The following is a 288,358-nucleotide window of genomic DNA, read 5'->3' as shown; positions in this document are numbered from 1 at the left end:
ACAACTGAGAAACAACTGAGAAACAACTGACACACAACTGAGACACAACTGAGACACAACTGATACACAACTGAGACACAACTGAGACACAACTGAGAAACAACTGAGACACAACTGAGACACAACTGAGAAACAACTGACACACAACTGAGACACAACTGAGACACAACTGATACACAACTGAGACACAACTGAGAAACAACTGAGAAACAACGACACACAACTGAGACACAACTGAGACACAACTGAGACACAACTGAGAAACAACTGAGACACAACTGAGAAACAACTGAGACACAACTGAGACACAACTGAGACACAACTGAGAAACAACTGAGACACAACTGAGACACAACTGAGAAACAACTGAGAAACAACTGACACACAACTGAGACACAACTGAGACACAACTGATACACAACTGAGACACAACTGAGACACAACTGAGAAACAACTGAGACACAACTGAGAAACAACTGAGACACAACTGAGACACAACTGAGACACAACTGAGACACAACTGAGAAACAACTGATACACAACTGATACACAACTGAGACACAACTGATACACAACTGAGACACAACTGAGAAACAACTGAGACACAACTGAGACACAACTGAGAAACAACTGAGAAACAACGACACACAACTGAGACACAACTGAGACACAACTGAGACACAACTGAGAAACAACTGAGACACAACTGAGACACAACTGAGAAACAACTGAGACACAACTGAGACACAACTGAGAAACAACTGAGACACAACTGAGAAACAACTGAGACACAACTGAGACACAACTGAGACACAACTGAGACACAACTGAGAAAAAACTGAGACACAACTGATACACAACTGAGAAACAACTGAGACACAACTGATACACAACTGAGACACAACTGATACACAACTGAGACACAACTGAGAAACAACTGAGACACAACTGAGACACAACTGAGACACAACTGAGAAACAACTGAGAAACAACGACACACAACTGAGACACAACTGAGACACAACTGAGACACAACTGAGAAACAACTGAGACACAACTGAGAAACAACTGAGACACAACTGAGACACAACTGAGACACAACTGAGAAACAACTGAGACACAACTGAGACACAACTGAGAAACAACTGACACACAACTGAGACACAACTGAGACACAACTGATACACAACTGAGACACAACTGAGACACAACTGAGAAACAACTGAGACACAACTGAGACACAACTGAGACACAACTGAGACACAACTGAGAAACAACTGAGAAACAACTGAGAAACAACTGAGACACAACTGAGACACAACGACACACAACTGACACACAACTGAGAAACAACTGAGAAACAACTGACACACAACTGAGACACAACGACACACAACTGAGACACAACTGAGACACAACGACACACAACTGACACACAACTGACACACAACTGAGACACAACTGAGATACAACTGAGAAACAACTGAGACACAACGACACACAACTGACACACAACTGAGAAACAACTGAGACACAACTGAGAAACAACTGAGACACAACTGAGACACAACTGAGACACAACGACACACAACTGACACACAACTGAGAAACAACTGAGAAACAACTGACACACAACTGAGACACAACGACACACAACTGAGACACAACTGAGACACAACGACACACAACTGACACACAACTGACACACAACTGAGACACAACTGAGATACAACTGAGAAACAACTGAGACACAACGACACACAACTGACACACAACTGAGAAACAACTGAGAAACAACTGACACACAACTGAGATACAACTGACACACAACTGAGAAACAACTGAGACACAACTGAGAAACAACTGAGAAACAACTGAGACACAACTGAGAAACAACTGAGACACAACTGAGACACAACTGAGACACAACTGAGAAACAACTGACACACAACTGAGACACAACTGAGAAACAACTGAGACACAACTGAGAAACAACTGATACACAACTGAGACACAACTGAGACACAACTGAGAAACAACTGAGACACAACTGAGACACAACTGAGACACAACTGAGAAACAACTGACACACAACTGAGACACAACTGAGAAACAACTGAGACACAACTGAGAAACAACTGATACACAACTGAGACACAACTGAGACACAACTGAGACACAACTGAGACACAACTGAGACACAACTGAGAAACAACTGAGACACAACTGATACACAACTGAGACACAACTGAGACACAACTGAGAAACAACTGAGACACAACTGAGACACAACTGAGAAACAACTGAGAAACAACTGAGACACAACTGAGACACAACTGAGACACAACTGAGACACAACTGAGAAACAACTGAGACACAACTGAGACACAACTGAGACACAACTGAGAAACAACTGAGACACAACTGAGACACAACGACACACAACTGACACACAACTGAGACACAACTGAGAAACAACTGACACACAACTGAGACACAACTGAGACACAACTGAGACACAACTGAGAAACAACTGAGACACAACTGAGACACAACTGAGACACAACTGAGACACAACGACACACAACTGACACACAACTGAGAAACAACTGAGAAACAACTGACACACAACTGAGACACAACGACACACAACTGAGACACAACTGAGACACAACTGAGACACAACGACACACAACTGAGACACAACTGACACACAACTGAGACACAACGACACACAACTGACACACAACTGACACACAACTGAGATACAACTGAGAAACAACTGAGACACAACGACACACAACTGACACACAACTGAGAAACAACTGAGAAACAACTGACACACAACTGAGACACAACGACACACAACTGAGACACAACTGAGACACAACTGAGACACAACGACACACAACTGAGACACAACTGACACACAACTGAGACACAACGACACACAACTGACACACAACTGACACACAACTGAGATACAACTGAGAAACAACTGAGACACAACTGAGAAACAACTGACACACAACTGAGACACAACGACACACAACTGAGACACAACTGAGACACAACGACACACAACTGAGACACAACTGACACACAACTGAGACACAACGACACACAACTGACACACAACTGAGAAACAACTGAGACACAACGACACACAACTGACACACAACTGAGAAACAACTGAGAAACAACTGAGACACAACTGAGACACAACTGAGACACAACTGAGAAACAACTGAGACACAACTGACACACAACTGAGACACAACGACACACAACTGAGACACAACTGAGACACAACGACACACAACTGAGACACAACTGACACACAACTGAGACACAACGACACACAACTGACACACAACTGAGAAACAACTGAGACACAACGACACACAACTGACACACAACTGAGAAACAACTGAGAAACAACTGAGACACAACTGAGACACAACTGAGAAACAACTGAGAAACAACTGAGACACAACTGACACACAACTGAGAAACAACTGAGACACAACTGATACACAACTGATACACAACGACACACAACTTAGACACAACTGAGAAACAACTGAGACACAACTGACACACAACTGAGACACAACGACACACAACTGAGACACAACTGAGACACAACGACACACAACTGAGACACAACTGAGACACAACGACACACAACTGACACACAACTGAGAAACAACTGAGACACAACGACACACAACTGACACACAACTGAGAAACAACTGAGAAACAACTGAGACACAACTGAGACACAACTGAGACACAACTGAGACACAACTGAGACACAACTGAGATACAACTGAGAAACAACTGAGACACAACGACACACAACTGAGAAACAACTGAGACACAACTGAGACACAACTGAGACACAACTGAGATACAACTGAGACACAACTGAGACACAACGACACACAACTGAGACACAACTGAGACACAACTGAGACACAACTGAGATACAACTGAGAAACAACTGAGACACAACGACACACAACTGAGAAACAACTGAGACACAACTGAGACACAACTGAGACACAACGACACACAACTGAGACACAACTGAGACACAACTGAGACACAACTGACACACAACTGAGACACAACGACACACAACTGAGACACAACTGACACACAACTGAGACACAACTGAGACACAACTGACACACAACTGAGACACAACTGACACACAACTGAGACACAACTGAGACACAACTGAGACACAACTGAGACACAACTGAGACACAACTGAGACACAACGACACACAACTGACACACAACTGAGAAACAACTGAGACACAACGACACACAACTGACACACAACTGAGAAACAACTGAGAAACAACTGAGACACAACTGAGACACAACGACACACAACTGACACACAACTGAGAAACAACTGAGACACAACGACACACAACTGACACACAACTGAGAAACAACTGAGAAACAACTGAGACACAACTGAGACACAACTGAGACACAACTGAGAAACAACTGAGACACAACTGAGACACAACTGAGACACAACGACACACAACTGAGACACAACTGAGACACAACTGAGACACAACGACACACAACTGACACACAACTGAGAAACAACTGAGACACAACGACACACAACTGACACACAACTGAGAAACAACTGAGAAACAACTGAGACACAACTGAGACACAACTGAGAAACAACTGAGACACAACGACACACAACTGAGAAACAACTGAGACACAACTGAGACACAACTGAGACACAACGACACACAACTGACACACAACTGAGACACAACTGAGACACAACGACACACAACTGAGACACAACTGAGAAACAACTGAGACACAACTGAGAAACAACTGAGACACAACTGAGACACAACTGAGACACAACTGATACACAACTGACACACAGGTGACACAGAAACACACAAAGAAGAAAAGAACTGTCAGCTTTTACTGTCACCATCACAGCAGATTACACTCTGTGTGCTAACTGCTCTTCTTCTTCTTCTTCTTCTTCTGTTTCAGTCCTGAACTATGACAACGTGGTGGAGACCACCTCAGAAACCGATGAGGAGGACAGGACGCTGCAGAGCGAGGAAAACAGCTTTGCTAATGGAGGAGGAGAGGATGAAGAGACGAGCAGCCCAGCTGGCGTTCCCGCCCTGGAGGCATCACCCCGGGTCGGTTACGCTCTGCTTTCCCACCGGGATCAGGAGGGCTTCGAGGGCCACGAGGAGGCGCAGAACTGGAGGCCAGAGGAGGACGGAGGTCTGGGTGAGTTTCTGTGGGAGGAAGTCACATGTTACACAACAAACGTCCAGTGTGACAGGACGAAGTGATTGTCTGTAACAGTGATATGGTAAAACATATTATCAGGGTGGCTATATTGATCAATTATGATCACGATTAAGTTTGTTGGCAGTATAATAATAATTATGATAAAATCAAACTTATACAGTTAAACTAAAGTAGTGTTAACACTCAGCGCTGCAAACAGACTGAGAAACAAGTTTTCTCTCCTTGAAATGAAATAAAAACTGTGAATGTAAAACTCAAATTCTAAATAAAGTCTAGATCACATGACTCTTTACATTTAAACTGTATATTTAAATCATTTCCATCCTCAGTCCACTCGTAGGTCATTTTTTTCGTAGGGTTTCCTTGGCGGTTATCAACCACCTTGGAGGTGCATTACCGCCAACTAGTGGCCTGGAGTGTTTTTAGGGATCCGCAGCTGACTGAAAAGTCTCAGCTGATCATAGAGACCAGCTTTACATCACAGTGCTACACGGCCACCAACCACAAACTGATGAACCAGAACTTTGTGGTTCATCAGAATCAGATGTGAAAAGTGTTTGTTTTGTGTTTGTGTGACAGATCATAGGAGTGATGAGCTGGATGCTGTGGGTCCAGAGGAGTCTCTGCAGACTGCGGGAGACGGTGCAGGTGAGCTCAACACGTGTCAATAATCACATACAATATTCCAACCAACCAACGACAGGCGAGACCAGCATCGGTTCATTCACTGAGGAGCAACAACCAACTGCATAAATACAGTTAATCTTTTCGTGGAATATTTAATTACTGTAACTTGGATTAAACTGGATTAAAACATCCCCATTTTCACTGTTTGTTGATTCTTTGTTGGACTCAAACTTTTTGTCTTTGAGTCTCATCAAGATGATTCAGTGTATGTACAGCTTTCATATATTTCCTTGCACTCATGGTGATTGTGTTTCTTGGCATTCTGATGCTGAACTCTGTGTTTCCTGTTCAGTGAAGCGACTGGAAGGCTTCCCTGAGCTCGATGAGTACTTCCTGAAACGGAAACTGGAAGATAGTGACGGTCACCCGGCAACCATCGCTGAGTACCTGCAGCGCAGCGACACTGCCATCATTTACCCAGAAGCCCCAGAGGAAGTAACACGGCTGGGCACACCTGAGGCCGTGGGTCAGGACGAGAGTGAACAAGGTGAGAGAACAAAAACAACACGTTTTATTTTGAAAATGAGGTGAGAGAAATACTTAAAAAATCTGTTTAGTTTAGTTTCACCTTCAAAATAAAAGCCGGTAAAGACATGACTTTTGGTTTGACGAGGTCACAGGGAGAACTGATGGAGGATGAATTAAAGTGTAATTTGGTGACCTCTGACCCCGTCCCACAGACCTGCCGCCCGGCGCCGCTGCCGACTTCGCTCAGCTGCTCACGTGTCCATACTGCGAGCGCGGCTACAAGCGGCTGACGTCCCTGAAGGAGCACATCAAGTATCGACATGAGAAGCACGAGGAGGGCCTCGCCTGCCCACTGTGCGCCGACACCTTCATCCAGCGCGCCCAGTTGGAGCGTCACATGACTACACACAAGCCTGCCACAGACCAGGTGAGCACACACAGCGAGCTGCTGACTCATCAGGTTTAAAGACGGTGACTTATTGGTTCCAGGAGCTTCTTGTTCTTGAGGTTTAGGAGGTCAGTCTGTCTGGATTAAATATTTATTTGTGTCCAGATGAATAAAGTTTGGGTTTTTCTGATCATTGTGGTGTGTCAGGCTGAGGTTTCTGTCACAACCCCCCCCCCGCCCCTCTGTGGAGACTTCCTTCATGATGATGAGCAGCGGCCCGCCCAGCAGCTGCAGAGCATCATGTGTGGGCGGAGCCGCTATCAGCTGCCGCTGCTGGAACAGATTTGATTTGAGCTGCTGGTGTGTTTCTGTGAGCAGCCTGTGAACGCAACTCAGGGTGTCACACTGTGATCTAATCATGAGGCGGTGTTAAACGCTTCCTGCACACGCCTGTTTGCTGCCCCTCATGATCCAAAATGCTCATTAGAGTCGGTTACTGAGCACTGACTTATACAATTTTCCAATTACACTCTGATTATAATGAGATTTCCTTAGATCAGACCTCATATCTCCTCACATCGCAGACTGACCCCCCCACCAGAGCTAACCTGGAACAGATGGTCTTTTTCCCGCTGGGCTCAAGAACCATAATCCTCTAAGTGGCTGTTTATTTGTGTACTTCCTGAGTTAAACTGTTAAAGAGAGACAAACTGAGATCAGCTGTTCAGAGTGAGTGTAACCACCACAGCTGAGGATCTGAGCTGCGACCTGCCGCCTTCCATCTCTGCTGCACTCTGCAAACAGAAACTGCGTCTTATCCTTCCAAAACTTTATTTAAATGGTTACAACCATTTAAATAAAGTTTAAAAGGTTCAACAAAGATGAACACAAACAATCTGAGGCTGAGTGCATGGAGGGATGGATGGAGGGATAGAGGAATGGATGGAGAGATAGAGGAATGGATGGAGGGATGGAGGAATGGATGGATGGATAGAGGAATGGATAGAGGAATGGATGGAGGGATGGAGGAATGGATGGATAGAGGAATGGATGGAGGGATAGAGGAATGGATGGAGGGATGGAGGAATGGATGGATGGATAGAGGAATGGATAGAGGAATGGATGGAGGGATAGAGGAATGGATGGAGGGATAGAGGAATGGATGGAGGGATGGAGGAATGGATGGATGGATAGAGGAATGGATAGAGGAATGGATGGAGGGATGGAGGAATGGATGGATAGAGGAATGGATGGAGGGATAGAGGAATGGATGGAGGGATGGAGGAATGGATGGATGGATAGAGGAATGGATAGAGGAATGGATGGAGGGATAGAGGAATGGATGGAGGGATAGAGGAATGGATGGAGGGATGGAGGAATGGATGGATGGATAGAGGAATGGATAGAGGAATGGATGGAGGGATGGAGGAATGGATGGATAGAGGAATGGATGGATGGAGGGATAGAGGAATGGATGGAGGGATAGAGGAATGGATGGATGGAGGGATAGAGGAATGGATGGAGGGATAGAGGAATGGATAGAGGAATGGATGGAGGGATAGAGGAATGGATGGAGGGATAGAGGAATGGATGGAGGGATGGAGGAATGGATGGATGGATAGAGGAATGGATAGAGGAATGGATGGAGGGATGGAGGAATGGATGGATAGAGGAATGGATGGATGGAGGGATAGAGGAATGGATGGAGGGATAGAGGAATGGATGGATGGAGGGATGGATGGAGGGATAGAAGAATGGATGGAGGGATAGAGGAATGGATGGATGGATGGAGGGATGGATGGAGGGATAGACGAATGGATGGAGGGATAGAGGAATGGATGGAGGGATAGACGAATGGATGGAGGGATAGAGGAATGGATGGAGGGATAGAGGAATGGATGGAGGGATAGAAGAATGGATGGAGGGATAGAGGAATGGATGGATGGATGGAGGGATGGATGGAGGGATAGACGAATGGATGGAGGGATAGAGGAATGGATGGAGGGATAGAGGAATGGATGGAGGGATAGAAGAATGGATGGAGGGATAGAGGAATGGATGGATGGATGGAGGGATGGATGGAGGGATAGACGAATGGATGGAGGGATAGAGGAATGGATGGAGGGATAGAGGAATGGATGGAGGGATAGAAGAATGGATGGAGGGATAGAGGAATGGAGGGATGGATGGAGGGATAGACGAATGGATGGAGGGATAGAGGAATGGATGGAGGGATAGAGGAATGGATGGAGGGATAGAGGAATGGATGGAGGGATGGAGGAATGGATGGAGGGATGGATGGAGGGATAGAGGAATGGATGGAGGGATAGAGGAATGGATGGAGGGATGGATGGAGGGATAGAGGAATGGATGGATGGATGGAGGGATGGATGGAGGGATAGACGAATGGATGGAGGGATAGAGGAATGGATGGAGGGATAGAGGAATGGATGGATGGATGGAGGGATGGATGGAGGGATAGACGAATGGATGGAGGGATAGAGGAATGGATGGAGGGATAGAGGAATCGATGGAGGGATAGAGGAATGGATGGAGGGATAGAGGAATGGATGGAGGGATAGAGGAATGGATGGAGGGATGGAGGAATGGATGGAGGGATGGATGGAGGGATAGAGGAATGGATGGATGGATGGAGGGATGGATGGAGGGATAGACGAATGGATGGAGGGATAGAGGAATGGATGGAGGGATAGAGGAATGGATGGATGGATGGAGGGATGGATGGAGGGATAGACGAATGGATGGAGGGATAGAGGAATGGATGGAGGGATAGAGGAATCGATGGAGGGATAGAGGAATGGATGGAGGGATAGAGGAATGGATGGAGGGATAGAGGAATGGATGGAGGGATGGAGGAATGGATAGAGGAATGGATGGAGGGATAGAGGAATGGATGGAGGGATGGAGGAATGGATGGAGGGATATCTTGTTGGGTGGATGAACAGATGTATGATGGATAAGTTGTTGAATGGATGGATGATGGGAAGGGTGGATCATTTTTTGGATGGATAGAGGAACTGTTTCATGTATTAATCGTCACTGGAGTGGAGCTCAATAATCAGCCCGACTGACGTGATTCCTGTTCAGCGTGTGTTCCTCCATCTTTAACTTGGTTAATGAACGTCAAAGCAACACAAGTGCAGAAGCTTTTTATCAGCTCAGTAAAGCAGAAATGAGTGTTCAGGTTTGTGTTTCTCTGAGACGAAATGATTTAAGCTCCCACTCTGCTGTGGGGGGACACTGTTTATGTTTGTTTATCTCTGTATTTGCATTTCAAATGTTGGGAATGCACCTCCACCAGAAAGTGTTACCTCTGAGCAGCGTCAGCCCACGCTGTTTCTCAGAATGCCTTTCACTCTGAGTTCCAGCAGAATCTGTCACCATCACATCTGCTCTCCCCTCTGCTTGTGTTCCCTCTCTGCTTGACTCCCACTCCTCCTCCATCACATCAAATCTGTTTTTCTCTCTGCAGCCACCGCTTCTCAGTGATGGAGCTGGAAACCGCAAGTTCAAATGCAGTGAGTGCGGAAAAGCCTTTAAGTACAAGCACCACCTGAAGGAGCATCTTCGCATTCACAGCGGTGAGTGGAGCCGACTGTGGATGAAGGGCCAGACTATTGTCTGAAACAGCTGACAGTGAAGGGTTAAACACAGCCTTCTGTCATCTTTATATTTACATGTTTACGTCAACTTAGAGTTCTTAAGTCAGTCGGCTGAAATGCTGACTGTTTTCACATTCAACTGACGAAGCTGCTCTGTCATAACAGCACCTGTGGGCTGCTGGAAAATTTTCAGTATGGAGGGAAAAGTCAGTAAAGACCAAAGGAGCTGTTTCTGACAGATGTTTTTACTGTTCATAGTATCTGACGGTGCTCATCATCAGTCATCATTAACCATCAATAACAACATGTCAGGGTTTCATTAGTTTCATAACCTCTGCAGGTTTTTGGTGATAAAACCAAAATACAGCTGCAACAAAGAATTAATTTATTCTTAGATCAGTCTGCTGAAAGAGTACAACCACACGGCACTTACAAAGATGATTCTTCTTATGGAATTTGTGTAAAGCTGTAAATGGTAAATGGACTTGTGCAGCGCTTTTCTAGTCTAACTGACCACTCAAAGCGCTTCACTACATGCTGCATTCAAACACTCTTAAGATATAACTACGTGCTTTCTAAGCATTCACACACATTCATACCCCCAATGATACACTGGGGGGGCAACGTGGGGTTCAGTGTCTTGCCCAAGGACGCTTCGACATGTATCCGGGAAGCCAGAGTCGAGCCACCGACCTTCCGATTGGTGGGCGACTGCTCTTCCTCCTGAGCTACAGCCGCCCTGTATGTTTTCATATTCTTTATGTATATGGCATGTAGGTATACATATCTAATAGATGTAGAGACAATACAGAAATAATGTGGGATAAGGTCTCAGTTAAACTGTTTAAAAAAGCAACTATCTGATCTCCTGTTGCTGGATCATGAAAAGAAATCAACTTTTTGTTCTTTTTAGAAACTTAAACCTCTGAATCAGTTTAATTTTTCAAAACTTTCTCCATGAAAAACATACCCGTTGATCTGATGGTGGCCTGCTAGCAGAGTTTGTACAGTTTCAGAGCGAATCTTAATCAAACTGAACAGTGTTTGTGGGCGTAAAGTAATCCCTGTGTTATGTTGCAGGCGAGAAGCCATATGAATGCTCCAACTGTAAGAAGCGCTTCTCTCACTCTGGATCCTACAGTTCACACATCAGCAGCAAGAAATGCATTGGCTTGGTCGCCCTCAACGGACGAGTACGCAACGGAAACAATGGCAAATCTGGCTCCTCCCCAAATTCCACAACCTCGTCACCCGGAAGCCCCGCCCTTGCCCATCTTCGACACAAACTGGAAAATGGGCGAACATTCGTCCCACAGGAGCAGCAGGGTCAACTGGACATCAAAGCAGAGCCGATGGACTTTAATGAATATCGACTGCTAATGGCCTCGCAGCACGTTTTTGGAGGACCAGGGGTCTACCTGAATGGTCATGGAGGAAGTCCACTGGGCCTCCATAGCTCAACCCAGAACCACCTTCAACACCTGGGAGGCATGGGCCTAGACCTCCCCTTGCTGGGCTATGCGGGGCCTCTTGGGAACAACCTGAGTGAGGTGCAGAGGGTGCTTCAGATCGTGGACAACACTGTGTGCAGACAGAAGACTGATGGGAATCCAGAGGAGATATCCAAGCTCAGGGCCTATATGAAGGAGCTGGGGGCACAGATGGAGGCCCAGGCCAGTTTCCAGGTGATGACCCACAGCAAACCCACCAAGAGCATCATTGACTACACTCTGGAGAAGGTCAACGAGGCTAAGAACCTAATCCACGAGTCCAAGACACAAGTGGATATCAAGAAGGAGAATATAAACCACTCAGCTGATCTCAACAGTGAAGAAAAGTCCATTGAAGGACAGAACCAGTTTTTGTCATTCTCCTGCCAGTACTGCAAGGAGACCTTCCCCGGACCCATCCCACTGCATCAACATGAGCGCTATCTGTGCAAAATGAACGAGGAGATCAAAGCAGTCCTGCAGCCAGCTGAGAGCAGTCATGCCAGCCGACGGGGGGCACTGGCTGATGAACTGTCCAGTAACGAGGTGGCAACCAGCCCCACCAACTTCTTCAAGGACCATGTGTCAGTGCTCAAGGCCTACTTCGCCATGAACACTGAGCCCAATTCAGATGAGCTGCTCAAGATTTCACTCGCTGTTGGTCTTCCTCAAGAGTTTGTCAAAGAGTGGTTTGCCCAGTGGAAGAGCCAAAACCACCACATGGGCATTATGAGGAAGAAGTCACCTACTCCTGACCACAGTGCACCAAACCACAGCCAATCCCCAATGTCACTTCCTGCCATAGATTTACACGGTGGCTTCACCAATGGTGACACCTCACACAGACTCTCAAAGGCCAACCAGTTTACAGCCAACAGGCAGACAGCAGGGGACAAACCACTAGACCCCATGGACCACTTTAGGAGCAACACTCCATCACCTCTCAACCTCTCCTCCACCTCCTCCAAAAACTCTCAGAGTAGCTCTTACACTCCAAACAGCCTCACCTCTGAGGATGCCCATGGGGACATCCCACTGGATCTATCACTGCCCAAACAAATGGCGCACAAACGTCCTAGACCGAATGGTTTTGTCACCGAGCACAACAAGGAGGTCTCAGCACTTGAACCGGGCTCTGGGCCTTTAGACCATGTCAACATCAAGAAAGAGGTTCTGGGCTCTGATGGTGGAGGGAACTCCATCCACCAGCTGGAGAAAAGCCCCAGTCCCATCTTTGGGATTAATCCCTTTGCTGGCAGCCCCGCCTACACCTCCCTAACACCTCATGGAGCATTTCCTCCACCCACCTTCATGACCCCTGCCCAGGCCACCATTCCAGGCCTCAGGCCCTACCCAGGCCTCGATCCCATGAGCTTCCTGCCCCACATGGCCTACACCTATGCTACCGAGGCCGCAACATTTGCTGAAATGCAGCAGAGGAGAAAATATCAACGAAAAGCAGGTTTCCAGGTAAAACTAGAACACAATATGCATGATATTTTCTTAGATCTTCTCTGTATGGTCAGTTTAGATCAGAGGAGGGCAGCCATAAGCTATGCAGTGCCAGGAGGCCTCAGGTTTACTCACAGGTGATCAAGTGTTCTTCTTTAGCTCTATTTTCGTCTTTGTTCGATTGAAAAACTGCAGATTGCTGGTTCACCATGGCTCATGATCGTGCCTTTTTTGGATGAGAAACATCTCTTGAGATTCAAGAACTTTTCACTCAGGGATAAAAGGACCTGGAGTTTTATCAATAATATTGTTGGGAAATAAATATAAACTATATTTATTTCAGTTTAGATCAGAGCAGTCACCTAACCCTAACCCTATATATATCAGTGACCACAGATGTAATTATCATGTTAATGAGCAGATCTTATCTACCAGTTTTTCTGGTGGAAGATCTGAAGGAAATACAGTCCCATCCACAGATCAGAAGGTTCAATACACTGAATATCTGAATGTTAGCCTAAACCTACATCTGAAGACCAGTTTATTTGTTTTTGACACAGTATAGCGCTGCAGACAAAGTCCACTTATAGATTGAATAATGATGATGACGAAGCCTTCTAAGCATTTCTAAAGGAGATGACATCCAGTAGGAAATGGAGACAAAAATCCATGTTAATACTTTGTGAGGGTTGTCTCTTTTCAACATATAGACCGACAGACTGGCCTGATACTCTTCAAATGAGAAAGGAAATACCAATAAATTCAAGGAACCTTCAGTTCCCTTTATAGTTCCAAACTTTCAAAGAGGAGGAAGTTTTTATTTATTTATTTTCATAGTTTTTCTTGCTGTTGGAAGTAATACCCTCTTTTTTAAACCTAAACTATGTTCAGGATCGTTTTTCACCTCAGAGCAGGTACAGATATGGTATAGGAGTGTGTTCTCAAACGGCCTCTCTGGCTTTGTAAACAGCTCTTAACTTTAGCGCTAAAGCGCAGAGGAATGGATTTAAGACTGAATCCCAATGGCTGCCTACTGTCTGACTTCAGCCTCGTGTTGGTACTGTGAATGCAAACCGAAAATGCTCATGGAGGTAAAGGGTTCACCCCAGACTGTTTGTTCTGACACTAAAAGTGGTGGAAAACAGCCGTATCCTTGTTTCTGGGGGGGTAACCACAGTTTAGTCTTGTCATAGATCATGGACTTCAGTTCACTTGTTGTCTGTCATTATTTGTACACAACCTCCCTTTCCCATATGTCCCCTCTTCCTAAGTGTCTCCTGGATGAAGGGACTTACCCAGGTTGGGCCTTTAAGCCCTGTCCAGACTTGGGATCATGCAGGCAGGAGGGGGGTGGCAGCATAAGGTGTCTCAAAGCGTGAAGTCGACAGGTGTGGGATTATCACTGAAGCTCTGTGTCTGCCTCAGGGGGAGCTGCTGGACGGGACGGTGGACTATCTGTCAGGCTTGGACGACCTGACAGACAGTGACTCGCTGCTCTCCAGGAAGAAGATTAAGAAGACTGAAAGTGGTATGTACGCGTGTGACTTGTGCGACAAAACATTCCAGAAGACCAGTTCCCTCCTAAGACACAAATATGAGCACACAGGTATATATAACATTTGGACACTTCTTTTTACCCCACCCTCCATGCTTCTGTGCACCCTCCTTTCACTTGTCTTCACACTTTTGTTCCTTTCCCTCCTCCTGATTCTTATTGATCACGTAGCTCCCCCTCGTAGCTCTTCTGTTCTCTTGCGTTATTTCTCTGTTCAGCTCTCTCCAAGCCGTGACTTTAACATGTTCCTTTTTTCAGCAGGGCGTCGTGCTGTTTGTGCACGTGTGCTAATTACAGCAGAGAGACGTCCTTCAATTTTTAAAATGTAAACAGTTAGTGATAAAAGCACAGCAGCCCTCACATTAAATATCAGGAGGACTTTATGACCGACTCCTGCTGAACTTATGACTCATCCTCATACCTTTAACCAGCAGCTGTTCAGTCACGACTCATGAAAGACACTAAAAATCTGTTTGAGATCTCAGAATCAAAGCTGAAGCAACAGAATGGGGATTTAAAGTTATAGTTTTGTGTTTTGGTTCAACATGCAGCTGCTTACTTGGTCCTCTGAGCGGTCTCATAAAGTTCAGACTTCAGTTTAGATCTTGGTGATCCTCTGACCTGAACCAGTGGGGGGGTCCTGTTTCTGGACTGGAAACTAGAGCAGACTGTGTGTTTCGGCTCCTAAACCATCAACTGATCTACTGTTACGTCTGAAATCTGTGGACCCTACTGAAACTTTTAAAGAGCAGCGCAGGACTTATTTATACAGGCTGGATCTTAATTGGTGGGTTTTGGTGTTGTTGTGAGGCTCTTTCACATCCTTATACAGAAAGGTTCACGATGAATACGTTTTGCTTACTTCCAAACTCGGGTAACTTAGAGGGACACCCCTCCCCCCTCAGGAGTCAATGCTGATGTTACCTGAGCACCTTCTGTGACCTGCTCTACCTTCATCTCTTTCACTTCGTTGCATCATCCTCCAACCCCCCCACACTCGGAGCAGGAATCTGCCGTCTCAGTTATATCTGTATGTGTGTGTGTTACAGTATGCTAGCTATGGTGGATGTTACAGGCGTTCAGGGTCTATTTGTGGCTGCAACCTGCCTGCGTGTGCATGGGACATATTATTGGACGGCTTTCAGTTGTTGGTTGGCAGCAGACGGAGCATCCTGTTCAGTCAGATGGAAGAAATTTCCGCCCATACGGAGTCGTAGTAAACCCAGCAGTGTGTACGCGGGATTCCAGCTCCTCCTCGGGTTTAAATCTGGAGCTGTGATGTCATCGCAGCTCACTGCGGGCCTTCACAGATTCACGTTGCCTCGCAGCCTCTCAGGCATCCCCCCAGCGCCACGGCAACAGACGAACACACTGCGAAACAGGAGTCTTCATTTAAAGGTGCACGTCTGAAAAGTTCAAAGAAGATTTGGATTCTGAACCAATCAGAAGTCCTCCAGTAAAACAACAGTCAATCAGCTCACCGATTGATCAATATTCATCAATAAAGAATATAATCAGCTTCTCATTAGATCAATCAGAGTGAAGATCAAACTCTGATAAAAGCACCAATTGATCAGTCAGTGGATGGCTGGTTGATCAGCTGTGATGCCAAAAAGCAAACTGAATGATTGATCAGGTAATCAATGAAGTAATAAGCAGATGAGTCAGTAAAGGAGCTGCTTTGGTTCACACTGTCTATAAAACAGTGATGTTGAATCTGCTCTTTTGTGGTTCTGTTGCATTTCCTTTCCTTTTTTAAGTTTTAAAATTCAAAGTTTCCCTCCAGCTTCTGTAAAAGTCTGAACAAAGAGGCAGAAGTGATGATTTGGACCGAACCTTCGTCTCAGAGCTGGTTCTGTAACGGTGACTGAAGCTGTTCAGACTGTAAAGCGATACAGATTGTTTACCTCGTCCACTTCTAAATGTTTTATTCAAAATAAAGATAAAACTTTAAATATTCTGGAAACACATGAACGATTAAGAAAGACTCATGAGACAAACTAAATGTATTTCGGTGCCAGCTATTTTCTGGCCTTCGAAGCTCTGCCAGTCGGCAGAGTGACTCAGTGACTCAACACTCGTACAAATCGTCTCTTTTCAGTGTTGCAGTAGTTTCAGAATGATTAACAGGCTCCCACATACTCAAATAACCGAAGTTACATCCAGCAGAAGCCTGTCTATCTCATCTATGACTGGCACATTTTCAGAAAACTGAAATATCAGCATGCTTCTACCCACTGATGTTTTACAATTAATAAGAGTTTATCTAGGTCAGGGGTTGGATGACATCATTAAACAAAGACAGCACACTGAGTCACATTTATCTTTTATCCACCTTCTCCAACAATAAAGTCTTTGGTAAAAAATATCAGGGTTTATTTCAGCTGCTTTCATGAGCCAAATGAGATGGACCTAACTGGTCCCTTATCTGTGGAGACTACAGAGAAACATGGACCAACCCTTTAACTCCAGTTTGATGTGGATTTAGTATCCTGACATTCACAGTTTCAATGAGAAACAAAGACGACAAGCATAAAAAAATCAGGGAATTGGGGTATTTTTGCCGAACTGATTACTCAAAAATTGATTGATTTCATTTTTACGACAGTTATGTTCAGATGTTTTGATCCAGAGACCTGATCAGCTTCATTTCTTTATATTTTATATAAAAACAGGAAGCAGCTGCAGAGATTCACTGAAACATGTTCAAACATGAACATAAACCCAGAATCTGAGGCAGAAACAGAGTTTTTTCTCAGTTCTCAGCAGCTTTAAAGTGAATCTCTGGTCTGAGCTCCTTTATTCTCCAACACAGCCTGAACCCTCTGAGACAAGCTTTCTGTCATTTCTTTAAGGAGTCTTCAGGAATAGTTCTCCAGGCTTCTTGAAGGACATCCCAAAGCTCTTCTTTGGATGTGGGCTGCCTTTTAAAACAATTTAAAATGGCTTCTTTGCTAAGTTGTCTGTTCTGTGTCGACACAACACTGGTTCATCCCTTGAGTTAGGAGCCTTTTTTCTGCCTGAATGCTTCATAGCTCAGAGTTAAGTGGCTGAACAAAGAAAAAACACTGAAAATGCTCAGGAACAAGGACTGAAGATGAGTGAAAAATCAGAAAATGTCCAAAGAAAAACTCTGAAAGAGCTTCAGAAAGCTGCAGAACTGTTGATCAGGACACTTTAAAGGTTTCAGAAAGCTGCAGAACTGTTGATCAGGACACTTTAAAGGTTTCAGAAAGCTGCAGAACTGTTGATCAGGACACTTTAAAGGTTTCAGAAAGCTGCAGAACTGTTGATCAGGACACTTTAAAGGTTACAGAAAGCTGCAGAACTGTTGATCAGGACACTTTAAAGGTTTCAGAAAGCTGCAGAACTATTGATCAGGACACTTTAAAGGTTACAGAAAGCTGCAGAACTATTGATCAGGACACTTTAAAGGTTTCAGAAAGCTGCAGAACTGTTGATCAGGACACTTTAAAGGTTTCAGAAAGCTGCAGAACTGTTGATCAGGACACTTTAAAGGTTTCAGAAAGCTGCAGAACTGTTGATCAGGACACTTTAAAGGTTACAGAAAGCTGCAGAACTGTTGATCAGGACACTTTAAAGGTTTCAGAAAGCTGCAGAACTATTGATCAGGACACTTTAAAGGTTTCAGAAAGCTGCAGAACTATTGATCAGGACACTTTAAAGGTTTCAGAAAGCTGCAGAACTGTTGATCAGGACACTTTAAAGGTTTCAGAAAGCTGCAGAACTGTTGATCAGGACACTTTAAAGGTTCCAGGAAGTCTGAGAGAAATTAGGACTGGATCAGGACTCTAATTATCCAAATTGTGTCTATATAAGGATTTAAAATTCAAATGTGTGATAAATATTTTCAGCGTGTGATTGTTCTTCTTTATAGACAAAATGCAGATTTCAGTGAATAAAAGAAGAAAAGAAGTTTCTGTTGTTGTGTCCTTTGTGTTGTTTTGAACTCACTGAAGTTGAAGCTCTGCTGATTCAGTGTTTTGTGTCCTTATGGCCTCCTGCTATCTTCTGTGTGTCTGCAGGTAAACGTCCTCACCAGTGTCAGATCTGTAAGAAGGCCTTCAAACACAAACATCACCTGATCGAGCACTCACGCCTGCACTCCGGAGAAAAGCCGTACCAGTGCGACAAGTGCGGGAAGCGCTTCTCACACTCCGGCTCGTATTCGCAGCACATGAACCATCGCTACTCATACTGCAAGAGGGAGGCTGAGGAGCGTGAGGCCGCTGAGAGGGAGGCCAGGGACAAAGGAGCTGGAGGCCTGCTGGCTGGTGGTCTGGAGCCCACCGAGCTGCTCATGAGGACGGCCTACCTGCAGGGGCTGGGGCCTCTGGGATACTCAGACCCAGAGGACCAGCAGGAGGACGGTGCAGTCCTGAGGAACAGCAGCGGGGGAGATGAAGCACGGGAGGAGAGGGAAGTGGACAGCAAGACATATGAGGAGGTGACAGACAGACAGGAGCCAAGTTTCAGGGAGAGAGAGGGGGATGACGAGGAGGAGGGCAACGGGAGGAGTCAGATGGACTCACCGAGGGATGAGGAGGGCAAAGACTCAGTCCAGCTAATGGAGGAGAGTTCACGAGAAGGGAAGACAGATGGAAAGTTAAACCAGGAGGACTGATCCAGAGATAGAACCAGAAAAAGAAAGTTTTGTTTGTGGTGTTGGCTTGTTCCAGTTCTTGCTTCATCACCGGCTGAGAGACCAATCACAGCGAGTCTGCTTTAGTGAAGGGACGCGGTCCATCTGTTGGACCTTACACCGAATTAGTGTTTGACACGGCTTCTCTAATCAGGTCATAAAGGCGTGCTTTACCTGCCACGCTCCTGGTACCCATAGAGAGTTTCTTCGTCCCTCACCCACATCCAGCTGAAGGAACAAAGAGCGTCTGGTAAAAAAACCCATTCATGTTTCACAGGAGTCGAATCTGCATCAACAGGCATAACAGAAAATACCGAAGTTAAATTTTCACCTCAGATTTATCAGGTTCTGTCTGAATATTTTCTGAAGATTAAAAAGCAACTTTTTGCTTGATCATTTTGCCTAAAAGTTTTGAAGCTTTTCCTTTTATTTTAATTTTTACTCATTGTCATTTTCTGCAAAGTCTCAAAGTTCAGAACCTAAAAAAGTCTTTTTACTGGTGTTGTACAAACTCTGAAAATCTGGCTTTCGCCAGTAGCTCCACTGGTGTAAGACGTTCATGCTGACACCAATGAATGAGTTATTGTGAGGCTGTTGGAGCTGACAGCGGACAGAACCAGACGATGGTTTGTTCAGGTTTCCAGCGTTGAACACTTTCAGGTTTAATGGTCCCTTGGCTAGCTGCTAACAGTAAATAATTACTAACTGGGTTTCCAGATTCCTTCTTAGAAACAGGGGCAGTCAAATTTCTCTCAGAAGCCCAGTTTGCTCTGATTGGTCAGCCCCAGTGGTCTGATCCGTTCTGCTTAAATTGTACGTAGAAAGCTTTTCCTACAAAACCCCTTTTTCTTGTCACTGTTTCTCCAGAAACTGTTTAGCATGTGACATGTAGCGTGAGACACATCATATTGTTACACATTAGGTTGGATTTTAATCGTACTTTTGTCCAGCTGCCCTCAGTGAACAGAAGACGTTCACAGTAAAGCTGAACTTCCAAAACAACACGTTACGAACCATGACCGACTAGCTTGTTAGCAGTTAGCCAATAAATTACATGTTTGAGAAACCCAGAAAAATGACCTTTTCCCGTTGCATTAAGGTTCCTCAGATAAATCAGAGCATTACTGAGTTACTTTTGTTTTACTGAGTCTCAGACTGAACCTGATAACTTAAAGGGCACAAAAACGTCATGTAAAGTTTCCACAGGAAGTTGAATAACATTGAGTATGTATTGTTAGCTGTGATTGATTATTACTGTTAGGATTAGCCGTCTGCGCACCTGAAGCAGTTTAGTCTCTCAGCAGAGACGCCACACGATGAAGCTGGGTGGGACTGTTTCAAAGTCCACATTATGCAAAAAAAGATAATAAAATGAAAGAAGAAGTAATAATGATTATCATTATAGTGAAATGAAGTTACGCTGTTTTTAATGTACAGTATTATAAAGGCCTAAAAGCTGTGTGGTGCTAATGTTCTTAACTTTGTGTCTCGTTGTATCCAAAACCCACTTCAGGAAATTGCACTCGCCTCCCCGAATCACTACAAAATAAAAAAAAAATGTAAAAAGAGGGAACGAAGCCTCAAACACTCAGTCACTTCCTGTCAGTGTTATTGTTGTATTTTGTCTCCTTTTACTGTGATGTTTTTATCCTTTTTATTACTTTGCCAACTAACCACACAATTTTGGGCCTCCTGATTCTTTTTTCTTTATGTGAAGGAATATTTAAACCTGTGTGATTTTAAAATAAAATGTTGATGTGAGTCTTAAAAAGGAGACGGAGGAGGGTGAAATGAAAGGGCTCCGTTTTAAAAAGATGACAATAGAAAAGGACAGAGCCTTTTTATTGTGTTGAATTTTTCTCCAGAGAAAGCCTTATATGCAAACCTTTCACCTGTGCCATCCCTGTACAGTGTCAGCCTGTCCTTTGCTTCAGTATTACAGTGAATATCTCATCCTATTTGATTCATCAGTATTTGCATAGATAGATGACAGTTTGTTAGTTTACATGTTTGTGCAATTCTCTGTATTCTTTCTGTTCCACGACAGTATTTTTGTCAGTATTACTTTTTTGTTTTGTTGAATTTTTCCAACACAAGTTTCACTTTTTCTGTTTTTATTTCAGAATTTGCCATTTTATTTATGTGACTGATTTTATATTCCTAATTTTATTTATTTCATACTGTAGTGTACAGTATTAGTTCCTCACAAATAGATATATTTAGTGAAATGGTTCTGTCATTGACTATTGGAACAAAAATATGAATAGAAAGCATCAATGATGTTTGGAGCATTTTTCCTTTGTTTTCTTTACGTTTTCTTTACTTTTGAAACTACTGGAAATTCTAAATTTGGGGAAATTTTGATACAATGACAATTGTGAAAACACTGTATTTTTGAGAATTAAAATACCACTTAATTCATCCCATCGAAGAGGTGATGAAGGACTGATGATGATGAGGAAGAGGATGATTATGAAGGAATTCCTGAAATGTCTGAAGGATTATTATTTTAATTTTTTAATTTCTCTTGGAAATTACCATGCTTGAATAAATGTAGCCAAATTAAATTTTAATAAAGCTGTGTTATTCTTCTTGTACAGCACCTCAGCACTTCTGCTTGATTCATTAACACCACGATGATGAGGAGGAAGTCTGTTTTTAGCCTCCTCATGTTACCGTCACATTTCTCTTCAGTCAGATCATCGCTTAGTTTGATCTCATGAAGAAGCAGTGACCCATGAAAAACAACCATCCAGTAGGAAACTCTGAAAGGTCACGGACTTATTAACAATCTGTATGTGCTGCTGCTAAAACCCACCTTATAATAAACTAAATCCAGAGACTTTTTGCCAACCAGAAGTTCTGACAGTTACAACTACAATCCCAAAAAGTGGAGACGCTGTTAAAATGTAAATCATTTTCAAACATCGACATTTCATTCACAATGAAACATAGAAAACGTATCAAATCTTTAGCATTTTATGAAAATGATCAGCAACAGGTCTCATAAATGTTGGGACAGCTCCATGTTTCCCACTGTGTAGCATCTCGTCTTCTTTTAACAACATCTGCAAACATCTGGTCCTGAGGAGAACAGCTGCTGGGCCTCTGGGAGAGGAATGTTGTCCCCTTCCTGTCTGATAGAGGATTCCTGGGTCTTCTTCGTTGTATGTTAAATGTTTTCAGGTCAGGCCAGCACCCGGACTCTTCTACTGCAAAGCCATGTTGTTGGAAAGGATGCCGTATTTCCAGTTAAAGAGGCACTAATGCCTCCCCATACCATCAGAGATGCAGGCTGTGAACTGATAACCAGCTGATGGTCCCTCTCCTCTTTAGTCTGGAGGCTGCAGCATCAGGCTCTGATCCATCTGACCACTGAACAATTTCCCACTTTGTCTCAGTCCATTTTAAATGAGCTTTGGTCCAGAGAAGACGGCAGTGTTTCATTTTCACAACTTTGCAAAAATTTCTCTCTAGTTTGGATGTAGTTCACAATGTGACTTAAATTTACTGATAAAGCGTCTTATCATTATTATTATGACAAACCTTTTTTGCCACCTTCCTCTGGTCTGTAATGTGCTCATGCAGAATTAAAATGTATTGGCCTCTTGTGATCATTACATTTTCCCAGAACAAGTTCATGAACGTAAAATGGAGAGATGTCTTTTTGTATTAAATGTTGATTTTAATAATTAAAAATGACAACATTAATGAAACAGAAAGAGGACATACTTTATAACTGGGAGGGGGGGCGGTTTGGATTTTATTTCACATTTACAAGAACGGCAGAATAAAACAGGGACGGAGACGTTTGTACGTGATGACGTCATTGTGGTACGTGTGGCGTGGCCTGAAGCCGGCAAATGCAGCAGTTCGAGGTGAGTGTCACGCTGTTGGTAAACGAACCGAGAATAAGGCCGAAGCTGTCCGCTGTCTGTGCTCCGGTGACCCTGATTGTTCTCCGCCCTGTTGCCGGCGCAGGGTGGGAGGTTGAGGCTGTTTGTACCGGGAGGAGCACAAACTGTTAGCCGCTAGCTGTTAGCGTGTGTTCGGTTAACGGAGCTGAAAGCACCGAGTCCCGAGTTATTGTTCCGGGAAGTTGACGGTGATGTGCCCGTACTACGGCTCCGTTTATCACATGTAGAGGAACAGTACTCACTGAGTAAATACCCTGATGTACTGTGGCAGTGCAGCACGGTGCACTTTACTTGCTCCCAGAGTATTCCTCTGCACCACTTCCACTGTGAAAACTTCCTGGAATCTTGAAATCGATTGTTTGAGAGTATTTTAGTGTATGTGTGCATGGCGTTGGAACTACTAGATGCACGAATCCCTGTGGAATGAATAAAGTATCTATCTCTATGTATATAGTTCTGAAGTACTTTCTCAAAAGAGAACTAAAGTAAAGTTGGTGCAGCAGGAGACTCCATCAGGTGTTCTGTTTCTTTAACAGGGATGTAAACAGCTGATAAACCCTTCAGTCTGTTTGGAAAACATTCATCATCTGTTGGATGTTCCACAGACAATCCAAGAAGGTTCCTGACATGCCCCAGAGGTTCCACAGACATATCTGACAGACGTTCCACAGACGTTCCACAGACATATCTAACAGACGTTCCACAGACATATCTAACAGACGTTCCACAGACATATCTGACAGACGTTCCACAGACATATCTGACAGACGTTCCACAGACATATCTGACAGACGTTCCACAGACATATCTGACAGACGTTCCACAGACATATCTGACAGACGTTCCACAGACATATCTGACAGACGTTCCACAGACATATCTAACAGACGTTCCACAGACATATCTGACAGACGTTCCACAGACATATCTGACAGACGTTCCACAGACATATCTGACAGACGTTCCACAGACATATCTGACAGACGTTTCACAGACATATCTGACAGACGTTCCACAGACATATCTAACAGACGTTCCACAGACATATCTGACAGACGTTCCACAGACATATCTGACAGACGTTCCACAGACATATCTAACAGACGTTCCACAGACATATCTAACAGACGTTCCACAGACATATCTAACAGACGTTTCACAGATATATCTAACAGACGTTCCACAGACATATCTGACAGACGTTCCACAGACATATCTAACAGACGTTTCACAGACATATCTGACAGACGTTCCACAGACATATCTAACAGACGTTCCACAGACATATCTGACAGACGTTCCACAGACATATCTGACAGACGTTCCACAGACATATCTAACAGACGTTCCACAGACATATCTAACAGACGTTTCACAGACATATCTGACAGACGTTCCACAGACATATCTAACAGACGTTCCACAGACATATCTAACAGACGTTCCACAGACATATCTAACAGACGTTCCACAGACATATCTAACAGACGTTCCACAGACATATCTAACAGACGTTCCACAGACATATCTAACAGACGTTCCACAGACATATCTAACAGACGTTCCACAGACATATCTGACAGACGTTCCACAGACATATCTGACAGACGTTCCACAGACATATCTGACAGACGTTCCACAGACATATCTAACAGACGTTCCACAGACGTTCCTGACATGTTCCAGACGTTCCACAGACATATCTAACAGACGTTCCTGACATGTCCCAGACGTTCCACAGACATATCTGACAGACGTTCCACAGACATATCTAACAGATGTTCCACAGACGTTCCTGACATGTCCCAGAGGTTCCACAGACATGTCTAACAGATGTTCCACAGACGTTCCTGACATGTTCCAGACGTTCCACAGACATATCTGACAGACGTTCCACAGACATATCTGACAGACGTTCCACAGACATATCTGACAGACGTTCCACAGACATATCTAACAGACGTTCCACAGACGTTCCTGACATGTTCCAGACGTTCCACAGACATATCTAACAGACGTTCCTGACATGTCCCAGACGTTCCACAGACATATCTGACAGACGTTCCACAGACATATCTAACAGATGTTCCACAGACGTTCCTGACATGTCCCAGAGGTTCCACAGACATGTCTAACAGATGTTCCACAGACGTTCCTGACATGTTCCAGACGTTCCACAGACATATCTAACAGATGTTCCACAGACGTTCCTGACATGTCCCAGAGGTTCCACAGACATATCTAACAGACGTTCCACAGACGTTCCTGACATGTTCCAGACGTTCCACAGACATATCTAACAGACGTTCCACAGACATATCTAACAGACGTTCCACAGACGTTCCTGACATGTCCCAGACGTTCCGCAGACATATCTAACAGATGTTCCACAGACGTTCCTGACATGTTCCAGACGTTCCACAGACATATCTAACAGATGTTCCACAGACATATCTAACAGACGTTCCACAGACGTCCCTGACATGTTCCAGACGTTCCACAGACATATCTAACAGATGTTCCACAGACGTTCCTGACATGTCCGAGACGTTCCACAGACGTTCCTGACATGTCCCAGACGTTCCACAGACATATCTAACAGACGTTCCACAGACATATCTAACAGACGTTCCACAGACGTTCCTGACATGTCCCAGACGTTCCACAGACATATCTAACAGATGTTCCACAGACGTTCCTGACATGTTCCAGACGTTCCACAGACATATCTAACAGACGTTCCACAGACATATCTAACAGACGTTCCACAGACATATCTAACAGACGTTCCACAGACGTTCCTGACATGTCCCAGACGTTCCGCAGACATATCTAACAGATGTTCCACAGACGTTCCTGACATGTTCCAGACGTTCCACAGACATATCTAACAGATGTTCCACAGACATATCTAACAGACGTTCCACAGACGTCCCTGACATGTTCCAGACGTTCCACAGACATATCTAACAGATGTTCCACAGACGTTCCTGACATGTCCGAGACGTTCCACAGACGTTCCTGACATGTCCCAGACGTTCCACAGACATATCTAACAGACGTTCCACAGACATATCTAACAGACGTTCCTGACATGTCCCAGACGTTCCACAGACATATCTAACAGATGTTCCGCAGACATATCTAACAGATGTTCCACAGACGTTCCTGACATGTTCCAGACGTTCCACAGACATATCTAACAGATGTTCCACAGACGTTCCTGACATGTCCGAGACGTTCCATAGACGTTCCTGACATGTCCCAGACGTTCCACAGACATATCTAACAGATGTTCCACAGACATATCTAACAGACGTTCCACAGACGTTCCTGACATGTTCCAGACGTTCCACAGACATATCTAACAGATGTTCCACAGACGTTCCTGACATGTTCCAGACGTTCCACAGACATATCTAACAGACGTTCCTGACATGTCCCAGACGTTCCGCAGACATATCTAACAGATGTTCCACAGACGTTCCTGACATGTTCCAGACGTTCCACAGACATATCTAACAGATGTTCCACAGACGTTCCTGACATGTCCCAGAGGTTCCACAGACATATCTAACAGACGTTCCACAGACGTTCCTGACATGTTCCAGACGTTCCACAGACATATCTAACAGACGTTCCACAGACATATCTAACAGACGTTCCTGACATGTCCCAGACGTTCCGCAGACATATCTAACAGACGTTCCACAGACGTTCCTGACATGTCCCAGACGTTCCGCAGACATATCTAACAGATGTTCCACAGACGTTCCTGACATGTTCCAGAAGTTCCACAGACATATCTAACAGATGTTCCACAGACGGTCCTGACATGTCCGAGACGTTCCACAGACGTTCCTGACATGTCCCAGACGTTCCACAGACATATCTAACAGACGTTCCACAGACATATCTAACAGACGTTCCACAGACGTCCCTGACATGTTCCAGACGTTCCACAGACATATCTAACAGACGTTCCACAGACGTCCCTGACATGTTCCAGACGTTCCACAGACATATCTAACAGATGTTCCACAGACGGTCCTGACATGTCCGAGACGTTCCACAGACGTTCCTGACATGTCCCAGACGTTCCACAGACATATCTAACAGACGTTCCACAGACATATCTAACAGACGTTCCACAGACGTTCCTGACATGTCCCAGACGTTCCACAGACATATCTAACAGACGTTCCTGACATGTCCCAGACGTTCCGCAGACATATCTAACAGATGTTCCACAGACGTTCCTGACATGTTCCAGACGTTCCACAGACATATCTAACAGATGTTCCACAGACGTTCCTGACATGTCCCAGAGGTTCCACAGACATATCTTAACAGACGTTCCACAGACGTTCCTGACATGTTCCAGACGTTCCACAGACATATCTTAACAGACGTTCCACAGACATATCTAACAGACGTTCCACAGACATATCTAACAGACGTTCCACAGACATATCTAACAGACGTTCCACAGACGTTCCTGACATGTCCCAGACGTTCCACAGACATATCTAACAGACGTTCCACAGACATATCTAACAGACGTTCCACAGACGTTCCTGACATGTCCCAGAGGTTCCACAGACATATCTAACAGATGTTCCACAGACGTTCCTGACATGTTCCAGACGTTCCACAGACATATCTAACAGATGTTCCACAGACGGTCCTGACATGTCCGAGACGTTCCACAGACGTTCCTGACATGTCCCAGACGTTCCACAGACATATCTAACAGACGTTCCACAGACATATCTAACAGACGTTCCACAGACATATCTAACAGACGTTCCACAGACGTTCCTGACATGTCCCAGACGTTCCACAGACATATCTAACAGATGTTCCACAGACATATCTAACAGATGTTCCACAGACATATCTAACAGACGTTCCACAGACGTTCCTGACATGTTCCAGACGTTCCACAGACATATCTAACAGACGTTCCACAGACATATCTAACAGACGTTCCTGACATGTCCCAGACGTTCCGCAGACATATCTAACAGACGTTCCACAGACGTTCCTGACATGTCCCAGACGTTCCGCAGACATATCTAACAGATGTTCCACAGACGTTCCTGACATGTTCCAGACGTTCCACAGACATATCTAACAGATGTTCCACAGACGGTCCTGACATGTCCGAGACGTTCCACAGACGTTCCTGACATGTCCCAGACGTTCCACAGACATATCTAACAGACGTTCCACAGACATATCTAACAGACGTTCCACAGACATATCTAACAGACGTTCCACAGACGTTCCTGACATGTCCCAGACGTTCCACAGACATATCTAACAGACGTTCCTGACATGTCCCAGACGTTCCGCAGACATATCTAACAGATGTTCCACAGACGTTCCTGACATGTTCCAGACGTTCCACAGACATATCTAACAGATGTTCCACAGACGTTCCTGACATGTCCCAGAGGTTCCACAGACATATCTAACAGACGTTCCACAGACGTTCCTGACATGTTCCAGACGTTCCACAGACATATCTAACAGACGTTCCACAGACATATCTAACAGACGTTCCACAGACATATCTAACAGACGTTCCACAGACGTTCCTGACATGTCCCAGACGTTCCACAGACATATCTAACAGACGTTCCACAGACATATCTAACAGACGTTCCACAGACGTTCCTGACATGTCCGAGACGTTCCACAGACGTTCCTGACATGTCCCAGACGTTCCACAGACATATCTAACAGACGTTCCACAGACATATCTAACAGACGTTCCACAGACGTTCCTGACATGTTCCAGACGTTCCACAGACATATCTAACAGATGTTCCACAGACGGTCCTGACATGTCCGAGACGTTCCACAGACGTTCCTGACATGTCCCAGACGTTCCACAGACATATCTAACAGACGTTCCACAGACATATCTAACAGACGTTCCACAGACATATCTAACAGACGTTCCACAGACATATCTGACAGACGTTCCACAGACATATCTAACAGACGTTCCACAGACATATCTAACAGACGTTCCACAGACATATCTAACAGACGTTCCACAGACATATCTGACAGACGTTCCACAGACATATCTAACAGACGTTCCACAGACATATCTAACAGACGTTCCACAGACATATCTAACAGACGTTCCACAGACATATCTAACAGACGTTCCACAGACATATCTGACAGACGTTCCACAGACATATCTGACAGACGTTCCACAGACATATCTGACAGACGTTCCACAGACATATCTAACAGACGTTCCACAGACATATCTAACAGACGTTCCACAGACATATCTAACAGACGTTCCACAGACATATCTGACAGACGTTCCACAGACATATCTGACAGACGTTCCACAGACATATCTAACAGACGTTCCACAGACATATCTAACAGACGTTCCACAGACATATCTAACAGACGTTCCACAGACATATCTAACAGACGTTCCACAGACATATCTAACAGACGTTCCACAGACATATCTGACAGACGTTCCACAGACATATCTGACAGACGTTCCACAGACATATCTGACAGACGTTCCACAGACATATCTGACAGACGTTCCACAGACATATCTAACAGACGTTCCACAGACATATCTGACAGACGTTCCACAGACATATCTAACAGACGTTCCACAGACATATCTAACAGACGTTCCACAGACATATCTGACAGACGTTCCACAGACATATCTGACAGACGTTCCACAGACATATCTAACAGACGTTCCACAGACATATCTGACAGACGTTCCACAGACATATCTGACAGACGTTCCACAGACATATCTAACAGACGTTCCACAGACATATCTAACAGACGTTCCACAGACATATCTAACAGACGTTCCACAGACATATCTGACAGACGTTCCACAGACATATCTGACAGACGTTCCACAGACATATCTGACAGACGTTCCACAGACATATCTGACAGACGTTCCACAGACATATCTGACAGACGTTCCACAGACATATCTAACAGACGTTCCACAGACATATCTAACAGACGTTCCACAGACATATCTAACAGACGTTCCACAGACATATCTGACAGACGTTCCACAGACATATCTGACAGACGTTCCACAGACATATCTGACAGACGTTCCACAGACATATCTGACAGACGTTCCACAGACATATCTGACAGACGTTCCACAGACATATCTGACAGACGTTCCACAGACATATCTGACAGACGTTCCACAGACATATCTGACAGACGTTCCACAGACATATCTGACAGACGTTCCACAGACATATCTGACAGACGTTCCACAGACATATCTGACAGACGTTCCTGACATGTTTCTGAAAAAGGGTGACCTGACAATCTCAGGTCATGCTTCCACTTTAGTTCAAATAAACCCCTAACTGACCACTTTCGACTTACTCTCTCTTAATTACCTCTTTTTTAATATAGTTTGGTAGTTTTTGATACTATATTGGAGTTTTCCAAGTTAAACAGGAAAGAAAAGGGGTTTGTTATGACATGAAATGAGTTTTACACATATTTCTCATAGCCCACATTAGGTTTGTTGTACAATTACAGACACCATAATTCTTCTGTAAAGTGATCTCCCACACAGGAAGTTCGAGGCAGCAGGATGTCTGGAAGGTTTTCTCTCTCAGCCTCAGACAGCTTTCAGTCAGTAACTGGATTCTGCTGCTATACCAGGACACGGACGCTGGTCCAGTTAGATGGACCGGTTCAGCTGGGTCTGCACCTGTGTGGTGAATTGAAATAAAGCCATTCAAAGAAACATTATGGAGTTCCTGAACTCTTTTATCAACCTTGTCCTGTGGTCGAGGTCAGAGGTTTCATCACCTGAGCCCAAAGTACGTAACGGACATTCATCACAGTTCGTACTTCTGTGTTCAGCATGTATAGTAAGGGGAGAATACACAATAATTCCTCTTCGGGAGGTTTTATCTGTACAAATATCTCTGTTCAGGAACTTTATGTTTGGACTTCCTTTGACAGAGGAAGAAGACTGAACCCTCAGCTGTCGCTGCGATGTTGTCCTCTTTAACGCCAGCCTGTATTCGACTGCTTTTCTGAGCTCCAAATTTTTATTACAAACACGTTTGTCAAGTTCTTGGAGAGCAAATCAGAATTATAAAATTTTTTCCTGGTGGATTTATCCCGAGCGTACATGTTCTGGTCACCATACGAATGATCGCTGCATCCAAAGTTTAAAGAAAACATTTTTGCACAGTTGAAACCTGAATACATGATACGTGTATAATGCATAATACATGTTTTCAACGTCAGAAACTCCACAAAGCAGGTTTTATTTGATACTTAAAGCTACAAGTCAGCGACACATTTAAAGCATGTGGAAAGACACCAGCCTGACTGACAAAGACACCTGGAAACAGCAGGAAATCAATGAGTTCTCTCATGAACAGACAGAATAACAAATGACAGGATTGACCTGCAGCTGGCATCAGAACGACCCTGAACAAGGATACGATAAAGTAGAACCACTGTCCTCCTGCGCCACACACCGCCAGAGTCTGACCGGAGATCCTGGAGGTGATGGTTCCAGGATCCAACAAGCTTTATTCTGATGTTTGCTAATGTCCACGTTATAAACGGGACGGCTGCAGCTGGTGAACATCTGGTACTGAGCCGCCACTTTCACTTTTTATGCACTTTAGTCGGTCCTGGACATCGCGCTGAGGACAGTGTGGTCCGGTCCTGCCCGGCCCGTTACTGGTGCTGTATGTCTCTTCTTGTGGCTTCAGTGCAGGGATCAGGCAGGTGGCCTCTTGTTCTCCAGGCTTCTGGATAGAGAACCAACAAATCGATTCATATTAAATGGTGAGGAGAGCTTCAGCCTTGTGGACCATCAGACGTTAAAGGAGCTACATGTACGCAGAAACCTTTATAACTGCCTCCACCTGTGGAGACACAGCAAACCTCCACCCAGTCGGGTGAAGTCCCTCTTTGTGACCTCTGATCAGATCTGAGTTTGAGATGAGTTTCATTTGCACTTTGACCTCAAAGGGCTTCCATTAACCCTTCAGACAAACATCAGTTTGGATTTTCACCTGAATGTGTGACACTTAATATCAGACATTTATCTTAGATTAATATCAGACATTTATCTTAGATTAATATCAGACATTTATCTTAGATTAATATCAGACATTTATGTTAGATTAATATCAGACATTTATGTTAAATTAATATCAGACATTTATGTTGAATTAATATCAGACATTTATGTTGAATTAATATCAGACATTTATGTTAAATTAATAGCAGACATTTATCTTAGATTAATATCAGATATTTATGTTAGATTAATATCAGACATTTATCTTAGATTAATATCAGACATTTATGTTAAATTAATATCAGACATTTATCTTAGATTAATATCAGACATTTATGTTAGATTAATATCAGACATTTATGTTAAATTAATATCAGACATTTATGTTGAATTAATATCAGACATTTATGTTGAATTAATATCAGACATTTATGTTAAATTAATAGCAGACATTTATCTTAGATTAATATCAGATATTTATGTTAGATTAATATCAGACATTTATCTTAGATTAATATCAGACATTTATGTTAAATTAATATCAGACATTTATCTTAGATTAATATCAGACATTTATCTTAGATTAATGTCAGATCTATGTATTACAGAGATTTTTAACCAGTGTGAAATAAAACCTCCAAAATATCACTTTAGCTCATTTTAATAAGACCAAAACTAATTTTTATTTTGGGACTTTAGTTTTTAATGAGCTACAAACCTGAAATTCATACTTCAGCTTCATACGAGCTGCTGAAATTCAGCTCAGGCATCAGAGACATGAAATATTACTCTGACCTTTGATGCTGAAACCAGCACAACAATCAACAAAGATTTCAACGAGATTTCTGCCTTGGAGCAAAGTGTCAGAAAGTCAGAGTGAAAACCTGCTGAAACAGATCAGGAGCAGCTGCCTGAGGGACTCTCTGCTGAGTCATTCCACCACCTTCATCCACACATCTCTGTGGGGAGGAGCAGCAGCTCTGACTGGATGCCTTCACCTGGCTGTCCAGGTCTGAGACTGTGTGTGAGGTCACTGGCGTTTCCGCCCACAGCTTCATGACAGAGAAACATTTCCAGAGGTTCCACCGCTGGTTTCCAGGCGGTGCGGTGCTGACTCAGCCGGCGTTGCAGCAGCTGCTGGGGGGATTCCCTGCTGGGAAACACCCACATTAACCCTTTGTTTCGGGTCGGCAGGCTTCCATGTTCGAGGCAGTGGGAGGAAAGGTGAGATGAGTCTGAGCTGGAATCCCCCGCCGTGGTGATTGGGGACTGTTTGATTTCAAGGTGGAATGATCGATTTCACATTTACTAACAGACTTCCTGTCAGCTCGATCAATAAGCAGCTCACATCGCTTTTATTCCTGTTTGGTTCCTCCGGGTCAACCTGACATATTTACCATTCTGACTTTGGTCACTTTCAGGTCATTTTAACATTTGTTTACACTTTTAATTCCATTTCTCAGCTCTTTTATCCTCCTAAGATCTGTTGCTTTTATCGTTGTAGTTTTTAAATGATATTTTTATGTTTTCCACCTTCAGAGTTTTAAAGCTTCTCTGACTTTATCTGATTCCTTTATTTCCTGTTGTCACTGTTATTGATCTGTCATTCATTGCATTTTATTGTTCCAGTTTTTAGCTTTTATTAATTGATTTAAAGTTACATATTTTTCTCTTTCGTTCCATCTAATTTATTCATGTTTAACATTCTCAGAAGTAATTTATTTCTAATAAAGTGTCAGTCTGAGAGTTTTCTGTCAAACTTCAAACGTTTTATTCCTCAGCCTCTGAAGGAACTAAAAACATGAAATAAAAAGTGTTTTCACTTTCTGGTTCCCAAACAGTGTATCCCAACCTCTGGTTCCCAACCTCTGGTTCCCATCCTCTGGTTCCCATCCTCTGGTTTCCAACCTCTGGTTCCTATCCTCTGGTTCCCATCCTCTGGTTCCTATCCTCTGGTTCCCAACCTCTGGTTCCCATCCTCTGGTTCCCAACCTCTGGTTCCCAACCTCTGGTTCCCAACCTCTGGTTCCAATCCTCTGGTTCCTATCCTCTGGTTCCTATCCTCTGGTTCCCATCCTCTGGTTTCCAACCACTGGTTCCCATCCTCTGGTTCCCATCCTCTGGTTCCTATCCTCTGGTTCCCATCCTCTGGTTTCCAACCACTGGTTCCCATCCTCTGGTTCCTATCCTCTGGTTCCTATCCTCTGGTTCCCATCCTCTGGTTCCCATCCTCTGGTTCCCATCCTCTGGTTCCCATCCTCTGGTTCCTATCCTCTGGTTTCCAACCACTGGTTCCCAACCACTGGTTTCTAACAGATATCTGCAGATGTCTAAAACTTGTAAGTCTTAGTAAAAAGTAATCGCCCCGCTGAAGCTGAGAGGAGTCGCGGCCAACAAGTCGGACACCCCCTCCCCACGTCCTCTGACATATTTTCATATTTCACATAATTTGACACATTCAGGAAACAGATTAGACCATTTTTAGCACAATGGATGACATTTTGCTCCTGTTTCCAATCAGATTTTTATTTCTGACACATTTCATCGGAGCGGCCCGCTGGTATCTGTCCTCCAGCAGCAGAAACAGCTCATTTCCTTCTCCAGATATGAGTGTGCTGCCGAGCTGCAGGGAGCAGATATCGACTGATTGGGCCGTCTGTGGGCGAACGCTGAGTGCTGCTGTAGCTACATTAGCTCCCATTGTGGGCAGCTAAATGGAGGCTGGACTGGAAATTGTGGGGAGGATATTTAGTGGAAGGACGGGGAGCTCAGGGACCATAAGCCGTCCACTTCCTGCGTAAAGCTCCATGCATCATAATGGACTCCTATCAGGGCACATTGTGCTGCAAATAGATGGATATTACAGTGTTTTTGTGGTTTGTTCCTGCAGAGTTAACTGTCTGCTGAACAATAGTTTTCATTTTCTGACTGAGAGGAGGAGGATGGGCTCCAACAGGCTGGCTTTATCGGCTGTTTGACCCTCAGTTGATTGAAAGTTTCTGCAGCTCCGTGTGATTCCTGTCAGGCTGGAAAGGACCTGCTGAAATACTGATAGAATAATCACTGTGTGTGTGGAAACTCTGTAGGCTGGTGTGTTTTCATGCCCCTTCAGCCCTCTGCTTTCTGATCATGTCGTCATGATGAAGCAGATTTTATCTGACTCACAAACACTCCTGTTTCAGTGGCTGACGTGAGGTGAAAAGCTGCACTCGGTTCAGACTGGAACACCCCGGGTCAGACCTGAAATGGAAAGGAAACGTTTCCTTTAAAAACAACTGATTCATTCTTTTTTAAAGCATTTTTCATCTGAAACTCGCAACATGTCGTCTCAGAACTCTTTTTACGATGAAGGAAAGGGTTAATTACTGGATATGAATCGAATATTGATCAAAACTCTTTGATTTAACTATGGATCTGCAGAAGGTGCGCTTTAAACGTCAGCTTGTATAACCGGTGGAAAACTTATTTATTATCAGAAACTCTCAGAGGTAACAGATGGAACTTGAAGTCATCAGGTGAACGATTCTTTCACACTAAAAATATTAACATACATCTATGATGGGAATTTTCTGTTTTCACTGCATTCTTTTGTCCATCGGATCAGTATTTTCTGTCTTTGTGGCCTGAGGTCACCAACCTCTCCCTCTGTTTTGTCCTTTTTCTGAGCGTTCATCGTACCAACCAAAGTTTTCTGGACACATTCCATCCATAAATGTTCCAGAATGGGTAACGGATCCCCTAAAGACCGTTCAGGCCATTCAGACTGATGAGCCAGTATGTCCAGGAGATGTTTTCATGTTCTTGTGTTTCTCAGAACTTCTGCAGATGAAAACAAACTGATCACAGCTGTTAATGTATCTGTAACTCACTTTTAAAGGCACACTGAGGCTGAGTGTAGAACCCAGCGGCAAAACCAGGAGGTGAAGCTAAAACTTGAGTTATTTCATCCGTATATAAACATCAGCTCTCCATGTAGTGTGTCAGAGACTGAGCAGCTGTTACTAACAGCTAGCGTACGCTTCTGTCTGAAATGTGCGATCAGAGGAATCAGTGCTACTTCTCCTCTCCCGCAGGACAGCGGCTCTCCCAGGGTTCTGCTGGTGGAGGCGTTTTACGGCGGCTCTCACAAGCAGCTGATCGACCTGCTGAAGAAAAACATCCCCAGCTGCTCCGTCTTTACGCTGCCCTCCAAGAAATGGCACTGGAGGGCGAGAACGGCGGCGCTGTACTTCAGTCAGACCATTCCCACCTGTCCGTCATACAGGTAAGGCTCACACTGATGACACCAAACTGAACCAGAACCAGCTGCAGCAGGGACCACCTGCTGCTGCTGGTTCAGTTACGCCTCAGGGTCCATCTCTGCAGAAGTTCTTTTTAAAAAAACATGTTGGTGGACAGGAAATGTGGGGACATGCAGCAAAGGGCCTGGTTGGGACCCGGATCCGCTGCATGATGGAACCACAGCCTAACCCTAACCCTCTGTACTCGGGAGGCCTGACCGATCTGCCGAACTGTACGCCTCTGTTTCCCGATGGGTTCTTCTATGTTCCCATGATTGAGCGTTCTGCTCCAGATTTTTTCCTGCGGTCGTCACCCGGAAGGAAGGAGACGATATTCCTGTCGTCAGAAAGAAAGAAACAAGGCGATGGAGAACGTTGTGCATCGTCTGTTCCATAACCAGCTCATCACAGATGGAGAGGGACGCAGCTTCATCTCGCTCTGCGTTCGCCATCTTTCTGAATGCCTGAGTTTGTTGCTGTTGGCGGTGAAGACGCCAACAGGAAGTGGCTCTATTAGCGACAGCTGAAATGGGGACAGCGCCACCTATGGTACCGGGGTATGACACGCTTTGTGCCAGTGATTCCATTCATTCACCGCCATATATCCAAGGATAGTTACCCTCATATAAGGACCCAACTGTAGCTTCAGTTAATCTCAGCATGTGGACCCACTGAGTGTCTCACTGATAAAGCACCAAATAACAACAAATTTCATCACTTCAAAGATACAGTCCAATTCATCGTTTTAATCCCAACCATAATCCAATTCATTAAATTAAAAATTGATCCAATTCATACAGACACAATTTTTAAAAAGTATAAATAAAAAAAAGTATAAAATCGTTTCGGATCGTTGGCTGAATGCTGTATCGTATCGTATCACGAGATTAGTGTATCGCTGCAGCTCTAATTACAAAGGTGAAGGAAGGCAGTCCTACAAACCTGTTTTATATGTGATTCAAAGTCATCTTTTGTCTTTCTATCTGTTCTGTAGCGAAAAGAAAGTGAAAGGTATTTCTTGTTCTGGTTTTTCTATCTGCTTCTCTGATCAATCTCCAGGTTTCTGTGTTTGTATATTTGCAGTCAGACTTTAACACCATCAGAGGCCTTTTACTGGCCAGGGGCCACCTGATGTGGTGTTGTTAACCTGGTCCAGTCTAATACTCTGCTGGAACCACTAACTGCGTTCGGCTGGGGACCAGTTGACCCTGAAATGCTGGGTGCAGGTAAACAAACAGTCTGACCTGGTATTTGCTTTTTAATCTGTGACTGAATCACCTCAACATGAAGCCATGTTGGATCCACAGAGCTGTGTGTAAAGTTCTGTTGGACCCAGCCGTAACGTCTACAGATGTAGAAAGTGACAGAACTGGCTGAGGAACAAAAACCGAGAGGTTACTTTGAGTCGGATCTGAATGATTCACTCTCTCTGGATGTCTCTGTCTTTATTTCACACATCTGTGTCCGCATCACACTTCCTGTTCTTTGACAGAGACTTTAAGAACAAAAGATTCTGCTTTTAATCACGCCCCCTCAGGTGATCAGCCATGTCCACCTGCATGTTTTCACTTAGTCTGGTTGTCCAGAACTTCTCTGACTGTGCTGATGATGGTGAGTCTGAAGCTGCCGACCGGTACCTGGGGACTGAAGGTGGATCAGAGACTTGGTTTGATGTGTCTGATCATTAGAGAATCAGCGGGACTTCGATCCATGTATCTGCTGAGTTGTTCTGTGTCTTCAAAGAGATGTCTTAAGCATCAGTGACTCGCTGAGCTGCACCTACTCTCTCAGGTAGGTGAATGAGCTGAGAGACATCTTCAGGACTCCTTTAGACCCAACATGAGCGGGAACCGAGGTTCTGAATCACCAAACCGAGGACACTGGAGTCTGTGGACTCATTTTAAGGGTTTAGACCAGATCCTCTCAAATCCACGGAGTCGTGGTGCAGATCTGACCTCCTCACAGGAAGGTGTGTAGAGGAGTAGAAACAATTCATCTGAGTTAGTCCGAGTCCGACCGGTTCTTGTACCACTCTGAAAACAGACAGATCCAGAATCTGGTCTGAGTCTCCCTTCCACATCACATTCCTCCACCCTGAGTAGACCCTGAGCAGATGGTAACGCCGTCATCACAGGAGGCTCACTCAGAGGAGGACCTTGTTCTGGTTCTGGTGGTCTACAGCTGAACCTTCAGATGGGCAAGACCTTTGTCTTCAAGTTGGGTCAGTTTCTGTGGATTTATTGAGTTATTGTGTTTTTTATGAGCAAAGTCTTAGAGGCAGACAGAAAACATGATGATTTAAGGTCGACACCAGAACTGAACCCAGAACCAACACCAACAAGTCCTGATGAATGTCCAACAAGACCAAAGCTAAAACCAGAGAAAATACCGGAACCCAGACCTGAGCCAAGACAAACAAAACCTGAGTCATGATCAGAGCCAAGGAAAGAGCTAAGACCAGAACCAAGATCAACAACTCTAGACCCAGGACCAGAACTGAAAACCAAGCCAAGATCAACGACACCAGGCCTCCTCTGCATCTCTATGCGGTCTCCTCTGGGCCTCCTTTGGACCTCGGTGTGGTCTCATCTGGGCCTCCTCTGGACCTCAGACCAGTCTCCTCTGGGCCTCCTCTGGACCTCCTCTGGACCTCAGAGGCGTCTCCTCTTGATCTCCTTTGAGATGTTGGAGCGGTCCTCTGGACCTCCTCTGGACCTCGGTGTGGTCTCATCTGGGCCTCCTCTGGGCCTCTTCTGGACCTTGGAGCGATCTCCTCTGGACTTCCTCTGGACCTCGGTGTGGTCTCATCTGGACCTTGGAGCGGTCTCCTCTGGGCCTCCTCTGGACCTCGGTGTGGTCTCATCTGGACCTCGGAGCGGTCTCTTGTAGACCTCCCTCAGCAGGTTTTGGGTCTCTGGTGAGTTGTTCCTCCACTAACTTTGTGTTTTTCTCTGCAGAGTTCTGTTCAGCAGCTCAGTTCTGAACCTGTGTGAACTGGTGGCTCTCAGACCAGATCTGGCTCATCTGAAGAAGGTTCTGTACTTCCACGAGAACCAGCTTGTTTATCCGGTCCGCAAAGACCAGGACAGAGACTTCCAGTATGGATACAACCAGGTTTTGTCATGGTAAACAGCCTCTCTGTTATTGATGAAGTGTGTGTGTGTGGTGGGGGGGGGGGGGGGGGGGGACTTATCAGAATATATTTGCATCAGTGATCGGTTAATTGGGTTCTAGACAGGTCCATTTCAGTTACAACAGGGAGACCTACTGCCTTGAACTGATTGATTATGGATTACAGTAATGTTGAAAAGGTGCTCAGTTTCTTAGCGTTGCTTCTCCCTCAGTCGCAGTTTGTCTTCATACGATTGGTTAATGTTCGGGCTGCTGCGTAATTAAAGTGGGTCGAGCTGTAATTAATCAGCCGTCCAACAGTAAGAAGCAGCTTGCTACAGAAAACTGATTGTTGTTGATCAGCAGGCAGTTTGTCAATAAGCTGCAGCTACTCCATCTCTTCTAACGACATTACAGCAGCATCAAATAACAACCCGGATCATTATGGGATGTCTGAGGGGGCGGGGCGAATTCTCTGATCCACGCATAGGCAGGAAGTCCAACTGTCCCACTCGTCCTGAAAGTGTCCAGGAGTCACGTATTAAAAATCTGCAGTCCTGAAAAAACTGATCCATAGAAGTCAGACAGAACTAACTAATGACATGTTACACTTTGTCATTATTTATTGAACAAAAACTAAAACACTGAAGCAGTGTGTGCAGAAACTAAGTGAACCCCTGATCCAGCAGCTTGTAGCAGCAGCCATTCAGTCATGACCTTTAACCTTTAACATGCTAACTGAGGCCTGTGGAGTCTGAGATGTAGCTCTGGGCTTCTTCACCTTGGGGTGACCTTTAACCTTTAGCATGCTAACTGAGGCCTGTAGAGTCTGAGATGTAGCTCTGGGCTTTTTCACCTTGGGGTGACCTTTAACCTTTAGCATGCTAACTGAGGCCTGTGGAGTCTGAGATGTAGCTCTGGGCTTCTTCACCTTGGGGTGACCTTTAACCTTTAGCATGCTAACTGAGGCCTGTAGAGTCTGAGATGTAGCTCTGGGCTTCTTCACCTTGGGGTGACCTTTAACCTTTAGCATGCTAACTGAGGCCTGTAGAGTCTGAGATGTAGCTCTGGGCTTTTTCACCTTGGGGTGACCTTTAACCTTTAGCATGCTAACTGAGGCCTGTAGAGTCTGAGATGTAGCTCTGGGCTTTTTCACCTTGGGGTGACCTTTAACCTTTAGCATGCTAACTGAGGCCTGTAGAGTCTGAGATGTAGCTCTGGGCTTTTTCACCTTGGGGTGACCTTTAACCTTTAACATGCTAACTGAGGCCTGGAGAGTCTGAGATGTAGCTCTGGGCTTCTTCACCTTGGGGTGACCTTTAACCTTTAGCATGCTAACTGAGGCCTGTAGAGTCTGAGATGTAGCTCTGGGCTTCTTCACCTTGGGGTGACCTTTAACCTTTAACATGCTAACTGAGGCCTGTGGAGTCTGAGATGTAGCTCTGGGCTTTTTCACCTTGGGGTGACCTTTAACCTTTAGCATGCTAACTGAGGCCTGTAGAGTCTGAGATGTAGCTCTGGGCTTTTTCACCTTGGGGTGACCTTTGACCTTTAGCATGCTAACTGAGGCCTGTAGAGTCTGAGATGTAGCTCTGGGCTTTTTCACCTTGGGGTGACCTTTGACCTTTAACATGCTAACTGAGGCCTGTGGAGTCTGAGATGTAGCTCTGGGCTTTTTCACCTTGGGGTGACCTTTAACCTTTAACATGCTAACTGAGGCCTGTAGAGTCTGAGATGTAGCTCTGGGCTTTTTCACCTTGGGGTGACCTTTGACCTTTAACATGCTAACTGAGGCCTGTGGAGTCTGAGATGTAGCTCTGGGCTTTTTCACCTTGGGGTGACCTTTAACCTTTAACATGCTAACTGAGGCCTGTGGAGTCTGAGATGTAGCTCTGGGCTTTTTCACCTTGGGGTGACCTTTAACCTTTAGCATGCTAACTGAGGCCTGTAGAGTCTGAGATGTAGCTCTGGGCTTTTTCACCTTGGGGTGACCTTTAACCTTTAGCATGCTAACTGAGGCCTGTAGAGTCTGAGATGTATGACCTTTAACCTTTAACATGCTAACTGAGGCCTGTAGAGTCTGAGATGTAGCTCTGGGCTTCTTCACCTTGGGGTGACCTTTAACCTTTAACATGCTAACTGAGGCCTGTAGAGTCTGAGATGTAGCTCTGGGCTTTTTCACCTTGGGGTGACCTTTGACCTTTAACATGCTAACTGAGGCCTGTGGAGTCTGAGATGTAGCTCTGGGCTTTTTCACCTTGGGGTGACCTTTAACCTTTAACATGCTAACTGAGGCCTGTGGAGTCTGAGATGTAGCTCTGGGCTTTTTCACCTTGGGGTGACCTTTAACCTTTAGCATGCTAACTGAGGCCTGTAGAGTCTGAGATGTAGCTCTGGGCTTTTTCACCTTGGGGTGACCTTTAACCTTTAACATGCTAACTGAGGCCTGTGGAGTCTGAGATGTAGCTCTGGGCTTTTTCACCTTGGGGTGACCTTTAACCTTTAGCATGCTAACTGAGGCCTGTAGAGTCTGAGATGTAGCTCTGGGCTTTTTCACCTTGGGGTGACCTTTAACCTTTAGCATGCTAACTGAGGCCTGTAGAGTCTGAGATGTATGACCTTTAACCTTTAACATGCTAACTGAGGCCTGTAGAGTCTGAGATGTAGCTCTGGGCTTCTTCACCTTGGGGTGACCTTTAACCTTTAACATGCTAACTGAGGCCTGTAGAGTCTGAGATGTAGCTCTGGGCTTCTTCACCTTGGGGTGACCTTTAACCTTTAGCATGCTAACTGAGGCCTGTAGAGTCTGAGATGTAGCTCTGGGCTTTTTCACCTTGGGGTGACCTTTAACCTTTAGCATGCTAACTGAGGCCTGTAGAGTCTGAGATGTATGACCTTTAACCTTTAACATGCTAACTGAGGCCTGTAGAGTCTGAGATGTAGCTCTGGGCTTCTTCACCTTGGGGTGACCTTTAACCTTTAACATGCTAACTGAGGCCTGTAGAGTCTGAGATGTAGCTCTGGGCTTCTTCACCTTGGGGTGAACTTGCTGGGACGTCCACTCCTGGGAAGATTGACAGCTGTCCTGAATGTTTTCCACTTGTGAATAATCTTTCTCTCTGTAGAATGATGGACTCCAGATAGTCTGGAAATGGCCTTATAACCCTTCCCAGACTGATGGGCAGCAACAATGTGGAAGCAGTAACTAAGTTTTTCTCAGTTTCTGTTCAGTAAATAACGACACAGTGGAATATGTGAGTACCTGGCACGTTGGTGAACGTCTCTCCAAGCACAGACAGCTGGAAGTTGTGAATATTTCTTGAGGGGTGTACTAACTTTTGTTGTATACCACAAATGAATTTGGATGCCACCATAGAAGATCATAGAAAAGACTATCTCAATGAGACTAGTTAATGTGAAAACACAATCAGACCAGATGTTTTATTATGTCCTGACACAGAAACTTTAGAACTGAAGAGGAATTCCTTTCTCATGGGAAGGCTTGTGTTTCTTCTATGTTCAGATTTGACTCTGAGCAGGACGTCAGGTTTGGTCTCAGTCAGTTTTAGGCTCAGCCTTACTTCCTCTTCTTAAACTTAGCCCTTTATGTTGCAGAGGTAAGGTGTCCCTTTACTTTTGGAGGTTGTGGAGCAGTGGTTGAAGCTTCGCTTTAATCCCCAAAACTAAAGTGCACCTGATCCTTGTAAACAGAGGCATGGGGATGAGGAGAGTCGCTGGGACAAACATCTGATTGGCTGTCAGTCTAACATTAACCACTGCTGTCTCACCTGTGTACACCGGTCACTGCAGTGTGAGGCTCATAATGTGGGCTCGGTCTAATTGCTGGTGTCTGTGTTCTCAGCCTGGTGTCAGATGTGGTGGTGTTCAACTCACACTTCAACATGGACTCCTTCCTGTCCTCCATCCGCTCCTTCATGAAAAAGATTCCGGACCACAGACCCAGAGACCTGGACCAGCTGATCCGACCAAAGTGTGTGGTCCTGAGCTTCCCGGTCCAGTTCCCTGATGTCAGCAGGTCAGTGAGGCGGTCCTCAGAGTTTACCTGCTCCCAGGTCAGACTGCAGTGTGATGATGTCAGCTGCTGTGATGAATTATTAAAGAAAAGCCGGAAGCAAATGTTGGAACTGGCTGTTCCGATCCATTATTTGGATCCAGGTTCTGTTGACTTTGTTGTTTGACACCAGCAGCTGCACAGTTACCAGCAGAACCTGGCATGAAGTTTGGGGGTTCTAAGACTGAGACCCAGTGAGGTTAAACCCACAGCACCTGTACAGGCTGAGTTTCAGGTCATTAGAGATCTTTTAAATCCCTGTAAGATGCACCACACATCTGGTTTCATAGATAAGTATAGCTGAGTATCATCAGCATAGCAAAGGAAATGAATAGATTGTCTAAAAAACAAGTTGATGGTTCAGAAGAGACTATTGCTGTTGTTAGCTCAGAGAGATCAACTGGGCAGAAGCCGTCTAAATACAAATCAGGTCCTAAAGATACTTCTAAAGCTGCTGCACTTGATGATACATCAGTGATGATAGTGGGAAGGATTCCATTAATCTTCTCTCTGATAGAAACAATTTTATTGATGAAGAATCTCATGAAATCATCACTGCTGAGAGTTAAAGGAATGCATGGCTCAACAGAGCTCGGACTCTTTGTGAGCCTGGCTACAGCGCTGAAGAGAAACCTGGGATTATTCTTATTCTCTTCTATCAATAATCATAATTCACTGAGTGTTGCTGCTTCAGATTCTGGATTTAGTTCTAAAGACAGTGAAGGAGGTCAGAGAAGATGCTAAGAATCAATTATTTGAACTTTTCTTCTTTAGAAAAAGGTTTAAACTGATTAAATAATGACAGATTTGATTGTTTTTTAAGCATCCTTCTTGACACAGTAGGTTTATTATCCATCCATTTTCTATACCGTCAATCTGTCGGTCGAGTCACGGGGGGCTGGAGTCTATCCCAGCAGTCATTGGGCGAAAGGCGGGACAGGACACCTGGACAGGTCGGCATCACAGGCCACATAGAGACAAACGACCACACACACTCACTCCTGAGGACAGTTTAGAGTCACCAGTTCACCTAACAGCATGTTTTTGGACGGTGGGAGAAAGCCGGAGAACCCAGGCACACACGGGAGAACCCAGGCACACACGGGAGAACCCAGGCACACACGGGAGAACCCAGGCACACACGGAGAGAACCCAGGCACACACGGGGAGAACCAACGCACACACGGGGAGAACCAACGCACACACGGGGAGAACCCAGGCACACACGGGGAGAACCAACGCACACACGGGGAGAACCAACGCACACACGGGGAGAACCAACGCACACACGGGGAGAACCAACGCACACACGGGGAGAACCAACGCACACACGGGGAGAACCAACGCACACGGGAGAACCCAGGCACACACGGGGAGAACCCAGGCACACACGGGAGAACCCAGGCACACACGGGGAGAACCAACGCACACACGGGAGAACCCAGGCACACACGGGAGAACCCAGGCACACACGGAGAGAACCCAGGCACACACGGGAGAACCCAGGCACACACGGGGGGAGAACCCAGGCACACACGGGGAGAACCCAGGCACACACGGGGAGAACCCAGACACACACGGGGAGAACCCAGGCACACACGGGGAGAACCCAGGCACACACGGGAGAACCCAGGCACACACGGGGAGAACCCAGGCACACACACGGGGAGAACCCAGGCACACACGGGGGGAGAACCCAGGCACACACGGGGGGAGAACCCAGGCACACACGGGAGGAACCCAGGCACACACGGGGAGAACCCAGACACACACGGGGAGAACCCAGGCACACACGGGAGAACCCAGGCACACACGGGAGAACCCAGGCACACACACGGGAGAACCCAGGCACACACACGGGGAGAACCCAGGCACACACGGGGGGGGAACCCAGGCACACACTGAGAGAACCCAGGCACACACGGAGAGAACCCAGGCACACACGGAGAGAACCCAGGCACACACGGAGAGAACCCAGGCACACACGGGGGGGGAACCCAGGCACACACTGAGAGAACCCAGGCACACACGGAGAGAACCCAGGCACACACATGGGAGAACCCAGGCACACATGGGGGGAGAACCCAGGCACACACTGAGAGAACCCAGGCACACACGGGGAGAAGGAAGGCCCAGGCAGGGATTGAACTCTCGCTGTGAGGCGGCGGTGCTGACCACCACACCACCGTGCAGCCTGTGGTTTATTACTGTGATTAATCTGTGATTAAACTTTACTTCCAGCAGCTGAAAGTCATTTTTATTCTTCACCGATCATTTCTGACTGCATTCAGACGTTATTACTGGAGGAGTTTTCCATAAAAGCAGCAGTAAATGCTCAGATGTTCAAACCCGGTCTGAGACGGTTCTGCTCAGTGTTCCTCACTCAGCGTTTCAGGTGGTATCTGCTGTGTGTGCGTCCGGCTTCTTTGTGGTCACCATCCATCAATCGGCCTGCGAGTCGGAGGCCCATCTAATTGAATAGTGATTGACCCGGAACGCCACAAAGACGTCACATCCATCACGGACACCGCAGGATGTCTCTGTCAGAGTGAATCGGATCAATGAGGACGTGATGAGCAGGTTTCTGATCTGACGCTTTTCATGGTTCAAACTGTGTTCATGGTTCTGGTTCAGGATGGTTTATGTTATTGACCCTGACCCTGAGTCCTGGCCCTGAGTCCTGAGTCCTGACCCAGAGTCCTGAGTCCTGACCCAGAGTCCTGACCCAGAGTCCTGAGTCCTGATCCAGAGTCCTGGCCTGAGTCCTGACCCTGAGTCCTGACCCTGAGTCCTGACCCTGAGTCCTGGCCTGAGTCCTGACCCTGAGTCCTGATCCAGAGTCCTGAGTCCTGACCCAGAGTCCTGACCCAGAGTCCTGAGTCCTGATCCAGAGTCCTGAGTCCTGACCCAGAGTCCTGACCCAGAGTCCTGAGTCCTGACCCAGAGTCCTGAGTTCTGATCCTGAGTCCTGACCCTGAGTCCTGACCCAGAGTCCTGACCCAGAGTCCTGAGTCCTGACCCAGAGTCCTGAGTTCTGATCCTGAGTCCTGACCCAGAGTCCTGAGTCCTGACCCTGAGTCCTGATCCAGAGTCCTGAGTCCTGACCCAGAGTCCTGACCCAGAGTCCTGACCCAGAGTCCTGAGTCCTGTCCTGAGTCCTGACCCAGAGTCCTGACCCAGAGTCCTGTGTACCAACCACAGGTCACATGATACATCTAACTCATGTTGGTCCTCTCTAAGGTGACCTGGTTCTGGGAGGTGTTCTATAGGTGTTCGGTCCAGTTGGTTCTGATCAGGACTCGGCTTCCTCCAGCTCCACTCCTTCATCTTTAATCAGAGTGACATCATCAGTATCATTTTTTTTTACGGCCTACAATCAAACGGTTCATTTAGAAAATGGATCACATGAGTCATATTTCCCAGAAGCCTCGGAGGCAGAAACAGCTGGAGCGCCGCCCACATCTAGCCACACACGTTTCTGAACTTCTGTTTTTTTTTCAGGCTGCTTCCTGAACACAAGCGGCGCCACAAGCCTGCAGAGTTGTCTCGCATTGATGACATCACGCAGCAGGCTGAGCAACAGCGGTCGCCACGGTAACACTTCAGTCTGCAGCAGCATCAGTGTTCTGAGTCTGGTCGGGTTCAGTTGATCAAACAATGACCCAACAGGTGTGACGAGGATCCACATCAGTCCAGATGTGAGTCCGGGATCCAGAGAGCGGTCGGTGGGGGGGGGGGCGGCGGGGAAGCCTCTGCACATCGTGTGGCCCCACAGGTGGTGAGAATATACACACAGTCCGTTAGATGAAGGTTGGATGAATGAACATGAGCTCAGATCAGCTGGTGGACTCCACCTTCATCCTCCTCTTCCTCAGTGTGTGTTTCTGTGTTTAAGGGAACATGATAAAAACCCAGAGCTGTTCTTCAACACTCTGCTCAAACTGAAGGAGCGACAACTCAACTTCCAGCTGTCCGTGCTTGGAGAGACGTTCACCAACGTGCCAGGTACTCACACACATGCACACACACACATGCACGCACACACATGCACACGCACACACACACAAACACATGCACACACACACAGACACACACACGCACACACACACACACATGCACACACACACACGCACACACACACGCACACACACACACATGCACACACACACACACACACACACATGCACACACACACACACACACACACGCACACACACACACACATGCACACACACACACACACACACACGCACACACACACACACATGCACACACACACATGCACACACACACGCACACACACACACATGCACACACACACACACATGCACACACACACACACACACATGCACACACACACACACATGCACACACACACACACACTCTCGGGTCAACCTGAACAGATACAAACCAGACTCACACAGACAGCTGTGAATCTGTGTGTGACAGTTACAGCTGCACAATGAATCAAATTCTTATCTCAATCTTGATTCTGACTTCCAACAACTAAACGATGATCAATGCAACACAAACCCAGCGCTCCCTGCTGCCCACCTGCCTGCATGAGCCAATCACAGCTGTTCTAGAAGCTTCCTGGATGAAGTTTGGACGCTTAGCAACATGAGGTAGCTCAACAGGAGCAGAGAGCAGAGCGTGGAGACAGAACCCAAAGAGCTGGTCCCTGGAAGCAGGTCATCAGTGATGCTAACCAGGAGCAGATCACCTGCAGATAACCTGTAGATCACCTGCAGATGACCTGTAGATCACCTGTAGATCACCTGCAGGATCACCTGCAGATAACCTGCAGATAACCTGCAGATAACCTGCAGATAACCTGTAGATCACCTGCAGATAACCTGTAGATAACCCGTAGATAACCTGTAGATCACCTGCAGATAACCTGTAGATAACCTGTAGATCACCTGCAGGATCACCTGTAGATCACCTGCAGATCACCTGTAGATCACCTGCAGGATCACCTGTAGATCACCTCCAGATAACCTGTAGATCACCTGCCGATAACCTGTAGATCACCTGCAGATCACCTGCAGGATCACCTGCAGATCACCTGTAGATCACCTGTAGATCACCTCCAGATAACCTGTAGATCACCTGCAGATAACCTGTAGATCACCTGCAGATAACCTGCAGATAAGATGTAGATCACCTGTAGATCACCAGCAGATCACCTGCAGATAACCTGTAGATCACCTGTAGATCACCTGCAGATGACCTGTAGATAACCTGTAGATAACCTGTAGATCACCTGCAGATAACCTGTAGATAACCTGTAGATCACCTGCAGATCACCTGTAGATCACCTGCAGATAAGCTGCAGATAACCTGCAGATAACCTGTAGATCACCTGCAGATAACCTGTAGATCACCTGTAGATAACCTGTAGATCACCTGCAGGATCACCTGTAGATCACCTGCAGATCACCTGTAGATCACCTGCAGCATCACCTGTAGATCACCTCCAGATAACCTGTAGATCACCTGCAGATAACCTGCAGATAAGATGTAGATCACCTGTAGATCACCAGCAGATCACCTGCAGATAACCTGTAGATCACCTGTAGATCACCTGTAGATCACCTGCAGATCACCTGTAGATCACCTGCAGGATCACCTGCAGATAAGCTGCAGATCACCTGCAGATAACCTGTAGATCACCTGCAGATCACCTGCAGATAACCTGCAGATAAGATGTAGATCACCTGCAGGATCACCTGCAGATAAGATGTAGATCACCTACAGATCACCAGCAGATCACCTGCAGATAAGCTGTAGATCACCTGCAGATAACCTGCAGATAAGCTGTAGATCACCAGCAGATCACCAGCAGATCACCAGCAGATCACCTGCAGATCACCTGCAGATTACCTGCAGATCACCTGTAGATCACCTGCAGATAAGCTGTAGATCACCTGCAGATAACCAGCAGATCAGCTGCAGATCAGCTGTAGATCACCTGTAGATCAGCTGTAGATCACCTGCAGATAACCAGCAGATCACCTGCGGATCACCTGCAGGATCACCTGCAGATCAGCTGTAGATCACCTGCAGATCACCTGCAGATCAGCTGTAGATCAGCTGCAGATAACCAGCAGATCACCTGTAGATCAGCTGCAGATAACCAGCAGATAACCAGCAGATCACCTGCAGATCAGCTGTAGATCAGCTGCAGATAACCAGCAGATAACCAGCAGATAACCTGTAGATCAGCTGCAGATAACCAGCAGATAACCAGCAGATCACCTGCAGATCACCTGCAGATCACCTGCAGATCACCTGCAGATCACCTGCAGATAACCTCCAGATCACCTGTAGATCACCTGTAGATCACCTGCAGATCACCTGCAGATCAGCTGCAGATCACCTGCAGATCACCTGCAGATCAGCTGCAGATAACCTGCAGATCACCTGCAGATCAGCTGCAGATCACCTGCAGATAACCTGTAGATCATCTGCAGATCACCTGCAGATAACCTGCAGATAAGATGTAGATCACCTGCAGGATCACCTGCAGATAAGATGTAGATCACCTACAGATCACCAGCAGATCACCTGCAGATAAGCTGTAGATCACCTGCAGATAACCTGCAGATAAGCTGTAGATCACCAGCAGATCACCAGCAGATCACCAGCAGATCACCTGCAGATCACCTGCAGATTACCTGCAGATCACCTGTAGATCACCTGCAGATAAGCTGTAGATCACCTGCAGATAACCAGCAGATCAGCTGCAGATCAGCTGTAGATCACCTGTAGATCAGCTGTAGATCACCTGCAGATAACCAGCAGATCACCTGCGGATCACCTGCAGGATCACCTGCAGATCAGCTGTAGATCACCTGCAGATCACCTGCAGATCAGCTGTAGATCAGCTGCAGATAACCAGCAGATCACCTGTAGATCCGCTGCAGATAACCAGCAGATAACCAGCAGATCACCTGCAGATCAGCTGTAGATCACCTGCAGATCACCTGCAGATCAGCTGTAGATCAGCTGCAGATAACCAGCAGATAACCAGCAGATAACCTGTAGATCAGCTGCAGATAACCAGCAGATAACCAGCAGATCACCTGCAGATCACCTGCAGATCACCTGCAGATCACCTGCAGATCACCTGCAGAACACCTGTAGATCACCTGCAGATCAGCTGTAGATCACCTGTAGATCACCTGTAGATCACCTGTAGATCACCTGCAGATCACCTGCAGATTACCTTTAGATCACCTGTAGATCAGCTGCAGATCAGCTGCAGATCACCTGTAGATCACAGGAAGCAGGAATGGAGCTCAGTGTGGATGGAAGCAGAGTTCTGCTCAGAGAGAGGAAGAAACACCCAAGTGTGTGCATGTGTGTGCGTCCTGTTCAGGTCAGAGGTGAATGGCTTTAATCGATCGTATCATCAGCTGATGACGTGATGATGAGTGTGTGTGTTTTTAGGTAATGATCACACACACTCTGAGATATTGAGTCATAAAGTTTAACGATCAGTGACTGTATATCAGACAGCCAATCACATTAGGAGTAGAACACACTGATCTTCATCACCTGTTGGTTTGCTGAGCTCACACACTCTCACACACTCTCACACACACACTCTCACACTCTCACACACTCTCACACACACACTCACACACTCTCACACACACTCTCACACACACTCTCACACACACTCTCACACACACTCTCACACAAACACTCTCACACACACTCTCACACACACACTCACACACACTCTCACACACACACTCTCACACACACACTCACACACTCTCTCACACACACACTCTCACACATACTCACACACTCTCACACACTCTCTCACACACTCTCACACACACTCTCTCACTCACTCTCTCACACACACTCTCACACACACACTCTCACACACACACTCACACACACACTCACACACACTCACACACTCTCACACACTCTCTCACACACTCTCACACACACTCTCTCACTCACTCTCTCACACACACTCTCTCACACACTCTCACACACTCTCTCACACAAACACTCTCACACACACTCTCAAACACACTCTCACACACACACACTCACACACACACTCTCTCACACACACTCTCACACACACTCTCACACACTCTCTCACACACACACTCTCACACACACTCACACACTCTCACACACTCTCTCACACACTCTCACACACACTCTCTCACTCACTCTCTCACACACACTCTCTCACACACTCTCACACACTCTCTCACACAAACACTCTCACACACACTCTCAAACACACTCTCACACACACACACTCACACACACACTCTCTCACACACACTCTCACACACACTCTCACACACTCTCTCACACACACACTCTCTCACACACACTCACACACTCTCTCACACACTCTCACACAAACACTCTCACACACTCTCACACACTCTCACACACTCTCTCACACACACTCTCACACACTCTCACACACTCTCACACACTCTCACACACTCTCACACACACTCTCAAACACACTCTCACACACTCTCTCAAACACACTCTCACACACTCTCACACACTCTCAAACACACTCTCACACACTCTCACACACTCTCTCACACACTCACACAAACACTCTCACACACACTCTCAAACACACTCACACACACTCTCACACACTCTCACACACTCTCTCACACACACTCACACAAACACTCTCACACACACTCTCACACACACTCTCACACACACTCACACACACTCTCACACACACTCTCACACACTCTCACACACACTGCACGGCTGGTGTGTGTTTTATTTCCTTCAAAGGAACAAACAAACAGCTAACAGTCTTCATCACTGAGGAAGAGGAGGAGTCTGACCTCAGTGCTGAGTGATGAAGGTGTGATGAAGGTGTGATGAAGGTGTGATGAAGGTGTGATGAAGGTGCGATGAAGGTGCGATGAAGGTGTGATGAAGGTGTGATGAAGGTGTGATGAAGGTGTGATGAAGGTGTGATGAAGGTGTGTCTGTTCCCCCCTCTTCCTCCTGCAGAGATCTTCGTCTCCTCCAGACATCAGCTGGACTCTCACATCCTGAACTGGGGCTTCCTCCCCAGTAAGGATCAGTACCTGCAGGTTCTGTGTGATGCCGACGTTGTCGTCTCCACCTCCAAACACGAGTTCTTCGGCGTCGCCATGTGAGTCTTCCTCAGCTTGATGCCTTTGTACAGGTGTCCCAGTAGCAGTGCCACCATGAGTACAACCACCACCGCACGTCTGATTGTGGAGGCTTTGGGTTAGAATTTGGCAAAAGTTAAAAATGGCGAAATATGTCAGCTTTAAAGGTTCATCAGGAGAGAGACTTCACTGTACTCAACAGAAACTAAAGGTTAGAAATCAGTTTTTAAAATGTTTTAATTTACTCTGAATCCAAGCTGTGCATGTGAAAACCAGGGGCGTGCATGTGAAAACCAGGGGCGTGCATGTGAAAACCAGGGGCGTGCATGTGAAAACCAGGGGCGTGCGTGTGAAAACCAGGGGCGTGCATGTGAAAACCAGGGGCGTGCGTGTGAAAACCAGGGGCGTGCGTGTGAAAACCAGGGGCGTGCGTGTGAAAACCAGGGGCGTGCGTGTGAAAACCAGGGGCGTGCGTGTGAAAACCAGGGGCGTGCATGTGAAGTTAGCCCACCTTCTGTTGCTGCTGGGTTCTGTAACGCAGGACAAAGCCGTGGTAGAAAATATTATCACCAGAGCAGGAGATCAGGGACGACCTACTTCCTGCTTTGCAGACAATGCTCCTCTCCTTTTGCAGGAAGACTTCAATGACTCATACAGCTTGAAAACGAAATTTTGATAAGTTTTGATACCAAATCAGTTTCTCCTTCTTTGTCAACCATTGTGGGAAAAATTTTTAAAAATCCAATGTATTAATGTCACTCAGATCCTTAGGAGGCAAAACCTGCCTGTGATGGCTTTGCTCTGACCATCCAATCAGAGGTCGGAAAACTTCTGACGTCATTGTTGGCCAGCTAGCTCATAGACATATATATGTATATATACAAGTCATACAGTTCAAACAATTTAATTGAACAAATATTATAATTTAGGTTGTAGATATAAGTTAGTGTTTGGGCCAGCAGAGAAGGCCTTTCAGGCCCTGATGACCTACCGCTGGTAAACACTAATCAGTAGAGAGTTGCAAGACAACAGTAACCTGGCTGTCGTTTTACTGGTAGCTTTAGTCAACCTGAATATTTCTAAGCCTCTCAGCCTTAACATAACTTACCTGCTGTCTTTTAACCACTTTTCTTTCATCCCTTCAAACTCTTTCTCCTTCTCCCTCCTCCGTTTTCTATTTTGTGCCTGATCAGTAACGTGCCTGTTATTGATCATATTATTTACACATGCACAAAAGCTGTTTCATAATGCCTCAGAAAATGCCAACTCGAAATCATTTTCCCTCCATTGCTTTGGTGCCCCCTCCCGTGCAGCGCCCCTATGGGCCGCATATCGTGCCCCCTCCCGTGCAGCGCCCCTATGGGCCGCATATCGTGCCCCCTCCCGTGTAACGCCCCTATGGGCCGCATATCGTGCCCCCTCCCGTGCAGCGCCCCTATGGGCCGCATATCGTGCCCCCTCCCGTGTAACGCCCCTATGGGCCGCATATCGTGCCCCCTCCCGTGCAGCGCCCCTATGGGCCGCGTATCGTGCCCCCTCCCGTGCAGCGCCCCTATGGGCCGCATATCGTGCCCCTTCCCGTGCAGCGCCCCTATGGGCCGCATATCGTGCCCCCTCCCGTGTAACGCCCCTATGGGCCGCATATTGTGCCCCCTCCCGTGCAGCGCCCCTATGGGCCGCATATCGTGCCCCCTCCCGTGTAACGCCCCTATGGGCCGCATATCGTGCCCCCTCCCGTGCAGCGCCCCTATGGGCCGCATATCGTGCCCCTTCCCGTGCAGCGCCCCTATGGGCCGCATATCGTGCCCCTTCCCGTGCAGCGCCCCTATGGGCCGCATATCGTGCCCCCTCCCGTGTAACGCCCCTATGGGCCGCATATCGTGCCCCCTCCCGTGCAGCGCCCCTATGGGCCGCATATCGTGCCCCCTCCCGTGCAGCGCCCCTATGGGCCGCATATCGTGCCCCCTCCCGTGTAACGCCCCTATGGGCCGCATATCGTGCCCCCTCCCGTGCAGCGCCCCTATGGGCCGCATATCGTGCCCCTTCCCGTGCAGCGCCCCTATGGGCCGCATATCGTGCCCCCTCCCGTGTAACGCCCCTATGGGCCGCATATCGTGCCTCCTCCCGTGCAGCGCCCCTATGGGCCGCATATCGTGCCCCCTCCCGTGCAGCGCCCCTATGGGCCGCATATCGTGCCCCCTCCCGTGCAGCGCCCCTATGGGCCGCATATCGTGACCCCTCCCGTGCAGCGCCCCTATGGGCCGCATATCGTGCCCCTTCCCGTGCAGCGCCCCTATGGGCCGCTTATCGTGCTCCCTCTAGTGCAGCGCCCCTATGGGCCGCATATCGTGCCCCCTCCCGTGCAGCGCCCCTATGGGCCGCGTATCGTGCCCCCTCCCGTGCAGCGCCCCTATGGGCCGCGTATCGTGCCCCCTCTAGTGCAGCGCCCCTATGGGCCGCGTATCGTGCTCCCTCCCGTGCAGCGCCCCTATGGGCCGCGTATCGTGCCCCCTCTAGTGCAGCGCCCCTATGGGCCGCGTATCGTGCCCCCTCCCGTGCAGCGCCCCTATGGGCCGCATATCGTGCCCCCTCCCGTGCAGTGCCCCTATGGGCCGCGTATCGTGCCCCTTCCCGTGCAGCGCCCCTATGGGCCGCGTATCGTGCCCCCTCCCGTGCAGCGCCCCTATGGGCCGCATATCGTGCCCCCTCTAGTGCAGCGCCCCTATGCGCCGCATATCGTGCCCCCTCCCGTGCAGCGCCCCTATGGGCCGCGTATCGTGCCCCTTCCCGTGCAGCGCCCCTATGGGCCGCGTATCGTGCCCCCTCCCGTGCAGCGCCCCTATGGGCCGCGTATCGTGCCCCCTCCCGTGCAGCGCCCCTATGGGCCGCGTATCGTGCCCCCTCCCGTGCAGCGCCCCTATGGGCCGCGTATCGTGCCCCCTCTAGTGCAGCGCCCCTATGGGCCGCGTATCGTGCCCCCTCCCGTGCAGCGCCCCTATGGGCCGCGTATCGTGCCCCCTCCCGTGCAGCGCCCCTATGGGCCGCGTATCGTGCCCCCTCCCGTGCAGCGCCCCTATGGGCCGCGTATCGTGCCCCCTCCCGTGCAGCGCCCCTATGGGCCGCATATCGTGCCCCCTCCCGTGCAGCGCCCCTATGGGCCGCGTATCGTGCCCCCTCTAGTGCAGCGCCCCTATGGGCCGCGTATCGTGCCCCCTCCCGTGCAGCGCCCCTATGGGCCGCGTATCGTGCCCCCTCTCGTGCAGCGCCCCTATGGGCCGCATATCGTGCCCCCTCCCGTGCAGCGCCACATATCGTGCCCCCTCCCGTGCAGCGCCCCTATGGGCCGCATATCGTGCCCCCTCTAGTGCAGCGCCCCTATGGGCCGCATATCGTGCCCCCTCCCGTGCAGCGCCCCTATGCGCCGCATATCGTGCCCCCTCCCGTGCAGCGCCCCTATGGGCCGCATATCGTGCCCCTTCCCGTGCAGCGCCCCTATGGGCCGCATATCGTGCCCCCTCCCGTGCAGCGCCCCTATGGGCCGCGTATCGTGCCCCCTCTAGTGCAGCGCCCCTATGGGCCGCATATCGTGCCCCCTCCCGTGCAGCGCCCCTATGGGCCGCATATCGTGCCCCCTCCCGTGCAGCGCCTCTATGGGCCGCATATCATGCCCCCTCCCGTGCAGCGCCCCTATGGGCCGCATATCGTGCTTACCCACTTTTTGCCCCACTGCAGGAGATGGTCCAATCAGAGGAGACGTCCTGCGTTAGATTCTGCTGCTCACGTCTCTGAGGATACTCTCTGTGTGTCTGGGTAATGAGCCTCTTCTGCACACCTGAGGCAGCGCCTCTGATCATCTTCACTCAGGTGGCTCTGAGCTTGTTTGATCTGCAGGTGATTCATATCTGAGCTCAGTTGCAGCCCCAGGTTTCCTGACAGAGAAGATGAAGCAGAGAAGAAGAAGAAAGTGGAGTTTCTGTTTTCTCCTGCAGCTAGCTGCTCCGATTCTTCTTCTGGCGCCTCTTTCTGACCAACATCAGAGGTGACGGAGGTCAGACTGAACCTTATCAGGAAGTTTTCTTCCTCAGAAACTGACCTTCACAAGCCCCTCCTCCTGAAGGCGTGTCTACCTCTGATTGGTTCCTGCTCTCTGTCACTCACCGTTCTTTGCTGCCCTCTGATTGGCAGCAGGTTGATTTCATCACATGAGCTCCACCAGTGATGGCAGCGTTTGAGCTGAGATGGGAAGCATTAGATCAGTCGAGTCACTCGACCAGCAGGTGTGTCAACTGGGCGGGCTGTGGGTGGAGCCTCGATGGTTGTTTTTATTTATCCGTGAGTCTGATCATGGCATTTCACATCAGATTTGAACATCAACATCAACAAGACGTTGAAGGGGAGCAGGAAACAGTCAGGGTTAGCCCCACCCACTGGAGGAGGAGCCCTTTTCATTTCCTGTCAGAAATAACCAGATAAAAGCCGAAATAAAAACATGATTTATTCTATCAATGAAAAGATCACAGACCTCTGCTCATTAAGGCAGAGAAGAAGAGGAAGGAGGACGCCAACTCGTTTGGGGGGGGGGGGGCGGTCACAGTGAGGTTAATGACATGAACTTGGAGCTTTGAGGGAACTCAGAACCGGGCCAACATGTTCACTCCAAACGTTCCTGCAGTGAAGCCCTGCAGGAGCCCTGTAACGTTGTAAGAAGTGTTTGCAACTTAAAGAGACTTAAGGAGCACTCCAGGGGCCAATCAGATGTAACCAGGGGCCAACACAACTCTGTTTTTTTACTCTCGTTACCTGATGACTGTGGGTTTGGTTTGTCAGTTGTTTTATATCGAAATGTTTCTGCAATTTTCATCCAGAGGATGGGTTCTGGTAGAAAAACCAGTGCTCAGATCGCATGGGTTCTGCTCATTGTTCACAGCTGTAGATAATCTGACTTCACAACATTACATCTATGACAGGAACTGAGAAGGATTGAGGGTCCCAGGGGAGTAGGGGACTGGATAGTGTAGTGGTATGAATGCCACCTTTCGTGTGGGAGACCAGGGTTTGAATCCCCTGCATGAAAGGTACGACCTCCAGTAGGGGTCCTTAGGCAAGACCCCCTTACCTTACCTGCCTGCCTGTAAGGCAGGTAGGCCTTACCGGTAGGCCAAATGCATAAACACAAACAGGGTGGAAACTCCACTAACACATCTCACGGTTACCCTAAAACAACACACTGTTTACTGAACTGACCCATCAGTTCTGACCCGTTCTGTTCTCAGGTGTGCTGCTGATCTTTACACCCTGTACTAACAGGAGGTTGTTGTTGTTGTTGCAGGTTAGAAGCCGTCCACTGTGGCTGCTTTCCTCTGTGTCCGAAGGCACTGGTATATCCAGAGATATTTCCAGGTAAAACACCTTCGGTCTCTTCTTCTCTGAAAAACTTTTACCCCACACCGAAGCCTCTTCTTCTTCTTTGTCTGGTGCAGCACATTACCTGTACTCCACACCTGAGCAGCTTTGTAAGCAGCTGCAAGAATTCTGCAAGAGGCCCGACATCGCCCGCAGACACGTCGTCACGGTAACGCCTCATATTTCTCCAGTTGGCAAACCGACTCTGACTCAAGGCTTCCTTTGCTTCTTTAATCTGTCGTAGTGTGGTTCTGGTTCTGCAGGTCGACACCTCCTTGTACTCCTGGGCATCCCTGGAGCCACGTTTCCAGACTCTGCTATCAACCGAGCGGCCCTGAAGCCGGTTCCCTGGCTGCTCTGCAGGCCCAGTCTTGTGTCTGCACTTCCATGATGTCCAACTGCTCTGAGCTCAGAACCAAATCCCGTTTGGACCCAGAAACATCCAACACAACGTCTTCTACTAAGCTGAGTGGCTGCTCCATCTGAGCTGCTGGGTTCTGGTTCTGATTCATTAGTGGATCTACAGATGTTTGCTGATGATTCTAATGATTCTTTTCTCCCAAATTGTTCCTGTTTTTAATAAAATCTCCTTTTTTAAAGAATTTGAATTCTATTGAATCAGTAATCGATACATTGGATTTTACACATTAGATGTGAGAGTCTGTCAGTAATTTGAAATGAAGTCTCTGTTTGGTTCTGTTTGGTTCTGTAAACAATCAGAGAAATCTGAGACAGCAGGAGCTCCGTCAGGACCCTGAACGCCTCATTCTGTGCCTGAATGCCTCACGCTCAGTGTCCAGTACGGCGAGAGGTGGCATTGATTGGACGGGTCGCTGTGATGCGATCACTGTGTTCTTCTCAGTGTTTGATCTGTGGCCTGAGCTCAGGCCTCGATGCTTCAGCGCCGTCATGTGACCGACAGCATGCCGACTTGAGGGTTGAAACTGGACTGAAGTCTTGGAACATGTCAGAGCTGACAGGTCCAGACCCAGTTCTATAACCTCGTGGAGCTGTGAGGAACATCAGCTGCTCTGACTCATCCAAATGGGATCAAACCTGATGACCCAGTTGATCCTGCTGCCACCTGAATGGTACCAGAGAAGTTTCCTCCAAACTGAACCTCAGCTCAGCTGATCGACACAGCAGGAGGTGAAAACTGATTCTGCTGCAGGTTCTGGAAGAGGTTCCTGGTCACTGGTTTCAGGAACCATCATAGAGGAGTTCAATTAGTTTTCAGAGCAGGAACAGGTAAGTTATGAAGAAAAGTCAAACAGGAAGTTCTGAAAAGAAGAAAAAGAACAGAATATAAATGTGAGTGAAAGGAACCAGCTGTGTTCTGTAGAACAGGGTGACGGCTTCATTCATTCAAAGAGTTCAAATGTTCTGTCTGCTCTAAAAGCTGTAAGTCTGCTGGCAGCAGAAACCAAAAAATATGTGAATGAGAGCAGCTCTATTCAGCTGGATTAAAATACATTTTACTGTTTTTACTAAAAGATACAGAGAGAGGAACTTTGGAGCATGAACTCACACCAAACCGTGAGGTCATGAACACTGAACAGGAGAAAGAGGCCGCATCAGTCCAGTAGAGCCTCAGTCCAGTAGAGCCGCATCAGTCCAGTAGAGCCGCATCAGTCCAGTAGGGCCGCATCAGTCCAGTAGAGCCTCATCGGTCCAGTAGAGCCGCATCGGTCCAGTAGAGCCGCATCGGTCCAGTAGAGCCTCATCAGTCCTGTAGAGACGCATCGGTCCTGTAGAGACGCATCGGTCCAGTAGAGCCGCATCTGTCCAGTAGAGCCGCATCGGTCCAGTAGGGCCGCATCGGTCCAGTAGAGCCGCATCTGTCCAGTAGAGCCGCATCGGTCCAGTAGAGCCGCATCGGTCCAGTAGAGCCTCATCGGTCCAGTAGAGCCTCATCGGTCCAGTAGAGCCGCATCGGTCCAGTAGGGCCGCATCGGTCCAGTAGAGCCGCATCGGTCCAGTAGAGCCGCATCGGTCCAGTAGAGCCTCATCGGTCCAGTAGAGCCGCATCGGTCCAGTAGAGCCGCATCGGTCCAGTAGAGCCGCATCGGTCCAGTAGAGCCGCATCTGTCCAGTAGAGCCGCATCGGTCCAGTAGAGCCGCATCGGTCCAGTAGAGCCGCATCGGTCCAGTAGAGCCGCATCAGTCCAGTAGAGCCTCATCTGTCCAGTAGAGCCGCATCGGTCCAGTAGAGCCGCATCAGTCCAGTAGAGCCTCATCTGTCCAGTAGAGCCGCATCGGTCCAGTAGAGCCGCATCAGTCCAGTAGAGCTTCTCGGCACATACAGTTGAAACCAGAAGTTTACCTACACTGTATAAAAAATAAAAATCTTTTTTTCCCCTCACTGTCTGACATGAAATCAGATGAAACTTTTCCTGTTTTAGGTCAGTTAGGAGTACCAAAATTATTTCTATTTGCTAAATGCCAGAGTAAGGAGAGAGATAATTGTTAAGACTTTTTTTTATTACTTTCTTTACATACATTTCATTATTATTTGGTAGCATTGAAACGGTATTACTTGGCTCAAACATTTTGGATATCCTTCATTGAGCTTCTCACAATAGTTGGCAGGAATTTTGGCCCATTCCTCCTGACAGAACTGGTGTAACTGAGCCAAGTTTGTAGGCCGCCTTGCTGGCACGTGCCTTTTCAGCTCTGCCCATACATTTCACTGGGATTGAGATCAGGGTTTTGTGATGGTCACTCCAAAACACTGACTTTGTTGTCCTTAAGTCACTTTGTAACCAGTTTGGCAGTATGCTTCGGGTCATTGTCCATTTGGAAGACCCATTTGCATCCAAGCTTTAACTTCCTGGCTGATGTCTTGAGATGTTGCTTCAGTATTTCCACATAATGTTCTTTCCTCATGATGCCATCTATTTTGTGAAGTGCACCAGTCCCTCCTGCAGCAAAACAACCGCACAACATGATGCTGCCCCCCCCGTATTTCACAGTTGGGACGGTGTTCTGAGGCTTGCAAGCTTCCCCCTTTTTCCTCCAAACCTAACGATGGTCATTATGGCCAAACAGTTAAAGTTTCGTTTTGTCCGACCACACGACATGTCTCCAAAAATGTCCCTGTGTGCATTTGGTGTGTATTACAGGACACGTTTCACTGTGGATACTGACACTCTCTTACCAGCTTCAGCCAGCATCTTCACAAGGTCTTTTGCTTTGGTTCTTGGGTTGATGTGCTCATTTCGGACCAAAGCAAGTTCATCTCTGGGACACAGAATCCGTCTCTTTCCTGAGCGGAATGATGGCTGGACATTCCCACGGTGTTTATACTTGCGTATAATTGTTTGAACAGATGAACGTGGCACCTTCAGGAATCTGGAAATTGCACCCAAGGATGAACCAGACTCGTGCAAGTCCACAATTCTCTTCCTGATATCTTGGCTGATTTCTTTTGACTTTTCCATGATGTTACACAAAGAAGCAGTGTGTTTCAGGTGTGCCTTAAAAGACATCCACAGGTGTGTCCTTTATTCAATCAAATCTTGTCAATAAACCTATCAGAAGCTTCCAAAGACATGACATCATCATCAGGGCTTTCCCAAATTGTTTAAAGGCATAGTAATCTTAGTGTATGTAAACTTCTGACTGAAGAAAGTAATAAGAAAATGTCTAAAAAAATTCTTCTGTCATTATTCTGGCATTTAGCAAATAGAAATCATTTTGTTAATCCTAACGGACCTAAAACAGAAAAAGTGACTGTTTCATGTCAGACAGTGAGGGAAAAAAGTTTGTCTTTTCATACAGTGTATGTAAAGTTCTGGTTTCAAGTGTAACTGCAGCCAAAACGCAGCTGAGACAGAAGGAACAGAAATCTATCAAGAAAACATGAACTTAACATGAGAATGTGATCAATGAACCTGACTATGAGGCTGTTTATTGATCTGATTGAATGTTTTTAAGAGTTTTTGTCATTGGTCATGTGACTCGTGCTAAAAGTGACCATTCTGGACAAGAGGGCAGAGCTGGAGACATGGGACCAGATCAGAGCAATATCCATCATCCTCAGGGCACGGAGGACCTGTTAATGCTCTTCTTCTGTGGTGTAAATTTGCAGGGTGAAAATGTGGAAATCTGCTGATGTGATGCCTGAGTCTGGTGACAGCCGGCTGGAACCATCAGCGGACTGCAGCCTGTTTCTGGTTCTGATCTGCTCTCTGAGGGTTCTCCTTAATGAGGTCAGGGTCAGGACGGATCCTCGGCTCCTAAACGGTTAACAGTTGGCTTGTCACATGTCATCAGTACACTGCGCATCATGAATATTTCTGCAGCTCATTATGGAGCAGCGGTGCTGATGCTGATCCACTCTGACACCATCAGAACCAATCATGATCAGAGTCTGAAGCAGCTGGCCAACACGCTGCTGCTTCTCTGAGGTTTATCGTTGATCCGAGTTAAAGCGATCACATGCTGAAGAAAGCCTGGGGTCGGTGCTGATCCCGTTTAACTCCAGAACCACACTCTGTCCAGGACTTACTGGATGTCTTCTGATAGCCTGATCAGATGGATCAGGATCTGGTCTCTGGTGAATCAGGATCTGGTCTCTGGTGAATCAGGATCTGGTCTCAAGTGAATCAGGATCTGGTCTGTGGTAAATCAGGATCTGGTCTCTGGTGAATCAGGATCTGGTCTCTGGTGAATCAGGATCTGGTCTCAAGTGAATCAGGATCTGGTCTGTGGTAAATCAGGATCTGGTCTCAGGTGAATCAGGATCTGGTCTCTGGTGAATCAGGATCTGGTCTCAGGTGAATCAGGATCTGGTCTCAGGTGAATCAGGATCTGGTCTCAAGTGAATCAGGATCTGGTCTCAGGTGAATCAGGATCTGGTCTCAGGTGAATCAGGATCTAGTCTCAGGTGAATCAGGATCTGGTCTCAAGTGAATCAGGATCTGGTCTCAGGTGAATCAGGATCTGGTCTCTGGTGAATCAGGATCTGGTCTCAGGTGAATCAGGATCTGGTCTCAGGTGAATCAGGATCTGGTCTCAAGTGAATCAGGATCTGGTCTGTGTTGAATCAGGATCTGGTCTCAGGTGAATCAGGATCTGGTCTCAAGTGAATCAGGATCTGGTCTGTGGTGAATCAGGATCTGGTCTCTGGTGAATCAGGATCTGGTCTCAAGTGAATCAGGATCTAGTCTCAGGTGAATCAGGATTTGGTCTCAAGTGAATCAGGATCTGGTCTCAGGTGAATCAGGATCTGGTCTCTGGTGAATCAGGATCTGGTCTCAAGTGAATCAGCATCTTGTCTCTGGTGAATCCGGATCTGGTCTCTGGTGAATCAGGATCCTACCTAATAGTATGAATACATTTCTCTCAGCACATATTTTTTCACCATGAAACTAACTTTCGACAGCAGCTGAGTGTGTGGGTGTGTGTGTGTGTGTGTGTGTGTGTGAGTGTGTGTGTGTGTGGGTGTGTGTGTGTGTGTGTGAGTGTGTGTGTGAGTCTGTGTGTGTGTGTGTGTGAGTTTGTGTGTGTGTGTGGGTGTGTGTGGGGGGGGGTTTCATGAAAGAGGCCTGTGGCGTGAGGAGGAGCAGGACTGGGCGCGCTGATGTGATCACTGTCATCCCCTGACAAGCAGCGGGAGATGCCGGCTTTCACTAATTAGCAGAGAGGGGGGGGTGGACCATGATGCCCCCCTGGCAGCAAGGCTCCCACTAACTGGGTCAGAATCACTGAGTCCTGAAGAATTATAGATGATGGAGGAGGAGGAGCCCTGAGAATGAAGCTGTTTCCTCTCAGTCTGAATGTTTCAGCGTTCACACCTCATCAGTTCATGTGAACTCACCTGAGCCATCAGGTACCTCACTCACCTGTTCTTCTTTATATGGACTCAGAAATCTCATTGTGATGACATCATCACAGAGTCATATATGAGCCTTAGTCAGCCTCAACCCTGATCCAGTTCATGTGGGAGACCCGAATAGGCCCACAGAGTGCCAGAGAGTCCCAGGGAATCCCAGGGAGGCCAAAGGAGGTTCAAGGAGACCCAGAGAGGCCCAGGGAGGCCCAAAGAATCTATAGAGGCCCAGCGAATTCTAGATAATCTCAGATAATTCCAGGGAGTACCAGGGAGGCCAAAGGAGGCCCAAAGAGTGCCAGAGAGTCCCAGGGAGTCCCAGGGAGGCCCAGGGAGACCCAGGGAGTCCCAGGGAGGCCCAAAGAATCTATAGAGGCCCAGCGAATTCTAGATAATCTCAGATGATTCCAGAGAGTCCCAGGGAGTACCAGAGAGGCCAAAGGAGGTTCAAGGAGACCCAGAGAGGCCCAGGGAATCCCAGAGGGGCCCAGAGAGGCCCAGAGAGGCCCAGAGAGACCCAGGGAGTCCCAGGGAGTACCAGAGAGGCCCAGGGAGTCCCAGAGAGGCCCAGGGAGTCCCAGAGAGACCCAGAGAGACCCAAGGAGTACCAGAGAGGCCCAGGGAGTCCCAGAGAGACCCAGAGAGGCCCAGAGAGGCCCAGAGAGTCCCAAAGAATCTATAGAGGCCCAGCGAATTCTAGATAATCTTAGATGATTCCAGAGAGTCCCAGGGAGTACCAGAGAGGCCAAAGGAGGTTCAAGGAGACCCAGAGAGGCCCAGGGAATCCCAGAGGGGCCCAGAGAGGCCCAGAGAGGCCCAGAGAGACCCAGGGAGTCCCAGGGAGTACCAGAGAGGCCCAGGGAGTCCCAGAGAGGCCCAGGGAGGCCCAGGGAGTCCCAGAGAGGCCCAGAGAGGCCCAGAGAGTCCCAGGTAGTTTGGTACACTTATATCCCAGGTAGGCAGGTAGCGTAAGGGGGTCTTGCCTGAGGACCCCTACTGCAGATAGTACCTGTCATGCAGGGGTGTGAGGATGTCAGGAAAGTTACCAATGATCTCCTCTTAGCCTCTGATAGCGGACTTGTTTCTTGTCCTGTTGGATCTCAGAGCTGCATTTGATCCGATCGATCACAGCATTCTGTTACAGAGACTTGAACGTGTTATTGGGATTAAAGGAGCTGATAAGCATGTGATCGAAGCAGGCACAGCATGTGGCAGTGAGGGAGGCAGTAGCTGTACCTGAGTCCCAGCAGTTAATAGTTTATAGTCTGTCTCAGGCAGTGTTACACAGATGCAGCCATGTTTACAGTGTTCTGAGGACAGTGTTAGCTACAGGTAAGCAGCCTGAGGAGGTCACACTGATATACAGGTGTGTGTTACAGCGCTGCTCATGTGTTAAGCTGCTCCCCACTCTCTGGTTAATAAAAACATTTCTGTTTCTTCCTCATCTGATTTTCTGACATCAGGCCTGACATCAGCCCATATCATCACTGATGGTGGAAACCTGCTGCTTTCATCTTTCTGCTTCATTGGACCAAACTAAAGCTCCAGCATCGTCTCCTTGGTGATTCCTCTCTGAGTCTCACTTCCATCCACAGTCTGGCTGCTTCCCTTCAGCCGCTGTGAGCTGCTTTTCTCCTCTTCAGGTGTTACTGATGCTTTACTTTGGCTTCTCTGGATGGAAATCCCATTTCCTGCAGCTGCTTTCTTACAGTTCAGACAAACACCGACTCCTGCTTCTTTAGTTGAACATTTTCTACTTTCAGACATGTTGCTTTGAGTTTTCTGTCCTGACTCTTTGACCTGAATGTTTCCCTTTTCCAACCTTCCTATTTTCTTTGTTCTTCCTCTAACTTTCAGACCCAGCTGACTGGGAACATCTTTAACCACTCTGAGCTGAGTTTATCATCCTTTCCTTTGCTTCCACTGGCAGCTCATTAAACTCTCTTTAAACTGCAGACTCATTTAAATCTGTGCAGGTGTCTGTTTTAGAAAGGGAAATGACATTTATCCAGATGATGCCATCATGTTTTATTTGATGTTTTTGGACCATGGTTGATGTTCAGCTTGTTTTTCATTTCAGAACTACAGGAAATCGATAAAGGATTTTATTTTACAGGATGTTTATGTAACATTAATTTCCTCTCTTCATCTTCTCAGAGTCTGCTAAGGCCACAGTTAATGGGCCGTTAATGTCTAACGGTGTTGTCTGTGCCTTTTACGCTGATTAGTTTGACTGTTTTTCAAACAAGTCACATTTCCTGCAGCAGAGGATTGAAAGTGAAAGGACAGACGGCGAGCAGGAGGAGCATCAGCCCGGCGTGTACGTCAGTTTAAACATGATGAGAAAACATGGAGAGAATTACTCAAAGGCATCATGTTGCTTTTCAGTTTCTCATGGTAAATGAGTTTAATGTTGCTTCATTTATTGTTGCTGTAAACTACAGAGAAACATGTGAGACTCTGATTTAGGATGGAGTGACTTATTTACATTTTACCCCATATTTCATGTCATTATTCATCCACGATGTTAGACGTGACAACTTGATTTTCTTCTTTAAATCACCTTTCCACAGGTGCTCTGTAGAAGTAAAAAAGTACATATCAGCTATAAGAAACACCAGCTGTCCCAGTTGATTTGGGAATTCAAAGGTAAAAAATTAACAGATTTGTAAAAAGAAATCAGGTAAAAAAGATTAATTTTCACATTTTTCTATAAAATTGCGATTTTGACGGATTTGGACATTTGTGTTGCTTTTCAGACATTTATTCATTTAAAATGTGTCACAAATTGGCCTGTTGTGTGTTTGTCCTGTGATGGACTGCCCACCTGCACAGGTAAGCCCCGCCTCATGGCACCTGAGATAGGCCCCACCCCATCAACTGGGGCTGCAGTAAAGTTCGTCTGATTTGCTGGTAGAATTCGTGGGCTGATGTGCCTGATGGTTGTTCTTTCCTTTCCATCCTCCTGTGCCAGACTAACTCCTGGACCACATAGTGTGTGACAGGTTGGTCTGTGGTGCGGTAACACATCTGGTTCCCGTGGACGAGCATCTACTGACCTGACCTGATCTGAGGAAGACACTCTGTCAGGAGCTGGAGCTCAGAGCTGCCTCACTTCCTTCAGTTTACAGATGGGAATGGCTGCTCTGTCAGAAACTAAGCCTGGAAAGCATCAGATAATCTCCTGATGGAAGCCTCACATGTGAAAGTGATGATCAGAAAGTTTGTCATGAGAGGCGCAGAGTAACGATCAGGATGAGGATTTCACATCTCATCAGAAGCTCTTCATCGCAGTGCCACTCTGCAATCTTCAAGCAGGGAGATTAAAAGGGGAATTACAACATAATCTTGAATAATCCAAACAGCACAGACACTCGAGTTTTCTGACGTCTGACAACACTGTCCATCAACACCCGGATTACGGCTCAAATTAGCACCGGAACTTGTTGTTAATTTGTTTCTTCAGCTCTCGGAGCTGATTAATCTGTCAGAGATCAAACTGTGATTAAACACAGAGCAGTTCCATATTTTCAGACTTTGGTCTGAGGCGCCCTACTGTCAGGGTGACGGGTCGTCTTCATGCTCCTCTGAGACCAATCAGATTGTCAGGTCTGAGTAGACGAGGCAGCTTCTTCTGTGGTTTCCTCGTGGACCTCAGGAGGTGTAATAGACCTCGGAGATGAAGGTCTCCTGACTCAGAGAAGCAGTGATTTCACACTACTTCCTGTCTGACTTCTCTGTCCTCACAATCTGAAACCAAATGTCTCAGAGCTTCAAGTCAGAGGAGCCAAAGGTTTGAATCCATTTCTGAGGGATGAACAGAATGTGGGTTCTGCTGGGCGTGTCCAGATCAGCAGCAGAACCGACCAGAGGTTCAGTGGACAAACAGCTCAGATTCATTTACAATATTTTAACTTTGTTTTTTGTAATTTGCACTCTGGGTGAGACAAACTGAGAACTGCCTCAAACGGTTTGAGGAATGTCAGAAATAGTCAGAGGGAGTTGATTCATTCATGTGTTCTGGGTGAACTCCAGGATTTAGACACGTCCATCCTCCTGCAGGTTTCTTCTCTTCACTCGATCAGTGACTAAAATAAAACAGAAAGTTAAAATATTCTGAATGAAAATTGGTTCCTGTTGCTCAGTGGTGCCAACACCTGAGGGCCTCTGGGCCCCAGGGCCCTCCTCCCCATGGGTACAAACACAGCCGAACAGAAAACGGGAGCCACTCACTGAGATCAGGCTCTGGTTTTCCTTCAGACTCTCAGGGGCTGATGGGAAAATGTTCCGCTGATGGTTCCCGAGTGCATGAGCAGAGTGCACGAGAAGCCGCTGAACAGGAAACGTCATCTTAGACTCATCTGTTACCTGAAACCTGCAGAGACATTCGGGTCGGTTCTGGTTTGTGTTTGAGGCCCACAGACGTCAGAACACTCCAGACGAGTTTCTGGAGTGCCAAATAATGCCACGAACACTGTTGAAAGAGGAACTCTGAGAGGCTGTAGTCCTCCTCTGAGGCTCATTGGACTTCTTTAACGCTATTGCAATAATGTAGAGAAGCAGAAGTTTGGATGTGCTGATTAATCTTTCATACTGGTCTAAAGATGTGAGCCACGGCTGATTTGAAGCTTCCAGCCTCTGCAGAGGAGACAGGATCTGATGTTTTATCACAGACTCGCATCCCGCTGTCATCACTGATTGATTACGAGTGTCTCACTGCAGCGACCACAGGTCCTGCTGCAGGATAACGGGTCCGACAGTCCAGGTCTGGCCTCAGTCCGGGTCCTCTGAAGAGGCCCAAACGGTGTTGTTGTCCTGCAAGACCATAATCAACACCTAACCCAGTCCGAAAGTACAGGTCCAGAAACAACCTGAGAATAAGAATGCCTGGTCCGTTACAGACCATCAGACGGGGCTGACCGGGTCCAAACGGTACCAAAGGGTGTACAAAAATGAGTTACTGACAATCAGGCTGGGTCCAAAGAGGACCCAAAAGGTGCTGGACCTGATTTGGAAAAGAGGACAGGTTTGAGGTTCTGTGTAGAGAATCAGTCCAGGTTCTGTTACTCCTGGATTCTGGACTCAAGCTCAGCATCCGTATAAAGCTGGATGAAAGTGAGAGTATATATTGTCACAGTTTATGTTCTGTCACAGTTTGTTTTAATCGTCTTGTTTTCAGGTTCTGTTCTGGTCATGTTTTCCCCGCCACCTCGGTTCACTCAGGTCACCTGGCTCTTCCACAGCATGTAGTCTCCTGGTTTCCTTTCATTCACTGATCACTCCCTCCACAGCATGTAGTCTCCTGGTTTCCTTTCATTCACTGCAGAATCCTCACCAACCCTTCATGCCTCAGTATCCGAAGATAAGTTTGGTTTCCTGCCTCATAGCCATAGTCCTGTCCGTAGTTATTTATTCATAGTCTTGTCTTATTTCTTCATAGCCTTGGTTTTTGTTAACGTTAAGTATTTTTGAATCCGGCTCTGCCGCGCTTTTTGTTCTTGCCGTTTGCTCCCTATTTTTGTGTTTTTGAAAATAAACCTTTTTGTGACTCCAAGGAGCTGCATCTGGGTCCTACCTCTCCACCGTCCCTGACGTATATCTGAGGACAAAAGGAGCGTCTGACGGTGAAGGAAGTGTTCATGTTGGACCCAGTTTGTCAGGTTCTGAAGGCGGTGAATGTCTGTGGGACACAGCTGGTTTCTTGGTCCAGATATTGGTTCTGTGCAGTGAGACTAACTGTTAGAAACCCTGTGAGATAGATTTCTGCTTCAAACAGCGGCCTGCAGAGCAACTGGTGCTGGTGATGATGGTGATGGTGGTGATTGTGATGATGATGATGGTGCTGCTGTTGGTGGTGATTGTGATAGTGCTGATGATGGTGGTGATGGTGCTGCTGATGGTGGTGGTAATGATGATGATGATGATGATGGTGCTGCTGTTGGTGGTGATAGCGCTGCTGTTGGTGGTGATTGTGATGATGGTGGTGATGGTGCTGCTGATGATGGTGGTGCTGATGGTGCTGCTGATGGTGGTGATGATGCTGCTGATGATGCTGGTGATGATGATGATGATGATGATGGTGCTGCTGTTGGTGGTGATAGTGATGATGGTGGTGGTGATAGTGATGATGGTGGTGGTGATGGTGCTGCTGTTGGTGGTGATTGTGATGGTGGTGGTGATGGTGCTGATGGTGGTGGTGATGGTGCTGGTGATGATGGTGCTGTTGTTGGTGTTGATGGTGCTGATGGTGGTGGTGATGGTGGTGATAGTGGTGCTGCTGATGGTGGTGATGGTGCTGGTGATGATGGTGGTGATGATGGTGATAGTGGTGGTGATGGTGCTGCTGATGGTGGTGATGGTGATAGTGCTGGTGATGGTGATGATGATGATGGTGCTGCTGATGGTGGTGGTGCTGATGGTGGTGGTGATGGTGCTGCTGATGGTGGTGGTGATGGTGCTGGTGATGATGGTGCTGCTGATGATGGTGGTGATGGTGCTGCTGATGGTGCTGCTGTTGGTGGTGATAGTGCTGATGGTGGTGGTGATGATGATGGTGGTGGTGATGATGGTGCTGATGGTGGTGATAGTGGTGGTGATGGTGCTGCTGATGGTGGTGATGGTGATAGTGCTGGTGATGGTGATGATGATGGTGCTGCTGATGATGATGGTGGTGGTGGTGATGGTGGTGCTGATGGTGGTGATAGTGGTGGTGATGATGGTGCTGCTGATGGTGGTGATAGTGCTGATGATGGTGGTGATGGTGCTGGTGGTGCTGATGGTGGTGATAGTGGTGGTGATGATGGTGCTGCTGATGGTGGTGATAGTGCTGATGATGGTGGTGATAGTGCTGGTGATGGTGCTGCTGATGATGGTGCTGCTGTTGGTGCTGCTGTTGGTGGTGATAGTGCTGATGGTGGTGGTGATGATGATGGTGGTGATGGTGCTGGTGATGGTGCTGCTGATGATAGTGCTGATGTTGGTGGTGGTGGTGGTGATAGTGCTGATGTTGGTGGTGATGGTGGTGGTGGTGATAGTGCTGATGGTGGTGGTGATGATGATGGTGCTGCTGATGATGATGGTGATGGTGATGATGATGATGGTGCTGCTGATGATGGTGCTGCTGATGGTGCTGCTGTTGGTGCTGCTGTTGGTGGTGATAGTGCTGATGGTGCTGCTGTTGGTGATGATGATGGTGGTGATGGTGCTGCTGATGGTGGTGATGGTGATAGTGCTGGTGATGGTGATGATGATGGTGCTGCTGATGATGATGGTGGTGGTGGTGATGGTGGTGCTGATGGTGGTGATAGTGCTGGTGATGGTGATGATGATGATGGTGCTGCTGATGATGGTGCTGCTGTTGGTGCTGCTGTTGGTGGTGATAGTGCTGATGGTGGTGGTGGTGCTGGTGATGGTGATGATGATGGTGGTGGTGATGATGATGGTGGTGATGGTGCTGCTGATGGTGCTGCTGTTGGTGCTGCTGTTGGTGGTGATAGTGCTGATGGTGGTGGTGATGATGATGGTGGTGATGGTGCTGCTGATGGTGGTGATGGTGATGATGATGGTGCTGCTGATGATGATGGTGGTGGTGATGATGGTGCTGCTGATGGTGGTGATAGTGCTGGTGATGGTGATGATGATGATGGTGCTGCTGATGATGGTGCTGCTGTTGGTGCTGCTGTTGGTGGTGATAGTGCTGATGTTGGTGGTGGTGGTGGTGATAGTGCTGATGTTGGTGGTGATGGTGGTGGTGGTGATAGTGCTGATGTTGGTGGTGATGGTGGTGGTGGTGATAGTGCTGATGGTGGTGGTGATGATGATGGTGCTGCTGATGATGATGGTGGTGGTGGTGATGATGATGGTGCTGCTGATGATGATGGTGGTGGTGGTGATGGTGATAGTGATGGTGGTGATGGTGGTGGTGGTGATGGTGCTGGTGGTGGTGGTGATAGTGCTGATGTTGGTGGTGATGGTGGTGGTGGTGATAGTGCTGATGGTGGTGGTGATGATGATGGTGCTGCTGATGATGATGGTGGTGGTGGTGATGGTGATAGTGCTGCTGATGGTGGTGATGGTGATAGTGCTGGTGCTGCTGATGATGATGATGGTGCTGCTGATGATGATGGTGGTGGTGGTGGTGATGGTGCTGGTGCTGCTGATGATGATGATGGTGCTGCTGATGATGATGCTGATGGTGGTGGTGATGGTGCTGGTGATGGTGGTGATAGTGCTGATGTTGGTGGTGATGGTGGTGGTGGTGATAGTGCTGATGGTGGTGGTGATGATGATGGTGCTGCTGATGATGATGGTGGTGGTGGTGATGGTGATAGTGATGGTGGTGCTGCTGATGATGGTGGTGATGGTGCTGCTGATGGTGCTGCTGTTGGTGGTGATAGTGCTGATGGTGGTGGTGATGATGATGGTGCTGCTGATGATGATGGTGGTGGTGATGATGGTGCTGATGGTGGTGATAGTGATAGTGCTGGTGATGATGATGGTGGTGGTGGTGATGGTGGTGCTGATGGTGGTGATAGTGGTGGTGATGATGGTGCTGCTGATGGTGGTGATAGTGCTGATGATGGTGGTGATGGTGCTGCTGATGGTGGTGATAGTGCTGATGATGGTGGTGATGGTGCTGGTGGTGCTGATGGTGGTGATAGTGCTGATGATGGTGGTGATGGTGCTGCTGATGGTGGTGATAGTGCTGATGATGGTGGTGATGGTGCTGGTGGTGCTGATGGTGGTGATAGTGGTGGTGATGATGGTGCTGCTGATGGTGGTGATAGTGCTGATGATGGTGGTGATGGTGCTGCTGATGGTGGTGATGGTGCTGATGGTGGTGGTGATGATGATGATGGTGCTGCTGATGATGATGGTGGTGGTGGTGATAGTGCTGATGTTGGTGGTGATGGTGCTGGTGGTGATAGTGCTGATGGTGGTGGTGATGATGGTGGTGGTGGTGATGGTGATAGTGATGGTGGTGATGGTGCTGCTGATGATGATGGTGCTGCTGATGATGATGGTGCTGCTGATGGTGATGATGGTGATGGTGCTGGTGGTGGTGGTGCTGTTGTTGGTGTTGATAGTGCTGATGGTGGTGATGGTGATAGTGCTGATGTTGTTGGTGGTGATGGTGCTGATGATAGTTGATGACGATGACGTCCCTCGTCGTTACCTTCTGACCATCCAGATAAACTGGACGTTAATCTGGGTTTATCTCAGCAGAGCAAAGGTATTTGGTGCTCCTCAAAGCTGCTTACAGGCTGCTGGGACTTTAATTTGGTTCTTGAGAGAAACAGCAGAACAGAGAGGATTTACACCCAGATTACAGCACTGTCACTGTGAGGGGGGCCTCCTGCAGCTGTGTAACATCTGGTGGCCAGCGTTTTCCATACAAAGTGACAGGTCTGTGTTCATTATAACCTGCATCCTCTCAGTTCTGATCATGTGAGAACAACCTCACCACCAGTTACTTAATGATCAGAATTAAATCCAACAGGCACTTTGCACTCATCTGGGTCATTGAACTCTCATAAAGACTGAACTCTTCCTTCCTCTGTTTCTGTGTTGTTGTGTTTTATTTGTGAGACAGCAGAAATAATCAGGAGTCATGTCCAGGCAAACCTAAAGAAACTGCTTCTCTTTTAGCCACTTGGACACGTTCCCACATATTTTGTTGCAAATTGAATTAGTAACTTGTTGGAGCTTCAGTGCTACATTGTCCTTTTATGAAGAAATATAATGAATGTTTGATTTAAGAGCCAAATTCAGACATATAAAAGGCACAAATGACAGCACACTCTCTGTAGCAGCTCTGCTCTTTAGATATTCATGAGATCGGTCAAAATACGACACCCAACAGCTTCTTTATGAAGGAAATCTCATTTATTTCTTATTCTGTTTCATTGTGTAAATGAGAACCAGCTCAGGCTGACTTCTGTTCTTCAGTGACCACAGCTGAAAGAGGCTGACTCCTCTCCACCATCTCTTCATGTTTCAGACATCCTCAGTCAAAACCTTTCAGCTCTGTAGGCTTTTTCTTTAGATTTCTGTTGCTGGTGTTTCTGTGGTTGTTTGTGTGTGGTTCTTACAAACAAAACCTTTTTTTCACGTGTTTCATATTTTCAGTTGTAGAAACAGAGTGCATGCTGGGAAGCTGACGTGTTTTTGCCAGGTCACATGATTGATCGGCTGCTCTGAACACCAGATTTGAATACACCTGAATATACACATTAAATGATGAAAGATATTACCTGTGCAGTGAGCTTTGGGTTGGGCCTGAGTCCTCCGATTTGGACATTTCCAAACGCCGTCCCTGGGAGGAGCCTGTAAGCCATCCTGATCAGATTTTCATTATCTCTGATTAACTCGCCGTTTGGCTCTGAAGCACTTGGGTCAGTTTTTGTTGACTTGAAATATTTTGACCTTGACCCTAGCTGTGTGATCCACGTCAGCTCGTTCCTTCAAATGCAGAGGAGCCGAACTCCTCTCCCTATCCTGGGGGGTCTGAGAACCCTACAGGAATGGGACAAGTGGATTTTTTCTTCTTGCTTCTTGTAGATTTTTCACCTCTTTTCTGAAATGTCTCTTCAGTTCTGTTGGGTTCAGTTGTTAAAACTAGCGACAAACACCCCTAGATACAAAACTCCTCCCACATCTGAGTCAGTACCTGTCGGCTGCCTCTGGAGTTGTCGGACCATCTTCAGTCTGACGGCTCCCTTCACCTCAGGGGTTGCTGCCATGACTAGCAGCCAGCTCAGTACTGGAGGCCCAGAACACGGCCCTTTCAGGCTAAACTTAGGAATTTATAAACCACCTTATGGTCAGTCCTGGTGTTTGTTATAGACAAACAGAGACTCGCACCACTTTATATCAGACAGGCTGTTCCTCCCTTTCACACCACTCCAGGGTTCACTTTCATATCCCACATCAGCATTGAACCAGCAGGACAGTCGAGTCTCCACCACACAGCACCCCAGCCAGAGACTTCAAGGAGGCTGACCACTCTACACTAAAGGAGGAAGCACCAACAACAGCACAAGACCTTTCCTGCACCTGAAGGCACAGGAAACCACCTTCCCATCCACCGGGGAAAACTCCACCCTCATGATGAGGTACAAGTAAACCCACCGCTGGCCGCCACCGCCTCTCGGCCAGCATGACTCCACTGTGGAATAAAGGTTAGTTCCGGAGCCCACTGTGCGTGGAAGTGAACCCAATCGAGCCAGAATCTGTGAACCATAATGCTATGGCTGACTGGTGTAATGTTGTGAACAAAGCAGGAAGCTTCTCTCTGACTCTTTAAAGACAGTAACTTTGATTTTTGGAAGGATATAAAATAAAATCAGATGAATAGATGTGAGGAGGACACCAGAGAGCGAAGAAGGCCCAAAACATTAAAAACTAACTATTGATCTATCCACCAAAGCTGTGAGGCTGCAGTCGATAGTGATCAATACATGTATCAGACATTGATCAATGATCAGGCTGATTGATTATCTGTGAGACCGACCCCAGTTTATTCACAACTTGCTCCTGATTCACTTTCAGCTTCAGTGTGAACAGGATTGATCTGGACTGATGTTGCCTCAAGCAGCTGCAGATTAAAGCTATCTCCGGTCAGGGCTCCCTGGGACTGTATGTGGCGTGTTGTTGGCATGTTGAGTTGCACCTTTGCCCCTGATGGGATTAGGCCATGTGATGTGGGAGCTTATCTCTGTTTTCATTAGGAGCTGAATAAAGGAGCAGAGCCTCCTAATCTTTAATACATCCTGAAACTTGAATCGAGTCGTCAGAGTGATTAAGAGGAGGCTTGCCTTCATCGGTGTGTTTGCTGACCAGAGGTTTAATCATGCAGCTGCTGCTTTCTTTAAGATCTAAGAGGATTTAAGATGATTGTGAAGTGAACATCGCAGACGTTCAACTCCTCTCACTGCAGCTGTCATTGTTCTGCTAGTCCAGGGTCAGATCTGAGGTCCAAAGGTGACATGTTTTCAGAATAATCCAGCTGTGATCCAGAATCTATGTCTGATCCAGACCTCCTCAAACAGCTATAGGAGGTGATGGAGGATCCTGGATAGCCTGGATAATCGGAGCCTGCATGTGCCTCTGAGTGTCTGCTGGAAGAATGAATCCAGAACTATAGACTGAATCCACTGGTACCGTCACAGAGACCAACACACTGATGTCCTCCACAACTGCAGTGGTTCTGGGCTACATGAAGAAGAACATAAGGAGTACAGTATGGACGATTCGGTGGCTTTCCCATGGAGAAGAAGGTTGGAGATCAAGGCAGCGCAGAGGGAGGTTAGCCAGCTTTCAGAGCTTCAGAAAGGCTCAATGAAGACGGAACTCCCCAAGAAATACAACAAACTGTCCACACCTGAGGGACTGGAGACTGCCAAACAACGGCCCACAGCTCTGGTTTCCCCCCTGAGAAGGTACCCTGAAGGAGCCGAAGCCAGGAGTGTAGATAGGATGTTCTCCACTGAACCATCTAAAGTGTACACTCAGTGGGAAGTTGTGTTTCTAAATAAGTCTTCTCCTTGTTCTGTCTCTCAGAGAAACAACCAAACTGAGCCCCCAAAAGACCTCCTGACTGTTAGATACTAGTTTCTGCTAGGGGACTGGATAGGTATGAATGCCACCTTCCGTGTAGGAGACCTGGGTTAGAATCCCCTGCATGAAAGGCATTACCTCCAGTGGGGGTCCTTAGGCAAGACCCCCTCACCCTACCAGTCTAAGTCACTTTGGATAAAAGCATCTGCCAAATGCATAAACATAGTTTTTTCTCTCTGCTTTTGTTGTCTTATGTCTGTTTTCTGTTGGCTGCCTTTGTTTGTTTGCCTCTTCTTGCAGAAGAGTTTTCCTTCAGATTCAGTACAGATATCAGACTGAATTTATGATCTATTCCAAATGGAAGTGGTGTCCTGATGAGGAGGAACATAAAGACTAGAATTGACTGTAATGCTGCATACTGTGCTAGTATCAGTCAGTGACTGGACTTCCAAACTCTGTCTTTCTCAGCCTTTGAGTTTTGGCTCATATTTCATATTTTAAGTAAACATGGATACAGCTGAGATGAGCTCTAGTGACAGGAGCTTGTTTTCCACTTCTACTTAGCTACCTGCACATCACATTTATCTGATATGATGTGCATATTTTGTATCAGTACTTCAGTGATGAGGTATTCTCTGGTATCCACCTGGTGGTTCTACGTTCTGCTGTAGCTCAGCTTCATGGCTGAACTAAAGCTTCCTGTTATGGACCATTGCAGGACTGAAGAATCTCTGAAGAAAGAACAAACCGAATAGCACAAGATAATTGTACAACAGACGTACGTAACCTACATGATTTTAAAGCTCTTTTAATCTCTACACAGTTTCTGTTTTCCTACCTGAAGTCAGTTTTTATTTGGAGTTTTGGTCCAAACTGTTTGTCCTTCCTCAGATGATTCATGTTGGACCGAACCTCAAACTGATCAGTTTGATGTGGCCTTCAAACTAAAAGCTGTTTCCACCTTTTTGTCTTTCAGAGGTGGTTTGCAGGTGAAGTTCAGGGGCCCCGTGGCCCCTCTAAACTGTTGACACATTAGAACAATCTCAGGAAGTCCTGACAGATGGATGTGATGTGGCAGAACACCACCTCAAATACTCAGTGATCAATAACTATGATCAGAAGGCTGCGGCTCCTCATTCAGCAGAATTCTACTCTACTCTGACATCAGTTCACAGAAAGTTCTGGGTCGCTCTTCACTTCAGCTCCAGATGTTTCTGGTTCCAGACCCTAGTCTCTGCTCATCTGTTCCAGAACTTCCAGAAGAATGAAAATTCTTCATGGATTTGTTCACGATCCGAAGATCATCATCTAGTTAAAGGTCCGTTTCCTGTTCAGCCTCCGGGCCAATGCCTCCCATCACAGAACGGTAGCATAACCAACTTAAAGTCTTCAGACGTGTTTTTAAACATATGAACCTGCTGTAATCACCTGTTTGCTGTTTGAGCTTCAGAAAGATGAGACCTCACCCTCATCAGCCTTTTTAGTTGAAAACAGACACAGCTGAACTCGCATGTTCCCAAAAATGTTACAGTTTAAACTCAGATGTGAGGACATTTTTTCAATTTCCCCCACTGGGGTATGAATCAAGTATATTTCTATTTTCATTAGGACCAGGACCTGAACTTGGACCTGGAGAAAGCTATCTGTTCTGTTGCTGGACAGGAACCTGAACACCACGTGAGGCATTCAGGGTCACATGCTGAAGGGATTTGCTGTGATGTGTTGTCTTGATGTTTGTGGGCACTTCCTGTCTTTCTGTGATGAAAGCCAAAAACTGTTGACTTCAATTATTCAGAGAGCGCGAGGAGGCGCAATACGAGATCACGCTAATTAGCATCATGTCAGCCAGTGTCAGGCAGCAATTATGTTAATCCCTGTGAGCGTGTCAGAGGGCCGTCACCTTCATCTGTGGCGGAGCAGGACTCTCATCAACATCTTCATCTCAGAGACACGAAACGCTCAGTTTGTCTTTGAGTCAGACTGAGAGCTGTCCAAGCTGCTCTCACACCAGAAAACAAAGACCAAAAGCCTCTCTTAGTTCAGGCAGCACCCAGTTTTACACCTGAAATACACACAGAAAAAAACTTCCAACGTGTGTGGAAAAGGTTTAGATTCAGAAGTTTAAACAGATAAAATGTTGCATCACTGTGAGAAGAGCTGCAGATTTCATGGATAAACAGAAAGATGTTGGTCTGTGGGAGCAGGGTTTGGTCTGCAGGACATCCGACAGCAGACGGCATGCAAAGAGCTGTGAGGTCCTTATTTACCGTCACGTCTTAATAATCCAACACAGACATAAAGTGGCAGCAACAAGCTGCTTCTTAGTCTTAGAGGAAAGAAAATATCTCTGTTCTCAGGTTTCTAATTTTGAAGATGTGAAGAAGAAAAGGTGAGGGGAAACTGTAAAAATCTAAAAAAAAAATCCACTAATCCACAAAAATGCGGACGGCTGCCCCGGTACTTCGCTCGTACTCTTTACGTTTTTGTGTATTTGTTGTGTCTTTTGTTCTCCTTCTCTGGCCACATACTCCAGAGAAGAACTTATAAAGGTCCAGGATTCCACCATCTGCTGTTAACCAGCTCTGTGATCCTCCTCCTTTACTGTTAGCGCTCTGTCTGCAGTCTCTGTCTGCCCGGATAGTCTTAAAGCTGAGCAGAGAGCTGTTAGAGCTGTTCCTGCAGCCAGGTCCAGGATTCCACCATCTGTTGTTAACCAGCTCTGTGATCCTCCTCCTTTACTGTTAGCGCTCTGTCTGCAGTCTCTGTCTGCCCGGATAGTCTTAAAGCTGAGCAGAGAGCTGTTAGAGCTGTTCCTGCAGCCAGGTCTCTGCCTGATATTCCTGCTGTGTCCTCATCAGGGCTCCGAGCTCGTCCATTTTATCCACCAGAGATCTCACATTTCCCCTGATGATTAAAGGAAGAAATGGTTTAAACTTCCTTTTCCTCCATTTTGTTCCTGCTCTGCATCCTAGACGTCTCCTGTTCAACTCATCTTGATTTGGGGTCTTATTCCAAGCGTTACTTGGGCTTTGTAAAGCTCAGTTAGATGCTCCAACAGGTTAACAAATTTCCTGTTGCCATGGTTACGCATCATAACAGATGAAAAATCTGGCACCTGCGAACCATCGAAACGGGTCTGATTCAGTTTGTTTTTCAAAGATAACTTCATGTTTGAGATCATCTGTCAGGACTCCATAATATGCAGAACTATTCAGTGTTTTAGTTCAGTTTGTAAGAAGTTAAAAGTCACAGACTGCACAGTAATAAAATCCTGTCGTATCCGACAGCCTTATAAAAACAGCTCATCAAACGGGGAGGGGTGGATGGGTTCAGCCACCTGCTGGTATCTGTGGAAATTAGCTGTTTCTGTGGCATGAAGACGGGGCGTTAAGAGTGAACTCTTCCTGGAGAACTGAATTTCCTCTCTCCGAGTCTCCCACCTCTCCTCCGTCACATTAAACAGAACAACAGATAACCGGAGCCGGTGCTTCTCAGCGGCCAATCAGAGCCGCCCAGCGCCGAGGCCTCTTCTCACAGGGGGAACTAATTTATTGAGCTCACGGTTGGAGGAAAATACACCATTAAAGGGCATATTTAAGCACATTTGCAATCCTTAGAAGAAGGTAACGGTATTTGAATTTGACCCAGCTTGAAGGAGAGTCTTTAATGTTGTGTCCACGGGACAAACGCACATCAAAGGCAGAGGACGATGCTGACGCTCAGAGTGAAATACTTGTGGATTAAAGCGAGGGACAGGTGGCCCCCAGACTGTCCTCTCTGGCAGAGCTGCTGGGCACGCCGCCTCACTGAGCGCGCTCCAACTGCTGCCTCGCGCTGCGCTATCATTCCCCTAAATGCAAATTAAATCCAGGCGACGGGAGCTGCTTTGAATTCCTGCAGGAGGATTCTGCTCCCCCCCCCCCCCTGCTCCTCTCTCTTATCAGCTCAGCGCTGGAGGAGGCACAGGGGGGGTACTTATATGAATAGGTGCCCTGCTCCCAGTAATTCTTCTATCTGCCCCCCACCCCCTCCTCGGCGGTGCAAACAAGAGGAGGCCATCTTTGATGTCTGCTGAACTCAGATCTGCTCACAGCCTGAAAGAAGCAGCGCTGGGCTTAAGATCAGACACCAACAGGTAGAGATCAGTGACATCACAGCTCACACCTGAGGAAACACCCTGAGAGCAGGTTGGGTCCAAGAGATGAACCAGAAGCCAGATATATGACCAGAAAGCACCGCAGCAGCTCGAATTTACTTAGAACTTCTTCATCTTCAAAGATCCTGAAACAGTTTGATCTCTGTCTGAAAACATCTGGTTAAACATCTGGAAAACACTCAGGGAACCATCAGGTTAATTTCCACCTGATCGGATTATCCTCATGATTTTTGTTCTGGAACAATCTCAGCTGTGGGGCTTTAACTCAGACATCACACCCTCTCCTGCGGGTTCTAAAGCTGTAACATGAATGTTTTCATTCCTTTTCATTCAGTCACTCCCAATCTGTAACTTTAAAGGGGCAGTTTGTGGGGTCATGTGACTCACATGACTCCCAATCTGTAACTTTAAAGGGGCAGTTTGTGGGGTCATGTGACTCACATGAGTACCTGGTACCTTACCTGCAGGAGCGCGCTGTTTGGGTCAAGCCAAAAACTACTGAGAGCAAAAGAGCAGCCCAACCTTTTTACCCTTCAGCTTCTCCAGCAGAAACCTCTGTTCTCTGAGTGCTTTATCCACAGTCTTAATGTTTCCTGTCTGAGGAACCAAAACATCTGCATGAGCCACAAAACACCAACAGAGAAATGTTGCAGTTCGATGAGCATGAAACAGATTTTCTTCCAGCAGCATTTATTTCTATCCCCAGTCTGTATCTGCACAGAAAGCAACGTTTCTACGGTAAATAAGAGCTGTTGGTTCTGTGTATTGATGCCAGCAAACCATGCTCTCTCATCTACTGTGATGGACCAAGCAATATGCAATAACAATACTAATAATCTGTGGAAAGATTCCGTATGAATTCTGTACCAAGCTGTTTGAGCTCATTTATCTGTTATTTCTTTTCCCCTCGCCGTCTTTAATCATGTCTGATGTCGTTCATGTTTTCATCTTTGGTTTAATTTGGATGTCCAGTTTGCTTCCCGTGTTGTTTCCCCTCTGATCAGCTGATGTTTCACCGTCCAGCAGCTGCTGAGTGAATAAAGTCTGAGTGAAAAACAAGAAGACAGACGTTATACAACTGAGCAGCACGGAATAATCCGACCTGCAGGAGAAGATTAAAACCAAGAGCTGAGAGATAAAATCAGTTTGTCAGGATTAACGTGCAGCCAGTTCTCAGTAATCCTGAACGTGTGTGAGCTGCTGGTCCAGCGGCGAGCGGCGAGCGGCGAGCGGCGGTGCCGGACCGGTCCACAGGCGGCCAGCAGCTGCTGGTGGCGTGACGTCACACAGGCTGCTGATCACTGTGTGGATGACCTCAGGGAGCCTTCCTCCTCCTCCTCCTCTTCCTCTTCCTCTCTTCTTCCTCCTCTTCCTCTCCTTCTCCTCCTCCTCTTCCTCCTCCTCTCTTCTTCCTCTCCTCTTCCTCCTCCTCTCTTCTTCCTCTCCTCCTCCTCCTCTCTTCCTCTCCTCCTCTTCCTCCTCTCCTTCTCCTCTCTTCCTCTCCTCTTCCTCCTCCTCTCTTCTTCCTCTCCTCTTCCTCCTCCTCTCTTCTTCCTCTCCTCTTCCTCCTCCTCTCTTCTTCCTCTCCTCCTCTTCCTCCTCTCCTTCTCCTCTCTTCCTCTCCTTCTCCTCTCTTCCTCTCCTCTTCCTCCTCCTCTCTTCTTCCTCCTCCTCCTCCTCCTCCTCAGTCCAGCTCCTTGTTCTCACACAGCAGCAGCTTTGTTCAGCTCATTAACATTCAACACAGACACATCTGGAGCCCAACACTGACCGAGTGAAACCAGAGGAGCCCTTCAGATGAGGCCTCCTCCTCTTTCTCCTTCTCCTCCTCCTCTTTCTCCTTCTCCTCTTCCTCTTTCTCCTCTTCCTCTTTCTCCTCCTCCTCTTCCTCCTCCTCCTCCTCTTTCTCCTCCACCTCTTCCTCTTTCTCCTCCTCCTCCTCTCTTCCTCTTCCTCCTCCACGTTCTGACCAGCTGATGTTTTGTCCTGATGCGGGTCAGAACTGAACATCTTCCAGTCACTAATCAATAAGTCGATCAGAAAAACCTGATGGCTGAAAAATTCAAAAGATTTGTGGCTTGTTTGGTGTCAGGTGACGTTAAATCAGCAGAACCACCCGTGCAGGGTTCTGTTCAGGAGGGTCTCCTCCTATCACAGCACAGACCATCAGAACTACGCCACGAATGGACATAAAGTGACGCCACCTCCACCTGCAACCTCACTTCGTGCTGCATTCACAGAACCTCAGAAGTCAGAACTCTGGTTTTCTGCTCATCAGCAGCTTTAAAGCTGTAACATCTCACATCCAGGCCAGGAAATGTTTCTTATTTCAGCTCAGGTGACTTTATTCAGACCTGCAGGTTGAGTTATTTTGCAGCCAGACAGAAATCATCCACCCAACAGCATAAAACCTACTAAAACATGTTAAAAATCCCAATAAAAAAGTTAAAAATGTAAAAACAGTCATATCATTTAAAACAATAAAGATTATTAAAGGTCTCAGGACTGATATAAAAACATCAAATCAATAATACCTTTGATTAAAACCTGATTCCAAACTAAATGAAACAAAGATCATCCAGATGGAAGAAGAAGCTTCAAATCATTTCAAATGGATTCATTCTCAGTTCTTTCTTGTTGGAGCAGCTTTAAGAAGTCATTCACAAGAATATCTGATTTAAAACCCTGATATTCATTCAAAGCTTCATTTAACCAGGAACAAAAACTCTTTTTAAAGGTTAAAAATCTCTTCTCCAGCAGCCAACAACACATTCTACAGCAGATGCAGAACAACAGGAACTGAACTTCAGAATATTTAATCATCACAGCCAGAGGTTTAAAACTCAGACCACAGGAACAATTCTTCTGATCAGAGACGATAACTTCCTGTTCTGTACTGAAACAGGGTTCTAAAGGTGGAGCAGAGCTTTATAAATGCAGGTGGAGCAGAGCTTTATAAATGCAGGTGGAGCAGAGCTTTATAAATGCAGGTGTTTGAATCTAAATATCTTGACTGTGCTTTAAAACGGTTCGCCTCCCTCAGCTTTCTGCAGTGTGTGAACACAGCTGTACAGGTGAGGCTGTAATGCAGCTGCTCTTCTGTTTCTCATGAAGCAGGGCCAGGATGTGTCCAGGTGAGCTGCACGACACACCCTGACTTTGTTGAAAACAGGTCTGAAAGCTGCACTGGATGAAGGAACCAACTCAGGATGATATTTCCCATGATGCTCTCTGATTCCTGGCTGCCTCAGCAGGTGGCTCGTCTCCAGCTCGGTCTTTGCTTTCCCTCAGATGGGTCTCTCTGGTCTCAGGTCTATTAATCCAGATCATCACAAACATCAATGTGGCCCCAGGGCCCCTCCATCTCCACCAGGTAAACATTAGCATAGTAATTAGCGTCTGTTAATTCAGGCGTGTTGTTGTTTCCTTCGGCCGCAGTGGAGCAGCTGATCCTGGATCAGAGCCAGCGGATGTTGGAGGGGAGTTCTGCTGCTCCTGCTTCATCTGAAGTCAGTTTTCTCTCCGGACTCAGAGACTCGTCCTCCTCTGGCTCGGTCAGCTCATAATGAGACGAATTAAATCTTCAGCCAGCTCCTCCTGAGAGGCGGTGAGGGCACTTTTACCATCTAATCATCAGAGAAGGTGTTGTGCCGTAAACTGCTGCTGGGCTCTGCTCCCCCTTTTGGCAGCAGATTAACGGTCCCGAGGTGCTGCCTGTAATGTGATAATGAATATTTACAGGCAGGAGATGTGGGTCAGAACACCCTGCAGCTCTGCAGGTGATTACATCCACTTCATCAGATCACTTTAGATAATTAGCAGAGCAGCAACTCACTGCAGGAGGATAATTAGAGCGACCTGCTGCACATGCAGAGGAGGAGCACAGCTCTGATTTCTAACTAACAGTCTGTGGGAGGTTAATGGGCCTCTAATAAAACTAAAAGCAGTGGGACGTGGAGCTTTGTGGTGGAAGGTGGCAGTTCATCGTGTTTCTGTTCTTGGTAAAGGTTGTTTTCCTGTGAACAACAGCTCCATCATATCTTAAAGATCTCACAGTTGGATATTTCCCCAACAGAGCACTTTGCTCTCAGGCTGCAGGTTTCCTTGTGGTTCCCAGAGTTTCTAAAAGCAGAATGGGAGGCAGAGCCTTCAGTTATCAGGCCCCTAAAAGCAGAATGGGAGGCAGAGCCTTCAGTTATCAGGCCCCTAAAAGCAGAATGGGAGGCAGAGCCTTCAGTTATCAGGCCCCTAAAAGCAGAATGGGAGGCAGAGCCTTCAGTTATCAGGCCCCTAAAAGCAGAATGGGAGGCAGAGCCTTCAGTTATCAGGCCCCTAAAAGCAGAATGGGAGGCAGAGCCTTTAGTTATCAGGCCCCTAAAAGCAGAATGGGAGGCAGAGCCTTCAGTTATCAGGCCCCTAAAAGCAGAATGGGAGGCAGAGCCTTCAGTTATCAGGCCCCTAAAAGCAGAATGGGAGGCAGAGCCTTCAGTTATCAGGCCCCTAAAAGCAGAATGGGAGGCAGAGCCTTCAGTTATCAGGCCCCTAAAAGCAGAATGGGAGGCAGAGCCTTCAGTTATCAGGCCCCTAAAAGCAGAATGGGAGGCAGAGCCTTCAGTTATCAGGCCCCTAAAAGCAGAATGGGAGGCAGAGCCTTCAGTTATCAGGCCCCTAAAAGCAGAATGGGAGGCAGAGCCTTCAGTTATCAGGCCCCTAAAAGCAGAATGGGAGGCAGAGCCTTCAGTTATCAGGCCCCTAAAAGCAGAATGGGAGGCAGAGCCTTCAGTTATCAGGCCCCTAAAAGCAGAATGGGAGGCAGAGCCTTCAGTTATCAGGCCCCTAAAAGCAGAATGGGAGGCAGAGCCTTCAGTTATCAGGCCCCTAAAAGTAGAATGGGAGGCAGAGCCTTCAGTTATCAGGCCCCTAAAAGCAGAATGGGAGGCAGAGCCTTCAGTTATCAGGCCCCTAACAGCAGAATGGGAGGCAGAGCCTTCAGTTATCAGTCCCCTAAAAGCAGAATGGGAGGCAGAGCCTTCAGTTATCAGGCCCCTAACAGCAGAATGGGAGGCAGAGCCTTCAGTTATCAGGCCCCTAAAAGCAGAATGGGAGGCAGAGCCTTCAGTTATCAGGCCCCTAAAAGCAGAATGGGAGGCAGAGCCTTCAGTTATCAGGCCCCTAAAAGCAGAATGGGAGGCAGAGCCTTCAGTTATCAGGCCCCTAAAAGCAGAATGGGAGGCAGAGCCTTCAGTTATCAGGCCCCTAAAAGCAGAATGGGAGGCAGAGCCTTCAGTTATCAGGCCCCTAAAAGCAGAATGGGAGGCAGAGCCTTCAGTTATCAGGCCCCTAAAAGCAGAATGGGAGGCAGAGCCTTCAGTTATCAGGCCCCTAAAAGCAGAATGGGAGGCAGAGCCTTCAGTTATCAGGCCCCTAAAAGCAGAATGGGAGGCAGAGCCTTCAGTTATCAGGCCCCTAAAAGCAGAATGGGAGGCAGAGCCTTCACTTATCAGGCCCCTAAAAGCAGAATGGGAGGCAGAGCCTTCAGTTATCAGGCCCCTAAAAGCAGAATGGGAGGCAGAGCCTTCAGTTATCAGGCCCCTAAAAGCAGAATGGGAGGCAGAGCCTTCACTTATCAGGCCCCTAAAAGCAGAATGGGAGGCAGAGCCTTCACTTATCAGGCCCCTAAAAGCAGAATGGGAGGCAGAGCCTTCACTTATCAGGCCCCTAAAAGCAGAATGGGAGGCAGAGCCTTCAGTTATCAGGCCCCTAAAAGCAGAATGGGAGGCAGAGCCTTCAGTTATCAGGCCCCTAAGAGCAGAATGGGAGGCAGAGCCTTCAGTTATCAGGCCCCTAAAAGCAGACTGGGAGGCAGAGCCTTCAGTTATCAGGCCCCTAAAAGCAGAATGGGAGGCAGAGCCTTCAGTTATCAGGCCCCTAAAAGCAGAATGGGAGGCAGAGCCTTCAGTTATCAGGCCCCTAAAAGCAGAATGGGAGGCAGAACCTTCAGTTATCAGGCCCCTAAAAGCAGAATGGGAGGCAGAGCCTTCAGTTATCAGGCCCCTAAAAGCAGAATGGGAGGCAGAGCCTTCAGTTATCAGGCCCCTAAAAGCAGAATGGGAGGCAGAGCCTTCAGTTATCAGGCCCCTAAAAGCAGAATGGGAGGCAGAGCCTTCAGTTATCAGGCCCCTAAAAGCAGAATGGGAGGCAGAGCCTTTAGTTATCAGGCCCCTAAAAGCAGAATGGGAGGCAGAGCCTTCAGTTATCAGGCCCCTAAAAGCAGAATGGGAGGCAGAGCCTTCAGTTATCAGGCCCCTAAAAGCAGAATGGGAGGCAGAGCCTTCAGTTATCAGGCCCCTAAAAGCAGAATGGGAGGCAGAGCCTTCAGTTATCAGGCCCCTAAAAGCAGAATGGGAGGCAGAGCCTTCAGTTATCAGGCCCCTAAAAGCAGAATGGGAGGCAGAGCCTTCAGTTATCAGGCCCCTAAAAGCAGAATGGGAGGCAGAGCCTTCAGTTATCAGGCCCCTAACAGCAGAATGGGAGGCAGAGCCTTCAGTTATCAGGCCCCTAAAAGCAGAATGGGAGGCAGAGCCTTCACTTATCAGGCCCCTAAAAGCAGAATGGGAGGCAGAGCCTTCAGTTATCAGGCCCCTAAAAGCAGAATGGGAGGCAGAGCCTTCAGTTATCAGGCCCCTAAGAGCAGAATGGGAGGCAGAGCCTTCAGTTATCAGGCCCCTAAAAGCAGACTGGGAGGCAGAGCCTTCAGTTATCAGGCCCCTAAAAGCAGAATGGGAGGCAGAGCCTTCAGTTATCAGGCCCCTAAAAGCAGAATGGGAGGCAGAGCCTTCAGTTATCAGGCCCCTAAAAGCAGAATGGGAGGCAGAACCTTCAGTTATCAGGCCCCTAAAAGCAGAATGGGAGGCAGAGCCTTCAGTTATCAGGCCCCTAAAAGCAGAATGGGAGGCAGAGCCTTCAGTTATCAGGCCCCTAAAAGCAGAATGGGAGGCAGAGCCTTCAGTTATCAGGCCCCTAAAAGCAGAATGGGAGGCAGAGCCTTCAGTTATCAGGCCCCTAAAAGCAGAATGGGAGGCAGAGCCTTTAGTTATCAGGCCCCTAAAAGCAGAATGGGAGGCAGAGCCTTCAGTTATCAGGCCCCTAAAAGCAGAATGGGAGGCAGAGCCTTCAGTTATCAGGCCCCTAAAAGCAGAATGGGAGGCAGAGCCTTCAGTTATCAGGCCCCTAAAAGCAGAATGGGAGGCAGAGCCTTCAGTTATCAGGCCCCTAAAAGCAGAATGGGAGGCAGAGCCTTCAGTTATCAGGCCCCTAAAAGCAGAATGGGAGGCAGAGCCTTCAGTTATCAGGCCCCTAAAAGCAGAATGGGAGGCAGAGCCTTCAGTTATCAGGCCCCTAAAAGCAGAATGGGAGGCAGAGCCTTCAGTTATCAGGCCCCTAAAAGCAGAATGGGAGGCAGAGCCTTCAGTTATCAGGCCCCTAAAAGCAGAATGGGAGGCAGAGCCTTCAGTTATCAGGCCCCTAAAAGCAGAATGGGAGGCAGAGCCTTCAGTTATCAGGCCCCTAAAAGTAGAATGGGAGGCAGAGCCTTCAGTTATCAGGCCCCTAAAAGCAGAATGGGAGGCAGAGCCTTCAGTTATCAGGCCCCTAACAGCAGAATGGGAGGCAGAGCCTTCAGTTATCAGGCCCCTAAAAGCAGAATGGGAGGCAGAGCCTTCAGTTATCAGGCCCCTAACAGCAGAATGGGAGGCAGAGCCTTCAGTTATCAGGCCCCTAAAAGCAGAATGGGAGGCAGAGCCTTCAGTTATCAGGCCCCTAAAAGCAGAATGGGAGGCAGAGCCTTCAGTTATCAGGCCCCTAAAAGCAGAATGGGAGGCAGAGCCTTCAGTTATCAGGCCCCTAAAAGCAGAATGGGAGGCAGAGCCTTCAGTTATCAGGCCCCTAAAAGCAGAATGGGAGGCAGAGCCTTCAGTTATCAGGCCCCTAAAAGCAGAATGGGAGGCAGAGCCTTCAGTTATCAGGCCCCTAAAAGCAGAATGGGAGGCAGAGCCTTCAGTTATCAGGCCCCTAAAAGCAGAATGGGAGGCAGAGCCTTCAGTTATCAGGCCCCTAAAAGCAGAATGGGAGGCAGAGCCTTCAGTTATCAGGCCCCTAAAAGCAGAATGGGAGGCAGAGCCTTCAGTTATCAGGCCCCTAAAAGCAGAATGGGAGGCAGAGCCTTCAGTTATCAGGCCCCTAAAAGCAGAATGGGAGGCAGAGCCTTCAGTTATCAGGCCCCTAAAAGCAGAATGGGAGGCAGAGCCTTCACTTATCAGGCCCCTAAAAGCAGAATGGGAGGCAGAGCCTTCACTTATCAGGCCCCTAAAAGCAGAATGGGAGGCAGAGCCTTCACTTATCAGGCCCCTAAAAGCAGAATGGGAGGCAGAGCCTTCAGTTATCAGGCCCCTAAAAGCAGAATGGGAGGCAGAGCCTTCAGTTATCAGGCCCCTAAGAGCAGAATGGGAGGCAGAGCCTTCAGTTATCAGGCCCCTAAAAGCAGACTGGGAGGCAGAGCCTTCAGTTATCAGGCCCCTAAAAGCAGAATGGGAGGCAGAGCCTTCAGTTATCAGGCCCCTAAAAGCAGAATGGGAGGCAGAGCCTTCAGTTATCAGGCCCCTAAAAGCAGAATGGGAGGCAGAACCTTCAGTTATCAGGCCCCTAAAAGCAGAATGGGAGGCAGAGCCTTCAGTTATCAGGCCCCTAAAAGCAGAATGGGAGGCAGAGCCTTCAGTTATCAGGCCCCTAAAAGCAGAATGGGAGGCAGAGCCTTCAGTTATCAGGCCCCTAAAAGCAGAATGGGAGGCAGAGCCTTCAGTTATCAGGCCCCTAAAAGCAGAATGGGAGGCAGAGCCTTTAGTTATCAGGCCCCTAAAAGCAGAATGGGAGGCAGAGCCTTCAGTTATCAGGCCCCTAAAAGCAGAATGGGAGGCAGAGCCTTCAGTTATCAGGCCCCTAAAAGCAGAATGGGAGGCAGAGCCTTCAGTTATCAGGCCCCTAAAAGCAGAATGGGAGGCAGAGCCTTCAGTTATCAGGCCCCTAAAAGCAGAATGGGAGGCAGAGCCTTCAGTTATCAGGCCCCTAAAAGCAGAATGGGAGGCAGAGCCTTCAGTTATCAGGCCCCTAAAAGCAGAATGGGAGGCAGAGCCTTCAGTTATCAGGCCCCTAACAGCAGAATGGGAGGCAGAGCCTTCAGTTATCAGGCCCCTAAAAGCAGAATGGGAGGCAGAGCCTTCAGTTATCAGGCCCCTAAAAGCAGAATGGGAGGCAGAGCCTTCAGTTATCAGGCCCCTAAAAGCAGAATGGGAGGCAGAGCCTTCAGTTATCAGGCCCCTAAAAGCAGAATGGGAGGCAGAGCCTTCAGTTATCAGGCCCCTAAAAGCAGAATGGGAGGCAGAGCCTTCAGTTATCAGGCCCCTAAAAGCAGAATGGGAGGCAGAGCCTTCAGTTATCAGGCCCCTAAAAGCAGAATGGGAGGCAGAGCCTTCAGTTATCAGGCCCCTAAAAGCAGAATGGGAGGCAGAGCCTTCAGTTATCAGGCCCCTAAAAGCAGAATGGGAGGCAGAGCCTTCAGTTATCAGGCCCCTAAAAGCAGAATGGGAGGCAGAGCCTTCAGTTATCAGGCCCCTAACAGCAGAATGGGAGGCAGAGCCTTCAGTTATCAGGCCCCTAAAAGCAGAATGGGAGGCAGAGCCTTCAGTTATCAGGCCCCTAAAAGCAGAATGGGAGGCAGAGCCTTCAGTTATCAGGCCCCTAAAAGCAGAATGGGAGGCAGAGCCTTCAGTTATCAGGCCCCTAAAAGCAGAATGGGAGGCAGAGCCTTCAGTTATCAGGCCCCTAACAGCAGAATGGGAGGCAGAGCCTTCAGTTATCAGGCCCCTAAAAGCAGAATGGGAGGCAGAGCCTTCAGTTATCAGGCCCCTAAAAGCAGAATGGGAGGCAGAGCCTTCAGTTATCAGGCCCCTAAAAGCAGAATGGGAGGCAGAGCCTTCAGTTATCAGGCCCCTAAAAGCAGAATGGGAGGCAGAGCCTTCAGTTATCAGGCCCCTAAAAGCAGAATGGGAGGCAGAGCCTTCAGTTATCAGGCCCCTAAAAGCAGAATGGGAGGCAGAGCCTTCAGTTATCAGGCCCCTAAAAGCAGAATGGGAGGCAGAGCCTTCAGTTATCAGGCCCCTAAAAGCAGAATGGGAGGCAGAGCCTTCAGTTATCAGGCCCCTAAAAGCAGAATGGGAGGCAGAGCCTTCAGTTATCAGGCCCCTAAAAGCAGAATGGGAGGCAGAGCCTTCAGTTATCAGGCCCCTAACAGCAGAATGGGAGGCAGAGCCTTCAGTTATCAGGCCCCTAAAAGCAGAATGGGAGGCAGAGCCTTCAGTTATCAGGCCCCTAAAAGCAGAATGGGAGGCAGAGCCTTCAGTTATCAGGCCCCTAAAAGCAGAATGGGAGGCAGAGCCTTCAGTTATCAGGCCCCTAAAAGCAGAATGGGAGGCAGAGCCTTCAGTTATCAGGCCCCTAACAGCAGAATGGGAGGCAGAGCCTTCAGTTATCAGGCCCCTAAAAGCAGAATGGGAGGCAGAGCCTTCAGTTATCAGGCCCCTAAAAGCAGAATGGGAGGCAGAGCCTTCAGTTATCAGGCCCCTAAAAGCAGAATGGGAGGCAGAGCCTTCAGTTATCAGGCCCCTAAAAGCAGAATGGGAGGCAGAGCCTTCAGTTATCAGGCCCCTAAAAGCAGAATGGGAGGCAGAGCCTTCAGTTATCAGGCCCCTCTCTGTGGAACCAGCTGCCAGTTTGGCTTCAGGAAGCAGACACCCTCTCTACCTTTAAGATCAGGCTGAAACTTTCCTTTCTGGTAAAGCTTATAGTTAGGGATGGCTCAGGTGACCCTGAAACATCCCATAGTTCTGCTGCTATAGGCCCAGCCTGCTGGGGGAGCTCCCATGATGCACCTCTCCTCCCTCCATGTACAGATGACATCATTGCTGTCATTAAGCATCACTGGAGAAGTTGGCAGCTGTTTGCTCTTTGGTTTTCTCTGCAGTTTCAGGGAGATAACACCGTAAAGTGGGTCAGTGTGGTGCCTGTCCCACTAAAGTACCGATGAACATCCGGATAAAAAGCTCGTGACTCATGACCACGTCCTGAACTCCACATGTGACACGAGGTGAGACCGGTGGGCCAGGTGAGCTGATCTCGATCACACAGGCATTGGGCTAAAAACAGAACCTAGAAAACGTGAAACTTCTGCTTTTAAAATGGTTGCATTGGATAACGCTGGCTGAGGAATTTCCCCATGAAAGGAAATCCAGGAACTATGACTTGATGCCAGCCCAGTTACAGAAAAACAAACTTCTGGGTGAAACAGGTTCTTTCTACTTATAAAAAGTAAAACATTCGTATATCACTTTACTTTTTAGCTTTGGGAGACTAAATCATTTTAACTCTGCAGATAAGACAGAAAACAAGGAAAATCAGCCTTTAAGCTCATAAATGTCATTTGATCATGTTTCCTGAATCAGAACTGCGTCATTAAAGCATCATCTTTTAGAAAAAGTCATTGAATCATTTCAACTTTGTGTCAGAAATGCTGATGGAAACACATCATTTATCTCCTCTGACCTCTGACCTCTGACCTCTTTACATGGAGCGAAGTTCTGTGGGAAAACTCAGGATGAGAAGGTTCTGTTTGCGTTTTCATCTGAACCAAAATGATTAAATCTGTTTCATTCACAGAGAAAGAGTCAGTGTGTGGTGTTAGGATGAGTCCTCTGTGGCGTTCTGGTGCGGTGGTTCTGAGGCGTCTCGTCCATCAGCGGCGGTGTGGCGTTCAGGGACTTTTAATGGCCTGTCGTCATCACAGATCATAAATCACTGCTATCAGTAATGACATGACTAATGTTCAGCGATCCTCAGAGGATCACATTTCCTGAAAACTGTCCCAGAGCGCTGCTGACGAGCTCTCTGATTGGTCAGTAATGATCCTGGTTTCCCTGCACTTCCTGCTCACACTTCATGTGGACTTCTGGAAAGATTAGTTCAGGTCTGGAGTCTGAAGTTATTTTCTGGTTTTGTTTCCAAAACGGCTCGCGTCCTAATTCATCTCAGCTGTCCTCCTTCAGGTTAGGAAGTTGACGCCTCAGTTAGCATCAACCATGTTACGGCGTACGGCCGCCGCATCTCTGCTGAACTGTTGCTATAAGCACTGTGTGCTAAGTGCAGGACTACAGGCGAAGCAGGTAAACACAGGCAGAGGGTCACGATGGCCTGACTGAAGAAACTGAAGGTGCTGCAGAGCAGGAGTAACAAACAGAAGGCGTAAGGAAATGATGACAGCACCAATGATCTGACAACCGACCGAGGAGACCAGGGAGCAGCAAAGGCTGGGAGGGTTGATGACAACAGGTGAGCGATTACCAGCAGACAGGTGTGGATGAGACCAGGGGACAGACCAGGACACCTGAAGACATCTGGGATTAAAGACGAGAAACAAGAATCCAACAGAAGCTGGCACTGAGGACTGAAAATGAAAGCTCAAACAGGAACACAGAACAGAGACTGAGGACGATGGTCAGCAGTTAACTGAGATATCAGCAGTTGATCTTTGCTCTTCGTGTTAGCTGTTCTGATCCGACTGAACCAGTTCTTTAACTGAAACTTCAGTTGTTCTACTGTGGACGTGTCGATGCACCTGGACCCCAACACCTGAGGCTTTAAAGCTCATGTTCCCAGCTCATCCCTTAGATGGAGGTCTAAAAGCTGTGATTCAGCAGATTTCTGTGGCGCTTTGAGACAAATTTGCTGTTTTAACAGGATAACAGAGCCCTCTCCATCTGTCTGCTCCCAGGGGCTGAGGGCCATCTACAATATGTCTGTCACCAACGGCAAAACTAATGAATGAATCATGTGCTTTGTGTCAGAGATGAAGAGCAGATTAAATATTTCACTGCTGAGATTCAGAGTGGAGCAAAGTGTTCAGGCAGGAAGTTCGGTCCTCAGAGTCACAGAAAGACAACTTTTGTTGTTTTTACTTCCTGGTTCTTACAGTCCCGTCATCCCATCAGAGAGCACATCTTTACTCTTTAAGAGTCTTTATTTCCACCTGAGAAACATTCTTAATTTCAATCAGTAAGAGCTGGAAAACTGAAGCTCCGTGGATCCTGGAAAGCAACAGAACTGTTTGTGTTAGAAAGCAATAAAACGACCGTTCTGTTGGCCAGGCAGGGACGCTCTAATGGAAGACTCCAGACAGCTCAGACAGGTGAGATTAAGGTACAGGAAGAACAACCAGACCGCCCTGCTTCAGCCTGGATCGTATCTGTCCCGATCCTGACGTCAGCAACAGTAAGTTAATGAGCCCCCAGTGCGAGTTTCAGGTGATCCAGGTGAGCAGAGGTCAGCTGTCTGCAGGTAACACTTCCCACCCGAACATGGCAGCAGGTTGTCAGAGAGGACTTTGTTTGTTTGAGCCTCCAGCAGGACCACAGCAGATGTCTGCGTGTGCCGTGAGCTGCCAGGCGGCGCAGGTGGCAGATGCCCGAGTCCGGTGCCAAACGCCGGCAGTTGGACACAGATGGAGCGTCACGTTCAGGGAGGCAGCGGGGGGGCCCTGCGCTCTGCTGCTGGAGGTGAGGCTCTGAGGAAGGTGGGGCCACAGTTAAAGGGGGGGTCTCTGCTGACACTTTAACACGAGTCTGAGGGGTCAGTTAGGCTTGAGTTAGCTCATCTCACCAACATCCAGAGGGAAGGCAACGTCTTTATCCACGTTCCATAACCTGCACAAACTGGTGAAACTGGACAAAAAGCTCCATGTTAACAGAAGGAGGAACCGTTTTAATTCAGTCTGTCCATCAGAGAGGAACTGAGACTTCCTTTGGAAACAAGAAGTGAAACCTGCTAAAAGTGGAGATTTTTCACCGTGCTGACTGGAAACGTTCTGCGAATAAGAAATATGTGAAAGGTGATCACTCTTTAATTTCTGTTAAACTGAGCACAAAGAGTTTGATGAAGAAACTCTTCGTGCTTCACCTCAAACTTCTTCAAACGAAGGCAGAATTCTTCAGCTCAGATGTTCTTTTAAAGACTTTGACTCATGAACAATCAGGCTTCACCTCTGATGTTTCACTGAATGAGAAAAGAAGCTCGGCTTGGGTTTGATTGGCAGTAAAAACGTTTCAGATCCGTAAATGTAAAACTCCTCCACAGTTAAAGTCCTGCAGTCAGATGAAGTCGTGTTGGAAGCATTTATTCCCTGAGGCTGATGTTTTATTGTCTAACATTATTAGATGATTTGAAGCAAAGCTTCAGCGTCTGAGAGATTCCTTCCTGTTTGAGCTGCTTTACTGAGCTGAATGTGAGAGGCTTAGGAACAATAAGAAGAGTTCAAATTTCTGTGTTCGGACTTCCTTTTACTCTTTGGATCATTTCATGACGAACAGGACCGGCTCACCCTTTTAACAGACATCTCTAAAGCAAAATGGCTCTGTAGCGCCCCCTACAAATGTTCTAAATACCCGGGCTGTTGGGGTTAGTTTTGTGTAGGCGGATGAAATTCTTTACACACCTTCGTCAAGCCCAGGCGTACAAAAAAGTCTCGTGACGTCATGGTGCCAGGTCCACAGGAAGTTGGCCATTTTGAGTGGAAACTGATGCCGTTTTGCCTGTTTCCACTCCTCGCATATGAACTCCTCCTCCTACAGATTTAATGCTACCGGCTTTAAACTTGCTCAGGTTACTCTTCAGCCATGGGGGATTACAAGTTAGGAGAATCTTTCTGCGCATCGGCCTGGTCCAGCGCCCACCCCAACGTGCACACGTGCTCGGGCCCGATCATCACTGCATTTCTTTATATCTGCATTCGGGTCCTCTCTCCTCACCTGAGGTGGCCCAGCCGGGTCGCCTCCTCGTCGCTGGACATCTGACCACCCGCCAGATCTATGAGCTCCTCTCAGTAAACTCCCACACAGCTCTGCTCAGCTATAAATCCACAGTTTTTTAGGTCCAAAGTTTACACCATCAGGTCTGAATTAGCTGCTACTCTTCGTATAAGTTGAATAATTTCCATCAATCTTTATATCTGTGAGTGAAAAAAGTCCAGCGGCAGGTGGAAAACCACAATCCGAAGGATATCAGTAACACAGCTACGGAAGTGGAGGAGGAGGTTCTAAGAAGGGATGCAGCTGATACTAATATGAATAGACCAGTTAGAGAGGGATATATGGAGCATAAAGCTAGAGTTAAGTGGCCTAGGGCAAATAGCAACAAAGAATATGAGGCAGTCAATAGAGATTTGTCGATAATATTAGGTAGATTAGGAGGAAATGCAAGTGATAAACTCGAGAAGATGGGAGATATAATTTACTCCTATGGTGTAGAAAGATTTGGGGTGCAAGATAGAAAGAGGGTTGAAAGAATGCATTTAGTTAAATCTAGACGGCAAAGAGAAATGGAGAAATTGGTTAAGGAGAGAATAAATTTAAGAAAGCAGTGGAAAAGAGCTACAGAGGAAGAGAGGGAGGGAATTAATGTTTTGCAGGAAGAATTGAAGAGGCAGGCTATCAATACTCTGAAGGGCTGAATATCTTAGGAAAAAGAGAAAGAAGATAGAATATGTACCCGTTCAAGTTTGTTAATGGGTTGGGTTTAGGGTTAGATTAAAGCTTGTTAATGGGTTGGGTTTAGGGTTAGATTAAAGCTTGTTAATGGGTTGGGTTTAGGGTTAGATTAAAGTTTGTTAATGGGTTGGGTTTAGGGTTAGATTAAAGCTTGTTAATGGGTTGGGTTTAGGGTTAGATTAAAGCTTGTTAAAGGGTTGGGTTTAGGGTTAGATTAAAGCTTGTTAATGGGTTGGGTTTAGGGTTAGATTAAAGTTAGTTAAAGGGTTAGGGTTAGGGTTAGATTAAAGCTTGTTAATGGGTTGGGTTTAGGGTTAGATTAAAGCTTGTTAATGGGTTGGGTTTAGGGTTAGATTAAAGCTTGTTAATGGGTTGGGTTTAGGGTTAGATTAAAGTTAGTTAAAGGGTTAGGGTTAGGGTTAGATTAAAGCTTGTTAATGGGTTGGGTTTAGGGTTAGATTAAAGCTTGTTAATGGGTTGGGTTTAGGGTTAGATTAAAGCTTGTTAAAGGGTTGGGTTTAGGGTTAGATTAAAGTTAGTTAAAGGGTTGTTTAATCAGGAAAAGGGAGGGCAGCTTAAAGCAACAAAGTCAGAGGTGGAAGAGTATCCAAGAAACACATATTCAGATCTTTAGCAGTGTAGAGTAGCAGGCCTTCCACCTGACATGCCACCATTAGGAGAGATGGCTCATAAGATGGATGTTTGACCACCTAGATGTAAGGAGGATGAGGAGGTAGTGCAAAGGCTTCGCTGCCCCAGGGCCAAATGGAGTCTCCTACCGGGTTTATAAAAGTGTATCTGATATCCTAAAATTTTTGTGGAGGCAATTAAGAATAGTTTGGGAGAAACAGTTTATTCCTAGAGCATGGCGTAGGGCAGGAGGAGTTCTTATCCCAAAGGAGAAAGAGTCCTCGGACCTGAGTCAGTTCACACCTTACACCAATTAGGGCCTGAATGGATGATATGACGTTGGTGACTACAACAGTGCCATGTCTGCAAAGAATACTTAAAAAAGGCTTTGACTTGGTTAATTATACTGTCACAAGGCCGGTATACGTGGTGACATAACCAAGTATTAAGAAGCTTAGCTGCAGGTATTGGATATAAACGGCAGGTAAATTTAGGAGGGTCTAAGGTGAAGAGAGTGGAAATTCAGTTTGTTCAAGAGGGGGAGAAAGTTAATAAGTCAATAAGGAGGCAAGACAGCTTAGAGGATGCTTGTGGTTGGGAGATGCAGGTATAGATTTAGGAGGAAAGCTTGTTGTTCCCCAGGAAATAGCCTCTACAAATCTAAGGCCTGATATAGTCTTGTGGTCCAGGAGTAGAATGAGAGTCTGTTTCATAGAGCTGAGTGTTCCTTGGGAGGAATTAGTGGCCAAAGCATATGAAAGGAAAAAGCTTTGGTATGTGGAGTTGGGGACAGAATCAGAGCAGCGGGGATGGAAAGTTAGGATCTGTCCAGTGTAGAGGATCTGTTGCAAAGTCTGTTGTCTCATTGTTGAGGGAGTTGGGTGAAAGTGGACAGAGTGAGAGGAAAACAGTGAAGGAAGTGTCAGATGAGGAAGTAAAGTCCAGTCAGTGGATTCGGGTTAGAAGAAGCAATAGTAGCTGGGGGCCCAGCAGGGGGGGCACTTTAGGGTAAACAGACTCTTGGAAGAAGCAAAGAAGAAATCCAGGATGTATTTAAGAGGAGGGTGTGGCCCCTGTGAGCCTTTTGAAACCAGGCGGCCATTTTAGGTGAGTTGGCCTGTAAGACCTTGTTTTTGCTGACTCATATTTTAGTGATTTTGGACTGTTTAGGTGAGTTCATCTGCTGAATCTGTTAGTGTGTCTTGTCCTGCCTTCACCTCTGGCCCCCTCTATACTGTCATTACCCCCCACCCGACCCAGGGTTTGTATCCCCACCCGCTATGACTGGTGTGCAGCTGGTGAGAGGCTGGGGCAGCCTGTGGTTGTGGAAGAAAAGATGGTTGTTGTGGTGTGAGGAGCAGTGCTGGCTGGCATTAGGAGTGACTCTGGGACGCCACTGATCCCTGTCCAGCCTCCTGGAGGCGTCCTGGGCCCAACTGGACAAACTGATGAAAGGAGGTCCACCTGATGGCCCCAATGACCTGTTGGTCAGCACTGCTCACTGGTCTATATCCATTAGGACCACATGACATCACTTTGCACCGCCATATTGGTGTCCGCCCGCAGCACTCAGGTCAAAGGTCACAGCGTTGTTACCAGAACAAGTGGAGTAGGAGGAAAATCAGCGAGAGACCGAAAATTGATGTTATTTGAAAGATGCCAGGAATATGTTGTGCTTTTGGCTGTGATAGCAGTCGACAAAGAAACCCCGAAATGCAGTTTTATTCCATCCCAAAGGATGTAGACCGGCGGAATAAAAGGTTGGCTGCAATAAGAAGAGACCACTGGCATGATCTGAGTTAACCACAAACTGTCTCGTTTACATGTGAAGTCGCACATACGTTTCCCTTCATCGATTATAAAGCATGGATGTCAGCTGGCAGCTAAAGTGGGAATGGAAACAAACTAGCGAGGTGTTAGCGCTGAAGCTAACAACTCGCTTCGTTTAGTTTGGGTAACGTAACAGTGAACTCCTACCAAAACCACGCCTTTAAAGTGTGTCAAATTGGACACAAACATGGCGGCGGAACCCATGAACAGGGATTATTAACAAAGTCTGGGCCACTTTTTTTTATTTGTTTTTATTAAGCACAAGTTTCTTGCGTTTACTTCAAATTCAAATACCTTTATACTGATTAAAAGTTGACTTTATACCTTTAAAGTGATTTAAATCTCTCCAGGAGACAGCAGATTGAATGTTCCTGTTTAAGCTTCTGCTTCATAGTCGTGATCATTTTTCTCTTCTTTGTTGAACTTACTATTTAATGTGTTTTAAGCAGTTTGTTCTCAGTTTAACTTCCTGCACGAATAACGCTTCAGATAATCCCACCTCCCTGAAACCTGAAATGGAAGATGTTCATCAGTCAGAAGTCCTCAGGTTCAGGGATTTGAATGGCGCCTCTCTTCTATTTGAGTCCCGTCTGAGCTGGATCAGAAGCTGTCAGGTGAGCGTGTTGCAGTCTGTCTGAGCTGGCGTCAGCAGGCCTGGGGAGGATGGAGGATGTTAAACGCTGGTCTCCAGCCTCCTGAACAGCTGTGACTTACAGCTGAACAACATATGTTCACACTTCAGATTAAAAGACACTTTCTGGAAAATTTGGGAGCACAAATTAAAGATGTAGCTCAGTGGGATTAAGGACTGAGCGAAGCTGCAGGTTGATTATCCAGCAGCCGAGGAAATAAACCTTCAGCAGAGTTCAGAAATGTGAGACGTGGACTCCCCAGCTGTGTGCTGACCTCCGGCTGCCAGCCTGACCCAGTCTGGATGTTTGTGAAACATAATCTGTTGATCTGTGACCTTAGACATGCATTTCTCTGTTTTTGTGCACGTGGGAATTAAAATAACTTAATGTAGACGAACATCGGTGCATCCAGAGCTTATAAACTGAAGGTAACTGGACCCCTTTTTTTGGTTCTGGAAGAGGTTTAACCTCCATCCCAGAACCAGCCCAGCTGGGCTGAACAGTTTCAGCAGGTGAAAAATGAGTTTCAGGTGTTTCACACACTAATATTATCTGTTAAATATGCAGAGAAAGAAGAGAAAGTTCTGGAGGGGCCCAAACGAAGTGTTCCAGCAGGAGTAAAAACTCTGGTGTCACCATGGAAACAACAAGCCTTGCTGTCGGTTCAGGACGAAGGAATCAAACCGACAGCAGGTAAAAACATGAGGTGTGGAGGGGGAGCCTTCAGAGGGCCGGTTCCAGGGGACTTTTGGTTTGGAGGGAGCGTGACGTGATGTTGGATCTGCTGAGTTGGAGCGTTTTCGCCGTCAGGCGGCCGGGGATGAGCTGATACTGAGGCAGCTTCCCTGGTCCAGAACAACTGGATGGTTTTAAACAGAAGAAGCATGAATGTGTGACCCAGCCTCACTCCGGGGACTCGTGAGCTTTGATTAAGTCCTCAGAGCTTCATTAAAAACCATGAAAGCTCATTTTAGAGACAGCAACCCCCAACCAAACCATATCAGGGCTTTTCTTCCTCTGAGCACCGACACACCAGAGCTGCTCTGTCCACAGAACCAGCAGTTTAAATGGTGCAGAGTGTAAATGTGAAGGCAGTTGAAGCCTCAGTTCTGTGGGCTCAGAAGAATCCGGTCCCTGACCAGGAGGAAGGACCCGTCATGGCTGGTTCTGGTCTGAAGCACCAGCTGTGGTTCCTGACCCGGATCAGAGAGTTGATGCAGAAACACTTTATGTCCATGACCCTGAATGCATCAGATATAAAATCATAGTTTTTCACTGTTTCAACCTGTCAGTGTATTGATTGGACCAGTGTTTCCGCGGTGCTGCACTGCCCCCTGCTGGACCCTCCGAGTCATTACAGGAACATTAAATACGTCACACTGAGTCACTTCCACTTTAACACCTTTTCTTTTAACAGCATTTTAATCGAACATTTAAAAGAAAATGAGAATAAATCAGAACAGTTGAGTCAGAGGTTAGTTTTTACTGTATTAGTTTGCAGAAATTTGTGATTCTTTGTGGATATTAAACTGTAAACTCAGAATTAAAAAATGCATCCTTCCTGTTTCTAAACACAATAATCAACATAATTTTATCAGGAAACAACATTCATATTTGCTGTTTGAAATGACTTTCCAGACTGAAGCCCAGGTTGGTGTCCCTCGGATCAAAGGTTTCTGCTTCCATCAGCAGCTTCCTGTCCACATGCAGGATCATCTCTGGGTAAGAGGCTGAAGCCCACTGGACTCCCAGTGGTTCCCCACACAGAAGCTGTTCTGAATCAGATCATCAGCTGAATGTAACAGTGTGAGGGAACAGCTGCTGTTACTGTTTTCTGCTGATGGAAAATATCTGAGTGAAGTCTCTGTTTGATCCTGTTAGCAGAGGTCTGATCCCATGAATGCAGCAGCTCCACATGAAGGCCAGCAGATGTCACCGTGTTCATGTCTGACCTGAGCAGGACTCGGACACATTTGGAGACTTCCTGTTATCAGTTCATTTTTCTTACTCTTTTCCATGCTGAAACAGTTTCAGACATGGAGTCTTTCTCCTCTTTGTTCCAGCTGTAAACCCTCTGCAGCTCCCATGAATGAACGGGGGGGGCCACCTTTAGGGTCAACCCCCCCCCCCCGTCTGAGGTGGATATGAACTGATCTGATATCTTAATTTAAACAGCAGCTTAAGATCTTTCTAACAGGCACCTGATCGTCTCTCTGTGCACATGTTAATAACCCCGTGCTTAAAGTGTGAAATGCCTTAGTTAACCTTTTCCCCGTCACACTTCTGCTCTACATGTTTATGCAGTTTGGCAGACGCACTATTGGTTACTGTATGAACACGTTTGTTGTGAGTTACACAAATACAGGTATTCACCTTGGGTCAGAGTCACCCACACCCCCCCCGAGAGAGAGCAGTGTCACCCATAGATGTGTCGACTCTCTGTTCAAACAGGGTGGGCCCCTCTTCTCCTGTCCCCCCACCAGTTTTAGCCACACTTCGGCGGTGGGCAGCCAGTCTCCGCTTCACAGCCACCTTAATATCGGACCACTTCTTCTTCACCTCTGCTTCTGCGCTTCTCAGCATTAAAGGCCTCGCTCACGCTCTCCCACCCACTCCTCCACGTTTGCTGCTTATATCGTAGGACAGCTGCCAAAGAGCACATTTTTGCAGGCCTCCACTTCAGAAAGTAGCCCCTCCAACTCGCTTTCCGTTAAGTTATTCTTTTTTCCCGTCTTACTCATTTTTTTTCTTTATTTTCTGATCCTGCAGAGAGAGGAATCGCAGGGCTCATTTTGCATATTTAAGTAGGGGGCGTGGACAGGGAGGAGTCGGGTACTCCGACATGTGTGCTCAACTCCACGTTGATTGGGATGTACAAACGAAATGTGCTTAGATTCATGCGTGCACACATTGATACATCCGGATATTTTTGCACATTAGATGTATAGCACTGTGTGTGCAATCAATAACTCCGATTACATTAGGAAAATCAGCTCTGGCTTCAAATTGTGCTTCAGAGCATTGGTAGAGGTGCATGGCACTGGCCCAACACACCAGCACCAGCTGTGATCCAGTCACTGGTCAACATCACTGCTCTATATCTGACTGCTGGAAGGCTTTTGTTGGCGGATAAGGAGGTTACTTCTTCTACACATCCGTCCATATGCAGCACAGTACACCTGTCGTTGTCTGTCTTTACTTGTCCTGTCCTTTTGTGTTCCACTGTTTAAATCAATAAAGCTGGTTAGATTAGATGGTCAAAGAGGGCTGAAGGACACACTCACCCTCACTTGCACCTATGCACAAGAAAAAAGGAAGAGGGATTGCAAATATAAGAAAATAGTTTCTTGCCAGACCTTGGCATCAACCACTGATATATGTGCAGAGAGTGGAAAAAAACAAACAAAGGAGTGAGCTGGCATCCTGTGTTGGGTGGGTCTTATTGAACTGCAGTCAGAGGCAGCGGAGGACAGAGTCTCTCCTTCTTCTTCACGGAACAAACTGTAAGTCTGAACTTGTTGTTTCTGATGTTGGAGAACATTGTACCATGTTTGGTTCTTACATGGAGCCTTGTTAGACTCAGTATTGATTTATTATTATTTTTAATATTTATTATTTATCGCATATAAGAAACATTCAGTCGATTTGTGTCGCAGCAACAGCTGCTGAGAGCAGGAAGCAGTTCTTATTTAACTTGGTTTGCAGTCCTTTAACAGTCAGGTGGGTTTTTATCATTTAATCACAGCAAACTAAGTTAAATAAACAGAAGTAGAACAAAACTGTTGCTGCTGAGAGCAGGAAGCAGCTCTTTAAGTAGAACAGAACTGATTAAATGATAAAAACCCACCTGATTGTTAAAGGAAAAACATTCAGTCTGTAACATTATTCACATTCAAAGATAAAAAAAACTTGTTGAAAGGATATGAAACTGCGGCTGCATTCACGAGGCATGAGAAGCGCCTCCAGAACTTGTTGACTTCAGCGCGTTTTGACATGAAAGTGAAAGAAGTTTGAAAATGTTGTATAAAAAAGTAATAATAATAATTTTCTTTTGTTTGAAACTTTTTGGAAATAGGGTGTAATGTTTAAAGGTATTCAAGAAGATACTGTGAAAGAGGTGGAGAATTATCTGTAAAATATAAAAAAAAAGCCATTTCAAGACAGAAATACAATGTCAGTCTAAAGCTGGGAGCTGTAATCACTGTTTGACAGATTAAAAGTTACATTTATCACATTTTAAAGGTAAACTGGTCATAACAAAGTCTGTAATCATGTTGTCAGCTTAAAGGTGTCAAAGGGGCTGGAAACAACTCGTTGGCCTATAATCTGAACAACTTTACAACAGAAGACGGGGTGGTCATCATTATTCAGAGTTAATTCACTGATGGAATCGCTTATCAGTCTCCTTTGGTGGTTCTCTGATAGAAACAACTTGTTGGCCAAATATATGTCCAGAATAAGTTATTTCATACAGATGTAGAATGAAGCCTTAAAGCCCAAAGCTACGAGCTGAAGTCACATTAAGTAGATAACTCTCTAAGGACCGTGCTGCATCTAAAATAGATTAATTATGAAATAATAATCATGATAAACATAGTGAATATATCTGTTAATAATCTACACTCCTTTAGAAAGCCTCGTCCTTCGTGTTACTTGCACAGCAGAAACATGTCTTTACACGTTTAAGAACAACACAAACCATCTGCACTTTTATTTAACCTGATGCACTAAAACACTGTTACTCTGGATGATGTTCTGACTGTTATCGGTCTGTTCAATAGACGTTATCAGCTCACGTCGGTTCTACTGTTTTACATAACAGTCAAATGGGTTCATGTTCTGTCTGCAACGAGCTGCTCAGGCTGAACCTGCTCAGGCTGAACCTGTTCGACCTGCTCAGGCTGAACCTGCTCAGGCTGAACCTGCTCAGGCTGAACCTGCTCAGGCTGAACCTGCTCAGGCTGAACCTGTTCAGGCTGAACCTGTTCGACCTGCTCAGGCTGAACCTGTTCAGGCTGAACCTGTTCAGGCTGAACCTGTTCAGGCTGAACCTGCTCAGGCTGAACCTGTTCAGGCTGAACCTGTTCAGGCTGAACCTGTTCAGGCTGAACCTGTTCGACCTGTTCAGGCTGAACCTGTTCGACCTGTTCAGGCTGAACCTGTTCGACCTGCTCAGGCTGAACCTGTTCAGGCTGAACCTGTTCAGGCTGAACCTGCTCAGGCTGAACCTGTTCAGGCTGAACCTGCTCAGGCTGAACCTGCTCAGGCTGAACCTGCTCAGGCTGAACCTGCTCAGGCTGAACCTGTTCAGGCTGAACCTGTTCGACCTGTTCAGGCTGAACCTGCTCAGGCTGAACCTGCTCAGGCTGAACCTGTTCAGGCTGAACCTGTTCAGGCTGAACCTGTTCAGGCTGAACCTGTTCAGGCTGAACCTGTTCAGGCTGAACCTCAACTCGTTTCTGTGGTGACACACTAACTTCCTCCTTTGTGCTGCAGGCCCAGTTGGACCCAACAGAACCTGCAGGGTGTGGTTCTGCAGCTGTGTAAGTAAAACCTCTCATTCAGACTCATCATCCTTTAGTTTCTGTTTGACAGAAAGTGACATTTTGTCCTGTTTTCAGATGTTTAATTTGGTTTAGTTTCAGTCTCTTTTTCATGGTGAAGGAGGGAGAAACATTGAGACTTTTGATCGGCTTCATTAAACACCTCATAGCAGCTTTTCCTGTTTAAAAAGTCCTCTGAAAACTAAACGGTGAGAATCCTTCTGAAGCTTCAAACACTGACTGAAGCTTACAGTCAAAGTGAATCAGTTTGTCCAGTTAAATAGTAAAAAAAAACCCTAATGGTCTTTTCTTATTCTCTTGTCTTTTATCACATTTTAAGTTTGAAAGAAAGATGAAGGAAAACTCCTTCAGCTCACTCAGCTGTGATGTGGGTCTGAAACTCCAGATGTGCAGTAAATATTTTACAGAAACAGCTGCAGATGCTTCATCTGATGGGATCTGATCATGTCCTTACAGAAAGGTTATCTCATATTATATCAGTGATAATATACCAATTTATTCTGTTGCAAAGATCTGTAATGATAAAGGAAATAAAAATTCACAAAAGCTGAATAAAGTGCTGTCGCAGCTGCTCATTCTCACTGCCCTGTCCTCATATTTATGAATCACAGTTAGTATGAAAGGATGGAAATAATAAAGTTATGGGACAGAATGAGCTGCTTTCCCTTAATAAATGATGCTCCAGTGTTTCCCAAAGGAGATAATAAAGGAAGCACTGAAGCTTCTTTCTGTCACACCTTTGCTAGGAACCCAGATTATGACACCGTCTGACCACAGAACAGGTTCATTTAAAGGAGGAAGCAGGAAGGGCTGGGTTGAAGGGCGAGAGGAGATGGCTGGCAGGTAGGCAGTGACGAGCCGGCAGAGACTGAAGTTGGGACAGGAACTGAATGCAGACTGGGTGATGAGCTGATGGGAAGCAGGTGGAGAGTGTGAGGTAGCCAGAGAAGACAGAGTGCAAGGGGGAGGGGAAGGTGGCAAACACAAACCGTACAGACCAGCACCACAACACTTTCCTCTGAATTTAGAGAAGTCAAACGGTTCTGATCAAAGGTTTCACTGAGATACATCCAGATAATTTAATTCAGTTTGGAACCTTTTTAATCTGAAGCAGAAACCGTGTTGTTCCTCCATCCTCTTGGGATCATGGTGTGTGCTGGTCTGCAGCTCCATGCCTCCACCTAGTGGACAGATAGAAGTACTGATGGCAGCTCCCTCTGCCTCACACTGCTGTCTGACTGCATTCAGCTGACCTGAAACAGAGAACCAGAGGAGCAGCTCATCGTTTTACAGGACATGCAGCTCAATGATCTGTGTTTCCTCTGCAGCTGAAGGCAGGAAGTGTGTGAGCTGATGTGGATCCAGCAGCATGGATCAGTGTGAGGACACTAAAACCGCTCTGTGTGGGGAACATGAGAGCCGGAGCAAAGCTCAGAGGTGAGACCACCGTCTCTGACTGTCCACGACTCTTCTCCATGTCAGAGCTCACCTCACCAAACCACCTTTATTCACAGGAACCAGCCTGAACCTGGACCTGAACCTGAACCAGGACCTGAACCAGGACCTGAAAATGAGCCTGAACCTGAACCTGAACCTGAACCTGAACCAGGACCCAAAGCCAGCTGTGTGTCCATGAAGAGTGACCGGTCAATGGGTTGCATTATTAACTTCAAATCAGACCAACATCCATCCTGTCAGAGGTGAGCTGAGTGTAAATGCTGTAACAGAGTAAAATGAGTCAAACATCAGCTCTGTTTCTGGACAGAATCTTCTGGAATATTCAGGTATGATGGGTGTTGTACTGAGCTGTTCCATGTGGCTGATCTTTCATGGGACTAAGCAGAGACACAGGAGCTTTTGTTCAAAACTGTGTTTTTTATTTACCCAAAGAAATGTGTTGGCAAATCAAAAGTCCAACTAAACAGGCGTAAAGAGGTCGACCTAATAGAACTATACTCAACAAACTGAGCTACCTACACAGACACATAAGGGAACTTAGATACTGGTTCAGCTAAATCATGTAGAACACAAGGAGGAAACTAAATGTCTGCTGCATTTGAAACAAAATACACCCCCCCCCATGCAGCAAATGGATGTGTCCAATAAGGCTGGCTGCAGCATATTAGAGTCCTCAAGCCTTGGCCCTTTGCTGCTCCAGGAGGGAGGAGCTTAATCACAGCTAAAGAAAATGAAAGGCTATGAATACAACGTGAAAACAGAATTCCACCTTGCAGTCAATTCTGCATGAGCTGAAGGCTCCAAGCAGCTGCAGATACCAGGTATACCAGATATTCTCAGCAGGACCAGCAAAGCTTTCCCACTGCAGGGAGTCCTCTGGTTCACATCCACACATCCCTCCATGGACCTTTACCTTGTGTTTTTCTCTGTGTGGACAGACACAAAGTGAGCTCATTCTTCATCATTCCTCCACAGAGTGGACCAGCAGAGCTCAGAGGGTCCCAGTGGTCAGTCTGCCCAGCAGCATCAGACACAGCTGGACTCCATATTTATGGTCTGTACATGTACAGCAGCTACTTTTCCATCTATTGTGTTCACAGTCATCTCCAGGCTGCACTTTGCAGACCAGCGGATTGTCAGTGTGTCCAACATGGATCTGATGTTTGGCTCCATGATTTCAGCCTGATTGGCTCATTCATATAGTGTTCTGTTCCAGCTGCTGGAGGACAACATGCTCACCTTTGTGAAGGAGGAGCTGAAGAAGATCCAGAAGGTTCTGAGTCCAGATTACCCAGAATGCTTAGAGAGTCAGAGGGAGGGTGAGGATGAAGAACAGAGGAGCAGCAGAGAGGCATTAGTGAAGATCACAGTTGACTTCCTGAGGAGAATGAAGCAGGAGGAGCTGGCTGAGCGTCTGCAGAGCAGTAAGAGGATTTCTCTAAAGATTTAACCTGCTGGATAAATGACACATTTACTGATGTCTCAGCTCACAGAACAACACATGTTCAAATACTCGTTCTTTACAGGGTGGAAATGTCTGTTTACTGATGTTATTTCTTGTCTTCATTCAGAACTTTCTCCAGTTCATAAACTTAAATCTGCTCTGAAGAAGAAGTTCCAGTGTGTGTTTGAGGGGATTCCTAAAGCAGGAAACCCAACCCTTCTGAATCAGATCTACACAGAGCTCTACATCACAGAGGGGGGGACTGGAGAGGTCAATGATGAACATGAGGTCAGACAGATTGAAGCAGCATCCAGGAAAGCAGGCAGAGCAGAAACATCCATCAGACAAGAAGACCTCTTTAAACTCCCACCTGGAAGAGAGGAACCAATCAGAGCAGTGATGACAAAGGGAGTGGCTGGCATTGGGAAAACAGTCTTAACTCAGAAGTTCACTCTGGACTGGGCTGAAGGCAAAGCCAACCAGGACATCCAGCTCCTGTTTCCATTCACTTTCAGAGAGCTGAATGTGCTGAAAGAGAAAAAGTTCAGCTTGGTGGAACTTGTTCATCACTTCTTTACTGAAACCAAAGCAGCAGGAATCTGCAGCTTTGAAGAGTTCCAGGTTGTGTTCATCTTTGACGGTCTGGATGAGTGTCGACTTCCTCTGGACTTCCACAGCAAGGAGCCCCTGACTGATGCTACAGAGTCCACCTCAGTGGATGTGCTGCTGACAAACCTCATCAGGGGGAACCTGCTTCCCTCGGCTCGCCTCTGGATAACCACACGGCCTGCAGCAGCCAATCAGATCCCTCCTGGCTGTGTTGGCATGGTGACAGAGGTCAGAGGGTTCACTGACCCACAGAAGGAGGAGTACTTCAGGAAGAGATTCAGAGTAAAGAAGCAGGCCAGCAGCATCATCTCCCACATCCAGACATCACGAAGCCTCCACATCATGTGCCACATCCCAGTCTTCTGCTGGATCACTGCTACAGTTCTGGAGGATGTGTTGGAAACCAGAGAGGGAGGGGAGCTGCCCAAGACCCTGACTGAGATGTACATCCACTTCCTGGTGGTTCAGGCCAAAGTGAAGAAGGTCAAGTATGATGGAGGAGCTGAGACAGATCCACACTGGAGTCCAGAGAGCAGGAAGATGATTGAGTCTCTGGGAAAACTGGCTTTTGAGCAGCTGCAGAAAGGAAACCTGATCTTCTATGAATCAGACCTGACAGAGAGTGGCATCGATATCTCAGCAGCCTCAGTGTACTCAGGAGTGTTCACACAGATCTTTATAGAGGAGAGAGGGCTGTACCAGGAGAAGGTGTTCTGCTTCATCCATCTGAGTGTTCAGGAGTTTCTGGCTGCTCTTCATGTCCATCTGAACTTCATCAGCTCTGGAGTCAACCTGATGGGAGAAGAACAAACAACCTCCCAGACATCTGAAACAAGAGAAGATCAGTCTGCAAAGACACTCCTCTACCAAAATGCTGTGAACAAGGCCTTACAAAGTCCAAATGGACACCTGGACCTGTTCCTCCGCTTCCTCCTGGGTCTTTCACTGCAGACCAACCAGACTCTCCTCCAAGGCCTGCTGACACAGACAGGAAGTGGCTCACAGACCAATCAGGAAACAGCTCGATACATCAAGAAGAAGGTCAGTGAGGATCTGTCTGCAGAGAGAAGCATCAACCTGTTCCACTGTCTGAATGAACTGAATGATCGTTCTCTGGTGGAGGAGATCCAACAGTACCTGAGATCAGAAAGTGTCTCCACAAAAAAACTGTCTCCTGCCCAGTGGTCAGCTCTGGTCTTCATCTTACTGTCATCGGAAAAAGATCTGGATGAGTTTGACCTGAAGAAATACTCTGCTTCAGAGGAGGCTCTTCTGAGGCTGCTGCCAGTGGTCAAAGCCTCCAACAAAGCTGTGTAAGTACAGATATATAGGAATGTGTATGCATATACTGCTGTATAATTGGAGATAAAGTCACAGATTTCCTCTTATCTCATTATTTCCTCCTCAGACTGAGCAGCTGTACCCTCTCAGATGAAGGATGTGCAGCTTTGTCCTCTTCTCTCAGCTCCCAGTCCTCCAGTCTGACAGAACTGGACCTGAGCATCTACGACTCAGGAGTGAAGCAGCTGTCTGATGGACTGCAGAGTCCACACTGTGAACTGGAAATTCTTAGGTCAGGCTTCTCTGCTGTTCTGACATGTTTTCCTATCGTTTCCAAGGGTCCTGTTATCAAGGTTATAATACTGATTCCGGGTCACTGCTCTTGCGGTCTACCAGCTGGCGGTCAGAGTAGTTATTTTTGAACTGTTTAATTACCTCTGATCTTGACTTGTTTGTTCGTACTTTGTGTGGCTTGTCAACACTCACTATAGCATTTGTTTTCTTGTAAGCCCTGATAGCTTCTCACCAGTGGCGCTCACACCTTTATTTAACATCGATCACCCTCGAGCCCTTGTTGCAGTTCATTCTGTTTGACATGGATCCTTCTGGACTCCTCTACCTGCTGGCAGCTACACAGTTCCTGTTGTTTTTGCCTTGTCACACCCAAGGGACCTATTCCTGGAGACAAAGTGTGGCTCACTTATACAAGAGAGCTGCTGGTGCAACTCTGCCTCGGCCCAGATGCAGCTCCGCCTGCCTCCTCCTCGCGACCGGTGGATATTCGGAAACCGGGAGCTAACCATGGTGACCACAGACGGAGGAGCCAGAACAACCAGATGGGGTAAGAAGAAGGGAGAAAATTGCAGCGTGAGACTTGCAAACATCGGCTGCTGCCAGCAGTCATCCTCATCAATGTCCGCTTGCTGCAACATGACAGACGAACCACTCTGCACAGAACAGCATCCAGTCTGGCATTTACAGACACATGGCTCATAAACGATGATGATATGGCGTGCTGCACAGCGATCGCTTCGGCACCCCCTTCAGACTCGACCGTGACTGTGATGTCACCAGTAAGCAACACTGCGGAGGCGTGCGTTTCTACATGAACCCCCACTCGTGTTCCACAGTCATTGTCAGGGAAGAGCTGTGCACCCCAGACATCAGGCTGTATCCTCTCCCCTTCTCCCTCCCCAGGGAATAGGAGATATTGCCAAAACATGATATATCTTTTTGCTCTCAATAATGATGCTATTACACATTTCTGTTTACTTTTTAAAAAGGATTTGGCCACAATAAGTTATAGCATCGGTAATCTTCTTTTCTTTGCCGCTCGCATCACTTCAACCAGACACGGTCCTTTAATCCAGGAGTACAAAGACCATCATAGTAGCCAAACTTGCAGTGCCCTGGGAGAACATCTCTCACCAACTGAAGGAAGCAAAGTACCAAGACCTGACTGCCGAGGCTCAAGGTTGTCAAAGCTTTTGCGGATACTCTGGAAGAAGAAGCTGGAACCCAGGAGCTCGACACTCGCTGAGGGTTGCTTTGTGCCCAAACAGCTGAACTCCACAGGGCTCGATCTGTTTCGAGAAATCTCCCTTCCAGATGTTACGAGGAAGATATTCTGGTTCATCATTGCCAAAATGCTAACTACATACCTACTTGCCAACAGTCAGCAATCAGCCAGCTCATCATGAAACGAAGCGTAATAACAACACACTCTCAGTCATTAGGCCAGATCTCGCCAAAGCCTACCCAAGTGTACCTCACCAGCTAATCTGACACACATTAGAGTACTACCAAGTACCAGCAGAGGTAGTTAACCTTGAGGTTCACTGTGGGAAATTTCACCACTAAATGGCAAAGGCTTGAGAAGGGCAGGATGCACAATATCTATGGTAATAATAATCTGTTGATTGCTGCCATGAACCTACTCCTGAGGGCAGAAGAAACAAATGTAGAGGGCCAAAGGCAAACAACAATACAAGACACCCAGCATGTAGAGCTTTCATGAATGACATAACTGATGACAATCCAGGGAACGCAGTGGATCCTTAGCTCACTGGAGAAGATGGCTGCTTGGTCGCAGATGCAGTTCAAGCCAGGAAAATCTAGAAGCCTAGAACTATTCTGAAAGGAAAGCTGACAAGAAACATCTTCAACATTCAAGGCTCTGAGATTCCAACGATCCAAGAACAAGGGATCAGATGCCTTGGAAAGTATTATGACAGCACCCTGAAGGCAACCTCAACAACAAGACTCAGCTGAACATAAGGCAATTGAAAACGGCCAGCTGTATGGAAGGTTTAAAATTAATTGGATTATGATTACAATGAATTGAATTCCAATTGGCTTGAATTGGACTACATTATTTAAGTACCTTGAGATGACATTTGTTGTAATCTTGGGCTATATAAATAAAATTGAATTGAAATGTCGAGCTTTCAGTATGGCATCATACCCAGACTGCAATAGCCATTCCTGCTGTGCGACTTCCCCATTGCTCAAGTGGAAGCAATGGAGAGATTGTGCAGCAAATTTGTGCGGAAGTGGCTGGGTGCTCCCCCATCTCAGCTCAGCCAATCTGTACAGTAAGACCTACAAGCTCCACCTACCAGTTTCATTGGTGGTCGAAGAATTCAAAGCCACCACAGCAAAAACAGTTAGCACACTTCTTCTGTCCAAATATGAGACTGTTTGGCATGCTAACAACACCATCAAGTGTGGCAGGAAGTGGGAGCCCCAGAAAGCAGTGAAGGAAGCAGAAGTGCACTGGAAACATCAGGAGATTGTCGGGATAGTCTGTAGGGATAGTCTGTCAAGAGCGACTGGGACTTGGAAACTACAATTCCAAGAGATGGAGTAAGGCCAATGTCAAAAGTAGAAAAGAGCTTGTGAGAGTGTGAGAGACTGCTGAAGATGAACGCTGTGTAAAAGCGGTAGGTCTTGCCGGCCAGGGACAGTGGATGCAGTGGGCCCTCAAGTGATCACTGTCCTGGAAGGAGCTCTGGGCCACTTACCTGGGTAAGCTGAGATTTCTCCTGCAGTAGCTGACTTCTTGCCTACTCCAAACAACTTGAAGATCTGGGGAAAGGAAGAATATGCATCTTGCAAGCAGTGCGGCGCGTCCCTTTCCACAATGAACCACATCTTGACTGGGTGTCCCAAATCACATGGGGAAGGTTGATACAGGTGGAGGCATAACAAGGTTCTCATTTGACAACTGGGTGGAACAACAGTCTTGGCTGACACGCCTCTGCAGCATCGCGTGGACATCGGGGACAGTGCCTCTGGACTGGCAGATCGGGGTGGTGGTCCCCTCTTTGACCGGAGGGTGTGTTCCAACTACAGGGGGATCACACTCCTCAGCCTCCCTGGTAAGGTCTATTCGGGGTACTGGAGAGGAGGATCCGTAGGACAGTCGAGCCTCGGATTCAGGAGATGCAGTGTGGCTTTCGTCCTGGCCGTGGAACAGTGGACCAGCTCTATACCCTTGGCAGGATCCTGGAGGGTTTATGGGAGTTCGCCCAACCAGTCTACATGTGTTTTGTGGACTTGGAGAAAGCGGTCGACCGTGTCCCTGGGGGAGTCCTGTGGGGGCTGCTCCGGGAGTATGGAGTTACTGAGTTACGAGTCCTCTCAAGGACTTTTAAGCTCCCCTAGGGTTAGGTGCTACTTTTAGACCTTAAATCCTTTGTGAATTGCTCTTAGTGGGAAAAATTAGGAGTCCTACATTTAAGACTGACACGCCTTTTATTTTTGGGAGTTTCTCCTAAATTCGCCAGTTCGGAGCTGCTGTTAGCGCTAAGATCCTTTATGAATACGGTCACAGGTTTCTACTGAGTTTAGGTCCAGCTCACATGTCACTGAGAAAGGTGAAAAAGGATGAAAAATCAATGAGAAAACTAGGAGCTTGGTGCGAGCAGCATGAAGCAGAATATTAAAGCCTAGTTTGTTTGGGGTTTAACTTCACATTCGATGTTAAAGGTGATGTATTTTCATCACAGCTGTTTTGGTCTTTCTCTGTTATTGCCTCCTCAGGCTGAGTGTCTCTAACATCTCAGACGAAGGATGTGCAGCTCTGTCCTCAGCTCTCAGCTCCGATTCCTCCAGTTTAACAAAGCTGGACCTGAGTAACAACAACCTGCAGGATTCAGGAGTGAAGCAGCTGTCTGCTGGACTGAAGAGTCCAAACTGCAGACTGGAAACACTCAGGTCAGGATTCAGACTGTTAAAATGAGGTTTTATCAATGATGGAGCATCTGTGGAATGTCTTTGTGTGATTGTCATGTGAATCTTCTGTAAACCAAAGGAAGTTTACGTCATCCAGAACCTGGAAGAACCTGTAAAATCATGGTTCCAGGTTCTGTTTTGTTTTTCTGTTGTTCACAAATCATTGTAGATAAACTTAAAATAACAAACTGGATGAGCTCAGTGTGATTTTGGGCATAATTCATACAAAGAATAATGTAGGTTGAACATTCATGCAAAGTTATTTAATGGAGGTCATGTTCATTTTAATCAAATACATTTAAAACATAATAATAATATCAGTTAAATTAAAATGATTTTTGTTGGTACAGCTTGAACTAATGTAAATTAAAGGAACTAAATTATTGATATAAACTTATTTGAAGACGTTTACATTCAACCAACTTCAATTATTCCAATTAGATAGAGAAAAAATATTTTTTGTTTTTCCATCTCAGTCAGAGTAAATTCATTAGACTTCTGATGGGAAGTATTCCTAAGACTGGTTCTATTCCTAAGACTGGTTCTATTCCTAAGACTGGTTCTATTCCTAAGACTGGGATCTTTATTCAAGCAACTTTTTAAAAACGTTTGTTTTTCAGAAAAAAAATACAGCAGATTGAAAATGTGGAAACAAGAACTAATTCAATTCAGTTTTATTCATATAGCGCCAAATTACAACAAAAGTCATCTCAAGGCACTTAAGTAATATAGTCCAATTCAAGCCAATTGGAATCCAATTCATTCATATGGAGCCAATTCAAAAATAATATCCTGTAGAAAACTGATGGGTGGATGTTATGCTGATGACATCCAAATTTATTTCCCATTTGAAGTGGAGGTTTTTGTCCCACTGCAACCTCTGTTTTATGCTATTTTTGTTTTTAAATGAACTGGAAAAGTACTTTGGTCAACATTGTTGTTTTTAAATGCTCTACAGGAATAAATTTGACATTGGTTTCTGTCATGGGTGTTGCTTTGTGTGTCCGCAGCCTGTCAGGCTGTCTGATCACAGAGGAAGGCTGTGATTCTCTGGCCTCAGCTGTGACCTCCAACCCCTCCCACCTGAGAGAGCTGGACCTGAGCTACAACCATCCAGGAGAGCTGGGAGTGAAGCTGCTGAGGGCTGCTCTGAAGGATCCACACAAACTCAGGTATGGAGAGGCCTGACAGAGCTGGAAACATGTTCTGTTTTCGCTTCATGCTGAGTGTTACTTGAACACATGTAGGAGCCTTTTTCCTCACAGCAGAAACACAGAAGGTTCCAGGTTCTGGTCTCAGCTGGTTCCCTCGGTGTGGAGTTTGCATGTTCTCCCCCTGTATGCGAGGGTTCTCCTCAGGTTCTCCAGCTGTTTGGTTAACTTGTAATTCTGAATAGATTACGGTAGTGAGTGTCCCTGTACTGGACCTCTGGACTGGAGACCCATCCAGGTGTACCCCGCCTCGGCCTGAAGGCAGCTGGGATAGGCTCCTCCTCCTTGGATCTGAGTCTTCAAACATCTAAAGTGAACTTTAAAAAGTGCTAACGGGCAGATCTGTGATGATCCGCTGTGCAGAGGACTCAGCAGCTGTGTTTGGATGTAGAAAAACGTGTGTGTGCTCCAGTGGTCACTGTGTTTTTGGGAATATCAGCTTTGTGACCCTCTGGCTTTGAATAAAGATCTGAGCAGATGATCAGATCGTCTTGTCCAGACAGCTGATAGATGCTGAAAAGCTGATCATCAGATTATCAATCGGCTTCAGTTACCATGTGGATGCTGGACTAAACAGTGTGGCGACCCTCAGTGTGATGAAAAAGCAGCTGTTCGTGGTCAGGGTGGAAACAAGCCGTCACAGCTGAAAACTGAACGACCTCCAACAGGGAAAAGAAGTTCAGCTGAGTCAGAACCACAGAGTCCACAATGTGCTGTGCAGAGGATGTTCCTGTCAGAAGCAGATCAGCCAGACCTTAGGGCAGGTCGAAGGTTGCACCTCTGGGTCAGATCAGGGGTTTTTGCAGTGTTCTTCATGTGAAGTTTGTTCATCTCAGTGTTGATCAGCTTTCATTCTAGTTTCCAGATGCTCCCTTCCAGTGGATGTGTCCAGATGTTGGACTGTTCCTCTCTGTGTAATGTCCATGTGTGCTGCTCTAACCCCCCCCTCCTCCTTTCAGGGTGGAGCCTGCTGGAGAACGATGGCTGACACCAGGTCTGAGGAAGTGTAAGTGTGTTCTTCATCTGATTCATGACATCTTCACTGTCACATCCCTCATTGATCAAAGTGATCAGATGATAGATCAGATGATAGATCAGATGATGGATCAGATGATGGATCAGATGATGGATCAGATGATGGATCAGATGATGGATCAGATGATGGATCAGATGATGGATCAGATGATGGATCAGATGATGGATCAGATGATGGATCAGATGATAGATCAGATGATGGATCAGATGATGGATCAGATGATGGATCAGATGATAGATCAGATGATGGATCAGATGATGGATCAATAACTGCAGCTGGCTTGTGTTTGCCCTCTCCATCAGATTCCTGTCAGCTCACCATCGACACAAACACAGTGAGCAGTAAGCTGAAACTGTCTGACAACAACAGGATGGTGACATGGAGGGGTGATGATCAGTCGTATCCGGATCATCCAGACAGATTTCTCTGCAGTCCTCAGCTGCTGTGTGAAGAAGAACTGAGAGGTCGCTGTTACTGGGAGGTGGAGTGGAGCGGAAGGATCGACATATCAGTGAGTTACAGAGGAATCAGCAGGGGAGGAGGCGGTGATGACTGTGTGTTTGGCTACAACGATCAGTCCTGGAGGCTGAGCTGCACTGATGGAGGTTACTCTGCCTGTCACAACAACAGAGGAACATCCATCCCCTCCTCCTCGGTCTCTAACAGAGTCGCAGTGTATGTGGACCGACCTGCTGGCACTCTGTCCTTCTACAGAGTCTCCTCCGACTCTCTGATCCACCTCCACTCCTTCAACAACACCTTCACTGAGGAACCTCTGCATCCTGGATGTGGGTTCTGGTTTGGAACATCTGGTTCCTCAGTGTTTCTGTGTCCTCCTGAATCACTGCTGGACAGATAGTTCAGTCTGTCTCTTTCACTCAGAAACACCTTTTCAGATTCATGGATTCAGTCAGTTTCTGGCTGAAACTCTTCTGAATGATTCCTTGGAAACTTCTTCCTGTTCCAGGCCTTTAAAGATGGAAGCTGCCGTTCTTCCAGGATGTTGTTTTTCTGTTTCCAGTCAAAGCTTCACACTGAACATCAGTATGTTGTGTTTCTCTGCAGCTGAGACCATTCAGCTGCAGTTAGTTTGCTGCACATGTGACAAACTGTGACATCAGAGAGGAATCACTGAGCTGCAGTCAGCCCAGATGAATTTCCAACCTGCTGACAGATCTTCTCTGGTTCTGCTCCAATGAGCCGAAGGTTGGTGAGAAGCCAAAGTTCATCCTGATGTTTCTCCACTTCCTGTTAGATGATGACAGGACAGCTGGACTGGAGCTAGTTACTGAAGGTTTTGTTGAAAGTTCACAAAGAGGACTGAAATTATCCTTTACAACAATAATATATATAAATATATATATGCAGTCAACAAGATTTGGAATGAAAGTTCATGTTTTGAACATTGTCATCTGACTCATTCTTTGTGGTCATTTTCACTTATAGAATAAATGAGGGACTTTTAAAAAAGATTTTTTTGCCTCATTTTTCATCACAATAAATATGTTTAACTTTTTAATATATTTTATAGATATCATCAGCAGTCTGATTTAATTATTTTATTGAAACATTGGAAGATAATCTACGATCATTTGGGTTTAAAGTTTAGAATGATTCTGGGCCTTTTTGGTCTTTAGCTCCTTTGTCTCATATTTTTTATCTTAAATAAGTACGTTTTTTTAATTTCCAAATGAATTGTTTGACTTATTATTTAATTTGATAAACACACATATGTGTAGACAACAAAAACAACTGTATTTTAAGCTTAACGCAGCTCCTCTCCATGAGAACAAAGACTCCCCTTCAAAGCTTTTAGGATTGATCTGCCAGGGGCCACAATCCCTGTTTTCTTGTTTATTCACCATCACTTAAAGCTGCCATTTCTTCTCTCATGTACCCACATAAACTGATTCTGTCTTTCATTGCTTGTTTATTTTGTAGACGCCACGTTGGTTGAGTCAGGCGAGTTGCTAAGCCAGAAGTTGATGTACCTCAGAGTTTTAAGGTTGCTGTGATTAAACCTTTACTTGAAAAAAGCTTTTAACTAAAATTTCTGTTATTTATCATTGTTGGTTTTATTCAGATTATAATCAATTTGATCTGATTGGATTGAGATTGTGTTACAATGAATTGGGTTTTAATTGGCTTGAACTGGACTGAATCTTTGCAGTCCCTTGAGAATACATTTGGAGTAATTTGGCATATAAACAAAACTGATATAATTGAATGCTAATAAAAAAATGGACTTGAAAGCTCTGCAACAAGGAAAAGCATCAGTGGAACCCTTTTACCCTTCTATCAGGGTTCACCACAACTTACCCATCATTCAGTTTATTGGAAAAGCAAGACCAAATTACACTTTGCTAAAAACATGTTCTTAAATTAAAGTTCTTAAATTATTATTTTGGTAAAAACCACATCAACCTGAACCACTTTTAGAATAGTCTGGAGAGGTTGTGGGAGACTATGTTGTACATATAGATAAATACCCATAATAAATACAAAGGACTGTACGAATGAAGGAGCTGAAGTTCCCTCCACAGCTAATAGTCTGTATTTGTATATTACTTTGAGCCTATATTCAATATATAATTATTTTGGACATCTTTTTACAGGAGTCACAACAAAGAAAAATAATAAATCTGCCTAATTTGAATTTCTGTGAGTACCATTGAATGACTGTAGATGGTGCTGGTGCTCTAAGCAAGTCTCCCAGACTAAAGGACAGCCTAAGTTTAGAGGCTCCAGGAGCAGATTCAGTGTCCTGCAGCTGTTCCCTTATGACACCTGAGCTGACCAGCAGGGACTGTTGCAAAACCCCCGAAATGCAGAGACAGAAATGGATCAGCAGAGTTCATCAGCCACTATAAACAACACCTCTCTCTGCTTAGACTCGCCATCATACAGACTAATGATCAATTCATTTATTTATAACTACAGCACTCACTGGCTGTATTTTTGAATAAAAAGCCTTCTCATATGCTGGGAACTCCTCACAGTAAGACCTGAAACTGTACGACTCCCAGGGATTTCAAACAGCTTCTAAAGGCGCTCAGAAACATTTGTAGTTGCTTTTGCTGCTTTGGGGATTTGCTCCATTTGTGTTGTTTTACTTGTTGTGTTTTAGCTTTGTTTGTGAGAACAGGTTCCACCCAAAAATGATCATACAGGTCTAAATGAGGCTAACCCGTATAAATAAAGGTGAAATAAATGTAAAATACTGCAGTTCTGACACAATGAAAGCCTGAAATAACATAAGGTTTAATTTCAGGGATAAAACACTAGAATTAGGAAAAGCATCAAGCATTACTAAACCTTTAGTAATGGACCCTGTCCAGAGTCACACCTGGACAGGTCACCAGTTCATCACAGGGCCACACAGAGACAAACAAGATGCACACCCATTCACTCTAACACTCACTCCTGGGATCAATGTAGTCCACAATTAACCTAACTGCATGTTTTTGGACAGTGGGAGAAAGCCGGAGAGAACTCACGCATACAGGGGGAGAAAATGCAAACACAAAGGCAGAACCCAGTCAGACTGTATGTCAGAGTTGTGCTGCAGGTGCCGCAAAATTATATTCAGAAGCTACACTAATTAACTCGGGTTTGGTTCAAAGCAGGTTTATTTGTTTTTAACCGTAGGACGAGGTTTACCTGATAGATTCCAGTTTATTCTTGCAAATGAAGAACCAGAGTAAGTCATGGAGTTCCTCAGGGTTCTGTGCTTGGACCAATTCTTTTTACTTTATACATGCTTCCATTAGGTAACATTATCAGACAGCATGGCATACATTTCCAGTGTTATGCTGATGATACTCAGCTGAACTTATCTATGAAACCAGATGAAACCAACAGGTTGGTCAGACTACAAGCCTGTCTTAAAGACATAAAGACCTGGATGACTCAGAACTTTCTGCTTTTAAATTCAGACAAACTGAAGTCGTTCTCTTTGGACCAGGGGCAGAGAGCGACACAAAAGTCCACCGGGACAATTCTGACTGCACCGGCCCACAACTGGCCCAACCCCTCCACCTCCCATATATTAACTACACAAACAAAATGTAGGGACTTAACGGAAATATGACGAATGTTATGCTAATTAGGGTTAGGGTTACAATTCCTAACCCTAACCCTCGTTGACGCCTGGTTGTTTCAGAATAAATCCGTGATTTTTGACCATTTTGATGCCCTCTCCTCCAGCATCCGCTTCTTCTTCATTCAGGCCTTTTCGGCCCCTCCTTTATCTTCTTTCCCTCCATCAGGTGTAACACAGAGCAAAGCAAACACGCAAATCCGATTCCTCCTCAACTGTAAGAAAATATGCCACTTCAACCTCTCTCTGACAGCCGGTCATCCCTACATTCATTGGATAAATACAGAGCGATACGCAGGTCCCGTTTCCCATGAGGCTTTGCTCCGACCATTCTACGTTAATTTATTAACAAAAAAATAAATAAATCAGTCGCTGGCCAATTGATATTTGTGGTCATGAAAGTTATGTAACGTCTGAATAAAAAGAATTAGATCAATATAGGAAGCTAAACAAAAATGTGTTGGCTGAGTTAATGAGAGTGAGTTTGACACTCCAGTAACCATGAGTGAGATGTAGATGTAGAGAGACAAGTGTTATATATTGCTTGTAGTACTTTCTGGTACAGCTGTTGGAGATCTGGGAGATTTTCACAGGAACATGCTTGATTAACAACAATTTTAACTCAATGGGTTGCTCATGAACTTCACACGGCTGCGCAGGGCAGTCTGCAGGCTGACCAGGAAATCTCCCGGTGGTGCTACGATTGCCACAGTTTTGGACCTGCGCACCTCAGGGAGAAACTGTCTAGTTCTATCTATTTGGACCACATGACGTCACTGTATTTTCTGCCATATTTGTGTCTGACTGCAGCACTCAGGTCAAAGGTTACAGCGTTGTCATGTTAGCAGAACAAGTGGAGGAGGAGGAAAGTCAGCAACAAACCAAGAGTTAACATTATTTGAAAGATGCCAGGAATATGTTGTGCTGTTGGCTGTGATAGCAGTCGACAAAGAAACCACGGACTGCACATTTATTCCATCCCAAAGGATGTAGACCGGTGGAATAAATGGTTGACTGCAATAAGAAAAGACCACCGGCAGCCAACAGCTAACTCCAGGTTGTGCAATCAACACTTTGTGTCCGGTAAGTCCTCAACGCTTTTCAATTTTTCCTTTAGTCTTTGGAAACCTCTTACAAATCACAACAAAAACATGATTAACACTGACACGATGTTACCTAACGTGATGCTAATTACCACAGTGCATCTTATGCTAACGTTAGCGGTTTGAGCTGATGTCAGTCACTAATTAACTATTGTTCATACCTACTTTTGTCGTGGCGTCGGTCCTTAAATAACAATGAAATATCGTAGTTACTCACTGGCCACTTCCTTAGTGGCCACCGTCTAATGCAATCCAATCCAATGGTTATGCCATAAAATGACTTTGCTCAGATTGGTCAATGTTATGCTAATATGTTTTGTCTTTCTATCTGCTTAGGAAGAAAACTACCCAATGAGCAATTATTATGTGCCCAGTGTGTTTGCCCACACTTCAGGTAGAAAGCGGCAAAAAACATGAATGTTAGCAGCAGATTTGAACAAACGCAACAGATGAAACTGAAAAGAAGTGAGACTGTGGCCCCTACCAGTGAGACCATGAAACTGTGACCCCTTCCAGCACCAGTGATTCCACCACGGATGAGCATGACTACGCCCGGTTCACTCAAAGTCCTGGCATCACAGGAGCATGCTCAGATGTAGGCTGCCAGGCTACAGTTGGAGCTTTGGATGAATGCACACGACTCAGAGCTGAGGTTCATCATCTGAGGAACAGTTGGTGAGCGGCCTTTGAATGAGGAGACCTTTAAAGGAAGGACATGGTACAGGAACTCACAGGCCTTCCAAGCTATGCAAAGTTAATGGTTGTCTTTACTTTCCTGTCAGGATTTCTGAAAACTGGTCCAACACTGACTCCCTTTCATAGCTTTCTGTTAACACTGATGAGAATGAAACTTACTTTACGCACGAGTGACCAGCACATCGCAGAAAACTGTGGCTATCTGGACAAATTCTTACCAGGAGATGTCATTCTTGCAGACAGAGGCTTCAATGTCAAAGATACATTAGGCCTCTATTGTGCACAGTTAAAAATACCAGCATTCACCAAAGGCAAGCAGCAACTGCAACAAGGGGCCTTGCAGCCATCAGGATCCATGTGAAAAGGGTCATTGGCCTCATCAGGAACAAGTAGACGATCCTTCACCATCCCACTGCCTCTCTGCCAGGCAGCTGCTCGGGGACAGCTTACCTCGCTTGATAAGATGGGAACAGTTTGCTGTGCGCTTTGTAATGTTTGCCCATCTGTTGTCCACTGAATAGAAAGGCAGTAGTTGGCTTGCTCTGTAAAATTAGTATATTAATGCATTAATGATGCGTGTCAACCATCCTGGGTTCAGATTTTTCTGTTTTGGTATTTTTTCTTCAAGAAATTTAATTATTAGTACTTACAATAAAAATGAATGATGCTGGTAAATTAATTTAATGTTACTCATCTTAGGCAAAACACATTTCAACAACATACATCAAATAAGAGCAACGAGGGAATTAATTTACAAAAGTGTTCTTGGACACAACCTTTAACAACCTCTCTGTTCACGAAAGAAACAAAGACAAAATATTACGTTGTACAAGAGAGCTAAGTTACAGCCCGAGTGTGTGTTCACTCCTTAGCAACCTCGCTTCTTTGTTTGCTTTTTGCACTCTGAGCATATCCATCTCTTTGGTGTCCTGCTCAGATTGAGACTTTGTGGAAGTGTTTTCACTTGCTTGGATGTGCTCTGGAAACCCAGCTCTGAGAGAGCATCTCCTATCCTACCACTTACCTAATCACTAATATTTCTCATTGCCACATTTTGTGTAATAAAAGCTGATTAAGACACAGAGTATCTGTGGGGGTCATGAGAGTTTGACGAACCCCCGAGGGGCGGGACATATATCCTGTTTTATTAAAGCATGAGGCGAGTTCACATGAAGGAATGCTTTATACTGTTTGTTGCTGACTGTGGTTTTAGTCTTTCTGAAGAAATCCGGCTTGTTTACTGCTGATAATTCTTGAGGCAGCTGGCCAACATGAAGCCATTTCTTTCAAGGCAGCGAGGGTAATCCCGCCTTTGTCACTACTTCACTGGATTACATGATATGTTCTGTGCACATTTCCCTCATTTTAGCCTCACTCCACTGGCTGCCCATAAATTTTAGAATCCATTTTAAAATGCTGCACCTTTATATACCCTCCAGCTCTCTCAGCTGACCACCTCTTCCTGAAAGAGTGGAGAGTCTGATACTTAAGAGATGTTTGAAAGAGCGTTGGGGACAGTGTGTCCCAGATGCATTTAGTCAAACATGGACATTTTAGTGCGTTCAGGGGATGCTCAGATATCTATATATTATCCTCTGTCCGTGTGCCTGTCGACGGGAAAACGCAGCATATTCAGGGTTACCAAATACAGGAAGGTTTTACATTGCTTAACAGGAGCATAACCCACTGTGAGACGCCACATGTAATCTCTACATGGAGTTTTTGGGCTTTGAAGATCTCTCCAGATTTGAGGCATCATTCTGTAATTCTGATACAGACCTGGTTGGCAATAACAGGTTTCTGCGTTCGACCAAGTCTGTGTCAGCAGAGTTCTTCCTTTACCATCTACAAATAGCTGTGCCAAATGACACAAGAAGTGGACTGAAAATCAGTGGCAACAGGTCTTATGGAGGGATGAATCCTCCCCAGAGCCCGGACCTCAACATTATTGAAGCAGTGTGGGATCATCTGACAGAGAACGGAACAAAAGGCAGCCCACATCCAAAGAAGAGCTTTGGGATGTCCTTCAAGAAGCCTGGAGAACTATTCCTGAAGACTCCTTAAAGAAATGACAGAAAGCTTGTCTCAGAGGGTTCAGGCTGTGTTGGAGAATAAAGGAGCTCAGACCAGATATTCACTTTAAAGCTGCTGAGAACTGAGAAAAACTCTGTTTCTGCCTCAGATTCTGGGTTTAGGTTCATGTTTCAACATGTTTCAGTGAATCTCTGCAGCTGGTTCCTGTTTTTATATAAATTCTAAAGAAATTAAGCTGATCAGGACTTTGGATCAGGACTAACCCTAGCTACAGCTAACCCAGCTAACCCTACTCATGTATCTCTATGTTTATTCTTCATTTGATTTGTCTGAAGGTAGAATCTGAAATAGAAGTGGATTTGAAATGCGATGAACATCTTCAGCACACTAACAACTCAAAAAGAAGAAGAAATGGAGGTTTATAGAACGTATAAGTCAAAGCTACGAAAAGTCAACTTCATCTACAGCTTTTCTTATTGAAATGTACAGAAAAAGCTGCTTCCATAGCTGCACAGCTGAGCAGGAGAGTGACAAAGTTCCTCAGACAGGAAGCAGGATGTTTATCAGTGGAATCAAATCTGTCTGAATGATTTGGGTCAAAGCATGACTCAGCAGCTGGGGCCATGTTTCCTCCTCGGTGCAGAACCAGACAGATGATGGCTGATTGACAGCTGAGTTACCAAACAGTGTTACCAAACCATGACGGAGCTGACGGTGTTTCAGAGCTGACGGTGTTTCAGAGCTGATGGTGTCTCAGAGCTGATGGTGTCTCAGAGCTGATGGTGTTTCAGAGCTGATGGTGTCTCAGAGCTGATGGTGTCTCAGAGCTGATGGTGTCTCAGAGCTGATGGTGTTTCAGAGCTGATGGTGTCTCAGAGCTGATGGTGTTTCAGAGCTGATGGTGTCTCAGAGCTGATGGTGTTTCAGAGCTGATGGTGTCTCAGAGCTGACGGTGTCTCAGAGCTGACGGTGTTCATCATGAATGCCCATCAGTGAACCTCAGAGGGAACTGTGTAATAAAGGCAGAAGATAAACAGAGTTTGTTGTAACGGCCAGTCAGCGGGTGGTGCTGCTGCTGCTGCTGCTGGTGGTGGTGGTGGGGGGGGGGGGGGGGGGGGGGGGGGGTTGACTGACAGGGACAGCCTCTGACTCTTTTTTTGTCAGCACTTATTTAATGACTCAGGGCTGCTGAGACTTTGACAGAGAAGCTGTTTTTCTCTCCAACATTTAACAGAAGCTCTAACCGAGCTTTAACCGGTGTTCAGTCTCACATTCGTAGATCGATTCCGATCAAAACCCGATCAGTGGACACACGATGACTGGCTGGAAGTTGCATAAATGGCTGCCCTGTCCCATCATGCCCCCTGGGGGTCCCAGCAGCCAATGGGGAGGCTCGGTTTGGTGGTGACGGGGCCTGTCCCCTCAGTATAAAACCCTAAAGCACGGTGTGGGCCCTCCTGAGCAGTTGGAGCATTCCCAGCCTCGCCTCAGGTGGAGGGATTGCGAGGAGGAAAAGCAAAACTACACGGCCTCTCTCTGTGTAGTTTTGTTTTTATCAGGGGATATTTCGAGGCTCGACCGTTCTCACCTGGGATTTTGCAGCACACACCTCTCTGGATAAGGGGGCCGGTGCTCTTACTCAGCCGGGCTCCGTCCCATCAGTCGCAGGCACTCTTGTGAATACAAGTGAGTAGGTCCTCTGGCGTCGCCGCACGCCCTGGCGTGGTCCGGGGGACGGGATGGGAGTCTGGGGTCAGGGTTTGGTGCGGCCTGTTTAATTTGTGGTGTTTTTGAGTTGTTGGATGTATTTTTGGCTGCAGAATGAGGCCGTGGGCAGCAAACTGTGCAGTGATCTGTGGAAGTCCAAGAATAGCTGCTGAGAGCATCAGAGTGGCCTGTCAGCTGGGCAGCTGATGGCTTTTTAAGGGAATCAGCAGCAGGGATATCAGATGCAGCTCCAGCTATGTGCCACATGGTGGCTGTCAATCAAACCGCCAGGGGGGGGGCGGAGTTATTTTGGTTACTGCCATATCTGTCGCTCAGATGCCCCTCTGAAAATATCAGCTGGGTTGATCCGGTTTGATCCTCAGATGATGGTTTCTGAGGTGGAGCTGTACATATTGATCATTGATCAGGTTGTGATCAGCTCAGTGCTGAACATTCAGAGAGCAGATAAAGCAGCAGTGACCCAGACTGTGTTCACTGACCTTTAAACTGTTTGAAAACGATTCTGATAAGATTTAAAGTTTCTGTGGTTAAAGACGACTGGCGTTATTTCGGCCATGTTTTAGGACCTTTTAGGACCTTTTAGGACCTTTTAGGACCATGTTTGATCTTCCAGGATCACATTCCTGACCAACGTGCATCGACTTATTTTCATGTGAAGTTCCTTTAAAAAGATTTCTGGCCTCAGTCACGCTGACGGTCATGTTCCTGCTGCTGTAATCGAGCCCGCGTTACACGATACGGTGGACAGCAGATTTATGACTAAAACCACTTTGACTCTTTGGATTTTACTGCTTCTGTTGTCTTTTCTAAAGATGCTGTCACAGATCCATCTTATGTTGTATAATATTTAAACCTAATTCAGATTATTTCTGAAAGAACCATCTCAGGAAACTTTGAAATAATAAAACCTCTCTCTGCTCAGCAATTTATGATCACATGATCATTTATTTATAACGAGACTGTAAATGAATGCTTTATGCTTTTGATCATTATTATTAACAGAAAGTAAGAGGAATATCTGAAGGGAAAGATATGATATTGATATTTTTTGATACTCTGAATGCTTTAAAGAGTTAAAAGTCTTCCTCTCAGAGCAGCAACAGTAACGGCTGTTAGCTTTATCCGACTCGCCATCATCACTGAAACTGTTTTCTTTCTTAATCAATCACATTTTTTATGTTTTATGTTCATTACAGGAGGTGAATATGGAGTAAAAATGAGTAAAAACTGAATGTGGCTGCAGATCAGGAACATAAATATCTGCTCAATGGCAATAAAACACATTTTAAACATTAACACTAAATAATGAAAATAAATGTGACTTCAAACAGTGAAACGAGTAATAAAGTCCTGAGTAAAACGTACGATTCGAATAAAGTGGAATAATTTCTGCTGCAGAAGCTGAAACGAACCCTGGAGGTTTCATAAGGTCCTCACATGTTTGGGCCCTGAGAGCCTCTGAACTGAACTGATGCCTGGTTTTAATTTTCAAGCAGCTATAAATGAAATCTGTAAATAAATGTGATTTCTGTTGGGTGTTTGAGGCTTCTGGGACATGTAGAAAGAATAGAAATAAAGCTGTAAGGAGCTCCGACTGAAACATTAAAAAGGAAGAGCTGTGATCAGGGAAATGTTCCAGAACAGGAAGTTCAACCTGAACCATGAAGCTCACCCTGAGGAGGAGGAGCTGGAGGTGGGGGTGGAGGACTGGATGCAGATCAGCTCAGGCTGAATCTCTTCTTCTGTGTTTCAGGGTGCCGACCAACATGTCTACACAGGCGCCGACGTTCACGCAGCCGCTGCAGAGCGTCGTGGCACTAGAGGGTAGTGCTGCGACGTTCGAGGCTCAAGTTAGTGGTAAGAAGCTGGCCTGCTACTCTCAGACTGTGAAACAGCATCTAGAATAACTCAGTTTGTTTAACTTTAGTTAGACATTAAATGTGTGACTTTATTCTAACTTTCATCCCATTTCTTTCCCTCTTTAAACTGATTAAATTAAAACGAATTCCTCGTTAAAATCAGATTCTTTTTAAAGATTTTCTTCATGAATGTTTTGTTTTTCTTTCATATTTCTGCTTTGGAGAATCAGAGTTGATCTGATGATGTGAAGTGAGTCTGGGTTCTGTTCTGATGGGACTGCATCTGGTTCTGGTTCCTCTCTCTGCAGGTTCTCCAGTTCCTGAGGTGAGCTGGTTTCGTGATGGCCAGGTTCTTTCCGCCGCCGCTCTACCCGGCGTTCAGATCTCGTTCAGCGATGGCCGCGCTGTTCTGAGTATCCCCGCCGTGACCGCCGCACACAGCGGGCGCTTTTCCATCAGAGCCACCAACGGTGCTGGACAAGCCACAAGCACCGCTGAACTCCTCGTTACAGGTAGACCCCCCACAGGTAGACCTGCACAGGTAGACCTCCCACAGGTAGACCCCCACAGGTAGACCTCCCACAGGTAGACCCCCACAGGTAGACCTCCCACAGGTAGACCTCCCACAGGTAGACCTCACACAGGTAGACCCCCACAGGTAGACCTCCCACAGGTAGACCTCCCACAGGTAGACCTCACACAGGTAGACCCCCACAGGTAGACCTCCCACAGGTAGACCTCCCACAGGTAGACCCCCACAGGTAGACCTCACACAGGTAGACCCCCACAGGTAGACCTCCCACAGGTAGACCTCCCACAGGTAGACCTCACACAGGTAGACCCCCACAGGTAGACCTCCCACAGGTAGACCTCCCACAGGTAGACTTCCACAGGTAGACCTCACACAGGTAGACCTCCCACAGGTAGACCTCCCACAGGTAGACCTCCACAGGTAGACCTCCCACAGGTAGACCTCCCACAGGTAGACCTCCCACAGGTAGACCTCTCACAGGTAGACCTCCCACAGGTAGACCTCCCACAGGTAGACCCCCACAGGTAGACCTCACGCAGGTAGACCCCCACAGGTAGACCTCCCACAGGTAGACCCCCACAGGTAGACCTCCCACAGGTAGACCTCATTCAGGTAGACCTCACACAGGTAGAACTCACACAGGTAGACCTCCACAGGTAGACCTCATTCAGGTAGACCTCCCACAGGTAGACCCCCACAGGTAGACCTTCCACAGGTAGACCTCATTCAGGTAGACCTCACACAGGTAGACCCCCACAGGTAGACCTCCCACAGGTAGACCTCACTCAGGTAGACCTCACACAGGTAGAACTCACACAGGTAGACCTCCCACAGGTAGACCCCCCACAGGTAGACCTCCCACAGGTAGACCTCACACAGGTAGACCTCCCACAGGTAGACCCCCACAGGTAGACCTCCCACAGGTAGACCCCCCACAGGTAGACCTCCCACAGGTAGAACTCCCACAGGTAGACCCCCACAGGTAGACCTCACACAGGTAGACCTCCCACAGGTAGACCTCCCACAGGTAGACCTCCCACAGGTAGACCCCCACAGGTAGACCCCCACAGGTAGACCTCATTCAGGTAGACCTCACACAGGTAGACCCCCACAGGTAGACCTCCCACAGGTAGACCTCACTCAGGTAGACCTCACACAGGTAGAACTCACACAGGTAGACCTCCCACAGGTAGACCCCCCACAGGTAGACCTCCCACAGGTAGACCTCACACAGGTAGACCTCCCACAGGTAGACCCCCACAGGTAGACCTCCCACAGGTAGACCCCCCACAGGTAGACCTCCCACAGGTAGAACTCCCACAGGTAGACCCCCACAGGTAGACCTCACACAGGTAGACCTCCCACAGGTAGACCCCCCACAGGTAGACCTCCCACAGGTAGACCTCCCACAGGTAGACCTCCCACAGGTAGACCCCCACAGGTAGACCCCCACAGGTAGACCTCATTCAGGTAGACCTCACACAGGTAGAACTCACACAGGTAGACCCCCAAAGGTAGACCTCCCACAGGTAGACCTCCCACAGGTAGACCCCCACAGGTAGACCCCCCACAGGTAGACCTCCCACAGGTAGACCTCCCACAGGTAGACCTCACACAGGTAGACCTCCCACAGGTAGACCCCCCACAGGTAGACCTCCCACAGGTAGACCTCCCACAGGTAGACCTCCCACAGGTAGACCCCCACAGGTAGACCTCACACAGGTAGACCTCCCACAGGTAGACCCCCCACAGGTAGACCTCCCACAGGTAGAACTCCCACAGGTAGACCCCCACAGGTAGACCTCACACAGGTAGACCTCCCACAGGTAGACCCCCCACAGGTAGACCTCTCACAGGTAGACCTCCCACAGGTAGACCTCCCACAGGTAGACCTCACTCAGGTAGACCCCCACAGGTAGACTCCCACAGGTAGACCTCCCACAGGTAGACCTCCCACAGGTAGACCTCCCACAGGTAGACCTCACTCAGGTAGACCTCACTCAGGTAGACCTCCCTCAGGTAGACCTCACTCAGGTAGACCTCCCTCAGGTAGACCTCCCACAGGTAGACCTCCCACAGGTAGACCTCCCACAGGTAGACCTCACACAGGTAGACCTCACTCAGGTAGACCTCCCACAGGTAGACCTCCCACAGGTAGAACCCCACAGGTAGACCTCCCACAGGTAGACCTCACTCAGGTAGACCTCCCACAGGTATACCTCACACAGGTAGACCTCCCACAGGTAGACCCCCACAGGTAGACCCCCACAGGTAGACCTCACTCAGGTAGACCTCCCACAGGTAGACCTCACACAGGTAGACCTCCCACAGGTAGACCCCCACAGGTAGACCTCCCACAGGTAGACCTCCCACAGGTAGAACCCCACAGGTAGACCTCCCACAGGTAGACCTCACTCAGGTAGACCTCACTCAGGTAGACCTCACTCAGGTAGACCTCCCACAGGTAGACCTCCCACAGGTGAGACCTCCCACAGGTAGACCCCCACAGGTAGACCTCACTCAGGTAGACCTCACTCAGGTAGACCTCACACAGGTAGACCTCATTCAGGTAGACCTCCCACAGGTAGACCTCATTCAGGTAGACCTCACACAGGTAGACCTCATGCAGGTAGACCTCACACAGGTAGACCTCATTCAGGTAGACCTCCCATAGGTAGACCTCCCACAGGTAGACCTCACCCAGGTGAGACCTCCCACAGGTAGACCTCACATAGGTAGACGGTCACACAGGTAGACCTCCCACAGGTAGACCTCCCAGAGGTAGACCTCACACAGGGAGACCTCCACAGGTAGACCTCATTCAGGTAGACCTCCCACAGGTAGACCTCATTCAGGTAAACCACCCACAGGTAGACCTCATTCAGGTAGACCCCCACAGGTAGACCCCTACAGGTAGACCACCCACAGGTAGACCTCACTCAGGTAGACCCCCACAGGTAGACCCCCACAGGTAGACCTCCCACAGGTAGACCCCCCACAGGTAGACCCCCACAGATAGACCTCACACAGGTAGACCTCCCACAGGTAGACCCCCACAGGTAGACCTCACTCAGGTAGACCCCCACAGGTAGACCTCCTACAGGTAGACCTCCCACAGGTAGACCTCCCACAGGTAGACCTCACACAGGTAGACCTCCCACAGGTAGACCTCACTCAGGTAGACCTCCCACAGGTAGACCTCCCACAGGTAGAACTCACACAGGTAGACCTCACTCAGGTAGACCTCACTCAGGTAGACCTCACACAGGTAGACCTCATTCAGGTAGACCTCCCACAGGTAGACCTCATTCAGGTAGACCTCACACAGGTAGACCTCATGCAGGTAGACCTCACACAGGTAGACCTCATTCAGGTAGACCTCCCATAGGTAGACCTCCCACAGGTAGACCTCACCCAGGTGAGACCTCCCACAGGTAGACCTCACATAGGTAGACCTCCCACAGGTGAGACCTCCCACAGGTAGACCTCACATAGGTAGACCTCCCACAGGTAGACCTCACCCAGGTAGACCTCCCACAGGTAGACCTCCCACAGGTAGACCTCCCACAGGTAGACCACCACAGGTAGACCTCACCCAGGTAGACGGTCACACATGTAGACCTCCCACAGGTAGACGGTCACACAGGTAGACCTCCCACAGGTAGACCTCACATAGGTAGACCTCCCACAGGTGAGACCTCCCACAGGTAGACCTCACCCAGGTAGACGGTCACACAGGTAGACCTCCCACAGGTAGACCTCACCCAGGTAGACCTCCCACAGGTAGACCTCACATAGGTAGACCTCCCACAGGTAGACCTCACACAGGTAGACCTCCCACAGGTGAGACCTCACACAGGTAGACCTCACCCAGGTAGACGGTCACACAGGTAGACCTCCCACAGGTAGACCTCACCCAGGTAGACCTCCCACAGGTAGACCTCACATAGGTAGACCTCCCACAGGTAGACCTCACACAGGTAGACCTCCCACAGGTAGACCACCACAGGTAGACCTCACCCAGGTAGACGGTCACACAGGTAGACCTCCCACAGGTAGACCTCATTCAGGTAGACCTCCCATAGGTAGACCTCCCACAGGTAGACCTCACCCAGGTGAGACCTCCCACAGGTAGACCTCACATAGGTAGACCTCCCACAGGTGAGACCTCCCACAGGTAGACCTCACATAGGTAGACCTCCCACAGGTAGACCTCCCACAGGTAGACCTCCCACAGGTAGACCTCCCACAGGTAGACCTCCCACAGGTAGACCACCACAGGTAGACCTCACCCAGGTAGACGGTCACACATGTAGACCTCCCACAGGTAGACGGTCACACAGGTAGACCTTCCACAGGTAGACCTCACATAGGTAGACCTCCCACAGGTAGACCTCCCACAGGTAGACCACCACAGGTAGACGGTCACACAGGTAGACCTCCCACAGGTAGACCTCACCCAGGTAGACCTCCCACAGGTAGACCTCACATAGGTAGACCTCCCACAGGTAGACCTCACACAGGTAGACCTCCCACAGGTGAGACCTCACACAGGTAGACCTCACCCAGGTAGACGGCCACACAGGTAGACCTCCCACAGGTAGACCTCCCACAGGTAGACCTCACCCAGGTAGACCTCCCACAGGTAGACCTCACATAGGTAGACCTCCCACAGGTAGACCTCACACAGGTAGACCTCCCACAGGTAGACCACCACAGGTAGACCTCACCCAGGTAGACGGTCACACAGGTAGACCTCCCACAGGTAGACCTCACACAGGTAGACCTCCCACAGGTAGACCTCACATAGGTAGACCTCACACAGGTAGACCTCCCACAGGTAGACCTCACATAGGTAGACCTCCCACAGGTGAGACCTCCCACAGGTAGACCTCCCACAGGTAGACCTCACCCAGGTAGACCTCCCACAGGTAGACCTCACACAGGTAGACCTCCCACAGGTAGATCTTCCACAGGTAGACCTCACATAGGTAGACCTCCCACAGGTAGACCTCCCACAGGTAGACCACCACAGGTAGACCTCACCCAGGTAGACGGTCACACAGGTAGACCTCCCACAGGTAGACCTCACACAGGTAGACCTCACACAGGTAGACCTCCCACAGGTAGACCACCACAGGTAGACCTCACCCAGGTAGACGGTCACACAGGTAGACCTCCCACAGGTAGACCTCACACAGGTAGACCTCCCACAGGTAGACCTCACATAGGTAGACCTCACATAGGTAGACCTCCCACAGGTAGACCTCACCCAGGTAGACCTCCCACAGGTAGACCTCCCACAGGTAGACCTCCCACAGGTAGACCACCACAGGTAGACCTCACCCAGGTAGACGGTCACACAGGTAGACCTCCCACAGGTAGACCTCACACAGGTAGACCTCCCACAGGTAGACCACCACAGGTAGACCTCACCCAGGTAGACGGTCACACAGGTAGACCTCCCACAGGTAGACCTCACACAGGTAGACCTCCCACAGGTAGACCTCACATAGGTAGACCTCACATAGGTAGACCTCCCACAGGTAGACCTCACCCAGGTAGACCTCCCACAGGTAGACCTCCCACAGGTAGACCTCACATAGGTAGACCTCCCACAGGTAGACCTCCCACAGGTAGACCTCACATAGGTAGACCTCCCATACATCTATCTGTTTTCCTGATAAACAGCTCACTGATTTCCTTCATGTGGACTCTGGCAGCTGGGAATCTAACCAGCAACCTCACAGATCTAACAGACAGTCAATATCAGCTTGTTTTCTTCCTGCAGCGGAGACGGCGCCCCCCAGCTTCCTTCAGAGACTTCAGAGCTCCACCGTGAGGCAGGGCAGCCAGGTGAGGCTGGATATCAGAGTGACAGGCATCCCCACACCTGTGGTGAAGTTCTACAGAGAGGGAGCCGAGATCCAGAGCTCTGCCGACTTCAGGATCCTGCAGGACGGAGACCTGTACGGTCTGCTGATCGCTGAGGCCTTCCCAGAGGATTCTGGGACGTATTCTGCGACAGCGACCAACAGCAGCGGACGGGCCACGTCCACCGCCGAGCTGCTGGTTCAAAGTGAGGACCGCCAGCCTCTGCCTTTCCCTCTGTAACTCCTGCTTGATCTGATCGTTTCAATCTGTGTTCAGGTGAAGAAGCTGTTCCAGCAAAGAAAACCAAGACAGTGATTTCAACCTCTCAGATTTCACAGACCCGACAGACCAGAGTGGAAAAGGTACTCAGCTTTGATTTCACATGAAAATAAGTCTCATTTATCTGACATCATCTCAGATTTTAAATGTCCAACCTGAGAATTCAAAGAGTTTGGACCCATTTTAACTGTGTTCCCCAGAGGATGGAGGCCAGTTTCCAGGCCACCACCATGATGGAGATGCAGGTGGAGGGCGCCCAGTTGACTCAGCTGCTGGGTCACAAGACTCCGCCCAGAGTTCCACCTAAACCCGCCTCCAAGTCGCCGACCCAGCCGTCACTGGCCGCCAAGGTGGCCGGAGGACGCCACCAGTCACCGTCACCCGTCAGACACGTGAAGGCGCCCACGCCCACGCCCGTCAGGTGGGTGGAGCCTCAGTTGTTCATTTTGATTTTACTGCGGCTGTCTGAGTCCCCCCCTCCAACGCTCTCTGTCTCCCCCATCAGGCCAGTGAAGTCCCCCATCACCACCCGTAAGCTGGCTGCCGCCGGGGCCGAGGTCCTCCCCCCCTGGAAGCAGGGAGGCGAGACGGTCAGGGTGATGGTGCAGCAGCAGATCACAGAGATCAAAGAGGTCAGGTTGGGGCCACTCTGGGTGGGGGGGTCGTGTTTACTGTGTCAGGTTAACAGCAGGAAGTCTGCTTTGATTTCACTCTGGTTCTGAAGTTGGTCAGAAGAACCAGAACCGTGTTCGGGCCACTCTTCCTTCATCTGTAGAACCCATCTGGGGCACTTTTAGCAGCTTGAACACAGATTACCTCTTTGCACCTGGAGGCAGTGCGAACACCTGACCTCCTGTGGGCGTCGAGGGCTGCGATGACATCACAGTTTGTGTCAGAGTAACAGGTGACCACAGCTTCCCTCGTGCAGATATGAAGCCGTCCGATGAGCACAGGGTGATTTGTCCAGAGCTTTTATGGTCGCAGCGAGACTCAGAGGACAAAGCAGCCGTCAGCAGAGATGTTTTAGAGATTTATCCTCAACCACAAAGACACATCGCCTGCTTCATGTGGAGATTTCAGAAGATTTCAGAGCCGATGGGTCCGAAGAACGTGTTCCTTCAGATGTTAAATCTTTACCGAGACGCTTGGCTCTTCCTCCCCTGCAGCAGCGGTTCTTGTTTGACTCTCAGCTGATTCCACTGCTTCAGAAACAGGGAACATGTATGATGATGTGCACACGCCAGCTTCCATGACAGTCCAGGATTTATCCTGACCCCGGGCAGCCCTGCAGCAGCTCTCAGTGATGGATGTGATCTGCTGCCATGGAGACGCCGTGGTGCCCATGTTTGTGCACATTTATTGGTGATCTGTGGTGTATTTTTGTCTTTGACAGAGGCGGTCGGCTTAGAGGGGTTAAACATCTGAACATTTGCTTTAATCCTGTCAGTTCAGCATAAAGACCAGAAGTAGAAGCAGGGAGCCTGGATCCACAAACAGTCCAGATGTGAAGCTCTGTAAATAATCCTGAATGTTCCCAAAGCTTCAACAAGAAGTTAGAGGAACACGATGACCCTAGAAACTGAGGACTTCCTGGTTGTGGTGGAGCTGGAGCTCTGAGAAGAGACATTAGTTTGTGTGCATTCAGAGCTTTATTTGAGCTATTTCCCCCTGATTCAGGTCTTTATGCTGAGTCAGACTAACTCATAAATCAGCCGGGGGATTCCCCTCACCGCCCGCCGCCTCTGGTCCTCCGTGTCTGGATGTCCTGAGTTCTATGTGCCGCTGGTTGTGTCTCCAGGCTGAGGGCGGGAAAAGAGCTGGGGCGGTAGCCACGGTGGTGGCCGCTGTCGACCTCGCTCGCGTCCGTCAGCCCGTGCATGTGGAGGCCGGTGGAGCTGAGGAGCAGGGGGTGGAGGCTGTAGAGGCGGAGTTAAGGCAGCAGGCTGCTGCTTCGGTTACCGACCAACAGTATCGAGCCGGCTGGACATCAACGAGAATGCAGGCTGGTCAAATGCTCACAGCTGCTCAGGAGTTCACACCTGAACTGCAGCCTCAGGTCAGCCAGGCCCCGAGAGTTCATTAAAAAAGTATTGATTATTAATCCAAGTATTTCACATCAGTCGGTTTAACGGATGCACTGGCAAATAAATCTGTCAGTCCTCAGTTATTGAACTGTAACGATGGTTCACTGTCGGTGGGATAAAATGTGAGGAGGTGCTGGTGAACTGGAACAGATGTGTGATGCTTTCATAAGAACTGAGTGGAAGACTCTTAAATATGCAAATTAGCTCAATTATTTGCCAGTGCTTCATGATAATCTCTCCGCTACAATGATAAAACCCTTAATAATCATGATATTATATTAGAAAGTAGGAATAAAGAATGATCCTAGATATATTCTCTGAAAATCTAACGCTCCTGTGTTGGTTGCTCCAGATTCAGACAGTGACAGAAACCTCCTCCCGTGTGGACACTGGGGTCGTCTTGTCTCCAGTTCCACATTTCACAGTTTCTAAAGTTTCTGTCCCAAAACCAGAGACTAGTTCTGAGGTAAGAAAGGCAAGCAAGCAGTGGAAAATAACCTGCGTGGAAAGATGGAAAGTTAACACAAAAAATAACAGAGTCCATGCTCACCAGTCTAACCAGTAACTGACCAGAACCTGAGCTTCACCAACCAGAATGTTTTACCATCCAAGATAGTCCTCGCTTCAGTTTATTTATGTAGCATCAGTTTACAGCAAATATTATCTGAATGCACCTAAAAAGGAGAAGAAATAAGAGAATCGATGAATCCAAATCAATCCACTTCATTAAGATGAGATGAGACCTTCATTCATCCAAAAAGCAAATCAGTAGAGTCTAAAGAGTGTAAATATTTCACACTGAGCCAACATAGAGAAGTGTCCCTTTAACCCTAACCCTCGCTAAGGAAGCCAACAGATTAACTGAGACTTCTCTCTGGTCCAATCCCCGTCCTGAGAAGAGGCGACTGTGGAGAGAAAAAACTCCCTTTAACAGGAAGAAACCTCCATCAGAACCAGAACCAGGAAGGGTCCATCTGCCTGGACCAGCTGGGGCTGAGAGGACAGGAAAGAGGGGACAACAAGCAGCGTAACACCAGGCCAGAGGGGACACCAAGCAGCGTAACACCAGGCCAGAGGGGACACCAAGCAGCGTAACACCAGGCCAGAGGGGACAACAAGCAGCGTAACACCAGGCCAGAGACACCTGCTGAGAGGACAGGAAAGAGGGGACACCAAGCAGCGTAACACCAGGCCAGAGGGGACACCAAGCAGCGTAACACCAGGCCAGAGGGGACACCAAGCAGCGTAACACCAGGCCAGAGGGGACAACAAGCAGCGTAACACCAGGCCAGAGGGGACAACAAGCAGCGTAACACCAGGCCAGAGGGGACAACAAGCAGCGTAACACCAGGCCAGAGGGGACAACAAGCAGCGTAACACCAGGCCAGAGGGGACAACAAGCAGCGTAACACCAGGCCAGAGGGGACAACAAGCAGCGTAACACCAGGCCAGAGGGGACAACAAGCAGCGTAACACCAGGCCAGAGGGGACAACAAGCAGCGTAACACCAGGCCAGAGGGGACAACAAGCAGCGTAACACCAGGCCAGAGGGGACAACAAGCAGCGTAACACCAGGCCAGAGGGGACATCAAGCAGCGTAACACCAGGCCAGAGGGGACACCAAGCAGCGTAACACCAGGCCAGAGGGGACACCAAGCAGCGTAACACCAGGCCAGAGGCACCTGCTGTAGTTTCTCAGACCAACACACACTAAAAAGAATAAAAGAGAAATGAATATTCAAGCGAACAGCCGCAGTTTCAGAGCTGATCGTAGATCTCAGAGAGGTTCAGAGGGAGGATTTCTGGTTACTGCTGCTTGCCTGAAATGCAAACGTGTTGTTAGAGGTGTTTCCATACTGCTTTTAAAATAACAGATGAGTCCATCTTTAACCATCTTCTCCTTCTTTCCTCTCATGGTTCCATCCATTAATCCGTAAACACATTTCATCCAGAACCTCCCATTAATCCTGCTTAATGTCCCCTCGTCTGACCGGGCTGTAACAGAACTAACTCCCTGAGACCTGCTGTGTTAACTCAAACTCCAACTAGCAAACGAAGCAACTGTGGTGATGATGGTGTGGCTCTTCCTCCTCTGTGGGTCGGTCAGGTTTCCATCGCCGGCTCCGCCATCGTCGCCCTGCAGAAAGAGTTGTCCTCATCCTCTGCCTCTGCTAGAAAAATCATCAAACCTGTCAAGTCTCCCAGTCTGTTTCCCAAAGTGGCCGAGACCAGAGAGGCGCCCATCCCCCCGCCGTTCAAAGATTCCTCTGAGAAATACGGCGCCAGCACCGGAGCGGCGTACATGGGGGGCGTGGAGGGAGTGTATGAGGACTGGGGAGCACAGGTTTGTTATCTGCTTCAATGAGCTGGATCTGAGCAGGACAAGAAAACCTGATGTCTGAGAGAATGTCGTTTCAGACACATCTGAATCAGATGTTCAGAATATGACCCAGAACCCCCCAGAACCCCCCAGAACCCCCCAGAACCCCTCTGAGCTGCAGAATATGTCACAGCTTTTTACCTTAAACTGAAGTTCTGATCATTCCAGCCACTCCTTTTGTTGGTTAGAAGTCTGGTTTTCTTGATTTCTGTGAAAGTCCATTAAATGTCAGTCTAATAAAACCTTTCACTAGCTTTTCAGTGCTGTTGACAACCTCCTTCTCAGCTCTGAAGCCCGTCCAGCCTCCCCTCCGTGTCTCTGTGTGTGTGTGTCTGTGTGTGTGTGTGTGTGTGTGTGTCTTCCTGTGTGTGTGTGTGTCTGTGTGTCTTCCTGTGTGTGTGTGTGTGTGTGTGTGTGTGTGTGTCTTCCTGTGTGTGTCTCTGTCTGTGTGTGTGTGTGTGTGTCTCTGTGTGTGTGTGTGTGTCTGTGTGTCTCTGTGTGTGTGTCTTCCTGTGTGTGTCTCTGTGTGTGTCTGTGTCTTCCTGTGTGTGTGTGTGTGTGTCTCTGTGTGTGTGTCTTCCTGTGTGTGTCTGTGTCTTCCTGTGTGTGTGTGTGTGTGTGTGTGTGTGTGTGTGTGTGTGTGTCTGTGTGTGTGTGTGTCTCTGTGTGTGTGTGTGTGTGTGTGTCTCTGTGTGTGTGTCTTCCTGTGTGTGTCTCTGTGTGTGTGTGTGTCTTCCTGTGTGTGTGTGTGTGTGTGTGTCTTCCTGTGTGTGTCTTCCTGTGTGTGTGTGTGTGTGTCTCTGTGTGTGTGTGTCTCTGTGTGTGTGTGTGTGTGTGTCTTCCTGTGTGTGTCTCTGTGTGTGTGTGTGTCTTCCTGTGTGTGTGTGTGTGTCTCTGTGTGTGTGTGTCTGTGTCTTCCTGTGTGTGTGTGTGTGTGTGTGTGTGTGTGTGTGTGTCTCTGTGTGTGTCTCTGTGTGTGTCTCTGTGTGTGTGTGTGTGTCTTCCTGTGTGTGTGTGTGTGTGTCTTCCTGTGTGTGTCTCTGTGTGTGTGTGTGTCTTCCTGTGTGTGTGTGTGTGTCTCTGTGTGTGTGTGTCTGTGTCTTCCTGTGTGTGTGTGTGTGTGTGTGTGTGTGTGTGTGTGTGTGTGTGTGTGTGTGTGTGTGTGTGTTAGTTAGAGTCCACTGTGCTGACGGATGTGTTCCTGTGTTGCAGGTGATGGAGGCAGCAGCTGTACCTTCTGCAGGTGGCGCTGTGGTCCCGCCCACACTGGTGTCTGTGAGTGTTTGTTCTCAGATTTCGGATCATATTCTGAGGGACATGTTCTGAAGGTCCGTGCTTCTGTGTGCAGGGCCTGAAGAATACAAACGTGACGGAGGGCGACTCGGTGACCCTGGAGTGTCAGATCAGCGGTCAGCCGGCCCCCGTCATCATGTGGTTCAGGGAGGACTACAAGATCGAAACTTCGATCGACTTCCAGATCAGCTACGAGAGCGGATTCGCCCGGCTGGTGATCCGCGAGGCGTTCGCTGAGGACAGCGGCCGCTTCACCTGCACCGCCACCAACGAGGCGGGAACCGTCAGCACCTCCTGCTACCTGCTCGTCAGAGGTCAGCACAAACTGAACCAGTCAGACTTCTACTCTGAGGCTCCCTTTCATTCATATTTCACGCTCTGCCTCATCCTGCCGCTCTGAGAAACAAAGTTTAATAAGCTTCTGTGTCCTTCCTGTTACTCTGTAACCGAGCTGACTCTGTGTTTCTCCTGCAGTGTCTGAGGACATCGAGAGCAGGCAGGAGGTCACTGTCACCGAACAGGCTGCACAGGAGAAACTGTGAGTCTTCTCTGGAGTTTAGAGGCTCAATCAGCAGTGTGGTCCTGGTGGTTCTGAAGAGAGATTTGTGTTTTCAGATTTACTGCGGAGGCCAAAGAAGAGGCCATATCTGAGGTGAGCGCGGCGGAGTCAGATGTTCCTGCTGCCGCTCCCTTCTTCATAAAGGAACCCAGCGTCCAGAAGCTGGTGGAGGGAGGAAGTGTGGTGTTTGACTGCCAAGTTGGTGGAAGCCCCAAACCTCACATCATCTGGAAGAAGAGCGGCGTGCCGCTCACCACCGGATACAGGTGCTGTTCTCTTTGAAGACAGGGCAGTTAGAGCGTTGATTATTCATTCTACGTACCCCCTGCCAGCTGTATGTAAGGGGCTGAAAAGCAGGTAAAATCAACAGCAAACTAAACAAGAAGGACCAATAAATCCTCCTTTTAGCTCCATACTGTTTCTTCAGCATCTTCCCACAGACTGTAAGATTCCAGATAATCCAGCAGCTGTAACTCATCTCTCACTTATTCTCTCTGCTGTCATGTCAGCGTTCCTGAAGTGGTGAGTTCAGGATACAGCGTTTGACTGGCAGCTCGCCATCAGGAGCTTCATGTCGTGTTCACCGGCTTTAATACCGTCTGGACATGCTTTTAGAGAGACATCAGGCCTGTGGGCTGATGTTTAACCAACAGATCACAGATTAACTCAGATGACATTATTTTTTGCTGGTTGAACATCTGTGACTCAGTTCCAGTAATATCCAGAGTAACTTTGACTCTTTGGGAAAAACATCCTCCAGATGTTTCCAGAACAGCTCTCAGTGTGCTTTGAGTCACGAACAGGAAGAGATTAATGAAGCTGTGGTGGTCGCCTTCAACCAGCTGGTGTGTGGATGATGCAGGAAGAACTCTGCTGACGCAGACTTGGTCGAACACAGATTTATTGTCAGCCAGGTCCGTGTCAGAATTACAGATTGATGCATCAGGTCAGCCTGGATTCCCTAAAATCTCTCCTTACTGTGGGTGCAGCTCTTCCTTAAGTAGAATCTGCCGGTTCTTAGTGACCTTGAAGATGTTCCCATCACCCAGCACAAAGCCCGGATATGGTGTGTGTCTGTATCTATTGAGCCTCTTCTTGGACAAACCAACTGGGGAGTATGTTCTTCTCAAAATGTCCTGATTTAACCTGAGACTCCCCTACACAGCTGGTGGTTATCAGACTTCTTATAATTTCCCAAAACAACCTTACACAGGAGGTAAATGTCAGACACTGCACTGTTAAACCCCGTATTTCCCAGTAAACTCAGTGCATTCCTGTCAGATGAACAGTACCAAGCTGTAAAACAGGATAACAATAAACAACAGAAGTTCCCTTTAAATCAGGGTTACTTAATCGAGGAAATGTCTGAAATAATGAACACCCTGTAACACGTCTTCATCTTCTCTGTCCATCAGATACAAAGTTGCCTACAAGAAGGAGACCGGAGAATGCAGACTGGAGATCTCCATGACCTTCGCTGATGATGCCGGAGAATACTCTGTCTTTGTGAAGAATCAGCTCGGAGAAATCTCAGCCTCCACCAGCCTGCTGGAGGAAGGTAAGTGGCCAACAAAAACGTCCCAGTGAGACATGTGAAAGCACCGAGAGATGGAGCAGAAGCTGTGGAAGTGGCCACCACACACCACGGTGCTCAGCAGAAAGTGATGTTTGATAAGCTGTCTGAGCTCATGATTAAACTCTTTAATCACTGGCTGTGGTTACAGAGGAATATGAAGCCTACATGAAGAAACAGGAAGTGACCTTTAAGACCGAAGTGACAGCTGTGGTGCTGGAGCCCAAAGTGGGAGACATTCCCCCCATCACTGTTACCACCATGGAGCAGATGACCACGACCATTATCTCTGGACAGGTAGGGGCAGCATCAGTCCCACTGTACAGGTTTTTCATTATGAATCATGTCTCCATGGTAACCTGATGATGGCTCACACTCTTCTAACGTCTGATATCACCTGCAGGAGTTCCACCTGTCTGCCATCGAGCAAAGGATCATTCAGGAGATCGAGTTCAGCATCATGAAGATCACCTACAGAGAGATTGTTACAGAGGACGGAGAGTTGATGGTGACCGCCGCCACCAACGAGGCGGTGCAGCCCACCTTCGACACGCCTGTCAAGAACTACAGGATCGTGGAGGGAATGGGCGTCACGTTCCACTGCAAGATGGCCGGGAACCCGCTGCCAAAGGTGATGTCTTTGATTGAAAGGTTTCCATTAAGTGAACATCTCTGACATAAACTCAAAGGGTTAGGGTTAGGGTTAGGTTAGGGTTAGGTTAACCCTAGGGTTAGGTTAGGGTTAGGTTAACCCTAGGGTTAGGCTCAAGAGTTTTTACTCAGTGGCCTCCCTCCTACGCAACCAGCTGGTTACCATGGAGTTTGGTGTAGAAACCAAGGGGGTGCACGCTCAACTCGTGATCTCGCTGGGAGCTGCTGCGTGTAGTGCCATGGTCTTGGAGTAACTCAGGAGACCCTGGGAAACTCCGTGCAATTTGAGTTGTGTAGCAATGTGGGTGCGATAGACTCAGGGTCCTTATGGTGTGTGTTATGTGCTGCTAGGATGGGGGGGGGGGGGGGGGGGGGGGAGTAGAGAGAGAGAGAGAGAGGGAGGATGGGTTATGTTTTTGGATTGTGGTGTGCTGCGGGTGCGATAGGAAATTGAATTTCCCTTGAGGTGAGTGGTGCAAGTGTTTGGGTGTAACCCTAACCCTAACCCCCTTAGGTTAGGGTTAGGTTAACCCTAGGGTTAGGTTAGGGTTAGGTTAACCCTAGGGTTAGGTTAACCCTAACCCTAACCCTAGGGTTAACCTAATCCTAACCCTAACCCTAATGACTAACCCTAATGACAAAGCTGTGAAAAAGGAACAGCTGAATCTGAACTGGTTTCTTTGATATTTGCACTTTTGGCAGATTGCTTGGTTCAAAGACGGCCAGCGCATCAGTTCTGGTGAACGATACCAGATGGAGGTTCTTCAGGATGGACGGGCCAGCCTCCGTCTGCCTGTGGTGCTGCCAGAGGATGAAGGCGTGTACACCGCCTTCGCCACCAACATGAAGGGGAACGCTGTGAGCTCAGGGAAGCTCTACGTGGAGGCGTCCGGCGCCGTGACGCCTCAGAGATACACGCCGCAGCCGTCAGTGCAGAGAATCAGGTCAGAAATACGAGACACGAAAACACTGTGGCTGATGTTTTAAGACAAACTTCTTGCTCATCATAGAACAAAAACGGATAAATCCAGTGTTCTCTGTGGGTTTCTTGACTCTGTGTCTGTAAAACTGACAACAAATCAACACTCGATACTCACCGCGCTGCTCCCCTTCAGGTCCACATCTCCTCGTTCTGTGAGCCGCTCTCCGGGCCGTTCGTCCAGCCGCTCCCCGGGACGCTCCCCGGCCCGGCGCCTCGAAGAGACTGACGAGGCTCAGCTGGAAAGACTCTACAAACCCGTGTTCGTCATGAAGCCTTCCCCGTGTAAATGCTCCGAGGGGCAGACTGCCAGATTCGACCTGAAGGTCGTTGGCAGGCCGATGCCCGAGACTTACTGGTTCCACAACGGTGAGAGAAACATCGAACTCTCCATCAGAGGTCTTTTGAATTCAGAACCTTTGTCCTCACAGTATAAATGTGTTTTTCACCTTCTCAGGACAACAAGTGGTTAGCGACTACACACACAAGATTGTGGTCAAAGAGGACGGCACTCAGTCCCTGATCATCGTCCCGGCTGTGCCGCAGGACTCTGGCGAGTGGACAGTCATAGCTCAGAACAGAGCTGGACGGTCGTCCATCTCTGTCACCCTCACTGTTGATGGTGAGATTTCAGCTCTTTTCATTTCCTCTGACTCTGTTTCATGAATGAAGGCACCTGTGGGCATTCGATGACTTTCTCTCATCCTCAGCTAAGGAAACGTTGGTGCGCCCACAGTTCACTGAGAAGCTGAGGAACATCAGCGTGAAGCAGGGCACTCTGGTGGAGCTGGCTGTTAAAGCCATCGGAAACCCCCTGCCTGACATCGTCTGGCTGAAGAACAGCGACATCGTCACCCCACACAAGCACCCAAACATCAAGTATGTTTCATGTGTGCTGCGCTACAGTATTTATGAAGGGAAATCTGGAGTCCACATGTGAGCCGGTTATAATAATGACCATCTAGCTGCTTCTACACAATGGAAAAATACGAAGCTCGTATCAAATTATAATCATCATGAATTCACAAGGCAGGAGCACATCTCAGCTGTGTCAGATGACTGGGTTAAAGAGGAGTCCAGTATCAGGCAGTATCAAGGAGAAGTGGAGGAGAGGGAATGTGAGGGTTCTCTGATTGGCTCATCTGAAACATCCTGTGAAAGAGACTCAGAAGGAGGGTTCAGTCTCAACAGAAAGCCCAGATTATACCTGAAAAAGAGGGAGGAGCAGGGTGGGAACAGTGGAAAGAGGAGAGAAAGAGGAACAGGGGATGAGGAACAAGGTTAGAGAGGATGGATGGATGGAGTAAAGGGAGGGGAGAGCTGAATGGATGAAGGCTTATCAGAAAATTAAAGGTGTATTTGAGGCATGGCCCTGCTCCTGAAGTTAATGATGAATATATTTCTTCAATACGAAAAGTGTATATTCTATAAAAATCAAACTGTAGATTGATATTTCCACCTGTTCAGTGTCACCCTTCTCATCAGTCACTTCATACATACACTAACCCATATGTGGACGTGTTTTCAAAGAGCTTCCTGTCCAAAGGTAACATCTGGTAGTTAGATTTGTTCGCTTCTCCTAAATGGACGAAATCTAAAATGCAAACCAAAGCTCCGGTTTTTGGAGGTTAAACAGGTTTTTTTTAAACAGTGGAACAGTTTCCTTGTGCCAAAAACATATTCAAAGTGGTAAAGATGTTCTAATATGTGACTTTTAATGTTTCAGGATTGAAGGAACCAAAGGAGAGGCCAAGTTTCAGATCCCGTCTACGTCAGGCTCAGACAGCGCCTGGTACACAGCTACAGCCATCAACAAGGCCGGCAGAGACACCACCCGCTGCAGAGTCAACGTTGAGGTGGAGTATGCTGAGCCTGAGCCAGAAAGAAAGCTGATTATTCCTAAAGGAACGTACAAAGCCAAAGAGATCGCAGCTCCGGAGTTGGAGCCCCTCCACCTGCGATATGGTCAAGATCAGTGGGAGGAGGGCGACCTTTACGACAAAGAGAAGCAGCAGAAACCGCTATTCAAGAAGAAGCTGACCTCCGTGCGCATGAAGCGCTTCGGTCCGGCTCATTTCGAATGCAGACTGACCCCCATCGGTGACCCCACCATGATGGTGGAGTGGCTGCATGACGGCAAACCTCTGGCTGCTGCCAACAGGCTGCGTATGGTCAATGAATTCGGCTACTGCAGCCTGGACTACGAAGTCGCTTATGCTAGAGACAGCGGCGTCATCACCTGCAGGGCCACCAACAAGTTTGGAGTCGACCAGACCTCGGCCACCCTCATCGTCAAGGATGAGAAAGGCCTAGTTGAGGAGACCCAGCTTCCCGAAGGCAGGAAGGGAGCCTTCAGAATGGATGAGATCGAGCGCATCGCTCATGAGGGAGGACCTGCTGGAGTCAGCGCTGATGAAGAATCTGAGAAGACGAAACCTGAAATCGTCCTTCTGCCTGAACCGGTCAGAGTGCTGGAAGGCGACATCGCTCGGTTCCGCTGCAGAGTGACCGGTTATCCCGCTCCAAAGGTTAACTGGTACCTCAACGGACAGCTCATCCGTAAAAGCAAGAGATACAGACTCCGTTACGATGGTATCTACTACCTGGAGATCACAGATATCAAATCCTATGATTCAGGCGAGGTCAGGGTAGTTGCAGACAACAACCTGGGTTCAGCTGAGCACACCGTGAAGCTGGAGATTCAGCAGAAGGAGGACTTCAGAACTCATCTGCGCCGTGCCCCTGAAGCTAAGGCTGCTGAGGCTGCACACGAACCTGGAAAAACATCATTTGAAGTGGTGAAGGTTGAGAAATCTACAGAAGAGTTACAGGCCAAGGAGGTGGTAAAGCTTAAAAAGGCCCAAAGAGTTGTGCATGCAAAAGCCACAGAGGAGTCGGATGAGCTTAGAAGCAAATTCAAGCGCAGAACAGAGGAAGGCTACTATGAGTCCATCACCGCTGTGGAGCTGAAGTCCCGTAAGAGGGACGACTCCTATGAAGACCTGCTGAAGAAGACCAAGGAGGAGCTTATGCACCGCGCCAAGGAGAAGGAGGAGGCTGAGAAGAAGAAGGAGGAGGAGCGGAAAGTTACTGCGAAACCTCTAAAACCAGAGCGGGTCAAGCTCTCCCCCAGCATGGAAGCCCCAAAGATTATGGAGCGTATCACCAGCCAGACAGTCGCACTGGGGGATGAAGTCAAGTTCAGATGCAGAGTCGTCGGCAGACCCGAACCTGAGTGCCAGTGGTTCAAGAACGGTGTTCAGCTGGAGAAGTCTGAGCGGATTTACTGGTTCTGGCCTGAGGATCACGTGTGTGAGCTGGTGATCAGAGACGTGACAGCCGAGGATTCGGCCAGCATCATGATTAAAGCTACCAACACTGCTGGAGAGACTTCAGGCCACGCTTTCCTGCTGGTGCAAGGTAACACGGTGCTTCCTAAACTGAACTGTGGCTCAGTTTCAATTCAGTATTTTCTAATGAAAGATTTTGTGATATCTTTTGCAGCAAAGCAAGTCATCACCTTCACACAGAAGCTGGAGGACATCGATGCCAAGGAGAAGGACACCATGGCCACCTTTGAGTGTGAAACCAACGAGCCTTTCGTCAAAGTCAAATGGATGAAGAACAATTCTGAGATCTTCTCTGGAGACAAATACCGAATGCACTCTGACAGGAAGGTCCACTTCCTGTCTGTGCTGATTATTGGCATGAGGGATGATGCAGAGTATGCCTGTGTGGTTGTAGAAGATGAGAACATCAGGACAGCTGCCAAGCTTAATGTTGAAGGTAGGTTTTACTTCTCTGAGAGGTGGTGGTTCCATACTGAGGCCACGTTATTATCAACATTTTTCTCTGTTTCTTTCTCTGAAATGTGTTAAATGTTCTTGAATGATGCATACTTTAGGGTGGAAGAGCTACTGTGTTCACCAGTTCTCAGAGCTGTAGTTGCTGATGGACCCTTTGTATATTGTGATGTACAGGAGCCCCTCTGGAGATCCTGAAGCAGCTGGAGAATACTGAGGTGCCAGAGACCTACTCTGGAGAGTTTGAATGTGTGGTGTCTCGTGAGGATGCAGAGGGCAGCTGGTTCTTTGGAGAAAAGCTGCTGTCTGCCAGCAGTAAATACGTCATGTCCTCCCGCCGTGGAAGGCATACTCTCTCTGTGAAAGATGTGAAGAAGGAAGACCAGGGAAAATATTCTTTCAAAGTGGGTGACTTCAAGACAACTGCTTCACTGAAGATGAAACGTGAGTTCCAAATACTTTTTGTTCTTGAATGGGAATGTGGGCTTTTGGTCCAGAGAAAGATGTTTGGACCCTGACTCTGCCATAAAGTGTGTTCCTGTAGCACCAGAATGCACCACAGACTGCGGTGTCTTTGAAAGAGTTGATAGGTAAATGTGTTCTGATATAACTGCTGAACACACCTGTCTTTATATTCCAGTGCGACCTTTGACCCTGATGCAGCCGCTGACCGACCTCACGGTCTGCGAGGGCGACATCGCTCAGCTGGAGGTCAAGTTCTCCCAGGAGAACGTTGAGGGAACCTGGATGAAGAACGGAAAACCAATCACAGCATCTAACCGTGTGCATATTGTGATTGACAAACAAATTTACAAACTCCTGATCGAAGACACCAACAAGGATGACTTTGGAATGTACTCCTTTGTGGTTCCTGAGCATGAGATTTCAACCTCTGGAAAGCTGGTTATTCAGAGTAGGTCACATTGACTCTTTTCTTTTAAACAGTGTGCTCGTCCAAAATAAAGGGTCTCAAACAAAATGCTCCATCTTGTGTTGCAGCCATTGGCATCCTGATCCCACTGAAGGACGCGACTGCCGTTGAGGGCACCAAAGCTGTCCTGGAGGCCAAGATCTCCGCTCAGGATGTCAGCTCCGTCAAATGGTACCACGACGAAAAACTGATGATGCCCAGTGAGCGAATCAATATAGTGTCAAAGGGAGCCAAGCAGCGCCTGGTCTTCTCCAGGACCTATGCTTCTGACGAAGGACAGTACAAGCTGGTTGTTGGCCGAGTCGACACCAGCTGCAGATTTACTGTTCAGCGTAAGTTACGCAAAGCTAAGCAGAACATATTCAATCATTAGCAGAAATCATTGTACTGTTATCGGCTGTCTTGACACCAAAGTTTATAGAAATTTCTTCTGAATACTTATTTAATTTCCTGTTAAAATATCCGAAATAAATAACCACCTTTTGGATTGTTCATAAAAGAAACAAGGCGTTGGCTGCTGACTTGTAAAGACTCGTTCCACTTTTACAGCCGTTCAGATTGTGAAGCCAATGAAGGACAAGGAGTGCTCTGAGTCTGAGAATGTCGTCTTCGAAGTTGAGGTTTCCCACCCTGGCATCGACCCCTTCTGGACCTTCAAGAATCAGCCGCTCAAAGCCAGCGCCAAACACAAGATGGAGTCCAAGAACAAGCACCATGTCCTGACAGTCATGCACGCAATGAAGGATGAAGAGGGCGAGTACATGTTTGCTGCCGGTGAGAAGACGTGCCGCGCTTCGCTCACCGTAACAGGTACGCCCCGCTCTGACGTCAGCAGGTGTCCCTGATCATTTCTGTGGCGATGCGTAACTGTCGGTCCTCCGTCACCAGGTGGCGCCATCACGAAGCCTCTGCGTGATATGGTGGTAGCCGACTCCCAGACGGCAGTGCTTCAGTGTCAAGTCGCCAACCCGACTGCAGAAGGAAAGTGGCTGAAAGATGGTCAGCCAGTGGACTTCAGTGAGAACGTGCGGAGTGAGGTGGACGGGGCCGTCAGACGGCTGGTGATAGTCATCACCAAAGCCACTGATGTTGGAGAATACACCTATCAGGTTGCTACCTCCAAGACCTCAGCCAACCTGAAAGTTGAGGGTAGGTCCAGGCACACACAACACTAAGTGACACGATCTACTTATTTTAGTTTATTCTACCAAGAAGTCTCACTCAGGTCCAATATACCTTCAGCAAGGCAGACCATGTAGGAAGTGATCTCCAGTTTGAAGTAGCAGCCACAGGCTGCAATTACAGCCAAGTCAACACAAGGTGGTGGTAACACACCTCACCAGTGAACTGCAGCGCTCTTACCGAAGTAGCTGAGCCTTTAATAGGCGGTCAGCCTCACAGCGGTTCCAAATGCTGAGCCAAGGAAGTGTCTAATGCAGGGAGGCAGCAGCTTACAGATGCTCGATGCTGATTTCCTGTTTTCACTTGGTTCTGAGGAAGATACTTAAACCTCCTATTTCCCAAGCTGTCTGTTCTCAGAATTAGCTTTTTAACTTTGGTCGTCAAAATTCAGATTCTGTCTTTTGGAAGTCAGCTATCCTGTATCATAAATCTAACAATCCTGGACTAATGATGACATTTGTCTGCACAGCTGTGAAGATCAAGAAGACCCTGAAGAACGTGAACGTTGTCGAGACCCAGGAGGCTGTGCTCAGCCTCGAGCTGACCCATGAGAACGTGAGGGGAGTGCAGTGGATCAAGAATGGTGTTGAGATCCAACCCAGTGACAAATATGAACTCAGTATCGAGGGCACAGTCCACACCTTGAAAATCAAGAACTGCACGACTCAGGATGAGTCTGTTTACTCATTCAAACTGGGAAAGCTGTCTGCTAATGCCAGGCTGAATGTTGAAAGTAAGCAACCAGACACAAACACAGTTTCAGTTTGGCAGCTAAGCTTTAGGAAATGCACCATTTTAATGCAATTTTCCCACAGCCATCAAGATCCTGAAGAAGCCAAAGGATGTGACATCACTGCTGGGTGCAACAGCTGTGTTCGAAGTCAGCATTTCAGAGGACAACATCCCGGTTAAATGGATGTTCAAAAGCAAGGAGCTCAGGTCCAATGAGCACTACAAGATGCTCTCTGAGAAGAGGAGCCACAAGCTGATTGTTCAGGACGTGGACAACAGCAAAGAGGGAGAGTACACTGCTGTCGTGGGCCACCTGCAGTGCAGCGCTCGCCTCGCCGTCGAGTGTAAGAAGCAGCAAATGAGACGAGAAGCAGCTCCAGCTGTCGTTGAACCGGACAAATGGGCAGCACAGCCCACAATAAAACCATGTGTGTTTGTGTGTTTCTCCTGCAGCTCTGCGGGTCACCAAACCCATGAAGAACGTGCAGGTGCCGGAGACTCAGGTGGCCACCTTCGAGTGCGAAGTGTCTCACTTCAACGTGCCGTCCACCTGGCTGAAGAACGGCGTCGAGATCGAGATGAGCGAGAAGTTCAGGATCGTGGTTCAGGGGAAACTCCACCAGCTGAAGATCATGAACACCAGCAGGGACGACTCGGCAGAGTACACCTTCATCTGCGGGAACGACCGAGTGTCTGCGACGCTCACCGTCAGCCGTAAGATGCATTCACTGACCCCCAAACATCCGAGTTTAAAACGGATCCTAAATCAGTTTAAACTGGTTTAAACAGCTTTAACAGAACATGTTGGCTTTTAACAGGGAAAACTAGCATTAAGTTCCTTTTTACCTGTTTAAACACACCTTTGTTTCATACAGGTGTATGTCACCAATGTTGGTCAAGTTAGTCAAATAGCAATTAGTTACTGATTACTTATTTTTAAAAGTAATTAGTTACTGTACTGATTACTTAGTTACTTTTCAGAAACAGGATGCACAACCTTCGTATGCTCTAAAGCAAAAGACCTTTGAGCCTAATTCCATTCTTTCTGCATATTCCATCATATGGAATTGAATGAATAATGAATAATAATGAATCGAATCAAATGAAACTTCTTTTCAAAGCGCCCGTCGCTCTTCAGTCTATTTTCAGCTGTTTAGCAGGAGAAGGGCCAAACTTCCCCTTTAAGTTCCTTTTTGCTTAGTGAACTCAGTGAAGAGAGTTTATCACTGATAGATCATCTGCTGACTCTAAATTCAGATATTATATCTGTAACTCCGTCCCAGTAATAAACGGACTGATGCTGAGGTGAACTTTAACCTCTTAAAGCCCGAGCTTTAGATTTCTTCTAATGAACAAATATAATAACCAGATATTATCTCTTTTTAAGGAAACTATGTCCACATATGGGGGCCCAGGAGCTTTAAAATCTCTCTGTTAACTTTAGGGACGGATAGCAACACACCGCTTCATACATTCAATACATTTTAGATCAGGTCGAGCGTCAGAATCTGCCATGATCACACCTGAACATGTTTGATTTATTTGTTATTGGACACATGGACATACGATCCTTTGGCCTTTGCTTCCAGGAACAAACTAAGTGTCAGAAAATGTAAAAACAGTTGTTTTCATCTCCAATATTCTGCCCTGAGTGGGAGAGGTTTGCTGACCTTCTGATGGCGTTTGTTGTTCCAGCTGTTCTGATCACGACGATGCTGCAGAACCTGAACGCTCAGGAAAAAGACACGGTCACCTTCGAGGTCAACGTCAACTACGAGGGAATCACGTACAAATGGCTGAAAAATGGCGTGGAGATCAAATCCACGGACAGATGCCAGGCTCGTTGCAAACAGCTGACTCACACTCTGAGCATCAGGAACGTTCACTTTGGAGACAGCGCTGAGTACAGCTTCACGGCCGGCTCTGCCGCCACCACAGCGAAGCTCTACGTGGAAGGTAAGACGTGCTGCTGGTCTCTGCTCGCCATGCGTTTGTCCGCTGCTCATGGACGCACCACCTGATGGCGACAGCCTCCCGAAGCTGTGTTCATCACAGAGAATTGAATCCATTGAGCTCCATGCTGGATTCAGAAGGTTTACTCGTATTCTGCTTGTTTCCGCTGTAGCCCGCGTGGTTGAGTTCACCAAACACCTGAAGGACCTGAAGATCACGGAGAAGAAGAGGGCCACGTTTGAGTGTGAGGTTTCTGAGCCGAACATCCAGGTGATGTGGATGAAGGACGGCCAGGAGCTGGAGATGTCCGACAGGTAGAGATGTTCACATTCAGGTGTGGAAGCTTTGCACCAACATGAGGATTAACTTCGTCTCCTTCTTCTACCTCTGCAGATACAAAATGACCTCGGATAGATTTGTGCACCGACTGGTTGTGCCGTCGGTCCGTCTGTCTGATGCTGGCGAGTACACGGCTGTGGCCGGGTCCAGCATGTCCAAGAGTCACCTGGGAGTGGTGGGACGAGATGTCAGAATCTCTGAGCCTGCCAGCAGGGACATCACTGTGAGTTCATCTCTGACGGACAGAAAAGTGACGGAGCAGCCGGGGTTCCATATGCCAAAATGTTTAATTAATGATCTTTTTCTCAGGTTGTTGAGAAGCAAAGGGCGACCTTTGAGTTTGAGGTGGACGAGGATGACGTGGAGGGTCACTGGCAGAGGAATGGGGTGGAGATCCAGTTCTCAGTGGAGGAGAGGTTCACCTACGCCACCATCAGGAAGCTGCACCGCCTCACCATCTCTGAGACCTACAGGAGTGACGCCGGCGAGTACAGCTTCTTAGCCGGGAAGAACCGGAGCACCGTGCACCTTCACGTGAGACGTAAGTGATCCACGCGGCGCCGGTCAGGTGTGTCCACAGCCGGCACACCTGGGCCACATTACGGCCAAACGCTGTTCGCTTTCTCATGTTTGAGAGAAATTATTTTAATTTCACGCATTGTTGGACTGAAGAATTTAACCGGACTTTGAGAAAAAAATGAACCCTCGTTTCGCTGTTGCTCCTCAGTTCCAGAACCGCCTCAGATTGTTCGTCACATGCAGCCACAAATGGCGATGTCGGGCAGGTCGGTTCGCTTCTCGGCACAGGTGAGCGGCCTCCCTCAGCCTCAGGTGTCCTGGTACAAAGACTCCCAGGTTCTGTCCACCAGCTACAAGTGCAAGTTCCTCCACGATGAAGACGAGCACACGCTGCTGCTGCTCGAGGTCTTCCCCGAGGACGCCGCCGTCTACAGCTGTGAGGCCAGGAACGACTTCGGAGAGGCAACAAGCTCCGCCCCTCTCACTGTGGAAGGTACGTTCACACATTTTATGATGTATGATACGTCGTGCTCCTCCCTCTGAGACGGATCGCTAACACCAGCTTTTGGGTAAAATATCCACTTCATCACTCATTTAAAGCAGCTGGGAGGCATGAAAGGAGAAAAGCCGGAAATCCTCCCAGAGGACAAGCTGAAAGTGTTCATGAGTGATTGACTGAATGATTGTGTCTGCCTCTCAGTTCCTGAGGTGGCTGAAACGATGACTCGGGTCGCGGCTCCGGTCCTCATCACACCCCTGCGGGATATGCTGGTCTCACAGGGACGCCCCGCCCACCTGCAGTGCAGCATCTCTGGGGAAGGTACTGCCTGCTGGGCTGAACCCAGCTGCGTCACAGCAGCTCTCTGACAGATGCTATCAGTGGTGTTTGAGATGATCCTGACTAACTTCCACTGTGTTTGCAGATCTGGAGGTTTCTTGGTTCTGTAATGACAAAGAGATCAAACAGTCTGACATCTTCAGGATGTCTCATTTTGATGAAACCTGCCTGTTGGAGATCTCCAGAGTTCTCCCTGCCCATGAGGGAGAATACTCATGCACTGCCATGAATTTGTCCGGAATGGTCTCATGTTCTGCCACTTTGAATATTGATGGTGAGTCCTGCCACTTTTCAGCTGTTGGTCTCTGTGAGGCCTGAACTCACTGCATGGCCGTCCGCTGCAGAAAGTGTCCGTGCCTGTTCCCCACAGCGCCGCTCTGACGTTAAACCGGAGCTCTGAATGATTTCGTAGGCGCCCTGTTGCCGTTTTAAAACACTGTGAAACCTGATAGTTTGCTGCCACTGAACAGTGATCAGAGGTGTTTCTGAGCACAGCACATAGATCTGTCCCTCAGGTTAAGCCCAATCCCCGTTCCTCCCCTTATGTCCTACCACTTGGCCTGTTTCACACAGGTAAGGTACCCTGTTTGAAATCAGGGAGTTGGGGTCATTTAGCCTTCATTAGTGGTCCCCAAAGCCCCAGTTTAAGGGCTCCATCACCACAAGAAAAGGAACATCTTAATTAGTTTGTTCTGCTGCCTTTTAGATTAAAGGTATCTACATTTATGGTGCCACCAGACCCTGAATCATCACAGATGTTCAGATAGAGATCACTCACTCTGAGTAGCTTCTGGGAGCATGCAGAACAGATGGACTGCGCCAGCTTCCCTCCTGACAGAGCGCCGCCCTCCAGGTGCTTCTGCTGCGATGCATGACGTCTCCTCCACCCACACAGCGCTCACACCTCTCTATTTTCAGATGTGAATCTTTGTTTCAGAGTCACGCAGCATGGTCAGAATTGGAAATGCAGCTTTCTGGATTCCTCACACTCGAGCACGGACTTAATCCAAATCTGTTGTTGGTGTTAAATTCTGGCTCCAGTCGAACTTGCATGATTGACAGCTGGAACCAGCCACTGTTCCTCTTCCTCACTGATCATGACTGATCCTCAACTCTCCAACCCAACTGCACTTTTGGCAGACAAGTTGTGACACAAATAACCTGGAGAAGTCACTAGAATCATGATGTGTTGACCTATTTCTTCTATTCTTTCTTGTTGCCCAGATGTAAAAGCCTTAGGTAGTGTGTCGAGCACCGGGGCTGAGACTAAGCTAATTCAGAGACCGGAGGCTCAGACAGAGCGTTTCAGCTCTCTGTCGGTGGGAGCCCACAGTGTTGAGTTTACTGAGGCGGTCTCTGAGAGTTCCTCCATGTCGTGGAGGACGGTTGAGATTCAGATGGAGAGTGTGAGCTCAGCGGAGATGAGCTCTCACAGCAGCTTTGAGTTCAAGACTTCAGCCAGCCCCGAGCTGTTGATGGAGCTGAGCGACGTCAGCGTGAGCAGCGGCGAGATGGCCGAGTTCATGTGCTCCTTCGGCGGGCTGCCCTTCACCGGGGTGCAGTGGGATCATAACGGTCAGAGCCTGGCGGACACAGAGCGGGTGAGGAGCTCTCAGAGTGGGGGCTTACTGGCCCTCATCATCCACGGTGTCGGTGTGGCGGACCAGGGAACGTACCGCTGCACCGCCACCAACCAGCACGGTCAGAACAGCTCCGCTGCCCGGCTCACTGTTGAAGGTGGTTAATCTTTCTTTTTTTGTCTCCATCTGGTCCATCCCAGCTCTCCACCTGCTCTCCCTGCTTCCAGCCCCCCCCCCCCCATCATTTAATATTTTAATATGATAGAATGTAATAGAATAACACGGTCTGTAGTGCAGTCTGTCCTCTCCCTGCTGCTGCCAGCTTCATCTAATCTCATCATCCATCTTACTAATTCTTTAGTGCTTAGAGTCATAGCCTTTTTCTCTCTGACCTCTAATTACTCTCCCTAACTTTATTCTCACCCAGCCAAAGAAGCGAACCTCAAAGCAGAGACCCTCATTCCCTCTGATTCTGTGCGTAAAGTGTCTCAGGCAGACAAGGAGACTCCTAAAGATCTCTCTGACCAACACAAGCAGGACCCCAAGGAGAAGCCGGCAACATTGCCTAAATCTTCCCAGAGACCGTACAACCTCTTCAGCCACTTGTATTTCCCTGACGTCGTGCCTCATGACAAGCGAGGTCAACACCTCTCCAACTCCCCCGAGTTCCTGATCAAACTCCCCCCTGAGCTGCTGCTCAGAAACAGAGACAGCGGCTCCCTGTGTTGCGTTATGAAGGGGCTCCCGCCTCCGTTTGTCATTTGGCTTTATAACCGCTTGAACATGAAGGATTCAGTGTTGTGTTCTCTGAAACACGGCGGCCCCCTGTGCTGTGTAGATGTTAATAATGTGGGACCTGGACCAGGGGGCCCTCACACATGCAAACATGTAAACTCAGCTGAGGATGCTGAGAGCAACACGGTGATGAAAGGTTGGCATCTGCATGCTTTTGGTCCTCTTACTCGCTCGGGCTTTACTCGGCCCCCACTCATCCTCACAGCTTTCCGCCCACACGGCCCTCAGAGGCTCAGGGCCACACAGGGACACTAAAACAATGATAAGCAGAAACAGAGAGGGACACTCATACCACAAACAGCCAGAGGTGCTCACACTAAACCAGCAGAAGGAGGCATGCAGGAATGTCGTTTAAAGACAGAAAGCAGAGGGCTGAATGGGTGCACGACCTGTCACTGATTCTAACGCTGAACCGTGGTCGAGGGACTGTTTTTAATCTGAAACATCTGTGTCTTTACAGTAACTGCAGAGGAGCAGGAAGCCGTGGTTCAGGAGCAAGTGAAAGGTAAATAATGTGCCTGTGACCTACAGCTGAGTTTCTTATCATTACCTTATTTTCAGGCTGGGCTGGTGACAGGTTCCTGGAAATCTGAACCTTTTATATTTGTTGTTTTTTATGTTTGTTGTTTTTTATGTTTTTGATAAGGAAAAAGTGTTGTTAGCAGGCCTTGTGACTGTCCTGTTTCCTCCGCAGCTGACTGTATTGAACTGGAAACCGTGTCTCGCTCTAATCTGTCGTTGTTCCACTCAGCCTTTTCTAGCTCGGCCGTCTCCCTGGAGGAGGAAGCCCAGGAGTCGTTCTGCACTGGCCTAAAATTACCAGACACAACCAGAACACTTGAACTCAAACCAGAGAGCAAACGCTTCTCCAGCTCTTTGGAGAGGAAAAAAGAGAAACCAGTTTTCCTCAGCAGACTTTCCCCAGCAGCTGCGACTGTTGGAGAAAGCGCTGTGTTTTCTGTCAAAGTGTCCGCTTCCCCTGAACCTTCTGTTCAGTGGTTCCACAACGGCCAGAGCATAACGAGCTCGTCCCGCTTCACGCTCGCTCACCAGCAGGATGAGTACAGCTTAGTCATTAACAGGGTACAGAGGGAATGTGAGGGAGAATACTCCTGCGCTGTCAGCAACCGCTTCGGTCGGTCCAGCTGCACCTCTTACCTGCAGGTCCAGCTGCAGGAGCCACAGAGACACCAGCAGATCGCTGGAAAACCCCCCAAATTCACAGAAAGCATCGGGTCTGTTCAGGTGTCAGAGGGAGGTCAGTGTTTCTTCAGGTACTCTGTGACCGGAGATCCACTCCCTGAGGTCCAGTGGCTCAGAGGCAGCATCCACATTCAGCCCAGTGGGGTCTGTGTCATGGTGAACAACCCGGATGGATCGGGCTTCATCAACATGAAGAGTGTCAAACCAGAGCAGAGTGGCGTGTACACCTGCAAGGCCTCCAACCCACACGGGGAAGACTCCTGTTCCGCAGAGCTACTCATATTCAGCCAGGAGGAGCACACGCTGCTTCACAAAACTGCAGGCTTGAAGATATCTCTGACTGAACAAAGCACAGAGTCCAGATTGTTCCAGGAGAGAAGCCGGTCCGATCAGATGATTTACACCATCAGCACCGAGGACCGGCAGATCATTCCCAGCGAGGAGGTGGGAACCCTCAGAGAGCTCGACCTCTCTGCTGCCACTCTTCACCGAGAGCGGCTCACCCAGCAGGCAGCAGTGCTGCAGTCACACGAGGTACAGGAGAGGGTTTCTCTGGCCCCGGCCGCCCCCCCCCCAGCTGGCAGCTCTGCCTGTCAAGCAGCTTCATGTGGCCACTTTCCTATCTTCAGTCCAAGAGAGACAAAAGATCACAGAGCAGCACTCTGAGCCCATTCTCAGCCCCGAGGTGGTTGAGCTTCAGTTTGCTCAGGAGCAGCCGTCTGAGCTCCTGTCGGCGACCTCTGAGGAGGTCGTGGCGCTCGCCACCGTCAGAGCCGAATCTTTGCCGGCCCGAACTCCAGAGCACACGCAGACCATGACCGAGCCCAGGCAGCCGGTCCACAGCCTCCAAGTGGAGTCTGCTTTACCCGTCCAGGATGAAACCTCAGGTAAGATGCACAGACTGGAGGAGGAAAGGAGCTTCAGAGTCACTGAGGGGGTGAAGATCTTATACTCGGCTCAGTCCGCAGGTCAACTTCTGCTCACAGAAACACACTGTGAGCCTCTGGCAGCTCCGGACTCAGCCGCTAAGCCCGCGCTGCAGAAAGAACAGCAGACACCAGCCATCGCACCAGTCAGTGAGACTGCAGTCGCTTTATCTAAAGAGCAGAAGTTTGAGGTGCAGAGACCAGAGGAGCACAGCGTCCGGCCCGGCAGAGACAGAGAGCTTAAGTCAGCTCTGACTGCGGAGGAGAGGCACCAGGTCCAGGCTGAGCAGACAGCAGCGGTGCCTCCTTTAGGATCTGCTGTGTGTCTGCAGCCTCGGCACGAGGACACACAGGCCCTGAATCTGCAGGTGATCAGTGACCAGGATGTTTTACAGTCTGAGGGACGGCTGGACAGCGAAAAGCCCCACGCAGAGCAGGCCGAAGGCAGCAAGAGTCCCACCGTGTTGCATTCAGGGACGCTGGACGAGCAGAGGACGCTGGCATGTGAGGCAGCTTCAGAGTTCACAGCAAACACCCAAGGAATCTCTGTTCAGCCCAAAAAAGAGCAACCTCAAGCAAAATACCTGCAGTCAATCCATTCTTTACCGGTTTTCTCAAAGGAAGGCAAACTGAGTGTGACCCACCCCGAGCAGCAGCAGGCCGCTCAGAAACAGGAAAAGGCCAGAAGCTACGCAGCCACCTCAGAGCTGAGAAGGGAAATCCCTGCACATCGTCTCAGAGATCTCAGTGTGTCTGTGGACGGAGCGAAGTCTCAGCTTCGAACAGAGTCCAGGCCTCCGAGCATCCTCCCTGTGTCCTCCCAGCCCCTGCAGCTGCCCAAGGAGACCCCGCTGGTTACTGACTTCCAGCAGCAGCGAGCGCTGCTGCACAGAGAGGAAAACTGGAATATCCGGCAGTCTCTGAATGTTACAGACACTCAAACTCTGGAGGAGGGTCACACCACTCGTCTTTTAACTGATGAGAAATTCAAACCTCAAATTAAAACTGAGCCCAAAGTACCCAAAAAACCCGTTTTTATAGAAGAGAAGGCAGTTGCTACGGAAAGCTGCAGCATCCTGGAAGCTGCTGAGAAGGACTTTGCAGTCCGGATCCAGGAGGGCCAGTCGGTCCGCCAGTCTGTGTTTCTGGAGGAGAAGCAGCTCATGATGGGAGAGCAGTCTGCAGAGATCCAGAAACCTGAGGGCTCCACCGTCAGCGTGAAGACGCAGCCCAAAGCAGCGCTGTGTGTCCACGAGTGTCGGGACGCTCTGACTCTGCCTAAAGAGCTCAACTTTGTCATCCACATCCCAAAACCTTCCAGTCTGAGCATACGGCACCAGCTCCGAGGCGCTCTTCAGTCGGCCGTGGCCAGCGAGCAGCCCGTGCTGCTGGCTGATGTCGTCGGAGGACTGGACCGTCCACAGATGCAGGAGGTCAGAGTTCAGAAGGAGCCTCGGTGGGCCAAATATACTTATCTTATCAGCTCACCAGGAGCTCCTCTGGAGATCACACTGAGCTTTGAGGGGGAGTACCCTCAGACAGCTGACCTCAGGTCTGAGCTCCAGGCAGCTCTGCACGCTATGGTTTACCAGGAGCAGGCGAGTCTGACGTCTGAGCAGCCGAGCGTGCTGCAGACTGACAGGCCTCAGAGAGTCCAGCTCAGCTCAGCAGCCTCCAAAGAGATGCTGTCGTCTGTGGTCGACACTGTGATGGTGGCAGAGAGCGTGCTCCGGTTTTCTCCGGATGTTTCTGAGTCTGCAGCAGTCAGAACCGAAGCCAGGGCTTCCTTACAGACTGCCGCGGTTCAGAATCGCTCTGAGACCCGTGAATACAGGCAGGTGAGACTGTCGGAGAGAGGTGCCACAGTGCCTGCAGGACCCCTTCCTGCCGAGCAGCAGCTGGACTCCTCTGTCCACACAGAAACCAGAGAAGAGTTTCTGTCAGAGGCAGTCATGATCAGCGAGTGCTCCGACAGTCTGATGGATTATCCCGTCGTCACTGATTCTCTGGAGGACTGTTGTGCTGAGGAAAACTGTGAGGCTGTTTTTACTGCCACCGTTAAGAATGCCACCAACGTTAACTGGTTTCTCAATGGCCAGCTGGTGAAATCTGGCAAAGAGTTCAGGTGTTCCAAAGAGCATGACACATACACGCTGGTTATCAACACAGTAGCTAAAGAGAGGCATCAAGGAGAGTTTGTGTGTGAGGCTGAGAATGAAGCCGGCAAGACTGCGACTTCCTCGAGGCTCACGGTGCTCTCAAAAGGTTTGATGATGGCCACTTCTTTCATATCATCATCAACTAACTCCTCACATTGGTGAACATGAAGATCTGTTGTCTCCTAACCTCAAACAAACCAGAGTCAGAAGTAAATGTTTCTTACAGCGTTTCGGGGGTTAAGTTTGGGGGTTTGAGGTTTCCATCAGACAGCAGTGACATCATCCTCATATCCATTCCACTTTCCTTCCAAGGAACCACCTTTGACTTCATGTTTTCAAGCACCTTCAATCCCTCATTCCTGCTCCATTCTTTGCATGCACCCACTCTCTGTTGCAGATCCCTCTTCATCACATCCTCAGCCTGAACCTAATCCAGCTTTCCTCCTCCACAGTCATCACAGAGAAGTTTGAATGAGTCACTTCATCTCCACCTGCAGTAGAAAACGTTGCTTTGCTTCCATATCAGCTGCTTCAGGCCATTAACTTTGTCTTTCCACCTTTATTTCCCGCAGTGAAGCCTGTGCTCACACGCAGGATCGTTCCACTGGAGGTCAACGTTGGCAACATCGCCAGGTTTGACTGCGAAACATCAGACGCTCCCAACGTGACCTTCAAGTGGTTCAAAGATGGACGCCCCATCAAAGATGGGGATAAGTACAGGATTATCAGCCGCTTCACCGCCTCCTCGCTGGAGGTTCTGAGCCCGACTAAGGAGGACAGCGGTGACTATACCTGCAAGGCGTCCAACCAGCACGGCAGCGACGAGTGCGCCGCCTCTCTGAGTGTGACAGGTGAGAGCGACGCATGGTTCCTTCTTCTTGGCTGGTTTTGAGCTGTGTCAGGAGCTGAAAGTTATCTCCTGTCAGGCTGTTTCCTGTCTGTGGGACGCTGCTCCTCAGAGTCTCTGCTGTTTGCCTAACTGTGAACTCCTTTTCTTCCTCCTCTTGGTGTTGTGTGGCTGGCAGGTAATGGTTAAGGTGATACTACATCATCTTACCACTAATGTGTTTGTCTCTTCTTGATCCTTGTAGAACAATTGCCTCCTGTTTTTCTAAGTAAACCCGACCCTCAGACAGTGTTTGTTGGGCAGAGGGCCCTGATACAGTGTATAATAACAGGATCGGCCCCTCTGAATGTTGTGTGGCTCAAAGACAACCGGACTTTGCCCAAAGAGCCAACACACCACAAGGTCTCTTGTGAAAATAATAAGCACACTCTTGAGATGTCAGAGCTCGGGGCAGCTGACCGGGGGCTGTATGTGTGCAAGGTGTCCAATAATGTTGGGACAGCTGAGTGCAGCGCGGAGCTGTGGGTTATTGATAAACCCAACTTTGTAAAGCCCCTGGGAGCAGTGGCTGCTGTGGTGGGAGCTCCTCTGCACCTGGACTGTCAGGTGGACGAGGACACCGGAGTAACTGTCACCTGGACCAGAGATGGTCGGAAAGTCCACCAGTCTCCAGACTGTAAACTGTCTTTTGAGGATAAGACAGTTTGTCTTGATATCCAAAAGACCACTCTGAAAGATTGTGGAAATTATGTGTGTACGGTGACAAATGAAGCTGGAAGTGCATCTTGCTCCACCTCGGTGAAGGTTCAAGGTAAGAGCTGGATACCTTTTATGCATTTTGAAGTGTTTGATTGATTCTGAAATAAAAGCTGCTGTTCTTCTTTTGCCACACGATGAATCTGTCTCTTTATCTGCTGGGTTGTTATCTCTTTGCCTTCATAACGGCTCTTGCTAACCGCACCTCTGCAGAGCCACCAGTGTTTGTAAAAAGGCTGGAAGCCACGACAGTTTGGAAGCAGGGCAGTCGTGCGCGGTTACAGTGCACCGTCACAGGATCCCCGGAGCTCCGCACCGCCTGGTTCTTCAATAACAGCGAGCTCCATGCAGGGGGCAGATGTGCCATCAGTCTGAAGGATGGCGCCGCCACTCTTGAGATAAAAGAAGTCACGCTGAGTGACGGTGGAAGCTACCGCTGTGAAGTGCTCAATGAGTCAGGCAGTGAGAGCTGTAGCACTAAAGTCATAGTCAAAGGTACGCAGAGTTAGGCAGTTTTTGCACCAAAGCGAGCTTTCAGCATCAGAATGTGTCTAACCGGGCCGTGTGTTCTCTATCAGAACCTCCGTCCTTCTCAAAGGACTTACTGCCTGTAGAGGCAGTCAAAGGTGCAGCAGCTGTGCTGCAGTGTGAGGTCGCAGGCTCTGCACCGTTCGAAGTGACCTGGAAGAAGAATAAGAAGCGTCTGTGTGCAGATAAAAAGTACAGAATAGTGTCACAGGGAGCGCTGAACTCTCTGGAGATCCGCTCATTAGAGAGCGCTGATGCTGCTGAATATGAATGTGTTGTATCCAATGAGGTTGGCTCAGTCACATCAAAGTCAGTGGTTCGACAGAAAGGTTAGTGAAAAACAGGATTTCTTTCATTTCTTTGTGAGCTCCTGGCAGCACGATTGTCACTAAAACTGTTATTTCAGAGGCGCCTGTCTTCTCAAAGAGGATTGAGAGCGTTTCAGCAGTGTTGGGAAACACAGTGAAACTGCAGGGAGTCCTGAAAGGCTCAGCTCCCATCGCTGTCAAATGGATGAAAGACTCTGAGATGCTCAGAGAGGATGATCCAAATGTCAGAGTGACATTTGACAGCAGTGTTGCCAGCATTTCCTTCTCATCTGTTGAGTTAAAGCACGGTGGAAAGTACACTTGTGTTGCTGTAAATGAGGCAGGACAGCAGAAAAGCGAGGCTGTCCTGACCGTTCAAGGTTAGAACTGTTCCTGTTTCAGAGGCAGATTTTGGAAAGTCACATGCGTCTGTTTAAGAGGTCTAAAGCTCATGTTGTGTTTTAGAACCTGCTAGGATCTTAGAGAAAGCAGCGTCCATCAGTGTGACTGCAGGGGAGTCGGCCGCCCTGGAGTGCACGGTTTCTGGAAGCCCTGAGCTCAGAGTCAGGTGGTTCAAAGATGGAAAGGAGATGATCAGCGGCCGTAAATATAAGATGACAGTGAAGGAGAACTCTGCTGTTCTAAAGATCCTCACAGCAGACAAAGGAGACACTTCAGAGTACAAGATGGAAGTGTCCAATAAAGTGGGGAAAGACCAGTGCACGTGCTCAGTCACAGTTATAGGTTAGTTTCAGCCAGGAATACATAAGTAAAGGTGAACACTGACGTTGGATGACAACCAAATGTTTGGCTTGCTCCCCACACAGACCGTGCAGTTCCACCGTCCTTCACCAAAGCGCTAAAGAAAATGGACGGGAGTGTTGGTGGTAATGTTGCCCTGGAGTGCAGGGTGGCTGGGTCTCAGCCCATGGCTCTTTCCTGGTTCAAAGACCAGAGAGAAATCCACAGCCATGACAGATATAAGGTTACTTTCAGTGAGAGCACAGCCTCTCTGACCATAACAGGCCTGGATCAGCGCGATGCAGGAGTTTATGCATGCAAGGCCTCCAACGCTGCCGGAGCCAAGGAAACCAGCGCCTCTCTGTCGGTCAAAGGTCAGACGAGTCACACGGGAATCTGACAGATCACAGGTGGCAGAATCACTGATAAGCTTTGAACATGAGTGCTGTTTTTCTTCCCAAACACCTGCAGAGGCTCCAGTGTTCAGTGTGAAAGCCGAGTCCCAGGATGTGTCACCAGGATCAAACGTGGTGATGAAATCAGCCTTTACTGGATCAGCTCCTCTGGTTGTTAAATGGTTCAGAGAGGAGAAAGAGGTTTTCACTGGGGCAAAGTATTTCATTAAAAAAGATGCCTCTTCAAGCTCCTTGGAGCTTCACTGTGTGAAGCCCAGTGACTCTGCCAAGTATACCTGCCAAGTGTCCAATGATGCCGGGAGGGTGGAGTGCACCGCCGTCCTCTTTGTGAAAGGTGCTCCTTCTTTCTGTCTTCCTGTCAAACCGTTTTCTCTCTTCATTCAACGCCTCGTTTTTACAGTAACTGTTGCTGTTGATTCACAGAAGCCCCCACATTTACGATGAAGCTCGAGCCTTCGCGGCTGCTAAAAGCCGGACAGCCTCTGAAGCTGTGCTGCAAAGTGCAGGGAACGCCTGTCATTCACATCAAGTGGTTTAAGAGCGGCTCAGAGGTAGTTTCTGACCACAGACACACCGTGTCCTTCGACAGTTTGGTAGCAACCCTGGAGGTAGAGAACTGCTCTGTAGACGACAGCGGGGAGTTTGTCTGTGTTGCGTCCAGCGATGCCGGCAGAGAGCAGTGCAGCAGCTCAGTCACAGTGAAAGGTAGTTTACCCTCTAACCCAGGCTGAAAGCCAAAGGTAGACTCTGGGCTTTAAGTCTGGTCCACATTTTTCTCTGGCTGCTCAGTGAGGCCCACATTTTGAAGCTGTTTACCTCTGCAGAGCCGTTTCCAGCTGTTCCTTCGGCTGGCAGTGCTCACAGAGCAGGGCTGCTGCCTTCATTTCTAATTGTTTCCCCATAAAGTTGAGATAATGATGGCAGTGAATTGGCTGAAGGGGAACTTTGTGGACCAGACCAGCCTCATCAGAGCAGAACTTTCCATTCACATCTTTACTTTAACTGTAACATCTGTCTGTTCCTGTAGAGCCTCCGGTGTTTGTGAGGCCGTTTGAATCAGCTGAGCTGGTGGCCGGATCAGACTTTATTCTGGAAGGAACCGTCTCAGGTTCACCTCCCTTTGAAATAACTTGTTTCCTGAATGAAAACCTGATCACAAGCGACAGAAGGCATAAGATCAGTGTTGAGAAAGACACAGTGGCTCTCCAGGTGTGGCACTGTGAGAGCAGGGATGCTGGGACCTACCGCTGCACTCTCACTAACCATGTCGGGGAGACTTCCTGTTCCTGCCAGCTTTCTTTAAAAGGTTGGTCAGAGCTGCCCTGCTGTCACTGGAAGGATGTTCACATTTCAGCACATTTCTGCAGTTGTGGAACAGCATGTTGATCTTTCCGGAGAACAAAGTTATTCTTAAAGCACCATGTCTTCTTTCCTCTCTGTAACAGCTGTAAATGATTGTTAGTTTGTTCAGACTGTCAGCAGATGATTAGATCGGGGAGATAAAGACGTTTTTTCCATCTGGCAGCCTGCAGTCTCATGTTTGGTCTTTTCTTACTAGAACCTCCATCATTTGTTGAAAGACTAGAGGACATGTCCTGCACGGTGGGCTCTGAAATCTCTATGAAGTGCATGTTATCTGGATCACTTCCCATGACTTTCCTCTGGATCAAGAACGATCACGAGCTCACAGAAGACGAGCACATTAAGATGTCCTGTGAAAGCAAGAGTGCCGTGTTGAATGTGAAAAATGCCCAGTTGTCACACGGTGGGAAATATGTGTGTGAGGCTCAGAACAAAGCTGGGACTCAGAGATGTGCGGCGGTGCTCATGGTCACAGGTTCGTCACATGTTCTTCTTTAACTGCTGTTGCTTTCATGTCTTGCTTCATTAACACGGTGTTTGCAGCTGATTCTTGTTTGCTGTCCCAGAACCAGCAAGTATTTCAGAACATGCAAAGTCGATCAGTGTAACGCGGGGTGACCTGGCCAGGCTGGTGTGCAGGTTCTCAGGCTCCAAACCGCTCAAGTCCAGATGGATGAAGGCGGGAGAGGAGCTGGAGTCGGGCCAGAAACACAGAATACAGAACACAGACAGCAGCTCTGAGCTTGTGATCGTTCAAACAGACACGAGTGATAGTGGAGAATACAGCTGTGAGGTTTCAAATGTTGCTGCTCACGTTTGTTCTGAAGCATCAGTCACTGTTTTAGGTCGGTTTCTCCTCAGGTTTGTGTGTCATGAGCTTACCTTCTGTTTCCATCACACAACCTTAACGCTGTCTGTACACATGTGATAGATGAGGTTATGAAGCCATCTTTCATACAAATGCTGAGGGAGACTGAAGGCATTAAAGGATCCTTTGCTCATCTGGAGTGTCTTGTAAGCGGCTCCCTGCCCATCAGGGTGCAGTGGTACAAAGATGAGACAGAGATCCACACTGATGAGAAGTATAAATGCACATTTTTTGAAAATGTTGCTTTCCTGGGAATCAGTGGGCTGGACAGTGAGGACAGCGGCAGCTACGCCTGCAGGGCCTCAAACCGGGCCGGATGTGACTGGTGCTCAGGGATGTTGTTTGTTAAAGGTTAGAACTCTTCCATCCTCGCTTTACTCAAAGCGGCTGTTTTAGTTGAACCAGGCAGTAAAAGCGCTCTTTGGTTTGTTTCACCAACAGAACCACCTCACATTGTTAGAAAGCCTGAGTCCATGAATGTTTTGCCCGGCTCAAAGGTCCAGTTTAACGTGCTGATCTCTGGTACTCCACCACTGACCATCAAATGGTTTAAAAACAGGAAGGAACTCTTATCCAGTGCTGACTGCTCTGTGATCAAAGACAACACGTCCAGCTCACTGGAGCTCTTCTTTGCTAAAAGCACCGATTCTGGAGAATATGTCTGTGAGATCCAGAACCACGTGGGCTCTGCTGCCTGCCAGGCAGCGCTCTTTGTCAAAGGTTGATACTGGTTCCTCATGGTTATCACTTCTCTTTAAGTTGTACTGAGCTCCACACTCAGTAACATGTGCATGTCTCCTTTTCAGAACCCCCATCTTTCACTGAAACGCCTGCAGAAGTGTCGTTAGTAAGAGTAGGAGACAGGAAGGTGTTTGAGTGCAAAGTTGTTGGTACTCCAGAGATCTCTGTGCGCTGGTTCAGAGATGGAGCTGAAATTCACCAAAGCGTCACACACAGCATGTCGTTTCTGAACTCTGTGGCCACCTTAGACATTAGTGGAGTTAGCGAGCGCGACAGTGGGAGATACTTCTGTGAGGCCCACAGTGAGGCAGGAACTGTGAGTGTCTCTGCTGGGCTGGAAGTCAAAGGTTGGTTCCCTTTTACATGTTTGGTAAAACGGAGACTTCACCAACCAACTCGGAGGGGATTTCAGTGTGGTTTGCTTTGTTATTTCAGAGCCTCCTTCGTTTGTTAAAGAGCTTTTGTGCCTTGAAGTTGTTAAAGGTTCCACCGCAGTGTTTGAGTTCAAAGTGGCAGGAAGTGCTCCATATAAAGTTTCATGGTTCAAAGACAAAAGACTCATCAAATCCAGCCAAAAATACATGATCACTGATGGTGAGGCGGTGGGCTTGAAGATCCAGGACTGCAGAGTGGAGGATGTGGGTGTTTATGAGTGTGTGGCAGCTAACGAGGTTGCAAGCTGCGCTGGCTCTGCAGCGCTGTCCCTGAAAGGTTGGTTTTACTGCTCATTTCTCAGATATCCTCCCACTGAACACCACAGCACTCTACACTTTCTACACTTCACATTATAAAAATCTTTTCTGTCTGTTAGTCGCGCCAACTTTCGTTGAGAAGATGGAAAATATCTCCACGGTTTTGGGAGATCCTGCGGTCTTTCACTGCTCTGTGGAGGGTTCTCTGCCACTCGCTGTGCAGTGGTTAAAAGACGAGCTGTGGATCCCAGAGGATCCACAGGTCCAGAGAACTTTTCAGAACAAAGAAGCTGCTCTCAGGATTCCTGCCTGTGAAGCCACTCATGGTGGGAAATACACCTGCCAGGTTGTAAATGCAGCAGGCCAGGATAAATGCTTTGCTACTCTCTTTGTGCAAGGTACCTCTGCTTCAAGCACATTTCTTCTTCCTAACCTTTGAGCCGGCTCTAACTGCATTAACCCACACCCTTATATCTTGGTACCATAGAACCACCTACAATCCAAGAGAACCCAGAAGTGGTCAAAGTGACCCGTGGGGATCCAGTTAGTCTCGAGTGTAGGATAGCTGGAACTCCTCAGATGAGTGTTAGATGGACCAAAGATGGCAAAGAGCTCCGGCCAAGCAGCAAACGTCACCTGTGTGAGGAGAGCAACCTCAGCAGTGTGTATATAGCGTCCTCCCAGCTGGAGGACAGCGGAGAGTACCTGTTGGAAGTGAAAAACTCTGTTGGAACATGCAGCTGTGAAGTCATGCTGATTGTTTTGGGTTTGTAAAAAAACTCTTTACAGGAAATATCTTTTACTTTGTAAAACTGCATTTTTCTCTTAATCTAATTCTAATTTGATGTTATTTGAAACAGACGGAGTAGTTCCTCCCACATTCACTAAGAAATTAACGAACATTCAAGCACCTATGGGTTCAGTGGTTACAATGGAGTGCAGCGTGGTTGGTTCGGCTCCTCTATCTGTTGAATGGAGCAAAGGGAAACAAAAGATCAGCAATAGCTCACAGTACAAAGCTCTGCACACTGGAAACAAAGTCTCACTGGAGCTCAGACTGACCGGAGGTGCGGATACAGGAGAGTATTCCTGTAGAGTCTCAAATGAAGCAGGCAGCTGTGTGTGCAGTGGAGTTCTTACAGCTAAAGGTTAGCATTCAGGCTTTTGAAAGGATCAGCTGGCAGCTGGCAGTCGTGTATCATAATCATTTCTCTGTGTGGGTTTTAGTGCCACCCAGATTTGTAGCTGAACCTCAGTCTCAGGCTGTTGTTCCACAGTCTGACGTACTCTTCAGAAGTGCCTTCGAGGGGACTTCTCCATTTATGGTGAAATGGTTCAAGGATGACATTGAACTCATCACTGGAGCTTCGTGTACAGTTAGACTGGAGCCGTTTTCCTCCTCCGCTCAGCTCCACTCAGTCGGGACTCTGCATGGGGGCATTTATTCTTGCCACGTTAGCAACGAAGCAGGCACAGTGAGAAGTGCAGCAGAGTTGTTGGTGAAAGGTTGGACTATTCTTTTTTGTCCACCTCCACTCATTTAACTCCATCTTTTTCTCCATCTTCACAGCTCCTCTTTCTTTCTTTGATTTCATCCATTTATTTGCAGGTTATCTGTGTTGTCTTCAGAGTCACCTGTTCGCATCCTCCATCCATCCCACTGATGCTCAGCTCTCACTTTATGTCGACGATAGTAACTTCCTCTTTTTTTGACTTTGCAGAGCCTCCTCAGTTTATCCTGAAACTGCCTCCCACTACCTTTGTGAAGCAGTGTGAGGGACTCCGCCTTGAATGCAAGGCCACCAGCGCACGCTCCCTGAAAATGTGCTGGTTCAAAAATGACCAAAAGATAAGCGACGGAGGAAACTATAAAACCATGTTTGTTGACTCGACCGCATACCTCCAGCTGCGCTCCACGAGGTTTGAGGATAACGGCGTCTACACCTGTGAGGTTCATAATGATGCTGGCAGTGCGAGCTGCAGCACCACCCTCACTGTTCAAGGTCAGCTGTCCAGCGGATATCTTGACTACACGTTGCTGTGTGGATTTGTTCCCTCTGAACTTGAGCAGCATGAAAGAGAAGGAATGACTCTTTCTGTGATGCAGGTTTTGATTATGAGGCTTGTGTTTGAGTGTTTCTGGAAGCCTGTGTAAAAACTTCAGGATGGAGTCTGGATTCCAGTCCTCCAGTGTGTCAGAAAGCATGAGTGTGTCTCTGATTAGGAAACCTTTCTATGGTGGAATGACTTGCAGTACACCTGTTATCTTTTATCCCGTCACTCTCTGGTCTCGACCCGCCCTCACATCACACAGTAGCATGAACACGAGTGTTTCTCTCCCTGTAGATGGTTGTTTTTGGTAAGATGGATTCCTCCAGCATGGACTGAACTTCAGCATGACCCTCCACCAAGGCTTTACATCCAGTGGAAATGCTCATCTGAACTGCTTGCCATGAAGACTTGCTTGTCCAAGAATGCCACTTTTTGTGAATTTATGACAATATATTTTGCAGAATCCCCATCCTTTACTAAACGTCCAAGCCCAGTGGAGGGCACTGTAGGCAAAGATACCAGCCTGCACTGTGAGGTGTATGGCACGCCGCCTTTCCAGGTCACCTGGTACAAAGACAAAAGACCACTGAAGGAGAATAAGAAATACAAGCTGGTGTGCATGGGCAGCTCTGCCACGCTCCATCTTCTGAAACTGGAGCAGGAGGACGCTGGTCTTTATGAGTGCAGGGTGTCAAACGATGTAGGGAGTGAGGTCTGCCGCACTACCGTTACCCTCAAAGGTTTGTACAGATTCAGTGGCCATATCCTCAAAACTGAGTCCACTGAGCTCCTCTCCTCATGTGTGATCTTTCCATTATGATTCAGAACAACCGGCGTTTGTCAAGAAGCTCGTTGACCAGTCGGTGAGAGCTGGTCAGCAGCTGACTCTCACAGCAACAGCGAAAGGCTCTGAGCCTCTGACTGTGTCCTGGGTCCAGGACAAAGATCACATTCTCAGAGACAGCGACAACAGGAAGATCTCCTTTGAGAACAAAATGGCCACTCTGGTCGTGCCCAAAGCTGACTCGACCACAGCTGGCAGATACACCTGCCAGCTGAGGAACGACAGCGGGGTTGTGGAGTGCATCTCCCAAGTGACCGTTTTAGGTTTGTAGAACTCCAGAGTTGATTATAACATCAGTGATGCCAGACTAAGAATTCAGCCGGCTTAACATCTTCTTCGCACACTTTTAGAACCTGCTGCGGTTGTGGAAAGCCCAGAGTCCATGAGTGTGAAGTCAGGAGACAATGCCTCTCTTGAAGTTACAGTATCTGGTTCACCTGAACTGAAAACAAAGTGGTTCAAGGATAACAAAGAGCTCAGTGCTGGTGCTAAGTATCAGATGTCCTCCACGAAGAAGACTGCCATCCTGAAGATTCGGTCTGTCGAAAAGACCGATGCAGGAGAATACAAACTAGATGTGACAAATCATGTTGGGACAGCCTCTTGCAAAACTAAGCTGTCGGTCTCAGGTTGGTGACCCTTGCAGATAACCTTTTTTACCATCTAAATTTGCGGGCAGATCAGAAATGCCTCCTAACATAATGTTCTTTCACAATAGATAAGTTGATTCCACCAAGTTTCATAAGAAAGCTGAGAGACACCCACCTAGTTGTGGGTAAGCCTGGTGAGATGGAGTGCAAAGTCACCGGATCATCTCCTTTAACAACTTCCTGGTTCCACAACGGACAGGAGATCAAGAGCAGCCCAAGCTATGACGTCAGCTGCACTGATAATAACTGCAGACTGAGGGTTCAAAGTGTCAGGATGTCAGATGCTGGTAAATACACGTGCAAAGCTGTGAACGCTGCAGGAGACTGCGAGACAAGTGCTTCTATGAGTGTGACAGGTCAGTGAATGCAGCAGATCATTTGGTTGAGGATGATCCACATCACAGGAAGAGTTGATAATTATCTTACAATCTAAATCTTTTTTGCTTGAAACCAGAACCTCCATCTTTTGTGGCTACACCTGAAGCCCAAGAAACGTTACCTGGCAAAAATGTAACTTTCTCAGCTAAAGTAAAAGGAAGCGCCCCCCTTAAAATCAAATGGTTCAGGGGAACCAGGGAAATGCTTCATGGAAGAGGCTGCGAGATCTCCATGAAGGATGATGTGGCCACTTTGGTGCTCCTCAGGGTGGAAGAGTCCCACGCAGGAGAGTACACCTGCCAGATCATTAACGATGCAGGGAAGGAAAGCTGCCCGGTGCAGCTGCTGGTCAAAGGTTTGTAAGCATGATGGACCTCCTTCGTAACGTGTGCTCTTCTGACAGTAAGCAGTGAATAATGATGATGGAATTACCTCTCTCAGAACCAGTGCACTTTGTGAAGAAGCTGAAAGACATTTCTTCTGAGAAGGGCAAGCCTCTGAGGCTTGAGGTCACCTTCTCTGGGACTCCCAGGATAAATGTGACCTGGAAGAAGGACGGTAAACTCATCTGGGCCTCATATCAGTACAACGTGATCACCACAGACAGGTCCAGCATCCTGGAGGTTCTGAACTCGGACAGATTGGAGGCAGCTGGCAGATACTCATGCGAAGTAGACAACGGAGTAGGAAGTGACAGATGCGAAGCACAAGTGTCACTTTTAGGTAAAATGATTAACTCGTGCATGTTATTGGAATGATACCGGATCCTTTATCATTCACTCATTCATTAATTCATATATTCATCCACACCTTAACATCTGCAGTTTTACTTAACCATCATCATCATGTTTCATTTTAGAACCCCCATACTTTGTTGAGAAGATGGAGCCGGTAGAGGTAACTCTGGGTGAAGCAGTCACCCTGAGGTGCCGCCTAGCAGGGACTCCTGAGATCTCTGTAGCTTGGTATAAGGCTGGTGGACAGCTGCGTAAGTCAGCCACTTGTTCAATGGACTTCACAAACGGTGTCGCCACTTTGAAACTGATCAAGACAACTAAGTTCGATCACGGTGAATATACCTGTAAGGCCGAGAACCGGATCAGTTCGGCCTCCTCCAGCTGCAACGTGGCGGTGAAAGGTGATACTCACTTTCCAAAATTAACATTTCCCAACATTTCTAACAATGTACATGAGGAGAACAACTCATGGATAAAATACTGATGTAGCGTCACAGTTCTTAATGTGTTTTTGGTGCAAGCTAACTGACAGAGAGCCATGATGCAGGGCATGAGGCACTTTCTTAAACCAGCATTGCTTCTCTCAGAACCGGTGCACTTTATCAAGAAGCTGGAAGACACGACCTTCACAGTCGGTCAGCCGCTGAGACTGATCTGCTCTTACGCTGGGAGCCAGAGGGTCTACGTCACCTGGAAAAAAGACAACCAGCTGATTTGGGCATCTTATCAGTACAACGTTAGAACCACTGATTCCACCTGCGTTCTGGAGGTGCTGAACAGCGACCGGCCTGAAGCCGCTGGAACATACACGTGTGAAATTTCCAACACAGCTGGAACTGATGTTTGCCACGCTCGTGTCAGCTTAGGTAAAGTCACAAACTCATCACACATGTAGGGCACTCATATAGGACTAACCTCATGTCCATAACCCTGATCACAGCCAGCGCAGCAGGCTGCATTCAACTAACCCAACCATTGCTCCTCTCAGAACCAGTTCGCTTTGTGAACAAGCTGCAAGACACATATTTCCGACTCCGTGAGCCTCTGACCCTGAAGTGCACGTATTCTGGGAGCCAGAGAGTCCACGTGACTTGGAAGAAGGACGGCAAACTAATCTGGGCGTCGTATAAGTACAACGTCAAAACCACCAGTGACACCTGCATCCTGGAAGTCCTCAACAGCGACCGAGAAGAAGCCGTCGGAAAATACACGTGTGAAATCTCTAATGCCGGAGGAAGTGACGTCTGCCATGCAAATGTTAAACTAGGTAAACCATGTGGCTCAGTATTTCATTGCAGAGATAACGAATCATTTCATAATGTTACCAGCTTGTTTAAAAGACCTAACACCACTGCTCACATGCTCTAACTCCACCATTACGACTGATCTCTTAGAACCTGTTCGGTTTGTGAGAAAACTGAGAAACACCTCCTATAAAATCGGCCACGCTTTAACGCTGGAGTGCAGGTTCACCGGCAGTCAGAGGATTTATGTCAGCTGGATGAAAGATGGCAAACCTATCTGGGCATCGTACAAATACAACGTCAAAACCACAAACTTCTCCAGCACCCTGGAGGTTCTTAACAGTGACGGACGGGAAGCAGCCGGGAAATACTCCTGCGAGATTTCCAATTCAGAGGGCACTGATATCTGTCACGCTATGGTTAAGATAGGTAAAACTAACACCTGCTGTCATCATTACTGCTGAGCTCACAGTAGCCAGTCCCATTTAGTCTTTTCACATCTGCATTTATTTGCTTCCTGTAATATTAACTAACACCTAACATTGCCTCCTAGAACCTGTGAGCTTTATCAAAGAGCTGGAAGACACGACTTTCAGGCTCGGGGAGCCACTGTCGCTGTACTGTGCTTACAGCGCGAGCCCCAGGGTGTATGCAAGCTGGAGGAAGGATGGGAAACCCATCTGGGCTTCATATAAGTACAACGTCAAGACCACAGATAACTGCTGTATCTTGGAGGTCCTGAACTCTGACCGGCTTGAAGCAGCAGGGAGATACTCCTGTGAAATCTCTAACTCTGAGAACACTGCTGTCTGCTATGCTCAGGTCACACTAGGTAAACATTTACTGCAGAGGACCAGAGTGAGGGCTCCTTATTTTCAGCTTTTAATGATCAATAGGACCAAAATGTACAGCACCTCAGGACAAAATAAAAATAATTAGATTTCTTTCTCAGTAAATAATGACACAGTGTTAAATGTCATGTTGTCTTTAACCCATTTTACTACCTGATGGTTTTCATTAGAACCTGATGAAAGAGTTTAAAGCGGTTTTACTGGAATATTTTCTGCAGAAAATACAGATATTTGCTCTGTTTTACAGACAGTTAATGGATGCACTGCTCAGATGTTTTCTGCTAACTGCAGAGAAGTTGAACATAGCTTTTATCATGTGGTCATACATAAAAAACTGGAATAAAGGAGCCCCACTTGCAGTTTTACTGATCATCATTTTTCACCAACTTCATTCCATCATTTCAGCCATCTTCACTCACTAATAACCAACGTCCTTACCTCTCATAGAACCTGTGCGCTTTGTGAAAAAGCTGGAAGACATGACCTTTAGGGTTGGCCAGCCTCTGAAGCTCCAGGTCACATATACAGGCAGCAAGCATGTGTATGTGGGCTGGAAGAAGGATGGCAAGCCAATCTGGGCCTCTTATAAGTACAACGTCAAGACCACAGACCAATCCTGTGTCTTGGAGGTCCTCAACAGTGACAGAGAAGAGGCTGCTGGGAGATATTCTTGTGAAATATCAAATGCTTGTAGCTCTGCTGTCTGCCACGCTCATGTCAGACTAGGTAAATACCCGCTAACATACTCCATCACCGCTTATCTCACAGGTTAGGGCACGCCACAGCACTAACACCATTGTTGCCTCTCTCAGAACCAGTTCGCTTGGTGAAAAAGCTAGAAGACACGTCTTACAGGCTGGGCGATCCACTAACTCTGAGCTGCACGTACACTGGCAGTCAGCAAATCCATGTGAGCTGGGTGAAGGATGGGAAGCCCATCTGGGCCTCGTACAAATACAACGTCAGGACCACCTGCTCCTCATGCGTTCTGGAGGTCCTCAATAGTGACAGAGAGGAGGCAGCAGGGCTCTACTCTTGTCAAGTTTCCAATACAGAAGGCTCAGAAGTCTGTGACGCTTATGTCATTTGTAAAACAACTAAAAAAGGTATAACTCATCCCATGTAAGCTCGCACACTAACATGAACTTCACACATTAATACACAGATATAGAAGGATGTTCCATCTGGTGACCGGCTCTGTTCCACTGGCTTTTGTTGGGCACATTTCAGAGAACGATTCTTTTTTGTGGGTGTTTCAGAAGAGCTGAAAGAAGAAACTGATTTTTTGCTGGTTTACACTGCTTGAAGATGATGCGCAGCGACTATTTGCTGCTTATCATCCTCCTCTTTGCACATTTTCCTGTGTTCCCACCATCAAAGGCCAAAAGAGCCAGAAAAACCATGGTCATAGCACCAAGTCCACTCCTGTTTAAATCATTCTTTGATACCATCCTAGAGGTTACATTTATCAGTCAGTTTACAACAAAACACCTCTCTTCTTCACCCAAGATGCATGTCTTTATTGGGCACCATGAGGCTTTGGTCTGCATTCAGAAAGAATCCATGATGCTGTTCAGTAGAGGCTGGTAGAACAGACACTGGTCCACAAACTTTTTCAGAACTCCATTTGGTAAACTCAGGCTAACTGACTCTCATCAGTTAATTATAATTACAGTTTAATGTTGGAATTGTAACCTATGCTTGCTAACCATCACTGCTTCTAACAACCATCACTGCTTCTCACAGAACCTGCCCGCTTCATCAGGAAGCTGGAAAACGCCGTGTTCCGAGTGGGCGAACCGCTGGCGCTTAGAGTCGCGTTCACTGGTAGCCAAAGAGTGAGCGTGAGCTGGAGGAAGGACGGGAGACCCATCTGGGCCTCTTATCAGTATAATGTCAAGACGACAGACTGCAGCTGTGTGCTGGAAGTTCTGAACAGCGACCGAGAGGAAGCTCGCGGGAGATACACTTGCGAAATTTCCAACTCTGAAGGCTCAGATATCTGCCATGCTTATGTCAAACTAGGTAACAACAACCATCAGCTCAGTACCCATGATTCATTTAATGCATGAAGAGTTCCTTTAGGTAACCACCAATCCCACTCACATAGCTTTTGTCCAAGGCCTGTAACCTTTCTTACTTCCACATTTAGCTAAGGCTTCCTCCACCCACATAGCCTTTATTTCTATACACAAAAGAGCCTCAGACTCCACCGGCTACTGCGCCGTGACACACTGTAGTCTTTGGTCCTCTGTCTGATTTCAACATTGCTTCTCTCAGAACCTGTACGGTTTGTCAAGAAACTAAAGGACGTCGCCCACGAGCTGGGTAAACCTCTGAGGCTGGAGTGCACCTATACTGGAAGCCAGAGGGTCTACGTCACATGGAAGAAGGATGACAAGCTGATTTGGGCTTCTTACCAGTACAACGTGAAAACAACCGACTCCGTGTGCGTTCTGGAGGTCCTCAACAGCGATAGAGCTGCTGCTGCAGGAAAATACACGTGTGAAATTTCCAACGCTGAAGGAACTGACTCCTGTCTTGCTCATGTTAAAATAGGTAACACACTAACCAACACACTGATCCCATCTCACGTTCTTTCGACTAACGCTAACATACAGAGCAGCTGTTTCCTGTGGTTGAATGCCTGTTGGTAACGAGGAGGAAGGGGCTCAGCCGTCCTGGATCGTGCTGTGGATGAGTTTAGGGCTGGCTGGTCTGGTGTAGGGCAGGACTGTAGAGAACAATGTTTTGTATGGTTTCAGAAGGCTCTGTGAGGATGTGTTGACGGGGCCAGATATCTACCCACAGTCAGGACTGTTTTTCATGGATATTCTGCTTTTCTTTGCTTTTGTGTCGCAGGTTGTCTTAAGCTCTTTACTGTGATGCTTTAGCTGGTGCTGTGCTAAGGGCCCAGTGGCCTGGTGAAGGATGTTCACACTTTTATAACCATTTCCCATATCACAACATGGCCTGATTTTATTCATTTTCTCCCCTACAAACAGAACGCAAAGTTCCTCCAAACTTCACCTCGAAGCCCTCTGAATCCATGGTGGATTCCACTGGTAAGATGGTAAAGATGGAGGGTCGGGTGTCTGGCTCCCAGCCAATGACCATCACCTGGTACAAGGACAACACAAAGATCTATGCCTCTGATAAATACAACATCATCTTCAAGAACAACATGGCTGTGCTGTGTGTCAAAGACTCCTCTGTTTCTGACAGTGGAGTTTACACCTGCGAGGCTTCTAATGAAGCAGGCAAAGCTTCATGTCAGGTGTCCCTCACAGTTTCAGGTAGGAATATGTCTACTATTCAATGTGTCTATTATCATTTATCGTCTAAATCCAGTTAGACTGCCACCAGCAGCAGTCCAGTCCAATATGAGAAACAGGTGCAGCATCTTAAGCCGTCCACTAAGAACTCAGCAGATGACTATCATAATGTAAATGTCTGGATTACAGCAGGTTCCTTTGGAATCAGAAACAAAGCCTTGGTAATCCAGTGTCCGTCTGAAGGTTTCTTCTAACTGCTGCAGAAAGTCCTGTTTGCCATTGTTTAAAAAGCAAGTATCTGTAGTTGTCCCTTTTTTCAACCATTTCTGTAGAAACTGGCCAGGCTCCCAAATTTGACGTTCCTCTGAAGCCGGTGGAGGTGAACGAGGGGGAGAAGCTCAGCCTCAAGTGCCATGTCAGAGGCTCTCCCCCCCTGAACATCCAATGGATGAAGGACAGGAGGGAGCTGAAATCCGACCAGAACACCAAAATCACGTTTGCTGCTGGCTCAGCCTGCCTGGAGGTCAGCTCAGTGGTAAAGTCTGATGCAGGAGATTACCTGTGTAAGGCCAGCAATGCTACCGGCACTGACTTCTGCAAGGCCAAGGTCACTGTGAAAGGTAACCAAATCTGTCTGTGATACTTCAATAATTCACAGTAAATTTCATCTCACTACACTTTAAACAGAGATTAAACTATTTCAGTATAAACCCAATTAGATCCAGTCTAACTTGATCAATTTAGAATCAAATTTGTTGTCATAAATTGATCAACTAAATTTATTACAGTTGTTTTCATAAAATGCCAATTCAGAAAAAGTTGCCATGCTAAGGAAACTAAGGGACAGCACAGAAACTTCTGTCAGATCCAATCCCCCATCCTGAGCATGCATGAGGTGACTGTGGAGAGAAAAAACAGGAAGAAACCTCCATCAGAACCAGAACCAGGAAGGGTCCATCTGCCTGGACCAGCTGGGGCTGAGAGGACAGGAAAGAGGGGACAACAAGCAGCGTAACACCAGGCCAGAGACACCTGCTGAGAGAGAGAAACACAAGTTAATGACAGCAATGATGTCATCTGTACAGGTCCAAAGAGAACGACTTCAGTTTGTCTGAATTTAGAAGCAGACAGTTCTGAGTCATCCAGGTCTTTATGTCTTTAAGACAGGCTTGTAGTCTAACCTATTGGTTTCATCTGGTTTCATAGATAAGTACAGCTGAGTATCATCAGCATAACAATGGAACTTTATGCCATGCTGTCTGATAATGTTACCTAATGGAAGCATGTAGAAAGTAAAAAGAATCGGTCCAAGCACAGAACCCTGAGGAACTCCATGACTTACTCCAACGTGTGAGGAAGATTCTTCATTTCCAAGAACAAACTGGAATCTATCAGATAAATATGACTTAAACCAGCCTAATGCAGTTCCTTTAATCCCAATAACATGTTCAAGTCTCTGTAACAGAATGCTGTGATCGATCGTATCAAATGCAGCTCTGAGATCCAACAGGACAAGAAACAAGTCCGCTATCAGAGGCTAAGAGGAGATCATTGGTAACTTTCACCAGTGCTGTTTCTGTGCTATGATGCACTCTGAATCCTGACTGAAACTCTTCAAACAGATTATTTCTGTGTAAATGATCACAAAGTTGAGCTGCAACTATTTTTTCAAGAACTTTAGACAAAAAAGGGAGATTGGATATAGGTCGATAATTAGCCAACACTTCTGAACCAAGAGTAGGTTTTTTAAGTAAAGGTTTAATTACAGCAACCTTAAAAGTCTGAGGGACATATCCTGTCAACAGTGACGGATGTGAAAAAGGATGTGGGACTAAAACTGAGGATTGGTTGGGTCTAAGATGCTATTTCACTCATATACACAATTTCTTTTCAGATAAAGGAGCAAAGGCCGCCCCCACCGAGGCTGCCGCCCCGGCTGCCGCCCCGGCTGCCGCCCCGGCTGCAGCTGCCCCAGTCAAAAGGCTTGACAACCTGTACTTCATCGAGGAACCCAAAAACATTTCTGTCTCAGAGAGTAAGGAGGCTTCATTGCACAGACCTGTTTCACCACTGGTGCCACAAATTTCCACATTTAGCTGTATGTTTGCTTCTTTTTACACCTATTTTGTCTGTTTTTGTAGAGGGCACCGCAACCTTCATCGCCAAGATTGGCGGCGACCCAATCCCCAGCGTGAAGTGGATGAAGGGAAAATGGAGACAGATCACCCCCGGTGGTCGTATCTCCATCGAGCACAAGGGCCAGGATGCCAAACTGGAGATCAGAGACGTGACGAAGTCTGACTCGGGTCTCTACAGATGCGTCGCCTCCAGCAAACACGGAGAGATCGAGAGTGGTGCTGAGATGGAGGTCACCAAAAAGGAGGAGATGGAGGGAATTGGAGACATTCGGACAAGGCTCAAGAAGTAAGGCTCTCCAAAGAAGTGAAGCAGACTCGTGTCCACATCCTGCTGAGGGAAGGACACCATCTCTGATGATGTTTTTTCATGTTCGTCAGGACTCCTTCCAAGCAGAAGAGTCCCAAGAAAGACGAAGGCGTCGATATCGTGTCGCTGCTCAGAGGTCAGGACCCTAAGGACTACGAGAAGATCCTGCAAGAACACGGAATCCACGACTACCGAGCGATCCTGCAGGCCATGGAGTTCCTGAAGAGGGAAAAGGAGATGGAGACGGGAAGACCGGTATGATGCAGCATGGCAGCACTCCTCATAATGGTGGGGTTTTCTTTCTCATGTGACTTCTAGGCATTTTTCTGGACTCTAGTTGCCTTTACTGAAAGTGCAGGGGGACGGTAGGTGGTCTGGGCCTGCTATGACCAGGATGATAGGCTGGCTTTTAGAATACAGACTCCTGTTGGGACTGGACATCTGGTCTGAGACATGAAGACATTTAGGAACCTGTGAGAACCTGTGAGAACCTGTGAGAACCTGTGAGAACCTGTGAGAACCTGTGAGGCTGATACCGGCATTTAGTCCAAACATGGAGCAGGCCTTTTGGTTTGGTCCAGTGATGGTAAAAGATCTTTTGCTGTTACAGAACTTCTGTTAACTCTCCTGTGTCATTATTATCTGAGTTATGCTAAAGCACTGATGGGATGTTAGGATGTAAAAGTAAAACTTTCCCTAATGTTAAGGACCAGATTAGGCCCATGATCCTCTTCTTGGTTTTTGACCATGTTCCAGGGTTGTCTCTTTCCTTTATTAAAGCTGACAGAATCATTTCTATGTTCTGAGATGTTTGGGGAAGATTGTTCGTTTGAGCTGAGCATGTAATCGGACTTCAGAACAGATTGTGACGGCGGTGCCCTCACATGGTTACGTCTGCTCTGCTGCAGGAGGCTGAGCGTGGTGGTCGGGTGGAAGAGGAAGACATGGCGCGACTCATTCAGCAGTTGGAGGGACGCATCACCACCGAGGTAAACTCTGCTTCAGAAGGCTGGATTCACAGCCATCGTGGGATGATCACATGTCACACCGCACTACATGACCAGAGCATTTGAACGTGTGATGGAGTTGTTTTTCATCCTCAGCCCGTCTCGGTGGTGGAGGACATCAGCGACCAGACAATCCCAGAGAACCAGAGCGCCACCTTCGAGTGTCAGATCCAGATCAACTACCCAGAGATCACTCTGACCTGGTACAAGGGCACGCAGAAGCTGGAAAACAGCGACAAGTACGACATCAGCAAAGTGGGCGACCGCCACTCTCTGAAGATCAAGAACTGCCAGAGCAAGGATCAGGGCAACTACCGCGTGGTGTGTGGTCCTCACATCTCCAACGCCAAACTGACCGTCACAGGTAAGAGTTTGAAGGTCCTGTCCCCACGCTGGGACCTCTCTTTAAACTGTCCTTATGTCCAACTCCTCCATTTGTCGGGAGCTGGTTACAGGACAGGTGAGCTCAGCCTGACTGACCTCTTCGACCCTGCCGGTCGTCCTCAGACTGTTCTGTTTGTGTTTTTCTGCTTCCTGTTTCTCTTCTGTGTGTCTTTTATGCAAAACTGAGTCAGAACCAAAAAACTGGAATCTTAACACTTTAATAGCATCAGATCAAGAATAATCAGCTTCATAAACTTTCAGACGTTAACTGTGATTGTCTGGTTTTAGCCGACCAAATTCAGTTCACAAAACGCATTCAAAGCATCGAGGTCAACGAACGCCACTCTGCCACCTTTGAGTGCGAATTGTCCTTCGACAACGCCACCGTCACATGGTACAAAGACTCATGGGAGCTTAAAGAAAGCCCCAAATATGACTTCAGGAGCGAGGGCCGGCGGCACTTTATGACGATCAGCAACGTGACGGCGGAGGACGAAGGTTTGTTAAACATAAGAAGCAGCATCTTCTCTCACTGACACTGCGATAGAAAGCTGTGAGGCGTTCTCTTCAGGCGCTGCAGAGATGCACAGCGAGAGGATCAGTTTCTTTAAATGAACAAAATAACAACTTCCACAGCTGCACAGATCAAACTGAGTTCACTCACTAATCTGTTGCATCCAGAGTCTCTCTCTGGAAGCTGCGCCATGATTTATTCAGCAGAGATCTGTGATGAAAGTGTAACTGAACAGCTCTGTGATGTCACCCGTCAGGCGTTTACTCTGTGATCGCTCGTCTGGAGCCGATGGGAGAAGCTCGAAGCACAGCCGAGCTTTACCTTTCGGGCAAAGGTGTGTATGTTGAATCAGACAGAGGGTGGGGGCTGTTCTGTCAGTTAGCAGCTGTGATAACACCTGTCTGCCCTGTCCTTCACAGAGATTGGGTTAGGAAAGGTTCCTCAGGGTGAGTATCTAAAAGGAATAAAACTCAGTTTAAATCTGTGATTCTTATTCTCTAACTCAGTGAAAATCAGCCATCTTTTAGATACTAATGTGCAGTTTTACTGATGCGCTATAAATGAATTCGACACTAATTTACGTGTTTGTGGCCAAACGTGCAGACGTCCCGGACGCGTCGGTTCGTGTCCCAGAGACAGCCTCCATGGTGGTTAGCAGAGGTGAGTCTGGGACACATTGAGCCCGACCCGAATGGGCTCAGATTCTGTCGCTCACCTTTTCTTTCTCTGCCTAAAGATTCCTCTCAGTTTTATCACTACGAGGAACGAACTGAAGTCAGAGGTACAGCAGCTGAAATGTGATGATTTTCTGCATTTCACCCATCACCATTAAACAGATTTAACCATCATCCTCCTGTAATCTTCATCCTCAATAACTGCGTGATCGTGTTGAACTCAGTGAATATTAATCATCCCGTAACACAACGACCTCTGAAAAGTGTCTCTCAGATCCAGCTAACAGGGACAGTCACACAGAGGAGGATTTGACTCTGAGTTCTGACTCACTTTATTCCCCAAATCTGACATAAAAGTGTTGAAATTAATTCTCTCGTTTCTAAATCTTTTGGTGAATTTTTATTGGAACATCAGATTTCTTCATTTTATCCCAAAATTTTAAGGTTAATCCAAGAATTCAAAGTCCTAATCCTCATCTGATTAGGAGAGGAAAGCAGTGATGAAATATCCTCTAAAGCTGATTATCCTTTAATGATCTGCTGTAGAGTTTCAAAGTGTGACAGTTGAAGAGGAGACGGTTCACTTCTCCTCTGTCACAGGTATCAGTCCTTCACTTTATCCGCTTCCTGTTTGTTCTGTCGCTCTCTGTTGGTTCTCCGTGTTCTTCGGTCATACGTGTGCTGAACAGGCAGCAGTCCTTCGTGTGTCAGGTTCTCTCTAAGTTCACTTTTCTCCTTCAGCAGGACAGAAAAAAGCTGTTGAAGAGATTGTTGAGCGGACTCAGATTGAAGTCAGAGAAGAAGTTCCTGCAGGTATATCTGCTTTAGAGGAGGCTGTTCACAAAGCTTGAGGCTGAACCTGTGATCAGAGCCAGCAGCCTGCTAACCGCCATGTTTCCCTGTGAAACATCTCATAGCTGCTGCTTTTAGAGGCCTGTACTGCAGTAGCTTCCTGTTTCAGCATGTTTGTGGTGTGGATCTTCTTTTGGTCTGGTCTGTCTCTTCTTCTGTGTTTTTTCTTCTTTCTTATTAACCTAACTGGAGTTTTCTGTACAGTAGATCGTAGCAAGTAGAGTAGAGAGTAGAGCTCGGCTGTCATAGTTTTAATATGAACTTTCTTGATCTTTCAAGTTCCTGAAGTTTACAGCAGACCAGAGGAGAAACCCTCTGAGCGTAAAGCTCCGGCTCCACCTGCACTCACAGGTATCTGCAGACAGCAGCTCTTCATCACGTCTTATTGTTCCACCGTGTGTTGTGTCGTTGGTTTTAGTCCCTTCGTCTTCGGTCAGATTGTTTGGTTTATTCTTGTCTGTCTTAAACACCTTCTGCTGGCTTTGCTGTGGTCAGAAACTGAAACTTTATAATGATATTTTAAAGTGCCTGAAACAAAGAAGCCCCAGCGTGAGGCTACCATCAGCGCTCCACCTCAGAGAGAAGAGGCTCCAGGTCCAGCAGGTAATGTTCGCCATGTTTTATGTGTCTGTGAGTCTTCGATGGCTCACGTTCTTCATTTTTCATATAAAACTGAGAATCTTCTGCAGCTACTCAGAACTTCTTGAACATTTTAGACTAATTATTTTATTACCTGCATTTAAATAGAAAACTGTTTTACAAAGCAACAATTGAAAATAGAACGTTTAAAACTTTTATATTCCTGATCAATCAGTTTGGGATATATAAACCTTTGGGTATATAATCCTTTGGGTATATAAACCTTTGGGTATATAATACTTTGGGTATATAAACCTTTGGATTTATAAACCTTTGGATATATAAACCTTTGGGTATATAAACCTTTGGGTATATAAACCTTTGGATATATAAACCTTTGGATATATAAACCTTTGGATATATAAACCTTTGGGTATATAATCCTTTGGGTATATAAACCTTTGGATATATAATCCTTTGGATATATAAACCTTTGGGTATATAAACCTTTGGGTATATAAACCTTTGGATATATAAACCTTTGGGTATATAAACCTTTGGATATATAAACCTTTGGATATATAAACCTTTGGATATATAAACCTTTGGATATATAAACCATACTATAAAGCAGAGCGTGTGAGTCTGAGATTTCAGATATAAGTTCATATTGAACCTTTTTATTTGACTTTCCACTCGTTGATGATTCAAATATTAACAGTTCGATATGTTTGTGAGCTTTATTTTCTCTTGACTGCTTCCTGTATAACTGAATGTTGGCTGTATTCAGCCTTCTTATCAGAACTGTGTGTCTGTCTGGTTTTTTTACTTCTTTTCCTGTCTAAACTCTTAAAATTCACACATTCTTTGAGTCAAGTGACCGTGATATTTCTGTGTTAACTTTGAAGAACCTTCAGTTAGCACCAAACCAAAACCGGAAGCAACAACAGAACTGAAAACACTTCCTCCGGAGTCTAAAGGTCCACCCCAGAAACCGGCAGAACCTGAGCCCAAAGTGGCCAAACCAAAGCGTGAAGTGGAGGCACCAAAAGTTGAAACGGTGAAGAAAACACCTGGACCCAGAGGTAAAGTATTGACGCTTTGCTGGAAACACATTGTGGTCCGTGTCTGAATAATATCGTGTTCATTGTTTTTGCTGCTAACCTCTTGACCCACGCCTTTGCGTTGGTCACATGTGGCTTCTTCAGTGTTTATAACCTCTCTTTACAAACTGAGAGGCTGCTTTCATGCCTTCAGTGCATTAACAGTAAAGCTTGCATCGTTCCTGATGAGACTGAAAGGATAAGTCGTCCTGACACTGAGGACGTCTTAAATCGACCTACTCAGATAACACTGTTTGTTCTGTGTTTCTGTGTTGAAACACTCAGCTGAGTGGACGATTGCACTGACGCTGGGTTACCAGCGGGTTATTTACTGTGTTTAAATGTTCTTTAAAGCACCAGAACTACCAAAGTCAGAGGAACCTGTATCTCGACCAGCTGCAGCCTTGGTTACTCCATCGGCTCCAGGACGTCTGCCAGCTGAAGGTAGTGATCGTTGACCTTTGATTCCACAGTTGCACAGTTTCTTCTTCTCTCTTCTTTCTTTGAAATTCACTCGTTTAGAGTGTGATCTTTGATTCCATGTTAGCCTTCCTACTTACCTGTTGGTTAAACAATAAACGATGTTCTCTGAAGTACTAGATGTACCCAGACCAGAGGAACCCGTGGAACCCAAACCAGCTGCACCTAAAGTTACTCCGTCCAAGACAGCAGCTGCCCCAGTTAAAGGTATTGCACATGTTATCATGCCAGGTGGCTTAGGTTTACTGTTCCTCTGTGAGTTTGTTCTGTATTTCATGTTCTGTTGAATCTCATTGTCTTGTGGAACTTTATTTATGGTAATCTCTCTGGAACTCCCTCTTTGAAAATCTTTAAACATGCTAAGCACTCGCTAGAGTGTGACTTTTGATATAAGATTATCACCTTGTGATCAATGTTCTTCTAAGTTGTCTTAGAATCAAAGACACCTGAACCTCCTGGAAAACCGCACCTGCTGGCTGGTGAACATGAGCCAGAAGCTCCAAGAGTTGCCTCTGAAGCAGAACCAGAACCAGAAGAAACAAAAATTACAGAAAAAACAAAGAAAGTTCGAGAAGAACCAAAGATGGTTCCAGAGGAACAAAAGAAGGTTCCGGAAACACCAAAGAAGGTTCCGGAAGAACAAAAGAAGGTTCCGGAAGCACCAAAGAAGGTTCCGGAAGAACAAAAGAAGGTTCCGGAAACATCAAAGAAGGTTCCGGAAGAACAAAAGAAGGTTCCGGAAACACCAAAGAAGGTTCCGGAAACATCAAAGAAGGTTCCGGAAGAACAGAAGGAGGTTCCGGAAACACCAAAGAAGGTTCCAGAAACACCAAAGAAGGTTCCGGAAGAACAAAAGAAGGTTCCGGAAACACCAAAGAAGGTTCCGGAAGAACAGAAGGAGGTTCCGGAAACACCAAAGAAGGTTCCAGAAACACCAAAGAAGGTTCCGGAAGAACAGAAGGAGGTTCCGGAAACACCAAAGAAGGTTCCAGAAACACCAAAGAAGGTTCCGGAAGAACAAAAGAAGGTTCCGGAAACACCAAAGAAGGTTCTGGAAGAACAAATAAAGGTTCCGGAAACACCAAAGAAGGTTCTGGAAGAACAAATAAAGGTTCCAGAAACACCAAAGAAGGTTCCAGAGGAACAAAAGAAGGTTCCAGAAACACCAAAGAAGGTTCCAGAAACACCAAAGAAGGTTCCAGAGGAACAAAAGAAGGTTCCAGAAACACCAAAGAAGGTTGTAGAGGAACAAAAGAAAGTTCCAGAAACACCAAAGAAGGTTGTAGAGGAAAAAAAGAAAGTTCCAGAAACACCAAAGAAGGTTGTAGAGGAACAAAAGAAAGTTCCAGAAACACCAAAGAAGGTTGTAGAAGTGTCAGAAAAGGCTCCAACTCAACTCAAAACACTGGCAGAACCACCATTGGAGCAAAAGAAAGATCCAGAAGCTCCAAAGTTAGCAACTGAGGAAACATTAACAAGTGTCAGAGCACCAATGCCACCTCAAGACTTGGAAAGACCAGAACAAATTCCTCAGGCTAAAAAGCCCCAACAACAAGGTAGATATGTCTACATGACAAACATGACAAGTTTGGAAGTCTTATCTACTAATCCATGCTCATCCTGACTTCTAATGTACTCTTCAACTCTTAAAACTTCTGTCTGGATTTATGTTTACTGACTGTTGTGTCTGTTGACTTCATTTAAACGATTAAATCAGTAAAACCGAGGGAGACCTCAGCAGCCCGAGCTGAACCAGAGCTGAGGGCGTACACCCCCACCAGGAGAAAATGTGCATGTTTCTCAGGTCCAGAGCTCAGCAGTTAGATCTATTTCTGAATCTATTCCTTCTAGAAAAGTAGAAGTCCAACCAAAGTACAGACAGATCTGATCAGATGTGTCTGTTGTTCTCTTGGCCAACGCTCCATGGTTCAGTCTTGGGTGGAATCTTAAAGCATATCTCAGTTCTCCTGTGGACTGACGAGAAGTAAGAGCACCCACGGTTGAACGCATTAAGCTGTCGACTTTAAAGTCTGTCCTCAAAGTTTAATTACAGACAAGCAAGAGAAAGTTAAGAGATTTGAAGCAGAAGTGAAGCTCAGGAAGGTTTAGAGGAGAACTGAACAGTGGAGATTTTATAAAGCTTACGCAGAACAGAGAGAAGCTACAGAAACATCAGGGAGAGCCAAGAGGAAACCTGAGGAGGCCACCCACTAATGGAGTTCTCTGAAGCTCTAAAACCACTTCAACCATCCAGATAAGAACAGCCAACTGCAGAGAAATGTCTTCTTCTTTATTTCAGGCTTATGATCGCCAGAGATCAACCTCTTAAAAAGACCTTTCCACATTTATTGTGTTAACTTATGATCCATGTCACACTAATGTTAACAGCGTCCATCATCTGTGTGTCACTGTCTCAGGAGCCAGGCTCTGCCTCTTAAAGTCTTCCTCTTTGTTACTTCTTTGTGCAGTTTGGAGACTCTTGTGTCTAAACTGTCTTCTTTCATTGGTCTTTCTGAACTGCACCCTAGTCTTGGTCATGATCTTGGCATCTTTTATTTGCAGAGGAGAAACCTGAGCCGGTCCCAAAGCCTTCACCTCCTCCTCCTCCTGCAGGTAGTCTCTTCAGTTTGCATGTCCCCGTCTGTCCCACATATCATGAGTCAGCCATGTTTTGTTCTTGCGTCATTTAACCTTGCTTCAGATTTGTCTTGTTCCTCATTCTGTGTGAGTCATTGTTTTCTTGGTCATGACCTGGACGTCTTGTATTTCCAAAGTATCTCCTCCAGAGGAGAAGAAGGCATCTGCTCCGGCAGTACCAAAGCCCTCCGCTCCTCCTGCCCCTCCTGCTCAGAAAGTTTCTCCTCCTGCAGGTAGCTTCTTCTCTTGTCTGTTGCTGTAAATCAGTTGTCAGTCTGATTTGTTTTTGTGTGGGGATTAAAAAACTATCCTCCTTGTTGCCGTCTGTCGACTTCTTCTGAGAGGTTTCATCTGTCTGCATCATTGGCATCTTGTTTTTTTAAATTATTTCCTCCAGAAGAGGAGAAACCCTCAGTACCAGCAGGAAAGCCATGGGCTCCTGCAGCTCCTGCTGCTCCTGCTGCTCCTGCAGCTCCTGCAGCTCCTGCTGCTCCTGCTGCTCCTGCAGCTCCTGGAGCTCCTGCTGCTCCTGCTGCTCCTGCAGCTCCTGCTGCTCCTGCAGCTCCTGCAGCTCCTGCAGCTCCTGCAGCTCCTGCAGCTCCTGCAGCTCCTGCTGCTCCTGGAGCTCCTGCTGCTCCTGCAGCTCCTGCAGCTCCTGCTGCTCCTTCAGCTCTTCCAACAGGTAGATCATTACTCTGTTGGTCTGTGTCACTGTTTTCCACCTCCTCGACATCTTTATTCTGTCCTCTGTTTTGATGTGTTGCCTCTTCCATATTTTTTGTGTTGTTGGTCTTTACTTTTGGTATCTTGTGCTCCTCCAGAAGAAAAGAAACCTTCTCCACCAGTAGAGAAAGTTGCTGCTGCTGCAGGTAGTTTCCTCTGTTTGTCCTGTCCCAAGGAAATCTGTTGGCTCATAACAGCAGTGAATTCTGTCTGTCTGTCTGTGGTGTGCAGCGCTCTGTTAGTCATGGCTTGTTGAACAGATCTTTGCCGGGGATTTAATCCTGTTGGCACTCTTGTAGCTCCAGTTGCTCCAGTGGAGAAGAAACCTTCTGCACCAGCCGTGAAGGCTGAACCTTCCCCCGTCTCAGAGAAAGTCTCTCCACCTGAAGGTAACATCCCTGCCTTTAGTTTCATTGATGTTGTTTGTGACTGGTCTGAAACGTAGACCCAGTGACAGCTTAAATCTTTGATTTAAAATGTCTTTGCTGTCTGAATCTGTTGGTTTGTTTTCCAATCTGTCACATTAACAACTTTTATTGTATGGAGCCAAATAACCTTCTTAATGTTTTTAACAGTGTCTTCAGTGATTAAAAAGCCAAAGAAAGTGATTTCAAGCTCACGTTTCTTATGGAAACAGAAACAATGCATGTGACACGTAACTTGGTTCACACTGTTGGTTCTTTGAGTTTCTGGCTTTTGTCTATCAATATTTGTATTGTCTATACTGATATTGATCTTATTCAAATTCTTGCAGACAAGGAACCAGTTTCAGCTCCTGGACCGACCAAAGGTAGAGAAAACACGAGATTATTTTTTACTAAGTTAGAATCTGAAATGGATTTTAGAGCCCCAGAGACACCCCTTGTGTGTGTGTGACGTCTGTGTTGTTACATGATGTCGTGTTTCCGTCTGTATGTGAGTGTTATAAAATGATATATTTACTCCCTCAACCACAGTGCCAGCTCTTAAGCAAAAGGGTAAGGTTCCTGTTCAGGAGGCGGTACCATCAGGGACACCTAAATTAAAGAGTAAGTTCACCAAAATACCCAGAGAGAAGGAACCAGAACCAGAGGTCATTAAGCTGAAGAAGGTTCCAGTGAAACCTCCAGAACCTGAGAAACAAGTCGTAACTCACAAAGCAGAGGTGACCAGACACCATGACCCAGAAATAACAGTTCATGGTCTTCATGACAGAGAAGATCGAGAGATAATGACACTTGGAAAAATTGAAAAAGTCTTCACTGCAGAGGAGGAAGTAGTTCAACTCGCATGGTGTGAGGAGTCCACAATACCTCAGGTTGAACCAAACACTGAGAAAGAAGGATGGACCAGAACCCCAAAAGCACAGACAGACGAGGCGCCTGAAGCTCCTGGTGTACAGAAGAAGAAAATAACTAAACTGCCAAAGGAAGACGAGCAAAAAGAATCTGTCCAATTAAAACCATTCAAAAAATCAGGGAAGCCAGAAGAAGAACCAAAAAAGATCAAACTGAAACAGGTGCAGGCTAAACCCAAAGACCCTGAGAAGGAAGTCATAACTCCGAAAGTTGAAGTGACAAAGCAGTACGATTCAGAACTGACAGTTCAGAAGCTCCGTGACAGAGAGGATCGGGGCGTAAAAACACCCGAGAGACCTGAAAGAGTCTTTACTGCATCTGAGGAGGCATCTGAGCTCGACAAAGGGGAGGAGCCTGAACAGCCAGACGAAGCAGAGGACAAATCCAAATGGATGAGAGCCCCCAAAGCGCAGACAGATAAAGAACCTGAGCCAGATTTTACCAAGAAGAGAATAAAGAAACTGCCAAACAAAGAAGAAGAGCAAGAAACAGTCACACTGAAGCCTTTTGATAAAGCTCCAAAACCAGAGGCCGCCAAACCACCAAAATCTACCAAAGATGTTCAGGCAAATACGGACAGCAAACAGCCTCCTTTGAAAAGAGGAGAGGCGCTGCACAGAGATCCCCCGACAACTCCAGATGCCCAGCAGGAAGCACCACAGAAGAAGAAAACTGATCAAGTACCTAAAGATGAAGAATCTGCAGGATCTGACAAGCTGAAAGCAAAGGCTAAAATAATATCCACTCCAGATAAAAAGGAAGAGCAGGTTGTGTTGAAGCCTGTCACCAAAATCATCAAGTCCGATCAAGCATCCGAGGAAGAGAAACCTCACGGGAAAGAGGAGCCAGCTGTTCCAGGAACAAGACCCAGTCCTCAGGGACACCAAGAGAAGATCCCACCGATAGATGCAGAGAAAGAGCTCCCAAAGAAAGATGCTGAGCTCAGAAAAACCACTGCACCCAGGACCAGGGGGGAAAACACCGAAGAGAAGCCCATCAAATCTGTTGAGCAGCTGAGGAAGGTTGACCTGAAGAAGACCCCATCACCAAAGGCTGAGGGCCCAAAGCCAAAAGAACCGGAGCAAGTCCCCACTGAGAAGAAGCCAAGTCCTGGAAAAGTCAAAGGGGTTCCCAAATCTGAGTCCCCCAAAGACTCAATTGAATCTGTTAGGCTTAAAAAGCTTCCCAAGAAGCCTTCGGCAGAGGAGCCCTCAGAACCCAAAGAGCCTGGCAGGGAGCAGATCCCCCTGGTGAAGGAGGTCTCTCCTGGAGCTGTGAAGATGGAGAGGGTGACAACGCAGCCAGAGGAGGAGGTGATGGAAGAGGATGAGGGCGAGGAGGAAGAGGAGGAGGCCTGGGGCTGGGAGCTGGTCCCCTCGGAGGACTGGAAAGGTGTAGAGGAGGATGGGGCGCTGGAGACTCCTGGGATGCCCGGCGCCAGACGAGGTGAGCTGGACACCAGAGAACTCTCCCACATGATGGTTCTGGAGCCTCCTCACCCCACCTCAGATGTCCCATCTAATGCTCATCGCACCCCTTTTATCATTTCATCTCAAACTCATTCATCTCTCCATCGATCCATCTGGAAATCCATCCATCCATCCATCATCCATCATCCATCCATCCATCATCCATCCATCCATCCATCCATCCATCCATCATCCATCATCCATCCATCCATCATCCATCATCCATCCATCCATCCGTCCATCTATCCATTCATCCATCCATCCGTCCATCCATCCATCATCCATCCATCCATCATCCATCATCCATCCATCATCCATCCATCATCCATCCATCCATCTGTCCGTCCGTCTGTCTGTTGTTCTCCTCTTATCATCCATCTGTTGTTCTCCTCTTATCATCCATCTGTTGTTCTCCTCTTATCATCCATCTGTTGTTCTCCTCTTATCATCCATCTCACTCTATTCTTCCCGTTTGTCTCCACCGTCATTCAGCTGTGTTCTCGTTATGTTTCCGTTTCATCTTCATCAGTCTGTGTTCTCATGTGATGTAGACGATGTGTCTAAGTCTACATCTTGGTGTCTGCTGGAACATTTCAGTCCACTGAGCGCTCTTTCACAGACGCTTAAAATTCTTCTTCTTGTTTCTTAGATGGAAAACCAACAGAGGAGCCACCGAAAGGCAGAGGCAGAGGATTTGGGGGTGAGGATTCACCTTTGGTCTTTGAACTAGATATTTAACTGACTCCAGTCTCAGCTGCGTTCAGCAGGTGTTGTTTTGTTGGTTTGTCCTTTCAATCAAAATCAAACAAATGTTACTCTTAATTCTGATGAGAATGACCAGGGCTGGGTATCAAACCTTTAGTTTTCTGCTTCCCATCATGCTCTGAGCACCAGAATCTGTCAGGATGTGGGGTCCTATTACTTCAGAAATGTCAGTGTTTGATATACTTATGACTTTGTGCTGATGGTACTTGAATGATACCCAGTCCCAGAGTTTGCTTCCTACACTGACAGCATCAGTGGATCTTTGTTAGTATTGAGTAGATCACAGGTAAGTTGGCTTCTGTCTATATCTTCTTACATAATTATTGGAAGTTACCGTCTTTCTGTATTTTCTGTGTTTTGTTATTCGCTTTGTCTGACTGTTGTTTTTTTAAGTTTATCCGGTTTATAATTGCATGATTCTTAGTTCCAGTACCTAATCCCCCCCTTGACCCTTCCACTGAGCCCAGCTCTGCTTTTCACAGCGGGTCAGGGGCTCCTTATCTTTAAGGATCAAGAAGTAGGAGCCATCCAGTCATAAAAGGTCCCCAAAGCCCCAGCTGAAGGGCCTGATGACCACTACTCTTTGATCCCTAAATAAAAAAAAGGGCTTCTTATCTTTGAAAAACAGAGGGGCCCAGGGGATGAAGGGGGATTGGGTCTTAGTCTTGTCAGAATCTTTGAGTACGTCAGACTTCATATTGTATTTAACACATCTTTGTGTCGGATTGATGTCCGCTGTCTGATTCTTACTGATCCACACATCTGAATCTAACTGGATGAGTTTTTATCCGATGTTGCAGCAAAACAAACTCCGTCTCCGGGTGATGGTGGTAAGGGGCGGGGCCTGAGGCCCGGTGGAAAAGGCCCGTCACCACCAGAGGAGCCGTTTGCAGGATTCAAGCTGAAAGCCGTGCCTCTGAAGTTCATCAAGAAGCTTCAGGACATCTTGCTGAAGGAGGCCGAGTCCATCGGATCGTCGGCCATGTTCGAGTGCGAGGTGTCGCCCTCCACCGCCATCACCTCCTGGATGAAAGACGGCAGCAACCTGCGGGAGAGTCCCAAACACAAGTTCACCTCTGATGGCAAAGATCGCAAGCTGAACATCATTGATGTCCAGCTGTCTGACACCGGGGAATACACCTGTGTGGCCAAGAACGCCGGCAAGGAGATATCGTGCATGGCCAAGCTCATTGTTGAAGGTAAATTAAGGAGGTTTTTACTGGTTCGTTCTGCTAAACGAAGCTAAAAGTGCTCAAACTCTGGTGAGCTAGTGGCAGGAGAACAAGGAGTTTGTAGATGATGAACTGCCTTCATTGTACTGGAAACACTGGTCTCTTAAACCCGTCTCTGTCCACACAGAGCTGCCCATCAAGTGGCTGAAGGAACTGGAACCAGAGACGACCTGCATGAAGGGTCAGCCGCTGTACCTGACCTGTGAGCTGAACAAGGAGAGAGATGTGGTCTGGAAGCGCAACGGCGAAGTCCTGAAGAAAAAGGCAGGAAAAGTGGCTATCAATGTCATCGGCATGCAGCACGCCGTGACCCTCCAGAACTCCTCAGAGGAGGACGCCGGCACCTACAGCTGCGAGGTGGACGGCCAGGAGGACGTCAAGACTGCAACCACCGTCAAAGTGATCGGTAAGCAGTCAGCAGGAAGCAGTCCATCAACCTCTCTGATTAACAGAGTGGCGGCCATTTTGTTACCAAATTATTCAGGCCGGATCAAATCCAACTGGATTTACTCCTGATCAGTCGCTCACTCATCTAATCTGTCTCTGCTCAGTTCAGCTGATGCGTCACTTCAGAGGCTTTTAGGGTTTTTACAGCTCATGTGAATCTTCCCTCCACAGAAATAATCAAGGACTGGCTGGTGAAGCCTCTGAGGGACCAGCATGTGAAACCAAAGGCCAAGGCCGCGTTCAAGTGTGAGCTGTTCAAAGACACGCCCAACTGGAAGTGGTTCAAAGGAGAGAATGAGCTCACACCCTCTGACAAGGTCCAGATTAACAAAGATGGAAAGGACATGGTGCTGACCATCAACAACTGCCAGCCGGACGATGTGTCAGACTACACCATCGAGGTCGAGGATCGCAGATACACCGCCAAACTCACACTTGGAGGTCGGCTCATGAAAATCCGCAGTTTAAGATTACAAGAGGTATGTCCACAAAGTCTTTAAATCTTAAACTGTGCTGCCTTTTCAGAGCGCGAGGCTGAGATCCTGAAACCACTCTCTAGTGTGGAGGTGGTTGAGAAGGAGGAAGCGAACTTTGAAACTGAGATATCTGAGGATGACGTGATGGGCGAATGGAAACTGAGAGGCCAGGTGTTGACGAGGTCTCCGGTAAGGAGTTTTATTTGGTCCAACTTTCCAGAAGTCAGGAAACATGTCAGGATTGTTGAAGCCCCCTGAATTTTCCTGACCTTTGTCTGGTTTTACAGACATGTGACATTAAAGCTGAAGGCCGGAAGCGCTTCATCACGCTGAAAAACGTGCAGCTGGATCAGGCTGGCGAAGTGTCGTATCAGGCTCTGAACGCCGTCACCAGCGCCATGCTCACTGTCAAAGGTACGAACACCACACACACCTCGCTTTGTCTGTCTGTCTGCTGCGAGCTCCTGCAAATGTCTGTCTTGAGGTCCGGCGGAGCAGCACGGTAAGAAAAGGCGGCTGTGTGTCCGTGCTTGTGAATAACTGCTAAATTATCCACACCTCCCAGAGATCGAAATGGGTTTTGTTGAGCCTCTGAAGGACGCCTCTGTGCCTGAAAAGAAACAGGCTAAGTTTGAATGCACCATCACCAAGGATGTGCCCAAGGTGCTGTGGTTCAGGGGGGCCGAGATCATTACCCCCAGCCCTAAATATGAAATTATCGATGATGGAAAGAAACACATGCTGATCATAAACAGCTGTGAGTTTGATGATGAGGCTCAGTACATGATTGAAGTGTTGGGCCAAAGATCAACGGCTCAGCTGGTGGTGGAAGGTAAGTGGCTCACAGGACCCACGCTTCATGTTTCCTCTGTGCTCATTCCATGTCTGTGGCTTTAAAGTGTCCGATAGCAACAACCGTCTGTCTGTGTGCACTGACCTGATGTATTCCAGGCATGAGGCTCAGATTTGTCCAGTCGCTTCAGGACCAAACAGTCAGAGAAGGTAATACGGTACGCTTTGATATCGAGCTGAGTCATGAGAACGTACCGGTGGTTTGGTACCGAAATGAAGTCAAACTGCATGTGAGCCGCTCCGTGCTCACATACGTGGAAGGAAGGACACACACTCTAGAAATGAGGACACTGAGTCTAGATGATACCTGCCAAATAAAGGCAGAGGCCAAAGGAATTTACTCCACGGCCAAACTGACGGTCATAGGTAACAGCTTCTTTTTACTCATGAGCAGTAATGTCTTTAAAACCATGACCATGTGTTGATTTCAAGGTTTTCTTTCCCTGGGGGTTTTGTGCATGTCAGAGAAACATTTTCAGCTGCCATTGTTCTGTAAGCGGACATCCATCAGAGAAATGAGCTGTAATTCTGACCCACTCCTGACCTGGTTCTGCTGCAGAGGGCGACGCCGTGTTCGTGGTGAAGCTGCAGGATTACACCGCCACAGAGAAAGACGAGGTGACGCTGGACTGCGAACTGAGCAAAGACGTCCCCGTGGTTTGGTACCACAACGAGAAGGAAATCATCGCCTCCAAGACGGTGGTCATGAAGTCTGAGGGCATGCGCAGGTCTCTGGTCCTGAAGAAGGTGGTGCAGAGCAACCAGGGCAAATATGTGTGTGACTGTGGGACAGACAAGACCGCGGCCAGCATCAACATCGAAGGTAAGCTCTGCTGAAAGGTAGAAACCTAAAAGTATCCATCGGTTCTGAACCCCCCACTCTGAAGGACTCGGTCTGACTCAGATGTTTAAGTCTTCAGAGATGAAGACGACACATGGAGGCACATTTTCACCATCACTTTCTCTCACAAGCATGTAACAAATCATTTTATAATTTCATCTTATTTTCCAAACCCACAAGCACGTGACGTGAAGGTTGTTCGGCCGATTTATGGCGTGGAGCTGTTTGATGGCGAGACGGCGCGGTTCGAGGTGGAGATCTCTGAGGACGACATCCACGGCCAGTGGAAGCTCAACGGAGAAGTGCTCAGTCCTTCCTCGGTGAGCAGCACCTCTGTGTTTTCTCCATGTTTGCCTGCCCTGCTGCACTCAGACAAAAACCAGCTTCATGTTCTCGTGTGACAGGATGTTGACATCATCGAGGAGGGGGGGAAACACACGCTGATCCTGTACAACTGCAAAGTGTCCATGACCGGTGAGGTGGGGTACACTGCCGCTAACGCCAAGTGTTCCGCCAACCTGAAGGTCAAAGGTAAAGCAGCTGCACCAACACGCTGATCTGAACCCATTGAACGACTCACATCAGCTCTACTCAGGACTTCAGCCTCCTTCTAACATCTAACGCTGCATGGAAGAAGAGCTTAAAGTACGAATTGTAGGAGAATCTGGAGCCTGACAGGGAAGACTCAGGACCAGTGAAAGGAAATGTGCTCCTGTTATAGATTTTTAAAGGTTTTTGTTATATAGTAGGAGACGTGCAGCACAGGAGCCCAGTGAGGCTCACACTGAAGAAGAAGCTTTAGCTCCTGAGAGCCTCACTTCATCACGGGTTTCTGTTCTCTGCAGAGCTTCCTCTGAACTTCCTCACGCCGCTGAGCGATGTTCAGGTGTACGAGAAGGACGAGGCCCGGTTCGAGTTGGAGGTGTCGAGGCCTCCCAAGAGCTTCCGCTGGCTGAAAGGCTCACAAGAGCTGCAGAGTGACGACAAGTACAGCATGACACAGGAGGGCAAAATGTACGTCCTGGTGATCCGATCGGCCGCTTATGACGACGAGGCGAAGTACATGTTTGAGGCCGAGGACAAGAGGATGACGGGCAAACTCATCATTCAAGGTACACCAGGTTCTAATGAAAGTTATTCTCAGTTACAGATTAAACTCAACAGATATTTTAGGTTAATCTGCTTTTAAATTAGTGGCAGAGAAAAAGAATAAGAAAGAAATAATCTGGCTCCAGGTAAACCCAAAAGGTTTGCAATAAATGTGGGAACTAAATGAAATATTAGTTAAAAAAATATATAAATATTCCTTTTTAACAGAAATAAAACCCTGCTGGTGACAATAAAAACAAACACAAATTGAACAAGAATCAAGAGATAAAGTTTCCTCCTTTTTAAGCAGCTGACTCGTCTCCTGAGTCCCGATCAAATGTCTGAGACGTGTTTGGGTTGAAATATCAGAACCAGAACAGCCAGAACCAGGTTTCAGAAGAGCTCAGACTACCACACCAAGTCTTACATTTCCCTCAGTCGGACCACAGGCAGCTGGTTCTGATCCGTCTGATGAGCTGCTTCTGGTTCTTTACATTAACGAGTTTATTTTCTAATGGAGGCGTCTTGATGCTGCGTTCAATGACAGTGGGAACTTCTAACTCTGATTGTCCAACTTCTAACTGGGAAGAAACAAAATTCAAAGTCAGACTTAAAACAACTGAACGTCCATCCATCCATCTTCTATACCCGCTTAATCCGTCTGTCGGGTCGCAGGGGGGTGGAGCCTCTCCCAGCGGTCATCAGGCAGAGGCGGGGTCACCTGGACAGCTCGCCATCACAGGGCCACACACGCTCACTCCTAAGGACAGTCTTAGAGACAGCAGCTAACCTAACAGCATGTTATTGGATGGTGGGAGGAGGCCGGAGAACCCGGAGAACCCGGAGAGAACCCACGCACACACGGGGAGAACATGCAGCTCCTCACAGGAAGAACCAGCCTGGAGTTGAACCTTGAACCTCTGCTGTGAGGCGACAGTATAACTGAACTTCATCTGCTCATTTATTTCTTAAGCAAACTCTAAAACTGCTGATGAGAGGTTCCAGTTGGTAATAAAGCAAGGTGGTTCTGAAGGTTCTGTGATGTAACAGAACCCTGCGGATCTGAGCCGGATGCTCTGCCCTTCGGTCGTGGTCTCGGCACACATTCTTCCCCCTCTGAGCTGCTGTGGCATCTTTCATGAGGGTTCATGTGACCGGTGATTTTTTCTTTCTCGGTTCTGATCAACACAAATACATTGATTTACAAAGACAGGCGAAGGTTTAATCTGCTCAGATTTAGTGTTTCTTTTCCTCAGAGGTTGAAAAAGAACCCGTTTTAGTGAACAGTTTAAATCATCCACCTCCTGAAATGTCTGCTCCTCCTGCAGGTATCCGGCTGGAGTTTGTCAAACCCATCAAAGACGTGACGGTGAAGGAGCGTGAGACCGCAGAGTTCAGCGTTGAGCTCTCGCATGACAAGATCTCAGTGGTGTGGTACAGAAACGACGTCCGGCTGCACCCCAGCAAGGTGGTGCACATGTCAGATCACGGAAAGATCCACACGCTGGCCTTCAAGGAGGTGACCATCGACGACACGTCCATGATCAAAGTGGAGGCCATGGACAAGAGCATGACCGCCATGCTCACCGTTATCGGTCAGTACCCCACGTCTGAGTCAGAGGCTGTTTCTGAGAACGAGTCGCAGGTCTCTGATTGTTGAGGTTAGCACAGAGTGTTTGGTGCTGATGATGAACCCGTTTTGGCTCTGCAGAGGGCGACCTGTACTTCACCACCAAGCTGCAGAACTACACGGCCGTGGAGAAGGACGAGGTGAAGCTGGTCTGCGAACTGAGCAAAACCGTCGCCGACGTCAAATGGTTCAAGGATGGGAAGGAGATCACGCCGTCCAAGAACATCGCCGTCAGCAGCGATGGCAAGAAACGCATCCTGATGGTCAGGAAGGCGGAGAAGGCCAACATCGGAGCGTACACCTGCGACTGCGGCTCGGACAAAACCACCGCAAACCTCAACATCGAAGGTAGGAGCTCACATGAGGACAAAAAGCGTTTCCTCCATGACGATCAGAGCATCAGTTTCATGAGCTCAGCAGCAGACGCCACAGGAAGCTGTTGGAAGATGCTGTTCAGTCAAAGTTATTCAGTTCTTTACAGTCTCCGGCTGTGCTGCTCTCACTAAGGATTTGTCTGGTGTCCCCTTCAGAGCGGGACATTAAGGTCGTCCGGCCGCTGTACAGCGTGGAGGTCACAGAGACAGAAACAGCCAAGTTTGAGACGGAGATTTCAGAGGAGGATGTTCACGGAAACTGGAAACTGAAGGGAGAGGCAGTGCACCAGTCTGCGGTGAGTCTGCCGCAAACCTTCAGATTCTTCCATCTGACACAGAAAATGTGAACCTGACTGAAATGTCCTGATTTCTTTCAGGACGTTGAGATTAAGGAGGAGGGAACCAAACACGTGCTGATCCTCTATAACGTCCGTATGGACATGGCCGGAGCCGTCGACTTCTCGGCCGCCAACGCCAAGTCCAACGCTCAGCTCCGGGTCAAAGGTGAGATGCTACCTCTGCTGCTTTTGTTGTTTGTCTGGAGTTTCGAGCCTGAAACACTTTTCAGAAGCTTCATTTCAAACTTTAAAGACTAGAATCATTCAGGTGGGACTGTTTCTTCTCTCTGGGTCAGAATAAGTTCTTGTTCTGTGTCGTGTTGGCAGCCATAAGTCTGGTATTTCTGCGCTCCTCTGGAGGCTGAGGCCTCGTTCTGTGTCGCATACCACGGCGTCCTGCCACTCCTCGGCCAATCAGGTCCCGTGGTTATTTTCACCCTCAGACTTATCTGAAGGGACTGGAGCAGCGGTGGCAGGACTCTGCTGCTCTCAGGGCTCTGACATGAATCAGACTGCAGGACGCTAACCATGAGGTCTTCCTCCTCCTCCTCAGCCCGGTCCATCACACTCATACAGCCTCTGAAGGACGTGACGGTGACGGCCGGAGAGACGGCGACCTTTGAGTGCGAGCTGTCGTACGAGGGCATCGCCGTGGACTGGTTCCTGGGAGGAAACAAGATGGAGGCCAGCGACCGGGTGAGTCAGCCTACAGAACCTCAGCATGTAAAAGTTTCTTTCAGCTTTTCCTCATAATTGTTTTAACTTACTGGGTTTTCAGCAGCAACATTCAGAATATACACTTTTCTCTATCCAGCTGTAGATGACAATTGTACACATTACATCCAAATTAAGATTACAAGCAAATGAGAAACAAGCAAAAGCAAATATCCACTCCCAATTAAAGACATTAAATATATTAAATCAGATATCCACATTCAGGCATTCATATATAGAAGCACAACAGCTGACTCCCACTGAAACTGTGTGGATGATGTGAAAGAGGTGGCAGAGGAGGAAGGCTAACCAGCCTTAATGTGTTACTAAAGGACTCCACCGGGTGGTAAAGGTGGACGTTTGGAGCCGTAATAGATCTGTAATCTGCTCCATCTGATGGAGGTCCCAGACATTCTGGATCCATATGTTATATGAAGGGAGTTTTCCTCTTTATTAAAGACAATCACAACCAAAAATAAAGTTAGTTCATTTCCTTTAATCTTCTCCTGGAAAAGAGTAAAAGTAAAAAACACACATTTTAATGTTTAAACATGGAAACTAAAACTAATAAAGGTTTAAGTTTCATTGAGTTCATTTATGATGGAAGAAAAAGAAACCTGTCCAAACCAGTGGAACACCTTCATCCACCTACTGAGTTCAGAAATACTCACCCAGTGAAGAAAAAGTCATGTTTCACATGTAAAATAATTAATGATAAGCAATGACATCACTGATGACTTCAGTCAGATTCTTCAGGTGTTTTTTCTTTTCACTCAAAAAGCGTCACTGTTCAGAATAAAAGACACTTAGATGTGACACGAGCCTGTTTGTCTGGGCTACATTTCAGCTCGTGTTCTTACTAATCTGCTGCAGTTAAAAATAAGCTGAGATAGGAGAGCAGCTGCTGTTATCTTCAGACAGCCACCACAGCCTTATAAGAGCACAGACACAGCACCACTGCAGCAGGATTCAGCTCCATAGAACACCGGAAACAAAAGCTCAGCTCAGTTTTAGTGATTCTTCTGTTTCTTATTAGGATACAGTTTGTAATGCTTACCTCCAGGAAGTTCTGCAAACAGTAAATCGGGATGTTTCCGTCTCCGCAGGTGAAGACTCGGGTGGCGGGTAGAGTTCACACCCTGACTGTTCGAGACGTGAAGCTGTCGGAGGCCGGTGAAGTCAAACTGACTTCCAAAGACTTCCAGACTCTGGCTCAGCTTATTGTCAGAGGTGAAGCGCTCAAACTCACGGGGAGCAGTGAACGCATCAGACAGGCCGGGCAGACAGCTGTGCTAAAAGTGTGTTTCTGTGTTTTCAGAGCCTCCAGTGGAGTTCACGAAGCCTCTGGAGGACCAGACGGTGGAGGAGGAAGCCACCGCCACGCTGGAGTGTGAAGTTTCCAGAGAGAATGCTGAGGTGCGCTGGTTCAGAGAGGGACAGGAGATCAGAAAGACCAAGAAGTACGACACGGTCACCGACGGGCGCAAGAGAAAGCTCGTCATCCACGACTCGTGTCCGGATGATGCCAAGATCTACACGTGTGATGCTAAAGAGTTTAAGACTTCCTGTTTCCTGGAGGTCACACGTAAGCATGATTTATTTTAACCTTTCAGTGTCATCATGTCCTCAGCTGGCTTATAAAGGAAATCCCAAAGGAAAACTGAAGGAACCTGACTTCACAGAATTATTCATGTGAGTTACTGTTGGGTGGAGTTTGGTCGTAACACCACTTTGTGTCCACAGCTCCTTATGTGGAGTTCACAAAGCCCCTGCAGGATGTGGAGGTCAGAGAGAAAGAATCTGCCAAGTTTGAATGTGAAGTGTCCCGTGAGTCTGCCAAGGTGAGACCAGAGGCCCAGAACCAGTGAGAGAACAGTTCCCCAAAGACCAGACGCTGTTCTGTCCTCATCTAAAGATCACCGTCTTTGTTCAAATGTCTCCATCCAACTGACTCTGATCATGTCCCGTTCAGGTTCGCTGGTTCAAGGATGGCAGCGAGATCAGGAAAGGAAAGAAGTACGAAATCATCGCAAAGGGAGTCCAGAGGATCCTCGTCGTCCACAAGTCAGTGTTTGACGATGAGGCCGAGTACGAATGCGACGCCAGAACCTCCAAGACCTCCGGCCTGCTCACCGTCATCGGTGAGAAACACATTGTTTTATGCATTTAATTCATTGTTTTCTAAAGATATTGTATAAAATAACATCAAGTGACGTTTTTGTCTGTAGATGGACGTAAGATAGAAAACCGTTTTGCTCTCTTTACAGTTTTCTTGTTGTAGGGTTAGGGTTAGGGTTAGGGTTAGGGTTAGGGTTAGATGTAAAACAGCTAACACTGACCCTGCTGCTGTCTCGTTTGTCCTCAGAGGAGGCAGCCAGGTTCACCAAGAACCTGTCCAACGTGGAGGGAACAGAGACAGACAGCGTGAAGATGATCTGCGAAGTGTCGAAGGTCAGCGCCGAGGTCATCTGGTACCGAGGGGACGAGGAGCTGCCGGAGGGCGGCCGCTACGATCAGATCATGGACGGCCGCAAAAGGATCCTGATCATCCAGGACCTGAGGATGGAGGATGCAGCAGAGTACAACTGCAGGCTGAGCCCCACGGTCAGGACGTCCGCCACGCTGAAACTGAACGGTGAGCAAAACAGGAGAGGAAAAGCTGAACCTTCTCTGCCATGTCGGGATTTATCCTTCCCTCAGAACCCAGATTCTTACAGAACGATGACACGACAGCCAGCTTTGTTCCTCTGACTGTCAGAGAGGATCTCAGCATTACGCCCCATCAGGATAACCAGTCTGACTCTTCCGTGCTTTTTGCCTTCTTCGGTTGCAGAGCTGGCGGCTGAGTTCATCGCTCGTCCTCAGAACCAGGAGGTGGTGGAGGGGGAGAAGGCCGAGTTCGCCTGCTCCGTCTCCAAGGACACCTACGAGGTGAGGTGGTTCAGAGGGGACAAAGAGATCCAAGAGGGAGACAAGTACACGATCATCAGCGAAGGAAAGAGGAGAGCTCTCATCGTGAAGAAGTGTGACCTGAAGGATGAGGGGGGCTACGTCGCTCACATCGGGAGCGTTAAAGCCTCGGCTGAACTGTGTGTGATCGGTAAGACGCTTTTCTCCCTCTCCACCCTCTTCAAGTTAACCTACTGGGAGTTTTGATTTAAACTTTGTGTCTTATTCCAGAAAAACTGAGGATAATCACGCCGATTAAAGACGCGCAGGTGAAGGAAGGAAGCGAGATTGTGTTCAATTGTGAGACGAACACGGAGGGAGCCAAAGCCAAGTGGCTGAAGAACGAGGAGACCATTTTCGAGAGTAGCAAGTACATGATGGCTCAGAGAGACAACGTCTTCTCCCTGAGGATCAAAGAGGCCCAGAAGGGAGACGAAGCCAGCTACAGCATCAACCTGACCAATCACAGAGGAGAACACGCCAAGAGCACGGCCAGCGCTAAAGTCACAGGTAACCTCACTGAAGGTCAGAGCGGCTTCGTTTCCCTGCTCCCATGTTTTTCTAACTTTCACTGTGAATCATTGTGTGGCTCCACAGAGGAGAAGCTGAAGTTCCTGGAGCCCATGGAGGACATCGAGACTCAGGAGAAGAAGACCATCAGCTTCGTTTGTAAGGTGAACCGGCCGGAGGTGACGGTGAAATGGATGAAGGCCGGACAGGAAGTGACGCTCAGCAAACGCATCGTCTACCGGGCCGACGGCCTCAAGCACATGCTGACCATCAAAGACTGCGTCATGGACGACGAGGGCGAGTACACCGCCGTGGTCGGAGACGAAAAGTGTGCTGCCGAGCTGATCATCAGCGAGGCGCCGACCGACTTCAACGTGCAGCTCAAGGACCAGACCATCACCGAGTTTGAGGACGCAGAGTTCAGCTGCAAGCTGACCAAAGAGAAGGCCGTTGTCAAGTGGTACCGAAACGGACGAGAGATCAGAGAAGGACCCAGGTACCACCGTGTGTTGGCAGACAAACTCAGCAGCTCTGAGCTCTGAAAATGTCAAATTACACCGTAATCTGGACCGCATTCGACTAAAACAGACCTGCTGTGAGAGATGACAGCCAGTTCTGATGGTGATGGTCATTGCTGTTGTGTTTTTGCAGATATCACATGGAAAAAGAAGGCAAAATGTGCAGGCTGATCATCAAGGTGTGCAGACCTGACGATGAATGTGAATACGCCTGTGGTGTGGATGAGAGGAGGACCAGAGCCAGGCTCTTTGTAGAGGGTGAGCTCCTCATTTCTTAATTTTCAAGGAAACACAGACGGAAACATTTCTGTGGAATCGTGATGATGAACGTGATTTTATGTCCCGCAGAAACTCCGGTGGAGATCGTCCGGCCGCCGCAGGACGTGTTCGAACCTCCAGGCTCCGACATCGTGTTCGAGGTGGAGCTCAACAAGGACCGAGTGGAAGTGAAGTGGATGAGGAACAATATGATCATCGTCCAGGGAGACAAGTACCAGATGATCAGTGAGGGGAAAGTCCACAGGCTGCAGGTCTGTGAGATCAGACCCAGAGACCAGGGAGAGTACAGGATCGTGGCCAAAGACAAGGATGCCCGAGCCAAGCTGGAGCTGGCAGGTGAGTCCGCTCTGTGGTCTGTTCAGGAGAGACTGCCTCAGAAAGTCAGAGGCATCGTGGGAAATGTGGGAGCTGATTCATGTGAATGAAAGAAAACACACTTTAAAAAGCCCTCCCCTTCCTTCTGCAGCCGTTCCAAAGATCAAAACCACCGACCAGAACCTGGTGACAGATGCGGGGAAACCCTTCCTAATGAGCGTGCCCTACGACGCCTACCCCCGGGCCAATGCTGAGTGGTTCTTTGAGGGCAGCAGTCTGCCTGTTCAGAACATCGACACCTCCGTTGACAAGACCGAGTACCGCCTGAAGAGCCCCAGCAAGGAGGACCAGGGCCGCTACAGAGTGGTCATCAAAAACAAGCACGGCGAGGGAGAGGCGTTCATCAACCTGGATGTGATCGGTGAGTCTGAAGGTTTAAATCACTGCCTGTGTTGGATCAACACTGTGAAGAGAGGAGTGTTCAGTGACATGTTTGGGGGTTTCAGATGTTCCTGGACCCGTCAAGAACCTGAGAGTGGTTGATACCGCTGATGGCGAGGTCAGCTTGGCCTGGGATGAGCCTGAGAGCGATGGTGGCAGCAAGATCATCGCCTACATTGTAGAGAGGCGTGACGTGAAACGGAAGACCTGGACTCTGGCAACGGATCGTGCTGATACTCCGGAGTACTGTGTCAGCGGCCTCCAGAAGGACTCCATGTACCTGTTCAGGGTCTGTGCCCGGAACAGAGTCGGCAGCGGACCCATTGTTGCCACTGAGGATGCTGTTCAGGCCAAGAACAAGTTTGGTAAGTAACACTTACAGGTGCATGCTTCCCTCAGCTATAAGAAGCTCACTTCAGCCCAAATCAAACCCTCCCGTGCTGCTTTTCTGCCACCAGACGTTCCAGATGCTCCAGAAAACGTTGCAGTTGGCATCGTGAACAGGTTTGGTGCCACTGTCACCTGGGAGCCTCCCAAGTTTGACGGCGGCTCAGAGATCACTGCCTATGTGATTGAGCTCCGTGACCGGACGTCTGTGAAGTGGGAGGCGGCTATGGTGTGCGGCGCCAGCGACCGCTCAGCCACACTGAACGACGTGGTGGAGCACAAGGAGTACATCTTCAGGGTCCGAGCTGAAAACAAGGCAGGCATCGGCAGGCCCAGTGCCGCCACCAACCCTGTCAAGATCATGGATCCCATCGGTGAGTGAAAACCAGCAGTTCAAACGTTTGAGTTCCACTTCCTGTAAAAGAGCGTGAGGTCACTGTTCTTCCTGTCACGCCCCTGCAGAGAGGCCAAGCCCGCCTCTGAATCTGAACTTCAGTGACCAAATCAAAACAGCTGTCACACTGACCTGGGAGACGCCCACGTCCAACGGCGGCAGCATGATCACCGGCTACATCATCGAGAAATGTGACGAGGGAACTGACAAGTGGCTGCGCTGCAACGCCAGACTGTGTCCTGACCTCGTCTACCGGGTACCAAACATGTCCCCTCCATGGACTTTAGCTCCTTGCTTGTCTGTCAGCTGCTTCTTTAGAGCCAACTCTTGATCACTGCCGTCTGTCCCCTCCTCAGGTGTCTGGACTGAAGCCGGGTCAGAAGTACCTGTACAGAGTGTGTGCTGAGAACGCTGCTGGCCTCTCAGATCCAACTGAGCAGCTTGGACCGCTGCTTGCTGACGACCCTCACGGTATGAGACAAAGTCTGCTGCTCATGACTTTAGATTTTATTCTGACTTTAGATCCAGTACAAACTCTAAAGGAAATTGTTCAGAGACAGAAAAAAGTCCACATTTAGGAAAACGCTTGTCTGTCTGCAGTGGGTCCGACCTTTGACCTGAGCGGCTTCAGGAATGGCCTGGAAGTGATCGTCCCTCAGCCTCTCACCATCAGAGTGCCCATTACCGGATACCCGACCCCTGTCGCCAAGTGGACGTTCGGGGAGAAGGAGCTGACCACCTCAGATGAGCGTGTTTCCATGGTGACGAAGCCCACGTTCACAGAGCTGACCGTCACGCCGAGCGTCCGCCCAGACAAAGGCACCTACACCCTGCAGTTGCAGAATGACGTCTCCTCCGTCTCTGGAGAGATTGAAGTCAACGTCATCGGTAACAACGATTCCTCTGTTCTGTTTATTCTATATTTACAGTGGAACCAAATATCTTCCTCTGTCATTTTATTTCCCAGCATGCCCCAGTGCCCCCAAGGACTTCAAGGTGGCCGAGGTGACCCGACACCACGTCCACCTGATGTGGGAGGCCCCGGAGCACGATGGAGGCAGCCCAGTCACCCACTATCAGATAGAGAAGAGAGAAGTTTCTCGCAAGACCTGGGCCAAGGTACGGCTGAGCCGACCGGGGCCGCGGGCCCTCTGAAGTCATTCAGAAAGTGTTAGGAACCTGTGTGAGCTGTAGAGGTGCTGTGATGGACTCATCACTGTGATTCTCTCCAGGTGGCGACCGGCGTCATAGACCTGGAGCACACGGTGACAGATGTGATCGAGGGAAAGGAGTATTTGTTCAGCGTCATCGCCTGCAACAAGTGCGGACCGGGAGAGCCGGCGTACATGGACGAGCCCGTCAACGTGTCCTCGCCAGCCAGTGAGTATTCACTCTGACATGAATGAACTCTGGATGAGAAACCCCCGGGGCTTAGGGCCAAGGACACAGATTTGTTAGGAAAAGTTATCCAGAAAATATTTTTGCAAACGGCCTGAATGTCATCGTTTCTCCTGCAGCTATTCCCGATCCTCCTGAGAACCTCAAGTGGCGTGATAAGAGCGCCAAGAGCATCTTCCTTTCCTGGGAGCCTCCCAAGTATGATGGTGGTGCTAACATTAAAGGCTACGTGGTGGACAAGTGTCAGCGGGGCACAGACAAGTGGGAGCCCTGCGGTGACCCCGTCCCTGAGCTCAAGTAAGACTTAACTTTTGTTTCTGTCAGTGAGCTGTAAGGACCGCCATCGCTGCTGTCTGTGTGAGGGCTCAGTTCGATATAAGGTGTGTTTTGTGCTCACAGGTTCCAGGTTACCGGCCTGATCGAGGGCCAGTGGTATGCCTACAGAGTCAGAGCATTCAACAAGTTGGGGGCCAGCAGACCCTGCAGGGCCACTGATGAGATACAGGCTGTGGATGCTAGAGGTAGGCTGGTCTGTGTGCATCATGTTCCCTTCAAACAGTGCTGTGGCTTCTATAAGTCATGGCAATTATTGTTCTTCAAACATTTTTCTTTTCAGCAGTTTATTAAGTGAACGGAAGAAGCTTCTAACAAATGAATAAGTCTTTAACTGGGACTAAGAGTGTTGTCTCCATGGTAACGGGGCAAGTTGTAATGAGCAGAGAGATGGCATGTGCAGTTTTAAACGGTAATTATTTTCTCAAAAACCAACAGAGCCTCCAGAGATCCAACTGGATGTGAAGCTGCTGGCCGGTCTGACTGCAAGAGCTGGTTCCAAAATTGAGCTTCCCGCAGACGTTAAAGGACAGCCTGATCCCCGGATAAAGTGGACCAAGGCTGACCTCGTCCTGCGGGCTGAGGACCGCATCACCATCGAAACCCAGCCAGGACACTCAAAGCTTTCCATCAGCAACACCACCAGAGGAGACACCGCCACCTACATCATCGAGGCAGTCAACATCTGTGGGCGCGCCACCGCCACCATTGATGTCAACATCCTCGGTACTGAGGCAGACTTACACAGATTTTGTTCCTCTCAGTTACACTGCATTAAGGTCCAGTCTCAGTAGAATTGTACTAAGCAAACACGGCCTTCAAGCTGTGGATGGTCAGAAAATGACTTCTTTGTCATCAAAGAGCAGACCAAAGCTTTCATTAGTTTGTGTCACTTTAGAAAGCATGTAAAAGTGAGACATGACCACCCTGTTGTTCCTTCCTTGATCAGATAAACCCGGCCCTCCAGCTGCCTTCGATATCTCTGAGATCACCAATGAGTCCTGCGCCCTGGCCTGGAACCCTCCCAGAGACGATGGCGGTTCCCCCATCACCAACTACATCGTTGAGTGTCGTCAGATCGACAAAGAGGAGTGGGTCAAGCTGTCAGCCACCGTGAAACACACCACCTTCAAGGCCTGCAAGCTCACAGCTCTGAAGGAGTACGTCTTCAGGATCAGTGCTGAGAACCAGTACGGCATTGGCACGCCTGCAGAGCACACACCCATCATTGCAAAGTACTCCTTCGGTATGTTGTCACACACTGCAGCCTTTCTGTCGAATCTGAACTGCACAAGTGACTCCATTTTCAATTATCGTTGTTTTCTATCTGCTTCAGATCCTCCTGGTCCTCCGACCAGAGTCACTCCCTCTGACATCGCCAAAGACGCGGTGACTCTGACCTGGTTTGAGCCGGATGAGGATGGCGGCAGTCCCATCATCGGATACTGGATCGAGAAGTTTGATCCAGAGAGCGACAAGTGGATTAGATGCAACAAACTGCCCATTAAGGACACAACCTTTAGGTGATAAGTTCATACAAGCAGTTAATCAAAGTACTACCAAGCATGAATCATCCAGCAGGCTTTCTGACTGCATATCTCTGTCTCCAGGGTGAAGGGGCTCCCCACAAAGAAGAAGTACCGCTTCCGTGTTCTGGCAGAGAATCTGGCTGGACCTGGAAAACCAAGTGCAGAGACAGATCCTGTGCTCATCAAAGATCCCATCGGTATGTCACATTGTCTGTTGGAACCATCAGCTTTGGTTAAAAGATGTATCAGGATCAAGTGTTGACAGTGAATTGATTGGAAATATGAGTGATTTGATGATTATAACATTATGGAATCCTTCCTAAGATCCTCCATGGGCTCCTGGTAAACCCGTCGTCAGGGATGTTGCCAAGACCACGGCCTTGTTGGCATGGACACGCCCGGAGCATGACGGCGGGGCTAAGATTGAAGGCTACATCATTGAGTTCCAGAAAACTGGAAGTGAGGAATGGATCCGGATTGCAGAGGATGTTCCTCAGACTGAGCACCAGCTGAAGGGTCTCATGGAGAAGCAGGAGTACTCCTTCAGGGTCAAAGCCGTCAATAAGGCTGGCGAGAGTGAGCCCAGTGAGCCCAGTGACCCCGTAGTCTGCAAGGAGAGACTCTGTAAGTTCAGTTGGAGGTGGGAACCAGGGGGACATGTTTCTGAAAGAATTTCATTCAAATATAACAACCCGTGTTTCCATCTGCCAGACCCTCCATCTGCTCCTCAGTGGCTGGAGGTGGCCAACATCACCAAGATCAACGCTGATTTGAAATGGCAGGCTCCCAGCACTGATGGAGGCTCACCCATCACCAACTACGTGGTGGAGAAGAGGGACGTGAGGCGGAAGGCCTGGCAGACTGTCGACACCACCGTCAAGGAGCTGAAATACTCTGTGACTCCTCTCAATGAAGGATCGCTGTACGTGTTCCGCGTAGCTGCTGAGAACGCTGTGGGCATGGGTGAATTCTGCGAGCTGGAGGACGCCGTGCTCGCAAAGGACACCTTCAGTAAGTTTCCAGCAACACAGCAAAGAGCTGCGTTTTGGTTCAGTAATTATATTTCTGATTATGATAAGCCAGCGACCTTCAGTGTACCATCTGGACCAAACTTCAGGAAACCAAACTATGTGGAACACATATTAATGTTTGCTGCATTTTGTTTCAGCAACTCCTGGACCTCCTTACGCCCTGACAGTGGTGGAGGTCACCAAGAGACATGTGGAGCTGAAATGGGAACCTCCCAAGAGCAACGGTGGCAGACCCATAACTAAGTAAGACACATAACTGCTATAAAACAACAGATTACTGAAGACAAGATGGCCACCAACATGCACTTTGTTCAGTAGTGATATTATGTGTAGGGAAGGGGTGGAAATCTTTCCATTCTTTCAGTGGAATTCAAAAAATACACCCAACTGTCATTTGCCTTGATAGTGTTACAAACCGATCATCAAGACAAACTATTTTTGCTTCCCAGGTATGTGATTGAGAAGAAAGAAAAGGTTGGAACTCGCTGGCTGAAGTGCTGCAAGACTCCCGACAGACAAACTCAGTTCAAGGTGACGGATGTCGATGAAGGATCAGAGGTGCAGTTCCAGGTCAGAGCTGAGAATGAAGCTGGAGTCGGACATCCAAGTGAACCCACTGTGATTCTCACCATCGAGGATGCAACCAGTAAGAAACTCTCAGTTTGCATTTCAGGCACAGTTGATGATCTGGGTTTTCCAGGTGAATGCAGGGTGTGTTTCCGTCCAGGTCCTCCGTCTCCTCCTTTGGAGGTGACCATCGTCGACGCCAGCAGGGAACACATCAACGTCACCTGGAAGCCTCCAGTCAAGGATGGCGGCTCCCCGGTAACAGGTTACCATGTTGAGGTGGCAGAGGCCCGTCCGGAGCTGAAATGGCTTCGGGTCAACAACAGACCCATCAAGGAGCTGAAGTTCAGGATCGATGATGGTATCAAGCCAGAGAAGAAGTACGTCATTAGAGTTCGCGCGATCAACTCAATCGGTGTCAGTGATCCCTCAGAGATCTCCGACAAAGTCTCCACCAAGGATCCTGACTGTGAGCATAGAAAGATTTATATCTAATGATGTAAAAGTGGCATACATGAGAGCTAATCCTGAATAATGACCCTGTGCTCTGGTCTGAAGGTGCTCCAACCATGAATCTGGAAGCACAGGACGTTGTGGTGGTTGAGGGAGAAAAGATGCACCTGAACATCCCCTATAGGGCGATTCCGACGCCAAAGATGATTTGGCAGAAGGACACAGTAGAGTGTAAGGCCGACGACAGGCTCTCTATGACCGTGGAGATGAACAGCGCTCACCTGGAGCTGCTGAAGTGCACACGAGCAGACGCTGGTGCCTACACCATCACTCTGGAGAACAGCCTGGGAGCTGCCACCGGGACCATCAATGTCAAAGTTATTGGTAGGATGATTCATTAAACTGCACTTCAGAAAATATGACACAGTATGACAGAATCGTCCAGTCCAGTGATTCTGGGTTTCTGTAAATGAATTTTTCTCAAAGAGTTTTAGGGTCTGGTTTAAAAAAAAAGCTAAGCAGGAGTCTTCTTCTAACACATTTTTGCCTCCTTCCAGGACTTCCTGGTCAGTGTAAAGACGTAACCTCCAGTGACGTCTCCAAGAACTCCTGTAAGATCAGCTGGGAGGCCCCAGAAGATGATGGTGGCACACCCATTGTCAGCTATACACTGGAGCGCCGTGAGGCGTCCAAGAAAACGTACATGCCCGTCATGTCAGGAGAGAATGTCCTGACCTACATCGTCAAAGAACTGTACATCAACTGTGAGTACTACTTCAGGGTGAAGGCCGTCAACCAGGTCGGAGCTGGAGAATATCTGGAGCTACGCAACCCAGTCATCACAGAGGAAATCAAACGTAAGTTCTGTTTCCAGCTGCAGGACATCAGGTCTGTGTTACAACTGTAAGCATTTAGCTCATGTGCAGCTGAGCCTGCTCATATTCTGTACCCACTGTAGGATTCTCAGTATTCTAGTGGAAAATATTAAGTTATTAAGATGGGATCAGATCGGCTGTATGGAGGTCCATAGGTGCAGAAGTCATAATTCTGTGGTGGTCCTGGCTGATGAGACAACTCACATTCTTTTTGTGTTCTTGATTCTGACCCCACAGAGAAACCAGACCCGCCCATCCAGGTTGAGGCTCAGGACCCAACATCCAAGTCCATCACAGTCACCTGGAAGGCTCCAGACTATGACGGGGGCTGCCCCATCCAGGGCTACATCGTGGAGAAGATTGAGAAGGACGGTGACCGCTATGAGAGGGTCACCCCCAGCCTGGTCCCTGGTTTGTCTTTTGTGGTGGAGGGCCTGAAGGAAGACACGGAGTATCAATTCAGGGTCCGAGCCGAGAATGCTGCCGGAGTCAGTGAGCCATCACGTAGCACGCCACTGATGAAGGCTGCAGACCCTGTTGGTATGTCAAACGATTGATGCTTTAAAGTCAGCCAGTTACCCAGAGAAATTCAGTTTAATTCATTTGAGGCTTAAATTTCTGTGGTTTTCCTTTCAGACAAACCAAAGGTCACCCTGCATGCCCGTGTGCAGTCCGGTGTTTCCATTAAGAAAGGCGAGGAGATCCGCATCGATGCCTTCATCTCCGGCTCTCCATACCCCAAAGTCACCTGGCTGAGGAACGAGGAGGACGTCACCAAAGAGCCCACCAAGAAGGTTGTTCCTGTGCTCAAAAAGAAGAAGACCAAGGCTAAGGTTTGTGTTCTCACTGGGACATCAGAGAGCCCTGAATGTTTTCACATGTTTCTGGAAGATTCTACATTGTTTCAATTCCTGCAGGTCCCAGAGCCAGAAGAGGAGTTTGTGACTCCTCTGCGTGAGCGTCTCGGTCTGGATCAGACCAAGAAAGGCCAAGCAGCTCTGATGATCCGTGACTCTGTCAGGGTGGACCATGGCGACTTCACCATCAAGGTGGAGAACACTCATGGTGTGGCCACCGCCACCTGCTTCGTCAACGTCTTGGGTAAGAAGCGAGTTTATCGACTTGCTTTGTGTCCTCATATTTATTCTCAGCTTTTATCAGTAAACATTTATTGGGCTCTTGAGATGAAAGATCATCCCGCTTTTGTTTTCACGCAGACAAACCCGGCGCTCCAATCAACTTCACCTTCGATGAGATCAGGAACACCTCAGTCATCTGTAACTGGGAGCCGCCTGAGGATGACGGTGGCAGCGAGATCCTGAACTACATCCTGGAGAAGAAAGACAACAAAAATGATGAGATTGGCTGGATCACTGTCACCTCCACCCTGAAGGGTAGCAGCTTCCCTGTCACCAAGCTGATCGAGGGGAAGGAGTACATCTTCAAAGTCACTGCTGAGAACAAGTACGGCTGCGGCCCTCCGTGCGTCTCAGAGCCGCTGGTCGCCAAGAACCAATTCAGTGAGTATTTAAAACACGTGGGAATTACAAGGTTGAGAGTTCAATTGGAATCTGGATTCAGTGAATGACACTGTTGAGAGGAGAGTTAAAGTCCCACGTCCCCTAAAGGTAGTTACGTCACTCACCCTCCCCTCTCAGATCCTCCTGATGCACCAAACACCCCCAGAGTGCATGAGGTGACGGCGAGCACCGTCCACATCTCCTGGCACGAGCCGAAGGACAACGGCAGCCCGATCTTGGGATACTGGATTGAGAGGAAGGAGGTGAACAGTAAACATTGGACCCGGGTCAACCGGGCCCTGCTCAACTCTCTGGATGTGAAGGTCACAGGTCTGATGGAGGGACTCACCTACATCTTCAGAGTTTGTGCCGAGAACCTCGCTGGCCCCGGGCCCTTCAGTGAGCCCACTGACCGCATTGTAACCATGGATGCCATCCGTAAGTTTTCATCAGAATGTGTTAACCAGTAACTAACTCACCCTGTTAGCACTGCTTTAACCCAGCTGGTGTTAACCGGTAACTAACTCACCATGTTAGCACTGCTTTAACCCAGCTGGTGTTAACCGGTAACTAACTCACCATGTTAGCACTGGATTAACATGTTAACAGATAACTAACTCACCCTGTTAGCACTGGATTAACATGTTAACAGGTAACTAACTCACCCTGTTAGCACTGGATTAACATGTTAACAGGTAACTAACTCACCATGTTAGCACTGCTTTAACCCAGCTCGTGTTAACCGGTAACTAACTCACCCTGTTAGCACTGCTTTAACCCAGCTGGTGTTAACCGGTAACTAACTCACCATGTTAGCACTGGATTAACATGTTAACAGATAACTAACTCACCCTGTTAGCACTGGATTAACATGTTAACAGGTAACTAACTCACCCTGTTAGCACTGGATTAACATGTTAACCGGTAACTAACTCACCCTGTTAGCACTGGATTGACATGTTAACCGGTAACTAACTCACCATGTTAGCACTGGATTAACATGTTAACTGGTAACTAACTCACCCTGTTAGCACTGGATTGACATGTTAACCGGTAACTAACTCACCATGTTAGCACTGCTTTAACCCAGCTCGTGTTAACCGGTAACTAACTCACCCTGTTAGCACTGCTTTAACCCAGCTCGTGTTAACCGGTAACTAACTCACCCTGTTAGCACTGGATTGACATGTTAACCGGTAACTAACTCACCCTGTTAGCACTGGATTAACATGTTAACAGGTAACTAACTCACCCTGTTAGCACTGGATTAACATGTTAACTGGTAACTAACTCACCCTGTTAGCACTGGATTGACATGTTAACCGGTAACTAACTCACCATGTTAGCACTGGATTAACATGTTAACAGGTAACTAACTCACCCTGTTAGCACTGGATTAACATGTTAACAGGTAACTAACTCACCATGTTAGCACTGCTTTAACCCAGCTCGTGTTAACCGGTAAATAACTCACCCTGTTAGCACTGCTTTAACCCAGCTGGTGTTAACCGGTAACTAACTCACCATGTTAGCACTGGATTAACATGTTAACAGATAACTAACTCACCCTGTTAGCACTGGATTAACATGTTAACAGGTAACTAACTCACCCTGTTAGCACTGGATTAACATGTTAACCGGTAACTAACTCACCATGTTAGCACTTCTTTAACCCAGCTCGTGTTAACCGGTAACTAACTCACCCTGTTAGCACTGGATTGACATGTTAACCGGTAACTAACTCACCCTGTTAGCACTGGATTAACATGTTAACTGGTAACTAACTCACCCTGTTAGCACTGGATTGACATGTTAACCGGTAACTAACTCACCCTGTTAGCACTGGATTAACATGTTAACAGGTAACTAACTCACCATGTTAGCACTGGATTAACATGTTAACCGGTAACTAACTCACCCTGTTAGCACTGGATTAACATGTTAACAGGTAACTAACTCACCCTGTTAGCACTGGATTGACATGTTAACCGGTAACTAACTCACCCTGTTAGCAAAAATTCCACACCTCCCAAAGATCATCTTCAGATTTTCTTCTTACAGACTCTGTTGTCAGTACAACAGAAGTATCTTTTTTATCTGTACTATGCGTAACATGTAAATATTAAATGTGTCTCTGCCCCTGCAGTTCCTCCTGGACCCCCTACTCCATGGGTCGTGGACACTGGCAAAGACTCAGTCATCTTAGCCTGGAAGCCCCCACTGTACAACGGTGGAGGAGACATTCTGGGCTTTCATGTTGAGAAGGTAAGGAAATGAGCACACTGGGAGCTTCTGGCTTTTTCAGGGCAACCAAAACAGAAATGTGAACTTCTGGGTTTGTGTCCACAGGTTTTGGCTGGAGAGAAGGAATGGAAGCGCTGCACAGAGTTCAGGTGTAAGGAGCTGACGTACACCGTGACGGGCCTCACTGAAGGGGCAGACTATTACTTCCGGGTTGTTGCTGTCAACGATGCCGGTCCTGGAGCTCCTGGTGTTACTGAACCTGTGACCGTCAAAGAGCCTCAAGGTATGAACTGTTTTCTGATGAACAGCCAAGAAGACAACTCAACAGATTTTATTAGGATTTTGTTTTGTTACTTTATTGAAAGCAAGTTTGAACCCAATTGAACTCTTCCTGCAACTGCTTCCCAAACAGCAAATGCTCTCCTGACAAATCAGCGTGAGATTTCCTGTTGAGCTGCAGCTGAGTTGCAGCTTTGCCAGTTCTCACCCACCCTCTGTCTCCTTCAGAAACTCCTGTCGTAGTGTTTGATGACACTGTGAAGAATGGCGTCATGATCAAAGCCGGCGATTCTCTGAGGCTTCCTGCTGTGGTGACGGGCCGACCCCAGCCAGAGGTCAAATGGGCCAAAGATGATGCTGAAACTGACAAAGAGAGGATGATTGTAGAGACCATGGGCAAGAACAGTGCTCTGTTTATCAAAAAGGCCGTGAGGGCGGATCACGGAAAGTACCAGATCACCGGTACCAACAGCAGCGGGACCAAGACGGCAGAGACCAGAGTGGATGTTATGGGTCAGTGTTCCATGAATACATTACAGCCTCAACCTGCAGAAGGGACACCTCTGTAGGTCCCTGACTAGTTCTGTAAGGCCAACTGAACCGAGCACGTTCCTATCTTCATCTGGTTGTCACATCGGGTTATTCAGATGGGCAAACTGATTCTTTGTTATTTTAGAGAAACTTCAAGAAGTTAATATATCCTCAACTAACTGCCACTGTGTCTCTGTAGATGTTCCTGGACCAGTGGTCGACCTGAAGACAGTCCAGGTGACCAAGAAGAACATCGTGCTCACCTGGTCGGACCCCCTGGACAACGGAGGTAGTGACATCATTGGTTACGAGGTGCTGAGGAAGGATGCCAAGATGAAGCTTTTCCGACAACCCATTGAGACGGCGTCCTGTAAGTGTGACATCCAAGGCCTGCTGTCTGGCGAGGAGTATGACTTCAGGGTCATCGCCCGGAACAAGTACGGCGACGGAGCTCCAGCAGACCTGGGACCCATCTTGGCTGAGGATCCCAAAGGTAAACACACCGGAAAAGAACAGGTGTCGTTATCACCTGACATTGTAGGGATACGAACTGACGTCTTCTACCATGTTGCAGGTACTCCATCTGCCCCTGAGAAACTGCACTACACTGACAGAAGCAAGTCCACCATCACTCTGGCCTGGCAGCCACCTCTCACCGACGGCGGCAGCCCCATCAGAGGATACTATGTAGAGAAGATGAGGTCCGACAGCACCGAGTTTGAAGTGGCCAACCGCAAGATCTTCACAGAGTGTTGCGGAACTATCGAGAACCTCTCTGAGAACCAGGAGTACCAGTTCCGCGTCAAAGCTGTGAATGAGGTTGGTGACGGAGAGCCATCCAAAGCCATCACCGCCAAGATCCAGGATGATGAAAGTACGTGGAAATCACACCAATGATTTTTATGTTCAGACTGATCAAAGTTCCTAAGTTTATGGTGTCACAAATTGATTTTTTTTCCCCACAGTTGCTCCAGTTATTACTATCCTGAAGTTCTTCAAGAGCAATGCGATCATTGTCCGGAAAGGAGCAGCCATCGACATCCCAGCTGAGGTGATCGGACTCCCTCTGCCGACACTCCAGTGGATGAAGGACGACGTGGTGATCGAGAAGCCTGATGGCGATAAGATGACAATGGAGACAGAGGAGGTCAGAAAGATAATTATGGGCTTCGGAACATAAGATTGAAATGTCTTGATGGAGCTAAATGGTTTTAAGACAAACACTGAGCACTTTGACGCTCCTCAGAAGAGTTGAGTCAGCAGACAGACAACTGTATAATTTGACCCTTAGGTGAACCGGACTACCATGAGGACAAAGATCGCCATCCCAGAAACTATCAGACAGGACAAAGGAAACTACAAGCTGGTGGCTGAAAACTGCTATGGCAAAGCTCAACACATCATCAGAGTGGAGGTCCTCGGTAAGATCCAGAACCTTCGTGTTTCTATTCAGTTTAATTTACCTTTTAACCTCCAGTGAAGCTTCTTCCTTTATTTGATGTCTGCATATTGAACATTAAGATTAATCTGAGCTGCATTTTCAGACCGTCCACTTCCTCCGAGGAACATCAAGGTTTCGGACATCAAGGCGGACTCCTGCTACCTGACGTGGGAAGCCCCGGAGGACAATGGAGGCAGCGAGATCACCAACTACATCGTGGAGCGCAGAGACGCCAGCAAGAAGAAGTCCGACTTTGATGTTCTGACCATCAACCTCATCGACAGGAGATATGGGGTTAGCTATGGCTGCGTAACATCGACCCACTCTGTGAAGGAGAGGCCACTTTATCTGTGCAGTGTTTGTGTTTTCTTACATTTTCACACAGTACCAGTGAAAGGTTTGGATTAAACAACTTATAGAAAGTGAGCGGGAAAATGTCCAAGGTTCCGACTAGAAATATCTATTTTCTTGAAATGAAAGAACAAAAAAAGTAGAATTTTATTCACACTGTATGTCCACAAAGTCCTTCCATATTTCCAGTAGTTTTTGGAACTTTCTAGTGAAGATGTATGAAATAAGGCAAACAAAACTGAAAATATATAAAAAGAAGCCAAGTTTTTAAATTTATTTTCCTTTGAAAAACTGAACACAGCAACAAAAAAGCATTTTTCATCAAGTTGTTTGTTTTAAAATCACAGAACCATGAAACAGAGCAGGACTTAATAAGCGTTACCAGATTAATGTGCGGTAAACTCAGCTGTTTTGATCCTTCAGGTCTACAAACTGGATTTGAACGGAGTCTATCAGTTCAGGATCAAAGCTGAAAACAAGTACGGTGTCAGCGATGGCTGCGACTCAGAGAAAGTCCAGCTCAGAGATCCGTTCGGCCTCCCTGGACCTCCACGTAACCCCAAAATCATCGCTGCCACAGCGACCACCATGACCCTGACCTGGGATCCCCCTCTGGACAACGGTGGGTCCACTATCCAGGGCTACTGGCTGGAGAAGAGGGAGCGCGGTGCCGTGTACTGGGGTCGTGTCAACCGAGCGCCGGTCACCAAACCGGCAGTGAAGGGTCTGCAGTACACCGTGCTGAGGCTCATAGAAGGGACTGAGTACCAGTTCAGGGTCGCTGCCTCCAACGCCGCAGGTATCGGACCACCCAGCGAGGCCACAGAATGCCGCTTCGCCGTGGATCCATGCAGTGAGTGTTTTTCAGCTGCCAGGAGATCATCATCTCCTATGGACCTTTAGTGGTGTGAACTGCTCCCTGAAGAGGGTTACTGACCTTTGACCCCTTCTGCTTTTGTTCCTTAGACCCCCCCAGCTCACCAGGAACCCCAGAGGTTAAAGACAAGACCAAGAGCAGCATCACGCTCACCTGGAGCCCTCCGGAAAAAGATGGTGGAAGCCCCATCAAAGGTTACATCATCAAAGTTCATGAGGAGGGTTCTCCTGATTGGAGGAGAGTGAACCCAGATGACAAGCTCCACCCATCCACCGAAATCACCATCCCTGACCTGAAGGAGGGCAAGAAGTGCAAGTTCAGAATCTATGCAGTGAACGCCGCCGGGGACTCGGAGCCCGCCAGGACCGCTGACATCCTGGTTCAGGACATCCTGAGTAAGTGTGAACCAGAACATTGAGATAAAAAGCTGCTGAGGACTCTGATAAGGATCAATATCATCTGTACATTAATAACACGTTCCATGTCTGCTCTGATAATCTGCAAATCGGTCTTCTTTTGGTGATCTCGTGCCTCTTTCACTCGGGTGAACTGCTTAAGCAATAAAAACAGGATGAGATATGACTTGTTGTGGTCTGCTGTCTGACGCTGTGTCCGCTCTCCAGTCGAACCCGCCGTGACGCTGGATGTGAGCGCCCATGACCTGCTGAACTGCAGAGCAGGAACCACCATCAGGATCCCAGCCACCATCACCGGACGACCTGTGCCCAAAGTCACATGGACCTTCCTGGACGGAACCGCTGAGACCGAGAAGAAGAACGACCTTCACACGCTGCCTGTGGACTCAGAGGTCAGAGTTTCATCTGTGACAGTTCAGCAGCTCAGAACTGACACTGCTCAGTGTTCTGAAGTTAGTTTACTGCCTGATCTGTTCCTCAAAGAATGTCCAAAGTATACCTTCATATTGTTCCAAACTGAGATTTTACTGTCTGTGCCGACATTAACTCTTCATTTATTTTTTACACATTCCTGTTTTGTCTCAGATCCACTCCACAGACACAACTTCAGTGGTGGTGATCCCCGACAGTAAACTGAGCCACACCGGCCGGTATATCATCAACGCAGAGAGCCCAGCTGGACACAAAGTGGTCAAAGTCAGAGTCAACGTGCTCGGTACGTACAGGTTTACCCCTGAGACTGACCCATAGAGCAGATGCATTCAAGTGGCTGTTGTGTTGAGTCTTCACCTTCTTTTTGTGGGTCTGCAGACCTGCCTGGACCTCCAAGAGCTCTGAAGGTGAGCGATGTGACGAGAGGAACCTGCAGACTCACCTGGAAACCTCCAGAGAGTGATGGCGGAGAGAGGGTGAAGAGCTACTTTATCGAGAAGAAGACAGTGGAGGGCAAAGCCTGGACCAAGGTACAAACCCTCCCCCTGAGCTGAGCACTCACCCAGAAACAACCCAGTGTTGCTGCTCATGTCTACAGTCTGACCCTGATCTCGTTCTTCCAGGTAAACCCGGCCTGCGCTGCTCAATCTCTGGTGGTCCCCGACCTAATTGATGGTCAGGAGTACCTGTTCCGCATCCGTGCTGAGAATCGCTTTGGGTTCGGCCCATTCGTCGACACCATCGAAAGGACCAAAGCCAGAGATCCAATCCGTATGTTTGATTTCTCTATCAGCAGCTTATTACATTCAAACGCTGTGTTGTTAGATTTCAGCATTTATATAAAAGCTTTAAGATTTTCGGTCAGGAGCACAGATAGCTCTCTCATATAGACACCAAAACCATATTTAAAACTAATTCAAACATTGCTGAAATCTCTGGTAGGTTTTCCTGATCAATTTTATTAAACCAGTGCCGGCAGTAACTCTAAATATGCACACGAGGAAACAATTGATGTGTTTCCGAGTATGTGATCCATCAATGATCCGCATCTGCAGATCCTCCCGATCCTCCAACAAGGCTGAAGATCCAGAGCGTCAGGAAGGGAACAGTGTCTCTGACCTGGAAGGCTCCAAAGAACGATGGCGGTTCGCCTGTCACCCATTACAGTGTTGATCTGCTCTGCTGGGATGCCAGCGGCACCCAGAAGGAGTCCTGGAGGAGGTATAGCTTCCACTGGTTTCTATTTACATGCACATTAAACATCCTATTTGTGATTGATCATAGCTGGAATATCAGCCTATTGAGAATGAGGTCAGTGGTTGGGATGTTGTGTTTTAAACAGACTCAACATGGATATCAAAGCAGGCTGGATTCAAGTTATATCTGAAATGTGAAGCTCTGCAATCAAAGAGAACATGAAAGTCTTCTCTGAATGAGATGCAGTTTGAGCCCTGTCCTGCAGGCCGGTTGGTGGTTTGTTGTTTCCTGCAGTTCACCTGTTTGTGTTGCGTCATGCAGGTGCAACAGGAGAGACGTGGACACCACCGCCTTCAAGGTGGAGGACCTGACGGAGGGAGACGAGTATGAATTCAGAGTGATGGCTTACAATGAGGCTGGACCGAGCCGACCTTCATCCACTGCTGGACCTATCCTCATCCAGGACCAGACGTGTAAGAGCAAAACTCAGACACATTACAGATGCACTGTGGGAAATGCAGCATTCAGTTTTTGGATTAGAAGTGAGAATATTTCCATCTCTCCATGTCCTTTGACAGTAAGACATGGAAGGTCAGAATAAACCACGAACCTGAACATTTTTAGAGATATTTCTGTTTTAGAGATTTTGTCAAATCATTCAAGGGAACGTCAAAGCTTTAAAAAAAAAGAAATCCCTTTCATCTGGGATAATGTCATCTGTCTGGCAGGTGCTCCGTCCATCGAGCTGAACGAGTTTATGGAGGCTGAGCAGGGCTCTGACATCAGAATCGTGGCCAAGATCCGTGGCTGTCCGTTCCCCACGCTCACCTGGTACAAGGCGCCGCCCCACAAGTCTGACGACAAGGTGGAGGTTCAGTATGACGAGCACATCAACAAGATGGTGTCAGACGACAGCTGCACGCTGCTGATCGAGCAGGGCAAACGCCCTGACACCGGCCTGTACACGCTGGTGGCCTCCAACAGCATCGGCAAGGCATCAAAGGAAATGAGGCTCAACGTGCTCGGTAAGAGCGAACAGACCCGACAAACTCTGAAAACATTTCAAGTTCTACTTATTTATCTGGAAGCAGAAGCTTTTATGTCCTCTCAGTTATGAAGAGAACTTATTCTTTCAGTTAGCTAATCTTCAAACCCAAGTTTCACGTTTTATTCAGTTCCACCTTCAGCCGTATTTCCTTCTTCATGATATATTATTATTAGGACGTATTCATGGCTTAGTTAAGGCCGTGGACCCCTGATATACGATACTGTTGACTTCCTGTAACTGTGTTCACAACATGTCCTGACAATGTTGGTGCCTTCCTTTATTTAAAGATAAAGAATATTTTTACAATAAGAATTATTACCCTGCTCCCGAAAATGACCTTAAATATTGCATAGATCAATATGTCGGGCAGTGTGGGGTTGATTACCTTACAGTGCACTGGGCATATGAACTGAAAATGTTGGGAATGGTTCCAGCGACCTCACAGTTGATGGCCTCTCTGCCTCCTTACGACAGCAGCGATTCACCACGAGCATTTTTCTGTGCTTGCAGGCCGCCCCGGTCCTCCCTCTGCTCCCATTAAGTTTGAGGAAATTGGAGCTGAAAAGATCACGCTCTCCTGGCTGCCACCAAAGGATGACGGCGGCTCCAAAGTCACAAACTACGTCATCTGGAGGCGGGTGGCCAACAGGAAGACATGGGTGCCCGTAACCAACGAGCCCAAAGACCGGATCTGGACAGTGGAGAACCTTATGGAGGGACATGAATACGTGTTCCGCATTATGGCCCAGAACAAGTACGGAGTCGGAGAACCGCTGGACAGTGAGCCCGAGGTCGCTCGAAACCTTTACAGTGAGTTCAACCATGACCAGGCATTCTAATCAGTTTATCGATCTATGAAACACTTAGAATTAAAATCCTTCCTCTATCATCTCAACTTTACACACAAAGGTTCTTATCCTTCATTTTATGTTCCAGTATTCAGTCCAGAACCGATGGATCCAATTTTAAACTACTATTAGTCTAAATATTTGCTTTTTAATTTTCTTGTAATTTTCAGAATGTTTAAAAGTGAGAGTAGAGGTTCAAACCGGTGTACAGTCAGATTTCTGGAATAAACCGATGTCTGCTCCCACAGCTGTCCCCGGTCAGTGTGAGAAGCCGACAGTAACTAACGTCACCATGGACTCCATGACCGTCAACTGGGAGGAGCCTGAGGACGACGGTGGCGCCCCGATCACTGGCTACTGGTTGGAGCGCAAAGAGACAACCGGCAAACGCTGGGCCCGTGTTACCCGCGATCCAATCCGTCCCATGGGCCTGGGCGAGTCATTTGCAGTGAGTGGACTCATTGAGGGATCACAGTACTTATTCAGAGTTTCTGCCATCAATGCCGCAGGACCTGGACTCGCCAGCCCCCCAACAGACCCTATCTTCGCCAGAGACCCCATCTGTAAGTAGTATACTCTGAAAGCAGGCAGCTTCTGATTTATGTACTCGGAGAGGGATATTAACCAACTGTCTTTCTCCTTATGAAGCCCCGCCCTCTCCACCAACCCCAAAGGTTTCAGACTGGACAAATTCCACGGTGGACCTGGACTGGATCCCACCTCTGAAGGACGGAGGCTCAAAGATCCTCGGCTATTGGGTGGAGTACAAGGAGGAGGGCACTGAGGCCTGGGTCAAGGTGAGACAAGTCACCCGGAATAATGGAAGTTCAATGAAATACTTGCATTCATTGATCCGCTTGGTTTCAGGGATAGATCTGTGCTTTGACATGATGGTGTTTTTCAGACTAAGGACACTGAAATCCGAGGCACGCGGTTTGTGATCACTGGTCTGAAGACAGGTGGTCAGTACAGATTCAGGGTGATCGCCTTCAATGCCGTTGGGAAGGGTGAGCCAGGTGAAGTCCCAGAGGTGCTTGAGGTCAACGACAGAAGCAGTGAGTTAATCCAGAAGTCTTTTCTTAGAGATGATGTCTGTATACTGAATCCTTGTGGAACACACAAATACTGTTGCGTGTCTTCCTTCCAGTTGCTCCTGAGGTCGACCTGGATGCCTCAGTGAAGGAGAGGATGGTGGTGCACGCTGGCGGTGTGATCCGAATTATCGCCTATGTGTCGGGTCGGCCAGCGCCTGAAGTGACCTGGAGCAGAGACGGAGCTGCGCTACCTCCTGAGGCTAAAGTGGAGACAACGGCCATCAGCTCTTCCCTTGTCATTAAACCCTGTGCCAGGAAACACCTTGGCGTCTACACTCTGGCTGCCAAGAATGTCGGAGGGGAGAAGACAAAGAACATCACAGTGGAAGTTCTAGGTGAGGCTCTTTTTTCATACCATAAATGATTTAGATTAGATTCAAACCACATGGAAAATGTTAGATCTGTTTTATTCATTTCTGTTCTGTTTCATCTTAGACGTCCCTGGACCTATAGGCATCCCCTTTATGGCTGAAAACCTGAGCATAGACTCCTGCAAGCTCAACTGGTTTTTCCCTGAGAATGACGGCGGCTCTCCCATCAGTAACTACATCATTGAAAAACGTGAGGCTGAGCGCAAAGCCTGGACCTCGGTGTCCTTCACTGCCAGCAGACAGAACGCCGTGGCTCATGGCCTCACCCCAGGAAAGGCCTACTTCTTCAGAGTGGCTGCTGAGAATGCCATCGGCGTCGGTCCCTTCATGGCAACTGCAGCAGAAATTATCATCAAGGAACCAATCAGTGAGTTTAATAAACCAAACATTGAGATTTGTGGTCTCCAAAGGTTTGGAAGCGGATTTCCATCATCACTGCTATAAAAATGATTAAATCCTAAGAATAATATCACTCTAAAATACATTCATCTTTCAGAAATTCTCACCTTCAGATAAAGAGATGATGTATGTATTTGTTTTCCGTAGGTGTGCCAGACCGCCCTGAGGAGCTGGAAGTCACCAAGGTTACCAAGGATTTGATCAGTGTCACCTGGAAAGCTCCCAAATATGACGGCGGCTCTGAGATCACCTTGTACATCCTGGAGGCACGTATGATCGGCAAAGACAAGTTCAGCAGAATAACGAAGGAGAAGCTGATGGACAGGAAGTTCACCTATGATGGCCTGAGGGAGGGCGACACCTACGAGTTCAGGGTGATTGCTGTCAACGAGGTTGGACCGGGCAAACCATCATTCTGCACCAAACCAATCACCTGCAAGGATGAACTGGGTAAGTTTTAATCCATAGATCACCTGAAACCTAACTGATGTCAAATCTTTCTATAAGAATCTTTGAATATGAGATTAGACAGTAATATGAGTTTAGGGATTTGAAGTCGATGTAACTCTACTGTTTTTCTTACTCTTAGAATAAAAACACAAAAAATCCTCAGTGTGTTCTGTTATTTGATTTTTTTGTATTTCTATCCTTACAGAGCCACCAACTATCGAGCTGGACTTCCGTGATAAGATCATCATCCGTGTAGGAGAGAGCTGCCTGCTGCAGGGCCGCTACACCGGAAAACCCTCTCCATCCATCGCTTGGTACCGGGACGACGAGGAGCTTAAAGCCGACAAACACATCATGTTCAAGAACACGCTAACCACCATGTCTCTGGGCCTGATGAAGGCGAAGCGAGAGCACAGTGGCAGATATGTGGTGGTTGTGGAGAACAGTACAGGATCCAGGAAGGGAGTCAGCAGCGTCACAGTTGTTGGTATGTCAATGAAACATAAAGAAATCTGGTGCTAATACATGCTAATTAAACCAACAATGGTGAACAAATGCTTTTGAGGTGTTGATGCTAATTAGAAGGGTTCTGAAATCAGACAGTGTGGATCAGCTCGAGGAACCGTGCCATGCATTCAATTCACAAAATATTGGAGCTGAATCAGTCAGAAAAGAAATCCCGGAATAACTCAGGGATTTACTGATCCCAGGACAGGTCCTTCATCATTTTTGTCCTCTTTTTTCTCTCTGCAGATCGCCCAACTCCTCCAGTGGGCCCGGTAGTGTTCGATGAGGTGCACAGGGAGTACATGGTGATCTCCTGGAAGCCTCCTCTGGACAGCGGTGGTGTTGATGTCTCCAACTACATCATTGAGAAGAGAGACGCCAACAGCGACACCTGGACCACAGTAACATCCGCTACAACCAAGACCACGTGCAAGGTAATGTGGCCGGACTTTTGTTTTGATATCGAGGTCTTCAGGGGTCTGGTGGAAGGGAGGATTGCTTAAGTAGACAGATGCTAAAATGTGATCCCTTCTCCTAGATCCCCAAGCTGACGGAGGGCAGGGAGTACATCATGAGAATCTGTGCTGAGAACATGTACGGCATCAGCGACCCTCTGGACTCTGAGGAGATGAAAGCTAAAGATCTCTTCAGTGCGTACCTCCAACCATTTCTTTTCATCACTCAGCCCACTTCGTAGGAAGTGTTGAAGAATGAGTTACTAACAATTACCCTGTGCTTAATCAAAGAAAAGTACTCAGGTGGAATGATTACAAACTTCTAAACATCTCATGAAAATGAATTTTTTGCCCTTTCTTCTCTCATGAAGGAGTCCCTGAGGCCCCTGAGATGCCAACTGTCAGGGAGGTGTATGCTACCAATGCACTGGTGCTGTGGAACCGGCCTCGTGATGGTGGAAAGCCCATCACCAACTACATCCTGGAGAAGAAGGAACCCGGAGCCAAGAGGTGGTCCAGAGTCACCAGAGACCCACTGTACCCGGCCACTCAGTACCGAGTCCAGGACTTGGTGGAGGGCTGCGAGTATGAATTCAGGGTGACGGCTGAGAATGAGCTTGGAACCGGAGATCCCAGTGTCCCCTCTAAACCAATCCTTGCCAAAGATCCAATTGGTCAGTGTGACACACAGTCATGAAATTTTAACTGCCTGCCAAATTTTAGCTTTGGTGTCTCAATGTCTGGAAAACAAAGTGTGTTCAGTCAGAGGCTTCATGGTCTCCACAGCACAGGAGGCCATAACTCCACACGGTCACTTCTTTTAGATGCTAATGATTGATTCTTTAGTCTGGAAAAATGATTTGTCTCGTTGGGATTAATAGTTTTATTCAGTTCAATTGAAATAATTATTTTCTCTTGGCAGTGTCATCATCATCATACAAAATACAATTTTTGAATATCTTTTTATATAGAATATTTTTTCAAAATATTTCAAACTGTCTCTTGATTTATTTTGTGTCCATCATTTCTCCAAAGGTTAAGATAAGTTGCCAGGTCTTTTCCTTTGCTGCCCCTATTACTGACAGTCCTTTCTTTATTCCTACAGTGTGCCCTAGCCCTCCAGTGACCCCAGAGGCTTACGATAAAACCAAAGACTCTGTCAGTCTGAAGTGGCAGATGCCTCGCCACGATGGAAAAGGACGAATCTTTGGATACCTCGTTGAGTACCAGAAGCCTGGTGCAGTGGAATGGTCTCAGGCCAATGAGAGCCCAGAGCAGTGTCCTGACCTCCACTACGTGGTGACAGGCCTGACCGATGGAGACGAGTATATCTTCAGGATCTTTACTGTCAATGCTGCAGGCAAATCTGACCCATCATATGTCAAACAGAACATCAAAGTTCATGACAGACTTGGTAAGTGGATCAGACGTAACTTTTAAAAAATATTGGGTTTTAAGAAAGAAACTAAAATTATTTGTATTTTTTTTAGTTAGCTTGCAGTCCCTTTGTCAGCATGATTTAGTTCCTCAGGACAGCCTTCAAATTGAATTATTTATTTCCCTTATCCTTGTAGATTGGTTAGTTTCTTCTAATATCCACATGTACACAATTTCCATGTTCTTCCACAGAGGAACCAGAGTTACTGCTGGATGCCAACATGGCACGCGACCACTTGGCCATGCTGGGCGCTGATATAACCCTGAGTGCCACCATTAAGGGTGTGCCAACACCAACCGTCAGCTGGAAGAAGAATGACGGAGATGTTCCTTCTCACATCACTGTCGCTGTCACCGCCAGCGGCAGCAAAGTCTTCATCCCAAAGTCCGTCCGTGCAGATTCTGGCAATTACACCATTACAGCGCAGAATGCTGCTGGACAGAAATCAGCCACCGTTGCTGTGCTTGTACTGAGTAAGTGAAAACCACCAACACAAAGTAGTGACTGATTCATAAATTCATAATACATGTGAGCACACTTTTGTCTCCAACAGACAAGCCGTCTCCTCCCAGAGACTTGGCAATCTCTGAGGTGACCAGTGAGTCAGCTTACCTGACATGGAAGGCTCCAGAGGACAACGGTGGCGCCATCATCTCCCATTATGTTGTGCAAAAGAAGGACGTGGCTGCAGAGCAGTGGGTACCTGTTGCACCAGCCAATAAGAAGCCGAGTCTGATGGCCTTGTACCTAATGGAAGGCATCCAGTATCTGTTCAGGGTGGCTGCAGAGAACCAGTTTGGCAGAAGCGACTTTGTTGTTACGAAGACACCTGTCAAAGCTCTTGATCCTCTCTGTGAGTGAAAGTTATAATGCACTGTGTTGTCCAACTTCATGATCTGTAAGATAAAGTTTTCTCAGCATTTTGTGTCAATTGTGATGTTATGAAATGTTCAGCACTGTATACATTTCCAGCCAGATGTAAATTGTGCTTCTGTGGAAACCTTTCAGATCCTCCTGGCCCACCCAAGAACCTTCACCACACTGATGCAGACAAGACAGAGGTGTGGTTGGGGTGGGAGTGGCCAGATCGCACTGGTGGAAGTGAAATTACAGGCTTCATTGTGGAGCATCAGGAAGAGGGCCAGACTGACTGGGTTTCCTTCAAGACCGTGAGCAATAACCACACCCATGTCACAGGTCTGGAGGAGGGCAAAACGTACCGCTTTAGGGTCAAAGCTCAGAACGCTATTGGTGTGAGTCGTCCTGACACCAGTGTCCCGGTCACTTGCCAGGAGAAGACACGTAAGACACATGATTCTTGAGTGTTTGTCATTATGACTGCTGTGCATTTTCTCATGTAGGTCTTGAAAACCTCATTGTTGTTAATGTGTTTTCTTTTAGTGCCACCTGCTATTGAAGTTGATGTGAAGCTTATTGAGGGTCTCATAGTCAAAGCTGGCAATGCAATTAGTCTACCAGCAAAGATGACAGGCATCCCCCTTCCCACTGCCAAGTGGATGAGCGATGGCAAGGAGATCACATCTGAGGGACGACACCACATTGAATCTGCTGGATCCTCGACTATCCTCAGTATCCCTGAGTGCCAGAGAGGAGACACCGGAGAGTACATCCTCACTGTGACCAATCCTGCGGGCAGCAAGACAGTTGCCCTCCATGTCACTGTGTTGGATCTACCAGGTCCACCAATTGGACCCATCAATATTTTGGAGGTTACCCCTGATTACATGATGATCCAGTGGAGGGCACCTAAAGATGATGGTGGCACACCTGTCAATAACTATGTGGTAGAGAAGAAAGATGTGAAGAAGCCTTGGGAGCCCTGGTCCGTTGTCAGCTCCAATGGCACCAGCACCAAGGCCAAGGTGTCAAGGTTGGAGAAGGGCCGTGAGTATATTGTTCGTGTTCGTGCAGAGAATAAGATTGGCATTGGAGCTGCTCTTGAAAGCCCGCCAACAATTGCCAAGCACATGTTCAACCCTCCTGGTCCACCTGGACCGCCTGAGTGCTCTGATATCACAGAGAATGCTGTGACAGTGGAATGGACCCTGCCTGACTATGATGGAGGCAGCCCCATCAGCGGCTATGTGGTTGAACGCAGAGAAATGACAGGAAAGTGGATCCGTGTCAACAAAACTCCTGTGTTGGACCTAAGATACAGAGTATCTGGTCTATTTGAAGGCAACACATATGAGTTCAGAGTGTTTGCTGAGAATATCGCTGGCATCAGCGGGCCTTCTCTCACCTCTGACCCAGTTAAGGCCACTCGTGCCATCACTAAACCTGGACCTCCTGGTAATCCCAAATTGAAGGACTGGAGTAAGTCCTATGCTGACATCTGCTGGACCAAGCCTACAAGAGATGGTGGCAGTCCCATTCTGGGTTATGTGGTTGAGGTTCAGAAGTCAGGATCTGCCCAGTGGAACAGAATCAATAAGGACCTCATCAAGATATGTGCCTACAGAGTGCAAGGCCTCATTGAAGGTATGGAGTACAGAATACGCATCAGAGCCACCAACAAAGTTGGTGACAGTGAGCCCAAGGAGCTGCCTGAGACCATCTTGGCAAAGGACATCCTGGTGCCCCCTGAAGTTGTAGTTGATATATCCTGCCGTGACTCTCTGACAGTGAGGGCTGGTCAGATCATAAGTTTGATTACCAGAGTGAAAGGCAGACCAGATCCAGAGATCACATGGACCAAAGATGCCAGAACTTTGTCCCGGGATAAGCGTACAGATATTAACAACAACTATCCTCTTTGTGAGCTGGTCATCAACGAAGCAGTCAGGTCAGATTATGGAAAATATGCCATTGTTGCCAAGAATAGCAGTGGACAGGCACAGGCTACTATCTTGGTAAATGTCCTGGACACACCAGGAGCTTGTCAGAATCTGAAAGTGGCCTATGTGACCAAGAAGTCCTGCATGGTATCCTGGGAGAACCCTGAGGACAATGGAGGCACTGAGATCACTCAGTACATCATTGAGTGCCGTCAGCCAAGCCAAAGAGGATGGACAGTCGTCTCCAATGACTGGACCAAGCGCCTGATAAAGGCTCCTCTTACAGAGGGCTGTGAGTATTTCTTCCGAGTCAGTGCAGAGAACAAGATTGGTGCCGGTCCATCCACTGAAACCAAGACTCCTGTTCTGGCAGTTGATCCCATTGAGAAACCCGGTGAACCAATTGACTTCCATATATCTGAGATTGGCAAGACATTCTGTTTCCTCAAGTGGAAGAAACCTGATTATGATGGTGGAAGCCGTAACCTTGGTTATCATGTGGAAAAGAAGCCAAAGGAGGCTGAGGAGTGGGAGAGGCTTCACAAGGGTGCCATCAAGGAGACTTATTTCATGGCTGACAGGTGCATTGAAAATCAGATTTACCAGTTCAGAGTTCAGACTAAGAATGAGGGAGGTGAGAGTAACTGGGTTACCACAGGTGATGTATTGGTCAAAGAGCAGCTTGTGGAGCCTGAGATAAAGATTAAACTGGATGGAACCCTTGTTGTGAAAGCAGGAGACTCCGTTGCTATTGAAGCAACAATAAAGGGCAAACCCCAGCCTGATGTCAAATGGACCAAGGATGACAGCACTGACGAGATTAAGAAGAGCCCCATGCTTCAAATCGAAAGTGGAGCAGACTTCTCTAAGCTGCTGCTTACTGGTGCCAGACGCACTGACAGTGGCAAATATGTTGTTACTGCCTCTAACAGCGCAGGAACCTGCTCTGCTAATGCTACGGTCAATGTACTGGATAGACCTGGCCCCATCAGGGACCTCAAGGTGTCCGGTGTCACCATCGACAGATGCCATTTGGCCTGGGAAGTCCCAGAGGATGATGGTGGCTGTGAGATCTACAACTACATCATTGAAAAATGTGAGACCAAGAGGGGGGTTTGGTCAGTCCACTCTAATGCTGTCATCACCAACAAAGCTAATGTAACTCGTCTTATTGAGGGTAATGAGTATATCTTCAGAGTTCGAGCTGAGAATAAAATGGGTCCTGGACCTGCAGTTCAGAGTGAGGCCATTGTTGCTGGCACCCAGTTCAATGTACCTGATGCCCCTGAAGCACCAGAGGTAACCAAGATCGGCAAGGAGGAGATGACTGTGCAGTGGTCAGAGCCAGAGAAAGATGGTGGAAAGCCAGTCACAGGTTATCTGTTGGAAAAGAGAGAAGAGCATGCCATAAGGTGGTCTCCTGTCAATAAGGATCCAGTCCCTGCAACTCGCTTCACAGTTACTGGACTATTGCCTCTCCATGACTATCAGTACCGAGTTAAGGCTGTGAATGAAATTGGCATTGGCAGTCCAAGCAAGGCTTCTCGTGCCATCACTGCAAAGGATGCAGTTGGTATGTAACCAATATTAATGTCAAATATCCTTAGTAATGCTACAAGGCACAAAATCCACTTCATATACCTTATGTCTTATTACAGAACCTCCTGCACCTCCTACCAACTTGAAAGTTGTGGACAGCAGCAAAACCACAGTCACCCTGGGCTGGACCAAGCCAGTGTTTGATGGAGGAGTTCCCCTCATTGGCTACGTGGTGGAGATGAGAGCCCAGGGAACTGCCAAGAAAGGAGAAGATGGCTGGAAGAGGTGTAATGTGGCAGCTCAGCTGGTCGTGTGTGAGTTCACAGTCACAAGTCTGGATGAGAATCTTGTGTATGAATTCAGGGTGTCAGCCCAGAATCAGGTGGGCATGAGCCTGCCGTGCAACTTGGAGGGTGCTGTGATCCCAAGGGAAATACTAGGTAAGGATTTAACTTATTATTGGTGGGTTATATGGACTGACCTTCAAATCTAGGATTGTGATTTAAAGATAATACTTGAACTGTTTCCTCCAACAGAGGCACCAGAAATAGATTTGGATGCTAACCTGAAGCAGGGACTGACAGTTAGAGCCGGTTGTCCCATCAGACTGTGCGCCACCATCAGAGGTAGACCACCCCCCAAGGTCACTTGGAGGAGGATGGGTATCGACAATGTGGTCAGGAAGGGTAAAGTTGACATCATCGACACTATGACCTTCTTGGTCATTCCTGACAGCACCCGCGATGATTCTGGCAAATACTGCTTGACTCTGAGGAGCCCTGCTGGAGAGAAGGCTGTGTTTGTCAGTGTTAAGGTTCTGGGTGAGTCCAGGCTTTCTTTTAGAAAGTCATTCAAAATTAACTTCACAGCTGTCAAATATCCACCATGAGACAGTTTGTCCATGAAATCCCTGCAAAACTTTGAAAGGATGTAAATAAAAATCTTGATTTATTTTCCCATCAGATACCCCTGGACCTGTCATGAATCTTGAAGCCACAGACATCAAACAGACATCAGCCATGTTGTCCTGGAGCCCTCCAGAGAACAATGGTGGTAGCGAGGTCACACACTACATAGTTGAAAAGCGTGAGATTGACCGTAAGACGTGGGCAACTGTCAAGGCCGAAGTTCCGCTCGATAAGATTCCCTTCAAAGTCAGCGGTCTGATGCCCGGCACTGAATACTACTTCCGAGTCACAGCTGTCAATGAATACGGTTCTGGAGTTCCCAGACTGACACCCACTTCCTACCTGGCTTCTGATCCTGTCAGTAAGTATCGTTTTTGAATTACATGTCACATTACACCCAAAATCTTTCAGATGTTTCTTGTCTTTTTGTCAGAGCACAGGGATGCTTCATCACATTACTCTGATTTCTTTTTAAGGCAAGCCAGATCCTTGTCAGAAGATTGAAGTTCTGGAGATAACTAAGAATAGCGCCATGGTTGGCTGGGTGAAGCCTGAAAGAGATGGCGGTGCCAAGATTGATGGTTATGTAATTGAATACATTGAAGTTAAACCTCCTCCAGAGCCACCAGCACCTGTGGAGGTTTGTAACCAAACTGATTCTCCTCACTGGTGTTTTTCATGTAGAAAAAGTCTTACACAATATTGCAGTTTAGACTCCTTTTCCTATTTTTGTGTAAATTTATAAAGTAAAAACACCTTGACGATTCAACATTTGTCTATCACTAATCACAGGTACCCGAAGGAGAGGAAGCTCCTCCACCTCCTCCTCCACCACCAGTGGTAGAGGAGGAAGAGGATGCAGAACCCGTAAAGGAAGAGTGGAACGCCTACACGACAGTTAAAGGTTTAACAATCAGTGTCAGTGGGCTGAAAGAAGGCAAGAGATACAAGTTCAGAGTTGCTGCCAAGAACATTATGGGCCAGAGCTCATTCACCGAGACCAGAGAACCAGTTGAGATCAAGGAACAGATGGGTAAGTCATTATTCTATAACAGGCAGTTTATCTACTGTGGTCCACTTATCTCATGATCAGGATCATTTTTTAATTGATTGGGTTTGTAACAACAAAACAACCAGGGATATTTAATATGACTTCCACTTGTTTTAAAGTTGCAATAATCTTCCCAGGATATTCTTTTAAATGTAATGAGCTGAACTTTCATATTCTGACCCACAGTGGAGCCAAAGATTGTTATGACTGAGACAGCAAGCGCTAGAGCTGGATCCAAGCTCAGAGTGGAGGCACTGGTTTCAGGAAGACCTGTTCCAACCTGCAAATGGATGCGTGGTGAGAATGGTGTTGTCCCATCTAGCCGTCTGGCTGTGCACCAGTCCAGCAACTTGTGTGTCCTGATCATCAAAGATGTGTCAAGGACCGACAGTGGAGAGTATAGTCTTGTTGCTGAGAACAGTTCTGCAAAGGTGTCCCAGGCCTTGAAAATTGTCATCAGAGGTATGTGTTATGTACAAGACTGCTAAGAAAACAGAATTTACATTTTGGGATTAAAAATTGCAAAGAACATGATTCAGCTGAGTTGTCCGTGTATTTCAGACATCCCTGGTCCTCCTGAAGGCCCTGTGGAGATCAGCGACATTGACTCTGATGCTTGCTCTTTGTCCTGGAATAAACCACTGGAGGATGGGGGCAGCAATATTACCAACTATGTGGTTGAGAAATGTGATGTGAGTAGGGGTGACTGGGTGACAGCTGTCTCTACTTGCTCAAAGACAAATTGCAGATTGGGAAAGCTTATTCCCGGGAAGGAGTATGTGTTCCGGATCCGTGCTGAGAACCGCTTTGGTGTATCAGACCCCATTCAGTCTGACAGGATGGTCGCCAAGTTCCCCTTCAGTGAGTTTATTCATTTATGCTCAAATACTGGCCTTGGTTAGTCTTAGATGATTAGCTGCATGAGTGCAGATTTGTTTACATTGTTGAAAATAAATCTTATTTGTATTTTGTCACTAGATGTTCCCAGTGAGCCCCTCAGCTGTCGCATCAACAAGACCAACAAGGACTGTATGTTCGTTGCCTGGGATAAGCCTGAGAGTGACGGTGGCAGCCCCATCACAGGTTACTACATTGAGCGAAAGGAGAGAAACAGCCTTCTGTGGGTAAAGGCCAACGACACTGTTGTCCGCACTACTGAGTACCCTTGTGCTGGCCTCATTGAGGGCCTGGAATACACCTTCAGAGTGTCTGCCATAAACCGTGCTGGCCAGGGCAAACCAAGCAAGAAGACTGACTTTGTAACTGCCAGAACACCTGTTGGTAAGTTTGCCACCAGCATCTGTGCACTAAGTTGTATTTTATTCAACTGGTTTGCTGACTTTTACACAATTATCTTTTTGTATCAGACACTCCGGGTAAACCAGAGATCCTGGATATCACCAGGAACTCTGTCACTCTGGTTTGGACCCGTCCCAAGAACGATGGTGGAAGCAAGATCATAGGCTACTATGTTGAGGCCATGCGAGTACCAGGAGACACTTGGATACGCTGCAACACAAGCAGTCAAAACGTCCCAAGGGAGGAGTATACAGTGACTGGCCTGGAGAGAGACCTTCAGTACCAGTTTAGAGTCATTGCCAAAACTGCTGTCAACATCAGCAAACCCTCAGAGCCCACAGACACGGTTCTGGTCTCTGCTGAGAATGGTGAGAGGTTTTCTCTTAACACTCTAATGACCAGGTTGACAAACCAGTCAGTACCTTTGACAAGTGTGAGCAGTGAAATTACTAATCTCATCTTCTTTAAACTCAGTACCTCCAAGAGTGGAGCTTAATGCCAAGATGCAGAAGGGGTTGAAGGTCAAGGCCGGAGCCACAGTTCTCCTGGAAGCTGAGGTGTTTGGCAAACCCATGCCCAGAGTCACCTGGAAGAGAGGTGATGATAACCTGAAGTCAGGTGAAGGCCAGATCATCACCCATCAAAGGCATCACTTCCAACTGGAGATGACAGCCGTCACCAAGGAGCACACAGGAACCTACTCTGTGGTGGCTGAGAATGCCAGTGGCTCCAAGAGTGTGGAGATCCAGGTCATCGTTCTCGGTGAGCAATTTGATGTTTTATGTTGACACTTCACAACTTCAATTTGGATCACAGATAATGCTACATGAGCATGAACACTGGCTTTTTGTCTCCTTAGATGTGCCTGGGCCTCCTGCAAGTGACAAATATGTTGAAGTGTTTGCCACCAGTATCAAGTTGTCGTGGGAGCCTCCTCTGAAAGATGGCGGTGCCTCCATCAGCAATTACATATTGGACAAGCGTGAGACCAGCAGAGCTAACTGGGCCCAGGTTTCAACCAAGATCAAGGGTGATGTCCTTGAGTTTAACGTGGATAAGCTAATTGAGGGTCATGAGTACCAGTTCCGAATCCGTGCTGAGAACACATGGGGAGTTGGAGACGCCCTCATCACCAGCCCAGTCACTGCCAAGAACCCATTCAGTGAGTCATCAGCAGCTCTTGTCAATTTGATATATTTCCTTAAACAGTCTGTACTGTAGGGTATACCAGACCTCAACTTAAGTAACTTAAGTAAAAGGCAAGTGACAGGTTTATCAGACCATTTTACTTGTGCTTTATGTAGTCTGTCAACAACCTTCCTGACACGTAGTCCACTTCTGGTTACTAACTGTTTTCAAACCTAAAATACAATTTTAATCTTGAATTATGGAGCTTAACTCTGTTATCCTTTTCAGCTGTTCCTGGCCCTTGTGAAGCCCCAGTGATCACCAATGTGACCAAAGACCGTATGACTGTGAGCTGGAAGGAGCCTGCCGATGATGGAAGATCCACCATTCTGGGTTACATGGTAGAAAAGAAAGACACCAAGGAGTTGAATTGGACCAAGTTGAACAGGAAGCCGGTGATAGAACGCACACTGGAAGTAACAGGGTTAACAGAGGGGGTGGAATATGAATTCAGAGTCATTGCAGTCAATGTGGCTGGGCCCAGCAAACCCAGTGAACCATCTGCTGGCACCACCGCACAGAATCCCATCAGTGAGTCCAAGTATCATTATGTCTGAAAACTGACCTTTCTCAGGTACTCCCAAACATCACAAGCTCTATACTGTGTTCTTCTGCAGCTCCTCCTGGACCTGTTGTGAACCCTAGTGTAACTGACACTACCCACAGCACCATCAGTCTCACCTGGGCCCCACCCGCTAACAACGGCGGGAGCCCTGTCATTGGATACTTGGTGGAATGCAAGAGGACTAACACCACTGACTGGATCCGCTGCAACGTTCCCAGGAACCTGCAGGAGACCAGCTATGCCATTCAGAATCTCATCGACAAAGCAGAGTACCAGTGTCGCATCACTGCTGTCAACAAAGTCGGGTTCAGCGAGCCAGTTGAAGTCCCTGGCAAACATGTTGCCAAGGACATTATTGGTATATATGACTGCTTTGATTTCCTTAGTTGCAGTTAGTTTTTTTGGGGAAAGTGAGTTAAAGTAATACATGGTATCATTAGTATAAGTTTTCAGATAAAACATACAAGCTTGGATTTTTCAGTAAAACTACCCAAACCCAGTTTATTATTACTAAGCAGGTAGCCTAAAACAGATGTCAGAACAGGCTGACATTAACCAGGTTTTGAGCTTTTGCAACTGTAACATTAAACACTGTCACTCATAAATCTATCCTCTATGTTTTAATTCAGTCGCTCCAGAGGCAGTGTTAAGTGCAGAGCTGAAGGAAGTCCTGGAGTTACGCGCTGGTGCCACCATGAAGTTGCAGGCCACCATCAAGGGCCGTCCCACTCCCAGGATCATCTGGGCAAAGATGAACACCAACATCAAGGATCGTCAGGGCATTATCATCAAATCCAGCAACACAGACACCATGGTTATGGTGGAGAATGTCAATAGATATGATGCTGGCAAATATATTTTGAGTCTTGAGAGCACTGCTGGCATGAAGATGTACACCATTGTTGTCAAAGTTCTTGGTTAGTAAATGATTTATTCATTTCTTTGAGCAAATATGAGCAAATATATGAATCTTGTTTACTTCAACTGTACTTAATACAGACTCATGTCACTGGTCATTGCACTGATCAGAAACAGCAATCGGCCCTAAAAAGAAACTACATTAAAGATCTGTTTTTGGTTCAGGTTCAGGTTCAGATGTTGATTTTTTATCTTTCCAGACACTCCTGGACCACCAGTAAACCTGATGGTAAAAGAAACATCCAAGGACAGTTCTTCTATCTTCTGGGACACTCCTCTGATTGACGGTGGCTTTGAGGTCACCCACTACATTGTGGAGAAGCGTGACACTGAGAGAAAGGCTTGGTCCATCGTCTCAAACAACTGCAACAAGACATCATTCAAGGTTCCAGACCTGGAAGCTGGCCGATCCTACTGCTTCAGAGTGTCAGCAGTAAATCAGCTTGGTGCTGGAGAGTGCTGTGAGACAGCCGATGCAGTTAGAGCAACGGGTGTGTTGAATAGTTCTAGATTAAGTATTTGTGTTGTGCTCTTATAACCGACATATTTACTACAAGTATTTCCCTTTTTGCAGAGGAGCCTGGACCAGTTATGGACTTCAAGACCCTGCTGGTGACCAAGGACTCTTGCACTCTAAGCTGGAAGAAGCCCCTCACAGATGGTGGAAGTCGCATCATCTGCTACGTGTTGGAGGTTCTCAACGGTGACGATAAGTACAAGGAGCTCATGAGGTCCAAGAACATGCAGTATAGTGCCAAGGACCTGGTGGAAGACAGAGAGTACAGCTACCGCGTCAAAGCTGTGAATGACTCAGGAGAGAGCTCTGCCAAGGAGCTGACTGTGGTCGCTAAGGACCAGATCAGTAAGTGTCCTTACATGCAAGGAACAAATAATACAAGTCTACCTTATATAAAGAGGAGTTTAGAATGTTTTTTCTTCTCTCTGAAGTTTATCCTACCTGTGACTTGAGAGAGTTGCCCAACATGTGCTACATTGCGAAAGAGGGCAGCACCGTCCGTCTGAAGATCCCTATCATTGGCAAACCTACTCCCAAAGTCTCCTGGAAGAAAGGAGAAGATGAGGACCTGACAGACACTGGCCGAGTGTGTGCTGAGTCATCTGCAGTAAACACCACCCTCTTGATCAGGGACTGCCAGAGGACCGATGCCTCAAAGTACACTATCACTTTGAGAAACAGTGCTGGCAGTAAAGAGTCCACCATCTTCATCAGGTACTGCACAACTGCCTGGGGCATGTAAACCCGGACAATGAAATATTTACTCAAAACAATGTGTTAGTATCAGTCATATCAATGTAACACTGACTATTTTTAAATAGAAAGCAAAGGTGAAAATGTTTTTTTCTGTCTCATTTCAGGGTGGTGGGTAAACCTGGCATCCCTGTTGGACCACTTAAGTTCAAAGATGTTACTGCTGATGGTGCTACACTGAGATGGGGTGCTCCTAAGGATGATGGGGGTTCAGAAATTACCAACTACATCCTGGAAAAAAGGGATTCCATCACCAACATGTGGGTGACTGTGTCCTCCAATGTGGAGACGAATACCATGAGGGTAACTGGGCTCCATGAGGGCACAGAATACATATTCAGAGTCTGTGCTGAGAACAAGTATGGCGTTGGGGAGGGACTCAAATCTGAGCCTGTTGTTGCTAAACATCCATTCAGTAAGTACCTGTTCTTTACATATTTTAAAGTCTTGGTTAGTGCTAAACACAGAAAGAGCTTTGCAACCTTTACAACACTCCTCTTTCTCTTCAGATGTCCCAGATGCGCCTGCTCCTCCTGAGATCATGAGCATGCGCCATGATTCTACATATCTGGCCTGGTCTGACCCCAGGAAGACTGGAGGATCTCCCATAACAGGTAGAGTCTGCCTCACCCCCTGTTAAACATTGAACTTAGTATATGTACATTTTATCTGCCAAACATTACTTTATTATTTTAACTTACATGAGCTTACTGTGGATTTTGTTTGATCAGGCTACCACGTAGAGTTCAAGGAGAGGAACAGTATGTTGTGGAAGAGGGCCAGCTCAGCTGCCTTAAGAATGAAGGAACACAAGGTAACGGGGCTGACTGAAGGTCTGGAATATGAGTTCAGAGTAATGGCTATCAACTTGGCTGGCATTGGCAGGCCAAGTGCCCCCACTGATCCACAGGTGGCCCTGGATCCCATTGGTAAGTTTAATGTGTGAAAAGGAGAGTGGCAAAGAGTATAACATTTTTACAAATGCAACAATGTATTCATGATTTACACTTTTAATCAACAGATGCTCCTGGTAAACCAGATGTAATCAGCATCACCAGAAGCACTGTCACCCTCCAGTGGACTGAGCCTCAATTTGATGGTGGCCACAGGCTGACTGGTTACATAGTTGAGAAACGAGACCTGCCTTCTAAGATCTGGGTGAAAGCCAACAATGTGAATGTTGTGGAACCTGCCTTCACTGTTGCTGATCTGCAAGAGGGCTGCAAATACGAATTCAGGATCAGGGCAAAGAATGCTGCTGGTGCCCTCAGCCCACCCTCCGAGCAGACAGATACCATTATCTGTAGAGATGAATATGGTAAGATGCAGCTGGAACAGTTTCAGTTTGAATTTTGAACATTTTTTATTAGACAGCATGACACAAAGGTAGAGATATGGATGCCATGTGATAGATTAAATACTTGTTGTCTTCTCCAACAGCGGCACCAACCATTATTATCGATGCTCAGGTGAAGGAGGGTCTGACTGTTCGAGCTGGTGATACTATTGTCATCACTGCCACAAGCATTTTAGGCAAACCTACACCAACCTCATGCTGGTCAAAGGGAGGGAAGTACTTTAAACCCTCTGACATTGTTCACATTGAAACCACTGCAACGTCATCCACTCTGTCCATAAAGTATGCGGGTAGGAAGGACTCTGGAGAGTACACCATCACTGCCAGCAACCCCTTTGGTGTAAAGGAGGAAACTGTCAAGGTCAAAGTTCTAGATGTTCCTGGTGCTCCTGGACCCATTGAATGCAGCGGTGTCTCATCTGAAAAGGTAACTCTTACCTGGACAGCTCCTACTGAGGATGGAGGCTCTCCGATCAAATATTACACTCTGGAGAAAAGGGAGACCAGTCGTCTACTCTGGACTGTCCTGGAAGAGAAGGTCATCGACTGTCACTATGTGGCTCATAGACTCATCCAGGGCAACGAGTACTTCTTCAGAGTCTCTGCTGTTAACCAGTACGGTGCCAGTGAGCCATCTCACTCTGAGGCTGTCAAGATGGTTGATAGATTTGGTGCGTACCGTTCATTGTTTGTAATCTTAAATTAATCTATCTGTCTGCCTGTCTCTCTGTCTATCACAGATTTTTTTCTGATTCTTGATTCTGTCTGTAGGTCCCCCTGGTCCACCATCAAAACCAGAGATTGAGAAAGTTGATGGACATTCAGTCACATTGACCTGGAGAAGACCAGCTGAGGATGGAGGAAGTGATATAATAGGTTATTGTGTTGAGAAGAAGGAAAAGAAGGGTATGCGATGGATCCGGGCATCCAAGAAATCCATTGCTGAACTCAGCTTTGAGGTCACTGGTCTCACTGAGGGTGTGGAGTATGAGTTCCGTGTTCTTGCTGAGAACAAAGCTGGTTTTGGGGAACCAAGTGAACCATCTATGCCTGTCAAAACAATTGTTGCTGCCTGTAAGTGAAAACCATTTTTAAAAAATTCCATTAAAGGCATACAGACCACCAGAATCCAACAGTACTATGATTACTTAACGATTTTTACAAAATTCTATGTTTAGTTTTAAAGATTTTAAAAGACATTACCTCTTCCTTTTATTTCTTTTAGATGTGCCAGGGCCCCCAGTTAATCCAAGAGCTACCGACACAACCAAGACCACTGCTACTCTGAACTGGGGTAAACCTCTGGATAACGGTGGACTTGAAGTTACTGGGTATGTGATTGAGCACAAAAAGGAAGGAACAGAAGAGTGGGTTAAGGATACCCCTTCATCTCTACTGAGGATCACAGAGTTTGTTGTCCCTAAACTGGAAGCTGGTGCAAAGTACCACTTCAGGATCAGTGCTGTAAATGCTAAGGGGGCAGGTGAACCTGCTGAAACTCAGGAATTGGTTGAGATTGTGGAACGTGCTGCTGAACCTGAGTTGGAGCTGGATGTTGAGCTGAGAAGAACCCTTGTTGTCAGAGCTGGCTGCTCCATCCGACTCTTTGTGCCAATCAAGGGTCGGCCGACCCCTACAGTTAGTTGGACCAAAGAGGGTGGCTCTGTTCCACGTGCAGTCATTGACAGCACTGAATCATTCACAATGCTTCTAATTCCTGAGAGTTCAAGGATTGATGCAGGCAAATATGAGCTTACCCTTGAAAACTCAACTGGAAAGAAGACTGCTGATATTCATGTGAGAGTTCTGGATTCACCTGGACCTCCACTCAACCTAAAACCTATTAAGATTGACAAAGAAAGTATTACTCTTCAATGGGAGTTGCCCCTCATCGATGGTGGAGCCAAAATCACAAATTACATAATTGAAAAGAGGGAATCTACACGCAAGGCTTTTGCTACTGTTATTACCAACTGCCCAACCACTTCAGTCAGAATTGATGAGCTTGGTGAAGGTTGTGAGTACTACTTTAGAGTGTCTGCTGAGAATGAATATGGTATTGGTGAGGCAGCTGAAACTACTGATCCAATTCGTGCATCCCAAGCACCAACTTCTCCAGAGAGCATTATTCCCACTGATATCACAAAGAACTCAGTAAGCCTGGCTTGGACCAAACCCAAACATGATGGTGGAAGCAGAATTACAGGATACGTTCTGGAGGCCCAGAAGAAGGGAACTGATCAGTGGGCCCATGTTACTACAGTCAAGTCCATGGACTTCACAGTGAAGAATCTCAATGAGAATGAAGAATACATTTTCCGCGTCATGGCTGTCAATCATTCTGGTAGAAGTGTTCCGCGTGAGAGCAAACCCATTGTTGTCAAGGATTCCTCTTCTCTGCCTGAGTTTGATCTGCGTGGTGTTTGTCAGAAGACTATTATTGCTAAGGCAGGTGTTGATATCAAGGTTGAAATTCCAGTTATGGGACGTCCTAGACCAACAATTTCCTGGCAGAAGGATGGAGCAGCCCTGAAGCTCACACAGAGAACCAATGTAGAAACAACTGCTGCCACTGTTATCATCAATATCAATGAATGCACAAGAGCAGACAGTGGTGTGTACACCATGACAGGAAAGAACATTGTTGGATCTGTGGCAGACAACATCATTGTCAAAGTACATGATGTACCTGGGCCACCCAAAGGACCGGTTAAGATTGTGGAAATATCTCGTACCTACTGCATCTTTTCATGGGGAACTCCTGAGAATGACGGGGGTGTTCCAATTAACAACTATGTGGTTGAGATTAGAGACACCACTTCCCAAACATGGACCGAGTTGTCTTCCACTGTCATACGCACAATGTTTAAGGCCATTCGGTTAACCACTGGATCTGAGTACCAATTCAGAATAAAGGCTAAAAATAGATATGGTGTTGGACCGCCCATCACCTCAGAGGCAGTGGTAGCTGCCTATCCATTCAAAGTACCTGGGCCACCTGGTACTCCTGGTATTGTTGCATTTACCAAGGACTCAATTACAATTGGCTGGAATGAGCCTGTGTCTGATGGTGGAAATGAAGTCATTGGGTATCATGTTGAGAGGAAAGAAAGAAGCAGCATTATGTGGCAAAAGATCAGCAAGAGTCTTGTGAAAGGAAATATCTTCAAGTCCTGCGGTCTTGAAGATGGAGTTGCTTATGAGTTCCGTGTCATGGCTGAAAACATGGCTGGAATTGGCAAACCTAGCAAGGCCTCAGAAGCAATACTGGCTTTGGACCCTGTCGACCCACCAGGTCAGCCTATACCGATATTCGTTAACAAGAATGTTATCACTATTCAGTGGACAAAGCCTGAGTATGATGGGGGCTTCAAAATCACTGGCTACACAGTGGAGAAGAGAGAACTGCCTGCTGGTCGCTGGATTAGGGCTAACTTCACTAACATCATAGAGACAACATTCACTGTGAGTGGACTGACTCAGGACACCTCCTATGAATTCCGTGTCATAGCCAGAAACTCAGCTGGTGCAGTGAGCATACCTTCTGACCCATCAGACCCAATAACCTGCAAAGATGACATTATCGAACCACGCATTATGGTTGATGCCATATTTAAGGACGTTGTTCTTCTGAAGGCAGGGGAGTCCTTCAAGCTCGATGCTGATATTGCTGGTCAACCAACCCCATCTATGGTTTGGACCAAGAACGGAAAAGAAGTTGAGAACACAATGAAGCTTGAGGTTAGGTTCACTGAACTGACTACTACTCTGACCAACAAGGACTCTGTCAGACTAGATGGTGGGGAATTTGTTTTGACTGCTACTAATGTTGGTGGATTTGCAAAGCACATCTTTAATGTTAAAGTGCTTGACAGACCTGGACCACCAACTGGACCTCTGAAAGTGTCTGATATAACTGCTGACAACTGTGTGCTTACCTGGGATCCACCTGCAGATGACGGTGGTGCCAAGATCGAAGGATATGTGATTGAGAAGCGTGAATCAAGCAGACTCGTTTGGACCAATGTGGTTTCAGACCTGCAAGTTACACAACACAAAGTGACTAAGCTTCTCAAAGGAAATGAATATATCTTCAGAGTTATGGCAGTGAATAAATATGGACTTGGCGAGTCTCTCGAATCAGAACCCACCATTGCAGACAACCCTTATGTGATTCCAGATCCCCCAGAGAATCCTGAGGTGACAGCTATCACTAAAGATTCAATGGTCCTTATGTGGCAAGTACCAAAGAGTGATGGTGGAACTCCGATTACAAACTACAATATTGAAAGGAAAGATAGATTGGGCCTCCGCTGGGTCAAATGCAACAAGAGGAAAGTCAAAGATCTGCAGTTCAAGGCAGCAGGCCTTGTTCCCGGACATGAATATGAATTCAGAATAATTGCAGAGAATGCTGCTGGAGTGAGTGCACCAAGTGTCTCAAGCCCTTTCTTTAAGGCCAGTGATGCACTGTATAAGCCAGGGGCTCCATGCAACCCTAGAGTCCTGGACACAACCAAGTCCTCGGTTACTGTTGCCTGGAACAAACCTGTATATGATGGTGGCTCTGAAATTACTGGCTACATTGTGGAGACATGCATCCCATCTGAAAAGGAGGAAGAGGAGGAGTGGACCATTGTGACACCCAAGGAAGGTCTCCTTGCAACCTCATTTACCATTATTAATCTGAAAGAAAACCAGGAGTACAAGATAAATGTCTCTGCCATCAACAATGAAGGAATTGGTGAGGCAGCATCTGTACCTGGAAATCCCAAGGCAGAGGACAGACTCCTCCCACCTGAGATTGACTTGGACGCTGAGCTCCGCAAAATGATAAGTCTTAGAGCTTGCTGCTCTCTTAGACTGTTTGTGCCAATCAGAGGCAGACCTGCTCCTCAGGCTAAATGGACTAAAGGTGATAGCGAACCAATAGAGAGGGCGACCATTGACAGCACGACATCTTACACATCACTTGTAATTGAAAATGTTAACAGATTTGACAGTGGAAAATATAACCTTACGGTTGAAAACAGTTCTGGCTCCAAGACAGTTACAGTCCAAGTCAGGGTTCTTGACACACCAAGTGCCCCACAAAATCTGAAGATTACAGGTGTCACAAATGAATCCGTCACTTTAACATGGGACCCACCAGTGAATGATGGAGGAGTCAAAATTAAGAACTATATTATTGAAAAACGTGAGTCTACAAGGAAAGCATATGCCACAGTTAATGCAAACTGCCATAATACTACCTCTACAGTTCACCAGCTCCTTGAAGGCTGCAACTATTACTTCAGAGTTTTGGCTGAAAATGAATATGGTATTGGCTTGCCCATTGAGACTGGTGAATCAGTTAAAGTGTCTGAGAAACCCCAGCCACCTGGCAAAATCACCCTTAAGGATGTTACCAAAAACAGTGTTACCCTCTCATGGGAGAAACCAGAACATGATGGCGGCAGCAGAGTGGTCTGTTATGTTGTTGAGGTCCAACCTAAAGGTGTTGATAAGTGGACCCAGGCTATGACTGTAAAGGAAACAGAGGCTACTATCAGTGGACTAAATGCTGGTGAAGAGTACATGTTCCGTGTCGCAGCAAGAAATGAGAAAGGAACTAGTGATCCTCGTCAAATTGGTGTCCCTGTGATAGTCAAAGACCTTGTGATTGCTCCTGTTGCTAAATTATTGTTCAACACTTTCAGTGTGTTGGCAGGACAAGATCTGACAGTTCATATTCCTTTTGTTGCACGTCCTAAAGCAGCTGTCTCTTGGGTGAAGGACTGTCAGCCTCTAAAGAGAACTACCAGAGTTAACTTTACTGCAACAGACACCATGCTAAACCTCAGCATTAAAGAAGCTACAAAGGATGATGTTGGACAATATCTTATTACTCTTACTAACACAGCAGGAGAGACAACAGCAAATATTGGCATTGTTGTTCTTGACAAACCTGGCCAGCCCAGTGGTCCAGTTAAGGTGGAAGAGGTCACTTCTGACAGTGTGACCATCTCCTGGAATCCACCAGAGTATGATGGTGGTTGCACAATCAAAAACTACATTGTTGAAAAGAGAGACACATCCACAACGAACTGGATGGTAGTTTCTACCAACCTCGCAAGGACCAAAATTAAGGCAGGCAGGTTGAAGACTGGTTCTGAGTATCAGTTTAAAATCACAGCTGAAAACAGATATGGAAAAGGCCCAGCCCTTCTCTCAGAGTGCATTGTGGCCCAGTACCCATACAAGCTCCCAGGACCCCCAGGAACACCATCCATTGCAGCCTGCAACAAGGATAGCATGGTTGTAGCCTGGAATGAACCTGTAAACGATGGTGGAAGCACTATCTTGGGCTACCATCTTGAACGCAAAGAGAGAAACAGCATCCTATGGGTCAAACTAAACAAGTCTCTCATTACTGAACAAATCTTCAAGACCTCGGGTCTGGAACCAGGAATGGAGTATGAATACAGAGTTTATGCTGAAAACATTGTTGGAATTGGCAAAGTGAGCAAAGTATCAGAGGGGCATATTGCCAGAGATCCCTGCGATCCTCCTGGTACCCCAGAGGCAACAAAGATCACTAAAGACTCTGTGACCATTGTCTGGACCAAGCCTGAGTATGATGGTGGTGCAAAGGTCACTGGCTACATTGTGGAAAAGAAGGAGCTTCCTGAGGGACGCTGGTTAAAGGCTAACTTCACTAATGTAATTGAGACAGAATATGTTGCAACTGGACTTGTGCAAAACAATGAGTATGAGTTCCGTGTCATTGCCAGAAATGCAGCTGGTGTTTTCAGTCTCCCCTCTTACAGCACTGGTCCTATAACTGCCAGGGATGAGATAGAACCACCACGCATCAGCATTGACCCAGAGTACACACAGACTGTTGTGGTTAATGCAGGAGACAACTTCAAAATTGATGCAGACGTTCATGGTAAGCCATTGCCCACTATTCACTGGATGAAAGGAGAGCAGGAACTTGGCAACACTATTCATAGAGAAATTAAGAACACAACCACCAAAGCTTATATATCTGTGAAAGAAGCTAAACTTTCAGATGGAGGCCAGTACACTCTGCTGCTGAAAAATCCAGGAGGAGAAAAGGCAGTACAAATCAATGTGGTTGTCTTAGATAAACCCGGGGAACCACAAGGACCTCTTGCTGTTATAGGAATAACCAAAGACCGCTGCAGCATTGCATGGAAACCACCACTACAAGATGGTGGCAGCAAGATCTCTCACTACATCGTTGAGAGGAGAGAGACAAGCAGACTTGTCTGGACTGTTGTTGACCTAAAAGTAGAGAACATTTGTCTAACAGTTACTAAGCTCCTGGAGGGAGATGAGTATATCTTCAGGGTCCATGCTGTCAACCAGTATGGAATTGGTGCACCACTTGAGTCTGCTCCTGTGATAATTAAGGATCCATATATAACACCTGGATCACCCAAGAACTTAGAAGTTTCAGATATTAAAAAGGATTCAATCGTTCTCAGCTGGGAGGCTCCTTCTGAAGATGGGGGCAGTCCTATTACTGGATACATAATTGAGAAACATGACAAAGAGGGCGTCAGATGGACAAGATGCAACAGACTCACAGTCACTGATTTGACTTTCAAAGTCACTGGACTCCTTGAAAGCCACATTTATGAATTCAGAGTTGCTGCTGAGAATGCTGTTGGTGTTGGAGAGCCCAGCTCTCCAACAGTATTCCACAAAGCTCTTGATCCCATCTTCAGGCCTGGACCCCCACACAACCCAAAAGTTACTGACACAACAAAAACATCTGTATTCCTGTCATGGGGAAAGCCTCTGTGTGATGGAGGCTGTGAGATTCAGGGATACATTGTTGAATGCTGCACTTCTACAGAGCTAATAGTGCCACCCACAGAAGCAGAAGCAGAAGCAGAAGCAGCTGCCACAGACGCACCTGAGGAATGGACAATGTGCACACCACCAACTGGTGTAAAAACAACCAAATTTGAAGTTGGAAATCTGAAAGAAAACCAGGCATACAGGTTTAGAGTGTATGCTATCAACAAAGTGGGAGTTGGCGAGCATGCAGATGTCTCTGGAGCTATTGTTGTGCAGGACAAGGTAGAGGAGCCAGACCTCGATATTGACCCTGAACTAAGAAAGATTGTCACCATCAAAGCTGGCACTTCACTCAGACTCTTTATCCCTATTAAAGGAAGACCCACTCCTACAATCAAGTGGGACAAAGATGAAGCTGTCCTTAAAGAGACTGTTCAGGTTGAGACAACCAGCAGTTACACATCACTTGTTATTGATAAGATGAGCAGAAATGATAGTGGAAAATACACAGTCACTGCAGAGAACTCCAGTGGAACCAAATCTGCATTTGTTGTTGTCCGTGTACTTGACACACCTAGCGCTCCTGTTAATCTTAAGGTAAAAGAAGTTACAAACCAGTCAGTAACACTGGTATGGGAACCACCTCTGTTGGATGGGGGATCCAAGATCAAGAACTACATCATTGAAAAGAGAGAAAGCACACGCAAAACATATGCTGCTGTTGCAACAAACTGTCATGCTCTTTCATGGAAAATTGAGCCACTCCAGGAGGGCTGCAGTTACTACTTCAGAGTCCTTGCTGAGAATTCTCATGGTGTTGGCTTGCCTGCAGCAACTTTAGACCCTCTTAAGGTTTCAGAGGTGCCCCAGTCTCCAAAGAGTTTGATTGTTACGGATCAGACCAAAACAAGTATCTCCTTGGCATGGGAGAGGCCAGAATATGATGGTGGTAGCAGAGTTGTGCAGTATCTGCTCGAGGTGCAGCTGAAGGGCCAAGAGAAATGGTCTGGTGTAAACACGTTTAAGACAATGGAGGCTACAGTCTCCAATCTGAACCCAGGAGAGGAGTATATCTTCAGAGTTACTGCAATCAATGATAAAGGAAAGAGTGACCCCAAAGTTCTTGCTGGACCTGTGATGACCAAAGACTTGGTCTTTGAGCCAGATGTCCGTCCAGCATTCAGCAGCTACAGTGTCCATGTGGGCAAAGACTTGAAAGTTGACATTCCCATCTTTGGACGCCCTAAACCAACAGTCAGATGGAGTAAAGATGGAGCTGCTTTGAAGTTTACCACCAGAGTCAACATTGTCAACACACCAACACATACAACATTAAGCATTAAGGAGGCAGCAAGTGATGATGGTGGCATGTATAGTATCAGTGCTACTAACTCAGCTGGAAAAAAGGACACAACAGTTGAAATCATTGTACTTGACAAACCTGGTCCTCCATCTGGTCCTGTGAGATTTGATGAAATCACAACACAGAGTGTCACTCTTTCCTGGGACCCACCAAAACACAATGGTGGATGCCAAATATCAAACTACATTGTTCAAAAGAGAGACACTACAACAACAACGTGGGAAAATGTGATCATCAACTGTGCTAGAACCAGCATCAAAGTGGCCAGACTAAAAACCGGATCTGAGTACCAATTTAGGATCATTGCCCAAAACCGCTATGGCAAGAGTCATGGTCTGGACTCATCAGCTGTAGTCGCTCAGTACCCATACAGAGAGCCAGGCCCACCAGGCACTCCCTTCATCTCTTCCCTCTCCAGGGACCACCAGATTGTTGAGTGGCATGAGCCTGTCTCTGATGGAGGCAGTGCTGTGCTAGGCTACCATCTCGAAAGGAAAGAGAGAAATAGTATACTCTGGGTTAAAATCAACAAGACACTTATTCATGAGACTATTTTCAAGAGTCATCCATTGGAAGAGGGTACTGAGTATGAATACAGGGTTTATGCTGAAAATATTGTTGGAATTGGTAGGAGCAGTAAGGTCTCAGAGGGTTGTGTTGCTCGTGACCCATGTGATCCTCCTGGCACACCCGAGGCCATTCATGTGAACAAAGAAACTATTGTCATTCAGTGGACTAAACCAGAATATGACGGTGGCAGTAATATCACTGGCTATATCATAGAAAAGCGTGATCTGCCAGAAGGCAGGTGGGTAAGGGCAAACTTCACCAATGTGATTGAGACCCAGTTTACTGTTACTGGTTTGACTGAAAATGCACAGTATGACTTCAGAGTCATTGCTAAAAATGCTGTCGGCACAGTCAGCAAGCCATCATACAACAGTGGACCGATCACTGCAAGTGATAATGTAGAGGCACCCAAATACTCCATTGACCCTGCATTTACCAAGCCTATCATCATAAATGCCGGAGACACATTCAAATTAGATGCTGATGTCCGTGGCAAGCCACTGCCTACAATCCAGTGGTTCAAGGATGAAAAGCCCATTGAGAATACACTCAGACTAGAGATCAGAAACACAGAAAACCGTGCTGTGATTGTCATTAAGGACTCTATCAGAGTTGACGGGGGAATGTACACACTCTTGCTGAAAAACGAGGCTGGCAGTGAAACAATTTCTTACAAGGTCGTTGTCCTGGATAAGCCTAGCCAATGTGACGGAGTGCTCCATGTCACAGGAGTAGCTGAAGACAGATGCACACTGGCATGGCGTGCCCCCCTACATGATGGCGGCAGTCCCATTACACATTACATCATTGAGAGAAGAGAGACCAGTCGACTAGCTTGGACTGTTGTTTCTAGCAGGTGTGATACCACATACTACAAAGTTACCAAATTGCTAGAAGGTAATGAATATATGTTCCGTGTAATGGCAGTTAATAGTTATGGTGTCAGTGAGCCACTGGAGTCTGGTGCAGTGACTATGAGGACTCCATTTGTTCCACCTGGTTCACCTCACATTGATGATGTGTCCAACATTGCCCATGATGGCATGACCATCACTTGGTCTGCCCCTGAGAGTGATGGTGGCAGTGAGATTACCAATTACATCATTGAAAAGAAGGACAGAGCTGGAATTAAATGGACAAGGTGCAACAGACAGAAAGTCACTGATCTCTCCTTTAGAGTAACAGGCCTTACCACTGGTCATGAGTATGAGTTCAGAGTGGCTGCTGAGAACATAGTTGGAGTTGGAGAGCCAAGTCTTCCAAGTTCATATTTCAAGGCCAGTGATCCCAAGTACAAACCCGGTGGTCCAGCATATGTGAATGTTATTGACTCTACAAAAACTTCTGTTACTATTTCATGGGGTAAGCCTCTGTCCGATGGTGGTAGTGCCATTCAAGGGTACATTGTTGAAGTATGCAAGGCTGAAGAGGAGGAATGGACCATAGTTACTCCCCCTACTGGCCTGCGTGTCAACAAATACGAAATTACAAAACTTACTGAGGGCCAGGAGTACAAGATCCAAGTTTGTGCTCTTAACAAGCTGGGGGTTGGTGAGCCAGCTGCTCTCTCTGGAACAGCTAAGCCAGAGGAAAGGGTGGACCCACCACAGATCCATCTACACTCTGAGTTGAGAAAGGGCATAACAGTGAAAGCTGGCGGGTCTGTTAGAATCAATGTTCCATTCAAGGGTAGGCCATTACCTGAGATTAAATGGACTAAAGATGAGGGGGATCTGACTGAAAAAGCTGTTGTGGAGAAGGCTGTCAACTTTACACAGCTGTCCATTGACTCGTGTGACAGGAATGACTCTGGAAAATACACTCTTAGCCTGACTAACAGCAGTGGCTCAGTTTCCGAGATTGTTTCAGTGAAAGTTCTGGATACACCTGGGGCCCCACAGAAACTTGTGGTTAAAGAAATCAAAAAAGATTCCATCACTCTTGTATGGGAAGCACCACTGATTGATGGAGGTTCCAAAATCAAGAACTACGTAATTGATAAGCGTGAATCAACCAGGAAGGCATATGCAAATGTGTCCACAAAATGCACCAAGACGACATTCAAAGTTGAGAACTTGATTGAGGGCGCTATGTACTACTTCAGAGTCATGGCTGAGAATGAATATGGAGTCGGTCAGGCAATAGAAACAAAAATGGCTTCCAAGGCCTCTGAGGTACCACTGCCTGTTGGAAAGGTTTTCCTCACTGATGTTACTAAGACCAGTGCCAAACTGGCATGGGAGAAACCAAAACACGATGGAGGCAGTAGGATTGGCGGCTACCTGATTGAGATGCTCCCTAAGGGCACAGATAAATGGGGAGTTGCAACAAACACAAAGACATGTGAGGGAACTGTTACAGGCCTCACAGCTGGAACAGAATACTTATTCCGTATTATTGCTTACAACGAGAAGGGTAAGAGTGAGCCAACGGCACTTGCTGCACCAGTCATAGCAAGTGACATGACCATGGAGCCAAGTATTAAGCTACAATTCAATACTTATAGTGTGTTAGCTGGAAAAGATCTGAAGCTGGAGATCCCTGTGCTTGGCAGGCCTAAGCCTAAAGTCACCTGGAAGAAGGAAGGTCAAGCTTTGAAAGTGACATCAAGAGTTAATATATTAAATACTCCATCAACAACTGGAATTCAAATTACTGAGGCATGCAAAGAGGACTTTGGAAAATATTCCATTTCTGCAACCAGCACTGTCGGCACTGTCACTGAGGATGTGACTATCATTATCCTTGACAAGCCTGGTCCACCAAAAGGCCCAATCAAAGTTATTGAGGTGAGCAACACCTTTGTCCATCTGTCCTGGGAGCCCCCAGAATACACTGGTGGATGCCAAGTAAAGAACTATATAGTGGAGAAGAGAGATACCACCTCCACAACATGGCAAACAGTCACCACACAGCTGGCTAGAACAGCTCTCAAGGTCACCAAGCTAAAGACTGGTGCAGAATACCAGTTCAGAATCATAGCTGAAAACAGATATGGAAAGGGCGCCCCCCTGGACTCAAAGGCCATTGTGGTGCAATATCCATACAAATCACCAGGACCTCCAGGAACACCATATATCAAATCTGCAACTAAGGAAATGATGATCATTGAATGGAATGAGCCTGTCAATGATGGTGGAAGTACAGTCATCGGTTACCATCTGGAAAGCAAAGAGAGAAGCAGTATCCTGTGGAACAAACTGAACAAGACTCTTATCACAGATACTCAGTTCAAGATCTGTAATCTTGAGGAGGGTATTGGGTATGAATTCAGAGTGTATGCAGAAAATATTGTTGGTATTGGCCGATGCAGTAAAGTATCTGAGTCCTTTGTTGCTCGTGACCCATGTGATCCTCCCGGTGCTCCAGAAGCTGTATCTATTTCTAAGAATCAAATCAAGATTCTGTGGACGAAGCCTCAGTATGATGGTGGCAGCAAAGTAAATGGATATATTGTGGAAAGAAAAGATCTCTCCTCACCTGATATGCGCTGGGTCAGAGCTAACTTTACCAATATAATTGAAACGGAGTATACCAGCACTGGGCTGACAGAGAATGAACAATATGAATTCAGAGTTATAGCAAGAAATGCAGCCGGAGTCTTCAGTGAGCCATCTGACAGCTCTGGGCCTATCACTGCTACTGATGAAATTGAACCACCAAGGGCCTCAATGGATCCCAAATACAAGGATGTTATTGTTGTCAATGCAGGAGAAAGTTTGCTTCTCGATGCAGACATTCATGGAAGACCAATTCCTGATGTTGTCTGGCTTAAAGAGGGCAAGGAAATTGAGAAAGCCTTGCGCATTGAAGTGAAAACTACACAGAAGCGTGCTGCTATGACCATTAAGGATGTCACCAAGCTTGATAGTGGTCACTATGACCTTGTTCTCAAAAATCTTGGTGGTTCAAAAGCCTTCCCCATTACCGTTAAAGTCCTTGATAAACCTGGTCCGCCCACCGGACCCATTAAGGTAACTGGAGTCATGGCTGACAGGTGCATTCTTTCCTGGTCTGAGCCAACTCTAGATGGTGGGGCCAGTGTCAGTCACTATGTTTTGGAGAAGAGAGAGACTAGTAGGTTGTCCTGGACAGTGGTTGCACCAAATGTTAAGGGTCTGTACCATAAAGTAACAAATTTACTCCCATCAAATGAGTACATTTTCAGAGTCAGGGCAGTTAACAAATATGGTGTTGGTGATTATCTTGAGACTGAACCCATCATTGCACGCAATCCATACAAGCCACCTAGTGCTCCTGGAGCTCCAGAAGCAACCCAGATCACAAAGGACTCTATGGTTCTGTCATGGACCACTCCAGAATACGCAGGTGGAGCTGACATTCAAGGTTATCACCTTGAAAAACGTGACAAAGACAGTGTAAGGTGGACAAAATGCAACAGACAAAAACTGTCTGACACCCACTTCAAGGTTACAGGTCTGATGACAGATCACTTCTACGAGTTCCGTGTTGCAGCTGAGAATGAGGCTGGAGTCGGAGACCTCAGTGAATTGTCCCTGTTATATAGAGCATGTGATGCTACAACACCCCCTGGACCGCCACACCACCCCAAGGTGACAGATTACACACAGTCCTCTGTGTCTCTGTCTTGGGGTAAACCTGATTTTGATGGTGGAGCCTACATCAAGGGATACATTGTTGAAATGAGGGAGTACACGCCAGTACCTGAACTGACAGAGGAAGCAGAAGTAGCACCAGCAGTAGAAGCACCTGTTGAAAAAGAATGGACCATGTGCACTCCACCCACTGGCATTCAAGCCACTAAACTCACTATCACAGACCTGAAGGATGGTAAAGAGTACCAGTTCCGTGTCTGTGCCATCAACTCAGAAGGTGTTGGGGAGGCTGCTAGTGTCCATGGCACAGTGGTTACTTCTGATAGGGCAGAAGCACCAGAGATAGAGCTGGATGCTGATCTCAGAAAAGTGGTATCTGCCCGTGCTGGTGGAACGCTGCGTCTGTTTGTCACTATTAGAGGAAGGCCTGAACCTGCTGTGAAATGGGAAAAGACTGAGGGTACCCTAACAGAACGTGCTGTAATTGACACCACGAGCTCATATACCATGCTTGTCATTGACAACGTTAACCGTTTTGACAGTGGTAAATATTCACTAACCCTCGAGAACAGCAGTGGCACAAAATCTGCAGTTATTGCAGTAAGAATTTTGGACACACCAAGTGCGCCACAAAAGTTTGTAGTGAAGGAGCTCAAGAAGGATTCAGTGACTCTTGCCTGGGATACTCCACTTACTGATGGTGGTGCAAAAATCACAAACTACATTGTAGAGAAGAGAGAGTCCGTCAGGAAGGCTTACACTACTGTCACTAGCAACTGCACAGCTAACTCATTCAAGATTGAAGAGCTCCCTGAGGGTGGAATGTTCTACTTTAGAGTCTGTGCTGTCAATACATATGGACAAGGACAGATGGTTGAAACAAAGGAAATCAAAGTGTCTGAAGTACCTCTACCACCAAACAAGGTTACACTTGTGGATGTGACCAAGACCAGTGTGTCACTGACTTGGGACAAACCTGCTCATGATGGTGGAAGCAAAGTGATGTGCTACAATGTTGAATTTAAGCCGAAGAGTGGGGATAAGTGGGGCACAGCATGTACAGTCAAAGTGCCAGAAGCAACCATCCCCAATCTGACTTTTAATGAAGCATACTTATTCAGAGTTGTCGCAATCAATGAGAAGGGAAAGAGTGAGCCGAAGGATCTCGGCTTGCCTGTGGTTGCAAAGGATGTTGCAATTGAACCATCAGTAAACTTGCTGTTTAACACATACAGCGTAAAGGCTGGAGGTGAACTCACGCTTGAGGTCCCTGTAAGAGGCAGGCCAAAACCTGTTGTATCCTGGAAAAAGGATGGCCTTCCTTTGAAGCAAACATCATCTGTGACTATCCTAAATACTGCAACTTCATCCAAAATTATAATTAAAGAGGCTAGCCGGGATCATGTTGGCAAGTATGAAATTACCCTTGCCAACACTGCAGGAACTGTCACAGCAGATATTGGGGTTGTTGTCCTTGACAAACCAGGTCCACCTAAAGTAATTAAAGTGGATGCTGTTACCTCAGACAGCATTTCACTATCCTGGTCCCCACCAGAATACGATGGTGGCTGCTCCATCAGCAACTACATTGTGGAGAAGAGAGACACAAACTCACAGGAATGGCAGATGGCGGCCAGTAATGTTGCTAGAACATCTTTCAAAGCTGGTCACCTGACACATGGAGCCGAGTATCAATTCCGTATCTATGCAGTTAATCGTTATGGAAAGAGTACCTATCTGGATTCACCTGGAATAACTGTTCAATACAACTTCAAGCAACCTGGACCACCCTCCACACCAATAGTGAAACTGGCCACCAAGTCTTACATGTTGGTGACCTGGAATGAGCCAGTTAATGATGGTGGCAGTCCTGTTCTAGGATATCACCTGGAGAGGAAGGAGCGTTCTAGCATTCTCTGGTCAAAGATGAACAGAGGAATGATCAAAGACACAGAATACAAAGTCAATGGTATTGAAGAGGGAATGATGTATGAATACCGTGTCTATGCTGAAAATATTTCCGGTATTGGCAAATGCAGCAAGGCCTGTGAAGCTGTGGCAGCCAGAGATCCATGTGATCCTCCAGGCACACCTGTGGTCATTGCAGTTTCAAGAACATCTGTCTCCTTATCCTGGGATAAACCAGAGTATGATGGTGGAGCCAAGGTTTCTGGCTACATTATTGAACGTAGAGACCTTCCAGAAGGACGATGGACCAGGTGTAACTTCACAAATGTGCCTGAAACTCACTATGATGTGACAAGCCTTACAGAAAACAGCCAGTATGATTTCCGTATAATTGCAAAGAATGCAGCTGGACTGTTCAGTATACCATCGGACACCACTGGTCCTATCACTGCCAAGGATGATGTAGATCCACCACGCATCATGATGGATGTCAAGTATAGAGAGGCAGTTCTTGTTAAAGCGGGAGAAACTCTGAAGATTAATGCTGACTTTGCTGGACGTCCTGCACCTGTCATCTCTTGGACCAAGGATGGCAAAGAAATCGAGCTTAGAGCCAGGATCCAGATTGTTTCAACAGATACAAGCACCTCAGTAATTGTAAAGGACTGCATCAGAAGAGATTCTGGACAGTATGCTCTGACTCTACAGAATATTGCTGGAACAGTCACAATGCCAATAAACTGTGTGATTCTAGATAAACCAGGGCCTTCAGCAGGACCTCTGCAGATCATTGGTCTCACAGCTGAGGACTGCACTCTGTCATGGGGTCCTCCTCAGGAGGCTGGTGGTGCTGCAATCACACATTACGTTGTTCAGAAGCGTGAGACCAGCAGCTTGGCATGGACACTAGTTAAAGGAGACGTGACAAAAACCTACCTTAAAGTCACAGGCCTGCTTAAGGGCAATGAATATATATTCAGGGTTCTGGCCATCAACAAGCATGGGCCCGGTGAGGCTCTGGATAGTGATGCTGTAAAGGTTACAGATCCATATACATTCGCCAGTGCTCCAGCTGGTGTTGATGTAACTTCCATAACTGGAGATTCAATGACCCTCACTTGGTGCAAGCCAGCCAGTGATGGTGGCAGTCCCATAACTGGATATGTGATTGAGCGCCGTGAGAAGACAGGCATGCGCTGGGTCAGGGTTAACAGGGATCCAGTTGTTGAATGTACCACAACAGTGACAAAACTTCGCAAGCATTGTGAGTATGACTTCAGAGTCTTTGCTGAAAATGCAGCAGGTCTGAGTCCTCCCAGTGAACTATCTGCAACATTCAGGGCACTCGATCCTCTGGTTGTTCCTTCTCGCCCAACCAAACCAAAGACTGTCAGTTCAACCAAGGACAGTGTATCTATTGTCTGGAAACCACCAAGAGATGATGGTGGTGCTGCCATCTTGGGATACAGTGTAGAATACAGAGACTTCATCCACAAACCAGAGCCAGAGGTTGAGGAAGAAGAGGATGAATATGAGGAGGAAGAGGAGGAGGAGGAAGAGGTGGAAGAGTCTCCTGAAGAACAAGCAAGATGGGTTGAGGCTATCCCTCTTACCAAGAGCTTGGAATTCACAGTCACTGGATTAAAGACAGATGCAGAATATGAATTCTGTGTGAAGGCAATTAACAAAGTCGGCAGTAGTGTGCGCAGCCCATATTCAGATCCAGCTGCAGCAATGGACAGAACTGCGGAGCCATCATTTGATATTGACATTGAGATGCGTAAGATGCTCGTTGTTAAGCATGGTACAGCATTTACTCTCAATGTACCATTCAAGGGAAAACCTGTGCCATCAGTTGAATGGGCCAAGGAAGGTGTTGACCTGAAAGTCAGAGGAACCATTGACTCAACAGAATCTAGCACCTCCCTGACTATTGAGAAGTCGAATAGAAATGACTCTGGAGAGTACTCTGTCACGATTGAATCTTCATTGGGAAAAGCAACATTGCCAATGGTAGTGAAGGTGCTTGACTCTCCTGGACCCCCAGTCAATGTTAAAGTTTCAGCAGTGAGCAGGGATTCTGCAACCCTCATGTGGGAGGCTCCAGAGAATGATGGTGGTGATGCAGTAAAGGCCTACCACGTAGAGAAACGTGAAGCCAGTAAGAAGGCTTGGGTATCCGTGACCAGCAACTGCCATGCTCTGACTTACAAGGTGGAAGACTTGCAGGAGGGAGCTGTCTATTACTTCAGGGTCATTGCAGAAAATGAGTATGGTGTTGGTGTACCTCAGGAGGCCAAGGCTGGAACAAAGATTACAGGTAACGTATGAATTCACTAGTTGATGGCAGCTATAAAGCTGATTTTATACGGCTTTGTAATTCTGTTTTAGCACAATGAAACAAATAAGATATACTACTGTGTGTTACAGAGGTACCAAGTCCACCCATGAAACTTGGAGTATCAAATGTTACCAAAGATAGTGTAACACTTGCTTGGACAAGACCAGAGTATGATGGTGGTAGCAGAGTCACTGGTTACCTCATTGATGCCGTGGAGAAGGGACAAACCAAGTGGGTGAAGTGTGCCACTGTGAAGACCATGACTCACACCATCAAGAGTCTGAGGGAAGGGGTTGAGTACTTCTTCAGGGTCCGTGCTGAGAACCATGCTGGACTCAGTGAACCGAGGGAGATGATTGTTCCAGTTATTGTCAAAGAAATCCTTGGTATTATCTCCATCTATTTTTATACTATCCAAAAATAATGAGCATGAATGCTGTGTTTACATGTAGTAAAAAGGTATTTAAATGGATATTTTTTAAAGAGTCGTTATATCTGTTACGAGTGAATTGTAGTATTGGTTTTAAGATTAATTTACTTCATACTTCATAGTTCTGTCTTTATCTTTCAACAGAGGCTCCAGAGTTTGACTTAAAGAACTTCCCCAAGAATACAGTTTATGTGAGAGCAGGGTCCAACCTGACCTTTGAAATCCCCCTCACTGGCAAGCCCATGCCAAAGGTTGCTGTGTCCAGAAACAATGTTGTCATCAAGGGATCCAAGAGGCTTCTGACAGAAGTAACTCCAGACAGTTTAGTCATCACCCTAAATGAAAGCATTTCAAGTGATGCTGGCAAGTATGAAATCACTGCTTCCAATGCAGGAGGTACGACCAAGATCTACATTATCTTTGTTGTGCTGGACAGACCTGGACCTCCTATTGGTCCAGTTCAGATAGGAGAGGTTGGAGAGACCACAGTATATTTGAAATGGGATCGTCCAGAATATGACGGTGGCAGTCCAGTAACTCATTACATTGTTCTAAAACGTGAAACCAGCACTCCTACTTGGGCAGAGGTGTCAACAAGCATTGCCAGAAGCTCCATCAAGGTGACTAAGCTAACCAAGGGTGAGGAGTATCAGTTTAGAGTCAAGGCCGAGAATCGCTACGGTGTCAGTGACCACATTGACAGCAAACCAGTCATGATAAAGCTTCCATACAGTAAGTCATCATCATTTTTATGGTTTTTCCTAAGTTGTTTTTCTCCTCATGACAACTCTATAAGATGACAGATAAAATATCCTTAATTAACACTCAAATGCTATGTTTTTACAGCCATTCCTGGACCTCCATCCACACCGTGGCTTAGCTTTGTTTCTAGAGAGAGCCTGACAGTCTGCTGGAATGAGCCAGTTAATGATGGTGGAAATCCTGTAACCGGATATCACCTTCAGATGAAAGAGAGGAGTAGTATCCTCTGGCAGAAGGTCAATAAGACAGCAATCCCAGGAAATCAGTGGCGTATCACCAACATCTGCCCCGGCCACATCTATGAATTCAAGGTGGCTGCTGAAAATGCCGCCGGCATTGGAAAGTTGAGCAAGACCTCTGAAGAAGTGCTTGCTATTGATGCTTGTGGTAAGTTTTTTAACACTACCACCTGTTCTTACCCACTTAGACCTGCTGTAATGTAGGGCTACTTTTACCTTTTAAAGAAAGACATTCAGTCACGATAAAATCTAAAGGTCTCACCTTTAGATTTTAGTGTGTGTTTTTTATTTCATGTTTGTTATTTTCTTCAGATGCTTAGAAATAAAAAGATTGTTTTAAGTTTCATTTGGTTTTAAAATACTTTTATTTTTTAAAACAAAAACCCTTTTGAGCTCATTGTTAAACAGATCTTTACTGCTGTGTAAGTAACCTTTGATCTTTCCCACTTTAATGTTACAGAGCCTCCAGCAAATGTCCGAATCACAGAAGTCACCAAGAATTCAGTCAGCTTGGCCTGGATGAGACCTCCATTTGATGGTGGCAGCAAGATCACTGGATACAGTGTGGAGAGGAGAGACGCTCCCAATGGCAGATGGGTGAAGGCCAACTTTACAAACATAATTGAGCTGGGATTCACCGTATCTGGACTGAACCAGGATGAGTCTTATGAGTTCAGAGTGTATGCCAAGAATGCTGTTGGGTCTGTCAGCAACCCATCTCTCATCGCTGGCCCGGTCACATGTGTTGATGCATGTGGTGAGTTACTAATTTCCATTCATAGATTTTATACTTTTATACTTTTCTGATATAGAATTTCATGAAATTAATTTTGATTTCCCACAGGCGCCCCAGCAATTGATCTTCCTCCTGAGTATCTGGATGTAGTTCAGTACAAATCTGGGGCTTCAGTCAAGCTCAGAGTAGGAATCATTGCTAAGCCTCTGCCAACCATTGAGTGGCTGAAGGATGGAAACGAACTGGTAGCAACCTCCACTGTATCTGTGGAAAGCACAACTGACTCCTCTGCTGTTCTGATCAAGGATGCAACTCGCCTTGACACAGGCTCATATGAGATCAAGATCAAGAATGTTCTGGGATCAGCATCAGCAACCATCCAGATTGAAATCCTCGGTATTTAGAATTCTGAAATCTTTATCAGTTTGAATTGATATCCTCTAATTCAGAATCCATAATATCGTAAATGGATTCCACTAACTGTATTCAATGTTAATATGCTTTCTTTTACTCTCTCTTAGACAAACCTGGACCCCCTACTGGCATTATTAACTTCAACACCATCACAGCAGACAAAATCATCTTCAGCTGGGAACCTGTGCCCGAGTCTGACCAGGGAGGATCCAAGGTGACCCATTACATTGTTGAGAGGCGTGAAACCAGCCGAGTGGTCTGGTCAACAGTTTCAGATAAACATGAGCAAACACACATCGCCGTGGGCAAGCTGTTGCGTGGAAATGAATATGTCTTCCGCGTGAGGGGTGTTAACAAATTTGGAGCTGGAGAAGCTCTGGAGTCAGAGCCTGTTATTGCAAAGAATGCCTTCGGTAAGTTTTCAGGAAATATTCTGCATGTTTCTTATTTGTTGTTACACATATTTCTAATAAGGATCACCTGTCATTGTCATGATGTCTTTTTCTAAAGTAACTCCTGGCCAGCCTCGCACTCCTGAGGTGAACACTATCACCAAGTCCACCATGTTGGTAGAATGGGACAAGCCTGGTGTAGACGGAGGTAGCATCGTGACTGGCTACTACCTGGAAAGAAGAGACAAAAAGAGCTTGCGTTGGATCAGAGTTTATAAAGATCCCATCACTGACGTCAAACAGAGCGTTTACCACCTGACAGAAGGAAATGAGTACCAGTATCGTGTCTGTGCCATTAACAAAGCTGGCGAGGGGCCATTCTCCGATGCATCAGACTACTATAAGGCTGCTGACCCAGTTGGTAAGAAATCTTACATTAAAAGATTTAAAAAAGAAAACAACACAGATCAATATTCGCCCCCACCTAACAAATTTATTCTATTCGCAGATCCACCCGATGAGCCTTGCAAGCTGAAGGTGGCGGACTCCACCAAGACATCCATCACCTTGGGCTGGTCCAAACCAGAATGGGATGGAGGCAGCGAGGTCACCAGCTATATGGTGGAAAAGTTGATTGAAGGAGAGGAAGAATGGGCTATGATTACCTCTAAGGGAGAGGTCAAGACAACAGAATACACAGTTCACAGTCTGAAACCAGATATAAACTACTTCTTCAGAGTCTCTGCTGTCAACTGTGCTGGCCGTGGAGAACCACTGGAGATGACTGAACCTGTGCAGGCCAAAGATATCCTCGGTGAGATAAAAACATATTGAAAATATATTGAATTTATACTATGTTGTCATTTTGCTCACATCAAGAAGTCCATGTAACATTGTATATTATCCATAATGTTTGCAGAGGAGGCCCATATTGACTCAGATGTTGCCATGAGAACTCACTACATTGTGAAGGCAGGCAAGGATGTGGAGCTGTCTGTTCCTCTGAAAGGCAGACCTGCTCCCACTGCTTCTTGGAGCAAGGGAGAAGAATGCATAGATCGCGATCACAAATATGAGTTCCATCACTCAGACACAACCACAGTGCTTGTCATGCGTGAAGTGACCAGACTTGACACTGGAAAGTACACTGTCAAAATAGAAAATGGCGTAGGAGAGCCCAAGACACTGACACTATCTGTGAAGGTCCAGGATACCCCAGCTCAGTGCAGGAACCTGCTCCTGAAGGATGTGACCCGTGGAAAGGTCACTCTCTGCTGGGAGCATCCGCTCTTGGATGGTGGTGCTGAGATCACAAACTACATTGTTGAGAAGAGGGACTCCTCCAAGAGATCATACTCTGCTGTGACAAACAAATGCACAGAAACGACATACACCATTGAAGATCTGTCCGAAAAGACATCCTTTTTCTTCCGTGTCTTAGCAGAGAATGAGAATGGCATTGGTGATCCATGTGAAACACTTGAGCCTGTAAAGGCTACAGAGACTCCAGGACCAGTAAAGGAAGTCTCCATGAAAGATTCATCTAAGACCTCTGTCACTCTGCAGTGGCTTAAGCCTGATTATGATGGTGGCAGTATCATCTCTGACTACATTATTGAGAAGAAGCTGAAGGATGAGGAGTGGTCACTGGGAGGAACCAGCAGACTGTGTGAATTTGAAGTCAAGAAACTCAAAGAATTCTCTGAAGTGTTCTTCAGAGTTGCTGCCAGGAATGACAAGGGACAGGGTGACTTTGTTGAGACCGGGCCTATCAAGGTCATTGACTACATTATCACTCCTGAGGCAGACCTGAGAGATTACCCAGGCAGCAGCATCAATGTTCGCCTCGGGCATAATGTGCACATTGAACTGCCATACAAAGGCAAACCAAGACCTTCAGTTCTGTGGTTGAAGGACAGCCTACCTCTGAAGGAAAGTGACCAGGTGCGCTTCAAGACAACAGGAAATAAAGCCACTCTAATGATTAAGAATGTGAAGAAGGAGAATGAGGGTAAATACACTCTGACCCTTGACAATAAAGTCAACAGGAAGTCATTCCATATCCATCTCATCACTCTTGGACCACCATCAAAGCCTGTCGGACCCATCCGCCTGGATGAAGTGAGAGCAGAGAGCATCATGATCTCCTGGGACGAACCCAACGATGATGGTGGTGGAGACATCACCTGCTACAGTGTTGAAAAATGCGATACCTCCCAGAATAACTGGAAGATGGCCTGCTCTAGTGTAGAGGGTACTCAGTTCAAGGTCCCCAATTTGATTAAGGGTCTCCAATACCAGTTCAGAGTGTGTGCTGAAAACAGGTATGGTGTCAGTGAGCCTCTGATCTCACAGATGGTTATTGCCAAGCACCAGTTCAGGCCTCCAGGCCCACCAGGCAAACCTGTTGTATACAATGTTACCAATGATGGCATGACGATCCAGTGGGAGAAGCCCATCTATGACGGTGGAACCCCCATCCAGGGATACCATGTGGAGAAGAAGGAAAAGAACAGCATCATGTGGCAAAAGGTGAACACCATCCTGGTCAAAGAAACTGATTTCAGGATTCTGGAACTTATTGAAGGCCTTGAGTATTCCTTCAGAGTCTACGCTCAGAATGATGCTGGTTTCAGCCGAATGAGTGATGAGAGCAAGCCAACCATGGCTGTCAGTCCTGTTGGTAAGTTCTGATTCCCTTTCTCGTTACTAAATGTTGGAAGTATACGGTTAGCACAACAGTGTGTGTTTTAAAGCCTAACGAACATCTTCTATCTTTCAGATCCTCCTGGACAGCCTGACTACATTGATGTGACCAGTGACTCGATCACACTAAAATGGGATGCACCCAAACGTGATGGTGGTAGCAAGATTACCAGCTATAATGTTGAAAAACGTCAAGGTCACGGCCGTTGGTTCAAGGCCAACCTGACTGATGTACATGAGTGTCAGTATAGCGTCACTGGGTTGGCAACAAATGAACGCTACGAGTTCAGAGTCATTGCAAGAAATGCTATTGGTGTGGTCAGTCCCCCATCCAACTCCTCTGGCTTGATTGTAGTCAGAAGTGAAAATGGTGAGTAACAACGGGAAGGACGGTTATAATATTAAATCACAGAGCAGATTTTGTTGCCCTTTCTGAATGTTTTCGACTTTCTCTGCTAATTTTTACAGAAACTTGTTTACTTATTGCTCTGTAATGCTGTACATTGTATTATTGTTTAATTTTTCTTTTAACCAGCTCCTCCAAATATTGAGTTTGGCCCAGAGTACTTTGAGGGTTTGACAGTCAAAGCAGGAGACAACATCAGGCTGAAAGTGACCATCACCGGGCGCCCTGTTCCCAAAGTTGTCTGGTACAGAGATGATGTGGAGATTACCAAAAAGATGATGGACATTATCACTGTTCCTGGATCCAGCACTCTGTTTGTCAGGGATGCCGATCGTACACATCGTGGCCTCTACACTGTAGAAGCTACCAATGGATCTGGAACCAAGAAGGAGAACATTCTTGTCCAAGTCCAAGGTACACAGTAAACACAAATTAACTTACTATTCAACTATGTATTTCACTGTTCGAAATTAAATCTTAAATATCTATGTAATGTAGACACACCTGGGGAGCCAGTAGGACCCATCATCTTCAGCAATATCTCAGAGGGGAAGTGTACTCTGTCTTGGAACCCACCGGAGAACGACGGCTGTTCTGAGATTTCACATTACATCGTTGAGAAACGAGAAACTGCCAAAATCTCCTGGGCTCTGGTGTCAGATGAGTGTGAGGAGTGTACTTTCAATGCAACCAAGCTCATCAAGACCAACGAGTATCAGTTCAGGGTCTCTGCTGTTAACAAGTTTGGTGTTGGCAGACCTTTGGAATCCAGCCCAGTCATTGCACAGATGCAATACAGTAAGGCGTTTTTGAAAAACATTTATATTTACAACAAAATAATTAGATTGTAACATTGTCTGTCCTTAATGAATTGCACTTAATTTATCAAACATTTTCTCCCAGCAACTCCTGATGCTCCAGGAACTCCTGATGCCACTGAGGTGACAGGAGAGAGCATCACTCTGTCCTGGAGTCCTCCAACATCCGATGGAGGAAACCCCGTCCAGTGCTACATCCTGGAGAAACGAGAGAAGAAAACTATCCGGTTCTACAAGGTGATAACCAAGAAGCCCATTATCGAATGCGCTCACAAGGTCCTCAACCTGACAGAGGATGCTGAATATGAGTTCCGTGTCATGGCTGTCAATGACGCTGGCGTCGGTGCTCCGAGCAACATCTCTATACCTATCAAGGCTGCTGAGCCAAAGGATATTCCATGTGCTCCATCTGTGGTCTGTGTGTCAGACTCCACTAACACCTCCATTAGTTTGGAATGGACCAAGCCTGCGGACGATGGAGGCATGGAGATCCTTGGCTACATTATTGAGATGGTGAAAGGAGAAGAGACTGAATGGAAAAGAGTAAACGAGGAGCTTGTGGCAGAAACAAATTACGTGGTGATGGGTCTACAGACGGGAGCTGAGTATATCTTCCGCGTTGCAGCTGTCAATCATGTGGGCAGAGGCGAAGACAAGGAGATTCCAGAACCTGCACAGGCTGTAGACAGGTTAACGCCACCACAGGTGGATATTGATGCCACCTTTAAGCAGACGCATATCGTCAAGGCTGGAAGTTCAGTGTGCTTGGGTGTCCATTTCAGAGGAAAGCCCATTCCCGCTGCCACCTGGGTGAAGGAGGAGGGAGAGCTGGGTGGGATGTCAGAGATCACAACTACTGATGGCTACAGTTCTCTTAGTATTGAAAACTGCTCTAGAAGTGACACAGGCAAATACACTGTTAACCTGCAGAATGCCAGTGGCAGCAAGGCCATTACCTTTGTGGTAAAGGTGATGGACACTCCTGGGTCTCCCCAGGCTGTAGCTTTCAAGGAGGTCACCAGAGGCTCAGTAACACTGATCTGGGAGCCTCCTCTCAATGATGGAGGCGCTCGTATTCATCATTATGTTGTTGAGAGGCGTGAGGCCAGCCGACGCACTTGGCAGCAATCTGGTGGCAAGTGTACACAGCGCATCCTTAAGATCCAAGACCTGCTGGAGGGAGTGCCATACTTCTTCAGAGTGTCAGCTGAGAACCAGCATGGTATGGGTGAGGCGTTTGAGCTGACAGAGCCTGTCACTGCCACCGCAGAGCCAGCATCTCCAAAAAGACTGGACATCCTGGACACCACAGACAGCTCTGTTTTACTGGGCTGGACAAAGCCTGAGCACGATGGCGGCAGTCGCATCCAGTGTTATGTCATCGAGGCCAGGCCAAAGGGTACTGATAAATGGTTCGTGGTCGGCAACACCAAGAATCTCACCTATGCTATTGAAAAGCTCAACAAGGGTGATGAGTATGACTTCCGTGTGAAGGCTAAGAATGAAGCTGGTCATAGTAAGCCCAAGGAAACTTTGGCTCCCGTGCTGGTCAAAGAGCCTCACATCGAACCTGCTGCTGACCTCAGTGAGATAACCAACCAGCTCATCACATGCAGGTCTGGAAGCACCTTCACTATTGATGTTCCTATCAGTGGTAGACCTGCTCCTAAAGTCACCTGGAAGCTCGAGGAGATGAGGCTAAAGAACACGGACAGAGTCAACATCAAAGTAACTAAAGACAGAGTGAGTATCTCAGTCAAAGAGGCCATGAGAGGAGATGGTGGTAAATACTACCTTACTCTGGAGAATGTGGCAGGAACCAGGACATTTGCCATTGAAGTTAATGTCACAGGCAGACCCAGTCCTCCCACTGGACCCATTGAAATTTCATCCATCACGTCTGAGTCTTGCGTCATTAATTGGGAACCACCAGAGGATGATGGTGGCACTGAGATCACTAACTACATTGTGGAGAAGCGTGAATCTGGTTCCACGGCCTGGCAGCTGATCAACTCCAGCGTGAAGCGCACCTCTCTCCATGTCAGTCACCTGACCAAATACATGCAGTACACATTCAGAGTTTCTGCTGAGAACAGATTCGGCGTGAGCAAGACCACTGAGTCCGAAACTATTGTTGCAGAGCATCCTTTCAGTAAGTGCAACTCCATTAACCTCAACTGTCACATGTTTCTGTTTAACTTGCATTCTAATAATATGAATAATTGATAGTAGATAATATGTTTCAAACTAATGTTATTGTAACAACAAAATCTAATTTTTAATCACAGCACCCCCAGGCCCTCCAACAAGACCCTCAGTCTTTAATGCCACAGCAAACACAATCAGCCTGAAATGGGAGGAGCCCTACCATGATGGTGGAAGCAAGGTGACAGGCTATTGGATTGAGAAGAAGGAGAGGAACAACATCTTGTGGGTTAGGGAGAACAAAATCCCATGCTTCGAGTGCTACTACAAGGCGGAAGGTCTGGTTGAAGGCCTGGAGTACCAGTTCAGGGTTTATGCCATGAACAGTGCTGGACTGAGCAAAGCCAGTGAGGCCTCCAAGGGAGCAGTTGCTCAAAACCCAGTTGGTGAGTTTTGATACAGTTTATAATGACACAATGTCATGTTCTTCTATGGAATATTCAGTTGAACAAATGTCTGACAAACACTTTTGGTCTTGTGATTAGATCCCCCAAGTAAGCCCGAAGTCACAAATGTTACAAGAACTACCGTCTCCCTCAAATGGTCAGCTCCACTGAATGACGGTGGCAGTCCAATTGTGGGCTACATCATCGAGCGTAAGCCATATACTTTGACTGGTGAGGGCCGTTGGCTCAAGTGTAACTACACCAATGTGACAGACAACTTCTACACTGTCACTGCGCTGGGAGAGGGAGAGCCCTACGAGTTCAGAGTTATTGCCAAGAATGCCAACCAGGTGTTCAGCTTACCATCCAACTCCACCGGCTCTGTCCAGTGCAAGACTGACTTTGGTAAGACTTATGTCCGCGGTACAATACCCACCCTGTTTGTCACATTTTGAGACAGGACTGCAGATGAAACGGTTGCGCTTTTGTTATATACTATATCAGTTTTTTGCGACACCAGAAAGCTTTCACGTGGCCTGGGAATATGAATATGTGACCATTTTAGCATAAGTGTGATGAGTATATCGTTTGTATTCACAGAGCCTCCAAAGGCCCAGCTGGACAGCAAACTCCTGTCTGAAACCGTAATGGTCAGAGCTGGTTCAGACTTGGTTCTGGATGCTGCAGTAGGAGGCAGACCGGACCCCAAGGCTTCCTGGTCCAAGGGCAACAGGGAACTGGAGCTGTGTGAAAAATATCATCTGCAGTACACCTCCACCAGAGCTATGGCCATCATCAAATTCTGTGACAGAGATGATACTGGAAAATATATCCTGACAGTCAGGAATGTTAGTGGAACCAAGACCGCTGAGGTCAATGTGCAAGTGCTTGGTAAGTGACCTTTTTAAAACATTTGATTTATTGCGATTACAGATGACGTCTGAGGTGTTCATTTATGCAAAGTGACTTAGCATGAGCACTTTTTTTCTAGACACACCTGGAGTGTGTGAAGGTAGCATTGAGATCAGCAAAATAACAGAGGAGTCATGCACACTGAGCTGGAAGCCTCCTCTTGAGGACGGCGGCGACGAGGTCACTCACTACATCGTGGAGAGGCGTGACACCAACCGACTGAACTGGGTCATCATGAATGCAGAGTGCAAGGAGCTGACCTGCAACATCACCTGCCTGTTCAAGAACACTGAGTATATGTTCAGAGTCCGCGGAGTCAACAAATACGGCACTGGAGTTTACCTCCAATCAGAGCCAATGGTGGCCCGGAACACATTCAGTAAGTAGAAGAAAAAGTAATATTATTGTGAAAAAAACACATCAAATCCCAAAATGTTCTGGTGTCATATTTTCCAAACAAGAAAGCTGTAAGATGTAAAACATGGTAACACAGCTTTTTAAGAAAAAGACGTGACACATGATGTTACTTCCAACCTCCTCACACTCAATACTCTTCTTCATCTTCACTTCAGCTGTGCCCACTCCTCCTGGAGCTCCAGAAATCCTGGCTTCAGGAAAGGACTTTGCCACTATTGAGTGGCTGAAACCAGAGAGTGATGGTGGCAGCCCATTGATCCATTACCTGGTGGAAAGACGTGAGAGAAAGAGTGCCCGCTGGGTAAAGGTGAACAGGGATGGCGCTCACCTGGACACCACTCTGAAGGTGTCCGGTTTGACTGAAGGCAACATCTACCAGTTCAGAGTGACGGCTATCAACAAGGCTGGAGAGAGCGAGCCCAGCGAGCTCTCTCTGTACGTCGTTTGCAGAGTGCCAACATGTAAGTCGGGTTGTCTGATACCACTGAAGATCTGTACTGATCCAATCTGTACATGACTGGAGATTAATGACATTTGTTATCTGTGAATTCTATCTGTGTTATTTCTGTGAAATAACATCACTTTTTGTCATCTTCTCTCAGGCACCCCAGCTCCTCCATCCATCCCTCGTATCACCGACACCCACGCTGACAGCATCAGTCTCGCCTGGTCTCGACCCGTGGAGGACGGGGGAGCGGATGTGATCGGCTACATCTTGGAGATGCAGGAAGCTGGAGCAGAAGAATGGAAGAAGGCCCATGAAAAGACCCTACGTGCTGCAGAATACGTAGTGGCTGGACTTTCTGCAGGCAAGAAGTACTGCTTCAGAGTAGCTGGCATCAACATCAACGGTACCGGAGACTTCAGTGAACCATGTGCTGAAACAGAGCCAGTGGAGAGAATTGGTAAGCGCATTAAAGGACAGTAAAAACAACAAAAAATGACTTTTCTCAATTATTTAGTGCTTCATAGCAAAACAATGCAACAGCAAACATTGCAGAACATGTTTATTCCTTCTCTTCTAACAGAAACTCCTGATTTCGAGCTCCATGATGACCTGAAGAAGACAATCTGCCTGCGTGCCGGCGGCTCCCTCCGTCTTTTTGTCAACGTGTCCGGTCGTCCTGCTCCTGCCATCACTTGGAGCAAGCCTGATGTCGACCTCCAAAACAGAGGCTTCATCGAGGTCACCAACACATCCACCACCCTCATCATTGATAAGGTCCACCGCTATGATGCTGGCAAGTACACGTTGGTGGCTGAGAACTCTGCTGGGAAACAGGAAGTCAACATTCTTGTCAAGGTTTACGGTGAGTCAGTGAGAATGGAACTAATGAGAATAGGTAGAAAGATTTTCCAAAACAAGTCAGTTCTACAGTTGCATTTACTGTGATTTATGAGATGCAGTTTCTTTCATTTTTTTGACAATAGTGTATCTTGACTGCAACGTGTATTTTTCTCCTTAGATACTCCTGGACCAACTGGGCCAATCAAGATCAAAGAGCTTACGAAAGACTCTGCCATCATCTCCTGGGAGGCCCCGACTGTGGATGGTGGTGCTCCTGTCAACAACTACATCATTGAGAGGCGTGAGGCTTCCATGAGAGCCTACAAGACAGTCACATCCAAGTGCAATAAAACGTCCTACAAGATTGATGGCCTGATGGAGGGCATGCTGTATTACTTCCGTGTCCTCCCTGAAAACATTTATGGTATTGGTGAGCCTTGCGAGACTCCGGATGTCATCCTGGTGTGTGAGGTGCCTCTGCCACCACAAAAGCTGGAGGTGGTCGATGTCACCAAGACCACTGTCACTCTGGGCTGGGAAAAGCCCGAGCACGATGGTGGCAGCAGACTGACCGGCTACGCCATTGAAGCTTGCAAGTTCGGCACCGACAAGTGGATGAAGGTGGCTACGCTGAAACTCACTGACTTCGAGCACACCATCGAGAAGCTGAATGAGAAAGAGCAGTACTTGTTTAGAATTAAAGCCATCAACAGCAGAGGAGCCAGCGAACCCAAAGAGCTTGTTTCTGCTGTCACTGTACAGGAACAGAGAGGTAATACATAAGAACATGTCACTACCTGTAGAAACATAAGGATTATATGCATTTAAATTGCTCGTGTTAAGTTGAAATATTTAGTTTTACTTAGTTGAAATTTAAATAAATATTCTGCCAACACCATTCAAAATAACATCACGGTCGTTGTTTCTTCTTCCAGTGATGCCTGTGGTGGACTTCTCCAGTATTCCTCAGAAGGTTGTCAATGTCCTGGCGGGTAAGACCCTGGAACTGGACCTGCCTATCATCGGAAGACCTCCCCCTGTCTGCTCCTGGTACTTTAGCGACAACAAGTTGAAAGTCACAGACCGTGTCAAGATCAAGAGTACCGGCAAGTTCTCCAAACTGACTGTGTCTGACACGACCATCGACGACACTGGTGACTACACCCTGGAGGTGAAGAATGCTGTTGGTGTCATCAGTGAGGTCATCAAAGTCGTCATTCTCTGTAAGAAGCCATCCCTCATTTAAAAAAATTATTTTCTTATGTAGATTGACAGTATTTCAAATTATCGATACGATAAACATTCAATCTCATTAACATTTGCCTTTTGTGAATGAAGCTGACTGTTACCAGATCCATCAAAACAAACTGACTATCATTCCTGTTACTCCTCTTTTACCAGCTAAACCTGACGAACCAACGGGACCCTTCAGGTTAGATGAGATTGATGCCACCACTGTCACCTGCAGCTGGGATCCTCCACTCAGAGACGGTGGAGCTCCCATCAGTGGCTATGTGGTGGAGCAGCGTGATGCTCACAGACCTGGTTGGGTACCTGTCTGTGACTCAGTTAGCCGACCGACATTCAAGTTTGAGAACCTCATTGAAAGAGACGAGTATGTCTTCCGTGCAGCTGCCACAAACCGATTTGGCACCGGAGAGTTCCTGCAGTCGGAGGTTGTCATATGCAAGAGCTTAAAGAGTAAGACCTTTGATTTCAGTTCAGATGATACATCCAATGTTATCATCCAGCAGAATGGTAGCATTCAGAATGGTTTTCTTCCTCCACAGATGTGCCTGGACCTCCTGGCCGTCCAATCGTCTTTGATGTATCACGTGATGGTATGACAGTGGCCTGGGAACCACCAGAGGAAGATGGTGGTCTGGAGGTTTCTGGATACATCATTGAGCGCAAAGAAGTCAGGTCTGACAGATGGGTGCGTGCCAATAAGAACCCTGTGACCATGACCAGGTACAGGTCAACTGAGTTGACTGAGGGCCTGGAGTATGAACACAGAATCACTGCCATCAATGCCAGAGGACTGAGCAAACCAAGCCTGCCATCCAAACCAGCCGTGGCAACAGATCCCATTGGTAAAAGAAAACTTTTATTGACAGATTGTGCAATCTGTTTAAGTACCAACTTTAATTGCTGACATGTCATTTGTTTCCTGTGCAGATCCACCTGGCTGTCCTCAGAACCCAAGGATCACAGATACGACTAAGTCCTCTGTGTCGCTGGCTTGGAGTCCACCTGATGATGAAGGTGATGCCAGGGTGGATGGTTATCTGATTGAGATGCAGAAGGTAGGCACCATGGCCTGGACCAAGTGTAACACTACGCCATCACTGATCTGTGAGTACACACTGACCAACATGCCTCAAGGAGAGGAGTTCAAATTCCGTGTGATGGCCTGCAATGCTGGTGGCTCTGGAGAGCCTGCTGAAGTACCTGGAACAGTCACTGTAACAGAGATGCTGGGTAAGGACCCATAATTACACCAGTACAAAAATCACGTGTATGTGATTTAATCTGAATCTTACTTTTGTAACATCATTGTTTTCCAGAATCTCCTGACTATGACCTGGAGCTGAAATACAAAGATATATATGTGGTGCGCAACGGAGGAGTGGTTAGACTCTCCATACCCGTCAAAGGTAAACCTCAACCAACCTGCAAATGGTCCAAGGATGGCGGTGCGGTCTCCACCAAGGCTATGATTGCCTCCACTGAGGATTCCAGTGAGCTTGTGATTAAGGGAGCAGAGAGGAGTGACTCTGGTGTATATGACCTTCTGCTGGAGAATAAGGTTGGCAAGAAGAAAGCCCAAATAAAGGTGAAGGTCATCGGCCGTCCAAGTGCTCCAGAGGGACCAGTGGTCTTTGAGGAGATCCAAGCCAACTCCGTCAAGGTGTCTTGGAAGGCACCCACAGATGATGGAGGCTCAGAGATCCTTGGTTACATCGTAGAAAGGCGCGAGGCAGCCAGAAACGCTTGGTACACCGTGGACTCTAGAGTGACTGAAACTCAGCTTGTTGTTAAAGGACTGAGGGAGGGAACTGAGTACCACTTCAAGGTCACAGCTGAAAACTTGTTTGGTGTTAGTGCATCTCTGAAGTCTGAGCAGCCACTGGTACCCAAGACGCCTCTCTGTAAGTATTTAACATAAACATTGTCTCTGAAAAATATGAAATCATTCAGTTATGCCCAACAAATGTGATCTGTTTTTCAAATCAGGTCCCCCCGAGCCTTCCAGCACCCCACCAGAGATCATGGATGTCACCAAGAGCTCAGTGGCACTGGCCTGGTCCAGACCAAAGGATGATGGCGGTTCTGCCATCACAGGCTATTTTGTTGAGTACAAAGTGGTGTCTGCTGAGACGTGGTCCCGCCACAGCATCAAGATAGCGTCCACTATGTTTACTCTGCCTGGACTCATCCCTGATACAGAGTACCAGTTCCGCATTGTTGCTGTTAATGATATCGGCGAGAGCGCGGCTGGTCCTGCATCTGACTCTGTCACCTGCAAAGATCCATTTGGTATGTCTTATCTCCCACCAGAATTTAAGTTTTGATAACATCACCGTAATAACTATAATAGATTTCAAAGATAGCACCAACCAAACCAAATCTCATCTTTAATCTCATCAATCAAGACAGCTTCCAGTAGTACAGCCTTGAGCTGAGAGTAACTGAAGATAGTAAATAGAAAAACCACACTGACTTGACTTTCTTTGTGTTTCTGTCCCTCAGACAAGCCCAGCCAGCCAGGTGAGATCGACACAGTGAACGTGAGTAACAACTTTATCACCATCCGTTGGCAACCTCCAGAGTGTGATGGTGGAAAGGAGGTCCTTGGCTACTGGGTGGAGTACAGGAAGTCTATAGAGAGCACATGGAAGAAGTCCAACAAGCAGAGGTTGAAGGAGAAGGAATTCACCATGAGAGGACTGGCTGAGGCCACAGAATACGAGTTCAGGGTGTTTGCTGAGAACGAGACAGGAATGAGCCGACCTCGTAGAACGGCCACATGCATCAAGACCAAACTGAGTGGTGAGTATACTCAAATTCCCAGTGAGAAAAGTACTGAAACACATTTACTCAACTTGGTTCCCCAGATTGGCTTTGTTGTGAGACTTTACGAAACATAAAATGTTTTTATGTGTTTCATTAATGTACCTTCCTGTTGTTCATCTCCAGTTGAAAGTAAACCAAGCCTGAGGAAGGAAATGGATGAAGTAACAGCCAAGCTTGGCCAGCCTGCTGTCATGAAGTGCCAGATTATCGGCAGACCCGTTCCAGAAATAAAGTGGTATCATGCCGGCAAGGAGATTGTTGAGTCTCGTAAATACGAGATGAGCTCTGATGGCCGGAACCACTCTCTGTCTATCATGACAGACCAGCAGGAGGATGAGGGTGAATACACCTGCAAGGCCATTAATGATGCAGGAGAAGCCGAGACCACAGGGGTTCTGGTGCTGGAGGCTGCGTCATCCTTCCACCCTGATTACCCACTAAAGGAAACCTACCATGCTGGACTGGGAACGACTCTGCGCATTCACGCCGTTTACATTGGTCGTCCTGAGCCAAAGATCATGTGGCTGCATGGGGCCAAGACTTTGGAGAATACAGAGGATATTAGCATTGAGACTACTGAGCACTACACACACCTGGTCATCAAGAATGTCCAGCGTAGAGTACATGGAGGAAAATACAGGATCAGACTGCACAACCACTTTGGCAGGGCGGACACCGCATTTAATGTTGAAATCTATGGTATGTCATGTAAATGTCTTGCTTTGAATACATTCGTTTGTAAAGGTAATATTATCAGATATGTAGATGATTACAAATAATATCTTTGTTATCATTTCATCATGAGCAATTTCCCTCGGGATAAATAAAGTCTCTTGAATCTTTGTTCCCAGACAAACCTGATATCCCACAGGGTCCCATTGTCCTGGACGCCCTCCTTAAGAACTCTGTCATCATCAGCTGGAAGCCTCCCAAAGACGATGGAGGCTGCATGATCACCAACTATATTGTTGAGAAGCGTGAGGACAAGGAGGGCGCCGAGTGGGAACTGGTGTCTTCATCCATCAACAGCACTTCTTGCCGTGTGCCCAACCTCATTGACAGCGCTGGATACTTCTTCCGCGTGTACGCCCAGAATCGCTATGGTAACAGCGAACCACTGGAACTCAGTTCCCCAATTCTGATTAAGAGTCAACTTGGTAAGCAATGTTGAATTATGTTTCAGATTAAATCCTTTCAAAATTCACGTCCTACAACCTTAGCATAGAGGAGTTTCCCAGGTATACTGCAAAAGTGCTGACAATGGCTTTATTTTTTTCCATGCCTGTAGAGAAACCATCACCACCTATTTCACCGGTTGTTTCTGGAATCACAAAGGACTCCTGTGTGGTTTCCTGGAAACCTCCACTCAGCGATGGAGGATCCAAGATCAAGAGCTATTGCCTTGAGGTGAAGCACAAGAAGGATAAGAAGGAATGGACCGAATGGACTCCGGTGACCACAGATGAGATCAAACAGACGGTGTTCTCCGTTAAGCACCTGACTGATGGTGTCCAGTACATCTTCCGTGTGAAGTGTGAGAACCTTGGAGGACAGAGTGACTACAGTGAGGAGACTACTCCCATCATTCCTGCAACAACCGTTGATGTGCGCGCTCCTGCTTTTAAGGAGGAGCTGAGAAACATGAGCGTCAAGTACAAAAGCAATGCTACACTGGTCTGCAAGATCACAGGACAACCCAAGCCTGTGATTAAATGGTTCAGAAGAGGAAAGGAGATCCAATCTGATGGAAAGAAGATCAAGATTCAGGAGTTTAAGGGAGGATATCACCAGCTGGTCATCACTGAGGCTGATGAGGAAGACTCTACTGTGTATCAGATCAGGGCTACCAACCAGGGTGGCTCCATCTGTGCTACAGTCTCTCTGGATGTTGAAGGTAAGCTTACAAATACTTAATTGCTCCAGTAAATTAATGTATAAGTTTAAATAAAACATAACCACTCATTCAAACTATTTCTCTCATTTCTAGTCCCTGCCAAGATCAACCTGCCAAAGAACCTGAAGGATAAGGAAGCCATACCTGCCCTTCGTGGGGAGGTGGTCAATATCAAGATTCCTTTCAGTGGAAAACCAGATCCCGTCATCACATGGCAGAAGGGACAAGATCTTATTGACAGCAATGGGCACTACCAGGTCATCGTCACTAGATCCTTCACTTCGTTGGTGTTCCCAAGCGGAGTGGATAAGAAAGATGCTGGTTTCTACATTGTCTGTGCCAAGAACAGGTTTGGTATTGACCAGCAAACAGTTGAGCTGGATGTAGCCGATGTACCAGATCCACCACGTGGGGTCAAGGCCAGCGATGTCTCCAGAGACTCTGTCAGTCTGAACTGGGTGGCTCCAGCAAATGATGGTGGCAGCAAGGTTGTAAGCTACATCATTGAGAAGTGCCCCACGACTGCTGAGCGGTGGGAGCGTGTCGCCCAATCCCGTGACACCCGCTACACTGTTACTAACCTGTTTGGAGGAACAAGCTATCATTTCAGAGTTATTGCTGAGAACAAGTTTGGACAAAGTGCCCCATCTGAGACCAGTGGCCCGGTCATGACCAAAGAGGACAAATCTCGAGTTCTACTTTATGACAGGGAGGTTGACGATACTGGACGTGTCCCCAAGGGCAAAGCCCAACACTCCGATTCCAAGAATCTACACAACAAATATGCCATTGCTGAGGAACTGGGCAGAGGTCAGTTTGGCATTGTCCACCGCTGTGTGGACATTAGCTCTGAGAAGACTTACATGGCTAAATTTGTCAAAGTGAGAGGTGCTGATCAGGCAATAATCAAGAAGGAAATTGCAACACTGAATCTGGCCAAACACACTAACTTCCTAATCCTCCACGCATCTTTCGACAGCCCTGAGGAGTTAGTGATGATCTATGACTTCATCTCAGGCGTTGACATCTTTGAGCGCATCAGTACAGCTGAGTTTGAGCTGAATGAGCTTGAGATTCTTAACTACATCAGGCAGGTGTGCTCGGCTCTGATGTTTCTGCATGACCAAAGCTATGGACACTTTGATATCAGACCTGAGAACATTGTGTACACAACTAGAACCAGCTCTAATGTGAAGATTATTGAATTGGGACAGTCCAGACACCTGACTCCAGGAGACCAGATCAAGATTCAGTATACCACTGCAGAGTACGCTGCCCCTGAGATCCACCAGTGTGACATGGTTAGCACTGTCACAGACATGTGGTCACTTGGTGTCCTAGCCTATGTACTTCTCAGTGGACTTAATCCATTCACAGCTGAAACCAACCAGCAGATGATTGATAACATCTCCAACGCAGCCTACAGCTATGATGATGAGTCTTTCAAGCAGGTCAGTGTAGAAGCATTAGACTTCACAGACCGCTTGATGACAAAGGAACGAAAGCACCGTATGACTGCAGCTGAGGCTCTGGTGCACCCTTGGCTCACAAAATCTGCTGAAGAGATCAGTGCCAGAGCAATCCCAACCGGAAGGCACAAGAGATACTACCAGGCAATGGTAAGGAAGGAGTGGAATACTGTGGTCTCTGCTGCCCGTGTGGCCAGTGGTGGCTCCATCAGGTCCCAGCGTGGGGTCTTTGTGGCCAAGGTGAAGATTGCTCCGTTCGAACATGGTCCTCTGGCTGGCCAAATCAGCCATAGAGTGGTGAATGAGGGAGACAATGTGAAGTTCAACTGCGTCATTGACAACTATGATAGCACTACTGAAGTCACATGGTATTGTGGTGTCAGGCAGCTTGAGGCTGGAGACAAATATGAAATCGAATATGAAGATGGTCTGGCTGTAATTACTATAAACAAGGTCACAAGAGCAGATGATGGCACTTATAGATGCAAGGTTGTGAATGAGTACGGTGAAGATAGTGCCTATGCAGACCTGTTTATCAGTGGGGTCAGATCTTACCGTGACTTCTTTACCACTCGTGTGGTCAAGAGAACGAAGCGCAGAGTTGACACTGCCAGAATGCTTCAGAAGCCGCCAGAGTTCACCCTCCCTCTGGTCAACCGCACAGCTTATATTGGTGAGGATGTGCGCTTTGGTGTCACCATCACTGTTCACCCTGAGCCTCGTGTCATCTGGCACAAATCTGGACAAAAGATCCTCCCTGGACAAGATGACAGGAAATACACTTTCATCAGTGACAAGGGTCTGTACCAGCTCATAATCCGCAACCTTGAGATGGAGGATGATGCCGAGTACAGTGTTGTGGCCCGTAACAGGTATGGTGATGACAGCTGCAAGGCTCGCCTCACGGTTGTTCCTCGACCTAAACCAGCAGACCTCACCCTGAGGCCCATGTTTAAACGGCTGCTTGCAAATGTTGAGTGCAGGGAGGGTCAGAACGTCCGCTTTGAGATTAGAGTTTCCGGTCATCCAACACTGAAGTGGGAGAAGGACGGCACACCCTTGGCTTTTGGGCCAGCCATTGAGGTTGTCCATGAGGGTCTAGATTACTTCATTCTTCACGTGAGAGACACTCTGCCTGAGGACTCTGGTGTGTACAGAGTTACAGCTACTAACTCAGCTGGATCTGCCAGCTGCCAGGCAACCCTTAAAGTAGAGCGCTCCACTCATGTAAAGAAGGATTATGAGACCAGTGATAAAGAGAAGCAAAAAGCAGCTGGACAGGAGGAATTGGACAAAAAGGTCAGGCTATATCAGATTTTGTCAGACACTGTTGTTACACCTCTACCACCTGCAGCAGTGCAGGCTGTCAGGGAGGCAGCCACCATGTTCAAACCTGCTGTGACAACCAAGAAGGGTCAGAAGACAGAAGCTGAGATACAGAAAGAAAAAGAGGAGAGGAAGAAACGGGCTGATGAGAAGAGGTTGCGCATGCCTTATGACGTCCCGACTCCTCGTGTCATTAACCCAGCTGTTCTTGAAGAGGATGTGGAAATAAAACACTTCCAGCCGCTATCCGACATGAAATGGTACAAGAAGCTGCGGGATCAGTATGAGTTTCCTGAGCCAATGGAGAAAATCAGCCAGAAGAGGATGAAACGTATTCGCCTCTCCAGGTGGGAACAGTTCTATGAGGTGCCCATCAGGATCAAGGAACAGTATAAACCTAAATGGCGCATCGCATCCATGACTCAGGATGACCTGGAGACTGTGCGACCTTCAAGGCATCGCACTCCTTCCCCTGAGCTAGAGGCTTACCGCAGGATCAGGAGGAGGTCTCTGGGTGACCTCTCAGATGAGGAACTGCTGCTGCCTGTGAAAGAGTATCTGTCCATGAAGAGAACAGAGGAGGAGAGGCTTCATCTGGAGGAGGAGCTGGAGCTCGGTTACTCTGCTTCTCCACCTAGCCTCAGCCCAGTTCGCTTTGAGCTGTCTGCTTTACGTCCTTCATCCCCAAGAAGAGTCTACAGCGATGATGAAGAGGGAGAAGAGATCCAAAGATATGACTCCTATAGGATTCCATCCAAATATGAGGCTGGCCCAGGCTTTGTTGAGCTCCGCCAGCGTCATGATAAGGCCACATACAGACCTCCAAGACAAAAGCAGAGGGTGTACGAAGAGAGAGAAGATCAGGAGCTGCTGCGCCCACACACAACCACTCAGAGACTCTCATCTTACAAGAGTCAACTCAAACGCATGGAGTTTGAGGAAAAAACGCGAACCTCGAAAAAGGAAACTGCTGTTAAAGTTTCAACATTCTCTGAGGCCACTGAATCTGAGCATCTGACAGCTTTTACCTCAGAATATATCCCTAAACCTATCAAGAAGCTCCCTACAACTGAACCCCAGAGAAGGAAGTCTCCTCCCCCAGAAAAGGCTTTGAAAACAGATGTTACTCTTCCTAAAGTGGACTTTATGTCCAGGTATGAGGAGAGGAAACAGGCTCTCAGATCAGAGAGGAGATCTGTGGAGAAGAAGGTTGAGGTGTTGACCCAGGCTCCTTTCAGCCTTGACCACGCCCCACGCATTACTATCAGGATGCGATCTCATCGCGTACCCTATGGCTCCAGCACAAAGTTTACCTTGAACATTCAAGCCAAACCTGAGCCAGAAGTTCAGTGGTTCCACAACGGAAAAGAGATTCATCAGAGCAGCAAATACCGCATTAGCAACATCAGTGGAGTTCTGACTCTGCAGATCATCAGCTGTGTGACTGAAGATTCTGGTACCTACCGTGTGGTCTGCAAGAATGCTAAAGGAGAGACTTCTGACTATGCCACATTGGATGTAGCAGGAGAAGAATATGCTGCTTTCTCATCGCTCCGCACAGAAGAGGAGCCTCCATCTGCTCATCTGCCAGAGATGACCCGAACAGAGGTTTACCACGTTTCATCTTCTAAAACAACTGTGAAAGAAACCGTCACTGAGACTGTGATGGAAACCACCACTGTTGTTGAGCCTGCTGTTGTTGAGCCTGCTGTTGTTGAGCCAGTGGAGAAGCCAAGCGTTCCTGCCACTATTCTGACCAAACCACGATCCTTGACTGTGGAAGAGGGAGAAAATGTCAGATTTGAATGTGATGTGGATGGTGAACCAGCACCCTCCATCACCTGGCTGCACGAAGGAGAAGATGTTGCTCCGTCTGCCCGTCACCACATTGTCTCCACTCAGTACAACTCCAGCTTTGAGATTTCTGCCGTTGAGATGTCAGACGAAGGCAGCTACACACTGCAAGTGGAAAACGCTGGAGGAAAACAAGAAGCACATTTCACTCTCACCATCCGCAAGTCTGAGTCAAAGGAGAAAGTAACTGCCAGAGTAACTTCTCCGGAGGCAAAATCTCCCCTTGCCAAGTCCCCTGAGCCAGTGAAGTCACCCGAGAGAGTAAAGTCTCCAGTCTCCCCAAAGTCCCCAACGCCAAAGTCCCCAACGCCAAAGTCCCCAACGCCAAAGTCCCCAACGCCAAAGTCCCCAACGCCAAAGTCTCCTACCCCAAAGTCTCCTACACCAACATCTCCATCACCAAAGTCCCCTACTCCCAAATCCCCAACTCCATCTGAAAAGCAAAGGGTGATGTCTCCAATCAAGTCACCAAAGAGAGTTATGTCACCAACTCTTGAAAAGAAGCCGTCCTTCTCGGCCGGGCTGAGTGACATCACTGCAGCCTCTGACTCTATCATCAAGCTGTCAGTGAAGACAGCAGGAGAGCCCAAACCTACCATCTCCTGGATGAAGGATGGAAAGGTAACTTGTTTAAATACTCAATCTACTGTAGAAGTTTTTCTGCCTTTTCAAATAAAAAACAGAAATTAATATACTTGCATTGCTTTGTAATACAATCATATTTTGTTGATTGACAGGTTCTGTCTCAGGGTGGAAAGTATGAAATATTTGAGGATTACGGCTCAGCTCATCTAGAGATCTATGAATCTGAGGTCTCTGATGGTGGAGTGTACAAGTGCACTGCTTCCAACAATGCTGGAACAATGTCAACAACCTGCAGAGTCACGATACAAGGTAAGACGGCATCTGGATGTGCAAGCAGTGGGACAAACATTGTGTTTCCTGCCATAAACACTGACATTTATTTCTACTCCAGACTCAAAGAGCCTTCAAACAAAAGCTGCAATCTCAGAAGAAGTCCTGAAAAAGGAAATGCTCCATGAGGAAATCTCGTCTTCTGTAAAGGAGGTGAGATCCTCACAGATGTCAGTCACAGATGGCCAGTCTCTGACTCTGAGGGCCGACATCCCTGAGGCCTCCAGCATCAGATGGATCCTGAACGGAGTGGAACTGGCCAACTCAGAGCAGTACAGATATGGAGTATCTGGAAATGAGCAGACTCTGACCATCAGGTCTGTCAGCCAGCAGGAGCAGGGGATCATCACGTGTCAGGCTCAAACAGCACATGGCACGGTTAGGTGTCAGTTCAGCACGGAAATCACAGCCAAGTGCTCAGATGCACCATACTTCCTGGTGCAGCCCAGGTCCCAAAATGTTAATGAGGGACAAAATGTTAAATTCACCTGTGAGATCGCAGGAGAGCCTTCCCCTGAAGTGGAGTGGTTGAAAGACAACACACTTGTAAGTCTTTTTCTCCATTTAATCTTTGTCAATCGGTATGTTAAAAATCCAACAAAGCCAACTTAAAACTGTCTCCTGCAGATATGTGTCACATCCAACGTTCGACTGAGTCGCTCTAAGAACATCTACACTTTGGAGATATGTGAAGCCACTGTTGCAGACTGTGGGAAATACACAATAACAGCCAAGAATCAGTTTGGACAGTGCTCTGCAACATCATCCCTGAACGTCCTCAGTAAGTTACCTCGCACCACTGCTTAACATGCATAAAAGCACTGTGCCATAGTGCACTTTATTGGCTTGTATACTAAAATTTGTGATGCAAAAGAGACTTGCATTCCTCTCGACTGCCCTGCAGTCAGTACCTAAACTACAGCACAGCAGCAAGATGTTTTGAACTGAAATCCAAGGCACTGCGGCTTACACTCTGTATGCACACATTCTGTTGTACTCATGCACACGATGTTCTGAGCCAAGTGCCTGTCATTTGCATTCTCACAGCTCTGGTTGAGGAACCAACAAAAATGATTATTGTGGATCACAAAGCTTCAACTGATGCTGCTGTGAGCATGCAGAAAAGTTTTTCGGCTTCATCAGTTCAAATGGAAGCCACCTCCATGCAGGCCGGCAGCTTCGGCAGCAGCTCCAGCTCTGCTGTTGGCGAATTTTCATTTGAGAGCATGTCTGCAACTAGCATGTCTGCCATGATGGCTGGGTCCATGGTTTCCATGAGCTCCAGCAGCCAAATGATGGAAATGTCTGCCCACTCGCATGTTGAGGCCTCCTCCTCCTCGCTGAGGGCCTTCAGCACTGGAGTTAAAAGAGGTGAGACTGGTTGAATGTGCATGTAAACTTAACAGGAGGGGGTCCCTGAATTCCCTGAGTTGTGAGTAAAGCTGGAGTGTGAAGGTAAAAGTATTGTTGTTACGTTTTTTTAAGACAAGTACCTCCTGTTTTTGTGATAAATCTGATCGATCAGATCGATCTGATCCATCTGATCCATCAGATCGATGGTCTTGAAGTGTTTCTGAGCTGCTGGTGTCAGATCTGAGCAGCCATCTGTACATTAACATAAAGTGAGAACAAAGGCTGCTAAAAAAGCATCAAAGTTGCTTTTTTTCCCCAAACAATTTAGTTTTTTTTCATTTAAGTTTAATTTCCTGAAAATTGTTCCAGAATGTTGAAAGAAAGATTTATTGAACAGATTAAACTCATAATGACCTGTTTGTTACCAGGCGTTCCACCAAAGATTGAGGCTCTTCCACAGCATGTCAGTGCTGAGCCGGGGAAGTCCCTGACCGTGGCAGGCCTGTTCTCAGGAGACCCCGCCCCCTCCGTCCAATGGGTTCGGTCGGGTCGGACCCTGCCCAGCGGGGACGAACGGTACCATGTGGAGAACACCGCCGACCTCACCACCCTCATGATCTCCGCTGTGAAGGAGGACGACGCCGGCGCCTACACCCTCCGGCTGTCCAACGAGCTCGGCTCCGACTCTGCAACCGTCAACGTTCACATTCGGTCTATGTAAAAACAAGAAAATGTTAATTTATATCCCTGTTTCCCTCATCCGACACTTTTTATTTAGTGAATTAGCAACAATAATCTTACTTGATAAAGATCTGGATTTCTGTTCTTGTAAATATGAACTATTTTTGTACCAAACTTGACATTAATTTATGCCAAACTAGACTAAAGTCTAAAGTTGTTATAAAATGTGCCATATTGGACAATTATGACTTAGGATGTTTGAACCTCTTTTCTGTGACATGTACATAATGTATATAGCCGAGTTTACCGGTTATGGGAAATGTATGCATTGTTATTTATGACAATAATATTAACTGAAACTAAATGAAACTAAATGTAGTTTAACAGGAGAAAGTTTCACCAGGAACGAATACCCTGTTAAACAGAGAAACTAAACTCTGTGCCTCAACGAGAAGTTGAAGTCTTAAGATTGCCTCAACGGGTAGAGAGGCTCCCTGTTGATGTTCTGAACCTGAAACAGAAAGACTAAGTTTATTGTTTTGGACACACGTCTGAGCGTGTGGTATTTCCAACGAGTTGTACCCTGAGCGTAAGACCCTGAGTGCTGCTTGCTTCACCCTCATGTAAGCAGCAGGAACCGGTCTTGTGCTCAGACTGACCGTGTCATACCGCCACGACTTGATGACCTCCTCAGGGTGCGAGCGGCCTGCACTCTGAGCGTTTAGAGCATTTTAATCAAGAGTGCTGCTTCTGACACGGCACTGCTGGACTGACTTTTAAAAAGAAACAACTCCTGGCCATAACTGAGCAGAAAGTCAGAGCCGGCACTGCTGTGCAGAAGCAGCGCCGTCTCCTGGAGGATAGTTAGGTAACGTGTTCGTGTATTTGAGTGTGAGTGTCTGTAGATTTTAGTCATTTCACCAGTAGTCGGGGTTTTCTTCATCCACTTCACCGAGTTAATCTGTTGTGAGATGAAATGCAGTTTTGATTTGCCCTGCACTTTGATTGTATTGATCTGCTGATGTAGAGCTATATTTAATCCTCCTTGAGTTTTATGCATTTCTGATTTAATAAAGCATGATTTCAGCACTACAGGTTCTGTGTCTTGTTGTGTTTTCACATTAACTCATTAAGATAGTCTTTATTACGGCCTTCTGTGGTGGCATCTGAATACATTTGTGGTATACAACAAAAGTTAGTACACCCCTGAAGAACATACAGCCATGAAAGAGGAAAATATAGAGTTAAAGACCCAGCACAGAGCAGGAGCTCCAGCAGCTGGTTTTAGATGAATTTAACAGGAATGACTTCAGGTTTGATATGAAACACTGAATATCTGAAGGTTTGATGATCTGTTAGAAAGAGATGAAGGTCTGATAAGGAGCGGGTTCTGGGTTCTGGGTTCTGGGTTCTGGGTCCTGGGTCCTGGGTCCTGGGTCCTGGGTTCTGGGTCCTGGGTCCTGGGTTCTGGGTCCTGGGTCCTGGGTTCTGGGTTCTGGGTCCTGGGTTCTGGGTCCTGGGTCCTGGGTCCTGGGTTCTGGGTCCTGGGTCCTGGGTTCTGGGTCCTGGGTTCT

At 47.3% G+C, this 288,358-nt stretch overlaps 4 protein-coding genes and 1 long non-coding RNA gene across 8 annotated transcripts in view; all 5 read left to right on the top strand.

The window, feature by feature from the left end:
* zeb2a (zinc finger E-box binding homeobox 2a) overlaps positions 1–22,256 on the top strand; it is a 61,401-nt gene extending 39,145 nt beyond the window's left edge. For 3 of the 4 annotated variants that reach the window (XM_072397603.1, XM_072397602.1, XM_072397601.1), the window contains 8 exons: positions 5,056–5,304; positions 5,908–5,976; positions 6,308–6,502; positions 6,696–6,910; positions 10,365–10,473; positions 11,575–13,454; positions 14,862–15,042; positions 19,038–22,256. In XM_072397603.1, coding sequence (XP_072253704.1) covers positions 5,056–5,304; positions 5,908–5,976; positions 6,308–6,502; positions 6,696–6,910; positions 10,365–10,473; positions 11,575–13,454; positions 14,862–15,042; positions 19,038–19,636 — 3,497 coding nt within the window. In that variant the 3' untranslated portion in view covers positions 19,637–22,256. The remainder of the gene's footprint in view (positions 1–5,055; positions 5,305–5,907; positions 5,977–6,307; positions 6,503–6,695; positions 6,911–10,364; positions 10,474–11,574; positions 13,455–14,861; positions 15,043–19,037) is intronic. The other variant, XM_072397604.1, reaches the window with a different exon arrangement.
* An 11,054-nt stretch (positions 22,257–33,310) lies between these two features.
* Positions 33,311–59,308, top strand: gtdc1 (glycosyltransferase-like domain containing 1). The gene is made up of 9 exons (XM_072397600.1): positions 33,311–33,898; positions 36,748–36,938; positions 39,912–40,079; positions 43,928–44,101; positions 48,033–48,142; positions 53,179–53,323; positions 58,633–58,703; positions 58,784–58,875; positions 58,970–59,308. Exons 1-9 carry the CDS (start codon positions 33,875–33,877, stop codon positions 59,042–59,044), a joined length of 1,050 nt encoding a protein of 349 aa, XP_072253701.1. The 5' UTR covers positions 33,311–33,874; the 3' UTR covers positions 59,045–59,308.
* A 46,177-nt stretch (positions 59,309–105,485) lies between these two features.
* LOC140319814 (NLR family CARD domain-containing protein 3-like) lies at positions 105,486–118,068 on the top strand. Its single transcript, XM_072397599.1, has 11 exons — positions 105,486–105,532; positions 106,882–106,990; positions 107,068–107,253; positions 107,987–108,065; positions 108,228–108,453; positions 108,592–110,377; positions 110,473–110,637; positions 114,390–114,563; positions 115,592–115,753; positions 116,752–116,798; positions 117,131–118,068. Exons 2-11 carry the CDS (start codon positions 106,923–106,925, stop codon positions 117,685–117,687), a joined length of 3,450 nt encoding a protein of 1,149 aa, XP_072253700.1. The 5' UTR covers positions 105,486–105,532; positions 106,882–106,922; the 3' UTR covers positions 117,688–118,068.
* A 10,185-nt stretch (positions 118,069–128,253) lies between these two features.
* On the top strand, positions 128,254–287,878 carry LOC140319289 (titin-like). Its single transcript, XM_072396876.1, is given in 242 exon segments — positions 128,254–128,345; positions 128,656–128,859; positions 134,671–134,958; positions 135,030–135,115; positions 135,233–135,664; positions 136,831–137,088; positions 137,469–137,582; positions 139,224–139,460; positions 140,709–140,771; positions 140,845–141,103; positions 141,264–141,327; positions 141,405–141,614; positions 142,764–142,906; positions 143,073–143,218; positions 143,325–143,552; positions 144,275–144,516; positions 144,688–144,920; positions 145,009–145,173; positions 145,262–145,430; positions 146,278–147,971; positions 148,056–148,337; positions 148,532–148,798; positions 148,995–149,267; positions 149,354–149,617; positions 149,835–150,095; positions 150,174–150,434; positions 150,937–151,200; positions 151,283–151,543; positions 151,653–151,913; positions 152,895–153,155; positions 153,325–153,466; positions 153,546–153,714; positions 153,801–154,032; positions 154,219–154,503; positions 154,711–154,830; positions 154,934–155,122; positions 156,073–156,549; positions 156,856–157,152; positions 157,267–157,359; positions 157,684–157,728; positions 157,975–159,002; positions 159,004–161,617; positions 162,084–162,362; positions 162,603–163,169; positions 163,328–163,609; positions 163,693–163,971; positions 164,049–164,330; positions 164,416–164,694; positions 164,778–165,065; positions 165,163–165,441; positions 165,531–165,812; positions 166,135–166,413; positions 166,666–166,944; positions 167,036–167,314; positions 167,779–168,057; positions 168,144–168,425; positions 168,514–168,789; positions 168,890–169,168; positions 169,258–169,536; positions 169,631–169,918; positions 169,998–170,276; positions 170,492–170,773; positions 171,284–171,562; positions 171,648–171,929; positions 172,017–172,295; positions 172,385–172,672; positions 172,771–173,049; positions 173,136–173,417; positions 173,554–173,832; positions 174,019–174,297; positions 174,420–174,698; positions 174,826–175,104; positions 175,974–176,252; positions 176,339–176,632; positions 177,273–177,552; positions 178,527–178,822; positions 179,134–179,421; positions 180,696–180,836; positions 180,943–181,225; positions 181,318–181,501; positions 182,155–182,235; positions 182,350–182,617; positions 182,926–183,135; positions 183,408–183,485; positions 183,571–183,597; positions 183,755–183,811; positions 183,888–183,932; positions 184,372–184,425; positions 184,567–184,638; positions 184,957–185,109; positions 185,203–185,280; positions 186,165–186,341; positions 189,402–189,452; positions 189,614–189,709; positions 190,298–190,345; positions 191,717–192,982; positions 193,655–193,705; positions 194,571–194,969; positions 195,130–195,408; positions 195,621–195,890; positions 195,975–196,114; positions 196,213–196,339; positions 196,491–196,757; positions 196,877–197,143; positions 197,337–197,600; positions 197,799–197,938; positions 198,023–198,149; positions 198,464–198,730; positions 200,036–200,302; positions 200,419–200,685; positions 200,868–201,007; positions 201,089–201,215; positions 201,603–201,745; positions 202,870–202,993; positions 203,082–203,348; positions 203,507–203,604; positions 203,736–203,904; positions 204,129–204,398; positions 204,597–204,863; positions 204,944–205,222; positions 205,310–205,718; positions 205,874–205,998; positions 206,089–206,355; positions 206,486–206,755; positions 206,841–207,140; positions 207,234–207,536; positions 207,625–207,812; positions 207,913–208,027; positions 208,157–208,444; positions 208,524–208,675; positions 208,789–208,936; positions 209,074–209,251; positions 209,354–209,475; positions 209,726–210,013; positions 210,237–210,533; positions 210,624–210,810; positions 210,898–211,013; positions 211,141–211,440; positions 211,528–211,827; positions 211,985–212,090; positions 212,297–212,493; positions 212,575–212,883; positions 212,973–213,251; positions 213,425–213,724; positions 213,980–214,282; positions 214,379–214,843; positions 214,960–215,262; positions 215,401–215,700; positions 217,409–217,527; positions 217,612–217,789; positions 218,014–218,298; positions 218,516–218,809; positions 218,891–219,190; positions 219,282–219,463; positions 219,608–219,737; positions 219,861–220,051; positions 220,532–220,961; positions 221,075–221,380; positions 221,609–221,793; positions 221,987–222,116; positions 222,212–222,363; positions 222,457–222,604; positions 222,889–223,054; positions 223,352–223,503; positions 223,759–224,055; positions 224,589–224,888; positions 225,175–225,489; positions 225,575–225,723; positions 225,831–225,981; positions 226,074–226,355; positions 226,456–226,758; positions 226,938–227,240; positions 227,446–227,727; positions 227,994–228,181; positions 228,286–228,397; positions 228,574–228,876; positions 229,308–229,616; positions 229,832–230,113; positions 230,194–230,493; positions 230,649–230,942; positions 231,042–234,011; positions 234,097–234,417; positions 234,514–234,798; positions 234,941–235,246; positions 235,362–235,489; positions 235,741–235,918; positions 236,123–236,398; positions 236,498–236,797; positions 236,915–237,217; positions 237,304–237,603; positions 237,710–237,997; positions 238,095–238,397; positions 238,652–238,954; positions 239,041–239,346; positions 239,618–239,905; positions 240,107–240,397; positions 240,481–240,768; positions 240,855–241,137; positions 241,284–241,591; positions 241,686–241,790; positions 241,908–242,105; positions 242,198–242,494; positions 242,617–243,204; positions 243,305–243,607; positions 243,759–261,083; positions 261,194–261,490; positions 261,679–262,266; positions 262,381–262,683; positions 262,996–263,292; positions 263,380–263,667; positions 263,793–264,098; positions 264,196–264,498; positions 264,586–264,891; positions 264,997–266,760; positions 266,860–267,153; positions 267,319–267,603; positions 267,688–267,987; positions 268,093–270,159; positions 270,296–270,598; positions 270,698–271,003; positions 271,199–271,489; positions 271,590–271,889; positions 272,083–272,388; positions 272,530–272,832; positions 272,956–273,237; positions 273,394–273,987; positions 274,151–274,438; positions 274,617–274,916; positions 275,006–275,308; positions 275,394–275,696; positions 275,783–276,367; positions 276,453–276,755; positions 276,969–277,268; positions 277,416–277,991; positions 278,144–278,449; positions 278,581–279,186; positions 279,280–284,456; positions 284,573–284,729; positions 284,812–285,296; positions 285,378–285,531; positions 285,798–286,121; positions 286,532–287,878. Coding segments are annotated over 242 exon segments (94,014 nt in total). The 5' UTR covers position 128,254; the 3' UTR covers positions 286,825–287,878.
* LOC140319813 (uncharacterized) lies at positions 190,545–191,708 on the top strand. Its single transcript, XR_011917983.1, has 3 exons — positions 190,545–190,588; positions 190,954–190,989; positions 191,162–191,708. It is a non-coding gene; the product is annotated as an uncharacterized lncRNA (long non-coding RNA).
* Positions 287,879–288,358: the final 480 nt, after the last annotated feature.

Source organism: Leuresthes tenuis, unplaced genomic scaffold (assembly GCF_036924035.1).
Source record: "Leuresthes tenuis unplaced genomic scaffold, fLeuTen1.0.hap1 SCAF_12, whole genome shotgun sequence".
In the NCBI taxonomy this organism is placed as follows: Eukaryota; Metazoa; Chordata; class Actinopteri; order Atheriniformes; family Atherinopsidae; genus Leuresthes; species Leuresthes tenuis.
This window is presented reverse-complemented; position numbering and strand designations above follow the sequence as displayed.

Bases quoted from the DNA above. Each gene is read 5' to 3' on its own strand.
- gtdc1 (XM_072397600.1), top strand. From the start codon at position 33,875: ATGTTCGAGGCAGTGGGAGGAAAG. The intron at 33,899-36,747 runs GTGAGATGAGTC...CCTCTCCCGCAG, and splicing joins TCGAGGCAGTGGGAGGAAAG to GACAGCGGCTCTCCCAGGGT. The intron at 44,102-48,032 runs GTCAGTGAGGCG...TCTGTGTTTAAG, and splicing joins CAGTTCCCTGATGTCAGCAG to GGAACATGATAAAAACCCAG.
- LOC140319814 (XM_072397599.1), top strand. From the start codon at position 106,923: ATGGATCAGTGTGAGGACACTAAAACCGCTCTGTGTGGGGAACATGAG. The intron at 107,254-107,986 runs GTGAGCTGAGTG...ATTCCTCCACAG, and splicing joins CAACATCCATCCTGTCAGAG to AGTGGACCAGCAGAGCTCAG. The intron at 110,378-110,472 runs GTAAGTACAGAT...TTTCCTCCTCAG, and splicing joins AAAGCCTCCAACAAAGCTGT to ACTGAGCAGCTGTACCCTCT.